General features: G+C 43.2%; 2 protein-coding genes and 1 long non-coding RNA gene across 5 annotated transcripts; 2 read left to right on the top strand and 1 right to left on the bottom strand.

The window, feature by feature from the left end:
- Positions 1-87,240: 87,240 nt before the first annotated feature.
- tmem64 (transmembrane protein 64) lies at positions 87,241-152,723 on the bottom strand. Of its 2 annotated transcripts, XM_033020159.1 has the most exons (3): positions 151,043-152,723; positions 106,903-107,058; positions 87,241-92,424 (listed from the first exon to the last, which is right to left on the bottom strand). In XM_033020159.1, exons 1-3 carry the CDS (start codon positions 151,730-151,732, stop codon positions 92,233-92,235), a joined length of 1,038 nt encoding a protein of 345 aa, XP_032876050.1. In that variant the 5' UTR covers positions 151,733-152,723; the 3' UTR covers positions 87,241-92,232. The 2 variants fall into 2 exon arrangements, with proteins under 2 accessions (XP_032876050.1, XP_032876051.1); XM_033020160.1 differs by lacking the exon at positions 106,903-107,058.
- On the top strand, positions 152,464-153,137 carry LOC116972446. The gene is made up of 2 exons (XR_004411804.1): positions 152,464-152,519; positions 152,722-153,137. It is a non-coding gene; the product is annotated as an uncharacterized LOC116972446 (long non-coding RNA).
- Positions 153,138-174,711: 21,574 nt separating this feature from the next.
- necab1 (N-terminal EF-hand calcium binding protein 1) lies at positions 174,712-269,823 on the top strand. Of its 2 annotated transcripts, XM_033020157.1 has the most exons (13): positions 174,712-175,089; positions 183,005-183,029; positions 194,716-194,824; positions 204,039-204,064; positions 207,591-207,688; positions 232,516-232,652; positions 242,028-242,149; positions 245,595-245,662; positions 249,125-249,178; positions 261,890-262,002; positions 266,490-266,567; positions 268,381-268,472; positions 269,044-269,823. In XM_033020157.1, exons 1-13 carry the CDS (start codon positions 174,991-174,993, stop codon positions 269,070-269,072), a joined length of 1,050 nt encoding a protein of 349 aa, XP_032876048.1. In that variant the 5' UTR covers positions 174,712-174,990; the 3' UTR covers positions 269,073-269,823. The 2 variants fall into 2 exon arrangements, with proteins under 2 accessions (XP_032876048.1, XP_032876049.1); XM_033020158.1 differs by lacking the exon at positions 204,039-204,064 and having other exon boundaries at positions 174,978-175,089.
- The last annotated feature ends 18,535 nt before the right edge of the window (positions 269,824-288,358 follow it).

Raw genomic sequence — 288,358 nt, 5'->3', positions numbered from 1 at the left:
CTCACAGCACCAGAGACACAGGTTCAATCCTGACCTCGTGTGCCCTCTGTGCGGAGTTTGCACGTTCTTCCTATGACCACGTGGGTTTCCGGTTTCCTCCCACATCCCCAAAGACACGCGGGTTTGTCAGTTCATTGGCCCTCTGCAAAACTGCTCCTAGTGCCTTGGGAATGGATGAAAAAGTAAGATAAGGTAGAACCTGTGTGATCGATGGTCGGCATGGACTCGGTGAGCTGAAGGGCCTTTCTCCATGCCGTATCTTTCCAATCAGTTCAAAAAGTTTTCAATGGACCGCTTGAGAACTTCTTTGTTTTGCTTTTTGCATGAGTTACAATTCAGCTTCAACCAGTGTGAAATCCAAGCAATAGGAATACAACTTCCATCAGATGGTATCAGACCACCAGTCAAGTGTTACTCTGATAGTGCAGCTACTGGGGTGGGAGATTGCAACCTCACGTGGTCCACCCTGCTTCGACTATTGCAATCAACCTGACGTGCACAAACAAGATCAAATAGAACAAGTTGACCTACAACTTTAGGCTGTGCACGTCCTACGCAAGAAGAAGTAGTGCAGCTACTTTCCAACTCACTGCAATAGCTAGATGAAAGCAAATATACTTAGTGCGGCAGACCTGCATCCATTTCAAAATGCCTCGTGCAAATGCAATGTTGTAATGAGACATTTTAATGGTAAATTAACAAGCCTTGGATTTTCTGCCAAATGACAAATATCAATTTACTCCTGCAGCGAATGTATATTATTTATGGGCAAGATGAAGCTCAATTGAATTTCTAAATCTAATTCTGCGTGATTGCTAACTGTCTTATGTCAAGATGATGAAAGTTTGGTCCAAGGTTTGGTGATGCATCTGTGGAACTCATTGCCACAGAAAGCAGTGGAGGCCTAAACAATGGATATTTTTAAGGTGGTCTGATAGATTTTTGATTTGGGTGTCAGGGGTTATGGAGTGAAGGCAGGAGAATGGGGTTGAGAGGGAAAGATAGATCAGCCACCACTGAATGGCGGCGTAGGCTTGATGGGCTGAATGGCCTAATTCTGCTTCTATAATTTATGAATGTGAACTTAAGACCAAAGCTATGGTTGTTAGATTAGTAAATGTATTCATTTTCTGCCTGGTTCCATTCTGTATCTTTCAACCTTAATCATTGATTTTGGGGGGGGGGGGGGGGGGGGGGGCAGCACAGGGGCGCAGCTGGTAGAGCTGCTGCCTCACAACACCAGAAACCCAGGTTCGATCCCGACCTCAGGTGTGGAGTTTGCACATTCTCCCCATGGCCTGCTTGTGTTTCCTCCGGTTTCCTCCCACATCCCAATGACATGCGGGTTTGTAGGTTAATTGGCCTCTGTAAATTGCCGCCTCATGTGTAGGGAGATGATGAGATAATGGGGTGACATAGAACTGGTGTGGACGGGTGATCGACGGTCGGTGTGGGCTCGGTGGGACGAAGGGCCTGTTTCCATGCTGTATCTCTAAACTAAACTAAACTAAACTATTGGATTTATGTGAATTGACTTGAACTATTGAATTGAGGTGGCACAGTGGCGTAGCAGTAGAGTTGCTGCCTTTCAGCGCCAGAGACCCAGGTTTGATCCTGACTACGGGTGCTGTCTGTACGGAGTTTGTATGTTCTCCACGTGACCTGCATGGGTTTTCTATGAGATCTTCGGTTTCCTCCCACACTCTGCCCTCTCCCCATAACCTCTGATACCTGTACCAATCAAGAGGTGTAAGTGTGCGGGGATCGCTGGGCGCGGCAGGCTTGGTGGGATGAAGGGCCTGTTTCCGCGCTGTATCTCTCAATTGAACTAAACTAGTGAATTGGGAAAAGAAACATTTGGAAAAGATACAATACTCAAAGAAGAACGATTTTCTTGCCATTTAATGAACATCAATCAAAAACCAATAGTCTCCAGCTTGTTATAAAGCTTGTATTTCATTTAGGCATCCAATACTTAGTGTTAACTGCTACAGGCTTCATTCCTGGCATATTCTATTGAGCAATCAAATAACATTATCAACTGGCAATAAAAAACAACTAAACAGCAGGTGATGAAGACCTGAAAAATATAACATGGAAACTGTTTCAAACATTGAACACCAGCATTTAGAAGGATGAGTGGGGATTTTATAGAACCATACAAAATTATTAAGGGATTGGACAGGTTAGAACAAGCAAGAAACATGTGCCCGATGTTGGGGGAGTCCGGAACCAGGCGCCACAGTTTCAGAATGAGGGGTAAGCCATTTAGAACTGAGATGAAGAAAATCATTTTCACACAGCGAGTTGTGAATTTGTGGAATTCTCTGCCTCTGAAGGCAGTGGAGGCCGATTCACTGAATGCATTCAAAAGAGAGTTGGATAGAGCTCTTAGGGCTAGCGGAATGAAGGGGTATGGGGAGAAGGCAGGAAAGGTGTACTGATTGGGGATGATCAGCCATGATCACATCGAATGGCAGTGCAGGCTTGAAGGGCCGAATGGCCTACTCCTGCACCTGTTATCTATGTATCTAGCAGCATCTCTGGTCAGAAGCCGTGTGTCAGTTAGATATAATTTAGATATAATTAGATTTAGATATAATTTAATTGCCACACAACCAAGGTCGGTGGAATTTGGGTTGCCAGCAGCGGTACAATAATAAAGAACACAACCACAATAAATATTTTACACAAACATCCACCACAGCATTCATCACTGTGGTGGAAGGCACAGAGCTTGGCCAGTCCTCCTCCATTTCCCCCCGTGGTCGGGACCTCCACCCTCCACAGCCGTTGCTGCGGGCGTCCAGATGGTAAGGGACAAAGTCAAAGTCAAGGCGAGTCCAGGATCGGCTCTTCCCAACCAGAGACCGCGGCTTCAGGCTGGTGTAGGCCGCAAGCCGGCGGTCAAAGTTTTAAAGTACCTGCCGTGCCGCAGCCGGAAGCACCGCAGTCTGCAGGGCCGGCGGTCGAAGCTCCCCTCCAGGGGAGATGGTAAGTCCATGCCGCACCCGCGGTAGCAGACGGCCGCGGGCCGGCGGTGGAAGCTTCTTCTTCCCCCCGGATCCTCCACGAGGGATCCCGGGCTGTAGACGCCGCACCAGCTGGAGTTCTGCAGACTGCGGCTTCAGGCTGCCGGCTGCCGGCTGCCGCGGGCCAGCGTAACGGAGCGCTCCCCTCCAGCGAGGGCTCTCCCGCTCCACGCCGAGAGTCCACGCTGCGCCCGCCGCTGAAGCCCCGGGCGCGTCTCCGGGAAAGTCCGCGCCGATCCTTGCTGTTAGGCCACGGGGGAGGCGACCTGGAAAAAGTCGCCTCTCCATGGAGGAGGCTGCCGAAACAGTTTCCCCCTTACCCCCCCACACCACCCCCCACACATAACACACAAAGAAACATTAAAAACAGACTTTTAAACACACTAAAAAAATAAAAAAAGTTGGAAAAAAAACGACACGCTGCCGACAGGCTGCTGCAGTGCAGCGCCCCCTTCCTGTATCTGGGCCAGTTCTGAATCTTTTACAGACACATCTGTCTTCTCAACAAAAACTGCCCAATTTTTCCAACAATTAGTTTTCATGACACAGTTCCCAATTAATCCATGTGTAGGAAGGAACTGCAGATGCTGGTTTAATTGGGAACTTTGTAATGAATCACATGCGATGGCATGCAAAACAAAGCTTTTCACTGTACCTCCGTACACGTGACAATAATAAACCTGAACCTGTAAACATAGAAAATAGGAGGCCATTCGGCCCTTCAAGCCAGCATTGTATACAGCATTGTTGTAATAAAGCCAGCACTGTCTGCCATTTGTGAATATTCAATATGCTACATTCATTAGCATTAGGATTGTATTTTCAATGTAGTTGCACCATTGCATTTTGGTTTATTCAGATGCATGTACAGTGAGCTTTTTGAATTATCTTTGGGCAACAATATTTTTTACATATCTGCTGGGTTGCTGACAGACGCTGTCAAAGGTGACTCATCAGTCTTCAAGTCTTGTTCATACGTGATATAACCAGAGCAACACAAAGTGGAGATGGATCGAGAGAGTATCCTCCCACAGGCATGAGATCTTCCCGTTGCTTTACAGCAAAGGCTTGGAGTGAAGCATCCTGTGTAGTATCTGTTTGGAAGCCTGTGGACATCTCTTTGATCAGGTCCCTTGCAATAGACAATAAACAATAGACAATAGACAATAGACAATAGGTGCAGGAGTAGGCCATTCGGCCCTTCGAGCCAGCATCACCATTCAATGTGATCATGGCTGATCATCCACAATCAGTACCTCGTTCCTGCCCTCTCCGCATATCCCTTGACTCTGCTATCTTTAAAAGCTCTATCTAACTCTCTCTTGAAAGCATCCAGAGAATTGGCCTCCACTGCCTTCTGAGGCAGAGAATTCCACAGATTCACAACCCTCTGTGTGAAAAAGTTTTTCCTCTTCTCCGTTCTAAATGGCCTACCCCTTATTCTTGGCCCCTGGTTCTGGACTCCCCCAACATCGGGAACATGTTTTCTGCCTCTAGCGTGTCCAATCCCTTAAAAATCTTATATTTTTCAATAAGATCCCCTCTCATCTTTCTCAATCCCAGTGTATACAAGCCCAGTCGCTCCATTCTTTCAGCATATGACAGTCTCGCCATCCCGGGAATTAACCTCGTGAACCTACGCTGCACTCCCTCAATAACAAGAATGTCCTTCCTCAAATTTGGAACTACTCTTCTCCTCAGATATACCATCTCCATGCACGGTATGTTTTGCCTGGGAAGCATGCAAAACAAACTCAATGTATCTCAGTGCACATCACATTTTATTACCAATACACGGCTCTCCATTGAGGTGCAGTTTAGAGACAGAGTCCAGAATTATTTTAGAGAGTGAAGAAGGGTCCCGACCCAAAACGCTGCCCATCTATGTCCTCCCGAGATGCTGCCTGCATCTCGGGATAGACACAAAAAGCTGGAGTAACTCAATGGACCAGGCAGCATCTCTGGAGAGAGGGAATGTGTGACATTTTGGGTCGAGACCATTCTTCAGAACCTACTTCTGAAAAAAGGTCTTACCCCGAAACAACACCTATTCTTTTCTCCAGTTACTCCAGTACAGTTACGCTGAATTACTCCAGCTTTTTGCATCTGTCCCAATTAATGCATTCACACGGTTATGTCCCAATGTTTGTTTTAGTGTCTCTCTGTGTGTCTTGTGTGGGGGGTGGTGAGGGGGAAACCGCTTTTGATCGCCTCCTCCACGGAGAGGCGACTTTTTCCATGTCGCCTCCCTCGCGGCCTACAAGGATTGGTGCGGCCTTTCCCGGAGTCGGGCCCGGAGCTTCAGCAGCGGGTGCAGTGTGGACATTTTCCGATCGCTGGCCCGTGGACTGTTCAGCTTGAAGCTGCGGTCTGCGGAGCTTCTAGCCGTGGGTGCGGCGTCCGGAGCCTGGGATCCCTCGTTGGGGATCCCTGGAAGAGAAGAGTTTGTGTTAAATTTCATTGGGTATTGTGTGTTTTTTTTTTTATTGTACCGCTGCCGGCAAGTTAATTTCACTGCACTTTATTGTGTATGGGACCCTGAAGAAGGGTCTCCACCCAAAATGGCACCTATCCACATTCTCCAGAGATGCTGCCTGACCTGCTGAGTAACTCCAGCACTTTGTGTCCATTTGTGTATAAACCAGAATCCACAATTCTTCGCTTTTACTCATAAATACATCGTAGAGCTTATTATAATTTGTACAGTATATTTTTCATTTAAATTCTGTATACTTTTGTTCCTTTGTTAATAAAATTCTCTGAATCGGGCTATTTTGGTATAAAATTGCTTTTCGATATATTGGGATAATTAAAGCTTCGGGGTTGAATAAGTTACGACACTTTGCAAATTTATATGTTAAGCAAACAGTGTAATAGCAGTCGAGAGAAAATGTTGTTTTCTCTAAAACAGTTTTAATATCAGAATATTAAAGGCAGTTATGGAAGCATAAACGATATTTTTCAGAATTTTAATGCTGCAGCTTAATCTACATACAGTAGATAGTAGACAGAAGTGCTGGAGTAACTGAATGGGTCAGGCAGCATCTCTAAAGAAAAAGGATGGGAGATGTTTGGGGTGAGGACCCTTCTTCAGACAGGAGGACAGTTTAGAGGCTGGAAAGTACTCTTGTCATTTGGGAGTGAATAAGTATGTTGCTGTTTAAAAACAGGCAGAAAGAAGTTACTTTATATAAAACTGTATACAGGGACTGTCAACTGAACACATTATAGAGGCACAGAGTCATAGGCTCATACAGCACAGAGACAGGCCTTCAATTTTAGTTTATAGATCAAGTGCGGAAACAGGCCCTTCGGCCCACTGAGTCCACACCGACCAGCAATCCCAGTACTCTAGCACTACCCTACACACACGAGGGACAATTTACATTTACCAAGACAATTAATCTACTGACCTGTGCTTCTTAGGAGTGTGAGAGGAAACCGAAGATCTCGGAGAAAACCCACACAGGTCACGGGGAGAATGTACAAACTCCGTTCAGACAGCACCCGTGGTCAGGATCAAACCTGGGTCTCTGGTGCTGTAAGGCAGTAGCACAGGTGGCCACAACTTGTCCATGCTGACCCATCTATACTAGTCCCACCAACCTGCATTTGACCCATATCACTCTAAACTCTAAACTACATAAACTATTATTGTTATTATTGCACAATTTGTGTTTGTTTTTGTATGTGTACATATGTGTGTATGTCTTCTTCTTCTTCCCTCTGGAGAATGGGGTCGAGAGTGAATGATAGATCAGCCATGTTTGAATGGTGGAGTAGACTTGATGGGCCGAATGGCTAAAACGAGAGTTTTGCGGACAGGATCTACAGTGAGGTTGTCGCGCCAAGGACACAGGAAGAGCGAAGGTGGGTGACTGTGATAAATAACCATATAACAATTACAGCACGGAAACAGGCCATCTCGACCATTCTAGTCCGTGCCGAACACGTATTCTCCCCTAGTCCCATATACCTGCGCTCAGACCATAACCCTCCATTCCTTTCCCGTCCATATAACTATCCAATTTATATTTAAATGATAAAATCAAACCTGCCTCCACCACCTTCCCTGGAAGCTCATTCCACACAGCCACCACTCTCTGAGTAAAGAAGTTCCCCCTCATGTTACCCCTAAACCTCTGTCCCTTAATTCTCAAGTCATGTCCCCTTGTTTGAATCTTCCCTACTCTCAGTGGGAAAAGCTTATCCACGTCAACTCTGTCTATCCCTCTCATCATTTTAAAGACCTCTATCAAGTCCCCCCTTAACCTTCTGCGCTCCAAAGAATAAAGCCCTAACTTGTTCAACCTTTCTCTGTAACTTAGTTGCTGAAACCCAGGCAACATTCTAGTAAATCTCCTCTGTACTCTCTCTATTTTGTTGACATCCTTCCTATAATTAGGCGACCAAAATTGTACCCCATACTCCAGAATTGGCCTCACCAATGCCTTGTACAATTTTAACATTACATCCCAACTTCTATACTCAATGCTCTGATTTATAAGGGGAGAAAGGGGAGTAACCGTGGAGAGCGGGAGACCCCAGTGGCTGTGCCAAATGGAAACAGGTACACACTTTTGGGAGCTGTCAGGGCAGACGACGCTTCCAGTCCAAGCGGCAGACAGGTCGGTGGCTCCAAATCTAGCGTTGAGACTCGACTGGCGAGACCGGCGTTGGGCAGAGCTATAGTGGTGGGTGACTCCATTGTCCGAGCTACGGACTGGAGATTCTGTGGCGACTGGCGAGACTCGAGGATGGTCGACTTCGGAACATCCTCGAGAGGGAAGGTGACAAGAGAAGAGTTCAAGAGACATTTATTATCACATGCACCAATTGGTACAGTGAGATTTGAGTTACCGTACAACCATACGAATAAAAAGAACACAACACACGACAGAGTTTATCATGAACATCCCCACACAGCGGAATCAACGTTTCCCACTGTGAGGGAAGGCATTAAAGTTCAGTCATCTTCCTCTTTGTTCACCCGTGGTCGGGGCCTTTGAGCCCTCCGCAGTCGCCGCTAAGGACGGCCCGATGTGTCAGGCCCTCTCGCCGGGATGATCAGAGCTCCCGCCGTCAGAATGGAGAACACTCTCAGCGGCTTGGAGTTTCGGAATCGCCCACTTCCTACTGGACACCGCGGCTCCCAGAAGTCCACAGGCCGAGCTGGACGGAGCTCCAACACTGGCGATCCTGTCAAAGATCCTAGACTCCGCGATGTTAAAGTCAGCTCCGCCCGCGGCTGGAAGCTCCGCAAACCACAGCTCCACAGGGTTAATCAGCATGCCCAACACTCCGGAGCCCCACACGGCGATGCCCGGTAAGGCATCGCCCGCTCCGCGATGGTAATTCAGTGCTGCGCCGCTGCTGAAGCTCTGGCCGGTCTCCGGCAGGAAAGGCCGCGCCAATCCAAATGGTAGGCCGCAGGGGGGGCGAAGATGTGACTCGGAGAATAGACGCATCCCGACCAGGAAGTGACTGGGAAACGGTTTTCCCCTTCCCCTCCCCACCTCCCCCACATAAAAAAGATTAAGAAACCTCCAGGAACATACTTTTAAATACACTAAAAATAACAAAAAGCGTGAAAGGACGTACAGACTGCTGGCGATTGCTTCCTGTACCTCATGCTAGTGAGAGCAGGAACAGAGATGAATGTGTGGCTGGAGGGCTGGTGCAGGGAGCAAGGATTTAGCTTGATAGACCATTGGGATCTATTCTGGGATTGGGGCAACCCGTGCAAAAGGGATGGGTTACACCTTAACTGGAGGGGGACCAACGTTCTGGCAGGCAAGTTTTTCTAGGGCTACACGTGTGGGTGTAAACTAAATAGCACTTTAGGGAGATCAGATTGTTAATGCGGACCGAGCTGAGGTGTTCGGCGAAACGATCGCCAAGCCTACGCTTGGTCTCACCGATGTAGATCAGCTGACATCTAGAGCAGTGGATAGCAAAGATGAGCGGGAAGCCAGAGGATTGGGAAACTTTTAAATAGCAACAGATGATACCTAAAAAGGTAATACGGGGAGAAAAGATGAGGTACGAAGGTAAGCTAGCCAAGAATATAAAGGAGGATAGTAAAAGCTTCTTTAGGTATGTGAAGAGGAAAAAATTAGTTAAGACCAAAGTTAGAACCTTGTAAACTGAAACGGGTGAATTTATTACGGGGAGCAAGGAAATGGCAGATGAGTTCAACAGGTTCTTTGGAACTGTCTTCACTAAGAAGGACACAAACAATCTCCCAGATGTACTAGTGGCCAGAGGATCTAGGGTGATGGAGGAACTGAAGGAAATTTACATTTGGGACTGAAGGCTGATAAATTCCCAGGGCCTGGTGGTCTGCATCCCAGGATACTTAAGGAAGTGGCTCTAGAAATCCTGGACACATTGGTGATCATTTTCTAATGTTCTTTAGATTCAGGATCAGTTCTTGTGGATTGGAGGGTAGCTAATGTTATCCCACTTTTTAAGAAAGGTGGGAGTCAGAAAACAGGGAATTGTGGACCAGTTAGCCTGACATCAGTGGTGGGGAAGATGCTGGAGTCAATTATAAAAGATGAAATAGCAGCACATTTGGATAGCAGTAACAGGATCAGTCCAAGACAGCATGGATTTACGAAGGGGAAATCATGCTTGACTAATCTTCTGGAATTTATTGAGGTTGTAACTAGGAAAATGGACACGGGAGACCCAGTGGATGTAGTGTACCTGGACTTTCAGAAAGTATTTGATAAGATTAGTGTGCAAAATTATAGCACATGGTATTGGGGGTAGGGTACTGACATGGATAGAAAATTGTTTAGCAGACAGGAAACAAAGAATAGGGATTAACAGGTCCCTTTCAGAATGGCAGGCAGTGACTAGTGGGGTACCGTAAGGCTCTGTGCTGGGACCGCAGCTATTAACAATATACATTCATGATTTAGATGAAGGGATTAAAAGTAACATTAGCAAATTTGCAGATGACACAAAGCTGGGTGGCAGTGTGAACTGTGAGGAGGATGCTCTGAGGATGCAGGGTGACTTGGACTGGTTGGGGGAGTGGGCAGATGCATTGCAGATCCAGTGTAATCTGGATAATTGTGAGGTTATCCAATTTGGTTGCAAAAACAGGAAAGAAGATTATTGTTTCAATAGTGTCAAGTTAGGAAAACGGGAAGTACAACGGGATCTGGGGGTCCTTGTTCATCAGTCACTGAAAGTAAGCATGCAGGTACAGCAGACAGTGAAGAAAGTGAATGGCATGTTGGCCTTCATAACAAGAGTAGTTGAGTAAGGTCCTTCTGCAGTTGTACAGGGCCCTAATGAGACCACACCTGGAGTATTGTGTGCAATTATGGTCTCCAAATTTGAGGAAGGGCATTCTTGCTATTGAGGGAGTGCAGCATAGGTTCACGAGGTAAATTCCCGGGATGGCGAGACTGTCATATGTTGATAGAATGGAGCGGCTGGGCTTGTACACTCTGGAATTTAGAAGGATGAGAGGGAATCTTATTGAAACATATAAGATTATTAGGGATTTGGACATGCTAGACGCAGGAAACATGTTCTTGATGTTAGGGGAGTCCAGAACCAGGGGCTACGGTTTAAGAATAAGGGGTAAACCATTTAGAACGGCGATGAGGAAAAACATTTTCACACAGTGGGTTGTGAATCTGTGGAATTATCTGCCTCAGAAGGCAGTGGAGGCCAATTCTATGCTTTCAAGAGAGAGTTGTATAGAGCTCTTAAAGATAGCGGAGCCAGGGGATATGGGGAAAAGGCAGGAATGGGGTACTGATTGTGGATGATCAGCCATGCTCACATTGAATGGCGGTGCTGACTCGAAGAGCCAAATGGCCTACTCCTGCACCTATTGTCTATGGTCTATTCTGCTCCAAGAACTTCTGAACTCTAGATGTGAAACTCGATCTTTTGAAAAAAGAGGCTTTAAAAGTTACATTTTTAGGAGTGTTGAGTTAAATAAATTATCTGGGCAAAAATAAATGATCCTTGCCCGTCCTCCTTTGTGCCACAAGGACACCTCCCGCAGCCGAGCTTGAGGGTGCGGCAGGCCAGACCGCGGTTCCCTCTCCTACCAGCCTTGTTCTTCACCCATCACGTCCGTCATCATCACCAGCTCCATCCTCCCGGCCTCTGGTCTTCGGGAGACGAGCGGGGACCTCTCATGCGTAATTTGATCGGAAGGCAGAAGTTAAAAACCTCCACCATTTGACTTGCAGATTAATCTGGCTTGCAATCAGGATTCTGAGAGCAGATATCAGTCAAGCATGAAAGAAAGCCCTTCACTTATTATAGAATGCTGAATTGCTGGCTTAATATAATGTATTATTTATTAAAATGTACAGAGGTAAAGAATCCAACATCTATATTAAAAAAATATGCTAGCACAGTGCACGTACTGTATTTAGTTTAGTTTAGAGATACAGCGTGGAAACAGGTCCTTCGGCCCATCGAGTCCACACCCTCCAGCAATCACCCATATACTAGTTATATCCTACACATCAGAAGCCAATTAACCCACAAACCTGCACATCTTAGGAGTTTGGGAGGAAACCGAAGAACTCGGAGGAGACACTAGTGTGAACGTTTCCTGCATTAAGATACTTGTTTATCACATCTAATAGTTTGGTTGGTCACTATCTTTACTGAGCCTAGTTTTACTCTGCATTTTCTTTTGTTTCTTTTGTTTCGAGAACTTTTCTCTGCATTTGTCTTTTGTTTAGTGCGGAAACAGTCCCTTCGGCCCACCGAGTCCACGTCGTCCAGCGATCCCTGCACACTAACACGATCCTACACGCATGCACTCTACAATTTTACCAAGCCAATTAACTTATAAACCTGTACGCCTTTGTAGTGTGGGAGGAAACCGGAGCACCAGGGAAAACCTACGCAGGTAACGGGGAGAATGTATAAAATCCATACAGCAAGCACCCATGCCACTTTCATTTCACTGCACATCTCGTATGTGTATGTGACAAATAAACTTGACTTGACTTGACTTGACTTGACTTGATTGAACCCGGGTCTCTGACACTGTAAAGCAGCAACTCTACCGCTGTGCCTCTTGCTATTAAATAGGGCAGAATTTGAACTTTTTTGTTTCAATATAATCAAGTTCTGAAGAAGGGTCTCAACCCAAAACGTCACCTATTCCTTTTCTCAGAGATGCTGTCTGACCCGCTGAGTTACTCCAGCTTTTTGCATCTATCTTTGGTGTAAACCAGCATCTGCAGTTCCTTCCTACACAATACATTCTAATAGCTGGCAGCTGAGATTTGCGAGTGAGTGAATTATTATTCAGCTCTCAGCAGATCTAAAGTACCATGACAACATCGATCGCCCATCATGAATATATCCCATGGTCCTCTGTGGCACTTCGAATATCTATATTTATCTGAATGTTACCCTAGCCATGATTATTTGTAATGTTCAATGATAACTGGCCTTCAGCTGAATTGCAATTCACCCACTCGTGGACTGCTCAATAGGATATTAACAGCCTTACTGCACCTGTCTTGTGGGAGAACATGGTGTTACATGTGAATAGATAGTAATCGGAGATCGTATTATTGTATAACTTCTGTGCTCAAATCCCAGCATGGCATAAGTACGACGAGTTCTCAAATACCAGTGTGTTTTATACAAGTCCTGAGGGCTTCTTATGCTGAGTTTCGCCCCCTCGTGGTACGGCTCTGGGTTTGTCTCCGATTCACGAGATGGTCATCTGCGAAATAAAAACATTGGGTTCTCAGAAATGCTGAAGGAACGGTTATGGATGAAGCATAATCATAACAGCTGATCAGATTAACCCGCTTAAACGCTCAAAAGGTGAAGAAAAATGGTGTTGTGAAATCGTTTCATCACATGATTAGGAAGAAGGCACAAGGAATTTCCTGAGGCTTTTTTTGTAACTCCAATGCCCAGCTTATTTATCCTGGCTGAGTGGTAAACCTTATCGTGAAAGCATCTTAATTGAACTAAAATAAGATAAGATGCAACAGGCACTCTTTTTTTTAAACCCGTGATTTATTTAGTTGTCAATGGATATCATGGAAACATATATCTCTGCATTAGATGAAGTCATGATGCAGCTTTATCTGGCACTGGTCAGGCTGCATTTGGAGTATTGCGTGCAGTTCTGGTCGCCCCATTACAGGAAAGACGTGGAGGCTTTGGAGAGGGTGCAGAGGTTTACCAGAATGGTGCCTGGATTAGAGGGGTTCAGCTACAATGAGAGGTTGGAGAGGATGCAGAGGAGGTTTACCAGAATGGTGCTAGGTTAGAGGGTTTCAGTTACAAGGAGACGTTGGAGAGACTTTAATTGTTTCCTCTGGAAAATTGGAGGTTGAGGGGAGACTTGATAGGTATATAAAATTATGAAAGCATAAATAGTCCCTTCGGCCCACAGAGTCCATGCGGACCAGTAATCACCCCGTACACAAGCACTATCCTACACACCAGCGACAATTTACAGAAGCCAATTAGCCTACAAACCCGCACGTCTTTAGAGTGTGGGAGGAAACTGGAGCACCTGGAGAAAACCCACGCAGGTCACGGGGAGAACGTACAAACTCCGTACAGAGAGCACCCGTAGTCAGGATGGAACCCGGGTCTATGGAGCTGTAAGGCAGCAACTTTACCACCGTGCTACTGTGCTACCCTCTGTGCAGTTCTTGGGGGCACAGATTCAAGGCAATGGAGCTTTGAATGTATATCGAAACTAGAGCCTTTTAGGACACTAACTCCAAGCAACCACCACAGGGCTCCACAAGCATATTTTGGTTTAGTTTAGTTTAGTTTGCTTTAGTTTATGGGGAGAAGGCAGGAGAATAGGGTTAGGAGGGAGAGATAGATCAGCCATGATTGAATGGCAGAGTACACTTGATGGGCAGAATGGCCTAATTCTACTCATTCCTTATGACCTCCTTGTGACATCCTTGTAATTGAGGCAGTGCAGCGCAGGTGCACGAGTTTGATCCCTGGGATGGTGGGACTGTCATATGAGGAAACATAGAAAATATTAGGCTTGTATTCACTGGAGTTTAGAAGGATGAGGGGCAATCTTATAGAAACATATAAAATTGCTAGACTAAGTGGGACCCGTTGGGTCCCAGCATCACACGGGAGGGCTGGTCACCAACACAATATTCCACCTCTCCACCAATTCCAATATTGCTCGCCAGTGGGGGGGGCCGGCTTTCTGTTGCACTAGTATGGGTATTGCGGGCCGAAGGTACTGGTTTCAAGAGGGCTAGTATACACATTGTGAGCCGAATGGATTCTTGGGCTAGCAGAACTGTTGCAACGATTTTAAAAGCCAAGCCAAGGCAAACAATTTGGCTGCAGCCACCCGACAACCAAAATTCATTTTGTGAACACAAACTTTTTTAAAAGGCGAGGCAAACAATTGGGCAGCAGCCACCCGACAACCAAAATTCATTTTGTGAACACAAACTTTTTTAAAAAGGCGAGGCAAACAATTGGGCAGCAGCCACTCGACAACCAAAGTTCATTTTGTGAACACAAACTTTTTAAAAAGGCGAGGCAAACAATTGGGCAGCAGCCACCCGACAACCAAAATTCTTTTTGTGAACACAAACTTTTTTAAAAAGGTGACGCAAACAATTGGGCAGCAGCCACTTTACAGCCGCATCGAGGGGACTCACCGTGGAGTAGACGTGCGTTCAGTGTTATTCGCAGCTCAGAGAGCAGTGACCCTCTCGATTCCTGGGTCTGGCAGAGACTGAGTGAGGGACTACACTTCCGGGTTTTATAGTCCCTCCCCCCTGCCGCCAGCGGGGGCAGCAGAGAGTGGCGAATTTTTTAAAAACATTAATATCTCTCTGATTTTTCATCAATGGGAAAACTCCTCCAGTGCCGGAAGGCAGAAGGGGGCTCTGAGCGAGGTAGCCAAAAATGACGGCCGTAGGTGGCGGCGTTCTCTCGGAAATCGCAGCACAGTGGGCCAAAAGCGGTCAAGATCAGTCTTTTAGAAATATAGATAAAAGGACTGGACAAGCTAGATGCAGGAAAAATGTTCCCAATGTTCGGTGAGTCCAGAACCAGGGGCCACAAATAAAGGGGAGGCCATTTAAGACTGGGTGAGAAAAAACTTCTTCACCCAGAGAGTTGTGAATCTGTGGAATTCCTTGCCACACAGGGCAGTGGAGGCCAAATCAACGCCGAGGCAACGTGAGGTGTAGATGGAACCAACGGAAGGAAGGTTGGTTTGTGTGATGTCTTGGCTGCGTCCACTATTTTCTGAAATTTCTTGCGGGTAGAAGCAAAATTAGGCCATTTGGCCCATCAAGTCTACTCCACCATTCAATCATGGCTGATCTTATCTTTCCTTCTCTACCCCATTCTCCTGTTTCCTCCCCATTACCCCTGACACCCATACTAATGAAGAATCTATCAATTTCCGCCTTAAAATATCCACTGACCTGGCCTCCACAGCCTTCTGCGGCAATGAATTCCACAGATTCACCACCCTCTAACTGAAGAAATTCTTCCTCATATCCTTCCTTATGTTACATCCTTTTATTCTGAGGCTATCGCCTCTGGTCCTAGACTCTCCCACGATAGACAATAGACAATAGGTGCAGGAGTAGGCCATTTGGCCCTTCGAGCCAGCACCGCCATTCAATGTGATCATGGCTGATCATCCACAATCAGTACCCCGTTCCTGCCATCTCCCCATAACCTCTGACTCCGCTATCTTTAAGAGCCCTATCTAGCTCTCTCTTGAAAGTACCCAGAGAATCGGCCTCCACCGCCCTCTGAGGCAGAAAATTCCACACTCACAACACTCTGTGTGAAAAAGTGTTTCCTGATCTTCGTTCTAAATTGCCTACCCCTTATTCTTAAACTGTGGTCCCTGCTTCTGGACTCCCCCAACATCGGGAACTTGTTTCCTGCCTCTACCGTGTCCAAACACTTAATAGTCTTATATGTTTCAATAAGAAACCCTCTCATCCTTCTAAATTCCAGAGTGTACAAGCCCAGCTGCTCCATTCTCTCAGCATATGACAGTCCCGCCATCCCGGGAATTAACCTTGTGAACCTGCGCTGCACTCCCTCAATAGCAAGAATGTCCTTCCTCAAATTTGGAGACCAAAACTGCACACAATACTCCAGGTGTGGTCTCACCAGGGCCCTGTAGACCTCTTTGCTCCTATATTCTACTCCTCTTGGTTATGAGTGCCAACATGCCATTCAGTTGCTTCACTGCCTGCTGTAGCTGACATGCTTACATTCATTGACTGATGAAACAAGGACCCCAATATCCATGTGTAGCAATCCCTTTTCCCAACTTGACAAACCATTAGATAATAATCTGCCCTCTGTTTTGCTAGCCAAAGTGGATAAACCTCAACAGTTATCCACATTAAACTGCATCTGCCCACTCACACCAACGCTGTCCAAGTCACCCTTCATCCTCATAGCTCCTCCTTCGTTCACCCGGCCACACAATTTTGTGTCATCTGCAAATTTTGCTATTTGATTTTGAATACTTTCATCAAATCATTGATGTATCTTGTAAATAGCTGCGGTCCAGCACCAAGCTTGTCCCCACTAGTCACTGCCTGCCATTGTGAAAGGGACCCGTTAATCCCTACTCCTTGTTTCCTGTCTGCCAACCAATTTTCTATCCATGTCAGCACTCTACCCCCAATACCATGTGCCCTACTTTTACCCACTAATCTCCTATGTGGGACCTTATCAAATGCTTTTGGAAAGTCCAGGTACACTACATCCACAATCTCTCCCTTGTCCATTTTCCTAGTTACATCCTCAAACAATTCCAGAAGATTAGTCAAGCATGATTTCACCCTCGTAAATCCATGCTGACTCGGACCGATCCTGTTACTGCTATCCAAATGTACCGCTATTTCATCTTTTATGTTTGCCTTCAGCATCTTGCCCACCACCGATATCAGGCTAACTGGTCTATAATTCCCTGTTTTCTCTCTCCCACCTTTCTTAAAAAGTGGGATAACATTAGCTACCCTCCAATCCACAGGAACTGATTCTGAATCTATAGAACATTGGAAATGATCACCAATACATCCGGGATTTCTAGAGCCGCTTCATTAAGTACCTTGGGATGCAGACCATCATGCCCTGGGGATTTATCAGCCTTCAGTCCCATCTGTCTACCCAACACCATTTCCTGCCTAATGTGAATTTCCTTCAGTCCCTCCATCACCCCATATCCACTGGCCACAAGTACATCAGGTAGATAGTTTGTGTCCTCCTTTGTGAAGACAGATCCAAAGTACCTGTTCAACTCATCTGCCATTTCCTTATCCCCTGTAATAAATTCACATTTTTCAGTCTTTAAGGGTCCAACTTTGGTCTTAACTAATTTTTTCCTCTTCACATACCTAAAGAAGCTTTTACTATCCTCCTTTATATTCTTGGCTAACTTACCTTCGTACCTCATCTTTTCTCCCCGTTTGCCTTTAAGTTATCTTCTGTTGCTCTTTAAACATTACCCAATCCTCTTGCCTCCTGCTCATCTTTGCTATGTTATACATCTTCTCTTTTATTTTTATACTGTCCCTGACTTCCCTTGTCAGCCACGGTCGCCCCTTACTCCCCTTGGAATCATTCTTCGGTCTTTGGAATGAACTGATCCGGCACCTGTATTATTCCGAGAAATATCTGCCATTGTTGTTCCACTGTCATCCCTGCTAGGTATCTTTCCAGTCAACTTTGGCCAGCTCCTCCCTCATGGCTTCATCGTCCCCTTTGTTCAACTGTAACACGGACACCTCCGATTTACCCTTCTTCCTCTCAAATTGTAGATTAGAACTTACCATATAATGATCGCTACCTCCTAATGGCTCCTTAACCTCAAGTTCCCAAATCAAATCTGGTTCATTACACAACACTAAATCCAGAATTGCTTTCTCCCTGGTAGGCTCCAGTACAAGCTGCTCTAAGAATCCATCACGGAGGCACTCCACAAACTCCCTTTCTTGGGGTCCAGTACCAACCTGATTTTCCCAGTCTACCTACATGTTGAAATCTCCCATAATGACCATAGCATTACCTTTACGACATGCCAATTTTAACTCTTGATTCAACTTGCACCCTATATCCAGGCTACTGTTTGGGGGGCCTGTAGATAAATCCCATTAGGGTCTTTTTACCTTTACAATTCCTTAGTTCTATCCAAACTGACTCCACATCTCCTGTTTCAATGTCACCCCTTGCAACGGACTGAATTTCATTCCTCACCAACAGAGCTACCCCACTCCTTCTGCCCACCTGTCTGTCTTTTCGATAGGAACATCCTCTCCACGTCCACTCTATCCAGACCTTTCATTATTAAGTAAGTTTCAATAAGTTCCCCCCTGCAGACTAACCAATGCATCGAGAGGAGTTGCCAGTCTGCTGGGATTCACTTGAACACACTGGAGAAGTTCCTCATTCATCTCAGTCTGCATGATCTACGCCTGGGTGCAGTAACTCGGACATGTAGTTTGACCCAGTGAACTAAAACATTTGGCAACTATTCTTAAATATGTATATCCGCATCTTGAGAGACCTCAAGGATATGTCAATCTCATCAGACGTCAAAGAAAGCAAAGTTGCCTTGGTGAAATAACTCAGGCAGAGAGTGTGTAGATGGAAGGAACTTGTGATTCTCTGTCTCTTTTCACTGAATCGCTGCCTTACAGTGGCGCCAGAGACCCGGGTTCGATCCTGATCACGTGTGCTGTCCGTATGGAGTTTGTATGTTCTCCCCACGTGGGTTTTCTCTGGGTGCTCTAGTTTCCTCCCACACTCCAAAGACATACAGGTTTGTAAGCAAATTGCCTTGGTAAAATTGTACACTGTGCGTAGGATAGTATTAATGGGCGGGGATCGATGGTCGGTGCGGACTCATGCGGACTACGAAGGGCATGTTTCAAGGTTCAAGGTCAGTTTATTGTCACATGTAGTATCAGTTAAGATGCAGTGAAATGTGAGTTACCATACAGCCATATTAAGTGAAAAGCAACAAGACACACAACCAGATAAAAGTTAACATAAACATCCATCACAGTGGATTCCACATTCCCACTGTGATGGAAGGCAATAAAGTTCAACCTTTTCTTCCTCTTTGTTCTCCCGCTGTTGGGGCAGTCAAACCATCTGCAGTCGGGGCGATCAAAGCCCCGGCAGCCGACGATCGAAGCCCCCGTCAGAGTGATCGAAACTCCCACGTCGGTGAGGTTGTAACTCTCTCCACAGCATGGAGTTGCCGAATCGGCCTCTTCTTACCAGAGACCGCGGGCTTCACAATGTTAAAGTCCACAGGCCCCGCGGTTGGCTCTTCGATTCCCGGCAAAGGGATCGCAAGCTCCGCGATGTTAAAGTCCCGCTGACTCTGCTAGGCCAGGAGCGCCGGGACGGTCTCCAGGAAAGGCCGCCAACTCCACAATGTTAGGCCGCAGTGGGGACGGAGATACAATATGGAAAGAAATGGCATCTCCATCGAGGTAAGAGATTGAAAAAAAATTCCGGCCCCCCACATAAAACAAACTAAGGAACACAAAAACATACATTTAACACATACTAAAAATAGCAAAAAAGAAGAAAAGCCAGACAGACTGTTGGCGAGGCAGCCATTGCTGGTGGTGCCACCCGCTGTGTCTCTAAACTAAATCATGCTGTATTGCTGAAATCTTTGGCTGCTCAGTAGTGCTTAATCAGCTGCATATATACATGTCAGCACAATATATGCAGATAAAGGCAACACAACGGTATAGCACATTTCGTTCTTGGCCTATTTTAAATTATGAGGTCAATTATGTTCCACGTTTGAAGGTATGAAAGGGCTTTGTACCTTAAAGATTGTAATTAGGGCTGTGACTGAAGATGTTTGGTATATGAATGACAATTTGAATATCTGTGTCTCTCACAAAGTGCCTTCTTTGCGATATTTTTTGGGATGTACCTGTATTTGTACCTTATGAAGATCTGTGCATACCTCAGTTACTTCTTTTCACACTGAATATCTTGCCCTCAAGTCCTACTTACAGTCTGCTTGTATCTCTTTGTAATTTCCTGCTTGAATTAACATGGTTTATTGTGATTCCTAATTTGCTTTCATCTGGACACTTGCATTTACAGTTGTGTCATTCCTTCATCCAAGTGGCTATTATACCTCACACTGCCTCCGCAAGGCCTCCAGCATAATCAAGGACAACGTCGCACCATGGCCACTCCCTCTTCTCCCCTCTCTCATCAGAAGTGTGAAAACGCACACCTCCAGATTCAGGGACAGTTTCTTCCCAGCTGTTATCAGGCAACTGAACCATCCATGCAACTGGAGAATAGTCCTGAACAATTATCCACCTCGAAGATAGACGCAAAATGCTGGAGTAACTCAGTGGGACAGGCAGCATCTCTGGAGGGAAGGAATAGATGACGATTCGGGTCGTCTGAGTTACTCCAGCATTTTGTATCTATCGTCGGTGTAAACCAGCATCAGCAGTTCCTTCCTACACATACCTCATTGGAGACCCCCAGACTATCTTTAATCGGACTTTACTGGCTTTATCTTGCACTACACATTACATAGAAACATAGAAACATAGAAACATAGAATATAGGTGCAGGAGGAGGTCATTCGGCCCTTCGAGCCAGCACCGCTATTCGTTGTGATCATGGCTGATCGTCCCCAATTAATAACCCATTCCTGCCTTCTCCCCCTATCCCTTGATTCCACTAGACCCTAGAGCTCTATCTAATTCTCTCTTAACTAGGATGTTACTAGTAGAGTGGATAAGGTAAAACCAGTGGATGTGTTATATCTGGGCTTTCAGAAGGCTTTCGACAAGGTCCCACATAAGAAATTAGTATGCAAACTTAAAGCACATGGTATTAGGGGTTCAGTATTGATGTGGATAGAGAACTGGCTGGCAGACAGGAAGCAAAGAGTAGGAGTAAACGGGTCCTTTTCAGAATGGCAGGCAGTGACTAGTGGGGTACCGCAAGTCTCAGTGCTGGGACCCCTGCTATTTACAATATATATTAATGATCTGGATGAGGGAATTGAATGCAACATCTCCAGGTTTGCGGATGACACGAAGCTGGGGGGCAGTGTTAGCTGTGAGGAGGATGCTAGGAGGCTGCAAGGTGACTTGGATAGGTTGGGTGAGTGGGCGAATGCATGGCAGATGCAGTATAATGTGGATAAATATGAGGTTTTCCACTTTAGTGGCAAAAACAGGAAAGTAGACTATTATCTGAATGGTGGCCGATTAGGAAAAGGGGAGATGCAACGAGACCTGGGTGTCATGGTACACCAGTCATTGAAATTAGTTGAAATTAGGCATGCAGGTGCAGCAGGCCGTGAAGAAAGCAAATGGTATGTTAGCATTCATAGCAAAAGGATTTGAGTATAAGAGCAGGGAGGTTTTACTGCAGTTGTACAGGGTCTTGGTGAGACCACACCTGGAGTATTGCGTACAGTTTTGGTCTCCTAATCTGAGGAAATACATTCTTGCCATAGAGGGAGTACAGAGAAGGTTCACCAGACTGATTCCTGGGATGGCAGGACTTTCATATGAAGAAAGACTGGATAGACTCGGCTTGTACACGCTAGAATTTAGAAGATTGAGGATCTTATAGAAACTTACAAAATTCTTAAGTGGTTGGACAGGCTAGATGCAGGAAGATTATTCCCGATGTTGGGGAAGTACAGAACTCGGGGTCACCGTTTAAGGTTACGAGGGAAGTCTTTTAGGACCGAGATGAGAAAATTATTTTTTACACAGAGAGTGGTTAATCTGTGGAATTCTCTGCCACAGAAGGTAGTTGAGGCCAGTTCATTGGCTATATTTAAGAGGGAGTTAGATGTGGCCCTTGTGGCTAAAGGGATCAGGGGGTATGGAGAGAAGGCAGGTACAGGATACTGAGTTGGATGATCAGCCATGATCATATTGAATGGCGGTGCAGGCACGAAAGGCCGAATGGCCTACTCCTGCACCTATTTTCTATGTTTCTATGTTTCTATGTCAAATCCATCCAGTGATTTGGCCTCCACTGCCCTCTGTGGCAGGGAATTCCACAAATTCACAACTCTCTGGGTGAAAAAGTTTTTTCTCACCTCAGTCTTAAATGACCTCCCCTTCATTCTATGACTGTCGCCTCTGGTTCTGGATTCGCCCAACATTGGGAACATTTTTCCTGCATCTAGCTTGTCCAGTTCTTTTATAATTTTATATGTATCTATAAGATGCCCCCTCATCCTTCTAAACTCCAGTGAATACAAGCCTAGTCTTTTCAATCTTTCCTCATATGACCGTCCCGCCATCCCAGGGTTCCATCTCGTGAACCTACGCTGCACTGCCTCAATCACAAAGATGTCCTTCCACAAATTAGGAGACCAAAACTGTACCTGTTATTCACGTTATTCCCTTTCTCATGTAACCGTACACTGTGGATGGCTGGATTGTGACCATGTATAGTTTTTCCGCTGACTGGTTCGCACGCAACAAAAGCTTTTCCCATGTGATAATAAACTAAACCAAACTAAACTAAAGCAAACTAAACTAGAATGGAAAATATTGGTATTGGTCCAATACAGCTAGCAAAGTAATTCAACTTGTTGTTCCCTATCAAAGAATGGGCCTTTTATCCTAATTCTCTATCTCGTAACGACCCATGTCACAAGATCTTCTCTGCCTGCAGGCATGTTTATTTTTACCAGTACTTTCTGATGCAAAACAGGTCTTCTGATGTTGATATAAAAACATACACTGCACATGGATCCACGGGATGCAGAGCATCAAATTGCCAAAACTTATTCAATATAGGTTGCAAACTCACCACCTGAAGACTTTAAGACTTTAGAGATACAGCGCGGAAACAAGCCCTTCGGCCCGCCAAGTCTGCGCCAACCAGCGATCACCCCGTACACTAGCACTATCTTACGCACTAGGGACAATTTACAATTCTTTACCTTGAACCTTAAAACAGGCCCTTCAGCCCAGCGAGTCCGTACCGAATATCGATCCCCGCACATTGATACTATCCTATGAACAATTTCTAATTTTACCAAGGCAATTAGCCTACAGACCTGTACGTCTTTAGAGTGTGGGAGGAAACCCGGAGCACCCGGAGAAAACCCACGCGGTCACAGGGAGAATGTATAGACTCCGTGAGACCGTATCTTTAGTCAGAATTGAACCCGGGTCTCTGGCAGAAGAGTTGAACAGGTACTTCGGATCTGTCTTCACTAAGGAAGACACAAACAATCTCCCAGATGTACTGGAGGACAGAGGATCTAAGGGGATAGAGGAACTGAAATAAATTTTCATTAGGCGAGACATATTATTGGGTAGGCTAATGGGACTGAAGGATGATAAATCTCCTGGACCTGATGGTCTGCACCCCAGGTTCCTCACAGAGGTGGCTCTAGAAATGGTGGATGCATTGGTGATCATTTTCCAATGGTCAATAGATTCAGGATCAGTTCCTGTGGATTGGAGGATAGCTAATGTTATCCCACTTTTCAAGAAAGGAGCAAGAGAGAAAACGGGGAATTACAGACCAGCTAGCCTGACTTCGGTGGTGGGAAAGATGTTGGAGTCAATTATCGGACTTTACTGGCTTTATCTTGCACTACACGTTACATAGAAACATAGAAACATAGAAAATAAGTGCAGGAGGAGGCCATTCAGCCCTTCGAGCTGTGATCATAGCAGATCGTCCCCAATCAATAACCAGTGCCTGCCTTCTCCCCATATCCCTTGATTCCACTAGCCCCTAGAGCTCTATCGAATTCTCTCTTAAATCCATCCAGTGATTTGGCCTCCACTGCCCTCTGTGGCAGGGAATTCCACAAATTCACAACTCTCTGGGTGAAAAAGTTTTTTCTCATCTCAGTCTTAAATGGCCTCCCCTTAATTCTAAGACTGTGGCCTCTGGTTCTGGACTCGCCCAACATTGGGAATATTTTTCCTGCATCTAGCTTGTCCAGTTCTTTTATAATTTTATATGTTTCTATAAGATACCCCTCATCCTTCTAAACTCCAGTGAATACAAGCCTAGTCTTTTCAATCTTTCCTCATATGACAGTCCCGCCATCCCAGGGATCAATCTCGTGAGCCTACGCTGCACTGCCTCAGTCACAAGGATGTCCTTCCACAAATTAGGAGACCAAAACTGTACATGATATTCACGTTATTCTCTTTATCGTGTAACCGTACACTGTGGATGGCTGGATTGTGACCATGTATAGTTTTTCCGCTGACTGGTTCGCACGCAACAAAAGCTTTTCACATGTGATAATAAACTAAACCAAACTAAACTAAAGTAAACTAAACTAGAATGGAAAATATTGGTATTGGTCCAATACAGCTAGCAAAGGAATTCAACGTTGTACCCTATCAAAGAATGGGCCTTTTATCCAAATTCTCTATCTCGTAACGACTCATGTCACAAGATCTTCTCTGCCTGCAGGCCTGTTTATTTTTACCAGTACTTTCTGATGCAAAACAGATCTTTTGATGTCTATATAAAAACATACACTGCTAATGGATCCACGGGATGCAGAGCATCAAATTGCCAAAACTTATTCAATATAGGTTGAAAACTCACCACCTATAGACTTTAAGACTTTCGAGTTACAGCGCGGAAACAAGCCCTTCGGCCCGCCAAGTCTGCGCCGACCAGCGATCACCCCGTGCACCAGCACTATCCTACGCACTAGGGACAATTTACAATTCTTTACCTTGAACCTTGAAACAGGCCCTTCAGCCCACCGAGTCCGCACCGACTATCGATCCCCACACAAAAGTCCGGAAGTGGCGGCGCTGCCCTAGCAGCTGTGGCTCGCCTGCAGTCCGTCTGTTTTTTTTTGTTTTTTTTTTCTTTTGTCTTGTTTTAGTTAATTTTAGTTTAGTAGGTTGTGTATGTGTGGGGGGTGGAGGTGGAAGAAATATGTTTTTGGTCTCTTTCTTCGGGGGGAGAGGGGGCAGGGGGCAGAGAATGGTAGCACTCTGACCCAAAATGTAGGGGAGAGAGAAGAAAAAGAAAATAATCAGAGAATAAGAGAGGGTGGGTTTCTTAAATGTGTATATTTTAATGCTAGGAGCATTGTAAGAAAAGTGGATGAACTTAGAGCCTGGATTGACACCTGGAAGTATGATGTTGTGGCGATCAGTGAAACATGGTTGCAGGAGGGCTGTGATTGGAAACTAAATATTCCAGGATTTCATTGCTTCAGGTGTGATAGAATTGGAGGGGCAAGAGGTGGAGGTGTTGCATTGCTTATCAGGGAAGATATTACAGCAGTGCTTTGGCAGGATAGATTAGAGGGCTCGTCTAGGGAGGCTATTTGGGTGGAACTGAGAAATGGGAAAGGGGTAGCAACACTTATAGGGGTGTATTATAGACCGCCAAATGGGGAGCGAGAATTGGAAGAGCAAATATGTAAGGAGATTGCAGATATTAGTAGTAAGCACAAGGTAGTGATTGTGGGAGATTTCAATTTTCCACACATAGACTGGGAAACACATTCTGTAAATGGGCTGGATGGGTTGGAGTTTGTAAAATGTGTGCAGGATAGTTTTTTGCAACAATACATAGAAGTACCTACTAGAGAAGGGGCGGTACTGGACCTCCTGTTAGGAAATTAGATGGGGCAGGTGGCAGAGGTATGCGTTGGGGAACAGTTCGGGTCCAGTGATCACAATACCATTAGTTTCAATATAATTATGGAGAGGGACAAAACTGGACCTAGGGTTGAGATTTTTGATTGGAGAAAGGCTAACTTTGAGGAGATGCGAAAGGATTTAAAAGGAGTAAATTTGGACAGTTTGTTTTATGGGAAAGATGTGGAAGAGAAATGGAGTACATTTAAAGGTGAAATTTTAAGAGTACAGAATCTTTATGTCCCTGTTCGGTTGAAAGGAAATCGTAAAAATTGTAAAGAGCCATGGTTTTCAAGGGAAATTGGACACTTGGTTCGGAAAAAGAGGGAGATCTACAATAGTTATAGGCAGCATGGAGTAAATGAGGTGCTTGAGGAGTATAAAGAATGTAAAAAGAATCTTAAGAAAGAAATTAGAAAAGCTAAAAGAAGATATGAGGTTGCTTTGGCAAGTAAGGTAAAAGTAAATCCGAAGGGTTTCTACCGCTATATTAATAGCAAAAGGATAACGAGGGATAAAATTGGTCCATTAGAGAGTCAGAGTGGCCAACTATCTGCAGAGCCAAAAGAGATGGGGGAGATATTGAACAGTTTCTTTTCTTCGGTATTCACCAAGGAGAAGGATATTGAATTATGTGAGGTAAGGGAAACAAGTAGAGTAGCTATGGAAACTATGAGGATCAAAGAAGAGGAAGTACTGACACTTTTGAGAAATATAAAAGTGGATAAGTCTCCAGGTCCGGACAGGATATTCCCTAGGACATTGAGGGAAGTTAGTGTAGAAATAGCAGGGGCTATGGCAGAAATATTTCAAATGTCATTAGAAACGGGAATAGTGCCGGAGGATTGGCGTACTGCGCATGTTGTTCCATTGTTTAAAAAGGGGTCTAAGAGTAAACCTAGCAATTATAGACCTGTTAGTTTGACGTCAGTGGTGGGCAAATTAATGGAAAGAATACTTAGAGATAATATATATAAGCATCTGGATAAACAGGGTCTGATTAGGAACAGTCAACATGGATTTGTGCCTGGAAGGTCATGTTTAACTAATCTTCTTGAATTTTTTGAAGATGTTACTCGGGAAATTGATGAGGGTAAAGCAGTGGATGTTGTGTATATGGACTTCAGTAAGGCCTTTGACAAGGTTCCTCATGGAAGGTTGGTTAAGAAGGTTCAATGGTTGGGTATTAATGGTGGAGTAGCAAGATGGATTCAACAGTGGCTGAATGGGAGATGCCAGAGAGTAATGGTGGATGGTTGTTTGTCAGGTTGGAGGCCAGTGACGAGTGGGGTGCCACAGGGATCTGTGTTGGGTCCACTGTTGTTTGTCATGTACATCAATGATCTGGACGATGGTGTGGTAAATTGGATTAGTAAGTATGCAGATGATACTAAGATAGGTGGGGTTGCGGGTAATGAAGTAGAGTTTCAAAGTCTACAGAGAGATTTATGCCAGTTGGAAGAGTGGGCTGAAAGATGGCAGATGGAGTTTAATGCTGATAAGTGTGAGGTGCTACATCTTGGCAGGACAAATCAAAATAGGACGTACATGGTAAATGGTAGGGAATTGAAGAATGTAGGTGAACAGAGGGATCTGGGAATAACTGTGCACAGTTCCCTGAAAGTGGAATCTCATGTAGATAGGGTGGTAAAGAAAGCTTTTGGTGTGCTGGCCTTTATAAATCAGAGCATTGAGTATAGAAGTTGGGATGTAATGTTAAAATTGTACAAGGCATTGGTGAGGCCAATTCTGGAGTATGGTGTACAATTTTGGTCGCCTAATTATAGGAAGGATGTCAACAAAATAGAGAGAGTACAGAGGAGATTTACTAGAATGTTGCCTGGGTTTCAGCAACTAAGTTACAGAGAAAGGTTGAACAAGTTAGTGCTTTATTCTTTGGAGCGCAGAAGGTTAAGGGGGGACTTGGTAGAGGTTTTTAAAATGATGAGAGGGATAGACAGAGTTGACGTGGAAAAGCTTTTCCCACTGAGAGTAGGGAAGATTCAAACAAGGGGACATGACTTGAGAATTAAGGGACTGAAGTTTAGGGGTAACATGAGGGGGAACATCTTTACTCAGAGAGTGGTAGCTGTGTGGAATGAGCTTCCAGTGAAGGTGGTGGAGGCAGGTTCGTTTTTATCATTTAAAAATAAATTGGATAGTTATATGGATGGGAAAGGAATGGAGGGTTATGGTCTGAGCACAGGTATATGGGACTAGGGGAGATTATGTGTTCGGCACGGACTAGAAGGGTCGAGATGGCCTGTTTCCGTGCTGTAATTGTTATATGGTTATATGGTTATATATGGGATGCGACCTTTTTCTGTCGTATCCCCCGTCTCCGTCTGCGCTGAGGCTTAGTGGCGGAGCTGGCGGCCTCCAACTGGGACTGACCTTGCGACACCGGAGGCCAAGCCAGCCAGGACATACCAACGCGAGGCTGGCCGACTTCGGGGCTGTGGTGGCGTTGCGGCGGCGATGACTTGACTTCGGGGCTGTGGCGGCGTTCCGGCAGCGGCGACACAACTTCGGAGCCTCAGAGGCTCGGCCGCGGGCCCAGTTGACGATATCGTCGGGAGCTCGCAGGTCACAGGTTGGTGACCTGTTTTTCCGGAGCTCCCGCAACAACAACTTCATCCAGTGGACTGGAGGGGGGCAGCTTCAGCAGCTTCGACCGCCCTGGGCCACGGAATTTCAACCGGCCCGTTCGCGGAGCTCGGATTCAGCCATGGGACTGGCTTACTTACCATCACCCAGCGGGGTCACAACATCGGAGGCCTGGATCGCCTCAGCGCAGAGGGAGAACAAGGAGGGAAGAGACAAGGCCTTTAAGATTTTTGCCTTCCATCACAGTGAGGAGCGGCCTGGTGGACTCACTGTGGTGGATCTGTGTTTATTGTGTGGTTTTTGTTATTTTATTCTATGTTATGACTGCAAGGCACAAAATTTCGTTCATACTGAAAGGTCTGAATGACAATAAAGGATACTTGATACTTAATACTATCCTACGAACAATTTCTAATTTTACCAAGGCAATTAGCCTACAGACCTGTATGTCTTTGGAATGTGGGAGGAAACCCGGAGAACCGGAGAAAACCCACGCGGTCACACGGAGAATGTATAGACTCTGTACAGACCGTATCTTTAGTCAGAATCGAACCCAGGTCTCTGGCAGAAGAGTTGAACAGGTACTTCGGATCTGTCTTCACTAAGGAAGACACAAACAATCTCCCAGAAGTACTGGAGGACAGAGGACCTAAAGGGGTAGAGGAACTGAAATAAATTTTCATTAGGCGAGACATAGTATTGGGTAGGCTAATGGGACTGAAGGATGATAAATCCCCTGGGCCTGATGGTCTGCATCCCAGGGTCCTTACGGAGGTGGCTCTAGAAATGGTGGACGCATTGGTGATCATTTTCCAATGGTCAATAGATTCAGGATCAGTTCCTGTGGATTGGAGGATAGCTAATGTTATCCCACTTTTCAAGAAAGGAGCAAGAGAGAAAACGGGGAATTACAGACCAGTTAGCCTGACCGGTGGTGGGAAAGATACTGGAGTCAATTATCGGATTTTACTGGCTTTATCTTGCACTACACGTTACATAGAAACAAAGAAACATAGAAAATAGGTGCAGGAGGAGGCCATTCGGCCCTTCGAGCCAGCACCGCCATTCATTGTGATCATGGCTGATCGTCCCCAATCAATAACCTGTGCCTGCTTTCTCCCCATATCCCTTGATTGCACTAGCCCTTAGAGCTTTAATTCTCTCTGTGGCAGGGAATTCCACAAATTCACAACTTTCTTGGTGAAAATGTTTTTTCTCACCGCAGTCTTAAATGGCCTCCCCTTTATTCTAAGACTGTGGCCCCTGGTTCTGGACTCACCCAACATTGGGAACATTTTTCCTGCATCTAGCTTGACCAGTCCTTTAATAATTTTATATGTTTCTATAAGATATCCCCTCATCCTTCTAAACTCCAGTGAATACAAGCCTAGTCTTTTCAATCTTTCCTCATATGACAATCCCGCCATCCCAGGGATCAATCTCGTGAACCTATGCTGCACTGCCTCAATCACAAGGATGTCCTTCCACAAATTAGGAGACCAAAACTGTACATGATATTCACGTTATTCCCTTTATCATGTAACTGTACACTGTGGATGGCTGGATTAATAATAATAATATATTTTATTGTCATTGCACGTCAGTGCAACGAGATTTAGTATGCAGCTTCCAACCGATGTAAAAGAAGAGTAATATAAATAAATAAGCTGTGTGACGTGACCATCCGAGGGAGACAGTCCAGGGGGGGTGGGGGGCACTCAGCAGGGCCGGTTCAGAGCCGCTATAGCTCAAGTTCAAGTGTCAAATGAGTTTATTGTCATGTGTCCCTGTATAGGACAATTAAATTCTTGCTTTGCTTAAGCTCTGGGAATAAAGCTGTTTCTGAGTCTGGAGGTTCGGGCGTAGAAGGCCTTATAACGTCTGCCGGAGGGAAGTAGTTCGAACAGTCCGTTACAAGGGTGTGAGGAGTCTTTATGGATGCTGACGGCCTTCCTGAGGCACCGTGTGTGGTAGGTGCCCTCCAAGGCTGGTAGCTGTGTCCCAATGATCCTCTGCGCTCTGTGGACGACGCGCTGAAGAGCTCTCCTCTCCGCCTCCGTGCATCTGAGATACCACACAGAGATGCCATACGTTAATATGCTCTCTGTGGTGCAGCGATAGAACGTTGTCAGCAGATTGTAACCATGTATAGTTTTTCCGCTGACTGGTTCGCACGCAACAAAAGCTTTTCACATGTGATCATAAACTAAACCAAACTAAACTAAAGCAAACTAAACTAGAACGGAAAATATTGGTATTGGTCCAATACAGCCAGCAAAGGAATTCAACTTGTTGTACCCTATCAAAGAATGGGCCTTTTATCCTAATTCTCTATCTCGTAACGACCCATGTCACAAGATCTTCTCTGCCTGCAGGCATGTTCATTTTTACCAGTACTTTCTGATGCAAAACAGATCTTCTGATGTCTATATAAAAACATACACTGCACATGGATCCACGGGATGCAGAGCATCAAAGTGCCGAAACTTACTCAATATATGTTGCAAACTCACCATCTATAGACTTTAAGACTTTTGAGATACAGCGCGGAAACAAGCCCTTTGGCCCGCCAAGTCTGCGCCGACCAGCGATCACCCCGTACACTAGCACTATCCTACACACTAGGGACAAGGCACAATTCTTTACCTTCAACCTTGAAACAGACCCTTCGGTCCACCGAGTCCGCACCGATTATCGATCCCCGCACATTAATACTATCCTACGCACAATATATAATTTTACAGCCTACAGACCTGTAAGTCTTTGGAGTGTGGGAGGAAACCCGGAGCACCCGGAGAATACCCACGCGGTCACAGGGAGAATGTTTAGACTCCGCACAGACCGTATCTTTAGTCAGGATCGAACCCGGGTCTCTGGCGCTGTAAGGCAGCAACTCTACCGCTGCGCCACCGTGCTGCTATTGCATCAGCCTCCATCACCACCCCAAGTGTAAAAAAACTTGCCCCGCACATCTCCATTAAACTTGTTCGCTCTCAACTTATAGCTATGCCCTGATTCTGACTGTCTACCCTATCCATGCATCTCATAAATTTACATACTTCAATCAAGTCTCACCTCAACCTCCGATGTTACAGAGAAAACAATCCAAGTCAATGCAATCTCTTCCTGTTGTTGAACCCCTCCTTTAAGGCAGCACAATGGCGCAGCGATAGAGTTGCTGCCTTACAGCGCCGGAGACCCAGGTTCCATCCTGACTAGGGGTGCTGTCTATAAGGAGTTTGTATGTTCTCCCTGTGACCGCGTGGGTTTTCTCTGCCTCAGAAGGCAGTGGAGGTCAATTCTCTGGACGCTTTCAAGAGAAGGTTAGATAGAGCTCTTAAAGATAGTGGAGTCAAGGGATATGGGGAGAAGGCAGGAACGGGTACTGATTGTGGATGATCAACCATGATCACAATGAATGGTGGTGCTGGCTTGAAGGGCCAAATGGCCTACTCCTGCACTTATTGTCTTTTGTCTATTGTCTCCAAGAACTTCAGTTTCCTCCCACACTCAAAAGACATACAGGTTTGTAGGTTCATTGGCTTGGCATTAATGTAAATTGTCCCTAGGATGGTGTTAATGTGCGGGAATTGCTGGTTGGTGCGGACTCGATGGGCCGAAGGGCCTGTTTCCGCGCCGTATCTCTAAACTAAACTTAACTAATCCAGGCAGCATTCTGGTAAACCGCCTCTGCACCCTCTCCAATCCCTCCACATCCTTCCTGTAATGGGCCGACCAGAACTGTATGTGATACTCCAAATGTGGCTTAGCCAACGTCTTACAGAGCTGTGTTCTTATGGAGCTGAGCTATTGTTCTTAGCTCCCCATCCCTATTTGCCCTTTAATTGTTTGAATAGTCGCAATTCTGATGCATGGGTTATTCAGTTAAAGTTTTATCTCTGTTTTTTATCACCACAGAAGCTGCTTGACCTGGCGAGTATTTTCAGAATATTCTGTTTTGAACGTCATAAATTCATAACTCATTTCGATCAACTTAAACTTGTATCCCGTCACATTAACCCCAATGATGGGGCTGCTTCCAAGATAGGGCTGCCCAACCCAGGCAATTATTTGCGCGCTGGCCACAGAAGCAGTTCTACAATCACATATTACAATCGCTCCACACTCTTAAATCTCTATTCTTACAGCAACATCTCACACTGTAAATGGCTCGATTATAATCATTTTATCTTTATGATGACTGGTTAGGATGCAACAAAAGCTTTTCACTGTTCCTCAGTACACGTGACAATAAACTAAACTGAACTGACCTGATAAATTCCAATAACTCCCACAGCTGATGTTAAACTGACAGCTCTATAATTATTTGTATTCCCCTATATTCAAAAATAACGGTGTAATATATTTGCTAAATCTGGGCAAATTTTGAAAATGATAAGTGAAGTTTCTGCATATGTTTTATCAACTTTAACTCTCTTGTTCGGAAAACATCAGATCTTGGATTTTCCTTTATTTATTATATGTCTCATTATTTTCCCTGCTCCTGCCATTAAATTATAATATTTCTTCCATAGATATTCCTTCTATGTTCTCGTGCTTGGTTGACATTTGATTTTTTTTTTCACTGAGAAAACAAATACATTTGTTATCATTTGTCAAATCTGATTTATTGTTCTCTATTCTGCAACTAGGGCAGCGGGCAAAACATAGTCTTCTTCTTGCGTATGGTGTGCACAGCCTAAAGTTGTAGGACAACTTGTTCTATTTGATCTTATTTGATTGTGCACGTTGGGTTGATTGCATTCGTCGAAACAGGGCGGACCACGTGAAAGTTGCAATCTTCCACCCCGCAAAACATAGTGAAGTTCTTTATATCAGATCATGTCACCTACTGCATCCTGCTGTCTAGTTTAGTTTAGAGATACAGCGCGGAAACCAGCCATTTGACCCACCGAGTCCGCACCGACCAGCGATCCCCGCACATTAACACTATCCTACACTAGGGACAATTTAAACATTTTTATACTAAGCCAATTAACCTACAAACCTGCATGTCTTTGGAGTGTGGGGAGAAAACCGTTCTCGGAGAAAACCCATGCAGGTCACGGGGAGAACGTACAAACTCCATATAGACAGCACCCGTAGTCGGGATCGAAGCCGGGCCTCTGGTGTTGTAAATGCTATTAGAAACATAGAAAATTAGAAACATAGAAAATAGGTGCAGGAGTAGGCCATTCGGCCCTTCGAGCCTGCACCGCCATTCGATATGATCATGGCTGATCATCCAACTCAGTATCCCATCCCTGCCTTCTCTCCATACCCCCTGATCCCTTTAGCCACAAGGGCCACATATAACTCCTTCTTAAATATAGCCAATGAACTGGCCTCAACTACCTTCTGTGGCAGAGAATTCCAGAGATTCGCCGCTCTCTGTGTAAAAAATGATTTTCTCATCTCGGTCCTAAAAGACTTCCCTCTTATCCTTAAACTGTGACCCCTAGTTCCGGACTTCCCCAACATTGGGAATAATCTTCCTGCATCTAGCCTGTCCAACCCCTTAAGAATTTTGTAAGTTTCTATAAGATCCCCCTCAATCTTCTAAATTCTAGCGTGTACAAGCCGAGTCTATCCAGTCTTTCTTCATATGAAAGTCCTGTATCACAGGAATCAGTCTGGTGAACCTTCTCTGTACTCCCTCTATGGCAAGAATGTCTTTCCTCAGATTAGGAGACCAAAACTGTACGCAATACTCCAGGTGTGGTCTCACCAAGACCCTGTACAACTGCAGTAGAACCTCCCTGCTCTTATACTCAAATCCTTTTGCTATTAGGTAGCAACTCTACCATAGTTTTTTGTATTACTCAATGATATAATTATTGAGTAATACAAAATCATGATAGGAATAGATCGGGTAGATGCACAGAGTCTTTTGCCCAGGGCAGAGGAATCGAGGACCAGAGGACATAGGTTCAAGGTGAAGTGGAAAAGATTTAATAGGAATCCGAAAGGTAACTTTTTCACACAAAGGGGGTTGGGTTTATGGAATAAGCTGCCAGAGGAGGTAGTTGAGGCTGGGACTATCCCATCTTTTGAGAAACAATTGGAAATGTACATGGATAGGACAAGTTTGGAGGGATATGGGCCAAGCGCCTGTTTCCATTGTTGGCAGGTGTGGACAAGTTGGGCCGAAGGGCCTGTTTCCACACTGTATCACTGTATGACTGTGACTGTAATACACAAAGTGCAGGAATAACTCAGCAGGTTGGGCAGCATTTGTGCAGGGAATGGTCAGACAGAGTGCAGACAACACCCTTAGACAGGATCGTACCCGGGTCTCTGGCGCTGTAATGCAGCAACTCTAATGCTGCGCCACCGTGCCGACCCTCTTGTGCTGTACTGATCTAGTAGGAGAGAGGAGAACTACAAAGTAGCCATTTCATAATGGAGCAGTAAAATAGAGACAAAAGAGACTGTAGGTGTTGGAATCGTAACCAAAACACGAAGTGCTGGAGGAACTCCATAGGTCAGGTAGCACCTGTATCGGGAATGAACAGGCGATGTTTTGGGTTAAGACCTCTCTTGACCTCCCTCTCTTGACCTAGTGTGAGAGAGGGGAGGAGAGGGAGTGACCGGGGTGTGACTGGTTCTTGACTATGCTGGTGGCCAGGCTGAGACAGCGTGAAGTGTAGATGGAGGCAAGTGAAGTGAGGCTGGTTTGCGTGATGCTCTGGGCTGTGTCTGGGCTCAAGGTGGTGAATGCAGTTCTGAAAATGCATCTGATTGAGAAGCAGTGTCTCTGAAATCCGTACTCTCAAATGCACTTTCCCTCAGGCACGGTGGGTGGTGCAGCGGTAGAGTTGCGACCTAACAGCACCAGAGACCTGGGTTTGTTCCTGACTACGGGTGCTGTCTGTACAGAGTTTGTACATTCTCCCCAAAACTGCACGGGTTTTTTCTGGGAACCCCGGTTTCCTCCCCCACTCCAAAAATATATAAGGTACACAAAAAAGCTGGAGAAACTCAGCGGGTGCAGCAGCATCTATGGAGCGAAGGAAATAGGCAACTTTTCGGGCCGAAACCCTTCTTCAGACACCAAATCCTTCTTAAACACCAATAATATACAGGTTGGTGAGTTAATTGGCTTTGGTAAAATTTGGTAAAAATTGTAAATTGTCCCTACTGTGTGTAGGACAGTGTTAGTGCGCAGGGATCGCTGGTCGACGTGGACTCAGTGGGTCGAAGGGGCCTGCTTCTGCGCTGTACCTAAAACTAAAACTAAGAAACTATGTGGGTAAATGCTTAAAATGGATGAACTTTGCAGGCATGTCCTTCATCCTTAAAATGTTAAAGCCATTCATCTCCAGAGTTTAAACATTGCATCGATAATTAGACTATGCCAACAACAACAATTATATTTTGAATTTGTTTTTTCAGGTAAAAGGATTATTTTTGATTAAAGGTGACTGTTAGCATGGAAGTGGCTGTTTTACTGAGAGCATGAGAAATCAGTCACAAGGTTGTTCTTCCCTCAGAGTCCAGGCTGCAGTTATTTGTTTGCATTTGATTTTTTGTTTTCCGATGTACTGGTTGCCTTGGCAACAAAGCACGTATGGAGGTAATGATAACAAAGGTAAGATTCCAAACAAAGTTCCTTTTTTTAACAGCAGGCGGGGTGGTGAGTCAGACATTTGAAGCATATTTTCCAGTACTGTCAAAACTCATAAATTCATAATTTCATAAGTGATAGGAGCAGAATTAGGCCATTTAGACCATCATGTCTACTCCGCCATCCAATCATGGCTGATCTAACGCTCCCTCCTAAACCCATTCTCTTGCCCACTCCCCATAACTCTTGACACCTGTTCTAATCAAGAATCTATCAGATTCAGATTCAGATTCAATTTTAATTGTCATTGTCAGTGTATAGTACAGAGACAACGAAATGCATTTAGTATCTCCCTGGAAGAGCGACATAGCAAATGATTTGAATAAATAATAATAAGTGTCCGGGGGGGGGGGGGAGTGATTGGCAGTCACCGAGGTACGTTGTTGAGTAGAGTGACAGCCGCCGGGAAGAAGCTGTTCCTGGACCTGCTGGTCCAGCAACGGAGAGACCTGTAGCGCCTCCCGGATGGTAGGAGGGTAAACAGTCCATGGTTGGGGTGAGAGCAGTCCTTGGCGATGCTGAGCGCCCTCCGCAGACAACGCTTGCTTTGGACAGACTCAATGGAGGGGAGCGAGGAACCGGTGATGCGTTGGGCAATTTTCACCACCCTCTGCAATGCCTTCCGGTCGGAGACAGAGCAGTTGCCATACCATACTGTGATACAGTTGGTAAGGATGCTCTCGATGGTGCAGCGGTAGAAGTTCACCAGGATCTGAGGAGACAGATGGACCTTCTTCAGTCTCCTCAGGAAGAAGAGACGCTGGTGAGCCTTCTTGATCAGAGTTGAGGTATTGTGGGTCCAAGAGAGGTCATCGGAGATGTTGACTCCCAGGAACCTGAAGCTAGAAACACGTTCCACCTCCGTCCCGTTAATGTGGATGGGGGTGTGCGTGCCGCCCCTGGACTTCCTGAAGTCTACAATGAGCTCCTTGGTCTTCTTGGAGTTAAGGGCCAGGTTGTTGTCAGCGCACCATGCTGCTAAGTGCTGGACCTCCTCCCTATAGGCCGACTCATCGTTGTTGCTGATGAGGCCAATCACCGTTGTATCATCTGCATACTTGATGATGGTGTTAGTACCATGTACAGGTGTGCAGTCATAGGTGAAGAGGGAGTAGAGGAGGGGGCTCAGCACACAGCCCTGTGGAACGCCGGTGTTCAGGGTGAGGGTTGAAGAGGTGTGCTTGTCTAACCTAACAGACTGGGGTCTGTTGGTTAGAAAGTCCAGTATCCAGTTGCAGAGGGAGGGGTCGATGCCCAGGTTACCAAGTTTGGTGACCAGTTTTGATGGTATAATGGTGTTGAATGCTGAGCTGTAATCGATGAACAGCATTCTTACGTAAGTGTCTCTGTTGTCGAGGTGGGAGAGGGCGGAGTTGACTGCCGTTGAGATGGCATCCTCCGTACTCCTGTTCTTGCGGTAGGCAAACTGATAGGGATCCAGTGTGGGGGGTAGGCAGCTTTTGAGGTGTGCCAGGACCAGCCTCTCGAAGCACTTGGTGATGATGGGGGTAAGTGCAACTGGGCGGAAGTCGTTGAGGCTTGCCGCAGTGGAGTGTTTTGGCACTGGCACGATGGAGGTGGTTTTAAGGCACGTGGGGACAACTGCTTGGGCAAGTGACAGGTTGAAGATGTCAGTCCAGACGTCTGTCAGCTGCGTCTATCATTCTCTGCCTTTAATATATCCAATCTTTGCCTCCATAGCCTTCTGTGGCAATTAATTCCACAGATTCACCACCCTCTGACTAAAGAAATTCCTCCTCATCTCCTTCCTAAAGGAACGTCCTTTAATTCTGTGGCTATGACCTCTCGTCCTAGACTCTCCCACTAGTGGAAGCATCCTCTCCACATCCACTCTATTCAGACCTTTCACTATTCGGCCTTTAAGTCAACAACAGCTGCTCAAGATGTGTAGGAAGGAACTGCAGATGCTGATTTACACTGAAGTTAGACAGGAAAAGTCAGAAGAAGGGTTTCGTCTCGAAATGTCATCCATTCTTTTTCTCCTGTGATGTTCTCTGACCCGCTGAGTTACTCCAGCACTTTGTGTCTAACAACAGCCCAAATTTGCATTTTAACTTTTAACTACAGTTTTTTTAAACTTTATTTTAACCTCATATTTCACTTGGGCAGGAAATTCACTTAGGTATGAGATTGATTGCTCTTATTTCAAGTAACCTTGCTTTCCTTCTCTGTCTGTCACTTCCCCTTCCTTGAAAGATATAAGCATGGAAACAGACCCTTCAGCCCACCAAGTCAATGCCAACCATCGATCACTAGTTCACACTAGTCCTACGAATAATTCTATGAACATGAGAAAATAAAGATTGGCAAAAGATGAAAAAACACTAAGAAGTTTCCAACACCGGTAGCTGGAACTAATCTACCTGCAGAAAGAACTCTGAATTTTATAGATTACTAGACTAAGTGGGACCCGTTGGGTCCCATGTTCACACGGGAGGGCTGGTCCCCCAACGCAATATTCCACCTCTCCACCAATTCCAATATTGGTGATCAGTGGGGGGGAGGGCTTCCTGGAGCGCTAGTATGGGTGTTGTGGACTGAAGGGACTGGTTTCCAGAGGGCTAGTATGGACATTGTGGGCCAAATGGATTCTTCAGGTGGCAGCTCAGTCACTCAAGCCTGATGTGCTGGCAGCTCACTAATGGCTGTTGAGCTGGCAATTGACTCACGGCTATTCCTTGAAATTCCATTTCAAGCAGGGTGCAAGGCCACCAAATTCAAATGCAGTTTCCTACCATTTCAAGCAGGGTGCAAGGCCACCAAATTCAAGTGCAGTTTCATACCACTTCAAGCAGGGTGCAAAGATACCAAATTCAGGTGTAGTTTCTGACCACTTCAAGCAGGGTGCAAGGCCACCAAATTCAAGTGCAGTTTCACACCACTTCAGTGCAAGGCCACCAAATTCAAGTGCAGTTTCATACCACTTCAAGCAAGGTGCAAGGCCACCAAATTCAAGTGCAGTTTCCCACCACTTCAAGCACGGTACGTCCACCAAACTCAAGTGCAGTTTCATGCCACTTCAAGCAGGGTGCAAGGAGGCCATCAAATTCAAGTGCAGTTTCATGCCACTTCAAGGAGGGTGCAAGGCCACCAAATGCATGTGCAGTTTCATGCCATCAAGCAGGGTGCAAGGCCACCAAATTCAAGTGCAGTTTCATGCCACTTCAAGCAGGGTGCATGGCCACCAAATTCAAGTGCAGTTTCATGCCACTTCAAGCAGGGTGCAAGGCCACCAAATTCAAGTGCAGGTTCATGCCATTTCAAGCAGGGTGCAAGGCCACCAAAATCAATATACAGTGCAAACAGGAAGTTGTCAAGTTTAGACTTTCAACCATTTGCTGTGCTTTATTTCGAACCAACCACCACCAACAATTTGCTGGGCTTTATTTCAAACCAATCACCACCACCATTTGCTGTGCTTTATTTCAAACCAACCACATTTTCATTTTCAAACCACATTAAGGGCACTCAAGGTCAGTAAAACAGTTTAGTAGACATGTGTTCATTGTAATTCACAGCTCTGAGAGACGTGACGCTCTCGCTCCCCCATGTTGCAGAGACTGACTTAGGCACTCAACACTTCCAGGTTTTATAGTCCCTCCGGAAGGGGTGTGGCCTTCAGGAGAGAGAATCTCAACATTTTTTAAACACTAATAACTCTTTTATTTTTAATCGATGGGAAAAATCCTCTTGTCCTGCACAGCGGAAGGGGACTCTGAGTAAGATGGCCAAAAATCACAGCCATAAGTGGCAGCGTTTTTTCTAAAATCAATATACAAAACAACAGGAAGTGGTCAAGATCAGACCAATTAGTTTGTAAGGTTTAATTTAGTTTAGTTTAGTTTAGTTTAGTTTAGTTTAGTTTAGTTTAGTTTAGTTTAGTTTAGTTTAGTTTAGTTTAGTTTAGAGATGCAGTGCGACAACAGGCCCTTTGGCCCACTGAGTCCGCAACAACCGGTGATCACCCCATATATTAGCACTGTCCTACACACTACGGAAAATTAACAATTTTTTAACCAAGGCTAATTAATCTACAAACCTGTACATCTTTGGAGTGTGTGGGGAAACCAGAGCACCTGAAGAAAACCCACGCAATCACAGAGAGAACGTACAAACTCGGTACAAACAGCACTCATAGTCAGGATTGAACCCGGGTCTCTGGCGATGTAAGGCAGCAACTCTACCGCTGCGCCACCATGTTTGTAAGGTATGAATAAGAAAATACAAATACTTACTACAACCTCTTGAAGTTTGAAAGCAGAGGCCCCAAAAGGCATATTTTGAGAAGTGTTGAATTAAATAAATTTACTAGTGATTTAATCACTAATAGGTAGGCCACCCTTCAGCCATCCTAGTTGTTGGCCGCTTGCTCCAAACCTCGGCTAGAGCAGCGTCGCTTGTGGCGGAAGAGATCAATGCGGGAGTGACAGTCTCTGTCGCAAAGGTCACATTTGTGTGTGGCCTCTGGTCCGTTGAAGTTGCTGCGCTCCTCTCTGCGCGCTAATAGATAGGGGGAAAATGCAGTAAAAGGTCATTTTCAGCATAGTTTAGTTTGGCTTGGTCTAGTTTAGTCATGTGTACCGAGGTACAGTGAACAGCTTTTTTTGTTATGTAAGTCTGTCCTAACCCAAATCATCACCTATCCATGTTTTCCAGACAGAGATGCTGCCTGACCCATTGAGTTCCTCCAGCTCATTGTGTATCTTTTAGGTTGATTACTGACTGCTGAGTTTAAATGATTTTAGACATTTTTGTAATGAGAAATCTATTTTCTCCCTTAGTAAGCAAACCTTACCAAGTTTATCATTTTTGGAACATTTTTTTTTAAATGATTAAATATTTATGTTTCCAAACAGCATCTGGTTGAATGGCCATTTGGATTATTTTTTTGGATTTTAGAGATAGAGTGTGGAAACAGGCCCTTCGGCCCACCGTGCCCACGTCGACCAGCGATCCCCGCACACTATCGCTATCCTACACACACTAGGGACAATCTACAATTTTACCAAAGCCAATTAACTTATAAACCTGTACGTCTTTGGAGTGTGGGAGGAAACCGGAGCACCCAGGGAAAGTTCAGGCAGGTCACGGGGAGAATGTACAAACTCCATACAGACAAGCACCCATAGTCAGGATCAAACCTGTGTCTCTGACGCTGTAAGGCAGCAACTCTACCGCTGCGCCACCGTGCTGCCCTAATTGAATACTTGCAAGGGTAACAATGGATATCTGGGTAAACCACCAGAGACAGGACCTCTGTGCATGTATTTCAATGATATCTTCTGCAGTGCTGCATGGAGTAGTTGGTAACTCCACAGGTACTGGTGTGGGCCGTGGAATTAACACCCACTGCTGACTCAGAGGGACGTATTGAGTAAACTTTTCATCTTTTTTTATCGGATTTTTTTTTTAACAAAGCATACAAAATGTTCCCGCAAGAGGTGAAAGCCTCTTCACAAAACAGTGGGAGGCTGTGAAGCACCCTCTGAATTTATAGTTTTCCAGAATTAAAATGAGTCATGAACATAATGGTTATAACAAAAGGTTTGCCACAGTGGAAACAAAACAGAAATCAGGACTGATTGAAAGGAGGCTTAATCATCTATTCCACACAAGGGCACACTCAGTGAAAGGCCCGGATAGAGTGGATGTGGAGAGGATGTTTCCACTAGTGGGAGAGTCTAGGACCAGAGGCCATAGCCTCAGAATAAAAGGACGCTTTAGAAAGGAGATGAGGGGGACTTTCTTTTGTCAGAGAGTGGTGAACCTGTGAAATTGATTGCCACAGACAGCTGTGGAGGCTAAATCAATGGATTTTTTAAGGCAGAGATTGACAGACTCTTGATTAGTGCGGGTGTCAAAGGTTATGGAGCAAAGGCAGGAGAATGGGGTTGAGAGGAAAAGATAGATCAGCCGTGATTGAATGGTGAAGCAGACTGGATGGGCCAAATGGCCTAATTCAGCTCCTATCACTTATGAATTGGTATAATTGTAAAGTGTCCCCAGATCTGAGAATAAAAGGGAGGTCATTTAAGACTGAGGTGAGAAAAAACTTTTTCACCCAGAGAGTTGTCTTCTTCTTCTTCCTTCGTGTGGCATGCACAGCCTAAAGTTGTTGGACAAATTGTTTTATTTGATCTTCCGTTTGTGCACGTCGAGTTGATTGCATTAGTCGAAACAGGGCGGACCACGTGAAGGTTGCAATCTTCCACCCCCCAGAGAGTTGTGAATTTGTGGAATTCCCTGCCATAGAGGGCAGTGGAGGCCAAATCACTGGATGGATTTAAGAGAGAGTTAGATAGAGCTCTAGGGGCTAGTGGAATCAAGGGATTTGGGGAGAAGGCAGGCACGGGTTATTGATTGGGGACGATCAGCCATGATCACAATGAATGGCGGTGCTGGCTCGAAGGGCCAAATGGCCTCCTCCTGCACCTATTTTAAATATATATATGAACTTGTGAACTTATGAATTGGAATTGCCACCATTGTTTGTAAAACTCATTGATGTCAGTTTTCTCCCATTTGTTTCTTTCATGGCCACTTTGCAAATGAGGACGTTCATCTTTAAGTGTGAGGTCTCTTTAAAATAACATCAGACCTTAACTTCTTTCTTCCACCTTCCCTTGAGCATTTGGTCTCTGAGATTGTTTCCTCTGCATCACTGTGGAGAAAGGCAGCAGGTACGTTTGACGTATCTCACACAGCATTATTCATATGTAGGGCAGCACGGTGGCTCAGTGGTAGAGTTGCTGCATTACAGCGCCAGAGACCCGGGTTCGATCCTGACGATGGGTGCTGCCTGTACAGAGTTTGTACGTTCTCCCCATGACAGAGTACGTTTTCTCCAGGTGCTCCGGTTTCCTCCCAAACTCCAAAGTACCAGTTTGTAGGTTAATTGGCTAAGAGTCATACTGTAGAGTCATAGAGCAAACATGTGGAAACAGGTCCTTTGGCCCAACAAGCCCACACCGGCCAACATATCCCAGCTATACAAGTCCCACTTGCCTGTGTTTGGTCCATATCCCTCCAAACCTGTCCTATCCATGTACCTGTCTAACTGTTTCTTAAACGTTGGGATAGTCCCAGCCTCAACTACCTCCTCTGGCAGTTTGTTCCATACACCCACCACCCTTTGTGTGAAAAAGATACCCCTCAGATTATGATCAAATATTTTCCCCTTCACCTTAATCCTGTGTCCTCTGGTCCTCGATTCACCTACTCTGGGCAAGAGACTCTGTGCATCTACCCGATCTATTCCTCTCATGATTTTATCCACCTCAATAAGATCACCCCTCATCCTTCCGCGCTCCAAGGAACAGATCCCAGCCCACTCAACCTGTCCCTCCGTATCAGACCCTCGAGCCCTGGCAACATCTGTGTAAATCTTCCCAGTACCCTTTCCAGCCTGACAGCAAGCCTTCTGTAAATTGTCCCAGGAGTGTAGGATGGTGGCAGTGTACGGGGTGATTGCTGGTCGCTGTGAACTCTGTGGGCCGAAGGGTCTGTTGCCGCGCTCTATCTCCAAAGTCTAAAGAAAGGTTTTGACCTGGGAACACCCAAAGGAGAGGCCTCCTTGGCAACACCTCAGTTGACGGCTCGAGCTAACCAGAATGGCAAAGCCCAGGAAAACCATTCAAAATCAGATGGTTACAATGGCCTTTGTTACATAGACAAATGTAACAATCGTCTAATCCTATTGAGGTCTCATAAAGAAGAAATGACAGCACGGTTAATCTCTTTATGTTACTGTTGTGTGGGGGGGGGAATGGAAGAGCTCCCTGCTCTTCTGTGAATAGATCCAGGAAGTGTTATTTTATCAACGTGTCTAGACAGGCAGAGACTTTAAAATGTTAATCTGCAAAAAGAAGTGGCAGCTAAATTGGGAGGTGGATCAGAGCAATGCTGGGATCATGATGCACAATTAACCTGAGTGCTTCTTGATTAGTACGGGTGTGAGAGGTTATGGGGAGAGGGCAGGAGAATGGGGTTAGGAGGGAGAGATAAATCAGCCATGACTGAATGGCGGAGTGGGCTTGATGGGCCGAATGGCCTAATTCTACTCCTATTCCTTATGACCTTATGACCCTATGAAGAAGGAGGACTTTCATATGAAGAAAGACTGGATAGACTTGGCTTGTACTCGCTAGAATTTAGAAGTTTGAGGGGGGATCTTATAGAAACTTACAAAATTCTTAACGGGTTGGACAGGCTAGATGCAGGAAGATTGTTCCCGATGTTGGGGAAGTCCAGAACAAGGGGTCACAGTTTAAGGATAAAGGGGAAATCTTTTAGGACTGAGATGAGAAAAACATTTTTTACACTGAGGGTGGTGAATCTCTGGAATTCTCTGCCACAGAATGTAGTTGAGGCCAGTTCATTGGCTATATTTAAGAGGGAGTTAGATGTGGCCCTTGTGGCTAAAGGGATCAAGGGGTATGGAGAGATAGCAGGTACAGGATACTGAGTTGGATGATCAGCCATGATCATATTGAATGGCGGTGCAGGCTCGAAGGGCCGAATGGCCTACTCCTGCACCTATTTTCTATGTTTCTATGATAAGTGCAGAATTCATGCAAAATATGACCTCCCAGTTTATTTTCATGAATATACAATCTAACATGTGCTGACTGCCCGTTTATTGCAACCAAAGTTAAAAAAAGAAATGTTTCCAAAATGTTCAACAGTTCAATCAGCATCTGTGGAGGGAGAAACCTAGACAACAATTTGAGATCAATAAGTGATTGGGTGGGAGGGAGGAAGAGAGAGATGGAGGGAGGGAGGGAAGGAGGAATAAAGGAAAGGGAGGGAGAAGGAGAGGGAGAGGGAGAGGGAGAGGGAGAGGGAGAGGGAGAGGGAGAGGGAGAGGGAGAGGGAGAGGGAGAGGGAGAGGAGAGGGAGAGGGAGAGGGAGAGGGAGAGGGAGAGGGAGAGGGAGAGGGAGAGGGAGAGGGAGAGGGAGAGGGAGAGGGAGAGGGAGAGGGAGAGGGAGAGGGAGAGGGAGAGGAGAGGGAGAGGGAGAGGGAGAGGGAGAGGGAGAGGGAGAGAGAGATGTGGAGAGAGTAGTAAAAGGGAACACTGTGGATGCTGGAGAACAGAAGACTTAAATACCCGAGAGCTCAGTCAGCATCTGAGGAGAGGGAATGGAATTAATGTGTCAGGTTGATGATCTTTCAGCAGAACATAGACAAAGCCTAAAAGGGGAGACATGGAATGCAACAGTGATGGCACCCAAGTTTCAGGGGCTTCATTGATTATGTTATAGTGTGCACCCATCGTTGTAACAGAAAATTAGATTTACTATCAACCGTTAGACTTGTGGATAATAGAAACATAACATAGAAAATAGGTGCAGGAGTAGGCAATTCGGTCCTTCGAGCCAGCACCACCATTCAATATGATCATGGCTGATCATCTAAAATCAGTACCCCGTTCCTGCCTTCTCCCTATATCCCTTGATTCCGTTAGCCCTAAGAGCTAAATCTAACTCAATCATTTGATTCTGTAATCAAGACCTAGTGTGTTACATGATTAAGTCTTTCTGTAAGCTCCATTCTGCAATCAAGATCAGTTTTACAGTTAAGTGTGCAGGAAGGAACTGCAGATGCTGGTTTAAACCTGAAGATAGACACAAAAAGCTGGAGCAACTCAGCGGGTCAGGCAGCATCTCTGGAGAGACAGAATGGGTGACGTTTCGGGTCGGGACCCTTCTTCAGCTTACTTTCATAGACTGATGTACAAAGGACCCCCAGATCCTGTTGTACTTCCCCTTTTCCCAACTTGAAGCCAGCTAGCTTTAAGAGATCTCTCTAACTCTCTATTGAATTTATCCAGTGAATTGGCCTCCACTGCCTTCTGAGGCAGAGTATTCCACAAATTCACAACTCTCTGGGTGAAAATCACATCTCAGTTCTAAATGGCCTACCCCTTATTCTTAAACTGTGGCCTCTGGTTCTGGACTCCCCCAACATTGGGGAAATGTTTCCTGCATCTAGCGTGTCCAATCCCTTAATAATTGTATATGTTTCCGTTAGATCCCCTCTCATCCTAAATTCCAGTGAATACCAGCCCAATTCGCTCCATTCTTTCATCTGAGTCTACGCTGACCTGTGATCCCCGTACACTAGCACTATCCTACACAATTGGGACAATTTATAATCTTTACCAAAGAGCATTTAACCTACAAACCTGCACGTCTTTGGAGTGTGGGAGGAAACCGGTGCACCTGGGGAAAACCCACGCAGGTCACCGGGAGAACGTACAAACACCGTACAGACAGCACCCGTGGTCAGGATTGAACCCAGGTCTCTGGCACTCTGTGGCAGCAGCTTTACCGCTGCGCCAAAGTGCCACCCTGCACTTTCGCACATTAATCTCCCGTTCCCAGGTCAAGAGGAAAACACCTGTAAAAGTATATGCAAGAGCTACAGAGTCTAGGAAATCTACACAGATTTTTGAAAGACCTTCGAAAATTAGTAGATTCATAAAATCAGTCAGAACATGTGGAGTCAGTCAGGCAGCAGAATTAAATGATAGACAGCTGCAAAATTAATTGAAGAGCTTTGAGAGGTTTTGATTAGGCAGAAATTGGCCACTAATATCCTGCAGGAATATTCACTGGTGCTAATATAGTGCATTAAATACATGCATTATTTGAGACATGCTGTTGGGATTTGTAGATGAATTAGGGACTACCAATTTAGGATGATGGAAATGGACTTAAGGCTTCAGATGGCTTGTTTTAAGAGACCACTTACACTTTGGAGCACGTGTAACCGCTAGGTAGAGGCTCAGTAATAACTCCAGGAGTGCAAGTGCTTGGAATATATGAAATGTAGTTAGCTAGAGAAGCAAAGAATATATCATTCAGAAATCATTCTTGGCCAGTTTAGGTTTTCTGTGAGTAGGAAGGAACTACAGATGCTGGTTTATATCGAAGAAAGAAAGAAAGATGCCAAATGCTGGAGTAACTCAGCGGGTCAGGCAGCATCTCTGGAGAAAAGGAAAAGGTGAAGTTTTGGGTCAGAACCCTTCTTCAGATAGTGTTTGACAATCTGAGTTACTCCAGCATTTGTGTCTATTGTTTTCTCCTCTCTGGAATGTTCCACTGGGAGATGTCAGCTAAACTTCTGACACTTTCCATCAAGGCTTCAACATGACGATTGGTTTCTTAAGCAGACGTGGAGTAACTAATGCCCACAGATTCTGGAGCGGGAGGAGTGGGCCTGCTGCCAGGTGCGGCGGCAGGCAGTAGATTGGGCTGTTCGGTACTTTTGTAACGTTGTCGGCGCCAACACGTGGCGCCATTTGTGCACTGCCTAGGTACCCAGGTTGTACGCAAAACAAAGCTTTTCACTGTACCTAGGTACATGGGACAATAAAGTGACATTAATTCATTTATTCATTAGTGTGAAGATGGCACGGTGGCACAGCGGTAGAGTTGCTGCCTTACACCGCTTTCAGCGTCAGAGACCCAGGTTCGATCCCGACTACGTGTGCTGTCTGTACGGAGTTTGTACGTTCTCCCCGTGACCGCGTGGGTTTTCTTCGAGATCTTCGGTTTCCTCCCACACACAAAAGACGTTCAGGTTTATTGGCTTGGGTTTGTACACTTGGTATAAGTGTGAAATGTCCCTCGTGTGTGTAAGCTTGCAGTAATATGCGGGGATCGTTGGTCGGTGCGGGCTTGGTGGGCCGAAGGGCCTGTTTCCGCGCTGTATCTCTATATTAAACACAAGATGGGTCCCGACCCGGAAACGTCACTCATCCTTTTTCTCCAGAGATGCTGCCTGGCCCGTTGAGTTACTCCGGCACCTTGAGTCTACCCACAGATTCATATCCATGTACGAGTTGGGAGAAGAGGGAAAATAGTTTTTAAAATGTATGTCAAAATTTTCCCATGAACATACAATTGGGTTCGCAAACCCATAGCACCCCCTAGTGCATCAATCTATATAACCGATTAAAATATGTGCAACTTGAGAAATATCACTTTTACCTCTACCTTATTATATTTTGGAGATTTATTTTGCCTGGGTTACGCTCTATAAAATGGATATGAAATTGTACTGGTTATATTACAGTTTAAACTTCTGCTAAAATGTATTGGTAATTGCAAATGTTAATCTTCCATGAAGCAGTGCTATTGGTCAGTATGTAGTTTTCTTTAAATTAAAAAATTGTAGATATATATATATATATAGTATGTGTGTATATATGTGTGTGTGTGTGCATGTATATAGAAATATATATATAATTATAAAAATCTGTTTTAATTTATACTTTCTGAAGTATTAATAAAGTGCACAAGGTATACATTTATATAATATATATAATCTTGTGTACTTTATTAATACTTCATGAAAGTATAAATTATATATACAGGTATGTATATCTTGTGTACCTTTATTAATACTTCTGAATGTATAAATTAAAACTGAGAAAATTAATATGTAGACACAAGGAACTGCAGATGCTGTTTTACAAAGTGCTGGCGTAGCTCAGCAGGTCAGGCAGCATCTCTGGAGAACATGGATAGGTAATTTTTCGGGTTGGGACTCTTCTTCAGACTGGCTTTAAAGCATGTTTAGCTCTCTACCTGTGGTTGGCTTAATTTCAGATCTTGAAAATATTGCATCGGTAAATGCATTTGAACACATCAAAAATATTTTTAAACGTGACTATTAGAGCTCACACCATTAAGTTAAAACTCTCTTTGCAGATACCTCAAATGTCCACAATGGACCACACTCAGAGAAGACCCACTTTCTTGATCAACAATATTAGGCTGCACACGCAAATTGGAGGAACAGCACCTCACATTTCACTTGGGCAGATTACAAACCAGTGATATGAATATTGACTTGTCTAATTTCAAGTAACCCTTGCATTCCCTCTCTCTCCGTCCCTCCCGCGCTGTGAATACAAGCCTAGTCTTTTCAATCTTTCCTCATATGACAGTCCCGCCATCCCAGGGATCAATCTCGTGAACCTACGCTGCACAAGGATGTCCTTCCTCAAATTAGGAGCCCAAAACTGTACACTTTACTCCAGATGTGGTCTCACCATTTTGTGCCTATCTTCGGTGTAAACCAGCATCTGCAGTTCCTTCCTACACATTTAATCTTGTGTACGTATGGACAACGTTAGTCCGATGGTTAAACATCTTCATTCTCATACTGGAAAGATTAGCAGGAGATGCCTTTGCACATCATCACTCTATGGAGTATTTCAACTGTCCCCTCCACATCTCTCTCACTATGCTTTTGTATATTGAACAATATATTTACATAAATGTAGCAGTCATTCATTAATAATTGAGGCTACCTTTTCATGCCTGGCATATTATTGCAATAATGAGTTGCAAATGACTTTTAAGAAACTTTTTTGAAGACATCAATTATTCTTCACACAAAAAGAAACACCAAAGAGATAAACAGTGATGGGTTTATGAAACATAATTTGATCACAACCTGCTCCTTGTATGCAGTGATACCTTTCAGAGAGCTCACATATTAACAGCTTTATGCACGGCATTGATAAAGTACAGATGATTACAGAAAGCTGCCGCTGGGAGACAGCAATCAAAGATTAAAAAAACGTTTTAACTTCAAAATCCCTTCATGAATATTTGAGAGATATTAATGGAAGCACTGAAAGTAAAAATCAAGAGGATCTTTCAATTTCTTAATTCAAAGAAGATAATGCGTTCATACACTTTGTTTTGAAGCTTTGCCATTTAATTACATGAGCAAGCATTGTTACATTGAGGTTGTTGCTCCAACTTAAAGAATGAAGGAGGAACATTGCCCTTTTGACCATCGTGATAATGAATGAATGCTTTATTTGTTGTCACATGTGACAAGTCACAGTGAGATTCTTTGTTTTGCCTCTTCATCTGGGGCAAAGCGGAATCTCCAGATTGCCCGCAATGCTCAGGCAAGGGGACGTTGGAACACATCCTGAGCTGTTGCCCAAAGTCTCTTGGGCAGGGCCGGTACACATGGCGTCACGACCAGGTTCTCAAACCCATTGCAGAAGCCATCAGCATGGGAATCAGCAGCTGCAGACGAGAACGCCCCACCACCCAAATGATCACCTTCATGAAGGCCGGAGTGCAGCTGCCAAGAACCACAGTAGCCAGGAATCCATCAGGAATCCTGGCGACTGCGCAGGACTGGCAACTTTCCGTAGACCTGGTGAAACAGCTGAAGTTTCCACAGCACATTGCCACGACCACCCTGAGGTCAGATATCCTCCTGGTCTCAGAGGCGACCAAAAACATCGTCTTGTTGGAACTGACAGTGCCGTGGGAGGACCGTCTGGAGGAGGCCCACGAGAGGAAGATGGCCAAGTATGAAGAGCTGGTCATAGACTGCCGTAAGCAGGGCTGGAAGGCAAGGTGTATGCCCATCGAGGTTGGCTGCAGAGGTTTTGCAGGGCAATCGCTCTACAAAGACTTGAATGCACTGGGCATCAATGGAATGGCAAGGAGAAGGGCCATCAAGAACACCACAGAGGCAGCGGAGAAGGCATCAAGATGGCTCTGGATCAGGAGAGGAGGTCCATGGGGAGGAGCGAATGCTACCTGAACACAAGTCGTGGTCTGATCAACCACGGCTTGGTCGCCTGGGTGAGGGTGTCTGATGTTGAAAGACCCGAAACACCCAATGACCCTAGGTTACATCACTGATGATGTGTTCAGGAGCATCTATCGATGTATTTGTATCAATGCATCCCAAGGTATGCAAAGAGATGTCATATAAAGGACGCCGATTGGATCCAATCTGGTTGGATCAGAAGAATATGGTGATTCTTGTCTTTGCAAAGATGGGTTTTACATGAAATAAATGAGTTGTCACAATAAGAGTCAAATTTTATTGCCATGTGTTCCAAAATGGAAGAATTAAATTCTTTCTTGCAGCAACACAATAGATATAGAGTCATAGAGTGATACAGCGTGGTAACAGGCCCTTCAGCCCAACTTGCCCACAATGTAGCGGCCAACATGTCCCAGCCTGCGTTTGGTCCACATTCCTCCATACCTGTGGTGGAGTCATAGAGTGAGACAATGGAAACAGGCCCTTTGGTCCAACTTGCCCACACGGGCCAACATGCCCCAACCACACTAATCCCACTTGCCTGCATTTGTAGTACTCTGTACTCTATAGTACTCCATAAAACCCATAATAAACAGTAACCTCTTCATTTCCTCTCTCTCTCTCCATCCCTCCCCCAGCCTAGTATCAAAGGTATCAAAGGTATCAAAGGTATTTTATTGGTCACATTCACATACACCTAGGCGTAGTGAAGTGAAATGTTTCTTGCCATTTTGCAGCACATAAAAAAGGAATACAGACATAACATTAATAAGAGTTTTAAACATAAAGAACATCCCCCCACAATGGTTCCCATTATGAGGGAAGGCCCAAAGTCCAGTCCCCAACCCCAGTTCACCCATTGTCGGGCCTATTGAGGCCTCCACAGTTGCCTCTACGGAGGCCCGATGTTCCAGGCCGTTCTCGCCGGGTGATGTTGCTCCGGCGTCGGGAGAGTCCTCTCAGCGGCTTGGGAACCCTGGAACGGCCGCTTCCGTACTGGAGGCCGCGGCTTCCGAAGCCGACAAGGCCGCGCCGGTTGGAGCTCCACCGCTGGCGATCTCGTCTAGAGATCCCAGGCTCCCGGTGTAAAGTTCAGCGCCGCCGCCCGCAGCTGGCCGCTCCACAGTCCCGCAGCTCTGCGATGTTTTCCTCACCGATCTTCAGCTCACCGGAGCTCCAGCTTTGTACTGCTGAGTTTCACTGTTTGTATCACTCATTATCACCTTCCCCACAGCCAACAATAGACCATCGTGGGCTGAACCTTTCCTTGATCATCATCGCTTTTTGCAAATCTATCATTCATTTGTTCCACATACCTTCTGTATCTCTCGTTTCCCTCTCCCCTGACTCTCAGTCTGAAGTAGGTTCTCGACCCAAAACGCCACCTATTCCTTTTCTCCAGAGATGCTGCCTGACCCGCTGAGTTACTTCAGCTTTCCGTGTGTCTGTCTTCGGTGTAAACCAGCATCTGCAGTTCCTTCATAAACAAAAAAAAATTTAGTATATATATAAAAAACACAAACAGACAAATAAATAGAGAATAGTAATGCAAAGTCAAAAATAATCTCCCCAAGCCGGATGTCAAGGGTTATGGTGTGAAGGCAGGAAAATGGGATTAGGAGGCAGAGATCAGCCATGATTGAATGGCGGAGTAGACTCGATGGGCCGAATGGCCTAATTCTACACCTATAACTTGTGAACTTGTGAACTTGTGAAGCCTATTTTGAGGTTGTGCGGTTTAATAGCCTGATAGTTGTAGTGAAGAAGCTGCTCCTGAACCTGGACGTTACAGTTTTCAGGTTCCGATACCTTCTTCCCGATGGCAGGAGTGAAATGAGAGTGCAGCTAGGGTGGTGTGTGACTCTAATGATACTGGCTGCCTTTTTGAGTAACGTGGCATAATAATATATAATGTGGCACTTTGACTGCAAAACCATTATGACTCACTTTTATTCATCTATTTACATTTTCTTATGTCGCAGTAAGATAGTGTACCAACTCTTAAATAAGTTTAGTATGCATCATTTTAATGCATCATTCCACACTTGGAATATGGAACTAGCATGATTCCATTCATGTAGGACCTCAGTGAGGGGGGAGGGGGAAGAACAATGGAGGACCCGACGTGGGGGGACTATTTGGGGGGGGGGACAAAAGGGGGGGGGGGCGACGTGCTTTGTAACTTTGTCAGCGCCGTAGGAGGCTGCTATTTGTGTACATTGTGTACGCAAGCAAAGAATCTCACTGTGCCTAGCCACAGGTGACAATAAAGTATCTCTATTCCTATTCACTGGAGTTCTCTCTCTGAAATCTCTTTGTAGTTAAGTACCTCTTTAACACAATCTTTAATCATCTTCTTAATTTTGCATTCTTTGGTTTATTCATTCTAGCCATTCTTGCAACTTACAGTTAACATTGCCGTTCACTGCCTCCTTTAGAGTGACAATTCCATTCATTCCATCTTTCTCTGCTTTCTTTGATGGTGAGGCTTTAGAAGCATTTGGAGTATTGTGAGCAGTTTTGAGCCCCATATCTGAGGAAGGATGTGCTGGTGTGGGAGAGGGTCCAGAGGAGGTTTACGAGAATGATCCCAGGGATGATTGGGCTAACATGCGATGAGCGTTTGACGGCACTGAGCCAGTTACGGAACACATTAAGTCCAGTATACCAAGTGGCCTTGACCCACTGCAGTTCGCCTACCGCCACAACCGGTCCACGGATGATACTATCGCCCTAGCCCTGCACTCATCCATGGAACACCTGGATAAGAGAGACACCTGCGTCAGACTCCTATTCATAGACCACAGTTCTGCCGTTATACCATCCAAGCTTATTACCAAACTCACAGGACTTGGAGACAGGACTCCTCTCTGCAACTGGATCCTCAACTTGCTGTTCAACAAACCTCAATCAGTGAGGATAGGGGACAAATCATCCTGTGCAATAATACTCCATGCTGGTGCTCCACAAGGATGCGTTCTCAACCCCCATCTTTACTCCTTGTACACCCACGACTATGCAGCCATCTACAAATCTAATTCGATTTTCAAATTCGCGGGAGACACCATCATTGTGAGCCGCTAATCAAATAATGATGAGACGAAGTACAGGAAGGAGATTGAGAGCCTCGTGTCCTGGTGTTGAGACAACAACCTCCCTCTCAATGGATATCATAAGGTCATAAGGAATAGAAGTAGAATTAGGCCATTCGGCCCATCAAGTCTACCCCGCCATTCAATCATGGCTAATCTATCTCACCCTCCTAACCACATTCACCTGCCTCCTCCCCATAACCTCTGACACTTGTACTAAATCAAGAATCTATCTATCTCTGCCTTAGACATATTCACTGACTTGGCCTCCACAGCCTTCTGTGGCAAAGAATTCCACTGATTCACCACCCTCTGACTCAAGAAATGGCTCCTCATCTCTTTCTTAAAAAAATGTCCTTTAATTCTGAGGCTATGACCTCTAGTCCTAGACTCTCCCACTAGTGGAAACATCCTCTCCACACCCATTCTATCTAAGCCTTTCACTATTCTGTATGTTTCAATGAGGTCCCCCCTCATTCTTCCAAACTCCACCGAGTTCGGGCCCAGTGCCGACAAACGCTCATCATACTCCACCGACTAATTCCTGGGATCATTCGTGTAAACCTTCTCTGGACCCTCTCCAGAGCCAGCACATCCTTCCTCAGATATTGTGCCCAAAATTGCTCACTTATGGAATTCGCACATGGATATGGAAAGATGCTGTCTGACCCGCAGTTACTCCAGCTTTTTGTGTGGATGGAGGTAGGCAGGCGAGACTAGTGTTGGTCGGTGTGGGCAAGTTGGCCGAAGGGCCTGTTTCCACGCTGTATCACTCTATGACTCTATGTAACTGGCTCCAAGCCATCATTCGATACAGCAGACAACGTTTTGACTAGTGGAAATGTTCTACTGAATGCAGCAAATAACTCTTCATTCAAAAATAGACACAAAGTGCTGGGGTAACTCAGAGGGTCAGGCAGCATCTCTGGAGAACATGGATAGGTGACGTTTCGGGTCGGGACCCTTCTTCAGATCTGTGATCAATTTAGCAGTGCTCGTTAGTTGCAAGTTTTTGTGCGGCCAAATTAATCACGATTAATAAAGGTGCAGCAAGGTTAACTTTAGCAATAATTGTGCAGGAGCCTAGTTGCTAATCTCAGCATCATCCTTTAATAGATTTCATTAGAGCAGTAGAGTTTCATTTTGTTATAGCGCAGATTATCATTGTTCTGACATAGAATAACAAAATCTGTTGGAACTCACTCAATATCACCAGAGCACCTTCAGTATGGAGCGTATCGTTGCGTCGCAACTTCATTCCCACCTCCTTGCGTATAACCTACTTGAACCCCTCCAATCTGGCTTTCGCCCCCTCCATAGCACAGAAACTGCTCTCCTCAAAGTCCCCAACGACCTCCTCACCTCTGCTGACACTGGTTCCCTCAACATCCTCATCCTCCTCGACCTGAGCGCAGCCTTCGATACAGTGAACCATAACATCCTGCTCACCAGACTCAAAGACCTCGGCATTGAAGGCTCTGCACTCAGCTGGCTCCGTTCCTACCTTTCCAACAGATCCCACTTCATCTCTCTCCACAACCACACCTCTGCTACAGCCACAGTCACTCAAGGCGTTCCCCAAGGCTCCGTACTCGGCCCCTTCCTCTTCATCATCTACATCCTCCCCCTTGGTCAGATACTCCGCCACTTCAAGCTGGACTTCCACTGTTACGCCGATGACACCCAGATCTACCTCGGCACCAAATCCCCCCACAACCCCCCCCCCCCCCCCCCCCTCCCATATCAACTCATGTTTGTCAGCTATAAAAACCTGGATGCAACATAACTTCCTCAAACTCAACAGCGATAAGACAGAATTCCTCCTCATAGGCTCCAAAGCCACACTCAGCAAAATCAATAACCCCACTCTCACCATCGACGACACCACTGTCTCCCCATCTCCCCAGGCCCGCAACTTTGGTGTGATCTTTGATTCCACCCTCTCCCTTGAGCCTCACATCCGCCATGTCATTAAAACCTCCTTCTTTCATCTCCGCAACATCGCCAAACTCAGACCCTCTCTCACACCTCCCGCTGCTGAAAGACTCATCCATGCCTTCATCTCCTTCCGACTGGACTATTGCAACTCACTTCTCCTTGGCATCAGCTCCACCTACATCAACCGACTCCAACTGGTCCAGAACGCAGCCGCCCGACTCATCACCCACACCAAATCCTGGCATCACATCACTCCAGTCCTCAAACAACTTCACTGGCTTCCCATCTCCCACCGGATCACCTACAAAATCCTGGTCCTCACCTACAAAGCCCTCCACCATCTGGCCCCCCCATATCTCACTGACCTCCTCTCCCCCTACCAACCCTCACGGCCCTCAGATCCACATCAGCCGGTCTCCTCTCCATCCACAAGTCCAACCTCCGCAGTTTTGGGGACAGAGCCTTCTCCAGGGCAGCTCCCAGGCTCTGGAACTCCCTCCCCCAACTGATCCGCAATTCCGTGTCCCTCACCATCTTCTAGTCCCGCCTCAAGACCCATCTCTTCACCTCTGCCTATCCTTAGCCCCACGTCCCCCTCCCTTTTCATCTGTGCATTAATTGCCTCATATTGTGTTTTGAATTGAATTCTGTCTTTACTTTGTGTACTAGTCATGTCTCTACTATTTATTTCATTCCCCTTACATGTTTTTCCTCTACCTGCTAAATTTTTGTGAGGTGTCCTTGAGACTCTTGAAAGGCGCCCATAAATAAAATGTATTATTATTATTATTATTATTATTATTATTATTATTATTATTATTATTATTATTATTATTATTATTATTATTATTATTATTATTATTATTATTATTATTATTATGTACATGGCCAATGTGAATTCAAATCATATCATTAAATCATAAGACATGGGAGTAGAATTAGGCCATTCAGCCCATCAAGCCTGTTCCCCCATTCGGTCATAGCTGATCTGTTTTCCCCTCTCAACATCAGTCTCCAGCCTTCTCCTCGTAACCTTTGACACTCTTACTAATCAAGGACCTATCAATCTCCGATTTAAAAATATCCAGTGACTTGGCCTCCACTGTTGTCTGTAGGAAGGAATTCGATACGATAGGATAAACTTTATTCATCCCCGGAGGAAAACTGGTCTGCCAACAGTCACAACACACGACATGAAGGTACTTGAAAAGTTGAAATTAAAAGTGAAAAAAAAGAAAAGGACAAGCGACTGTTACATAGAAACATAGCAAATAGGTGCAGGAGTTGGCCATTCGGCCCTTCGAGCCTGCACCGCCATTCAATATGATCATGGCTGATCATCCAACTCAGTAGCCTGCATCTGCCTTCTCTCCATTCCCCTGATCCCTTTAGCCACAAGGGCCACATCTAAATCCCTCTTAAATATAGTCAATGAACTGGCCTCAACTACCTTCTGTGGCAGAGAGGTCCAGAGATTCACCACTCTCTGTGTGAATCTCTATGTGACTGTTGGCTGGCTGCTGTGTGCACAGCGCCTAAACCGGAAGCAACGAACAAACAAACAAACAAACAAACGCAGGCTTATCCCCTGGGCAGAGGATTCTAAAACCACACCCCCCCCCCCCTCCCCCACACCGGGTGTTCTCCCACCATCCCTCATGGCTGCCCCCCCCACGCTGGGTCCTCCATTGTTATTCATGATGGTCCCCCCATGCCGGGTCCCCATTGTCTTCCCATCCCTCCTCCCCTCACACTCCACCACCAACGAGGTTCCCGCTGCCACCACCGAGGCTCCGCTGCGGCCGAGGCTCCTTTGCTGCCGAGGCCCCCGTTGCTGCCGAGGCTCCACCAAAGGCCCCACCAAAGGAATTCCACTGGTTCACCATCCTCTGGCTAAAGAAATCCCTCCTCATCTCCATTCTGAAGGCATTTCCCTTTTGCTGAGGCTGTGCCCTCCGATCCTAGACTCTCCCGCTATTGGAAACATCCTCGCCACATCCACTCTATCCAGGCTTTTCATTATTCAGTAGATAATGAGATACCCCCTCATCCTTCTAAATTGGATGGACCAAATAGCCTAATTCTGCTTCTATGTCTTATGGTCTTATAATGGAAAGTTAAATTTGATCTCATCGGCCTGCATATGAATAATATCTCTCCATTCCCTGCACATGCATGTGCCCATCTAAAAGCCTCTTAAAGTACACTATCATACTAGTTTCCATCAGTAATGTGTTCTGGGCATCCACCACCTTCTGTGTAAAAACGACTTGCTCCACACATCTCATTTAAATGTTGTACCCATTCATCCTCTAGACTTCCTTGTTTAGGTACCTTTAAATGTTTTGCAAAGCTGCAGGAAGTAAGAATTCCATTGTTCAGGCCAGTGCACATGAGAATATACACTCTTTACTTGACTCCTGCCATGTTTTAGACAATAGACAATAGACAATAGGTCCAGGAGCAGGCCATTCGGCCCTTCGAGCCAGCACCGCCATTCAATGTGATCATGGCTGATCATCCACAATCAGTAGTTTATTTTATTTTGTTAGTTTAGTTTAGTTTGTCTTATTATTATCATGTGTGTACCAAGGTACAGCAAAAAGCTTTTGTTTGCTTGTTATCCAGTCAAAGAAAAGACTGAACAACCAAGCATCCACAGAACAGGTACAGGATAAAAGGTACAACATTTAAAGCACAGATATGACATTGATGTCCGATCAGATAGTTCAAAGTCTCCAATGAGTGAGATGGGAGCTCAGGACTGCATTCTAACTGTTGAGAAGATCGTTCAGTTGCCTGATAATAGCTGGGAAGAATCTGTTCCCTGAATCTGAAGAAGGGTCCTGTCTCGAAACCTCATCCACCCCTTTTCTCCAGAGATTGTGCCTGACTTGGTGAGTTACTCCAGCACTTTGTGTCTATTAAGGATACAAGGATACAAAGGACATTTATTATCACATACACCAATTGGTGTAGTGAAATTTGACTTGCCATTGCAGCACACAAATAAAGATAAGACACAACATCAAAGAATTTAACAGTAAACATAAAAACATAAAGACATCCCCCCACAATGGTTCCCACTGTGGGGGAAGGCATCAAAAGTCCAGTCCCGTCCCCTGTTCACCCATAGTCGGGCCTATTGAGGCCTCTGCAGTCGCTGATACAGCAGCCTGATGCTTCAGGCCCTCTCGCCGGATGATGGAGTTCTGGCGTCGGGTGAACACTCTCAGCGAATCGGAGTGTCTGGAGCGGCCGCTTCCTCCCCGGAGACTGCGGCTCCCGAAGTCCACGGGATTATTGGTATAAACCAGCATCGACGTGAATCTGGAGATATGGTTTTCCAACTTCTATACCTTGACTAAGGTGTGCTCTCACCAGCAGTAGTGTTAACATCCACTCAGTGGCTCAGGTACAAGAAGTAGGTTTAGTTTGGTTTCGAGATACAGCGCGGAAACAGGCCCTTCGGCCCATCGAGTCTGCCCCGACCAGCGATCCCCGCACATTAACATTGTCCTGCACACACTAGGGACAATGTTTACATTTATACCATGCCAATTAACCCACAAACCTGTACGTCTTTGGAGTGTGGGAGGAAACCGAAGATCTCGGAGAAAAGCCACGCGGTCATGGCGAGAACTTACAAACTCTGTAGAGACAAGCACCCGTACCCGGTAGCAAACCTTGGTCTCTGGTGCTGTAAGCGCTGTAAGGCAGCAACTCTCCGCCACCTTGACGCCCTGTGTTCACGGTATCCACATTCACAGAAAGTGGAGCAGCTCTGTGGAGTACAAGGCTCCCCAGTGACTTGTAAACCTTCTATCACGTTAAGAAGAACGCTACAAAAGAAGAGAGTTGAGGAGACGGAAGAAATTGCAGATGCAGGAATCTTAAGTTAAACACAAAACACTGGAGTAACTCCAAGGGTCAGGCAGCTCCTCTGGAGGACATGGATAGGCAATGTTTCGGGATGACGTCCTTCTTCAGACTCCAGAGGCAACGTTTCAGGTCAGGATCTGACTGAACTACATGTTATGCAGTATCTTCAATCCAAACTTCTGCTGAAATTATTGTGGAAATTGTGGAAATTCAAAAATGCAATACCCCCCCATCAAAAACACAGCATCCTATAAATATCTCAGCAAATGGAATGATGTATCATGGAGAGGGCCATAAAGTCATACAGCACGGAAACAGGCCCTTCAGCCCAACTTGCCTCTCCCGAGCAAGTTGCCCCCATCTACACCTGCCTCTCCTGCCCGCTTATCTCATATCCATCTAAACCTCTCTATCCTTTCCTAAAAGATCCTTTGGGGACCTAGCATGGGGGTGGGGGGGGGGGGCTGCCACGAGGGAGGGGGGAGAATAATGGACAAAGGAGGACCAGGCATGGGAGGGCTGCCTTGAGGAAGGGGGGAAGAACTAAGGTGGTCCTGGCGCGCGGGGGGGGGGGGGTTGTAACGTTGTCAGCACCCTTTATTGGCGACTATTTGCATACCTTGGGTATACGAGCAAAGAGTTTCACTATAACGGGTCACATATGACAATAAAGTATTCAATTCAATTTAATTCTTTAATTTTTTTAGAGCTTTTTAGAATAATTGTGGTGTGGGAGATTGCAACCTTCACGTGGTCCGCTCTGTTTCGATGAATGCAAATACCTGGCGTGCAAATTCGAATAAGATCAAATAGAACAAGTTGTCCTGCAACTTTAGGCTGCGCACGTCATACGCAAGAAAAAGAAGAATTGTCCTTCAACTAACAAATGTTACCAAGACTCTTAGTTTTGAGTGACATGTCTTATTTCCGATTTACACCACAACTTTCACAGGCAGTCACTTCACATCATAAGCATGGCCCCAAATCCTCCAGGGGTTACTTTAAGTAAATTAGCACATAAATATTAATATTTGATTTAACCAGAGAGCAGTCACCTCATCAGATTACCATCTCTTCCACATGTGACATCAGTAAACCATGCGTGAAATTCTAAAATACCTTCAATTAATTCATCCAAATAATTAACTTGTTTTCTGTAAATCTGGATAACATGTTAATCAGCACAAAATATCCGACAAATTAAAAGTGATGAATTATATTAGTGCAATGTACACAAGTATTTTTCTGCGTCATTATTTTTATGTTGTTAATTTGCTGAAGCTAAGATTTTGACCCTGGGGCAAAGGAAGGGTTTGTAATCTGTTGGGAAATAGGTGAGTTTGAGTCATTTCTAGCTGGTTGCTAGTTAAAGGGTAGACAGAGCTGAACCCAGTGACATAGATAATGATGAAAGATCACACAAAGCAAAATGCTTTTATTCCTACATTTTCTTGATCTCTCGGCTCTGTTTTTTAATGTAATTTAATTATTTCGCAAATGCCTTGATCAATAATTATTTTCATGTGTGGTTAGTGAATTAGCTTCCCTTCAAATGAATGGATGCCTTTCAATAAAACTCGTAATGTGTTGACAATGGTTTTCCATTTCGGTTATGTCAGGTACTTATTTTCATAACAGGGCTGGGTTTTGAGTTTCATTTGTCACACGGTCTGTGAATTATTCTATGCGTGAATGATTTCATGCCTTGAAAACACTGGTTTGGCTTTTAATCTTTAAGCAACTCAGAGGCATTCAGTTTAATCAGTGATGATGGTGCCCTTTCAACCAAAGTATGAGATGTGATAATCTGTGAAGTAACAAGCACCTGTTCCCTTTGTTCCCAATGATGCAACCTGCAACTTGAGTGAATAAACATTAAACATTTATATATCCACTGATAAGCAAGTTTAAAAAACTGGCAATTAAATTGAAACCGAATACATGTACAGTATTAACGGTTACAGGATTGGGAAATTTAATACAGAAAATTATGGTTTAAAAACATGTTCGAATTTTTGGGGACATTTTGATTCCTGCAACAGGTTGTTTGATCCAGAGTCTATAGAACATTGGAAAATGATCACCAATGCATCCACGATTTCTAGGGCCACCTCCTTGAGTATTCTGGGATGCAGACCATCAGGCGCCATCCTGGGGATTTATCTGCCTTCATTACCTAACACCATTTTTTGACATGTGGATTCCCTTCAGTTCCTCCCTCCCACTAGGTCCTCGGTCCCCTAGTATTTCTGGGAGATTGTTTGTGTCTTCCTGAGTGAAAACATAACCAGAGTACTCTTTTAACTGTTCTGCCATTTCCTTGTTTCCCATTATAAATTCACCTGTCTCTGATTGTTAGAGACCTACATTTGTCATCACTAATCTTTTTTTCTTTTTAGATATCAAAAGAAGCTTTTAGTAAGTTTTTATATTTCCCGCAAGCTGTTTTTCGTGCTCTTCCCCCCCTCTTAATTGACCCCTTCGTCCTCCTCTGTTGAATTCTAAATTTCTCCCAGTCCTCCGGTTTGCTGCTGTAAATTGTCCATAGTGTGTATACGATAGTGTAAGTGCTTGGGGATCGATGGTCCGCGTGGACTCGGTGGGCCGAAGCCCCTGTCTCCTCGTTGTATCTCTAAACTAAACTAAACTTTAAACTAAACAAAACTTTTAAACCTGCTGATGAATGTTCTACATCTGTAATAAGTTTAATGCATGTTTGATTTACTAACTGTGGTGCTGCATTAGTAAAAATTACATGTACATATCTTTTGGCAAATAGGACATCTCACAAGACACATAGAACATAGAACAGTACAGCACAACAACAGGCCCTTCGGCCCACAATGTCTGTGCCAAACTTAATACCAAGACCATCACTTACCCAACTGCATGTAACCCATATCCCTCCATTCCCTGCATATCTATGCACCTGTCTAAAAGTCTTTTAAGCTGGGTCTTGGAGCTGGGGCGGCGGCCCAGAGCGGAGACTGCGGGACCCGGAGCTGGGGCGGCGGCCTGGAGCTGGGGCGGCGGCCCGGAGCTGATGCTGTGGCGGGCCGTCTCGGAGCGGAGACGGCGTTCCGGCTTTCGGCGGCGGCGACATCACCACGGAGGTCCGCTGGACTGGAGAGCGGCATCTTCGGCCTGGATCGATCGCCTCAGTGCAGAGGGAGAACAAGGAGGGAAGAGACGGAGACTAAGGCTTTGCCTCCATCACAGTGAGGATGTGCTTGGTGAACTCACTGTGGTGGATGTTTAATTTGTGTTTATTGTATGTTTTGTTATTATTGATTCTGTGTGTGACTGCAGGCAACATAATTTCGTTCAGACCGAAAGGTCTGAATGACAATAAAGGATCTATCTTAAATACCTTTTAAATCGGGTAGATGCACAGAATCTCTTGCCCAGAGTAGGAGAATCGAGGACCAGAGGATATAGTTTTAAGGTGAAGGGGAAAAGATTGAATAGGAATCTGAAAGCTATGTTTTTCACACATAGACAAGTTGTCAGGGGAGGTAGTTGAGGCTGGGACTATCCCGACATTTAAGAAACAGATAGACAGGTACATGGATAGGACAGGTTTGGAAGGATACGGACCAAACGTGGGCAGGTGGAACGGGTGTAGCTGGGCATGTTGGCCGGTGCGGGCAAGTTGGGCCGAAGGGCCTGTTTCCACACTGTATCACTCTTTGACTCTATGACCACTAATATATCTGCTTCAACCGCAACCCCCGGCAGCGCATTCCTGGACCTCACCACCCTCTGTGCAAAAGACTTGCCCCCTGCACATCTCCTTTAAACCTTGCCCCTCTCACCTTCAAACTATACTTGGAGAGCTTGGCACATTGGCAGAATGCCATTCTCCTAGTCACTTGAACCCAATAATTTACAGTCAATGCGTTAAATGTCTTTTTATTTATTTTACTGTATATTACTCAATATCACGTGTTGAGAATGATATGGGCCAAACGCAGGCAGGTGGGTAGGTGGGGCATGTAGGTCGGCATGGGTAAGTTGTGCTGAAAGGCCTGTTTCCCGTTTGGCTCCATGACTAGAGGCCATAACTTTAATGAGAGAGGGCCAAAGTTTAAATAGATGGTATAAAGAAGAATCCTAAAATATGAAGAGTAAAAGGGTAGTAAAGGAGAGAGAAAGTCCCCATCAGGATCAATATGGTAGTTATAGTGTCATAGTGTCATGCAGTGTGAAAACAGGCCCTAAGCTAAAGGGCCTGTCCCACTTAGGCGATTTTTTAGGCGACTACAGGCGACTACTAGGCTGTCGCCACATGGTCGCTGCAGTGTCGCCTGTATGGTTGTGAGTAGTCTCCTCAGTCGCCCAAAGAGTCGTAGCGTCTTTCTGGTCGCCACTGGATTTTCAACATGTTGCAAAATTTTTCGCCGACAATGGCCGACTGTGGGTTGGCGCCAATGAGCGTAGCTTGACTTCTCCTGACGTAGGTGCTGACGTAGGTTGTCGCCGGTGCAGACTTTGGTGAATTCCATTGGCGACTACCCACGCCAGCCTACGTCAACCGGCGACAGGTACCGGCGACTGAATTGTCTTCAGTTGTCGCCGACAGAGTCGTAGCTTGTCGCAGCTTGTGGATGTAGGTTGACTTCGGTTGTCGCAGGTTATCGCCTGTGTGGTCGTAGGTTGTGGTCGTGGGTGGATGTGCTATTGGGTCGCCAGTTGTCGATAGCTTGCCATCGACTGGGTGGTAGGTTGTTGTAGCTTGTCGTAAACATTATCATAGGGAGATCCATTCGCTGGTATTTCGGCGACCTGCTACGACTATGACAGTCGCCGGCAGTCGCCTAAAAAATCGCCTAAGTGGGACAGGCCCATAACCATCTACACTTGACCCACCGGCCTGCATTATGCCCCTATTTCTCTAACCTTCTCTATCCATGTGCCTATACGTTTAAATATTGTTATAGTACCTGCCTCAAAACCACATCCACTGGCAGCTCATTCCATGCACCCGCCACCCTCCGTGTGAAAATGCTACCCCTCAGTTTCCTATTAAATCTTTCCCCTCTCAGCAATTTCCCTCCTGGGATAAATAAACTTCTATTGTATCATATCGTATCGTTCAGCCTACAATGTCTATGCTGAACATGATGCCAAGAGCAACTCTTACCTGCCTGAACATACACACACTTTTATATATATACTAGGCCAACGCAGCCGTTCCCTACCCGTAGCCCCCATGGGAGACGTGGTCCTCCAACTCAAGCGGCTCAGGAATCAGCAGAGCGGCTGTTTTTAAATGGCGTTTTTGAGGCGAGATGCGGGCACCAGCAGCCGTTATGGTCACTGGCCAGCAGGAGGCGACAAAATGAGTGAGTGGGGGGGGGGGGGGGGGGTGGGGGGAAGAAGGATTTTATTAAAAATGTGTACATAAACATGACGAAATTTAATGAGGAGTGGATACTTGGAATGAAAAGTGAAATCTCTACCGAAATGGAAAAAAACTTGGCGTTTCTGGGTCTGACGTTGGCGTAGCAACGAATCAAAGGGTGGCAGACACAAGTCAGAAACACACACAGCCAGCCAGCCAGCCAGCCAGCCACAGAGTTTTAATATTATATAGATAGTAGGCCCCTCTCGGTCATGACTGACCATGGGTGATGCATCCTAGTTTGCAGGTAATGTGTGGTCAGATGCAAGCCTGGGCGATGTCATATGGAGGACAGGCTGTTGCCCATGCAGCACGTCCCCCCTCTCCACGTCGCTGATCGATCCAAAGGGCCGTTACAGTTTGGCACCAGCGCCGTCGCAGGAGCTGCCAGAGCGAGGTTGTAGACAACGACAAACTGCCTTAGGGGCTCCGACTCCAGATTTTCTTGAGGTTTACTCCAGGAGCCTTATGGCCACAAGGCAGTGGAGGTTTTAAGTCAGAGTTTTCCCTCTCCTAGATGGACTGCCTTCCCAGGCTGACGAGCCCCATCTGCCCGAGACTCATGGGGGCGGGAGCGTCTACCTTCCTGTGCAGGTCTACACCACCTGCCCACTGCCCAATATGTATGTATATATGTATATGCGCACATATGTATGTGTGCGCGCATAGGTATATATATATAGAAACATAGAAAATAAGTGCAGGAGGAGGCCATTCGGCCCTTCGAGCCAGCACAGCCATTCATTGTGATCATGGCTGATCGTCCCCTATCAATAACCCGTGCCTGCCTTCTCCCCATATCCCTCGACTCCACTAGCCCCTCGAGCTCTATCTAACTCTCTCTTAAATATGCTGTGAACTTTATAATTGATAATTTAAAGTCGAAGGATTCATGATGACTGAATAATTTAAATGTTCTTAAAACAAAACATTTTATGTAATCTTAACATTATGTGCAGTATGTATATAGGTATATGTTTTAAAATCAACATTTTAATTATTCAGTCATTATGAATCCTTCCACTTTAAATTGTCTATTATAAAGTTCATGTATTTTCTCATTTATAATAATAATAATAATAATAATAATAATAATAATAATAATAATAATAATAATAATAATAATAATAATATTAATAAACTTTATTACAGACTCAAGGTCCAGACAAGGGGCAACATTACATTAAAAATGCATTGCATATCAAATATCATAAATATATATAAAATCATGGTATATCACATAAAATCATCATAATTTATATTTAACAAAAACCCACAATACTTAAGTTAAAAATCCAGATTAAAAGATGATCAATGTCCTACAACGAGACAACGATACCAGTGTCTCCACAACTGGGATTCGTAGCGTGTAGTGCTAACCCTTATGTTTGTCAAGTCCACAATAAGCACATTTTTAGTCATTTATCCTGCAAATGAATTTAAACATGTGGTGTCTTAGGATAGCTTCTAAAGTACTGACTCCTGCAGCCACAAACATATTACTGGCACTACACCATCTAGGTTGCCTTAGCAGTGTTCTCATGGCATCGTTATATGCCACCTTTAGTCTCTGCATACTTGTCTTTAAATAGTTCGACCACAGGTGCGCACGGAAGTGAGATGTTGTGACTGATTTATGTCTGGAAGCCAATAAATGAGCTATAAAGTTAAATAGATGAATTCTTCTCAAATTATAATATAGGCTATTGGAGTTTAAACATAACACTTGACGCTGGGCTGAATGTGTCTTTTTCAATACCCAATGCAGACAGTTTAATTTACTGCCTCAATATGGGACACAAAGAAAGGGCAACTGTGCATTTGTCCCGAACTGTAAACAAACAGGAAGAAAGGCAACAATAAACAATTATTCACTCAGACAGCTTCCAATCTGTTCTAATTTTCTGTTGATTTAAGATCCATATTTTCATTTAGGTGCCGGAAGAACAAGTAAATAAAATAAACAGAAAATAATCAATGCACCTGTATGTAAATTCTGTTTCCAGGATTGTGAAGCCAAAACTGGAACGACATCAAAACTAACCTCTCATTTGTGGCTTTCAGTCACAACATCTCACTTCCGTTGCAATCATTTAGTTTAGAGATGCAGCACGCAAACAGGCCCTTCGGCCCACTGAGTCCATGCCGACCATCGTCAATCACCTGTTCACACATGTGTTCCATGTTATCCCACTTTCACATCCACTCCCTACACACTAGAGGCCAATCAACTTACAAACTCGCACGACTTTGGGATGTGGGAGAAAACCGGAGCACCTAGAGGAAACCCACATGGTCGCAAGGTGATCATGTAAACCCCTGCTCAGACACTCCTGAGCTCGGGGTCACACAAGGTTCTCTAGCACTGTGAGACCATTCATGAGCTATTGTATTTATTCCCACAGGTTCCACGCTGCCCTTTACCTCAATAGCTGTCTCAGATTCAGGATGTTCGAGCCCCACAGAGGAGGCTTCAATGAGTAGCAACCAAAGAGTTTCACCAGAATGCTGTCTCCGGAGCGTCTGAAGAAGGGTTTCGGCCCGAAACGTCACCTATTTCCTTCGCTCCATAGATGCTGCTGCACCCGCTGAGTTTCCCCAGCAATTTTGTGTACCTTCACCAGAATGCTGCCTGGATTAGAGGATATTAACTATAAGGCGAGGTTGGACAAACTTGGATTGTTTTCTCTGGAACCATGGAAGCTGAGGGGAGACCTGGGATCAGCATATAAAATTACGTGAGTCATTGATAAGATAGACAGTCAGAACCTTCTTCCCCCAGGGTGGAAATGCCAAAGACTTAGTTTAGCAATGTTACAAAATTTTGAGATTTTAAAAATCATGTCTGTAATTTATCCCATCAGATAAAGCATAAAAAGAAGTTTAATTTGTCACCTAATTCACTTTCATATCTTCAGTATTAAAAAGGTTATGGCCATTTTCATACTCGGAAATTAGCATCTTGTTCCCTATTGCTTTTTCATTGACTTAACACAAAGGCTGTGATCGAGAACAGTCAAAAGCCCATAACTTTCTTAAAAATTAAGAGAACTGAAAGAAATTTTCAGTTGTTATAGATTGAAGCATTCTGAAACAAATATGAAACAATCTTACTTAGACTTGAAATTAAAGCATATAATTACTTAGTTACTTAATTGTAGCTAATTACAAAATTCAATTACTAGATCTAAACATCTATCCATTTCTTAAGAATAGATTAACATTTTTAAATAGCCCAAGTGTCCAAATAACATTCACACAAGAATTCACAATATAACATAATTTTTAAATCTCATTGTCATGGATTTATAGGCCAAATGGAAGGAATTTAATGTTTAATACCTGTAAATTAATGGCCATTTAAATCAGCTTGCGAGTGGATTTTTCTGGAACGCGATCAATTGGAACGTTGCGGTTGCGGTGATTTTAGTCCCCCATATCGGCAGCAAAAACACTGCCGGTTCGTACGGGGAAAAAAATCACCGTTTCGCAACTTAAAATGTGAATTAAATGCATCTTAAGAAACACTTATATACATAAAAATAAACTACTTTCTTTTACCTGTCCCCTACGTAAAATCCGTCCCCGTTGTCGGCGTTGACGGCTTCAGAAGCTGATTTTAAAATCACTCCAGCGATTAACTTGTCGGGCAAATTTTTTTTAAAAGCACACAGAACGGCCGTCGGAACGATTCTTCAGCAAAAGCTTGCACTCCAACAAAATATAATCCAGGACCAGGTCGGAGAAAACCGCGTTTTAACCCCGCCCCCCCCTCAAACGCGCCAAAATCGCGCACACGGCCAGTAGCAGAATTGCAGCGCCGCTGAATGTAAGTATTGTAACATACCTACTTCAATAACCCCACTCTCACCATCGACAGCACCACTGTCTCCCCATCTCCCCAGGCCCGCAACCTTGGCGTGATCTTTGATTCCACCCTCTCCCTTGAGCCTCACATCCGCCATGTCATTAAAACCTCCTTCTTTCACCTCCGCAACATCGCCAAACTCAGACCCTCTCTCACACCTCCCGCTGCTGAAAGACTCATCCATGCCTTCATCTCCTCCCTACTGGACTACTGCAACTCACTTCTCCTTGGCATCAGCTCCACCTACATCAACCGACTCCAACTGGTCTAGAACGCAGCCGTCCGACTCATCACCCACACCAAATCCTGGCATCACATCACTCCAGTCCTCAAACAACTTCACTGGCTTCCCATCTCCCACTGGATCACCTCAAAATCCTGGTCCTCACCTACAAAGCCCTCCACCATCTGGCCCGCCCATATCTCACTGACCTCCTCTCCCCCTACCAACCCTCACGGTCCCTCAGATCCACATCAGCCGGTCTCCTCTCCATCCACAAGTCCAACCTCCGCAGTTTTGGGGACAGAGCCTTCTCCAGGGCAGCTCCCTGGCTCTGGAACTCCCTCCCCCAACTGATCTGCAATTCCGTGTCCCTCACCATCTTCCAGTCCCGCCTCAAGACCCATCTCTTCACCTCTGCCTATCCTTAGCCCCACGTCCCCCTCCCTTTTCATCTGTGCTTGAATTGCCTCATATTGAACTGAATTCTGTCTTTAATTTGTGTACTAGTCATGTCTCTACTATTTATTTCATTCCCTTACATGTTTTTCCTCCACTTGCTAAATTTTTGTAAGGTGTCCTTGAGACTCTTGAAAGGCACCCATAAATAAAATTTATTATTATTATTATTACTTAGTTTATTTTAGAGATACAGCGCAGAAACAGCACCGACCAGAGATCCCCGCACACTAACACTATCCTACACACACTAGGGGCAATTTACACATACACCAAGCCAATTAACCTTCAAACCTGTACGTCTTTGGAGTGTGCGAGGAAAACAAAGATCTCGGAGCAAACCCACGCGGTCACGGGGAGAACGTGCAAACTCCGTACAGACAGCACCTGTGGTCGGGATCGAACCTGGGTCTCCGGCGCTGCAAGCGCTGTAAGGCAGCAACTCTACCGCTGCGCCACCGTGGCCGCCCAAGGGCATCATTGATGGCAACTTGAGGGCATCGTTTTAAAGCGAAAGTTTAAAGAGGATGCGCGGGGCAGATAATTTAACTATACACAATGTGCTGGGTACCTGGAACATGCCAGGAGCATTTTGTGGGGACAGGTATAATAGTGGCATTCAAGAGTATTTTGTATAGACACATGGATTTGTTGGGAATGGAAGGATATGGACCATGTGCAGGGAAAGGAGATTAGTGCAGTTTAGCATCATGTTTGGCATGGACATTGTGGGCCGAAGGGCCTGTTCATGTCCTGTATTGTTCTATGTTCCATGTTCTATGACTGCAACACTGCTTCTGGTCAAAAGCTATTTCCAGACCTATCACCCACTTCCTCCCCCCCCCCCCCCTCCCCCATCTGCGCCAAATCCGAAAGTTTAGTTTATTATTGTCACTCGTACCGGGGTACAGTGAAAATATTTTAGATAGACGAAAGTGCTGGAGAAATTCAGCGGGTGCGGCAGCATCTATGGAGCGAAGGAAATAGGCAACGTTTCGGGCCGAAACCCAGTGAAAATATTTTGGTGGGTGCTATCCAGTCAGCAGAAGGACAATACATGATTACAATCGAGCCATGTACAGTGTATAGATACTTAATAAGGGAATCACATTTAGTGCAAGGTAAAGCCAACAAAGTCCGTTCAAGGATAGTCCGAGGATCACCAATGCAGTAGATAGTAGTTCAGCACTGCTCTCCCGTTGTGGTAGGATGGCTCAGTTGCCTGATAGCAGCTGGGAAGAAACTGTCTCTGAATTTGGACGTGTGCCTTTTCACACTTCTATACCTTTTGTCTGATGGGAGAGTGGAGAAGAGAGAGTGGACAGTTCGTCCTTGATTATGCTGCTGGTCTTGCCGCGGCAGCGTGAAGTATAAATGGAAGGAGTAGCTTTTTAGTTTGACCTGCATCATAACTACATGACAACAAAAGCATAAATATCTCAAAGGAAACCAGAGAAAGACGGTGAAAAATCCATCAGCTTCTCTTTTCTAAAGTTATGAAGCCTTGAGTGAAGTACTGATGTTCCCAACAAACTGTTGTGGCTAAATTTACCTCGCGCTGCTAATTGTGTAACATTTTCAGATCAGATATTTAAACTTAATATGGGCAAAATTGATCAATTTGTTAGAAATGTTACATCTACAGCGATGGCTGCGGAGGGTTGAGGTCCCGACCACGGGGGGAAATGGAGGAGGATTGACCAAATTTTGTGCCTTCCACCACAATGATGAATGCTGTGGTGGATGGTTTGTGTTAAATTTTTGGTGTGTTTTTGTGTGTTCTTTTTCATTGTACCGCTGCTGGCAAATACATTTCACTTGCACTTTATGTGCAATGTGACGAATAAAACTGATTGTTGATTGTTGATCAGTATTAATTGACTATAATATCATCAGTAACGAGGAGGTATGTGGCTGTTTTTGCCAGATTTACATAATTTCTAGGGCAGCACGGTGGCGCAGCGGTAGAGTTGCTGCCTTACAGCGCCAGAGACCCGGGATAGATCCCGACTACGGGTGCTGTCTGTACGGAGTTTGTACGTTCTCCCCGTGACCGCGTGGGTTTTCTCCGAGATCTGCAGTTTCCTCCCACACTCCAAGGTCGTACAGGTTTGCAGGTTAATTGGCTTGGTATAAGTATAAATTGTCCCCAGTGTGTGTCGGATAGTGTAAATGTGTAGGGGCCGCTGGTCGGTGCGGATCCGGTGGGCCAAAGGGCCTGTTTCTGCACTGAATCTGTAAACTAAACTAAACGATTAGACTTGTTTTATAAAGTAATTAAATAGTACTGCACAGGAGCAGGCACTTCAGTCCGCAATGTCTTTCCTGAACATGATGCCAATACAAACTCTGACCTGCCTGCACATAATCCATAAAGAAATATAACAAAATAATGACACTCTCTGTCCCTGAAAACTTCAAACAAAGCCAGAAATCTTGGGGTTATTATGGATTCAGATTTACATTTCGACACTCACATCAAATCAGTAACAAAATCGGCCTACTATCACCTCAAAAAAGTAGCAAGATTAAGAGGACTCATGTCAGCTCAAGACTTAGAAAAACTTGTACATGCCTTTATTACTAGTAGGCTAGATTATTGTAACGGTCTCCTTGCAGGTCTTCTGAAAAAAAACTGTCAGGCAGCTACAGCTTGTTCAGAACGCTGTTGCTAGAGTTCTAACAAAGACCAAAAAATTTGAACACATTACACCAATTCTTAAATCCTTACATTGGCTCCCTGTATGTCAGAGAATTGATTTCAAAATCTGCTCACCTATAAATCACTACATGGTTTAGGACCAAAGTATATCACTGACATGCTTCCACTATATAAGCCTTCTGAGGCCAATCTGTTAGTGATTCCCAGAGTAAATACAAAACATGGGAAAGCAGGATTTAGTTACTATGCAACAAATAGCTGGAATAAACTTCCTGAAGATTTAAGACTTGCCTCAACTTTGACCACTTTTAAAACAAGACTGAAAACTTTTATGTTTACTTTAGCTTTCAGCTAAATGTTAACTACATTGCACTTTTAACTTTTTTTACTTTTTATAATGCATTTTTTATTTTGCTTTTCTTTTCTTTTAATTCTTCTATTTTATTTCATTTTATTATTTCATTTTATTGTATGACATGTTTTTATGTGAAGCACTTTGAGTCTGCCTCGTGTATGAAATGTGCTATATAAATAAAGTTGCCTTGCCTTGCCTATATTAAAGCAGCAGCTTTGTCTCAGATGTGTTTGGAAGCTGGGACAGTAAATATTATTACTAGGCATTAAGGTTCAAAGTAATGCAATGATACAATAATCCAAATATACTTTATTGTCACATGTACCTAGGTACAGTGAGATTCTTAGTTTTTGCATACAATGCAGAAAGTATGCACAGTCACCACATATCTGGCACCGTCAAAGTTGCTAAAGTACACATTAGAGGTCCCTTGCATCTCCTCCAAAGAGGTCCAAAGATGTGAACCTCCAAAGAGGTTCAACTCCTCCAACCTCATCTACTGCATCCGCTGTTCCAGGTGTCAACTTCTCTACATTGGCGAGACCAAGCGCAGGCGTAGCTATCGTTTCGCCCAACACCTCCGCTCAGTTCGCACTAACCAACCTGATCTCCCGGTGGCTCAACACTTCAACTCCCCCTCCCATTCCGAATCCGACCTTTCTGTCCTGGGCCTCCTCCATTGCCAGAGTGAGGCCCAGCGTAAATTGGAGGAACAGCACCTCATATTTCGCTTGGGTATGAGCGGTATGAACATTGACCTCCAATTTCAGGTAGTCCTTGCTTTCTCCCTCCTTCCCCTCCCCTTCCCAGTTCTCTCACAGCCCACTGTCTCCGCCTCTTCCTATCCTTTTCTCGCCCCCCTGACATCCGTCTGTAGAAGGGTCTCGACCCGAAATGGCGCCTATTCCTTCTCTCCATAGATGCTGCCTCACCCGCTGAGTTACTCCAGCATTTTTGTCTACCTTCGATTCTTCCAGCATCTGCAGTTCTTTCTTAAACTAAATGGAGGATCTGGTCTTTATGCTGGGGAGTTCAAAATCACTGGGGGAGTGGTTCCACTTTCTATTGCTGCCAGTACTGCCAGTACCATTCTTCATCATTCTTGATTGCTCCTCAGACTTAAATTGCATTTTATAAAATGGAAATGACAAGTATTCCTTTAGGGTCTGATTACATTGTGTGATTTAGATGAGAAATAACACTTCATGAATGACCAACAAATAGAGACATATGAATGCATGGGACATGTCGTCTTCATCTATCACTAACTAATGTGGGAGCCAATGGAATGGAAATCTTACAGGACTAGAGGGCTAGTGATTAGCTCTGTCAGCTCTAACCATCCAGGCAGCGCGGAGAAAAATCCACAGCCGCTCAATAGGCAGAGTTTAATTTTGTCCTTTTTGTTTATACAAAGGACTGAGGATGAAATCCATCAGACCCATCAATGCTCATCCAATCAAAGAGTCATAGAGTCATACAGTATGGAAACAGGCCCTTCGGCCTAACTTGCCCACACCGGCCAACATGTCCCATCTACATTAGACCTACTTGCCTGCATTTGGCCCATATCCCTCCAAACCTGTCCAATCCATGTGCCTGTCTAAGTGATTTTTAAACATTGGGATAGTCCTTGCCTCAACTACTCCATCCGGCAGTTCATTCCATACACCCATCACCCTTTGTGTGAAAGAGTTACCCCTCGGATTCCTATTAAATCTTTCACCCCCCCCTTACCTTACACCTATGTCCTCTACTCTGGATAAGCAACTCTGTGTGTCAACCCGATCTATTCCTCTTTGGATTTTATACAGTCCTTTAGCTGGTGCAACCTATGTCCTTGTCCCCTTCAATTACTCGTAGAGCTAACACTTCAACAGAAAGTTGAAAAACGATTGTGTAAATAAACTCTGAAAACTCTAAAAACTCCTTCCTGTATGTTCTGCCATCAACAATCGCCAGAAATCCCCATAACTAATCATACACTTAAATATATGATTCCTTTAAATACGTCTCAATGCCATTGGGACTGGAATTCAAAATACATTGCGTAGAAAGGTACTGCAGATGCTGTTTACACCGAAGAAAGACTCCACAGTCAAAAAGGCACAACAGAGGATGTACTTCCTGCAGCAGCTGAGGAAGCACAATCTGCCACAGGCAATGATGGTCCAATTCTACACGGCCATCGTAGAGTCTGTTCTCACCTTCTCCACCATGGTCTGGTTTGGCTCAGCCACCAAGCACGTCACCTGGGGGCTGCAGCGAATCGACCGATCAGCAGAGAAGGTTATTGGCTGCAACCTTCCCTCCATTGATGAACTGTACACTGCAAGGGCCAGGAAGTTAGTGGGCAAGATCTTCTCTGACCCCTCTCACCCTGGCCACAAACTCTTTGAATCACTTCCCTCTGGAAGGCGACTCCGGATTGTCAAAGCTGCCACAGCCAGACATAAAAACAGTTTTTATCCACGAGTAGTTGCTCTACTCAACAGCCAAAAATCTGTAGCCTCCCTTTGATCTGGTATTTTGTTGGTTCACATGCTTGATCAATGATGTTTTATCATGAATGTTTTATTATTATTAATGTTTAGTGTTTTCTGAGTCATTCGCAACTGTCACTGTATGTCATGTTGTTACTTGTGGGCGGAGCACCAAGGCAAATTTCTTGTATGTGAATACTTGGCCAATAAACTTACTTACTTACTTACTTTCTTAAAATGCTGGATTAACTCAGCAGGTCAGGCAGCATCTATGGAGAAAAGGAATAGGTGACGTTTTGGGTTGAGACCATCATACAGAAGGGTCTCGACCTGAAATATCATCTATTCCTTTCCCTTTTCTCCACAGATGCTGCCTGACTCATTCAAAATACACGGTGGCCTAGCGGTAGAGTTGCTGCCCGAGACCCGGGTTCGATCCCGACTACGTGTGCTGTCTGTGCAGAGTTTGTACGTTCTCCCATGACCAGCGTGGGTTTTTCCCGGGAGCTCCGCTTTCCTCCCACACTCCAAAGACGTACAGGTTTATAGCTTCATGGGCTTGGTAAAATTGTAAATTGTCCCTAGTGTATGTAGGATGGTGTTAGTGTGCCGGAATAGCTGGATGGCGTGGACTCGGTGGGCCGAAGGGCCTGTTTCCGCACTGTATCTCTAAACTAAACAAAACATTGCATCAGTCCCAAAGATCATAAGGTCGTTTGCTGATAGTAGCAGGATTAGGCCATTCGGCCCATCAAGTCAACTCCACCATTCAATCATGGCTGATCTATCTCTCCTTCCTAACCCCATTCTCCTGCCTTCTCCCCATAACCCCTGACCCCATGACTTACTATATTTCCCATATTTTCAATAGTATTAGCCAGATCTGGAATAAATCCTGCTGTAACCAGTATTTCAGGAATGCTATTTTATTGAAAATAATCCACAAATTCATCAACCCTACACAATAACATGTTGAAAAATTGCAATTCATTTGATGTTACCCTTGAAACCACATTAAAGATTCATCATTTTTGCTCAGGATGCACATAAATTTTAGTGTAAATACCACAGTCTCAGGTTCATTACAAACTTCTCTTTTGGTCCCGTCAATTCCTTTTTTCGTCCCATCAATAATCAACACTAAATGTGTCACATCGTTCAAAATGAAACAATTGTAACCAAACTGATGAAAAGCTGTCCCCTGCTGTAAGTTTACATGTATTGCAATAATTTTTTGCACCTCATCAGACTTTGTGAAATAGAACCATATTATTTTAACACAACAAAGAAGTCTGGAGATAATCCCAAAGCCAAAACAACTCAACAAAAAGAGAAAACATTTGCTAACATGCTTAATAACTTTGTGCCATCAGTACTGCAGTCTATTATTTTTCATCCAGTCAGTGGAGAATACACACCTTTATCCAGTTAAATTACAAGATTAAATTTCAGTCTAAAGAAGGGTCTCGACCCGAAAAGGCACCTAGTACCTTATCTCCAGAGATGCTGTCTGACCCGCTGAGTTACACCAGCTTTTTGTGTCTATCTTCGTTTTAAACCAGCATCTGCAGTTCCTCCCAACAAATATATTATAAGATACCGTATATACTTCCTTCAGCAATTTGGAATGTTGTGACTATTAAAATGCTTCAAAATTATTTGTCTGTACTGTATTAATAATATAATTTTTTACGCAAAGGTAGAATACTTAAGCATTTGTGGAATTTGTTTCCACGGGGGGCGGCTGAATATAATTTAAAACGATGTATAAACTCGTAGATGCAAAAAAGCATTCATTGGGATGGGGAAAGCAGGGACACACTATTAAATGCTAGAATAGGCTCAAAGGGCCAAATGATCTTCTGCTATTATTGTCTACGTTTAAAATGATCAAATCTGGTAAACCTTTTCAAAGAGCTAATTTTCAACAACATATTACGCTTTTAGACATTGTAAAAATATTGTGCTAGACCATCAGTGTTCTGCAGTAAACCACCGCTGGCCTTGGTTATTTCTTCTCGAATTGGTGCATTTTGCAACTTGGAATCCATATCGGATCACACCAGCGCAGAAATTATTTGGATGTAACATACAGCGTAATATGCACACAATATACAGCGATTAATGCAATCGCAAAGGAATCTTATTACTAAAGCATTTCTCAGAATTATAGCAAATTTCTACAAAAAATAAAAAAATAAACATGCTCTGTTAAACATCACGTAAATCTTGAAATTGGCTCCATATCAACCTATTCAAGAGCCCAGAGTGTTTAATTGTCTTATGGACCAACACGGAACAATGAAATTCTTACTTACAGCAGCATGACAGGAACTTGTGAACTAGTCCATTCAGAAATATACTGATATATTAAATACGCTAAATCCAGATAATTTCTGTGCTGGTGTGGTACTCTAGGGCCTTAAAGTTGAAAAATACACTAATTCTAGAATAAATAGCCATGGCCTGGCGATTTTTTTAAAACTGTAGCCTACTGATCAGACATAATGAATGTTAAATATAACACTTATTAAATATTAATGGTTAAAAAACATGATCTACAGGCACTATTTTTCAGATTAATAATCCATGAAAAATTAAATTGTATTCCAAGATTCTGCTCACTTTTTCATTCAAGCTAACTGCATGAATAGCTTAATCGCCTTTGTATGCAATCATTTGAACGCAGCTCTAAGAATCAGCACTCAAAACTGCTCTTTTCCTAAATATTTTCTACAGAAAATGTAATTAAAATACTAATTTCTAACTGCAAGGAAATGTTAACTACTTAAAGGATTTTTACTAGCACAGGCAAGTTTAAATCTGCACATATGGAAGTAAAAAGTTCTCTTTGCTTATTTATATTCTAAACAATAATTTACTGAATGATTGGGAAGAAACAATTTGCTTTAGTTCAGCCCATTGCATCTTCAGGACAGGGAAACACTTTTTTAAACCACTAAAATAAACGCTGTTATGTAGAAAAACACAAACTGTTGTCTACAAGTAATAGAGACCACTATTTTTGGCAAAGTTTCATTACCTTGTATCAATTCAACACATGTCTATTTGTTTACACAATTTAAATTAATGCACTCCAGTAATTGACTCAATAAGTTGCAATACTTTTTAACAATTCATCTCATCGAAATCCATCACGTGGCTTAAAGAAGGTAGCAAATTTAACAAAGCGAAACGCTCCTGGGTTCTTCAGAGGAATGACAGCAAACACTTAACTTCAAGGGTGGTGCAGCGGTAGAGTTGCTGCCTTACAGCGCCAGAGACCTGGGTTCGATCCAAACTACCAGTGCTGTCTGTATGGAGTTTGTACATTCGTATGGGACCCGTACGGGATATCTCCAGGTGCTCTGGTTTCTTCCCACACTCCAAAGACGTACAGGTCTGTAGGTTCATTGGCTTGGTAAAATTCTAAATTGTCCCTAGTTGTGTTCTCCCGACGCCAGAACTCCATCATCCGGCGAGAGGGCCCGTAACATCGGGCCGCTGTTGCAGCGACTGCGGAGGCCTCAAATAGGCCCCGACCTCGGGTAAACACAGAGGACCAGGACTTAAATTTTTTTGTGCCTTCCCTCTCAGTGGAAAATGCTGATTCTGCTGTGAGGGGAAGTTCATGTTAAATTCTATAGTGTGTTGTATCTTTTCTCTTTTTTATTTTATATGGATGTATGGAAACCTAATTTACAATAGACAATAGGTGCAGGAGTAGGCCATTCGGCATTTCGCGCCAGCACCGCCATTCAATGTGATCATGGCTGATCATCCCCAATCAGTACCCCGTTCCTGCCTTCTCCCCATATCCCTTGACTCCGCTATTTTTAAGAGCCCTATCTTGCTCTCTCTTGAAAGCATCCAGAGAACCTGCCTCCACTGCCCTCTGAGGCAGAGAATTCCACAGACTCACCACTCTCTGTGAGAAAAAGTGTTCCCTCGTCTCCGTTCTAAATGGCTTACTCCTTATTCTTAAACTGTGGCCCCTGATTCTGGACTCCCCCAACATCGGGTACATGTTTCCTGCCTCTAGTATGTCCAAGCCCTTAACAATCTTATATGTTTCAATGAGATACCCTCTCATCCTTCTAAACTCCAGAGTGTACAAGCCCAGCTGCTCCATTATCTCAGCATATGACAGTCCTGCCATCCCAGGAATTATCCTTGTAAACCTACTGCACTCCCTCAACAGCAAGAATGTCCTTCCTCAAATTAGGGGACCAAAACTGCACACAATACTCCAGGTGTGGTTTCACTAGGGCTCTGTACAACTGCAGAAGGACCTCTTTGCTCCTATATTCGATTCCTCTTGTTATAAAGGCCAACATGCCATTCGCTTTCTTCACTGCCTGCTGTACCTGCACGCTTACTTTCATAGACTGATGTACAAGGACCCCCAGATCCCGTTGTACTTCCCCTTTTCGCAACTTGACGCTATTTAGATAGTAATCTGCCTTCCTGTTTTTGCTACCAAAGTGGATAACCTCACATTTATCCACATTAAACGTCATCTGCCATGCATCTTCCGACTCCCCCAACCTGTCCAAGTCACCCTCCATTCTCATAGCATCCTCCTTACAGTTCACACTGCCACCCAGCTTTGTGTCATCTGCAAATTTGCTATTTTCTTTTTTCTATGTAAATTTCTTCTATGTAAAGCACTTTGGTTTCAACGCGAGTTGATTTAAATGTGCTATATAAATAAAATGTACTTACTTACTTACTAGTGTGTAAGATAGTGCTAGTGTGCGGGGATTGCTGGTCAGCGTAGACTCAGCAGGGCGAAGGGCCAGCTTCCCTGCTTTATCACAAAACTAACCTAAACAAAGTCATAGTCTATGATATTAGGGCAATTCATAGAGTTATACAGCGTGGAAACATGCCCTTCAGCCCCACTTGCCCACACCAACCAATGTGCCCTTTTAACACTAGTCCAACCTGCCTGAGTTTGGCCCACATCCCTCTAAACCTGTCCTATCCATGTACCTTCTTCTTCTTCTTCTTCTTCCGTATGGCGGGAACAGCCCAAAGTTGTAGGACAACTTGTTCTATTTGATCTTATTTGATTGTGCACGCCAGGTTGATTGCATTCGTCAAAACAGGGCGGACCACATGAAGGTTGCAATCTCCCACCCTATCCATGTACTTGTCTAAATGTTTCTTAAACGTGACCAAGGGATTAGTCAAAGATACACATTTTTACGAGTGACCATAGGGTAAGAGGCACATTAAGTGGTTTGGTGAGAGAATTCAAAAGCAGTGTGACTTAGCAACTGAAGGCATGCCCACCAAACATGGGGAATTATGGGATAGTCAAGAGGGCAGAATTGGAGAAGTGAAGATGACGAGTTTAGGACTAAAGAGAATTATAGATAGAGAGATGCAATGTCATTGAAGAAATTGAAAACAAAGGTTAATGAGATTACTGCGGTAGAGTTGGTGCCTTACAGCCAATGCAACGCCGGAGACCCAGGTTCAATCCTGACTATGGGTGCTTGTCTGTACAGAGTTTGTACCTTCTCCCCGTGACCTGCGTATTCACCGAGATCTTCGGTTTCCTCCCGCACTCCAAAAACATACAGGTTTGTAGGTTAATTGGCTTTGTAAATATAAAAATTACCCCTAGCAGGTGTAGGATAGTGGTAGTGTGCAGCAATCGCTGGTCGGTGCGGATCAGGTGGGCCGAAGGGCCTGTTTCCATGCTGTATTTCTAAACTAAACTAAAATGCGACCTGCCATTGATCAGCAAATACCTGACTGGGTAATTAGGAAGGTGATAGGACAAGAGAGGGGGAGAGAGAGAGTGAGAGGGAGAGAGAGTGTGACGGAGAGAGAATGAGCGGGAGAGAGAATGAGAGATTGAGAGTAACAAAACCACAGATAAACTTACAACTATGGATGAAGTAGAGTCCTACAACGTGAAAATTTGGCTCCACTGCTCAACTTGCCCATGACAACCACGATACCCATTTAAGCTAGTCCTATTTGCCAGTGTTTGACCTTTTCTCTCCAGACCTTTCCGATTTATGTACCTGTCCAAATGTTTTTAATGTACCTGCCTCAATCACTTCTTCTGAAAGCTTATTCCATACAACTTTCAGCCTCTGTGAGATTTTCCCCACAGGCTTCTATTAAATCTTTCCCCTCTCACGTTAAACCTGTGCTCTCTAGCTCTTGATTTCCCAACCTTCGGAGAGACTGTATACACCCACCCTATCTATGCCTCTCTATTTATAGACCACCATAACATCACCCCTCAGTCTTCTACTCTCCAAGGAAGCAAAACTGAACACAATACTCCAAATATGGCATCATAAATCATCTTCCACAACTGCAACATAACATCCTAAACTAGTATACTCAATGCTCTTACTAATGAAGGACAGCATAACAAACAACTTATTCACCACAGAAAGACACAAAATGCTGAGATAACTCAGAGGGACAGGCAGCATCTCTGGAGAACATGGATAGGTGAGGTTTCGGGTCGAGACCTTCTTCAGACTGATCGGGGGGGGGGGGGGGGGAAGAATGCAGGAAGAGAGGAGCAGAACAAACCATGGCTGGTATTAAGTGAACTCAGCCGACGGGGGCTTTGATATGCAGATTGTTGACAAAGGCCAGAGACAGGTACAAGCGAAAAGGATAGAGTTGCGAATTGTGTAGCGCAAGGATAGAAAAGTTGCTGCATTTCCTCTTTGTTCCCATAATTCTGCTCTCCCCACACCCAACTAGAATATGTTGTCGCCGATTAACTGGACTCTGACAACTTGCATTCGATTTCCAGACACACTTCGTTTACTGGTGCACATGGAGACTAGTAGAGTCCCAGTTACCGAGCTACTCTGAAATTCCACCCAGAACTGTCAGCTTTTATGAAGATTTTAACCCTTGAAATCATGCGCACTTTCTTATCGATCACAATACAGTCTCAAACCACCAATACAAATACAATAACACTGAGATAAATAAAACTATATGCTACTCTGATGAAGGGTCTCGACCCGAAACGTCACCATTCCTTCTCTCTAGAGATTCTGCCTGTCTCGCTGTTACTCCAGCATTTTGTGTCTACCTTCGATTTAAACCAGCATCTGCAGTTCTTTCCTATACGTGTTATTTAATCCTTTATTTGTATTTTATTTTAGGAAGGATGATTATCAAGAGCCTGGTGCTCTAGGTTACAGCTAGCTGTACGTCAAAGGATGTCTATCAAGAACTTTGTGCTATACGACAAAGGATATCCAAAGGTGCTGCACAGCTACCTTAACCCTTGTCATACTGAACCTTCCACAAATAGAGCTCCCTTGGTCTTCTCCTTTCACCCCATCAGCCTTCACATCCAACAAATCATCCTCTTACATTTCCGGCACCTCCAATGTGATCACACCACTAGTCACAACTTTCCATCTCCACACCTTTCAGTCTTTGGCAGAGATTACTCCCTCCGTAACTCCTTGGTTCATTCATCCCTACTCACCCAGACCACCCCCTCCCTGGGTACTTTCCCCTGCAACTGCAGGCAATGTAATATCTCCCAGGGCCTTAGAGGTCCTTCCAGGTAAGACAGAGGGTCACATGCACCTAGTCTAACCTCATCTACTTTCAAAAGTTGCTTGGCCTAATGGTATGCAATTTCCTAAGAAATGCTAGGAACTCCACTTGGAACTGCGTGTAATTGCTCACCTATCTTTGAGGAAGATAATGACTCTTGTAGAAACAAGGAAGTGCAGATACTGGTTTACAAAAAAAAAAGACAACGTGCTGGATTAACTCAGTGAGTCAGGCAGCATCTCTGGAGAACATGGATAGGCAATGTTTCGGATCGAGACCCTTCTTCAGACCTGGTCTTTATAGAATCATAGAGTGATACAGTGTAGAACCAGGCCCAACTTGCCCACACCGGCCAACATGTCCCAGCTTCACTAGTTCCACTGCCTGCGCTTGGTCCATATCTCTCCAGTCCTATCCATGTGCCTGTCTAACTGTTTCTTAAACGTTGGGATAGTCCCAGCCTCAACTATCTCCTCTGGCAGCTTATTCCATACACCCACCACCTTTTGCGTGAAAAAAAATACCTCTCAGATTCCTATGAAATCTTTTCCCCTTCACCTTGAACCTATGTCCTCTGGTCCTCGATTCCCATACTCTGGGCAAGAGATTCTGTGCATCTGCCCGATCTATTCCACTCATGATCTTATGATTCTTGATGTGTTGTGTATTTATTCATTTATTGACTCGCAAACTTGGAGACAACCTCTCTGCTGCCATCCCACCTGCTTTCTAACATTGAACATCTTGCGGAGGGCAAATTTAAGCCTCTTTCATACTGTAGTTTCCCAGCAGTTGCACTGTGTCATGCAGTTTTTTGTGACCCAGCAAACAGCGTATAAACATGGATATGTCTTGAGTAAATGACAGCAGCATGAACATTACACTTACAACACTTTTGAAGGGTGTTTTGGAGGTTATAACAATTTAATTATTTGGCTCAAAAGGAGACTGATATTGATAAGAAATGTAACGTTGAGGCTCTCTATAAGGTGCTGGTCAGGCCACATTTGGAGTACTGTGAGCAAATTTGGGCCCCAGATCTGAGGAAGCATATGCTGGCTCTGGAGAGGGACCAGAGGAGAATTACAAGAATTATTCCAGGAATGAGTGGTTTAGCATATGATGTGTGTTTGACAGCACTGGGCCTGTACTCGCTGGTGTTCAGAAGATTGAGGGGGGGGGGTGGGGGGACACCTCATTGAAACTTACAGAATAATGAAAGGAATAGTGGATGTGGAAAGGCTATTTCCACTAGTGGGAGAGTCTACGACCAGAGGTCAGAACCTCAAAACTGTAGGGTGCTCTTTTAGAAAGGAGGCGAGGAGGAACTTCTTTAGTCAGAGCGTAGTTAATCTTTGGAACTCATTGACACAGAGGGCTGTGGAGGCCAAGGCAAGAGGATATTTTTACAGCAGAGATAGAGAAATTATTGATTAGAACAGGTGTCAAGGGTTATGGGAAGAAGGCAGGAAATTGGATTAGGAGGCAAAGATCAGCCATGATTGAATGGCAGAGTACTCAATGGGCCGAATGGCCTAATTCTACTCCCATAACTTGTGATAAGTACATGGACCTGCTGAATCCAAGGCTTGCTGAATGACAGATACACCAGCATTACATTGGGGAGCCTACCTTACCAATCCTATATTAGTCAATGCTGGTGAGCATCAGATTCATTACTCGTTACATAGGATCACCCAGTCTGGAGATGAGGAAGCAAAACTATATATTTTTTAAAGTAGAGACACAAGGAACTGCACATGCTAGAATCTTGAGCAAAACCCCAAATTGCTGGAGGAACTTAGTGGGGCAGGCTGCATCTGTGAAGGGAATGGACACGTGACTTTTTGGGCCAGGAACCATCTTCATACCGATTTGAAGAATGATACTGATTTTAAAATTAATAGTTTAAAAAAGTTCTTTTTTTTTCTAAATGTATTGCTTTACTTTAAGTATGGTTTTTGAATGTCTTTTGAAAAAGTGACAAAACACACTCCTATCTTTGATAAGAGACAATGCTCCAAGACTAGTGCCTTATCAGGACTGTGTGGGGCACAGCCTCAGCAGGACACCATCAAAGACCTGCTTACTGCTGAGCAGAGTGAATTTAATTACTGGAGCTCCCCATAACTGCAAATGGGTGGGGATTGCAAATGTGTATAAAATCCATAAGGGGGAGGGGTGGTTAGATAGGGTGAATGCATAGTCTGTAATCTGGAGTAAAAATGTATAACCCAATGGTTTCAAGTTTAGTGTACAGCAATCCAAATATTTATATGTACATTTTGACAGTGACTGAGAACATGTTATGATGGGGTATGGTTTGGGTGAGGGATGGAAAGAGGTATGGAGAAAAGAAGACTTGCATGTATACAATGTCTTTCACCAACTCAGGATATGCCAAAGTTCCATACAGTCATTGAAGCATGTTTTTGAAAGATGTCCAGTGTTGTAATAAAGGAAGCAAAACTCGCAGTGGGTTCCATAGAGCTCCCACAAACAGCAATGTAAGAACATTTAGGGTCATTTTTAGTTCATTGAGGCGTTCATTGCTCTATCCAAAAGATGGTATCTCCAAGCCTAGATTTGTGTGCTCCAAACTCTGGAGAATTCACAATTACTCAGAGCACAAAAGTTGAGTTATGAATCTGGTTTTTTTAAAAAGCACGATTTTGCATGTGTAGTCAGGAAAGTATTTTAGCAACCATTCAAGAGACATTAAATAATTGGAATCACTTGTTAGAATATAAGTTTTAATTTTGACAAGCTTTTTATTCTTTAGGTCCCACACTGGCAGTGGCTGGCCATATGAATGTAAAGTTTATGAGCATCAGATTCTTGATGGAGATCATTCACACCAAACTTTAAACAACTATGGTGACATTTCTGCTAAAATCACCTGCCAATGACAATAAACGGTATTGTATTGTATTGCAGCTGATAACTGGAAACCTCTACATACATTACGTATCACTGATTATACATGATAGCATTGTGCCATTATATCAAGGCGTCAGCAAGCAGAATTCATATTTGAGAAAACCTTAATACTTTTCCAACAAATATAAATGGTGGTTCACTTTAATTGAATTCAAACCTTAATTAAATTGTCCACCATTGTGCGTTTGCCACTCTACGACAAAAAAGTTGGGATAACATTTTTGCATCAGTTCAACTTTTGTTTATAGAGAAGTTACAGCTGTATTTTACATTTATTTACAATAAAAAAACTATTATGTAATCAAAGCTTCGAGTTCTAAACTGTTGGATCTGTACCCGTTTCACTGATATTCATAGGCAAGCAGGGAACAATATATATTCTTTATAGTGTGCTTTTCTAAAACTTCATACAACCAAACACTCTTCTGAGAAGGGGATTTTTGCATTGATTAACTTGGTGGTGATCTGGTTCAGATGCAAACATCATAGAATTTTTAACGGATTTAGAAAGAGCATATACATGATCCATGTCTTTCAAATTGTAATCAATAATATAGATTTCCAAGGTAGACAAAAATGCTGGAGAAACTCAGCGAGTGAGGCAGCATCTAATCTATGGAGCGAAGGAATAGGTGACGTTTCGGGTCGAGCCCCGAAACGTCTCCTATTCCTTCGCTCCATAGATTAGATGCTGCCTCACCCGCTGAGTTTCTCCAGCATTTTTGTCTACCTTCGATTTTTCCAGCATCTGCAGTTCTTTCTTAAACATAGATTTCCAAAATGTGCAAAGCATAATCATCTTGCTTTACTGCCTTCCACCATCACAATTCAGAGCAGAATTATACAAATCCAGTATGTCCATTTTGAGAAGATTCAAATTATTTATCAAATATATTTTCACCACTATTTATTACTTTGGGTATTCACTACCACTGTTTAATTTTTGTTCTATGATTAGTTTCGTTTAGAGATACACCGTGGAAACAGGCCCTTCGACCCATCCAGTCCACGCCGACCAACGATCTCCCATACAATAATTCTATGTTATCCCACTTTCGCATCCCACATACTGAGGGCAATTTACAGAAGCCAATTTACCCACAAATCTGCACGTCTTTGGAACCAGAGCACCCGGGGAAACCCCACGGGGTCACAAGATGAACGGACAGACAGCACCCGTAGTCAGCATCAAACCTGGATCTCTGGAGCTGTAATGCAGCAACTCTATCGCTGCGCCACTTTGCTGCCCCCTGTTATCCTGAGAGAATTTGTAAAACATTTCCGTGGCTTAATGGCCATACAACTCAAAACACGATGTACATGTCAAATAAAAGACAATTCAGTACTTGATATGTGCCAGAATTGCATTGTGATTAATTCCAGTACCTATTATGCACCCAGGTTATAAAAACAAGAGTACAAATAGCATTTGTAACATGCAACTCTGTTTCAACATATGCAGAAAATCATTATAGCATGAAATGTAAATAAAGTGGCTATCAGATTACCATCAAGGAAAAATTAGTCTGGCACTGTGCAACAAGCAAACAGAAAAAAGACATTCATTCAAAGTATTTGTTCATACCATTTGCGGCATCTCTGCTATTTATTGCGTCATTTATCAACATACTTGCTATTTAATCTGCTGTAAAAGATGATAATGCAGTAAATGATGCTGAACATAAAATGAACTAAAATATTTTATCTCACCATGAATGAAAATATTTCTGATCCTGTCAATTTAATGAATCTTTAGATTTGTCACGAGATAGCTGAAAATTCCATTAATCAAGATGGATGGCCAGTCAAATAATTAGGCTTTTGTGTAACAGCAACAAGTGTTTTATTTCATAGGTTTTAATTTAGAAAAGCAACTAATTTAATGGATTATTATTTAAAATGCAGAGCAAAATTACCCAAACACTCCAGAAGTGGACACACCACTGAGATTATTGCAGACCTCTTTAATAACAAATGGGATCATAGTTTGCAAGATGTAGAGATTAATATATCAAAATGTTGATAAACCCCTCAGTACCAAAATGTTCACACAATACAGTAACAAAAAGCTTTAAGAAGTTAACATGTACAATTGATTAGTTTCAGATAAGCTTCAAAAGTGTGCAAGCACGCATACATTTTCAGAAATGCATGGTACATTTTGAACCCGTGCAAATTGGAATAAATCGCAAAAAATATATCACTTTGTGATTGCATTTTTACTTCCATATTCTGATGAATAGGAGCATGCTCTTGTGCATTATGTTCCTATTCCTATCTGGTTCAAACAGATGATTATTAACAGGTAATGCCTCTAGATTAATGCTGACTCTACTGTACAGAATAGTATTTAACCTAATTCATTAATAACCGCTTCAACAGTTGGGTAACAATGTCAATTTATATTTGGAAATGTTCTCTGCTGCCACCCTTTAGAAACAGTATTTGATTAAAATATATTTAACTAAAGTGCATATTGCAGTAACATGAGTTATCCGGGCTGCTACTCTTCAATTAGAAAGCTACAAGCAAATGCAGAAATATCTCTGAAGATGATGTTCATCTGATCAGCAAAACAACGGAGGAGTTTTAACCAAACTCAAGGAGGACGCTTTGATTGTTTCATAGGGCTGAAGATTGATGGAGGATTAATGGAGCTGGTAAACGAGAAGATACAGGCGCAAGGAGCTAGAGCAGAGGGGTATAGGAAATAGGGAGAGGTGCACCCTGTTCAAGGAAAGGAGGAGGGGGCCAGGTAGCTACGGAAAGAGAGGGAGGGGTGTCAAGGATTGGGAAATACAAGGATAAAGGGTCAGGGCACCAAATGGAAAGAGATTCAGTGGTGTTTACTCTAGGTACAGGTGGAAAAGGAAGTGACAAGGCAGCTATAGGCAAGGCCATCTTTCCCCGAGTGTACTTCATCTTGCATATATGCTGACAGGCGCTCATACACATGGTAACCTAGTACAACCATTAACATCCATGTAACTGAGCCTGGCCTACGGTCGTCTTGGAGATTGTTGGGCCAGGATCAAGATCTTAGTTTGATATATCCAAGTGATAGCTGGTTGTGCAGTGGCCATCCCACATTCAGATATCAAACAGAGGCAACTTTCACTCAATAAATTCTGGGCACTTATGGGCAGCATCAACAGGGAGAGACGCAAACAATGCTCCTTTATCAAGGCCCAGAATCTCTCATGCTCACAAGACATTGCCACCCTGGGGCGAGACATAATGGGCAGAAAAATACCAACTCAAAGCACGACATCTGCAAGGGCAACCGGGAAAGGGAACACTGACTCCAATGGGGTGGTTTTTGCTGTCCAGTGAGCTATTCTGCCATCTCAGTGACTCACCAAAGGGATAAGTGAACACTTCATGACTCTATCGCCCCAACACAGAACTAACACGCTACAGCCATCAGTGTACATGGCCCAACCACAGAAGCAACAGATGAGACCAAGAATGGCTTCTACTCTGACCCTGAAAGAAACCCTACCCCGGCAACTGCGAACTGATCCTCCTAGGTAACCTGTGTAGGAAGGAACTGCAGATGCTGGTTTAAACCAAAGATAGATACAAAAAGCTGAAGTCTGAAGAAGAATCTCGATCCGAAACGTCACCCATTCTCTCCAGAGATGGCTGCCTCTCCTACTGAGTCACTCCAGCTTTTTGTGCCTATCTCCCGGGTGACCTCAATGCTCGGGTCACAACAGTTGCATTCCTCTGGCAAGGCATGAAATGAGAATAGGAAAAACAATTACAGTTTAGTTCTCCTTTAGTTTAGAGATAGAGCCCACCGACTCCGCGCCGACCAGCGATCCCCGCATATTGACACTATCCTACACACACTTGGGACAATTTATACATACACCAAGCCAATTAACCTACATACTTGTATGTCTTTGGAGTCTCCTCCTGACAATATTCTTGCAGGCCCTGTCTTGTTATGACCAACACCAGTCCCAAAACCTTATAGCAACACCCCTGACGCAGGCATTGGTTCTTGTTAAATTATTTCACAGTCTGACCTAAAAACTAAATATAAATATATAATGTATAATGTATACAATGAATTTGGAACAATGACCTCATTAAATCTGCTTCATAATTGAATAAGATAATGGCTATTCTGATTGTACTCCACGTTCCCCACACCTTTCCACTTGTTAAATATCTAGCTACTTTTGCCATTAAAATATTTAAAGGCACAGTTGTTACTGCTCTTTGAGAAAGCACTCCAAAAACTCATGATCCTTAGAAAATATTTCACTTATCTCTTCTTAAATGGGCGACTCCGTGCTTTTCAATAGTTCTACATTTGCCCACTGAACTAAGCATCCTCTCCACATCTATCCTATCAAAATCACTCTCATTTTTCTAGACTCCAGCGTAAACAAACCTACCCTGTCCGATGACTCCTGAGAAGACAACATATGATACATTCCTGATACCCAGTCCTGAAAACCTTCTCCAAACTGCTTCCAGTACATGAACTCCTTCCTTAAATAGGGAGATCATTACTAAGCATAAAGCTTCTTTTTAAACGCTCCACTCCAGTTGTGGTCTCAACAATGTCTTACATAAGTTCTGTATTCTATTTTTCTAGCAATAGATGAGAACATTGTTAACTCCTAGTTACATGAAGTGTTTGCTAGGCAGGGTGATGGGAACTCCAAAAGGAATTTAGAAACTAGTGAAACAAAGCTGGAAGGAGACATTAGAAATGTAGTAAACAAAATAAGTAGACAACAAATATAAATTCAAGCAACAAAGTGTGTTAAAGCATAGAAAGTTAGTAAAATGACAAAGATTCAATATCTGAATACGATTTAAAAGTAAACAGGTATGATCTCTTTGCCACTGGGAAAATTTGGTTGCAGAATTAGGAATTAAATATACCAGGGAATCTGACATTTAGGAAGAACAGGCAGGAGGACAACCAGGTGATAATATCAATAAGGGAACAGATTGGCACAGTGGCGAGAAATCAACGCAAACCAGAATCAATATGGGCCAAGGTAAGCAATAACAACAGACAGAAAACATTGGTAGAAGTTATCTACATGCTATCAACCAGTAGTTGTAGCATTGAGCATGTCTTAGATCAGGAAATTCGAGGTTCACATAATAAGGTGAAAGATGAATTTACGGAATGTGCCAGAGATGCATTTCTAGATTAGCATGTTAAAAATTTACTGGGGAAGAAGTTATTTTAGATCTTATCCTATCGTGCCCAATAAGGCAAGTTAATTGATAATCTTGTTGTAAAAGGGGGCCTTAGCGAAAGAGTGATGATCATATTAAAGGTGTTGACACCTAGTTTGAATTCAAGGCAAAAACCATGGTCTTAAATCCAAGCAAAGGCACCAAATGAAAGCACGGGAACATTTGGGTGTGTTTGGCTGAAAGAACACATTGAAATGTATGACAATGAACAGGCAATGATTAGCATTTAAATAAATAACATTGTAAAACAAAAAGAGATATTGACTCATCCTTGACCATCCATTCTGTATTATGCTTGGGTCACTTCCCATTTATCCGGCAGCCACCCCTCAGCAGAGGCAGATGAAATACAACTGGGCCTTTAGTGAACCAGAACAGCCTTGGGCCATCTGAGGAAGATCAGAAACTCATACATAGCAGTAACTAGTGTACCTGGCAGCAGAGATTCCTGCCCTTATATTTCTGAGTCAAGGACTACCTACATCAGAGCACTGAAGAGATAATGCCAACTGCCTTCAGAAAATCCTCCAAAGCTACTGCCATGATAACCTGGGAGAGAGTAGTGTGCCAATGGTTCGCATATCATGGCAGTCCTTTGGGATTAAGCATCCCCAGCATAAAGGACATAATTGCACGCGTTGCTCCAATGTTCAGGCCATATTGTTTACATGCGCGACACCAGTCTCCCAAAACAAACATACTATTCAGAGGTCTGTCTAGGGAAGTGAACCAAGCAGATGAAGAAAGAGTTAAGTAACTCCTCACAACCTTTGAAGACGTAACATTCTCTTGGAATCTCTGGCCATGGTCGTTCAAAATGGAGGAGCGTTCAGAATGGCATCAAGGATCTTGAGTGCCACCATCAGGAGCACACAGGTGAGCAAGGAAAATAGGAGTGGGCCACCTTCCAAAATGTCCACATCTAGCACCTTTGCCCCGCCTGTGGCAGAGTTCCACATTGCCCTCAGAACTAGTTCAAGTGAAGTCAGTCAGGCTTAATCCCAAAGGACTACCTACAAAGAAGACATTTGTATGCTCAAGTTAAATTCAATTGTTCTGATCTGTGCATCTAACAGTTCATTTCTCTCTCCACGCCTGGGAACAAACTTTGGTTCTTGCTCTCTTGATCCTGTGTATCAACGAGGGATGGTCTTATTCAATGCACCAGTGCGAAGTGTACTAGATTGCGAAATATTGCACTTTCCAAATATTTTCCAAGATTAATTGTCTAGGAGGCAATCCTCCTTACCTTACTGGTGGAGAACATGGTCGTTAAATCCTGCACAGCACAGAAATAAATGATTTAACTGAACAACATGTCGGGCTCAGTTATCAAGATATCACTAATATTTATTTGATCGTTCACCTTCATCTCTTTTTCTGCCAACAATTGTACTCCATCATGGTATGGCTTCAACTTGTATCTATTCTAGGTGTCAGTGCCATTCTCTTAGCTTTACTTTTAAAGCAGTTGTGTGAATCCATACCTACTAATGTATAATAATTAGGCATTAGCCTCACAGGCATTTAACTTAAATTAGTACTAACTGGCACGTTTACAGTTCCAGGGATGTGTGCAATTATCAGTCAGACAATATTAATCCCAGCACTTGTCAGTGTTGAAGTCCTCTTATTACAGAATGTAAAGCTGGCTCCATTTGGGTGACCGCCTTTAATCAGTGAAGTCTTTAGCTCCATTTGGCAAGCAAGAATGGCTGCATCCAGTTCTGTATGTGCCCTGTGCACAACATAAAACATCAATCCAACGCTTATGCATATCTGCAGCAAAAAGAAAGCAAAAATAACCATCAGGATTGTGTATAATTTACTCAGTGCATGTACTGTACTTTCGTTAAACTTTCCGTGTGATCAATTCAACATCAAAATAATGGTAAAGTCATTTTGTTTTAGTCAGCAAAGATGGCGGAGGTAAAATGAGTTCTGAATAAACAGCGCTTTATGGCAAATTGTGTTAAAAAAACCCCGATTGTAACAATGGGGAAAAGGGAGTTAGGGGGGCTGGAGTTTTTCAGATGCACAATAACAAAGTTATTTTTCTCATAGGATTAAAAAAAGTTTTCTTAATATCTATAGATTTTGTTACTCCAAGCTAAAAAGATTAAAACTCCACGTTACGTTGCTCAATAGAGTTTGATGCATAAGCACTAGTGAAGTCGGCAGCCTAGCTAACTTTTTGTTGTTGTTTATCATGGTCCTTACAGAGTATGTTTACATATCTGTTGGGCTGCTGCAAGTAAGAATTTAATTGTTCCATTTCGGGACATACGACAATAAAACAACTCTCGACTCTTGACTCCCGAGAACGAAGTGAAAACTGATAATTGAGCGAAGGTCGTGCATAAACAGGATTTATTCCTCCCCCTCAAGACTTTCTTTTTGAAGTGATTTTTTCTGCTTGTCAAGTTAAGGGCCTGTCCCACTTTCCCGAGTTACTCATGAATTCTCCTGAGTTTTCCCCTTGCTTCAAACTGGGAGAGTGTCTGTAGCGAGTCCGTAGGAGCCCATAGCGAGTATGTAGGAGGCCGTAGGAGTCCGTAGATATTTCGTAGCGGCTCGTAATGCCAGCCGTAGGTACTCGGGGCATCAGGTAAGTCGGGACGTTTTTTCCAACATGTGGAAAAATGTCCACGAGTAAAAAAAAAAATAGCCCCGAGTACCTACAGCTGGCTATTACCGTAATTCTCCGAGTTTGAATCAAGGGGAAAACTCGGGAGAATTCGTGAGTAATTCGGGAAAGTGGGACAGGGGCTTTATAAAGTAAACTGTGGCCACAAGGTTTATTTGGTTTGTACAAGGTAGACACAAACTGCAGATGCTGGAATATTGAGCAAGAATAAAGTGCTGGAAGAATTCAGTGCATCTGGCAACATTTCCATCACAGAAAATGTACAGGTCACATTTCGATTCAGTACCCTTCTTCAGTCATCTAGACCGTCGGGGGAGAAAGCTGGAAAAGAAAGGTAGGGGTGGGGCGAAGCCTGGCAGGTGACTGATGGATACAGGCGAAGGGAGGATGATTGGCCAGAGGAATGGAAATGGGCGAAAGGGGGTAGCTAAAGAGGAAGGATAAAAGGGATCTATGGACCACGGGATGGGAAATAAGCATATGGAGAGGAAAGGAGCAGGATGACTGGGTTGGTGGGGGTAATGTGTGCACACTGGGCTGAGGTCAGGGAAGACCAAGAGAACGAGGGAAGGGTATTACTTGAAATTGGAGAATCCAATGTTCAAATCACCTCGCTCACACATTTCTCCCACCACCCCAGTCACCTGCTTCATTCCCCTTGTCTTATGCATATCAGCAAATTACTCCTCCCCCTCACCTACATCCACCTATCACTTGCCAGGCTTTGCCCCACCACCTCTTATTTTCAGCTTTCTCCCCACTACTCCATCAGTCCGTGGAAGGGTCCTGACCCGAGACATCGTCTGTCCATCCTCCCCAGATGCTGCCTGACCTTCTGAGTTCCTCCAGGACTTTTGTATGTTAACAAAACAAATCTATAAATAAATGATCGAAAATGATCATTAAATGCAGATGGTTGTGCCATGATAATAATATGGGTTTGTGATCAAGTACACAGATCTCCAGCAGATATCTCCAGATCAACTACTGAGCTGGAATGCAAGTTGGAGACACTGGGAGACGTTTCTGAATTGTTTACACCAAGCTTCATTCACGTGCAGGATCAATGGGTCCTATCTCAAAGCCCAATGGGAATGTGAATGGGATAGGGTGAGAATCTTGTCACTGATGTCATTGAACAGGTACAATATACTTTGCTACATCACTGTCTGTGAAAATGTGGATAAAATGCATTGGAAAGATGCTTTCTTCAGCACCACAAAGAGGTTATTCAAAGAATGGAAGATACACAAAAAAGCTGGAGAAACTCAGCGGGTGCAGCAGCATCTATGGAGCGAAGGAAATAGGCAACGTTTCGGGACGAAACCCTTCTTCAGACTGATGGGGGGGTGGGGGGGCGGGGAGAAGAAAGGAAAAAGGAGGAGCCCGAAGGCTGGGGGATGGGAGGAGACAGCAGGAGGGCTGAGGAAGTGGAGGAGACAGCAAGGACTAACAAAATTGGGAGAATTCAATGTTCATGCCCCCAGGATGCAGACTCCCCAAGCGGAATATGAGGTGCTGTTCCTCCAATTTCCGGTGTTGCTGTTCAAAGAATGGAGTTGGAAACTACAAAGGGAAAGCTGAAGGGCTTCAATAATCATAGGAAGGTCTCAGATAATATCCTACTGAGTCTAAATACCCACCACCCATTTTGGGACACATTCTAAATCAGCGTGGAAGGAGATCAGAGGAAGCGCTAGGATCCGGTCATTATGGCTGTTAACAGGGCAAGTAAAAACAGGTTAAGAGGTCGTTTGGAAAGAACCAGGAGCTAACAAATCTTCCAAGGATTATGCTGCCTGGATTACTCTCTGATCCACACACAAATCGCCATTCAGATAAGGAAGATGAACACGCAACTAGAGGGGTAATGCGGGAAAGAGGGATTCCACTTTGTGTGATAGTGGCATCAGGCCTGCGACAAGAATGAATTGCATCTTTGTGAGCAATTCCCAAATTAGCCGAGGCAAGGGCCCTAGCGTAAAGAATATAGAGGACAATCGGGAGGACTTGTCAAGGGATCTGTTCAGTTCGGAGAGGTAGACAGTTAAGGGCATGTCCCACCTGGGCGACATTTTCGGCGACAGCCTAAAAAGAGGTTGTCGCGTCGTGGTCGGATGACGCGTGGTGACGCATGTAGTGACTCGTGGGTGACGTGCGGTGTCTCCCTGCTGCCCCAGGATTTTGGGATGTTCAAAATCCAGGGGCGACAGTCAACAGTCTCATCATGTCATGCACCCTGTCACACGCTGACGTATGCTGTCCTGCTGGTAACGCCAGGTTAGAGTTAGGGACCACAGATGGGCTGTAAAATATTCTTCTTTCATTGCATGGATTTTAAACATTAATATATTAAAATTGATACAATAAAATCAACTGTGCAAATGATAAGATGTCTGAGTCGTTCAGTTTTATTTACAGATGTATGGGTCCGCTTCCAGATCCAATCACCGTCTCTAACTTTTCACAGGGATGGATTCAGTGAGTGTAGACTGAACTCCCCTCTTCCCCCCTCCGCACCATCCCTCCTTCTCCACTCCCCCCCCCCAGTTCTCCCCTCCTCTCTCCCCGTTCTCCCCTCTTCCTCCCTTCTCCCCGTTCTACTCTTCTCCCCCTTCTCCACTCCCCCCCCTCCCCTTCTCCCTCCTTTCTCCCATTCTCCAAACCCCCCCCCCCCCCCATTTTCCCCGATGCCCCCCATTGTGGACCCAGCCTGTGACAGCTAGATTCCACTAATAGTACTGTACAAAGGCCACGTCATCTGCTTTAGTAATATTGACTATGGGATGAATGCAGACTTTGGGACCAACACCCCCCCCCCCCCCCCCCCCCCCCCCTTGCCTTGTTTCAAAATGGGTGGTGGGTATTTATACTCAGTGGCCGGAGCAGGTGGGTGACACTGGTACATTGACAACATTGCCTGTACCCAGTTGAAAAGCCCGCTGCCTCTGGGGGTTTGGAGAGACCATTGGAAGAGAGATCTGCCTCTGGGACAACTCGTGGCCAACAGTTTAGTTCCCATGCAGAATATTGGGGGTTCGAGTCCAACCCCTGGGGCCCATGTCACATTTAGTTCATAGAATCAGTGCCCTTCGGCTCACCGAGTCCGCACCGACCAACGATCCCCCGCACACTATCCCACACACACTAGGGACAATTAATACTTATACCTAGCCTATCAACCTAGAATTAGGGTTAGGGTTTCCTCCCGCACTCCAAAGGCACACAGGTTTGTATAAATTGGCCCTAACGTGTGTGGGATAGTGTGCGGGGGATCGCTGGTGGCAGGCTGGGTCCACAAATGGGGGGCGTCGGGGAAAGTGGGGGGGGGGGGGGGGGTTGGAGAATGGGAGAAGGGCGAGAGAGGGAGAGAATGGGATGTGAGGGGAGGGGGGAAGTGGAGAAGGGGGAGAATAGTGGAAATTCTGTTTAATTGGGGGGAAAAATAGTCCCATATTTGCTGACTCATTTTATTTTCCACTTTATTTTCACTGCTGAAGTTCCTACATAATTTCTGATGGCCATGTATTCCTTTATGATTCAATGATACTTTATTGTCACCAGGGCTCGAAATTAGCGGTTGCCCGGGTGCCAATGGCAACTTACAGTCCCGCCGGGCAACCTAAAAGCCCTGTCATTTTGCCCCACTTGGCAAGCAACCGGGACACCTGCCCGCCATCCGTGTCCAGGTCTCGGCTCTCGGCTCCAGCTCTCGGCTCCAGCTCTCGGCTCGGGTCTCGGGTCTCCGCTCGGCACGGCCGGCCGCCGAGCACATCATCGGCCGTGCTTGTGCGCATGTGCGACCCTGCACATGCGCACTGCCACGGCAACTGGTCGGCGTCGGCCACTTTCTCCCTCCCTTTGCATTGTGGGAGTTCTGGCCGCCATTGCTGTCCGGTCACTGCCTCACTGCGACCGCTGAAAAACAACACAGAATCACTCCCTGGAGCTGCAGAAACTCCCTGGAGTAACTCTTGCTTCTTGGTTTCCTGGTCCTCCAAAAATATTCGAAATGGAATTTAAACTGGTGGACCCACCACCGCCAAACTCTGAAAAATAACAGCCTATTGCTTCTTATCTGTTCATTTATTGTGTAAATATATGGTCTATAGTATATAGACACAGTGAACTTTTACCTCCTGTTCTGTATTATGTTTACATATTCTGTTGTGCTGCAGTAAGCAAGAGTTTCATTGTCCTATCTGGGACACATGACAATAAAACTCTCTTGACTTGACTTGGACTTAGCTACCTTAAATTTAGTTGTGTCTGGTTGGTACCTATGGTAGGGTGAAGACTATTCCATGCTTTAATTGTGCGGGGCAACTCCATGGAGCAGCCAGCATCTCTGGATAGAAAAAATTGGGTGACGTTTTTCGGGTAGAAACCCTTCTTTACATTTCCTCTGGTTTTAGTGTTTTTAGTTTAATTTAAAGATACAGCGTGGAAACAGGCCCTTCGGCCCACCGAGTCCACGCCGACCACTGATCACCCGTACTCTAGTTCTATCCCACACATCAGCGACGTAAGTCAAGAGTGTTTTATTCTCTCACATCCCAGTTAGAACAATGAAATCCTCACTTACAGCAGCACAACAGAATATGTAAACATAGTACCCTGTAAACAATGTTATAAACTAGAAAACAAAACTCCATACAGACAGCACCCATATTCAGGATCAATTCCGGGTCTCTGCCAATTTTAGACAGCAAATTTATGGCCAATGTACTGCCCCAATAGCCTTGAACTGAATTAAAACATACAGTAGCTATAAAGGGGGACATAGCGTCACTTAGAGATTTAAGACTGAAAATGGAGTTTCTTTTTTTTTAGTAACCAAAGTTATCAACGTATAATTATTTGTGTGTTGGAAAATAAAATATAGTGGCACAGCTGGTGGACTTGCTGCGTCACACGCCAGAGATCTGTGTTCAATCCTGTTCTCGGGCACTGTCTGTCGAATTTGCACATTCTCCCTGCAAGCGTGTGGGTTTCCTCCCACATCCCAAAGACGCATTGGCTTCGTAGGTTAATTGTCTCTGTATAATTGCCCCAAATGTGCAGGGAGTGGGTGAGGAAAGTGGGATAACAGAACTTGTGTGGATGGGTAGACAAAAATGCTGGAGAAACTCAGCAGGTGAGCAGGCCTGGATTTACGTATAAGCTAGACAAGCTTAAGGTTAGGGCCTCGAGATCTAGGGGGGCCTACTCACCTCGCTGCCTCACCGGACCCGTCGAACCTCGCCGCCTCACCGATCATCCGCCCACCAGGACCTCCTACTCTTTGCCCGCTGACCCTGGCCACTCCACCGCCCTCCAGCAGCCCGCAGCCGTCGCCTTACTGGCAGCCTGGACTCAGCACCGGGCCTGAAGTCCCCACGCTGCAGATTCCCACTCCCCTGGGTTTGACTGCGCTGGGTCCTAGGGCTAGTCCCCCAACCCTGGTAATCTCAGTGGCTGTTCCACTGGGTCTTCCCCATTCCCCTCAAACCATGTGACCCCAGCTCTTCCCCACCCACACTACAGTCCTCATACCCCCCTACCCCCTGACCACCCACCACCCCTCCACCAGATATCGCCTTGGCCTCAGCCCACTCACCTGCCTTCCTCTGGCCCCAACCCTGCCATGTGTTCACCTGACCTCCCTCTCTCAGATACCGAACCGCTCTATGATCTTTGCTCAGCAGAGGGCTCACCCAGGGTCGGCCTTAGGAGGTGCGGGGCCCAATTGGGAACAATTTTGGTGAGCCAAGGTCTGTAGATTCATAGAAATATAATTAAATTTTAATTACTTTAATTGGCTAAGGGGATCAGAGGGTATGGAGAGAAGGCAGGTACGGGATACTGAGTTGGATGATCAGCCATGATCATATTGAATGGCGGTGCAGGCTCGAAGGGCCGAATGGCCTACTCCTGCACCTAATTTCTATGTTTCTATGTTTCTAAAGTCTATTATAGACGTTATATCTCTATGGTAGGAAGGAAAGTAAGCAAAATGTGTGCTTAACAAGTGCATGCGACTAAAAGTGTCACACTGTCACTGTCGGGTAGTCATGGTCCTCTAGTCGTGGGGGTGGGGGATTGGGGGGGGCTCACAAGTGAAATAGCTTAGGGCCTCTCTTCATCTAAATCCGGCCCTGCAGGTGAGGCAGCATCTATGGAGTGAAGGAAATAGGCGACGTTTCGGGTCGAGTCCCTTCTTCAGACTGATGTCGGGAGGGGTGGGGGCGGGAAACAGAAAGGAAGAGGCGGAGACAGTAGGCTGTGGGAGAGCTGGGAATGCGAGGGGTAGGAGGGAGAAAGCAAGGACTACCTGAAATTGGAGAAGCCAATGTTCATACCGCTGGGGTGTAAACTACCCAAGCAAAATATGAGGTGCTGCTCCTCCAATTTGCGGTGGGCCTCACTCTGGCCATGGAGGAGGCCCAGGACATAAAGGTCGGATTCGGAATGCGAGGGGGAAGTGCTGCGCCACCGGGAATTGAGGTTGGTTATTGCGAACTGAGTGGAGGTGTTGTGCGAAGCGATTGCCAAGCCTGCGCTTGGTCTCACCGAGGTTGATCATATGCTGAATAACCATATTTTTGTTTGGAAGGGGAAAGAGATAATAGAAATTGCATTCCTTGCTACGTGTAAAAATAGATGAGATATTGTATTGTAATTTTGCTGCATGACATTGTGGTATATATCATGTCTTGAATGGTGAGTATGTTTAGTTTGTGACTTTATTTGAAGCAGAAATAATATGTGAATGCTTCATTGAGCATAATTCCGACTGGTAACTACGCACTTCATCCGAGCACATTATCGCACGCGTCATGCAAGCCATCTTAAATGACCACCTAAACTGTCATTTGGCAACCTAAAAAGCTGCCGAGGTTGCCCGGCTGGCAACAGGGAAAAAAGGTTAAGCGAGAGCCCTGGTCACATGTACCTAGGTACAGTAAATTGTTTGATTTTGCATACAAGGCACAAAGTACACCGTCAAAGTTACAAAGTACACATTATAATCCCAATGGTCCTTCTTTGTTCTTGGCGGCCCACGCCAACCGAGTCATAGAGAGGATCATAGAGTCATACAGACTGGAAACAGGCCCTCGTCCCAACTTGCCCACACCGACCAATGTCTCATCTACACGTCCCACCTGCCTGTCTTTGGCCCATATCCCTCTAAACCTGTTCTATCCATCTACCTGTGCAAATGTTTCTTAAATGCTGCGATACTACCTGCTTCAACTACCTTCACCACCAGCTCGTTCCATACACCCGTCACCCTCTGTGTGGAAAAAGGTACCCCTCAGGTTCTTATTAAATCTTTCCCTTACTATGGGTGCTTTAGGGAAGCAGGTAGGGAGTTTTAGGGAGAGAACTCTAGTTTTAAGAAAGATGAAGGCACAGACAACTTCAATATCTTTCCACATTTGCCCATTCCATGTTTTTTTTCAGACGTTCTTTAGCATAAATCATTGCCATTTGTATGATTTCTTTACTAACTGTGCATATTCTTTGAAACATGACTGTGCTGTTTGCTGACTATAGCAGCAAAGGGGAACCTTCCTTCGCAGTTGGATCTAGAAACATAGAAAATAGGTGCAGGAGGCCATTCGGCCATTCGAACCAGCACCGCCATTCATTGTGATCATGGCTGATCGTCCCCTATCAATAACCCGTGCCTGCCTTCTCCCCATATCCCTTGACTCCACTTTTTCCTGCATCTAGCTTGTCCAGTCCATTTATAATTTTATATGTTTCTATAAGATTCCCCCTCATCCTTCTAAACTCCAGTGAATACAAACCTAGTCTTTTCAATCTTTCCTCATATGACAGTCCCGCCATCCCAGGGATCAATCTCGTGAACCTACGCTGCACTGCCTCAATCACAAGGATGTCCTTCCTCAAATTAGGAGACCAAAACTGTACACAATACTCCAGATGTGGTCTCACCAGAGCCCTATACAACTGCAGAAGAACCTCTCTACTCCTGAAATCCTCTTGTTATGACTTCCTCGTCTGCAGACCTCAATCAGTGGTCAGTAACAACATCTCCACCTCACTGGTCGTCAACACTTCTACTCCTCAAGGCTGCGTGTTTAGCTCCCTGCTCTACCATTTTTTCACCCATGACTGTGCGGCAAAGTGCAGCTCCAATGCCATCAATAAACTCGCCAGCCACACCACTGTAGTTGTCCGAATCACGGGTGGCGATGAGCCACCATACAGTACAGAAAAAACCTACTCGATTAACACAATAAATCTCTTCCTGAACTTCACTCAAACCAGGGAACTAATCAATAACTTCACAAGAGGAAGTTGGGAGACCAAATGTCAGTTTTCATTGGTGGGTTAGCGGTGGAGTCAACAGCTTCAAATTCCTGAGTTGTTAATATCTAGGATGACTTGTCCTGGACCCAGCAAATAGATTTAATTGTGAAGAAGGCACACCAGAGCTTCCACTTTCTTGAAAGCTGAAAGAAATTTGGCTTGTCCCCAAATACTCTAACTAGCTACGACAGGTGCATCATGGAAAGTAACCTGACTGGTTGCATTATAGCCCGGTACTGCAATTCCGACGGGCAGAAACGCAAGAGGCTGCAGTGATTCGGACAACCACAGTGGTGTGGCTGGCGAGTTTATTGATGGCATTGGAGCTGCGCTTTGCCGCAGTCATGGATGAAAAGACAGTAGAGCAGGGAGCTAAACATGCAGCCTTGAGGAGTAGACGTGTTGACGACCAGTGAGGTGGAGATGTTGTTACTGACTGCATTGATTGAGGTCTGTGTAGAGGGTTGTGCATGTGCCTTTAACATAATGACTTCATCACTACTAAACCACTCCCCATATCACTAGTATAATTGTAACCTCCCCACCTCTCTCTCTAGCTTCGGTGACAGACCACGAACAGCTATGAGAAGCAGTCTGTGTGTGTAGTATGAATAAAGAAGTAGTAAAGGTACGGTGTGTGACTAGAACTCTTTACATGGTGTCGCAGTCGTACCCTGCGTCTCCTGTTTAACGGGTTTTTATTTGTTTCTCTCCCAGTTCCTTTTCCCGTTATCTTGTGTGTCTTCTGTGCCATGGCACACTCTTGCCGCAAACCTGATGTCCTGGTCTTTGACTCGGACATTGTACACCGGTGGGGGGTCTTTCGGCGGGACTTTCATCATTACCTTACGATTGCCCACCCTGCAGCCCTCCCGGTAACGCAAGCCTCCCTGCTCCTCAACCTTGCTGGTCCTGAAGCCCTGGAGCGATCTGAGTCGTTCGTCTACGGCGTTGGTGAAGATGCCCGGGCCACGTTCCTACCTGGTTGACCATGATGGCACCGTCTATCGTCGGTCCCGTCAGCACCTTCGTCTGGTCAATGAGCCTCCTCCTCCTCCCCCTTTTGTACCTCCCATGGCTTCGGCTCCTCCGGCCCCTCCTCGGATGCCTCGCACCCTGCCTTCTCAGCTGTATCACCCTCCACCTCCTGCCTCTAGCCCGATTCAGCAGCCTCGTCCACCTGCCGCTGCTCCCGTTTCGCCCCCTCGGTCTCCTCCTCCTCTTTCCCCCCCCCCCCCCCGGATCTCCGGTTCGTACTCCCCCCCCAGTCCCGTCTCCTGTCGTTCTTGCGGAGAAGGAAAGTGGCGAGTTGCGTACCCGCTCCGGGCGCGTGGTCAGGCCCCCTGACCGTTATGGGGACTATGCTTAAACACTGTTGTTAAATTGCCACTAGCGCATGAGTCGTGGTCGCCCTGTCATCGCTGTTTCGTTTCGTTTCCAAGGGGAAGGATGTAGAGGGTTGTGCATGTGCCTTTAACATAATGACTTCATCACTACTGAACCACTCCCCATATCACTAGTATAATTGTAACCTCCCCACCTCTCTCTCTCTCTCTAGCTTCGGTGACAGACCACAAACAGCTATGAGAAGCAGTCTGTGTGTGTAGTATGAATAAAGAAGTAGTAAAGATACGGTGTGTGACTAGAACTCTTTACAGTCTGCAGACGAGGAAGTTATAGATCCAGCTGCGAAGGGAGGTTCCTCTTTGCTGCTATAGTCAGCAAACAGCAGTCATGTTTCGAAGAATAAGCAGTTAGTAAAGAAAGCATACAAATGGCAATGATTACTGCTAAAGAATCATTGAATTATATGAATCTTAATGCCTAGTAATAATATTTACTGTCCCAGCTTCCAAACACATCTGAGACAAAGCTGCTGCTTTAATATAGTCATTATTTTGTTATATTTCTTTATGAATTATGTGCAGACAGGTCAGAGTTTGTCTTGGCATCATGTTCAGGACAGACATTGCGGAATGAAGTGCCTGCTCCTGTGCCGTACTATTTAATTACTTTATAAAAAAAGTCCAATCATTTAGTTTAGTTTACAGATTCAGTGCAGAAACAGGCCCTTTGGCCCACCGAATCCGCACCGACCAGCGGTCCCTACACATTAACACTATCCGACACACACTGGGGACAATTTATACTTATACCAAGCTAATTAACCTACAAACCTGTACGACCTTGGAGTGTGGAAGGAAACCGCAGATCTTGGAGAAAACCCACGCGGTCACGGGGAGAACGAACAAACTCCGTACAGACAGCACCGTAGTCAGGATTTATCCTGGGTCTCTGGTGCTATAAGGCTACAACTCTACCGCTGCGCCACCGTGCTGCCCTAGAAATTATGTAAATCTAGCAAAAACAGCCACACACCTCCTTGTTACTGATGATATCTATATAATTAAAAGTCTCATCTTGACCATTTCCTGTCTGCGCTGTATATTGAGTTTAGAAAAAACGCTACCACATATCGCTATGATTTTTGGCCATCTTACTCACAGTCCTCCTCCGCTGAGTAGGCTCCGAAGATTATTCCCACCGATGAACAATTAAAAAGTTATGAGTGTTTAAAAAACCTTGAGATCCTCTCGCATGTCAATCACCACGATGAAGGTAACGCCCCTTCCGGGGGAGGGGGGAGGACTTTAAAAACCCGGATGCCTGGACATGACTCAGTCACTCTGCAAGATCGTGAGGGAGAGGCCACGACTCTCATTCTAAGCTGTGAATCAACTGAACTGTGAGTCTGCAATGTACTTGCAATAAATGATTTGTTCGCCCTTAATGAAAATAAAATGAGTTGTTTGGCCTGCCCTGAGCTTGAAACTGCAATGGCAATGGAAATATAAATGCAATGAGCTGTTTGGCCTGCCCTGTACTTGAAACTGCAATGGCAATGAAATGAAAATGCAATCAGCTGTTTGGCCTGCCCTGTGCTTGAAACTGCAATGGCAATGGAAATGAAATGAAAATGCAATGAGCTGTTTGGCCTGCCCTGAGCTTGAAACTGCAATGGCAATGTAAATGAAATGAAAATGTAATGAGCTGTTTGGCTTGGCCTGCCCTGTGCTTGAAACTGCAATGGCAATGGAAATGAAATGAAAAGAAAATGCAATGAGTTGTTTGGCTTCGCCTGCCCTGTGCTTGAAACTGCAATGGCAATGGAAATGAATATGCAATGAGCTGTTTGGCTTCGCCTGCCCTGTGCTTGAAACTGCAATGGCAATGGAAATGAATATGCAATGAGCTGTTTGGATTGGCCTGCCCTGTGCTTGAAACTGCAATGGCAATGGAAATGAAATAAAAATGCAATGAGCTGTTTGGCTTAGCCTGCCCTGTGCTTGAAACTGCAATGGCAATGGAAATGAAATGAAAATGCAATCAGTGTTTGGCCTGCCTTGTGCTTGAAACTGCAATGTAAATGTAAATGCAATGAGCTGTTTAGCCTGCCCTGTGCTTGAAACTGCAATAGCAATGGAAAGGAAATGAAATGAAAATGCAATGAGCGGTTTGGCCTGTCCTGTGCTTGAAACTGCAATAGCAATGGAAATGAAATGAAATTGCAATCAGCTGTTTGGCCTGCCCTGTGCTTGAAACTGTAATGGAAATGAAATGAAAATGCAATCAGCTGTTTGGCCAGCTCTGTGCGTGAAACTGCAATGGCAATGGAAATGAAATGAAAATGCAATCAGCTGTTTGGCCTGCCCTGGGCTTGAAACTATAATGGCAATGGATGTGAAATGAAAATGCAACGAGCTGTTCGGCCTGCCCTGTGCTTGAAACTGCAATGGCAATGGAAGTTAAATGAAAATGCAACGAGCTGTTCGGCCTGCCCTATGCTTGAAACTGCAATGGTAATGGAAGTGAAATGAAAATGCAACAAGCTGTTCGGCCTGGTTGTGCTTGAAACTGTGCCAATGGAAGTGACATCAATGAGCTGTTTGGCTTGCCCTGTGCTTGAAATTGAAATTAAAATGCAATGAACTGTTTGGCCTGCCCTGTGCCTGAAATTGAAATGGAAATGAAATGAGTTGTTTGGCCTGCCTGATACCACTAATTTTGGCCCACAAGGCCCCTATTAGCTGAGAAACCAGTCCCTTTTGCCCCAAATGACCGTATTAGGCCAGGAGGTGCATTTTGGCCCAAAAGGTCCATGCCAGGCCAGGAAACGTCCAGAAAAGTGCCTTTCACTGAGATTTCACAGATTTTTTTAAAAGAGCCCTTTCGGCTCATCAGACCTGTACTAGCCCAGGAGGAGTCCCTTCGACCCATCAGTAAGTATTCCCCCTGCAAATATTAACCCTCAGTCCAGTATTTTTCTCCCTCCCTTCATTGGCTCCCTGTGAGATCCAGGCCAGGATAGACGTTCCTCCTTCATTGCTGTGATCTGCAGAAAAAGATGAAAAACGTCTAAAATTGATTCTCCACCCTCTCCCTGTTCTTTCTCACAGTCTCTCACCTGTTTTGGGCAGAATTTCTGGCAGTTTCTGAGCTGCCAGCCCACCAGGCCTGAGTGACTGAGCTGCCAGCCCACCAGGCCTGAGTGACTGAGCTGCCAGCCGAAGAATCCATTCGCCCCACAATGTCCATACCAGCCCTCTGGAAACCAGTCCCTTCGGCCAACAACACCCACACCAGCGCTCCAGAAACCTCCCCCCCCCCCCCCCCCCCCCCACTGGCCACCAATATTGGAATTGGAGGAGAGGTGGAATATTGCATTGGGGGACCAGCCCTCCCGTGTGAACATGTGGCCCAACAGGTCCCACTTAGTCTACTTGAATCATAAAGGAATACGTGGTCATCAGAAATTTTGTCGGAACTTCAGCAGTGAAAACAAAGGGGAAAATAAAATTAGTCAGCAAATATGGGACTATTTTGTTCCCCAATTAAACAGAACTTCTCATGTATATGAGTATATGTCCTGTGTTAGAAGGAACTGCAGATACTGGTTAAACCGTAGACACAAATTGCTGGAGTAACTCTGCGGGACAGGCAGCATCTCTGGAGAGAGGAAATGGGTCGATTCTGAAGAAGGGTCTCAACCCGAAACATCACCCATACCTTCTCTCATGATAGGCCTCCTGAACCGCTGAGTTACTCCAACATTTTGTGTCTATCTTGAGTATATGTCCTTACCACCTGCAGCTTTACAGAAATATAATTATTTTTCCATTCGATTCTGCAACATATTATACCATAAATGTCAAAATGTGCTAAATTTAAACTTTGTTGAGTTTTTACTGCTTAAGAATAAAGCAAGAGTAATACAAGAAATATCCCACCTGTAGACTGAATATTAAATATCCACTAACATTCTGTTCGGCTATGACATCTTCCATTGTGCGCAAGGTTGTTCCCAAGTAAGAATTTAAAAGCTGAGTGGGCAGCAGTCCAACTGAAGATGCAACAAGATAATTTGGAAGAGACAAATTGGTAATCTGTAGGACCATAAAATGTAATATTAGTTAATAATATGAGGGATTATAAAACAAGTTACATCAACTTTAGATTTACAAGAACATGGAAAGAGGACAAAGAGCAATTTATATGGACTTTCAAGCCTACTCTGTCATTAGGATTAGACATCTCTGATTTTGGCTTCAACACCATATTACTGCCCATTCCCAAAAGACTTCACTAGTCAAAAAAATGTCTCGGCCTGGAATATATACAATGACAAACATTCATCAGCAGTCTGGTGTAGAGAATGCCAAATATTCCTAATGTGCAGGAGAAATTCCTCATCTTGATTTTAAATGGGTGATCCTGTATTGTGCAGCTATTTTTGGATTCCTCAAATGGAGGAAACATTCCAACTTGCCGAGCTCTCTCAAAATCTAATTTCAATAAAATCACCCTAATTCGTCTCAAACCCAATGTGTACAGATGTAACCGGCTCAATAGTTCCTCATTAGACAATCCTTTCATCAGAAGTGTCAACCTTGGAGTCAGAGACATACAGCAGAAACAGGCCCTTCAGCCCAAATTGTCCCATCTATGTTCGTCGCAGCTGCCCCCATTTGGCCATTGCCCATATCCCTCTAAACGTTGTCTTTTAAATGTTGTTATAGAACCTGTCTCAACTACCTCCTCTGGCAGCTTGTATATCCCACCATCCTCTGTATGAAAATGTTTCTCCTCAGGTTCTCATTAAAGCTTTCCACCATGTCTCCTGGTTCTTGATTCCCTGCTATGGGTAAAAGACTCTGTACATTCACCCTATTCCTCTTATGATCTTAAACACAACTCCATAAGATCACCCTCAGCATCTCTGGATGCTTTCAAGAGAGAGCTAGATAGGCCTCTTAAAAGGGATATGGGGAGAAGGCAGGTACGGGGTACTGATTGGGGATGATCAGCCATGATCACACTGAATGGCGGTGCTGGCTCGAAGTACCGAATGGCCTACTCCTGCACCTATTGTCTTTTTTATTTTTTATTTTATTAGAAGTACAATAATATGGTACCATAGGTACCTAGTATATATTGGCATGTTACAATTCATGTACAGCTTCTTATTATTTTAATTTTATTGTCTATTGTCTAATGTCAATCCTGCACTCCAAGGAATAAAGTTCTAGCCTGCCCAGCTGCTCTCTTATAACTCAGGCCCTCAAGATCTGGAAATATCCTCAAAAATCATATGCGCTTTTCCCTTTATGACATCCTTTCTATAACAGGGTGACAAAAACATAACAATACTCTAAATGCAGCTTTACCAATGCGTTGTACAACTGTAGCATAACATCCCAACTTCTACACTCCCCATGGCCCTGGCATTCACTGTGAATATCTTGCCATCGTTTGACTTCCGAAAATGCAACACCGCACATTTATCTACATTAAACTCCATTAACCGTTTCCCAGCCCACTTGCCCAACTGATCAAGATCCTGCTGGTAATTTTTGGATGACCATTTTCTCTATCTGCAATACCACCCACTTTATTGTCATCTGCAAATTTACTAATCACACTTTCTACATTCTCATCCAAATCATTGATACAAACCTCAAACGGGAATAGTCCTAGGACCAATCCCTGAGGCATACCACTAGTGAGTCTTGTAAGTCTTCTTCAAATTACTCCACAATCAGAAACTGCTGGTTCCACCATCAGCAAGTTTCAAATATATATCAGTAGTAATTAGGAAACATTCAAGATCGCGCAATTTTGCGGGAAAATTCAAGCCCACAAGCAAACCCTTGTTATTTACCCAGTGCTAACCCAACAACGCTTTTCTAATGGAAGATTTGAGTTCAACGACCAGCACAATTAACGCAGTAATCTCAATAAACTTCAAAACAAATTCATAAATATAGATTAGCAGATACACAACTTCCTGGGAAGCAGATGTAGATCTTCTTGGGAAATGGATTAGATTACTAAATATGTTACTAATGCAAGAAAGGTTTACCCTTTAGAACAAATTGGGGATGAGGATAATTGTGAACTTAGGAATTTGATTGACAAATACTTTTCAGCGAATTCTACCAATTTACATATGGTCAGGCTCCAGGATCAGACACTCGTAGTGCTCTCCCTACTCCTAATCATAACTGTAGTCTGGGCTCACACTTAAAATGAAAAATCAGCTGCTGATTTAAGTAACACTGAAGAAAAGCTTGCAATGAAACCATTAAAATAAATCATAGAGTACAGGTGCACAACCTTTTATCCGGAGTTCCGGAAACCGAAAAGCTCCGAAAACCGGACATTTTTTCCAGGATGTCGTCTGCACACCAAAGCTCGCGTTTGGCGCCAAACTTGACCCGAAACGACCCACAGTCAACCCAGGTCTGTACTACTGTAGCGGCTGCCTCCTCCCCGGAGACCGGGGAGACACTTAAACATCTGTAAATCATTGCTTAAATGTTAGTCAGTTAGTTTGGAGGGCTTTTATGTGAAGGGGGAAACTTTAATTCTTAGTCCCCTACCTGGTCGGAGAGGCGGGGAGTGGGCAATGCCTTACCGGGTCGCCGTGCAGTAAGCTCCAGAGCGCTGTGGCCGCCGACTCCCAACATCGCGGAGCTGGGGCTGCGGGCGTCCGGCCGCGGGCGGCGCTGGTTGTAGCTCCGACCCCGGCAACTCTACCCCTGGCTGCGCGGCGCTACAAATCCAGCGCGGCCCGCGGCCGGACGCCCACAGCCCCAGCTCCGCGATGTTGTGAGTCGGCGGCCACAGCGCTCCGGAGCTTACCGCACGGCGACCCGGTAAGGCATTGCCCGCTCCCCGCTGGTATCCCAGCGCTGCGACGCTGCCGACTCCCAACATCGCGGAGCTGGGGCTGCGGGCGTCCGGCCGCGGGCGGCGCTGGATTTGGAGCGCCGCGCAGCCAGAGGTAGAGTTCGCCGGGGTCGGAGCTCCAACCGGTGCCGCCCGCGGCCGGAAGCCCGCAGCCCCAGCTCCGCGATGTTGGGAGTCGGCGGCCACAGCGCTCCGGAGCTTACTGCACGGCGACCCGGTAAGGCATTGCCCGCTCCCCGCCTCTCCGACCAGGTAGGGGACTAAGAATTAAGGTTTCCCCCTTCACCCTCCCCCCCCCCCACCACATGAAATCCCTCCAAACTAACTGACTAACAGACTTTTCAAGCCGCCCGCGCTACCTACCTAATCTACGCTAAAAATCTTCCATTCGGAAATCCGAAAAATTCCGAAATCCGAGAAGTGTCTGGTCCCAAGGCTTTCAGATAAAAGGTTGTGCACCTGTAGTTAATTCCTCCAAAGTTCTGAACACAGCAACTGTTGCAAATATTTTTAGACCCAGTAAATAAAACCATTACAGGAACTAGGAACTCTATTTATCGCTCCAGACTTGTATATGGAATATTCCATAAGCACAGGTGTTCAGAACACAGATATTAGTCTCTAAAACCATATCCCAAAAAATGACGACGTAAATTTTTTAACGTATCTCCAACACAGGTGCAAATTAGATAGCAGCTACATTCTTAACATTAACCACAAGTCTCAATTAAACACATCCCTTTCCATTGTCCTTCACTCACCATTCTGACCAGGGGAAAGTTGATTAGGTCATATAGGTTGGAGATATCAAGCAAGGCTACAGATTTGATTTAATATATTCCTTACAATTTATACCCACACCTCAAGAACAGCAAAGGTTTGTTTGAGAAGGCAGTTCGCCACCGCTTTCTCAAGGGCAATTAAGGCAATCCCACACAATTGTCATGGACTTGTCAAAGTAACCCTGGAACCCATCATTGATGTTGAAATTACTGTACATGCGCTAATCTGGAACATATCCGCGTTATTATCCCCCAAAAGTAATGTCTCAAGCCACATATGCAAGATGCTGGTTCAAAATAGGTGTAAAAATATTTCAATATCTATCTATCTATCTATCTATCTATCTATCTACCTATAACTAAAACTATGACCTTGTTCTCTTCCGGTTTGCGGGGTTTTTCTATATACGCAAAAACGGTACGCGATAGCGCTACGATTTTTCGCCAGGTTACTCGCCGTTCTCCTGTGCTGCGAGTGCAATAAGTTTTGTTCCGATCGGTGGTCTAATGTAAAAGGTAGTGAGGTTTAAAAATCTTAAAAACCGCTCTTAAAAACCGCGCATGCGCAGATCGATCTGCTCTCCTGCCGGTCAGCGTCGATTGGTCTTTTCTCCTGTCACTCCGCGGGACGGTATTTAGTCTAGAAGCAGCCACACACAGCCCAGCCCGGCGCGGGAGATGTCGCTAAACAGAAAGCGGAGACTCTGATCCCGGCGGAGGAGAGCGTCCAGCATCCAGCACCCGCTGTGAGTCACCATCACACCGTCAGCTCCAGCCCCTTTCCTTTCTAGTCCCTCTTGCTGGCCTCTGCCCCCATCCCCGTAATACCCCCCTCCCCCACAACCCCCATCGTTTTGCCGAGCTCTCTCTCTCCCACCGCCCCACAGCCCCCTCCCTCACAACCCCCCATGCCCACACCCCCTCAAACCCACCCCACAACCCCCCCTCCCCCACAACCCCTCCATCTCACACAACCCGTCCTCCCCAGCCCCCACCTCCCCACACAACCCCCCTCCTCCCACCCTCCCGCCACAACCTCCCACCCCCCACAAACCCCCCCAACTCCCCCACCCACACCCCTCCCACCCACACCCTCCGCCCACCCACACCCTCCGCCCACACACACCCCCGCCCACAACTCCATCCGCCCACAACTCCATCCGCCCACACACTATCTCCCCCACGCACCCCTCCCCCTCCCTCACGCACTCACCCCCTCCCCCACGCACTCACCCCCTCCCCCACGCACTCACCCCCTCCCCCACGCACACCGCCTTCCCCCACGCAACCCCCCGCCCACACCCCCACGGTCCCCACAACCCCCGCCCACACCCCCCCCTCCCCACACCCCCCCACAAACCTCCCACCCCACACCTCCCCCCGCCACACACCCACCCCGCCACGCCAGCGCTCACCTCCTCCTCCCCCTCTCCCCCCCCCCGGTGAGTGGTGGAATATTGCATTGGGGGGGTACGGGTTGCGTTGGGGGAACGGGTGAGTGGTGGAATATTGCATAGGGGAACAGGTTGCGTTGGGGGACCAGGCCTCCCGTGTGACTGGGACCCAACGGGTCCCACTTAGTCTAGTAATATCCAATAATGGCCACTCTGGACAAGCTAAATGACAAAAGTTAAGTTGAATTTATTGTCAAATGTACAAGTACAATGAGTACAGGTACAATGAAAGTCTTACTTGCAATAGTATCACAGGAACAAAGACTCAGACGAACACACTAAATCATATTATACATAAATTAACATAACATTTATAAAAGAATGCAAACACAAAAAAGTGTAAAACACAAGCAGAAAAGAAAACAACTCCTTGGTACCGCAAGAGTTACTGGTCTGTTGTCGAGCTAGGATTAGAGAGGTGTAGATTAGTTCAAGAACCTGATACGTAAGGAAGTAGCTGTTCCTTGAACATGGTGGAGTGGGACATCAGGCTTCTGTACCTGCTGTCCAACAGTAGCAGTGAAAAGGGGGCATCACCCAGATCGTTAGGTTATTTGATAACAGATGCTACTTTCTTGAGGCAGCTTGTCATGTAAATGCTTTTGATGGAGGGGAGGGCTAAGCCCACAAAGGACCGGGCTGAGTACATCACTCCCTGCTGTCTCTTGCGCTCCTGTGCATTGGAATTGCCAGGCTATGAAGTAACCAGTTAGGATACTTTTCTACATCTGTAGAAGTTTGTTGGGAGTATTCTGTGACCTGCCAAAGTTCTTTAAAGTTTTACAAAGTACAGGCGTTGGCATGCTTACTTCATCATTACAAGCTATGTGCTCGGCACAGGACAGGTCATCCAAGACGTTAACACCGGGCACGTGCCGTCAGGGTCGGCAAGGTAGGCACTGCCCACCCTGACTAAAATTATAAAATGATAATTATTAAATATAAATAGCAAAGGCACGGGAGAATTATGCCAACCTAAGAGATCTATCTATCGGGAAAGTGTGTGCAGCCCACGTGCCGTGGACGCTGCTTCAAGCCGTCAATTTCAAGCAGAGCTGAAGGCAGCTGAAATCCTGCCTTTGCAGCGTGGACTGCGTACTGCCTACTGCGCATGCGCAGCGCAAGGGGCTATAATGTTCAGGCCCTCTCGCCGGGATAATGGAATTGTTTGCTATTATTGGCGGGTAGCAAACGTAACCCCACTTTTTAAGAAGGGAGGGAGAGAGAAAACGGGGAATTACAGACCAGTTAGTCTAACATCGGTAGCGGGGAAACTGCTAGAGTCAGTTATTAAAGATGGGATAGCAGCACATTTGGAAAGTGGTGAAATCATTGGACAAAGTCAGCATGGATTTACAAAAGGTAAATCATGTCTGACGAATCTTATAGAATTTTACTAGTAACTAGTAACTAGTAGCGTGGATAGGGGAGAACCAGTGGATGTGGTGTATCTGGACTTCCAGAAGGCTTTCGACAAGGTCCCACATAAGAGATTAGTTTACAAACTTAAAGCACACGGCATTGGGGGTTCAGTATTGATGTGGATAGAGAACTGGCTGGTAAACAGGAAGCAAAGAGTAGGAGTAAACGGGTCCTTTTCACAATGGCAGGCAGTGACTAGTGGGGTACCGCAAGGCTCAGTGCTGGGACCCCAGCTATTTACAATATATATTAATGATCTGGATGAGGGAATTGAAGGCAATATCTCCAAGTTTGCGGATGACACTAAGCTGGGGGGCAGTGTTAGCTGTGAGGAGGATGCTAGGAGACTGCAAGGTGACTTAGATAGGCTGGGTGAGTGGGCAAATGTTTGGCAGATGCAGTATAATGTGGATAAATGTGAGGTTATCCATTTTGGTGGCAAAAACAGGAAAGCAGACTATTATCTAAATGGTGGCCGACTAGGAAAAGGGGAGATGCAACGAGACCTGGGTGTCATGGTACACCAGTCATTGAAAGTGGGCATGCAGGTGCAGCAGGCAGTGAAGAAAGCGAATGGTATGTTAGCTTTCATAGCAAAAGGATTTGAGTATAGGAGCAGGGAGGTTCTACTGCAGTTGTACAGGGTCTTGGTGAGACCACATCTGGAGTATTGCGTACAGTTTTGGTCTCCAAATCTGAGGAAGGACATTATTGCCATAGAGGGAGTGCAGAGAAGGTTCACCAGACTGATTCCTGGGATGTCAGGACTGTCTTATGAAGAAAGACTGGATAGACTTGGTTTATACTCTCTAGAATTTAGGAGATTGAGAGGGGATCTTATAGAAACTTACAAAATTCTTAAGGGGTTGGACAGGCTAGATGCAGGAAGATTGCACTCGATGTTGGGGAAGTCCAGGACAAGGGGTCACAGCTTAAGGATAAGGGGGAAATCCTTTAAAACCGAGATGAGAAGAACTTTTTTCACACAGAGAGTGGTGAATCTCTGGAACTCCCTGCCACAGAGGGTAGTCGAGGCCAGTTCATTGGCTATATTTAAGAGGGAGTTAGATGTGGCCCTTGTGGCTAAGGGGATCAGAGGGTATGGAGAGAAGGCAGGTACGGGATACTGAGTTGGATGATCAGCCATGATCATATTGAATGGCGGTGCAGGCTCGAAGGGCCGAATGGCCTACTCCTGCACCTAATTTCTATGTTTCTATGTTTCTAACACGCGATGTTGAAGCAGCAAGCCCAACCTGGGATCGCCGTTTGAAGCTCCGTACTGTTGGGCTTGCTGCTTCAACATCGCGGAGCTGTGGTTTGCGGAGCTCAGCTGCGGGCGGCACTGACCAACATCGCGGAGTCCTGGGACCTTTTGCCGAGAGCCGCCAGCGTGAATCTCCGCCCAGCTCGGCCTGTGGAGCCGGGGTCTCCGGTAGGAAGTGGCCGATTCGGAGGTCCAAGCCGCTGAGCATGTTCTTCCGTTCCGACGTCGGAGTTCCATCATCCCGGCGAGAGGGCCTGAACATCGGGCCGCCCGTTGCGGCAACTGCGGAGGGCTTGGGAGGCCCCGGCCACGGAACATCAAAGAACATCAAAGAGGAGGATGACTGAACTTTGATACTGCTGTTGGGATGTTTGTTATAGACTATCGTGTTTTGTGTTCTTTATTTTATTCGTATGGCTGTATGGTGACCACAAATTTCACTGTACCAATTGGTGCATGTGACAATAAATGTCTCTTGTCTCTTTATAAAAACAAAACAAAATTCAACACTTAAAACAAAGGAAGGCACAGATTGCTGGAGTAGCTCAGAGGGGTCAGGCCGCATCTCAGCTGAACATGGATAGGCGATGTGTTGGGTTGGGACCCTTCTTTAGACTGAAGGGTCCCGTCCTAAAACATCACCTACCTATTTTCCCAGAGCATCTATAGTTCCTTGTTTCTATTTATAACAAAGCAACTTTTATAAACAATGCCACTACTACAATGGTTTGTGTCAACTTATAAAAAATTACATTTTCTAATTGAACAAGAACCTACAAATTCTATGCAACAATCTCTTTAAAGTATTTCCCTTCTAGCCTGGTATTTGCCCCATAAATTAAGAATATTCTATCATTATGCATGTCTGCTTTGCAGTTTGCTTGCATATTCACATTCCAGTCCGAATGTCTTAATGCTCACGATGGCACCCTAGCAGCATGATAAATAGTTCCCAGAATTTCAAAACACTTAAAATCCTTTTACCTTGGATCAATCATTTATATGTCCAGATTTGAAAATGCATCTTTGAAAGCAGTTTATTCAAAGAAAATAAGAGTTGATGGATTCCTGGGGTGGCAGAACTGATACACGATGAGAAATTAGGTAGGCTGGGACTACATTCACTATCGTATGACAGAACAGCAGCAGCATGCAGAATCTTATAAATGTCTAAAGAAACTAGACAGACAAAGTGTAGGGAGGATGTTCCTGATGGTTGGAGAGACCAGAACCAAGGGTCATGGCCTCAGGATCCAAAGTCTGCCATTTTAATATCTAGATTAGATGAAACCTATTCACCCAAAGGATGACAAACTTGTGGAATTCTCTACAGTGAAGGCCAAATCATTGAACAAAAAAATGCAAGGAAAAACATATATTTCTTAAATCCAAAGGAGAACAGCAATATGGAAGATAGCAGGAATATGGAAGAGGGCGGGGTGACACGGTGGCATAGCTGAAGGGGCTAATGCCATACACAAATTTGGTACAAATGGAGGAATTCACTTATTGCTTTTTCTCCTGGAGTCCATGTTGACATTGAGAGCAAAGTATTGCAAACCAAAAAGGTAAGCTTATGCTAACAAAGGCCTTAAAAAAGAGACCACTGCAGACTTTCACATCCCAGTGGCAGATGGAGACTGGGTGGCAAGGTTTAGCTTCGTCCAGTGCAAAAGGTAGAAGGTCAATGAAAATAACTGCAATTGTTAGATTCATACCACCAGAATGGTAGGTCTAATATTAGCAAACAAATAATGGAATAACAGCAGAGAATTAAATCAGTGGTGGAACATAAAACAGTGCAGCACAGGGCAGCACAATGGAGCAGTTGCTGCCTTACAAAGCCAGAGACCTGGGTTCGATCCTGGCTACAGGTATTGCTTATATGGGGTTTGAACATGCTTCCTGTGTTTTCTCCAAATACTCTAGTTTCCTCTCACACACCAAAGACGTACAGGTTTGTAGGTTAATTGACTGTGGTAAATTGTTCCTAGTGTGTCGGATAGCGCTAATGGACGGGTGATCAATGGTCGGTGTGGACTCAGTTGGCCAAATCTCGTATCTCTAAAGTCTAGGAACAGGTCCTTCAGCTTACAATGTCTAAGCAAAACATGATGTCAAGCCCAACTCTTATCTGTTGCACATTATCTATATGCCTCCAATCCTTGCATATCCATGTGCCTATCTAAGTCTATTTAATGCCACTATCCTATTTGCCTTCACTACCAAACCTGGCAGCGCTTTCCAGGCACATGCCATTCATTGTGTCAAATAAAAATTGCTCCGCTCATCCTCTCACCTTAAAGCTGTGCCCTCTAGTATTAGGTATTTCCTTCCCAGGAAAAAGGTCTTGACTATCCACCCCATCTATGATATAGTTAATATACTTATATCAGGTTTCCTCTCATCCTCCAGTTTTCCAGAGAAAACAAACCAAGTCTATCCAACGTACACAAAAAAGCTGGAGAAACTCAGCGGGTGCAGCAGCATCTATGGAGCGAAGGAAAAAGGCAACGTTTCGGGTGGAAACCCTTCTTAAGTCTATCCAACCTCTCCTTTCAGGCGTTGCGGTGAATTATTCAGAGACATAATGAAATAGAGCGTTACTGAAAGACATCAAATCAGAGCATCAGACGAGTCTGAACTGTGCCAGTTTATGCCTTCATTTGCAAAAATAATATTTCAGGTTTATCACCTTTCATCAGAACAGGGAAGCTATCTTGTACACACAACTTCTCCTCAACAGCATTCCTGTCCAGTTAAATGAATGGATTTGCTGTTAAGAAGCCAAGTCTTAAATATTCTCCAAAATAAATGCTAAGGAATGAATAAATGTCAGCAGTTCCCAAGAGCGTCCAACATCATAGCTTTTTATGTCAGTTGGGAACTAATTTACGTCACTGGCCATTGTGTCTGAATTTTCTCTGTCCAGTTCTGTATGTGTTTTGACAGTTTCTGAATTACATGACTCAATTATAAATTACCTTTATTTTCCTATTTCTTATCTACACTCTCCCAGTAGTTTGAAGTGTCAACTGTTTACCTCTGTCTTAACCTTAAACCCAATGAATAGCTCACAGTCTCCTGGGCTACAGAATCTTCACATCCAAGCCTCGTCAGAAATTTGCAAGCAGTGGATTGGACCCGAGGGACGATTCAGGGTTTAGAAAACTTGCATGGGATAGCATTCCTGGCAGCGCTTAGCTCTTCTAGATCATGGGGGTTATCAACAAATCATAGACGCTGCAGCACCACTGGTGGAGGGAGCAGATGGTTAAAGTGGATGAAGTGCCAAGAATGGGGCTACTTTGCCCTGGATGGCATCAAGCTATTTGAATATTTGTAGAGCTGCAAATATCCAGGTAAGCAGCTTCTTGACACTCTAGATTGTGCCCAATAGATGCGAGAAGCTGTTGGCAAGTCAAGAAAGAAAGCACCCATTGCCTGGACCTCGGTGAGGTTAGAGAGTCAACAAGATTAGTCCACCATATCCAAGGAGGTGTGTGAATTTGCAGCCCCTATCATATATGACTGATCCAGTCAAGTTTGTAGTGAATCATAAACCCCAAAGTGGTCTGGTAAGCTGCGAAAATGTTGTGGAGGGGAGAAGGCAGCAGCAGTGGTGAGCGAGTTAACTAATCCAATAGTATTACTACCAAGAATGGAACTGAACATTGCAAACAACTCTCATGGCTGATCAAACAATTGACAGTTTGACCTAGGAAGCTCTCCTGTAATACTCCAACAGTGATGTCAAAGAATTAGATAATTAAGTTTCAAAATCCTTGTCCATCATCATTCGTGATACATGGGACTCCTGTTGACTCTCCTCCCGTGCATTGCTTTCATTTTTCCTATGGTTCATAGAAGTCTCACTTAGTCAAACACTATCTTGATGTTAACTGCTGCAGTATTTAGTATCAAGACATCTGGACTATTGATCCAGAGGTGCAAGTTTGAATCTCACCATGAGTTCTGTGGAATTTAAATAAATCCAAGAACCACAGCTGCAAACCATGCCAATTAGTCATGACACCACCTGGCTTTCAGAGAAAAATGTCTGATATGTAGCCAGAGGCTTCCAAAGGTGGATTCACAGCTCGAGGTGTAGTGTCCAGTTCTGGACGTGGGAACACAGGCATCAAAGGTATGCCCAGTGGAGCTGGGAAAGCTATATGGCAAGCAGCACAAAACAATTTGCAAAGGAAAACATAAGGTTCAGAAATGTGGTATGATTAAATCAGTGGACTGTGACAGTTGTAGAAACAGTGAACAGACAGTTAAAAACATTCAGTGCTCATTAGTCACAAACTGAACTAATCAGCAACATCTCCATGGAGATTAAATTCATAAAGACAGCACTAGGATGAACGAGACCGACAACCAAGCGTCAAGAAGTCTCTAGTTCTGCAATCAGAAACATAGAAATTAGGTGCAGGAGTAGGCCATTCGGCCCTTCGAGCCTGCACCGCCATTCAATATGATCATGGCTGATCATCCAACTCAGTATCCCGTACCTGCCTTCTCTCCATACCCCCTGATCCCTTTAGCCACAAGGGCCACATCTAACTCCCTCTTAAATATAGCCAATGAACTGGCCTCAACTACCTTCTGTGGCAGAGAATTCCAGAGATTCACCACTCTCTGTGTGAAAAATGTTTTCCTCATCTCGGTCCTAAAAGATTTCCCCCTTATCCTTAAACTGTGACCCCTTGTTCTGGACTTCCCCAACATCGGGAACAATCTTCCTGCATCTAGCCTGTCCAACCCCTTAAGAATTTTGTAAGTTTCTATAAGATCCCCCCTCAATCTTCTAAATTCTAGCAAGAAGATCATTATTGGTGAGAATAGTTGTGTATTGAGAGATGAGTATAGAAAGTTTGGGTGTAAAACACATTACCCAATGCCGAAGAAAAGCAAGATCTCCTGCCTTAACAACTACCGACCAGTGGCCTTGACATCCATCATCATGAATAGAAAGGGACTGCAGATGCTGGTTTATACTGAAGATAGACACAAAGTGCTGGAGTAATTCAGCAAGTCTGGCAACACCTCTGGAAAAAATGATGGGTGACATTTCTGGTCGGGACCCAACCTGAAACGTCACCCATCCTTTTTCTCTCAGAGATGCTGCTTGACACGCTGAGCTATTCCAGAACTTTGTGTCTATCCACCATCATGAAGTGCTTTGAGATTATGGAGTGTCTTGAATCTAGTCTACCAAGCAACCTTGACCCACAGCAGTTTGCTTACCGCCACAACAGGTCAACAGCCATGCCATCTTCCTGACCCTACACTCATCCCTGGAAATCCTGGAGAAGGGAGACACCTACGTCAGACGTCTATTATCAACAACTATGCTTTTAATACCATTATCCCATCCAAGCTCATCAGCAAACTCATGGAACATGGAGTCAGCACTCATATCTGCAACTGAATCATAGTCTTCCTGACCAACAAACCACAATCAGTGAGGATTGGGGACAAATCATCCTCTTTGATAATTCTCAACACTGGTGCTCTGCAAGGATGCATTCTCAGCCCCTTATACACCCACGACTACGCAGCCAAGCACAAATCCAACTCAATTTACAAATTTACTGATGACATCACCGTAGTGGGCCAGATCAAATATGTAATCATGTATATAGTCTTTACGCTGACAGAATATCAGGCAAGATAAAGCTTTTCACTGTACCTCAGTACATGTAACAATAAACTAAGCTAATGACTGGTTGGAAAGTTGCCATATAATACAGGCAACACACCTTCACCAATACTCCAATCCACCCTCTGGAACACTTTGCACGCCATTCAGTTCAGGGAATTGGTTAAGGACCATACATGTTGACCTTGCTATTGGTTTTCCATCCCATGAATGATTTGAGGCCTTGGAATTCTGCACCATTTTTCTCATGCCCGAAACAAAAGATCAGTTAAACAAAATAAAATAAGTCATCTGTAGTAACACCTGATACCTGTATGAAAGTAGAGATCCTTGAAGCAGCTGCAAGATTGTGTAAATATGTAAATACAGGCAGATTCCACATTCTCAACTTCCCCTTCCAGTTCATTAAACTAATTAGAAATAAACATTTTCTAATTATATTTTGAGAGAACACAAACTACTTGATGAGAAAATTGGGCATGAATGCGAGTTAGCGTTTACAAAAGGTAAACACGGCAAAAATAAAAACCTCAGATCTAGGCCAATACTGATGTTTCTCATAAAGTGCACACAGGAGCATGGAAGGGCCTGCACTTATGTCATCTTTCATGATTTAATTACATTTTAAAGAACTTTACCAGAAATAAAGATTGTTTTGAAGTGTAATCACCGTTGTAACACAAGAAACCAAAGTCAATTAGTAGACAACAGAATCTAAAACAAGAACAATGTGATAACAATCAAACCATGTATTTTGTTAATGTTGATTTGAAAATAGAAATAAGAAGTGCAAATACCACATTGTTTTCTCTGCATTCTAGGGAAATAAACTAGGCATGGGCCAATAATGCCAATCAAGGGCGGCACGGCATGGTGGTGTAGCGGTAGAGCGACTGCCTTATAGCACCAGAGACCTGGATTTGATCCTGACTACTGCCGCTTGTCTGTATGTTCTCCCTGTGACCTGCGTGGGTTTTCTCCGAGATCTTCGGTTTCATACCACACCAAAGACGTACAGGTTTGTAGGTTAAATGGCTTAGTACAATTTATTTTTTTTATTGTCCCTAGTGTGTGTAGGACAGTGCTATTGTGCGGGGATCGCTGGTTGGTGCGGACTCAGTGGGCCGAAGGGTCTATTTCCGCACTGCATCTCTAAACTAAACAAATCTAAATTCCTTCATCACCCTCACACTTCTGACTTTTAATTTCCTGAGTTTTCCAACAACTGCCTAACCTCAGATTCCCTTGGTGATATGCTCAGTACCTTTATGAAGTACTCTTAATTCATCAGCTCAGTTTGTTGCCACGTGCTACATAACCACCAAATACTCTACCCAGACACGCTGCAAGGGAATATCAACAGCTCAGTGGCACTGGAGTAGAATTGCAGCCTTACAACATTACAGCTCAACCCTGATTACGGGTGCTGTCTTGTGTGGAGTTTGTACGTTCTCCGTGATCCCATAGGTTTTCTTCTCCGGGTGCTCCAGTTTCCTCCCACATGTGCGGGCATGTAGGTTAATTAGCTTCTGAGAAAATTATCCCTAGTGTGTAGAATGGGATAGTATAGAGAGTCATCAAAGAGGTAGATAGCAGTGCCGAACTATCTACCTCTTTGATGACCCTCGGACTATCCTTGATCAGACTTTGCTGGCACTAAACGTTATTCCCTTGTCATGTATCTACACACTGTAAATTGGATCGATTGTAATCATGTATTGTCTTTTTGCTGACTGGTTAGCACGCAACGAAAGCTTTTCACTGTGCCTTGGTACATGTGACAATAAACTAAACTGAAAATGATATATATACACACACACACACACACACTAGACTAAGTGGGACCCGTTGGGTCTCATGTTCACACGGGAGGGCTGGTCCCCCGACGTAATATTCCACCTCTCCACCAATTCCAATATTGGTGGCCGGTGGGGGGGCTTTCTGGAGCGCTGGTATGGGTTCTTGGGGTGGCAGTTCAGTCCCTCAAGCCTGATCTGCTGGCACCTCACTCACAGCTGGTGGGCTGGCAGTTGACTCATGGCTATTCCTTGAAATTCCATTTCAAGCAGGGTGCAAGGCCACCAAATTCAAATCCATTTACCTACCATTTCAAGCAGGGTGCAAAGCCACAAAATTCAAGTGCAGTTTCTTACCTCTTTGAGCAGGGTGCAAGGCCACCAAATTCAAGTGCAGTTTCATACCACTTCAAGCAGGGTGCAAGGCCACCGAATTCAAGTGCGGTTTCCAACCACTTCAGGCAGGGTGCAAGGCCACCGAATTCAAGTGCAGTTTCATACCACTTCAAGCAGGGTGCAAGGCCACCAAATTCAAGTGCAGTTTCATTCCATTTGAAGCAAGATGTAAGGTCACCAAATTCAAATGCAGTTTCATACCATTTCATGCAGGGTGAAACCACCATAAAACCACACAGAACACCAAACTCACAGTTCAGTAGACATTCAGTGTGTTCAGTTGATTCCCAGTTCAGACAGAGTTGTGACCTCTCCCTCCCCCATCATGCAGAGACTGAGCAACACCCACACTTCTAGGTTTTATAACCCCTTCCACCGGAAAAGGTGTGGCCTTCGTGGCGTGATTAACAGGAGAGAGATTCTCAACATTTTTTAAACACTAATAACACTTTTATTTTTCATTGATGGGAAGAATTCTCTGCACCTACTCAGCGGAAGGGGACTGAGTAAGATGGCACAGGCGCGCACGCACACACACACGCACAAGCGCACACACGCGCCGAGGCCCATTATGGTCAATTGAACATGAGAATACCAATCCTAGCCCACATGTATTAGTGACCATTTCATGTTCTACTTTAGACTTGAGATACAGTGTGGAACTAGGCCCTTCGGTCCACCGAGACCGCACAGACCAGAGATCACCCCAAGGTGATGAAGAACAGGGAGGGAAACATCATGATTTACTCTGTCTAAAGTAGTATTAATAAAATCAAGCTGTCCCAGAAAGTAACCAATACCTGAAACCCCCATGTTAACATGGATTAATCTTCCCAGTAATGCTCCATCTTTCATTTTGTGAGGAAAAATTTCCAGAGTAATGCAACACAATTCAGAAATTGTTAAGTAGTTCATTCCTTTTTGCAGCCCAATTTCATTTGCCATGTTCTGAAATAAACTACATGCAATAAAGTTTCTAGGCTCCTCTATCCAATTTCTATGATGTACTTCACTCCAATTTATAGGAAAGCAACATGGAACATTTCTGATTAGTAAAGTTATCACCACCATGTCTGAATTTATCATTAAAACAAAACAAGGTGAAGTGCTTTAAAGGAAAGTGAAAATTTTACCAAAATAATAGTGTAACTTTAAATAAATTGATTTAATTACATTTGAGAGTATCAAGTCTTGATCTTCAACTTTGATTTCTGAGATCAAGATAGAAACTACCAGTGTGTATTTAAAAGATAAGGGTTATAAGAAAATAACTGGAAATGTTGTCAATTCAAAGTTGCTAATAATGAATGATGCAAGTGTTGGAGAAGCTAAAGTAAACTGCAGACAGGGAATTTAAACATTCCAAATAGTGGACCACAAATTAATTTTAGGGAAAAACAAAAGGCAACATTATTTACTTTCCAAAGCTACCTCTAAATTAAAAGCTAGTCCCTCCCTTCTGAGAGGGACTCAAATTTACTGGGTTTATATTTTAAGCTAAAACTCCTTTTTACCATTCACGTAAAGGTCAGTGTGGCACAATCCAAAATAAATGTTATTATTGAATGGCCATTGAAAAGTTAACACACATTTTAAAATCAGCCCTCACACCTAGCCTGGATACCACCCTGACTGAATACCAAAATGCTACAATTCAAGTATTTCAAACTAATCGTAAAAACATATCTGATCTTAGTGCATACACAGAAGCCCGCTTGCAACTTTATGGAGAGATGACCAAGGGCAAATGATCAACATGCTGGACAGAAGAAAAATCAAGAGATAAAGGCTCTGAAGAGTTTCAACAATGGCACACACTTCCAAGAGCAACATGCAGTGGTTGATGATACAACTGTTAGTGGTTTTGCAGATAGTGAAGATGGTTGTGAACGATTGCAGCAGGATCTGGATCGATTGGCCAGGTGGGCGGAGGAATGGTTGATGAAATTTAATACGGAGAAGTATGAGGTTTTGTATTTTGGGACGTCGAACAAGGGCAGGACCTACACAGTAAACGGTAGGCCTCTGGGTAGTGTTGTACTGGAATTGGGGCTCAACAAACCCCTGTGTGCCTGGGCCCTGGACATTCTCACCGCCAGGCCCCAGGTAGTCAAGATGGGAGGAAATACATCGAAGTCCCTCACCCTGAGCACAGGATCCCCCCAGGATTGCATCCTCAGCCCCCTACTGTACTCCCTGTACACACATGACTGTGTGGCTAGGTTCAGCTCCAACTCGATAATCAAGTTTGCTGATGACACTGTGGTGGTGGGCCTGATCTCCGATAATGATGAGAAGGCCTACCGGGAGGAGGTGGCTGATCTGGCACTCTGGTGTCAGGACAACAGCCTCCTCTTGAATATCAAAAAAACCAAGGAGCTGATCGTGGACTTTAGGAGGGCACATCATCCGAGGACGTACACACCCTTGAAGATAAATGGGGATACTATGAATAGGGTGAGCTGCTTTAAATACCTGGGAGTCCACATCTCAGAGGATCTGACATGTACATCACACGCTGCAGCACTGGTGAGTCAGGCAAGGCACGCCTCTACCACCTCAGGCAATTGAGGAAATTCAGAGTGTCTCTGAGGATCCTCTAGTGCTTCTACTCAGCGGCTGTGGAAAGCACCTTGTCCGGAAACATCACGATTTGGTTTGGGAACTGCTCTGCCCAGGACAAGAAGGCTCTGCAGAGAGTAGTTAGTTTGGCCGAGCGTACTATGGGAACTACACTCGCCCCCCTGCAGGAACTATACATCAGAAGATGCAACTCCAGAGCCAACAAGATCATGGGAGACCTCTTCCACCCCAGCAACGGACTGTTCCAGCTGCTACGGTCAGCCATGCTGTGAAAATGGAGAGGATGAGAAGGAGTTTCTTCCCAGAGGCCATTAGAACTGCAAACTCCTATCTCACCAGGGACTAACTTTACTGTACCATTTTACTGTTGTGTGGTGTATTTTTAAAATTGATGTTTTTTACTTTTTTTCCTCCCACAAATATGTAATATGTGAATATGTGATTCTGTTCCATTCTGTTTTGTAGTTTTTTTTTGCACAATCCGCAAGCATTGCCACTTTTCATTTCACTGCACATCTCGTATATGTATGTGACGAATAAACTTGACGACTTGTAGAGCAGAGGGATCTAGGAGTACAGGTGCATGGTTCAATGAAGGTCGAGTCGCAGGTAGATAAGGTGGTCAAAAAGGCTTTTGGCACTTTGGCCTTCATCAGTCAGAGTACTGAGTTTAGAAGTTGGGAGGTCATGTTGCAGTTGTATAAGATGTTGGTGAGACCGCATTTAGAATATTGTGTTCAGTTCTAGGTACCATGTTATGGGAAAGATATTGTCAAGCTTGAAAGGGTTCAGAAAAGATTTACGAGGATGAGAGGGATGAGCTATAGGGAGAGATTGAGTAGGCTGGGCCTCTATTCAATGGAGCGCAGGAGGATGAGGGGAGATCTTATAGAGGTATCTCTTATAGAGGTAAAATCATGAGAGGAATAGATCGGGTAGATGTACCAGAGTAAGGGCAACAAGGACCAGAGGACATAGGTTCAAGGTGAGGGAGAAAAGATTTAATAGGAATCCGATGGGTAACTTTTTCACACAGAGGATGGTGGGTGTATGGAACAAGCTGCCAGAGGAGGTAATTGAGGCTGGGACTAGCCCATCATTTAAGAAACAGTTGGACAGGTACATGGATAGGACAGGTTTGGAGGCTTATGGACCAAGCGCAGGCAAGTGGGATTAGGGTAGATGGGACATTGTTGGCCAATGTGGGCGAGTTGGGCCGAAGGGCATGTTTCCACACTGTAATAATCTATGACTCTAAGCATTGGATTGCTCTATTTGGTAAACTCCCGTAAAAAAAGTGTTTATTGACAGAAGGAAACTGGAAGAGAGTCATAGTCATGCAGCACAGAAACAAGCCATTTGACCCAACTTGCCCGCCTGCTCACATTCGGTCCATATCCCTCTGAATCTTTAGTATCAATGTGCATGTCCAAATGAGGAGGCAAAAAGAACCGTACACATCAATAACCACAGATACTGCAGCACCCCCACACCTCTATGAAGTGTGGAAAGCATTTTGAGACCCCAAATTGGTCGAGTCAGCCATCTCAGTGCACATCACAACACTCTAGACTAGATTTCATGGACTTTCTCAAGCAAAGAGCGATTGAAACACATTTATGGAGACAGTAGACAGCTAAAGTTATTGATCAGCAAAATTAGTTGGACCTTGTGCTGCTTTTGATGCGTGATAATCACAAGTTCTCTCTGCATCATTCCTTTGTCTAAAAAGATACATGTCAAGATCCCTATCAACAGACACAATGGGCAGCATGGTGGTGCAGCAGTAGAGTTGTTGCCTTACAGTGCCAGAGACCTGGGTTCAATCCTGACTACAGGTGTGGAGTTTGTACATTTTCCCTGTGACTGCACGAGTTTTCTCCGGATGTACTGGCTTCCTCCCACATTCTAATGACATGCGGGTTTGCTGGCTCCTTGTTAATTGGCTCCTGTAAATTATCGCGCGTGTAGAATGCAAAACTGGGCTACCATAGAACTAGTATGAACGGGTGATCGCTGATCTGTGCGGACTCGGTGGGCCAAAGGGCCTGTTTCCAGGCTGTATCTCTAAATTTAAAAACTAAAGACAAAAAGTATCTCAGAGTAATTACAGTAGTTAAAATACAAAGCAAAACTTTCTCTCAAAAGTTTAAAAGGGAAAGATCTTGTCCAGAGTGAAAAAGTAAAACAAATAGAGCAACGCGCCATGTAATTGGGGGGGTTTACAGACAACAAGCTTGAGTTTCAGTGATTAAAGCCAGTTATTGGAGGTGCTGCTTCAACACAATACTGGGGCGGCACGGTGACGCAGCGGTAGAGTTGTTGCCTTACAGTGTCAGAGACCCAGGTTCGATCCTGACTGCGGGTGCTGTCTGTATGGAGTTTGTACGTTCTCCCTGTGACCTGCATTGGTTTTCTACGTGAGCTTCCTCCCACACTCCAAAAGGGTACAGGTTTGCAGGCTAATTGGCTTGGTAAAATTGCAAATTGTCCCTAGTGTGTGCAGGATAGTGTTAGTGTGCGGGGATGGCTTGTCGGGCAGACAGTGGGCTGAAGGGCCTGTTTCCGCGCTGTATCGCTAAACTGAAAATGCAAGGTTCCTTGAATTTTGCAATGGATTGTATTCCCAGAGAAAATTCCATTAAGTGAGAATTCATAAATTGAAATTTGTTTCAATGTAAGAACACTCATTGTGTTCAATTGCTTAAGAATATTGGTTTAAAAAAACCCCAAGCATTTAATACAATACATATTTGAAACAACCAAATATTTTTTATTAACACTTAGATCTTAAGTTACTCAGTGAATCAAAGATCCAGAGGAATCTTTATAGAGTAAATACACCCTCCTGTGAGAGAATCTAAATCCGAAGTTTGATCCTGGCCTCAGGGGCTAACTGTGGAGTGTGGAGGTTGCATGTTTTCCCTGTGACAACGTGGTTTTCCTCCATGTACTCTGGTTCCCCCACACCCCACCCCACCCCACTTCCCCAAAACATGTGGGATGGCAAGTTAATTGGTCTCTACTAATTGCCCCTAGTGTGTAGGGAGTGGATGCTAAAGTGAGATAATAGAACCAGTGTTAGCGGTTGTGATGGTCAGCAGGGACTCGAAGAGCCTGCTTCTGTCCTGTATCTTTCAATCAATCAGCCACTGCTTCCGAACAAGGGTCCATTAGAGCAACAAGGCAAATATCCACACTGAACTAATGGATACCCACGAAAGTACTGGATTACTGCTTTAAAAAAAAACCCAGCCATTACCCTGTAGTAGTCTTTCAAATCCTACTGGCTGCCCTTAGAGTTACCTAGAAGCTGTGCACAGGACTTACACCCACCACTTCTGGGATCTCTTTCAAAATGTAGATCAATGCCGTGCAATGCAATGTGTCAATATTTCCAAGCCTTCCAATTTGGTGTCACACTTGTTGTCCATTCCTCTCTCGACCCGATCATTAGGAAAATCTCCTGGAAGGCAAGAGCAGCAAATGTCCAGAGTTGAGGGCTCTGTTGTGCATTGCAAGGGTAATTTAATTTGTTGTTACAATTTAGCTTATGTAACTGTGTCAATGCTCGTTATTATCACCTTTGTGTTCCTGCTTATCATCCTCCAGCAGCTGTCTTCATCTTGGCCTTTTTATTTAAACCTTTAGTTTCGCTCCATCGACCATCTATTCATCTCCCAGGTCCACCCCTCCCTGGCTTCATCTCCCTGTCATCCTTCATCCCTCATTAGTCCACCAATCGCCTCTGGCTACTATCTCACCACTCCCCCTCTCCTCTTTGTACTGGCCATCTCTTCTCACACTCCTGATGCAGGGTTTCGATCCACAACGTCAAAAATTCCTCACCTCTTCTCCCCTCCGCACTCAGCTCAATGGCTGAGTTTCTCCAGTATATTGTTCAAAAGGGAACTGCAGGAACTACGGGAACGTCAGTCTGAAGAAGGGTTTCGGCCCGAAACGTCGCCTATTTCCTTCGCTCCATAGATGCTGCTGCACCCGCTGAGTTTCCCCAGCAATTTTGTGTACCTTCTCCAGTATATTGTTTGCTGCTCACTATTATCTATGCTGCACTAATAAAGTGTTGACACAGCTGCCCTGGTAATCTCTATTGCTGTAGTAAATAATATTACACTGCCAATACACAATGGGAACACATTGGAGGCTGTTGTCTAGTTATCAGAGGCATTCCTAATAGCTCTCAGACTTCATGCTCTTTGCAGCCCTCTCGAAATAATGTTATTCATCACTGTGAAGAGATTCATGATTGGGGACATCTACCCGAGATAAGGCAGCACAATGGCACAGCGTTAGTTGCTGCCTTACAGCGCCAGAGTCCAGAGTTCGATCTTGATTGTGGGTGCTGTCTGAGTTTATACGTTCTCCCTGTGAGAAGTACACATCTCCTCGTGGGTTTAACCCGGGTGCTCCAGTTTTCTCGCACTTCCCCAAAGATTTGTGGGTTTGTAAGTTGATTGGCCTCAAATTGCACCTAGTGTGCAGGGAGTGGATGTGAAAGACATGCAGGTTTGATGGGTTAATTGGCTCCAGTAAAGATTGTAAATTATCCCCAGTGTGTAGGATCGTGTTAGTGTACAGAGATCGTTGGTCAGCACGGACTCGGTAGGCCGAAAAGCCTGTTTCCATGCTGTATCTCTAAACTAAACAATGACGTTATAGTGAAAGCGTACAGACTGAGTACCTGCATTGATCCAATAAATTGTGGAACTGGGCATTCACCCCAACCTCCAATCCATAATTGGCCCAGGTCTGGATGAATGTCAAGATCTGCAGAGTGTTAGCCTGAAAATTGCCAAATTAAACATGTGGAGACAATTTATAGCAAGTAATTGCAAATTGACAGCACTGCCAACAATTTTTTTTGTTGAAAGGGGTAAACCGAGGAACAGCAATTGATCACGTTGAATCTGTTACACCATATTCCATTTTGATGTATTTAAAATTCTTGTTCTAGCACCAAAGCAGGCCCTTCTGCCCAACTTCCCCATGGCAACCAAGATACCCCATTTATGTCATACCCACCTGCTCACGTTTGGCCCTTCTAAACCTTTCCCATTATGTACCTATCCAAATGTTTTAGTTTAGTTTATTATTGACACGTGTACTGAGGTACAGCGAATAGCTTTTTGCTGTGTGTAATCAAGTCAACAAAAGGACTATATATGATTACCAATCAAGCCATCCACATTGTATAGAAACAGGATAACGGGTATAACATTTAGGTCAAGATAAAGTCTGTTTAAAGAGAGCTTAAAGATGGGAGGTCAGGACCGCATCAATTTCACCCAAGCTACATTAACACAGTTGGAGTAAACCATCAAACGCCTGATCAGATATAGGTTCTAACAGGGCTCAGACAAAAGGAAAAAGTAGGGGTGAACACAGATTTAGCAAGTTCAGAGTTTAGGTCTTCAGCTGTAAATTAACCTGCTACCATTGATGGTGGAACTGTCCAAATCCTTAAGGTTGAAAAGGGAAGAAGAGATACTCTGATGAGTTAAAAGCGACACTCTGGGTATCCTGGAGGGATACACAGCTGTAGGAAATTAAGGAAATAAAGGGGCAAGACCAACAGCAGTTTTAGAACAATAATGATAACTTTAAAATTGAGACAATGTTAAAAAAAAAAAAGCACATGCTTCAGAAAGTATATTTAATGAGAGACACAGCAGAATCATAGATCATGGAAACAGGCCTTTCGGCCCAACTTGCCTATGCTGACCAAGATACCACGTCTACACTGGTCCAACCTGCCCGCATTTGGCCTCGACCATCTTCTCTGACATGAAACGGGAAACCAGAGGAAATAATTAAATTAAGTGAAGTGGGAGCAGGGGAATGTGTATGCATCCAGGCGGGGCAGAGAGGAAATGAGGGGAGAAAGGGGAAGGTTAGTTACCTGAAATTGGAGAATACACGAGGAGCCTGTTTTAACTTCGAGGCTATCTCATGATCAGCAAGAAGCAGGTGGTAAATTTAAGCCACAAGAAAATGAGAAAGCGACCTACAGTGACCCTAAACCTACAACTGAATAGCCAAGAATAAAAACAGATGGCTGTCAGCTCATGCAGCAAAACAAAGTAGGAGAAATCAAAGAAAGGGCTACACAGAAACAGGTGATATCCCCCTCTAGATTGCACCACATGTCCTCTCATTTAATTAAAAAAAAGACAAACTTTTGGAGTAATTCAGTGGGTGAGGCAGCATCTCTGGAGAACAGGGATATGTGATGTTTCAGTAATTTCGACCTTGTCAAGTCCAGAAATTCTGAGTGATCCAAAAGATAATTTTATGTCATGTAACTTTTGGTGAGACAGCCATGAGTCCAAATGCAGAAAGAGTGATCAGGATAATTGAAGCAATATTATAGACTCACCGACCTACTATTCAGGATAAGCAAGTGTCTGAGATATTACATAAACGGTCACTTTAACCAAAAGATCCTCTGATTACGATCTCAGCCCACTCACGCATCATTTCCATTTATAAGTGCAGCAGACATATCTCTCAATAGTTTTTTTTAAATCAACTCCCATGCCTTGTAATTTTCTAGCAGTCATCTATATTATTATTAAAACTCTTCAACAAAAGGAGTCGAGTTTCGGAGCAAATAGGTCCTTCTGCAGTTGTACAGGGCCCTAGTGAGACCACACCTGGAGTATTGTGTGCAGTTTTGGTCCTCTAATTTGAGGAAGGACATTCTTGCTACTGAGGGGGGGGAGGGGTGGAGGGAGATGCCCCTTCCCTATCTACCCTCACTCCCACCTTCTCTACCTCCCTCCCTCCCTCTCTCTACCCTCCCTCCCTACCCCCCCCCCACCCCCCCTTCTCCCTCGCTACTACTTCTCCCACTCTTGGTTCTTGGTTTCTTGGTCCTCCAAAATATTCCAAATGGAATTTAAACTGGAGGTGGTGGGGGGGAGGACTTAAGCCAGAAAGGATTATTGGGAAGAAAGAGCTACTTTAAATTTAGTTGCATCTGGTTGGGTAACTATAGTAGGGTGGAGATTATTCCATGCTTTAATTGTGCGGGGGAAGAACGGATTGCTGTACACATCTGTCTTTGTAGCTGGGATCACAAATTGGATCGAGTGCCCTCGTCTGCTCCAAATTGGTTTGGGTTTGGTGTAGGTCTTGTAATCTATGTCGAGCTGACTATTTAACATTTTGTAAAAACAGGTCAAACGGTGAGCTTCACGTCTGTCTTGGAGAGGGTTCCACCCCAGAGAATTCAGAAGTTTGGTGACACTCGCTTCTCTCTCATAGGTGTTAGTAACAAATCGAGCTGCCTGTCTTTGGACACGTTCGATGGAATAAATGTTTTTATTTGTGTATTGGTCCCATGCTGCAACTGCGTAGTCCAAATGAGGTCTAACGAGGGTGAAGTATAGCTTCTCCTTGGCAGGTTGAACAATGATGAAAGTTGCGCCTCAGAAAGTTTAGGACACCTGTTGCTTTCACCGTTGCATGATGAGTCTGACCATTCCAACGCAGATCATTCTGCAATTTGATGCCAAGATACTTGGTTTGTTTGGATTCTTCAAGGGTGGCACCAAGTATATTATAAGATGTTTCGCCTGGTTCCTCTTTCTGGTGACACGCATGGTTTCACATTTGGAAGGGTTGAACTGCATGCCCCATTGTTGTGACCACTCAACCATAGTATCGAGATCCTTTTGGAGAGCATCTTCATTATCAGCTGACTTAATTGGACGGTACAGCAAACAATCATCAGCGAATAGTCTGGTCGTACTTGCGACTTTTTCATGGATGTCATTTATGTAAAGCAAAAATAGATGTGGGCCAAGTACTATGCCCTGAGGTGTACCACTCAACAGTGGATGCCAATTGGAGCTCTTTCCGTTCACACACACACGCTGAAGACGTTTTGTCAGGAAACTGGAAATCCATCGTTTCGTGTTGTAACGAATACCATAGAAGTCAAGCTTCCAAAGCAGTCTCTGGTGTGGGATGACATCAAATGCTTTAGAAAAGTCCAGCACAACTAAATCCGTGATGACGTTACTATCAAGGTGCTTGGTTAGGTCATTTGTCGTCAGGATAAGCTGTGACTCACATGATCTATGCCTCCTAAATGCATGTTGGTTGTCAGCAAGAATGTTATGTTTGCTCACGTGTCGCATCATATTATTATCAATTAAATGCTCCAGCAATTTGCAGCAAGTACTTGTTAATGAAACAGGACGATAATTCGCTGGGTTGGTGGTTGAACCCTACTTAAAGAGAGGAGTGATGTTAGCCTTCCTCCAATCCAGCGGAACATCACCTGAGTTAAGCGATTGTTGGAAAATGAACTGCAAAACTGGAGCCAGTTCTTCGGCTGCGATCTTGAGGGCTTGATTCTGTATCTGATCTGGTCCAATTGCTTTTGTGGTATTGATGTTGAGCAATAACTTCTTGACACCTTCAACCTCAATTTTAATTGCCGGCATATCAGCATACGGGCTGGGCGGTAGGACTGGAAATGATGAAGGCTCCACATCTTCCCGGGTGAAAACGAGTTGAAATTGGTTTGCAAGAGCTTCTGCTTTCGCCTGGTCCTCAGTGATCAGACAGTTGTTCACTTTAAGCATCTGGACACCAGTGTTGTCTGTCCGTCTGGATTACACATATCTCCAAAAAGCCTTGGATTGCTCTCCCCCAAGAATAGAAGAAACATGTTGTCTATGAGCACTCCTTATTGAACGATCGACTTGCTTTTGCACTCTAGTAAAATTGTACCAGTCCAGTTTTGTACCCCTTTTTTTGGCACGGATATAAAACTTATCTTTCTTACTGCAGAGACGTTTCAGTTTTGCTGAAAACCAAGGAGGACGCATAAGGCCCTTAATGAGTTTTTGAGGAACATGATTTGTAACAATATTATTTAAAGAGTTTCTCAGCCACACCCAGTTGTCTTTTACGGATCTTTTATCTGGTTGCAGGTTGAAGAAATCTTTTCCCAGTTTTTTTGCTAATACTTTAAATTCCTCGCTGTTCATTTTTTTCCAGAGGGAAATTTTATGCGGTGGTTTTGAAGGAACTTTAAGTGCAGTTTTGCTTGGATAATATAATGATCGCTAATTCCAGCACACGATGAAACTTCCGAAATTAAATCTGGGTGTGAAGTGAACAATAAATCTAAAGTATTTTCGGTGCCACTTGTCTCATCATGCCTGGTAGGGAAAGTGACTTTTTGAGACAGGTGATTTTCCTGAGTAAGGTCAGCTAGGGCTTCCTGGAGAGCCCCTTTTGGTTCGCTTTGTATGCCGTCAGACCAATCTACACCCGGGACATTGAAATCGCCCCCCAGGATGATAAGTGGAGAGCGTGACGAGGCGTTGATTTTGGAGATGTTTGATCCAAGATCTAGAAGAGGCTCTGTTTTCATGTCAGGTGGTCGGTAAAAGCTTCAGATCTGTAACGACTGACCCTCGAGTGTAGCTTGACACCAGATTTGCTCAGAGTCGCTGTCTAAGTCTGTTCTTTCAAAACCAGGAATGGTATTGTTAACTCCGATGAAGACACCGCCTCCATGCGTGTTTCTGTCCTTTCTAAAAATTTGGAGGCGAGGAGGGAAAATCTCAGCAGATTTGATTGATGGGTCCAGCCAAGATTCAGACCCGATAAGGATATCAGGGTTTTCAGTTTCAATAAATGAATTGATCACAGCACATTTTCCTCTTATACTGCGGCAATTAATAACAGCGATTTTGATCCCATGTTCATTGCTGACATCTTTGCGATCAATATCTTTGTTGGTACCTTGAACTTCCTTTTGAGCATCACCATTACAAGCATTTCTTTGTCCATTAACATGTTGACGGGTGTGATAATTGGTGTAGGGGGAGGATGGAGGATTGTCATCATCAGGGGTATTACATTTACCATCTTTCCCAACAACGGTCCAGCCATCCTTTGTCATCGCACATTTCAGCAGAGGGTTTTTTTCTGCTTTGGATGTTGGTGTTACTTTGGATGTCGTTCCACAAGGCCACCCAGCAGCAGTTTTTTTAAGTGTTATTTTTGGTAAGTGGCCAGCACAAATTGGGCTGGATGATCTTAAATTCTCATGATTCCATACGTTACAATCAGGGTCATCACTCAGAGATGTGAGACTTTCAAATGAATTGCTCAAGTTGGGCATACTTGTAAGGTCCCTTGACGAGTCAAACAATGAGCTAGCAAGGTTGATGACATCGCACAATGGGCATAACCAGATGGCATTTGGATTTTTGGAGTGAAAACCAAAAGTGTCGTTTGACACATTGGAACAGTTCAGGTGAAACCAACTTGTGCACATCGAGCACTGAATGCCAGAATCTTTAACAGCAAATGAGCACAAACCATACGGGTACTTTGGTTTACGTCCACAGTGCTGACCTTTTGGGCCAGGGTTGAGGTTGATGTCCCCAGCCAGTAAATTGCCAATAATGAACAATGGTAGGCGACTTCTAGGGTAGCCTAGAAAGGGGGTAGCTGAGTGTTTCGACCCATTTCCACTAAAAGTATTTACGTACTTCTTCTGGACATTAAATTTTGACGGACCAGAGTCACATTCATGGAAAATCCTCAATCCAAGTTGGGAGAAGGCAATCAACAGAACCAAATACAACACTGGTGTTGATGTGTTTCGTATTCTTCCAGATCCAAGCATGGTACTAATTCAATCTTCGAATTTAGAAATCCAACATGGCACTCGACTACTTCTCCCACTCTGCCACCCCTCCCTCTCTAGGGATTGAAGAGGGAGGGTGAAGAGGCAGAGGAGGGAGTTTTGGGGGACGAGGAGAAATTATCCGCGCCTGCCCAGTAGGGGGCTATGTGTGAGTGGTGCAATATTGCGTTGGTGGAATGGTTTGCGTTGGGGAAATGGGTGAGCGGTGGAATTTGGGGAAGCAGACCCAACGGGTCTGCACTTATCCTGCACAGTAATGCCTCCATCTTCTATGTCACAACGGGAACCCGTCAGTCGCACGTGCGCAGTTCGGAGCTATAGGTGAGTGGTAGAATATTGCATTCGGGGACCAGCCCTCCCGTGTGATGCCACCCCCCCCCCTCCCCGCGTTGGGGGACGGGACCCAATGGGTCCCACTTGGTCAAGTTATCTTTTAAAAAAACACAGGAATTACTATGGTTTCTTTAGTAACATTCACCACTTTGTGAACCCATAGGTAGGATACCCTTTAGAAACATCAAAAAACAAACTTAATTATTGTTATTTTTCATTGAAGGTTTAAATTTCCTTAACCAATTCGCAATTCAACTAACCAGGACTAAGAACATCTGTTAGCTAATAATAACCAAAGAAAATTATCCTATATTTCATCTACCCTCCTCAAAAGTATAGTCATCAATATTACAAATAGTACAATGAATGAAGTCTAATGAATGTTTTTTTTAAAGTAACCAAGCAATGCCAGCCCCATATTAGCTGACAGCTCAATTATTTTCGTCCAGAAGGCACAAAGAGATTCTATCCTAATCAAACAATCTTGGCAATTCAATAGCTTTGCTAAAATCTTGTTCAACATATAAAGACAAGTTAACTGGCACCTTGTATATGTAATCCACCACCCAGTTTCTCAAAATCCTCAGATCCCATACAAAATACCTTCAAATTTATTTACAAATTTGAAATTCCTATTATAATATTCTTATTGGAAGTATTTTTTATTGGGACACAAGACAATCTCAAAAGCATATCCTTTATAATTCCTTTCAAGATTATAAGATTCCCACAAACACTCTCCTGGCTTGAATGACTTTTCTATTCAGCATTCCACCAGGCCTAGAAAATAGTGACGAGCCTTTTTCATTAATCTAGACCAATTACTAAATTATAACTTCAAAGACAGTTTTGGAATTTTAATAGATTAATTTCCAACTTCTGCATGAAGATTTCCCACTTCTACATGAGTGCTTACATTATTTCTTTCATCTAGTAGATCAATAAAATACTGAATGTAAATGTATTCAATAAGAATACAATCTATTTTTTTCAAAAAAGTGCAACTCTCCATTCTTGCAGATAAATTCCCATCAATATTAATATTGCACTTTACATTTTGAAATTGAACATATATCTTGATCTTTTTACCACCCTCTCCCGTCCCAAAATAGGTGACCATTGACCTGCCAAGCATTTCCTGCATTTTCTGTTTCAATACAATTAAAATCATAATCTTGATTTAACCACGTCTCTATAAACATCGATGCAAGTAGCAGCTACTATAGGAGTTAATTTTTAATCAAAACAATCAAAACTGGCAAGCAGTATTGAAATGAGCAAAGTTGACAAAGTAGCTCATATGCATGTAATAAACAAATTTCAAAGTGTATTTTTCTGAAGAGATTTTGACACACACAGTACTCTCAAACCAAATTTCACCACTGCAAATGTTCCTGCACAATTTCCATTGGCTAAGCTTCTTTCCTATTGTTATGGCTTTTTAATTCATTACCTCGATCAAATAAACTGCAACCAATAAGTTCTCCAAAGTAAAAAAAACAGGTGATGGGAATCTGAAATAAACCACAAAAAAAATTGCTGAAGATTTTTAGCACGCCAGGAAGTATCTGTGAAAGACAAAGTCAATAGGCAATAGGCGCAGGAATAGGCCATTTGGCCCTTCGGGCCAGCACCACCATTCAATAATCTTTTAACAGAACAAGGAGCGTACAAAAACAAAATGTTTTTTTTTTAAATTTGGGAAGGCAGAAAGATGGTAGGATATGTTTGTGATAGGCAGGAGACCAAAATAACTAAGGCTTTTGATGCCATTTAAGAGAGGGTGGGGGAAGGCTTTGCAGCTGATCTTGTTGTAGGTGTAAACAGAGGGAAATGAATGAGGGCAGACTAATAGAAGAAAAGCCAAAATGAGAAATGCAGACTAAAGCTGGAAATTTGAAGTAAAAAAAAAAAATGGAGGCAGCATGTCAAGTAACATCTGTGGAGATAAAAATCTACCTATAACAAATTGATGATCTTTCATCAGAGTTACCTCATCCTGATGCAAACAGGAAAGGATGTTTATCTGGAATTGTTGAGTAATGGGTCAAGATTGAATGGGTGGTACTGTTGAAAGTGAAGAAGCCCAAAAATAGAAATCAAAAGGCTAGGATTGAGAATTACAGACATGGAATTGGAAGCTCAGTCACCTTTGTGGACTGAATTGAGGTTTTCTGCAAAGAAGTTATGAATCTGGTTTGGACTCTTTTCAACACAGCTGAGTCTACATTGTGTGTACTGAATGTAGCACACTAGTTTAGAAAAAGTGTACATGAATTGTTCTTCACCTAACAACAGGGACTATAAAATATCTAGATATGGTAAGAAAATGGGTAATCAAATCGAGCAATTTCAATTTGAGGAAATCAAAGAGTTTATATCGAGAGTTTACAATCCAAGACAGACAATAGATGCAGGAGTAGGCCATTTGGCCCTTCGAGCCAGCACCGCCATTCAATGTGATCATGGCTGATCATCTCCAATCAGTACCCCGTTCCGGCCTTCTCCCCATATCCCCTGACTCCGCTAATTTTAAGAGCCCTATCTAGCTCTCTCTTGAAAGCATCCAGAGAACCTGCCTCCACCGCCCTCTGAGGCAGAGAATTCCACAGACTCACCACTCTCTGTGAGAAAAAGTGTTTCCTCGTCTCCGTTCTAAATGGCTTACTCCTTATTCTTAAACTGTGGTTTAACGCTGGTTCTAGACTCCCCCAACATCAGGAACATGTTTCCTGCCTCTAGCATGTCCAAGCCCTTAACAATCTTATATGTTTCAATGAGATCTCCTCTCATCCTTCTAAACTCCAGAGTGTACAAGCCCAGCTGCTCCATTCTCTCAGCATATGACAGTTCCGCCATCCCGGGAATTAACCTTGTCACAGCACATGAACTTTCAAGCAAGAGTGACACATGATTATCGAGCAAACATGTTAACAGTTTTTCCTCCACAGGTGCAAGATATTTCCAGTAATATTTCATTTTGGACCTATTCTGGCATCTTGAATATTCTACAAAGTTATTCAATGCTGGGCTACATAACTCTCCAGAGAATCATTTGATTGCAGCAACGCAGGGCAGCTCATTCCCTACTCATTGCTATCCAGAAGTTAGGAAGAAGTGAGAGCCAGATGCTAATGCACTTAGCCTCCCACTCCCTGCTGGATTCAACAGAGTGCAGGAGCAGAATATAAACATCTTGAGCTTTTCATCAAGGAGGGCTGTCAAATGTAGCATTGCCCTTTCATCTGAAAGTTATTTGATTTTTACTTTTAATCTTTTTTCTTAATGTCCTTCATTAATTTCTAGTACTTCAAGAGCTAAATTTTAATATAGTGTTTAAATAATTAAAATATGAAGCACAGTGCCACAGCTAGTATATCTGCCGCCTCACAGTCCCAAAAATCTGGGTTTGCTTCTGACATCCTATCCTGTCTGCAAGGAGTTTACACATTCGTCTTGTAACTACATAGATTTCCTTCCAATGTAGTGCTTTGGATTTTTTCCACATCCCACACACATGCATGTTGATAGATTTAAAAAAAAAACAAAGCACTGGAGGAACTCAGCAGGTCAGGCGGCATCTGACAATAGACAATACGTGCAGGAGTAGGCCATTTGGCCCTTCGAGACAGCACCGCCATTCAATGTGTACAAGCCCAGCTGCTCCATTCTCTCAGCATATGACAGTCCCGCCATCTCGGGAATTAACCTTGTAAACCTACTCTGCACTCCCTCAATAGCAAGAACGTCCATCCTCAAATTAGGAGACCAAAACTGCACACAATACTCCAGGTGTGGTCTCACTAGGGCTCTGTATAACTGCAGAAGGACCTCTTTGCTCCTATATTCGATTCCTCTTGTTATAAAGGCCAACATGCCATTTACTTTCTTCACTGCCTGCTGTACCTGCATGCTTACTTTCATAGACTGATGTACAAGGACACCCAGATCCCGTTGTACTTCCTTTTCCCAACTTGACGCCATTTACATAGTAATCTGCCTTCCTGTTTTTGCTACCAAAGTGGATAATCTCACATTTATCCACAGTAAACTTCATCTGCCATGCATCTGCCCACTCCCCCAACGTGTCCAAGTCACCCTGCATTCTCATAGCATCCTCCTCACAGTTCACACTGCCACCCAGCTTTGTGTCATCTGCAAATTTGCTAATGTTACTTTGAATCCCTTCATCCAAAACATTGATGTATATTGTAAATAGCTACGGACCCAGCACCGAGCCTTGCGGTACCCCACTAGTCACTGCATCTGTGGAGGGAAAGGGACACAACATTGAGTCAGCACTCTTCTACAGACTGAAGGAGTTGGGGGTAGAAAGCTAGGAAAGAGAGGTAGGGGTGGGCAAAGCCTGCTGAGTGACAAGTGTATACTGGTGAGGGACCCTTGGGTGGTTAGATTGGCAAAGGTGGTTAGTGACTAATGCTGGCAGTGAAATGGAAAGAATGGTGCCAGATATTCATGCCATCGGATCGTAGGGTATCCAAGGGGAATAGGTGGTGCTGGAAGATGAGCGCAAGTCACCTTTGCACAGATTTAGAGGCCACATTAGGAGCACTGAATTACGTTGATGAGGTTGGAAGAGATGCAAATTAAGTCGATGGGTTAATTGGCCATTGGAAATTGTCTCGTTGTGTAGAAGAATGGTAGAATCTGGGGAGAATTGACAGGAATGTGGAATTAATAAAATGAGATTGATGTAAGATTAGTGTATTGGTATATTATTGCCATGTGTAGCAAAATAGTGAAACCTGCGTTTACATTCTATCCAGTCAAATCTTATCATACAGGACAATCGAGCCGTACACAAGTGCAGGTAGTGCAATGAGAGAAACAATTAGAGTGCAGACAGTTTACAGCGCTACTGTTAGAACAACAGAGAAAGTGCAGAAAAAAAATAAATGCAAGAGCTGCAATGAGGTAGGTTGAGGGATCAAGACTACACCTTTTGCTGATACGAGGTCCATTACTTAATCAATGGGGACAAACTATGTGCTTTCAAGCTTTTGTATCTTCTGCCTGACAGGAGAAGAGAAAAGAGGGAATGATTGTGGCATGTGAGCCTGGATTATGTTGGCTGCATTCCCTAGGCAGTGTGAAGTGCACCCTATGACTAGAGGTGGGGGTGGGGGAAAGGGAGACTGGCTTGTGTGATGGACTGGGGTGCATCCGCAACTACAATTTCTAGTGATCTTGGGCACAGTAGTTGCGATGCATCCTGATAGGATGCTCTCTGGAGTACTGAAGTAGAAACTTTTGAGAGTTATTGGAGATATGCCAAATTTTCCTCATCTGAGGAAGGAAGTAGAGGCATTAATGTGCTTTCTTGGCTGTGGTGTCAATGTAGTTGGACCAGGAGAAGTTGTTGGTGATATTTTCTCCTAGGAATTTGAAGTTCTCACACACCTCGACTTCGGCAATATTGACGTTGACTGGGGCATTGTGTAAATTGGAGGTTGATGGTTAGTGCCGATTTGGTGGTCTACGGGTCCGTTTCCGTGCAGTATTCTTGCTATTGAGGGAGTGCAGCGTAGGTTTACAAGGTTAATTCCCGGGATGGCGGGACTGTCATATGCTGAGAGAATGGAGCAGCTGGGCTTGTACACTCTGGAGTTTAGAAGGATGAGAGGGCATATCATTGAAACATATAAGATTGTTAAGGGTTTGGACACGCTAGAGCCAGGAAACATGTTCCCGATGTTGGGGGAGTCCAGAACCAGGGGCCACAGTTTAAGAATAAGGAGTAAGCCATTTAGAATGGAGACGAGGAAACACTTTTTCCTCACAGAGAGTGGTGAGTCTGTGGAATTCTCTGCCTCAGAGGGCGGTAGAGGCAGTTTCTCTGGATGCTTTCAAGAGAGGTAAATAGGACTTAAAATAGCGGAGTCAGGGGATACGGGGAGAAGGCAGGAATGGGGTACTGATTGGGGATGATCAGCCATGATCACATTGAATGACGGTGCTGGCTCGAATCGCCGAATGGCCTACTCCTGCACCTATTGTCTATAGTCCATAACATCTCACATTATCAGAACCATAAAAGATTGCTCAATGTCCCTTGACAGAAATGAGCTGTCAATTACAAGCTGTAAAGGTGCCAAAGCAAACTGAACTGAGGGAATGAATCACCCTGCAATCTCACAGCAAGGATTCAGCTGATTTGTCTCAAAGAGCTGGCACTAAATGAGTATTCTATAATATTCATAATATTGTAGAATCTCACATCCCCAGTTGATTGTACGGAAATGCAGGTAGTGGTTTACACACGAGGACACAAAGTCCTGGAGTCACTCAGGTCAGACGGCATGTCTGGAGGACATGGATAGGTGACGATTCAGGTTAGGACCTTAGTGGATTGTTTTACAACAGTCAGAACTATGTCAACATTTTATAGCCCTCTACTCAATGGTGAGAGTCTTGTGTAAAGATGGGGTATGCTGGCAGTTAACATGTTGTGATAAGAATGTGAAAGGCCTGTATTTTAACATGCCTTGGAAAATCGGGTTGACCTTTCAACCTGGAGACAAGGAACTGCAGATGCTCGAATTTTGAGCAAAACAGTCCTGGAGGAACTTGTACACCACAGTAGCATAGCCGTAGAGCTGCTGCCTTACAAGGCCAGAGACCCGAGTTTGATCCTGACTACGGGTGCTGTCTGTATGAAGTTTGTATGTTCTACCTGTGACCGCGTGAGTTTTCTCCTGGGTGCTCCAGTTTCCTTCCACACTCCAAAGACGTACAGGTTTGTAGGTTAATTGGCTTTGGTTAAAAAAAAAAAAAGTATATTGTCCCTTGTGTGTAGGATAGTGTTAGTGTGTGGCGTGGTCGCTGGTGGGCGCTGATTCAGTGGTTCGAAGGGCCTGTTTCCGCACTGTATCTCTAAAGTAAACTCAGTTGGTCACGCAGCATCTGGGGAGGGAATGGACAGGCAATTACTCGAATCGGGTCCCTTCTTCGGACTGATTGCATCAAAATCATTCCCTCCATGGATGCTGCCTGCCCACTGAGTTCCTCCAGTACATTGTGTTACACATAAGGAAAATGAAAACAAGCTTCAGATGCAATTCCAGACACACCCATCAAGGAAAGGTTCAGATCATAAATAGTGGAATCACAATCTTGACACATGATACTAACCTGCGGCTCAAATAGCCATTCACCAACTGAAGACCATGTAAATCTAGGATTTGTTTCCTACAAGGTCAATACAGAGTATAGCAAATTCCTAAAAAGCATGGGTCTTAAACACTACATATATTTCAACAATAACTGCTATTTTGAAATTCAAATATTTATCTGGTGGTAAAGGTATACGCAGACACCCTTTTCAAAGCACAACTCAAGCGAATATTCTGCTACATTTAGGTTAAATTAGTCCCAGGGTATTTGACACCTGTCACCATCAAGCTGTTTTGTAAATCCTGCTCCCTGTAGGTTTACTTTGTGTTTTCCTGCAAGATTTTCATTTGTAAACTTGCACTCAGGTTTCAGAATCCAAATAAAAACACAATTATTTTTTATGCAGCAATAGGGAGCAGTGCATGGAACAATGCTGCGTCATTAATAAGGGATCTATGATTCAAGTACTGCTAATACTCCAATTTTTGGAAATTGTTTGCTTCAAATCTGACCTTTGAAAAAGTCAATTTATGATTCTATGTGGCACTGCATTATTGGGTGCAATGGCTTTATTTCAAAGCTATCCCCCCCCCCCCCCCCCCCCCCCCCCCCGCCCCACCACACCAATTTGATGCTGCAGGAACGAAATACAGCAACATCTTTTATAATCAGCCTGCTGGACTGCAGTCAGAAAAAAATCTGTATTATTATTGATGAGTCATGTCCACACCGACCATTGATCACCCGTTCACACAAGTCCTACGTTATCCCACTTTCTCATCCACTCCCTACACATTATCATTTATGGCTTTCAGTCACAACATTTTACTTTTGTTGCAAGGATTTAGTTTAGAGATGCTGAATGGAAACAGGCCTTCGGCCCACTGAGTCCATGTCACCCATCGATCATCCTGTTCAAACTTGTTCCATATTATTCCACTTTCTCATTTGGGATGTGGGAGGAAACCTAAGCACCCGGAGAAAACTCAAGCAGCCACAGGAAGATCATGCAAACGCATACAGACAGCGCCCGAGGTTAGGATCAAACCCAGGACTGTGCACTCTGCTGACCTTTTATTTCTTTGAATATCCAAGGAACAATTATTCTGGCATTTATTTTACAGGCCAGTTGACAAAAGTTGTCTTCTCACCTTTCCACATTTCAAGATGCAAGCGTTATTCTCCGTTTTGGACAGTGAAGGAAACTTTGGGGTCCTTTACCATCACCAATATGCTAAAAGTTCCCAGATTTCCAATAGCAAGATAAAGGCCATCAAGTCATCTTCTAAGCACCTACAACCTCTAAATCTACTAGCAAAAAAAAGCTCACCAATGTCAAAATCATTTTCCAGGTCAACTGAGGTTCTAATTACACTCAGATGGCCTGAGGGTCTGGCCATGCTTGATGTCATAATCCCAAAGATTTGCATAATGGAAAGTGATTACCAGCTTAACAAATAAAAAATATTCAAGGGTGTTCTCAAAGTACCATGAAATGTGTAACATTCCCATCAACATGTAAGAATTCTTGGCTATGATCATTCAAAATGGAGGTTGATACTTCACGATGCATTAAGAGATTCAAATGCCCAGTACGAACAGTAGCATTGGGAGTGTCTGTAAGTTGGCCACATCTGTCACCACAGAACAGGAAACAAGTCATCCTCTTTCTCAACGGACTATCAAAGAGGGATGTTTTTTCTACCTTTATTTTCTCTACCTGCTATTTAAATCAAAGTTGTTGATCGCCTGCGGTGCATCTAATTACTGGCATCAGCGAGTCCGAATTCCCTAGGATGTTAAACCTACAATAAATCTCCATTGTTATTTTGTTTTTTTTAAACCGTGCAAATATTGCCAATTTCCTGTGATTCTCCTTTCAGGTGATCTTTATTAGCTTCCTTTATACTTATTTTCCATACTCTGTAGACCAATTGATCGACAAACCCACACATCTTTAGGATGTGGGAGGGAGCTAGAGCAGGTACTTTGGATCTGTTCACTAAGGAGGACACAAACAATCTTCCTGATGTACTAGTGGCCAGAGGATCTGGGGTGACAGAGAAACTGAAGGAAATCCACATTAGGCAGGAAATGGTGTTGGGTAGACTGATGGGGCTGAAGGCTGATAAATCCCCAGGGCCTGAAGGTCTGCATCCCAGGGTACTTAAGGAAGTGGCTCTAGCAATTGTGGAAGCATTGGTGATAATTTTCCAATATTCTATAGATTCAGGATCAGTTCCTGTGGATTGGAGGATAGCTAATGTTATCCCATTTTTTAAGAAAGGCGGGAGAGAGAAAACAGGGAATTATAGACCAGTAGGCCTGACATCGGTGGTGGGGAAGCTGCTGGTCAATTATAAAAAGATGAACTAGCGACACATTTGTATAGCAGTAACAGGATCGGTAAAAGTCAGCATGGATTTACGAAGGGTAAATCATGCATGACTAATCTTCTGGAATTTTTTGAGGATGTAACTAGGAAAATGGACAAGGGAGAGCCAGTGGATGCAGTGTACCTGGACTTTCAGAAAGCATTTGATAAGGTCCTACATAGGATATTAGTGGGCAAAATTAGGGCACATGTTATTGGGGGTAGAGTGCTGACATGGATAGAAAATTGGTTGGCAGACAGGAATAAAGAGTAGGGATTAACGGGTCCCTTTCAGAATGGCAGGCAGTGACAAGTGGGGTACCACAAGGCTCGGTGCTGGGACCGCAGCTATTTACAATATACATCAATGACTTAGATGAAGGGATTCAAAATAACATTAGCAAATTTGCAGATGACACAAAGCTGGGTGGCAGTGTGAACTGTGAGGAGGATGCTATGAGAATGCAGTGTGACCTGGACAGGTTGGGTGAGTGGGCAGATGCAGTTTAATGTGGATAAATGTGAGGTTATCCACTTTGGTGGCAAAAACAGGAAGGCAGATTATTATCTAAATGGTGTCAAGTTGGGAAATGTGGAAGTACAACGGGATCTGTGGGTCCTTGTTCATCAGTCAATGAAAGTAAGCATGCAGGTACAGCAGGCAGTGAAGAAAGCAAATGGCATGTTGGCCTTCATAACAAGAGGAGTTGAGTATAGGAGCAAAGAGGTCCTTCTGCAGTTGTACAGGGCCCTAATGAGACCACACCTGGAGTATTGTGTGCAGTTTTGGTCTCCTAATTTGAGGAAGGACATTCTTGCTATTGAGGGAGTGCAGCGTAGGTTCACAAGGTTAATTCCCGGGCTGGCGGGACTGCCAATATGCTGAGAGAATGGAGCGACTGGGCTTGTATACACTGGAATTTAGGATGCGAAGGGATCTTATTGAAACATAAGATTATTAAGAGTTTGGACACGCTAGAGGCAGGAAACATGTTCCCGATGTTGGGGGAGTCCAGAACCAGGGGCCACAGTTTAAGAATAAGGGGTAAGCCATTTAGAACGGAGATGAGGAAACACTTTTTCCACACAGAGAGTTGTGAGTCTGTGGAATTCTCTGCCTCAGAGGGCAGTGGAGGCCAGTTCTCAGGAAATTTTCAAGAGAGCTTGATAGGGCTATTGAATATAACAGAGTCAGGGGATATGGGGAGCAGGCGGGAAAGGGGTACTAATTGTGGATGATCAGCCATGATCACATTGAATGGCGGTGCTGGTTTGAAGGTCCATATGGCCTACTCCTGCACCTATTGTCTATTGTCACCCGGAGGAAACCGAAATGGCCACAGGGAGAATGTGCAAACTCAGCAGACAGCTTCAAGGTCAGGATCAAACCCAGGTCTCTGGCGCGCAAGGCAGCTGCTGCGTCACTGTCCCCCCCCCTAATATAAAATAATTTCCTTTGTAGCACTGCGAAGAATGTCTCTATATTCTAACAAAATGGCTATTATGAACCACTTATTCTAGGAAAAGTGTGGAAGGAAACCGAAGATACAGATAAAACCCACGCGGTCACGGGGAGAACGTACAAACTCCGTACAGACAGCACCCGTAGTCGGGATCGAACCCGGGTCTCTGGCGCTGTAAGGCAGCAACTCTACAGCTGCGCCACCGTTCCACCCTTTAATCACATCCCATCTTTCAATTAGGGGGAATGGCCCTTATTGAATTACACCTATTTGAGTTTGTTCTAAACTTCTAAAAATTGTTGCTGGAAAACAAAGTTCCAGATCACAACTATTTTCAACAGGAGAAAGAGTACCTTTGGTCCATTTTAAACAATACATCCATTTGATTTGGTGAAGCGTCTTCTCTCGATCTACTCCCCTCAATTCAATAGCATTTTGATTAATAATCACTCAACTTTCTAATCTCACAAAAATACTGAGTTTGTGCAACCTGCCCTCACACTCCATTAAGACCTCACAACAGTTATATGCTCAAATTGAATACAGTGATCACATTATCAAAGTTAAACCAACAGCACATACAATTGAGACAACACTTACTCGTTTTTGCGATCTCACAGCCCAGAAATAAAGGCCAACATTCTATTCATCCTTGTTGTTAGTTTTTCTTTTAAATTCTCTTGGGCTGTTGTCAAGGCAAGGATTAATTTCAACCAACAAAACCACACTGAGCTCATATTACTCCGGATGCCTAATGAATCTCTCCCTTTAAAATGTTGCATAATGCTTTACATATAATCAGTGGCCTTCAACCACCTTGGCTCTTGCGACATAATGCAAATTAACTGGTAGCACATTTATCCTTGATATCCTCAGAAGCTATTCCAGTTTTGAACAGCTATCAATGAAAAATAACTCCCAGACCAAAATGATTACATTTATCTCTATAATTATTTATGCAAATGTATGCCCAATTAAAAAGTGATTTAAAAAACAATTGTGATCCTGAGATTTATAAAGAAACTGTTGGAGTTTATGGGCAAGAAAGTCATAATAAGCCTTTTAGATACTTATTCAGACAACAGCAGTATTGTCTTCAGTTCTTGACATCATACTATCGGAATGATGTGAAACCCTTAGAAAGATACAGAAGAGATCAACTTGAATGATTCCAGGGGTAAGGAAACCAGATACTATTCTGGTAATGTAGCTTTTCAAGGTAATTTAAAAACCATTTTGACAGAATTATTTTAAACCATAAATGGGCTGCATGGTAAATTGAGAGAAACCTTTCTCTTTGGCCAAACTGTGAAGAATATGAAGTTTGTAATCTTTCCATAACCTAGCTACTGCATCCTTTGTTTTAGTTAGCAATAAGTATTTTGTCATGAAATTCCATCTCTAAATGAGATAAAGTAGTTTTTGTGAACACTACCAGAAATAAAAGTTGCAAGCAGGGCTTCTGCAATTTCTTTCTCAGTAGTACCCCATTGGGCACAATCTAGAAACACTGACACATCCACATTATCAATATGTGGCTCACAGCTATTACAGAAATTTAAAATTTGAATAGGATAGAAATGTGCTTACATTACAGGTGACTCTAATGTGCATTAGTAGCATTAAATTACCTGCCAAAAACAAAGGTGTGCGAAAGGTGTTACTATCGGCATATGCAGATCCAGATTATACTTCCAATTTCCACATAATTGCACCCATTTACCCCCATAATAACCTTCACTATCAACACGCCAATAGAAAGTCCCAATTAATAACCAAATGGCGGCTTTTTATTGTTAGGAAAGGGTTAAAAAAAATTAAGAACATTTAAACTTTAGAAATTTCTTTTATAAATATTTAAAACCCAGCAATGGCTACAAATGCAAATTCTTTCGAGTGCTAGAAATGCAAGAGCTAAGATCTTGGAGGTACTCAGCTAGCCAGGCAGCAATGGTAATGAAACAATTAATGTTTAATCAACATAATTGATCCAAAACAATCCATGTCTCTCTCAGTTGCCTGCTCTGAATATTTCTGGCAGCAACAAAAGATGTAGAGTGCCAATGACTCAAAGCCCAAATAGAGAATACATGAAATGTTAAAACCATCTGATACACTCAAAGACTTTCAAGGAGAAAGAGCAAAGTTTAAAGATGTGCAGAGCAAGTTTTATTTATACACATTCAGTGGTGGCTGCCTGGAACATGCTGCCAGGGGTGGTGGTGGAGGCAGATACAACAGTGGTGCTTCAGAGGCTTTTAAGTAAGCACATGTGAAGGCAGATGAGATTAGTTTGTCTTGGCATCATGTGCGGCACAGACATTGTGGGCCAAAGGGCCTGTTCCTGTGCTGCACTGTTTAATGTTCTTGTTATCCATTATGCTATTGCTTTATAAAGCAATGTAATAATGTAAGATGCTTATACTCAGGAGGGATACAATACTTCTTTCATTTAACCTCAATTTAAACAATCACCTGCATCAACAAAAATAATTTAACATCGATTCCCGCAAGTCAGGCTTGACTTCGCTATTAGGGCAACAAAGTCAAGTAAAAAACCGTGAGCTATAGACTAACATCAACTACGGTCTGTTTGAAGGCACAGTATTATACAATACTTTAAATAACATTTTAAGTTATTGTGAGCTGCACCATGACAAGCATATTGCTGCTCTCATTCCCCAGCTGCCACATATTCTCCAGACTGGAAGAACTGCCAATTAGTCCTTATGGAAATTTAACAAGCAGTTGTCCCATGACACAAAATTGGACAAAAAGCTTTAGCAAAACACTAGGAAGATTATACTCCAGTGCCAAAATACAGCCCATGGAATCATGATTAAACTAATCTATATATCTACAATATCTCATCTATCATCAAGTTGGGAGGTCATGTTGCAGTTGTATAAGACGTTGGTGAGACCGCATTTAGAATATTTTGTGTTCAGTTCTGGGCACCATGTTATAGGAAAGATACTGCCAAGCTTGAAAGGGTTCAGTGAAGATTCATGAAGATGTTGCCAGGACCAGAGGGTGCGAGTTATAGGGAGAGGTTGAGTAGGCTGGGTCTCTATTCCTTGGAGCGCAGGAGGATGAGGGGTGATCTTATAGAGGTGTATAAAATCATGAGAGGAATAGATGTTAGATGCACAGAGTCTCTTGCCCAGAGTAGGGGAATCGAGGACCATAAAGGGTATTAACTCTTTCAGACATAGGTTCAAGGTGAAGGGGAAAAGATTTAATAGGAATTGAGGGGTAGGTTTTTTATACAAAGGGTGGTGGGTGTATGGAACAAGCTGCCAGAGGAGGCAGTTGAGGCTGGGACTATCCTGACGTATAAGGAACAGTTAGACAGGTACATGGATAGGACAGGTTTGGAGGGATATGGACCAAGCGCAGGCAGGTGGGACTAGTGTAGCTGGGACATGGCCAGTGTGGGCACGTTGTGCCAAAGGGCCTGTTCCCACATTGTATCACTCTATGACTATCAAGTAGGAATTTCACAGTAAAACACTCTTCACCATCTATAATCTATCTCTTTACCCGTCTATCACCTCAAAATAATACATCCTGCAAAAGTTCAATAATTTTAAATAAAATGTTACATTTCCATCCCAATTTACGGGGCAATATTGTGTTTCCAGAGAGCTGGGAGGGACATGGCACACGTTTCAGGTTAAGCTATATTACTTCTCGGCGACGAGCTACAAAAAGAGTAAGCTTGTGGTGAATTTTCCCAGGGTTGTTATCGCTTGGAGTTGACCCACATCCAAGTAAATCTCTTACTATTCCTACACGCATACTAACCGAGAACACTGCATTCTGCAGCCCGAAGGGAATGGGTGTGAGTCTGGCCAAAGCCACCACCTTCAATCCGCTGCCTCCTTCCACCACTTTGACCACGGCGCTCAGTTGCTCGTTGGCTCGGACTTTGGCGGAGACCCACGCCGACAGCAGCCGCTTGCAAACCAGGTGAGCGATGAACGTCCCAATCAATACGCCGGTCACCACCAGCCCCAACCCCAGCACGAATCCGTAGAGGTAGCCGGCAGCCACGTTCAGCACGATATAACCCCAGCTGCAGGGGAAGGAGACGGCGATGAAACCCACGACGAAGAGCAATGCCCCGGCCAAGCTGTCCAAACTCTCCACCCACAGCAGCAGATCCTTCAGGTAGCGCCGCACCAACGCCAGGGATGTGAAGCAGACGATGGTCAGGGCGCAGATCAGAAGAAAGCTCTTCAAGCAGCAGTTGTTGAGGCAGTAAGTGGCCTTTGGGTCCCCCATGATGGGCAGCTCGCTCTCCATGCCTTGGTGCTGCAGGTTCAATTCCGACTTCACCTGCACTCGCTCCACGTCCACTGCTTCCGCCTGGCTCAGCAGCAGCGAGTCGGGGCAGGGTCTCTGCAAGCTCCGGCTCAGCGCCAAGTGACCTTTGCTCAACTTCTTCAACACTTTGGTAAAAAACAGCCAGGACACGACGCCAGCGTTCCACATAATTGAAACGGGAAGAATTGTCTTTTTTTAATCCACGCTTTGCAAAAAAAAAAAAAAAGTCTCCTTTCGAAATAAATCTCCAAATGATACAAGGAAAAAAATCCGATACGATTTGGAAAGATGCGTTACCTTTTTTTTGAGGGGGGAGGGGGGGTTGGGGGAGGAGCGAAATTTTACATCACTGAATGTTTCTGCAGATCTGGGGTGGAGTGAGTGAGACTGGAAGTGATTCCCGAGCGTTGCAGCAGCGTTTGTTGCTCTTACTAAAAGAGGAGGGAGGGTTTGAGAGGAGAGAGCGAGAAAACGGGGAATGAGGCCGAGCAAGAGAGATTTTTTTTTTGTTGGGGGGGGGGGAAACGTGATGTTCCCGAAGGCCGAAAAAGGGAGAATTTTGTTGGGGGATGAGACGTTTCCGAAGGCCGAGAAAAGACGATTTTTGATTGTGGGGCGAGATGTTCCCGAAGGCCGAGCAAGAGAGATTTTTGTTGTTTTCCCTTAACGATCTCTGGCTGTCTCTCGTGTGTGTCAGGGCGGCTGCGTGGCCTGGATGAAGAATCCTGCCACGTCTTCTTGCTTGAAGACAAGACGCGAAATGCTGGAGTAACTCAGCGGGTCAGGCAGCATCTCTGAAGAAAAGGGATAGGTGATGTCTCTGGTCGAGACCCTTCTTGTCTCATCCTCTCTCTCTCTCTCCCTGGTGTTCGAGGGAGCGGGAGGGGGAGCGTGGTTGCTAAAATGAAGATAGAGAGAGAGGGAGCAGTGGAGAGAAAAAGTGGTGGAAAAACAGGTATAGAGAGGCAGTGGAGATAGAGGTTGAAGAAATACAGGTATATATATATGGAGAGGCAGTGGTGGGGGTGGGGGAACAGTGAGTCAGTGGAGAAAAAAGATATATAGAGGCAGTTGAGGAAAAAAACAGGTATAAAAGGCAGTTGAGAAAAAAACAGGTATAGACAGGCAGTGGTGAAAACAGGTATGGAGACAGGCAGTGGTGAAAACAGGTACAGTGGAGTAAAACAGGTATAGAGAGAAAGGCAGTGGAGAAAAAACAGATAGAGAGGCAGTGGAGAAAAAAACAGATAGAGAGGCTGTGGAGAATATACAGAGAGAGGCTGTGGAGAATATACAGAGAGAGGCTGTGGAGAATATACAGAGAGAGGCTGTGGAGAATATACAGAGAGGCAGTGGAGAATATACAGAGAGGCAGTGGAGAAAAACAGATAGAGAGGCTGTGGAGAAAAACAGATAGAGAGGCAGTGGAGAATATAGATAGAGAGGCTGTGGAGAATATACAGAGAGGCAGTGGAGAATATACAGAGAGGCAGTGGAGAAAAACAGATAGAGAGGCTGTGGAGAAAAACAGAGAGAGGCAGTGGAGAAAAACAGATAGAGAGGCAGTGGAGAATATACAGAGAGGGGCAGTGGAGAATATAGATAGAGAGGCAGTGGAGAAGAACAGATAGAGGCTGTGGAAGCGAGTCTCTCCCTCTCTCGCCGCCGCCTAGCGGGGCCCCGGGAAGGCGCGAGCCCGGCTCCCCCTGGACGCGCGCGGCGCCCTCGGCGGTTGCAGGCGGCTCGCGCCGCGCCTCCGCCCTCCTCCCCCGCGTCCGCGTTGTCGTTGGGTCGCGAGCGCCGCGGCCGCCATCAGCCGCCCCTCAGCACCGGCTCCGGCTCCCGCTTCACTCGCCGCGCTGCAGCCAAAGCCCAGCCGTCGCCGCCGTCGCCATTCACCCACCCACAATGCCGCCGCCGCCGCCGCTCTTCATCCACGTGACCGAATGGCGCCTGCTTTTAAAAAAACCCACAAATAACGGTGAGAGAGGGGAAGGGAGAACAGAGAGAAGAAAAATCTTGCTCGCGGTGCCAGAACGAAACGATAGGCGGTGGATGGTGTGGGTCATAGAGTCATACAGTGTGGAAACAAGCCCTTCGTCCCAACTTGCCCACACCGGCCAATATGTCCCACCTACACTCGCCCCCTCCCCCTGCATTTGGCCCATATCCCTCCAAACCTGGCCTATCCATGGACCTGTGTAAATGTTTCTTAAAGTTGTGATAGCAGGGCTGCCAACATTGGGTGAGAGTTGGCATTGAGAAATTGCGAAAGACCAAGCCCGAGGGAGCAAGCCACCGAGGAAGGGGGTGTGTCCCCTCCTCCTCCCTCCCATTGGTACCAAGCTTTGGCATTTTTCAGCTTGAAATTGTGCAATCTGGTGCATACTGTAGCGAGTCTTTTAACTTACACTTGAATGCAATATTTATGCTTTAAATTGGATTAGCTATGAATGAGGTTAGGCTACATTCACAATTACATTCCACAGTAGAGCCAGGCTCTGATCAACAGGTGCAACACATGAATGAACTTAGTATATTCATGTATGGAAATTAGATTATAATTAAGCACATGGCCCATGTTGACCAACCTGGGTCTCACTGCACACCTGGTACTACTCTTGACCCTTCTCTCATTCCTGACCCCGAGTCCAGCCTTACACCTGGCCCCCTATTCTACACTGATCGTAACTGCTTTCCTGCTTAGGTTCCCGGTGCTGAACACTCCCATTGTCCCAGCTTTGACTGCACACCTAGTACTATTCCAGTCCTTGACTCTGGATGCACACTTGGCCTTGCTCCGAGCCGCTCTGCACCGACAATATATCTGGCCCACAAATAAAGCCCCATATCTGACCCCCTGGACTTTGCCTATTACGTTCAAGTCCACAGATGCTTATCTAATGCAGTAATCTTTTATGGGGCACTTCACGGACCAGATTTTGTATAACAAAATTTTGTACAACAAAATTTGCTACATCCATTGGCTTCCTTGTTATCTAACATGCTAGTTACTTTGTCAAAGAAGTCATTAATTGGCTGAACACAATTTCTTATCCATAAAATTATACTCAGCTGCATAAGTATTCTGTTACCATTTCCTTCATTTTCCTAACAAACTGTCCTGAAGTAATTTATCCCCCAATATTTTCAGTATTTTGCTGTCTTCCTCTCAGCTAGGACTTCTCCGAAATGCAAAGTCCAATAACAATATATATTTAAGCAATAATATTCTATTTAATGTGATCTTGAGAGTACATAATATTTTCATAACACAACAATGATAAAAAGATCTTTGTTTTGATTGCACCTACCAACATTATTATATTGCAGTTAATATGTACTGAGGGCAAATTTTTGTTCCAATGCTCCCCAGTCCCAATTACTTTTACATAGAAATGATTGAAATCCAAGTGAAGTTTAAATGGCGTCAGAAAAATAAAACCTCTGGAATGGATGATATTCATTACGTGGTTGGTCGGAAGCAGTATCAGCACAATTACTATATTAAACATTTTAATCTTCAGATGTCCTGGTTTAAGATAAAACTAAAGACAAATAATAACCTCCTCACACATTCCCCTGCAGGTATCTCTGTCACTTCTTTAAAATATGCCCTTTCTTTGAACAAGCTCTTAAACATCGCATCTTAATCTGATTACACTCCTTAAGGATGTTCATCTACATGTTCAATTAATAAAACAACGAGATTGGGGACATTTCTATTCAACATGTCAAAGGAATTAGGGGGGCGGGGGGGGGGGGGGGGGGTTAGAAATAGTCAGTGAGGTAAACAAACATAATAGTTGAGTGGCAAATGACAATAATGCTACCTTCCCAATATTACCTGGAGGAAATATGGGTTATCGGGGCTGTATGTTGTGACAGACAGCGTGACACATTGCAGGTCATTTTAATATTACACTTATCCTATCCCCCTGGATATTCCAGATTAATAAATTAAGGTTTTGTCAACTAATTACAAATCAGGGTAATTACAAATCAATAACATTAGCCAACTCCGAAACACAAAGCGCTGAGCATTAGGATCCAGACATCACAGACAACTGGCCTCAGTTCCCCGCTCACATCTGGCAGTGCTCTCCGTCTGAAGTTGACCAGGGGCTGTGGAGCGTTTTTGAACGTGGGGGGCTAAGCGATCACTGATCACTGGCCTTGGGTGTACCCGGCGAGGGAGTGGAGCGACTGAGTGGAGGGAGGGAGGGTGCCCCCTTCCCACGTTAGGGAATTTTTGTAATTTGATGTTTTAAAATCATGTTTAGTGCATTGTAGAAGTATGATTTTTATGTTTTTTGTTTGAAGTATTTTAAGAGGTAACTTTTTAAGGGGTAACTTTTTCCACACAAAGGGTGGTGTGTATATGGAACAAGCTGCCAGAGGAGGTAGTTGAGGTAGGGACTATACCAACATTTAAGAAACAGTTAGACTGATACATGGATAGGACAGGTTTGGAGGGATATGGACCAAAAGCAGGTAGTGTAGCTGGGACATGTTGGCGGGTGTAGGCAAGTTGGGCCGAAGGGCCTGTTTTCTCACTGTATCACTATGACTACATTATACCTCCACCATGCATGAATGCTTCAAAATCAAGTGGTCGAGTTTTATTGCCATATCCTCAAGCATAGAAACATAGAAAATAGGTGCAAGAATAGGCCATTCGGCCCTTCAAGCCAACACTGCCATTCAATATATTCATTGCTGTTCATCTAAAATCAGTACCTCTTTCCTGTTTTTTCCCCATATCCTTTGATTTCGCTAGCCCCAAGACCTAAATAACTCTTGAAAACATCCAGTGAATTGGCCTCCACTGCCTTCTGTGGCAGAGAATTCCACAGATTCACAACTCTCTCACATAACTCCCTTATTCTTAAACTGTGACCCCTGGTTCTGAACTCCCCAACATCGGGAACATTTTTCCTGCAGTTACAGTAAGTGAAAATCTAGCAGGCAAGCAGGATGCTTTCTCCAACCACCCCCATTTGAAGGCCACTAACTTCCACTGCTTCTACCCAGTGCTTGGTACCTACTTCCAGCAGCCACTGGTTGTCCTCCGGATGCACCGAGCCGCAACCTGGTCCATGCGGTCACCAGGGCGAATTCGGCACAGAGACTCACACGGCAACAGTGCAACGCTTCCGATGGCCCGGGACTCTTACACTGAGTCTGCTCCATGGCCAGAGCTGCAGTGAGCGACTCGCCAGCCCGGCAAACACTCCCTTGAAATCATCCAGTGAATTGACCTCCACTGCCTTCTCTGGCAGAGAATTCCACAGATTCACAACTCTCTGAGTGAAAAGGTTTTTCCTCATCTCAGTCCAGAATGGCTTACCCATTATTCTTAAACTATGATCCCTGGTTCTGGACTCCCGCAACATCGGGAAAAAATTTCCTGCATCTAGCCTACCCAATCCTTAAAGAATTTTATATGTTTCTATAAGATACCCTCTCATCCTTCTAAATTCCAGTGAATACTAGCACAGTCGATCCATTCTTTCGTCAGTCCCACCACCCCGGGAATTAACCTGGTGAACCTACATTGCACTCCCTCAATAGCAATAATGTCCTTCCTCAAATTAGGAAACCAAAATTGCACACAATAATCCAGGTGCGGTCTCACCAGGGCCCTGTACAACTGCAGTAGGACCTCCTTGTTCTTAAATTCAAATCCTCTCGCAGTGTAGGTTAACATGCCATTAGCTTTCTTCACTACCTGGTGTACCTGAATGCTTACTTTCAGTGACTGATGTACAAGCACACCCAGGTCTCGTTGCACCTACCCTTTTCCTAATATGACACCATTCGGATAATAATCTGCCTTTTTTGTTCTTGCTACCAAAGTGGATGACCTCACATTTATCCACATTATTGGGGATAGGGTAATGACATGGATAGAGAACTGGTTGGCAGACAGAAAGCAAAGTGTAAGAATTAATGGGTCCTTTTCAGAATGGCAGGCAGTGACTAGTGGGGCACATTATACTGCATCTGCCATGCATCTGACCACTCACCCAACCTATCCAAGTCACCCTGCAGCCTCAAAGCATCCTCATCGCAGCTCACACTGCCACCCAGCTTTGTGCCACCCGTAAACCCGGAGATGTCACATTTAATTCCTTCATCTAAATCGTTAATATATATTGTAAATAACGGGTCCCAGCGCACCACTAGTCACTGCCTGCCATTCTGAAAAGGACCCATTAATTCTTACACTTTGCTTCCTGTCTGCCAACCAGTTCTCTATCCATGTCATTACCCTATCCCCAATACCATGTGCTCTAATTTTGCACACTAATCTCTTGTGTGGGACCTTGTCAAAGGCTTTTTGAAAATCCAGATACACCACATCCACTGCCTCTCCCTTATCTATTCTACTTGTTACATCCTCAAAAAATTTCAGAAGATTAGTCAAGCATGATTTCCCCTTCATAAATCCATGTTGACTTTGACCAATCCTGTCACTGCTTTCCAAATGCACTGCTATAATATCTTTAACAGTCGACTCAAGCATCTTCCGCACTACCGATGTAAGACTAACTGGCCTATAATTCCCCGTTTTTTCTCTCCCTCTTTTCTTAAAAAGTGGGGTTACATTAGCTACCTTCCAGTCTACCGGAACTGATCCAGAGTCGAGAGAACGTTGATAAATGATCACCAATGCATCCACAATTTCCAGGGCCATCTCCTTGAGTACTCTGGGATGCAGACTATCAGGCCCTGGGGTGGCTGTGAAGGCCGTCAATGGATATTTTTAAGGTGGAGATTGATAGATTCTTTGGGGGTCAGGGGTTGTGGGGAGAAGGCAGGAAAATGGGGTTGAGAGGGAAAGGTAGTTCAGCCATGAATGAATGGCGGAGTACACTTGATGGGCCAAATGGCCTAATTCTGCTCATAGAACCTATGGACTTATGAGGCAATAAGTGGTGGGTGGGGTATCTAGGCCGGCGTGCGCAAGTCGGGCTGAGGGGCGAGTTTCCTTGCTGTACGACTCCATGACTACTGTCATGAGTGTTTTATTGTCTGTGCCGAAACAGAAGAATTAAATTCTTAGAAACAAGGATGCTGGTTTATGCACAAAGTGCTAGAGTGACTCAACGGCTCAGGCAGCATCTCTGGAGAAAAGGGATAGATGATGGTTCGGGTCGGAACCCTTCTTCAGTATTCCTGAAATTGATACTTGCCGCAGCACAACATATTATGTAAACATAGAGAATTTGAAGTAAACAGAGACACAGTATCGAAACAGGCCCTTCAGCTCACCAAGTCTATGCTAACCAATGATTATCTATAGATAGACACAAAATGCTGGAGTAACTCAGCGGGACGGCAGCATCTCTGGAGAGAAGGAATGGGTGACGTTTCAGGTCGAGACCCTTTTTCAGACTAAAGTACATTGGGTTTATGTTAACCCTATTCTAATCCTACACTCTTGGGGCAATTTACAAAAGCCAATTAAACTACAAAACTGCACATCTTTGGAGTATTGGAGATCTCGAGCACCCGGAGGAAAGCCACGTGATTACAGGGAGAACGTACAAACCCTGCACAGATAGCACCCGAGGTCAGGATTAAACCTGGGTCTCTGGCGTTGTGTGGATGAACAATAAAAATGTAGAAACAAGGAACTGCAGATGCTGATTAATACACAGAAGGGCACTAAGTGATGGCATCACTCAGCAGGTGAGGCAGGATCTCTGGATGACATGGTTAGGTGATGTTTCAGGTCGGGACCTTTCTTCAAATGAGGTCTAGACCCAAAATGGCACTTTAAACTTTAGAGATGCAGCGCGGAAACAGGCTCTTCGGCCCACCGAGTCAGCACCGACCAGCGATTCCCGTACACTTAAAGCTATCCTACACACTAGGGGATATTTACAATTTTTACCAAAGCCAAATTAACCTACAAACATGTACAGTATATCTTTGGAGTGGATGCAAACCGGAGCACCCAGGGAAAACCCACGCAGAAAACGTACGAACTCCGTACAGACAGCACCCGTAGTCAGGATCGAAACTGGGTCTGGTGCTGTAAAGCAGCAACTTTACCGCTGCCCCCATGCCGCCCAAAATGCCACAGTGTTCTCCGGAGATGCGACCTGACCTACTGAGTTATTCTTGCACTTTGTTGTATTTTGAACAAAAAGTAGTTCAGTAAATAAAAATCAGGCAATAATAGTGCAAAGACAAAAACAATGCCCCCAAGTCTATGTCGTGCAGAGCTTAGTTGGAGGTTGTCAAGTTTAATAGCCTGATCGTCGTTGGGTAGAAGCTGCTTCTGAAGCTAGACATTACAATTTTCAGGCTTCCATACCTGCTTCCCAATGGCATGAGGGAAATTAGTTTTATTTTTAAATCTATTAAAATTGGTTTTAGTTTTCGAGATACAGCATGGAAATAAAATACGATGGTAAAATCACTAAAGCCTACTGTATTTTCTGCTTTTCTCAAAGTTTAAATTTTCCCTTTCTCAGCTGCCCATGTCTTCTATTAGAAACAAATAACTGCAAATGCTGGTTAATACACAATAGGACACAAAGTGCTGGAATGACTCACCAGTCGGGTAGCATCTCTGGAGAACATGGGTAGGTGACGTTTCTGAAGAAAGGTCTCGACCCAAAACGTCATCTGTCCATGTACTCCCGAAATCGTGCCTGACCTGCCGAGTTACTCTAGCACATGTGTCCTTCCACATATTCTAGTGCCTGACATGAATGTTTTTGTTCAAGAGAAGTGGGCAACAGTGACGATGCCAGCATTTCTTGTCCATCCTTAATTACTCTTGAAATGTGGAGTCAATTAAGACTCAATCATATCTTGGATCTGGAGTTACATCAGATCAGATTCAGATTCAATTTTAATTGTCATTGTCAGTGTACAGTACAGAGACAACGAAATGCATCAGGAATACTGTTAAGTACATGAAAGCCACACTGGATAAGGATGACAAAAGTCCTTATATAGCTTAGACATACAGCATTGAAAAAGGCCCTTCAACACACCGAGTCCACACTGACCATTGTGCAAACTCCACACAGATAGTGGCCAAGGTCACGATCGAACCCGGGTCTCTGGCCCTGCGAGGCAGCAGCTCTACCAGCCGTGCCACTACGCTGTCCTTTTCTGTTTCCGATCATGATGTCTCATTTAAATGATCAATTCTGGTGAAATGTCATTAACATGAAACATGTAGGCCGTGTTTACTGGAAACAGCAGTGAAACTACCTGACCTACTGTGTTATTGCAGCACCTTGTGTCTTTTTTGGTAAACCAGCATCTGCTGTTCCATGTATCTACATGAAATTACACTGTAAACTATAATTCCACACTAACTCCATTTTAATCTTAGAGTTACACAGCACAGAAAGGCCCACTCGTCCATGGTGACCTAGTTGCTTTATCAAACAAGTCTCACTTGCCTGTGTCCATGTCCCTCCAAATCTTTCCTTTCTTTTAAATGTCACAATTGTACTGCCTCAACCACTTCCTCTGGCAGTTCAGTTTATATATGTACCACCCGCTGTATGGAAAAGTAGCGTTTCGGGTCACTTTTAAATCTTTCCCCTCTCACCTTAAATCTATGCTCTCTAGTTTTAAATTCCTATACCCCAGAAAAAAAGACTGTGGCTGTTCACTTTATCTGTGCACTTTATCTGAACCTCTGTAAGACTCTCCTGCAAATTTGACCTAATTTAATGCTGCAGTAGTAACATCTTTCCTGACTTGATCAAGCCAACTCGCTCAATGTGCAGAACATAACCACCAAAGTGTAATACGGAAACCAATAAATTTTAGAAATTAGCTTTTAGCAAAATGATTGTATTTAACCGTTACCCACCTGCAGGCAAGAATATTGTTCTGAGTACTGAAAATTTATTGTCATCATTTAATGGAATTGATTCGATTGGCTTCTTTTGTTATTTCACTGATGGGTTTCAGGAAGCCAGAGAAACTCAGGGATTTAGTATTTAAAATTAAATTGTTATCAGTATTTCTTCAATTGAGTCATTAGAATGGGTTAATTGGCAACACACAAGAGTGGCAAAATGTAGAAACAAGGAATTGCAGATGCTGGTTTACCAAGGAAATAAAAATTGCTGGAGTAACTCAGCTGGTCAGGCAACATTCCCAGAGAACATGAATAGGTGACGTTTTGAGTCAGTCTAAAGAAAGGTCCTGACCCAAAACATCAGCTATTCACGTTCTCCAGGGATGCTGCCTGACCCGCTGAGTTACTCCAGCATTTTGTGTCATTCCAGAACTGGTGCCACCCGCTGTCTAACCTACACTGGTGAAAAGTAGAAACTGGCTGGTGACAATCAGGAAACAACCCAATGCAGCAATTCGTTTGTTTGGCCTGGAGAGAATCAATGCTGGGATTTCCTTCAATTACTCCTCCCCAAAAGGAAATGAACTCAATTTCCTTCAATTACTCCTCCCCAATGAACTCCCCAAAACAATTTGGATTCCATCCATTTGACTGTTAAAAACTAAGGAGTCTTCCAAAAAAAACTTAACTGCCTGGAAATCTTTTCTCTTGGATGGTAATTAATCTCTGGAATTATTTTCCCTAGAGAATGATGGAGGCCAGATCATTGGATATATTGAAAGTGGATTAGGTTTAGGTTTATTATTGCAATGTGTACCGAGGTACAGTGAAAGGTTTTGCTTTATAACCATATAACAATTACAGCACGGAAACAGGCCATCTCGGCCCTTCTAGTCCGTGCCGAACACTTACTCTCATCTAGTCCCATCTACCTGCACTCAGACCATAACCCTCCATTCCTTTCCCGTCCATATACCTATCCAATTTATTTTTAAATGATAAAATCAAACCTGCCTCCACCACTTTCACTGGAAGCTCATTCCACACAGCTACCACTCTCTGAGTAAAGAAGTTCTCCCTCATGTTGTCCCTAAATTCTCATATCATGTCCTCTTGTTTGAATCTTCCCTACTTTCAATGGAAAAAGCTTATCCATGTCAACTCTGTCTATCCCTCTCATAATTTTAAAGACCTCTATCAAGTCCCCCCTTAACCTTCTGCGCTACAAAGAATAAAGACTATCTTGTTCAACCTTTCTCTGTAACTTAGGTGCTGAAACCCAGGCAACATTCTAGTAAATCTCCTCTGTACTCTCTCTATTTTGTTGACATCTTTCCTATAATTTGGCGACCAGAATTGTACATCATATTCCAGAACTGGCCTCACCAATGCCCTGTACAATTTTAACATTACATCCCAATTTCTATACTCAATGCTCTGATTTATAAAGGCCAGCACACCAAAAGCTTTCTTTACCACCCTATCTACACGAGATTCCACCTTCAGGGAACTATGCACAGTTATTCCTAGGTCCCTATGTTCTACTGCATTCCTCAATTTGCTACCATTTACCATGTACGTCCTATTTTGATTTGTCCTACCAAGATGTAGCACCTCACACTTATCAGCATTAAACTCCATCTGCCATCTTTCAGCCCACTCTTCCAAATGGCCCAAATCTCTCTGCAGACTTTGACAATCTACTTCATTATCCACAACACCACCTATCTTAGTATAATCTGCATACTTACTAATCCAATTTACCACACCATCATCCAGACCATTGATGTATATAACAAACAACAGTGGACCCAACACAGATCCCTGAGGCACCCCACTAGTCACCGGCCTCCAACCTGACAAACAGTTATCCACCATTACTCTCTGGTATCTCCCATTCAGCCACTGTTGAATCTATCTTTCTACTCCACTATTAACACCCAACAATTGAACCTTCTTAACCAACCTTCCATGTGGAACCTTGTCAAAGGCCTTACTGAAGTCCATATAGACAACATCCACCACTTTACCCTCATCAATTTCCCTTGTAACCTTTGCATGCTTTCCAAATGGATCAGATATACTACATATCTGATTAATTTGGATCAGATCAGATACTGTATACAATCAAATCATACTCAAGTACAATGGATAGATAAATATTTGAAAGTTTATGGAATTGAGGATTGCGGGGAACTGGCATGGAAGGGGAATGGAGGCCAATGTAGATCTATGATCATGATCATATTGAATGGCAAGGTAGGCTTGAGAGGCCTACCCCAGCTCCTATTTTGTTGTGTTCATATGATGTTTCCAAGAAACATGCAGGCAGCAACATTAAGCCTTGTCAATTAAGAGTGAATGTACAAATGCTTCTCAAATATCACTGTTTTGGAGGTTTAATCCTCAAATTTTAAATGATCCACAAGGGGGTATATATTTAAAACAACAGATGGAACTTTTTTTCGAGACCAGTGACACCCCAGATATTTCACCCGCGTTACTATGGGAATCTTTCAAAGCAATTATTAGAGGATCTATAATTTCATATCAAGCATTTCAAAAGAAAAAGAAAAAGAATGAACAAAGGCAGTTAGAAGAACAAATTAGACAATTGGATCTAGATAACGCTAAAGACCCAACTATAGATAAACACAATAAAATAACAATATTGAAATTTAAATAAAATAAAATATTATCAGCAAAAGTTATAAGATTATTTCAAATTACAAAACAGGAAAATTTTGAATTTGGGGATAAACTGCACAAACTTTTGGCACGCCAATTGAAAAAATGGGAAAAAGAACACACGATTTTAAAGATTAAATTAGATAAAGGTGAATTGTTAACACTACCTAATGATATTAATAAAAGATTAGCTCAATTTTATCAGAATTTATATACATCTAAAACGTTAGCAGACAATACTAAAGTTACAGAGTTCCTGGATAAATGTAATCTCCCGAAACTTAACTTGAGTGAACAAGAGGAACTAGGAGCACAAATTTCAATTAAGGAAATAGAAGAAACAATAAACTCATTAAAGAATGGAAAAACATCAGGACCAGACGGATTCAGTAATGAATTTTATAAAAGTTTTTATGAGATAATTACACCACGTTTACACAAAATGTACACATATGTTTTTAAAGAACAAATATTACCAGAAACATTAGCGGAATCAATGATTACACTTATACTTAAAAAAGATAAAGATATAGAAGAACCTGGTTCATATAGAGCCATTGCATTGTTAAATACAGATCAAAAAATACTAGCAAAAACATTAGCTAGAAGACTAAGTAGATATGTTAGTAAATTAATAAATGCGGATCAAACGGGGTTTATACCCAAGAGATACTCATGCAATAATCTGAGACATCTGTTTAATGCATTCATATAAAACTGAAGAACAAGACTTATCAATTATTTCATTGGACGCAGAAAAAGCATTCGATCAAGTGGAATGGTACTACCTTGTTAAAGTATTGCAAAAAATTTTTTAAAAATCCCCAACACCAACAATAAATATGTGGATTTCAAATATGTCTGAAATGCTACACCTGGAAGATATGAGATTCCTTCTAGCAGGCAAACCAGACCATTTCCAAAAGATTTGGTCTCCATTTATCGACTTACTACAAGTATAAGGTGCAACAGAATTCTGAAAATAAATGGTTTCAGGACCTGGTAAAAATACGAAGTTGGTATATCCCTTTTATCTCTTTTTTTACTTTTAATATATCTTCTGTTTTCTTTCTCGCTTTTTCTTTTTCTATGGCTTGTTTCTTAACTCTTTTTTTCGAATTTTTCGTTTCTAAAGGTCTTTTTTGATCACTCTTTCACACACTGACTATCCTATTTAACTCTCTTTGCTTTTCTTCTTTTTAAAGTTTAAAATATGAAGTGGTACAGGAAATGTATTATGTTATTTTTGGCTTATATTACTGTAATGTACACTACTTCTAATAAATAAAATTAATTTTTTTTTAATAATAAATATAAAATCACTGTTCTCAGAAATCAATGTACATTCTTAATGACAAGAAACTGATAGTCTAACCAAAGGACCCGCCGTAGACCATTGCACATTGTGGGGACAAATAAGTCAGTTTGCATTGCTCTTAAGATTTTTCTCGCTCTTACCACTGAACTTCACCGGCAACATGTTTCCTGGTAGATTGAAGCTAACATATTGGATGAATGATAATTAGTTGACCTGTAGACACAAGAAATTGTAGATGCTGGAATGTTGCACAAAATACTAAGTGCTGGAGGAAAGACACAAAGTGCTAGAGTAACGCAACAGTAGAAAACATTGCTGGAGAAACTCAGCGGGTGAGGCAGCATCTATGGAGCGAAGGAATAGGTGACATTTCGGGTCGAGACCCTTCTTCAGACTGATGTGGGGGGGAGGGGGCGGGAAGAAGAAAGGAAGATGCGGAGACAGTAGGCTGTGGGAGTGCTGGGAAGGGGAGGGTATGGAGGGAGAAAGCAAGGACTACCTGAAATTGGAGAAGTCAATGTTCATACCGCTGGGATGTAAACTACCCAAGCAAAATATGAGGTGCTGCTCCTCCAATTTGCGGTGGGACTCACTCTGGCCATGGAGGAGGCCCAGGACAGAAAGGTCGGATTCAGAATGGGAGGGGGAGTTGAAGTGCTGAGCCACCGGGAGATCAGGTTGGTTAATGCGAACTGAGCGGAGGTGTTGGGCGAAGCGATATAGAGCAGTTGCCACCTATAACAGCGGATGCAATAGATGAGGTTGGAGGAGGTGCAGGTGAACCTCTGCCTCACCTGGAAAGACTGCTCCCAATTGGATGGATTCGAGGGGGGAGGTAAAGCGACAAGTGTAGCATTTCCTGCAGTTGCAAGCAAAAGTACCAGGGGAGAGGGTGGTTTGGGTGGGAAGGGATGAATTGACCAGGGAGTTACGGAGGGAGCGGTCTCTGCAGTAAGCCGAAAGGGGAGGAGATGGGAAGATGTGGCCAGTGGTGAGATCCCGTTGGAGGTGGCAAAAATGTTGGAGGATTATCTGTCGTATGTGACGGCTGGTAGGGTGGAAGGTGAGGACAAGTGGGACTCTGTCCTTGTTACGAGTGGGGGGATGGGGAGTGAGAGCGGAGCTACGGGATATAGAGGAGACCCTGGTGAGAGCCTCATCTATAGTCGAAGAGGGGAACCCCCGTTCCCTAAAGAATGAGGACATCTCCGATGCCCTGGTTTGGAACACCTCATCCTGCGGCGTAGACGGAGGAATTGGGAGTAGTGGATGTAGTCCTTACAGGAAGCAGGGTGGGAAGAAGTGAGTCCAGATAGCCATGGGAGTCAGTGGGTTTATAGTGGATGTCGGTCAGTAGTCTGTTACCTGCGATGGAGATAGTGAGGTCTAGAAACGGTAGGAAGATGTCGGAAATGGTCCAGGTGAATTTGAGTGCCGGATGGAAGTTAGTGGTGAAATGGATGAAGTCAGTGAGTTCTGCATGGATGCAGGAGGTGGCACCAATGCAGTCGTCAATGTAGTGGAGGTAGAGTTCGGGGATAGGGCCAAGGTACGCCTCGAACAAGGATTGTTCGACGTACCCTACAAAGAGGCAGGCATAGCTGGGGCCCATGCGCGTGCCCATAGCTACGCCTTGTGTTTGGAGGAAATGGGTGGAGTCAAAGGAAAATTTGTTGAGGCAAGATAGGAGACAGAGTAACTCTACGGGTCAGGCCACATCTCTGGAGAACATGGATAGACGAGGTTTCGGGGTTGGGAACCTCGGACTGTTAGGAGTAGGGGGAGAAAAGTGAGGAAAAAAGAGGTGTGGCAGACCTGGCAAGTGATAGGTGGATACAGGAGAGTGGGGATTGATTAGCAGATGGGTGGAGTAAATGACAAAGTTCAGAGCTAAAAATTCTTGATTAGAACGGGTGTCAAGGGTTATGGGGAGATGGCAGGAAAATGGGATTAGGAGGCAGAGATCATCCATGCTTGAATGGTGGAGTGCACTTGATGGGCCGAGTGGCCTAATTCTACTCCTATAGCTTGTGAGACAAAATGGTGTCAAATAAGGAGAGGAAAGAAGGATGATGTGGATGGAAGGGCATAAAGGGAGGGGAAAAAGGGGGATAAAAGGGAAATGGACTGGGGATGTGAGGCGGGTTTACTATAGCTTCTGATCCTTGTATTCTGGAAAAGATTGAGGAACGAGTGTGAAGTGGAATGTGAGGAGGAGAATTAGATGAGACCACATGTCATCTTTTATAGTCTCAGCAATGCCACCGGTCATGGGCTCTGGAACAATCTTTCCAAAAATTATCAAAATCACCAAGGTATGTATATTACAGCTCAATGACCCTGCTTCTGGAGGAGAGGTGACATGGGTTAACTGGAGAAACAGCACCTCACATTCTGCTTGGGCATTTTACAACCAACAATATGAACGGTGAATTCTCCAACTTCAATACACCCTTACCTCCGCTTTCAGGCCCTTCAACACTACACAGCACTTACATCAGCAACTATGATCTCCTGGGGTTAAGAGGGAAAGATAGATCAGCCATGATTAAATGGCGAAGTAGACTTAATGGACCGAACGGCTTAATTCTGCTCCTATCACTTATGAACTTCTAAACCTATTCTGTTCCTATCACTTATGAACTTCTAAACTTATAATGACTGTTTATTTGGTTGTACAGGTATATGATGCACTAATAAATATGTTGTTATCCAAAAACATGCTTGAACCTTTGCTTTAGCTTTGTCAAAAGTGCTCACTCCCTGCTTCCTGAACATGTGCCTGGAAGGCTTTTTGACCCATCTGATAATATAATAATATATTATATATATATTATTAGTGTTTACTATAGCACCAATCAAATGTACTTCCAATTTCACCCTGAAGAGGGCACTTTTGTACAAATGAAAATTATTGTTCCAAGGTGATAAGGAACATCTTTCAATGATAAACAAGTGCGAGCCTATGTACATGTTATTCTCCCATGTGTAATTTGAATACAGGCATTAATAGGTTAATGCACAGTTAAATTAATGGACAAAATATGAAGACATGTTATATGTTGATCTTCCTAAAAGTTATTTTTAATAGGCATGAACTAAAATCTTGCATTTGTTATCTGTGGTTACCCCATGCCAGAATGTGGAGTCCTAAATATCGAAGGCTCCAGCAATGAGATTTGAGTAATGGCAGGGTTCTCAAAGGGACAATGAGGGACTCCCACTGTTGAAATGTCCTTGAAAGTCTTCCATAGTTGACGAAGCCTACCTCCCAGCTTTGTTGATTCTCAGAGTTGTGAGGGTTTTTGAATGCATCTGAAATGTATTCATTTTTTTTCTGAATAAGGCCAGCAATGTATCTGCCATCACTAATTGCCCTTGAGAAGAGCCTTCCTGAGGTTCTGAGGTACTGGTGAAGTGTATAGGAAGTTCCAGGATCTATATCCAGAAACAATGAGCCAAAAATGAAATGTTACCAAGTCGTTGTTTGACCTGATCGGGAATACGTAAGTACTATCGTTCCTGTGGGCCTTTTGCTTTAGCCCTCCTTGGTTGTAGAAATCACTGGTTTAGGAGGGGCTGTTGGTGATTTTTGTTTAGATGCCAAATAATGCAGCTGCAGTGTGCCATTGGTAGAGGCAATAAGTATTTAAGATGGTGGATGAGGTGCCAATCAAAGTTTATCTTGGATGTAGTCAACCCGCTTGAGTATTATTGGAGAGGCATTCATTCAGGCAACTGAAGAGTATTCTGTCACAGATTTTGACTTTAGCTCATGGATGGTACAATGGCTTTGGGCTGTCAGTTGGTGAATAATTTATCACAGGATACCCAGCCTCTGATCTGCTGTGGTAGCCACGGTATTTATGTGGCTCATCCAACTGAGATTCTGTCAATGGTGTCCAACATGATGATAATGGTCAGGAAATTGACAACGATTAAGCTAAGTGGTGAGGGTCTGGCTTATGTGTCCACTTATCAGCTCATCCTAGAATGTTTCCAGATTTTGCTTTGTGCATGCATGGACTCAGTCAATGAGAAATGTAGAAGACCAGGAATGATAGATTTTTGGATATTAAAGGAGTCAAGGAATAAGGGGTTTAGACAAGAGAATGCAGCTGATTTTTCTTAAAGCAGCCATGATTTTGCTGAACTGTAGGCAGGTGTGAGGGGTTGAGTACATTATAGACAATAGACAATAGGTGCAGGAGTGGGCCATTCGACCCTTCGAGCCAGCACCGCCATTCAATGTGTACCCCATTCAATGTGTACAATCAGTACCCCGTTCCTGCTTTCTTCCCATATCCCCTAACTCCGCTATCTTTAAGAGCACTATCTAGCTCTCTCTTGAAAGTATCCAGAGAACCGGCCTCTGAGGCAAAGAATTCCACAGACTCACAACTCTCTGTGTGAAAAAGTGTTTCCTCATCTCCGTTCTACTTCTGCATCCTTTTGTTCACCCATAAAATCGATGATCTCCACCAGCTAAGAGGACAAGAACAAAACGTGAATGAGAACACCATTATCTGCAACCTATTCCCCCCCCCCCACCCCCACCCCCAAATTATGCAATATCACACCAGTACCATTCGCTCTTGCCAGAGCAATTATCCTTGTTCTCTCTGGCATGTTGAGTATGTCTCACTGTTCTGCAATTAATGCAGGTCTTTCCAACTTATGAACATCCGATTTAGGAACAGCCCAAACCAACGAATGAACGATTGCGACTGAGGGGATGGGTGTACCGGCTGCTGCGAGGTTGCAGGCATCTTCTGCCGCATCAGAACTCAGTTTGCTACTGCATTTATGATTTACGAACTGTTCTGTTTACTAATTATTCTCAGCACTGGAAACCTGTCATAAACTGGGGAGTACCTGCAAGACACGCACACACACCTACACACACTCTTTCCATCGGTGCTGCTGAGTGTTTCCAGCATTTTCTGTTTACATTTTGCATTGCTAGCATATACAGGGTTTTTTTTTGATTGTCATCAATTACACAAACCTGTTCATTTCATTCCTGAAAGAACTCTAAAAAACTAATAATGCATGACATATTTAATCAGTTAGTACAAGAATTAGCTTATTAACACAAATATTTCTAAGTCTCAATTAATTTTGTGCTGAATTATTTTCAATGAAAATTTCCACTGGGCCAAAGACATGCTATGCGGTCCATCAGTTGTACATGCATTTCTCTCCCGTATTTATTTTTTCCATGTGTGTCATTTACAATATTCCAGACTCTGGTGTTACTTTCATATGGATTTTTAAAATCCAATCACATTGCTCTCTCTTCTTTTACTATGACATGAAAAATCACCTGGAAGGCGTTCAATATTTCTCCCAGTGCTTGCTCACCTCAAGATCATCATTCCTATTCACTCATGTTTGTTTTCTTCAGGTGTTCTTTTACTTTTCCTTATTTCTTTTCAGTTCTCCCCATCACTCTCTGTATTCATCTTGATTTCTACTCTAATAATAACAAGATATTTAACATGAGCCTTCTAAATACATTTCAAGAGGTATTGCTTCCACTTCAGGCAAAACTAGAACATAGGACATGGAAAAGTATAGTACAGGAAGAGGTCCTTCCGCCCATGATGCCTATGTCAAACACGATACCAAGATAAACTAATCTAATCTGGCTGTATGTGATCTATATCCTTCCATTCCTTGATTATTAAAAACAATAATTTGCTTTCAAACATATTTCTTGATATTTGTAAAAGTAGTAATTTGACATAGTCCAACAAATAGACTTAAAATATGTTTATCACAAAGTGATCTACATTCCACTATTTCCTGCCTATTCCTATTGTCTTGGTGTTGTATTGTGCACCATCATCACCCCTGGTGGGGGGATCGCCGTGTGGGGACCGCAGTGAGGGACAATGGGAGAACAAAAGCGGACCTGGTGGAGAGAGGGGACTAGTTTTAGAATCTTCTACCCAGCCTGCATTTGTTTGTATATTTGTTCATTTGTTCGTTCCGGAAAAGGGTCTGTGCACATGGCAGCCAGCCAACAGTCGCTTGTCTTTTTCTCTTTGTTTTCACTTTTCATTTCAAGTTTTCGTATACCTTGTTGTGTGTTGTGACTGTTGTTAAACCAATTGCCCTCCGGGGATGAATAAAGTTTTATCGTATCGCATCGTATCGTAGTGCATTACAGCCCCATTACACTCTGTGTACAAAATCTCTCCAGTTTCTCTCCTTTAAACACCCCCCTCCCCCTAACTTTAAAACTATGCCCTCAAGTATTTGACCTTTTCACCTGGGAAACAAAGATTCTGACTTGATTTTGAAAAAGATAATAGAATTTGCATTCAAGTAATTAAAATAGTGATGGTTTATTTCATATGTACATGATACTGATGAGGCCACACCAAGATAGATTTGGTCTTATTTAATGAGAAATATATTTGCATTAGAAGCAGTTCTAAGAAGCTTTGTTGGATCAACTCCAGGACACTGGGGGTCATTTAATGAGAATAGGTTGTGTCTATACTGAGTAATTTAATAGAATGGGAGTTAATCTTATTGAACACGTAAGGTAAGGGGTATTGAAAGGCTAGATGCTGAGCATTTCCCCTCATTGGGGTATCTAGGAAGCATGTGCTGCCTCTGGAGAGGGTCCAGAGGAGGTATACAAGAATGATTCTAGGAATGAGTGGGTTAACATATGATGAGCGTTTGACAGCACTAGGCCTCTACTCACTGGAGTTTAGAAGGTTGAGGGGGACCACATTGAAACTTACAGAATAATGAAAGGCATAGATAGAGTGGATGTGGAAAGGATGTTTCCACTGGTGGAAGAGTCTAGGGCCAGATGTCATAGCCTCAGAATTAAAGGGCGCTCTTTTAGAAGGGAGGTGAGGAGGAACTTCTTTAGTCAGAGGGTAGTTAATCTGTGGAGCTCATTGTCACACAGAGCTGTGAGGGCCAAGTCAGTGGATATTTTTAAGGCAGAGATAGACAAATTCTTGATTAGAACGGGTGTCAAGAGTTATGGGGAGAAGGCAGGAAATTGGATTAGGAGGCTGAGATCAGCCATGATTGAGACTCGATGGGCCGAGTGGCCTAATTCTACTCATATAACTTGTGAAACCAGGATCTAGTGGTTAAAGAGATAGATGGGGTACATACTCAACAAATCCTCTCATTGGAAATAAGGACATCCAAAACATGAGGCCGCTGAATATTTTCACAAGGTTCTGCCATTTTTTTCAACAGCTTTTACCATTTAAAAAATCCCCAAAATGTTGTGAAAGATTGCAGAACATCAAGCCTAGGCATTCATATTAAGCACAAATTGAATTCCTGTTACAATAGTTTAAGAAAGACCTAATAAACAGTTATCAACGCTCAAATCAAAATTAGTTCCTTTTTCATATTTTGTTCAGGTTCCATTTCCTTATCTTCATATTGGCTTTATGTTCAACTGATTTTCTAGGGTACATATACTGACAGGCAAATTTCTAAACACAAGCAATGAGGGTTGAATGAGGCCATATGTTCCCTTGGCCTGCTCCAACGTTCACTGAGATCATGCATAATCTGTTGTTGGCCTTATCTCCACTTTCCTGCCTACTGCCGAAAAAGCTTTCTAACTCAGGATATTCAGTATATTCAACAATTCTGTCATAGATTTCTCAGGAGAGAGAATGCCAAAGATTCACTACCTTCTAAGAAGAAAATTCTCCTCGTCTCTCCCTGAAGGGGCAGATTATCCTAGTTCTAGATACCTTCTAAACTCCAGTGAGTAGAGGCCTAGTGCTGTTAGACACTCATCATATGCTGAACCACTCATTCCTGGAATCATTCTTGTAAACCTCCTCTGGACCCTCTCCAGAGGCAGCACATGCTTCCTAGATACCCTCAATGAGGGGAAACATGCTCAGCATCTAGCCTTTCAATACCCCTTACCTTAACCTATTCAAATTTGCTTACAGTACTCCAAATGCGGCCAGACCAACGCCTTATAGAACCTCAGCATTACATCTCTGTTTTTGTATTCCAGTCTGCTTGATATATGCTAGCATTGAATTTGCCTTCCTTACTACCAATTCAGCTTGCAAATTAACTTTTTGGGAGTCCTGCACCAGCACTCCCAAGTTCCTTTGCACCTTCGATTTCTGGATTCTCCCACCATTTAAAAAATAATCTACACCTTTATTCTTATTACGAAAATGCATGACTCTGCAGTTTGCTATGCTGAATTTAATCTGCCACTTTACTGCCCACTCTCCTAACCTGTCCAAGTCCTCCTGCAGAGTCCTTACTTCATCTATACTGCCTACCCCTCCATCTACCTTAGCATAGTCTGCAAATTTGGCCACAAAACCTTAAATCCCTTTAATTAATATACAACGTGAAGTAAAGCAGCCCCAGCACCGACCCTTGCGGAACTCCACTAGTCACTGGTTTGTGATGTTTCATCGCATGAGAATAGTAACTACCACCAAATTGATTTTAAAGATTGAAATATGTTGAAATGAAAAACTGGGAATCATCACTCAGAAAATATTCCATGGAAAGAATTGGAATGATTCCATTTGCTAAGACTTGGCAATGTGCTTTTATGGCTTCACTTGTTGAATGTGCAACTAGGTGTTAGGGCCCTTTCTGTTTAATCTTCATTCTTCACGAATGTAATTTCACTTAGAATCTCGTTATTGTGCATTTACAGTTTTATTCGCAGATTTAGAGACATTGCAAAAATGAATATTCAAAATATTTGAACTTTCAAATGCAACTAATGATGTTTTTTGGGTCTGGTCATGTGTTACATTCGTATTTTATCTCAAGGATGGCATTTTAAACATTGGAAGATGTTGTCAAACAAGTAATTGGACTATGAATTGGACACTTCAGATTTTCAATGTCAATTACTTCAACGTTAGGAAGATGGACATATGGGAGATAAAATAGCAGGAACAACAACAAGGAATAAGAAGAAGCAAATCAAATTAAAACAAATAAAGCGAAAGATCAAATTAATGGGGGAATGAATCGTGAGATGAAGAAAGACAGGAGGCGTGGATGGAGGGAAAAGGCAGCAATGAACGGAACACAGATATCCAGTCCAGTCTGAAAAAAGGGTTTCGACCCGAAACGTCACCTATTCCTTTATCGCCAGAGATGCTGCCTGGTCCGCTGAGTTACTCCAGCATTTTATGTCTATATCCAGTAGTAGATGTGGTGTTTGGGAATAAAGACCCCAGTCATTTCCACGGTGTTTGTCAGCGGAGGCTGCGTGAAGCCGGCAGTATCTGTGCTGAGATTTGTCGGAGATTGAGCGCGTAGGCATGCATCTCTCTGCAGGGCTTCGACTTGTGAATGAGTGTGTGAGTGTGTGTTGTGCGTGTGACCGCACAGCCCCGCTACTGAAACAGCGCAAGCTGCTCAAATCAAAACATAAGTCAAAGCAGCGACAGATCGCTGAGAGATAGCTCTCGGGAAAGACATCTGCGCAGACCTGTGCTGCATTTCTTAATATTTCATTCGCTCTCAATTCAGAAGAACAAAAGTCATCAAGTTTGTTTTTCTTCTTAATAATTAATCTATCAAACCATGGCTTGCCCGGAGACACACCCTTTTTCAACAGAAGCGTCAGATTGTGATGCCACATCGCCGCTCCAACTGAAGAAAGGCATGTCTATTTTCCTGGACGTGAGTATTAACCAAAATTCTTCCAAATATCATCAACCGAACACGATTGTTGAGAGCTGGGCTGAGTTAACAGCTGTAACACAAGCAATTAATGTACTTGCTCTTGTTTAGAACTACGTATATCAAACGTGCATTGTTGCAACAATACACTTAGAACGGTTTAGCGACGTGCGGGGAAACGAGATGAGAAATTGAGATTTGTAGTTTTCAGTGGGGAAAAAAAACAACCTATTAATGGTCTTAATTAGAAATCGCGGAGTTTGGACGATGAAGAATTACTTAAAGCATATTGTTTTTAATTGCCGAGAATAATGAATAAATGGAAATGTTCAGCAAAATATTGCCATTGCTGCCACATTTGAACATATATTTTTTCAGTCAAACATTTGGAGAGTTAATTGCATCTGCTGCAGCATCAATGTGAATGTGACACAAGGAACTGCAGATGCTGGAATCTTGCATAGAACTCAAAAGTGCTGGAATAACTCCGCGAGTCAGACAGCATCTCTGGAGAACACGGGCAGGCGACGTTTGGGGTCGGGACACCTCTTCAAAATTCTTAAGGGGTTGGACAGGCTAGATGCAGGAAGATTGTTCCCGATGTTGGGGAAGTCCAGGACAAGGGGTCACAGTTTAAGGAGAAAGGGGAAATCCTTTAGGACCGAGATGAGTAAAACATTTTTCACACAGAGTGGTGAATCTCTGGAACTCTCTGCCACAGAAGGTAGTTGAGGCCAGTTCATTGGCTATATTTAAGAGGGAGTTAGATGTGGCCCTTGTGGCTAAAGGGATCAGGGGGGTATGGAGAGAAGGCAAGTACAGGATACTGAGTTGGATGATCAGCCATGATCATATTGAGTGGAGGTGCAGGCTCGAAGGGCCGAATGGCCTACTCCTGCACCTATTTTCTATGTTTCTATGTTTCAAACTAATTGTACTTGCAATCAGTTCTACGCAAATTGCAATCTACCCCAATGTTAATGTGACAGCGATTTTTTTTTTTTAAATCAAGAGGTTGAAAGAACAACAGTGACTGTGAAGCGGGAGGCAACGACAAAGGTTGGTAAATAATTTGAAAGAACATCAACTTCAAATTATTTACTAACCTTTGTCGTTCCCTCCCGCTTCACAGTCACTGGATCTATTTGAACTCAAAGGAAAGGTGACCTGGTCCCACTCACTTAAAGATGCAAATTAAACAGCCTAATACAAAACTTTGAATTTAAACATTCATAGACATTAACACTATATTTCTAGAGTTATAAATAGGTAACATTTATTTTCAAAGCTAAGACCTAATCAGCGTGAATATCTCGGCTCCCATACAAATAGGATTTGCTCCCATTCGTATAAGATTCCCATTTGTTCCCTTTCGTCCTTAGGGAAAACAACTGTAACGGCGGGTGAAAACATTTTGCCAAGGAATTTTAGGAGCTCTCTATTCAGAAATTATGTTCTTCTCCGAGGCGGTTTGTTGATAATCTAATTTTACTTGGTAATCGAGGATATGGGTAGAGTAGAGAAGAACTGCTTAATCGATCCAAAATATCATGCTCTGAGATATAAGGAAAGCTGGATTCAACTTTTGCACGGTTTAAATACGTGTTTAGGCAGCAATGATGACTGCGACCACTGTTAAATTGCTGATAGACTAAAAACGCTGGAGTAACCCGACCCAAAACGTCTTCTGCAGTTGACCCTTCTGCAGTTGTACAGAGCCCTAGTGAGACCACACCTGGAGTATTGTGTGCAGTTTTGGTCCCCTAATTTGAGGAAGGACATTCTTGCTATTGAGGGAGAGCAGCGTAGGTTTACAAGGTTAATTCCCGGGATGGCGGGACTGTCATATGCTGAGAGAATGGAGCAGCTGGGCTTGTACACTCTGGAGTTTAGAAGGATGAGAGGGCATCTCATTGAAACATGTAAAATTGTTAAGGGTTTGGACACGCTAGAGGCAGGAAACATGTTCCCGATGTTGGGGTAGTCCAGAACCAGGGACCCCAGTTTATGAATAAGGAGTAAGCCATTTAGAACGGAGACGAGGAAACACTTTTTCTCACAGAGAGTGGTGAGTGTGTGGAATTCTCTGCCTCAGAGGACGGTGGAGGCAGGTTCTCTGGATGCTTTCAAGAGAGAGCTAGATAGGGCTCTTAAAAATAGCGGAGTCAGGGGAGAAGGCAGTAATGGGGTACTGATTGGGGATGATCAGCCATGATCACATTGAATGGCGGTACTGGCTCGAAGGGCCAAATGACCTACTCCTGCACTTATTGTCTATTGTCACCCATTCCTTTTCTCCAGAGATGCAGCCTGGCCCGCTAAGGTACTCCAGCATTTTGTGTCTATCTTCGGTTTAAAGCAACATCTGCAGTTCCTTTCTACACTGTTAAAATGCTCCCGGGTATTTGCTTTAGAGAGCCTCGAAGGAACAGATGCTCTTGCGTACGCAAGCAAGTGATTTGCTCAGTCTACAGCAGGGGTGGGGAACCTGCGGCCTTCCTGGCCATTAAGTGCGGCCTTTTGAATGAATCCAAATCCTTTTATTTTTATTTAAATGTTTTTGTTCATTTTTTATTATTTTAATTTTAATCTTAAAATGAACGTATTTAAAATACCAAAGAGTAAAAGAAGATTCAACAAAATACGTGCTTTTTAACTACGTATTGCTGCGAATCTACATTCTCCTACTTAACCCAAATCAAGATGGCCTTAAGGTCACAAATGATGGTTACCCATCTAGAAGATCAGCTGAAACTGCGTACCTCCATGTTTCAACCAAACATTCAAATACTTTCCCACAAAAAGCATTCACAACAACGTCATTAAAAGATTAGTTAACTTTAGAATTAACAAAATGTTTTCATTTTCTTGAAGCTAGTAAATAGTAGTTAGATTTTTACAAAATAATGTACATTTTGAAGCATATCTAATTGAAGTTTCTTGGATGCGGCCTTATTAGATTACAGCTAACTTAATGCGGCATTCCCCACCCCTGGTCCACACCTTTACCTAGATCGTTGTATCAACTGACATTAAACTTCTGCAGATACTGGTAATTGGGAAATATTCTGTTAGACAGGAAGCATTTGTGGAGAGACTAACAGAGTCAACATTTGAGAGTCATCGTCTTTCATCAGTACAAGCGAAGATGATGACATATATTTTTAATACTGCAGATGCTGCAAATCTGACATAAAAACAGAAAACGTTGGAAAACTTTGGAAAACTCAGCAGGTCAGCCATCGGTTTTGGAAAGTGAAACAAAGTTAATGTTGCAGTATAAATACCTGGAAAAAGTCTCAAGTTGTAAGGTGGGGGAGGGATGGAAAGAAGAGTTATATCTCTGATGGAGAAAGACCAAGGTTTGCCTGATGAAACCTCCACGTGAAAGGACTTTTTAGATCTGTGATTATGGAGAATGAAAGGGTAAATGGACAGGTGATGCTTCTCATGCTGTAGTTGCATGGAAAAATAGCATCAAAAGGAGTGGTTAGTGGAGATGGAAGAATAGGCCAAGTAATTGCAAAATACCTTTTGCCAGGAAAGTCAGACCCCTTAATTCCTGCATATGCCGAGTGACAGATGCTGCATCTTAGTCATGCAGCTTCATCCATGGCATGGAGGCACTCGAGGTAGTGCTGAAACTTCACAGCTCTAGCTATCCAGGTTCAATCCTGAACTACAGTGCAGTCTGTGTGGAGTTTGCACGTTCTCTCGGTGAACTCATGGGTTTCCCCAGAATGCTCCAGTTTCTTCTCACAAGCCAAATGTATGCTATCGCAAAATTGCCCAGTAGTGATAAGAGAATCGTCACGGAAGATGACAAGTAAAATGGGTGAACGAGAATTATGGAATTGCTCGTAGAGCTGACATGGACTCAATAGGCTGAATAGCCATCTTTCATGTCACAATGGAATATGATTATGAAATCATTGCCAGCTCGGCACGGTGGCGCAGCGCTAGAGTTGCTGCCTTACTGCGCTTGCAGCACCGGAGACCCGGGTTTGATCCTGATTACAGGAGCTTTCTGTACGGAGTTTGTATGTTCTCCCCGTGACCTGCGTGGGGTTTCTCCGAGATCTTTGGTTTCCTTCCACACTCCAAAGACGTGCGGATTTGTAGGTTAATTGGCTTGGTATAAATGTAAATTGTCCCTAGTGGGTGTAGGATAGTGTCAGTGTGCGGGGATTGCTGGTTGGTGCAGACTCATTGGGCCTAAGGGCCTGTATCCGCGCTGTATCTCTAAACTAAACTAAACTAAAATCAGATGCTTCAAATGTAATAAGCAAGCACAACAGTGGATTTTACACTACTTCTCTGGAAAATACACCTTCTCTATCTTCTCTACTATTACCAAAACTCTCCTCTTGACCACTTCCGGTAATCACATTTGCGTAAATACGCTACCCCCTATATCGCTAGGATTTTTTCGCCACCTTACTCACCGTTCTCCTATGCTCCAACTCACCAAGTTTTGTATCCGATCGGTGAAATATGAGAAAAGTTATGAAGGTTTAAAAAATCGTGTGATCAGCAGATTGGTCTTCTCGCCTGTAATCACCATGAAGGTAACGCCCCTTCCGGCACCCGCTGGAGAATAAAGTCCCAGAGGCGGGGCTGAGTAAACAAGCCGTGCTGATTGAGTCCGCAAGAGTGGAGTCGGGAAAGCCGCTGTGTGGGAGTCTGGAAAGCCGCTGTGTGAAGTCAGGAAAGCCTCTGTGTGGAGCCCCCACACCACCCCCCTCCCCCACACCACCCCCTCTCCCCCACACCACCCCCTCTCCCCCACACCACCCCCTCTCCCCCACCCCCTCCCTCACACCCCCTCCCCCACATCATCCCCCTCCCCCACATCATCCCCCTCCCCCACACCACCTCCCAACGGGTCCCACTTGCTCTAGTTGCTGTAATAAAATTGGAGTCTTCTTTGTTTGAATGGGGATTTCTGCCCATTAATTTCATTTTAATACTTTTAATTATTATTGGGTTATGTTTTTATGATTTAATTAATATTATTCTTTAATTATATAAGTTTATTTTAAGAGACTTTAAATTTCTACAAAATATAGAAATGTTTAATAATTGTTACCAAACCTTGACAGTAGTTTCACTATCTCAAGTACTACACGGCCGATGTCCCAAATTTGCACAAAACATTAAACCATGGCCCTTTCTTGTCTTTTGTGGCCCTAATCAACGAAGCATTGTGATACTTTTACAATATCTTGGTGAATGCTCAGTAACCAGTAATCAACATCAATAAAATTATCAGACAGTTACATCATTGCTGATTGTGGATTTTGTCATTTGGCTGTTCCATCTCGCTAAATTACAAACAGTGATTACACTTCAAGAGCTGCTGAATGCCAATAGATTGCAAAGGGTATTATATAAATAAAGCATAATTTAACAACTCTATTTTCCAAATAAAAATTACATTGGTAATAGGGAAATCAGTGGAAAAGATTCTTAGTGACAGAATTTACTCACATTTAGAAAAGCATATACTTTAAGTATAGTCAGTACGGCTTTGTGTGGTGAAAGTCCTATCTCACAAAAAAGCATTTTGTTGTGTACTATCCAATCGAAGAAAAGATTATACATGTTTACAATCAGTGGACAGATAATGAATAAAGGATACAATATTTAGTGCAAGATAAAGTCTAATAACGTCTGATTAAAGATAGTTCAAAGGTCTCCAATGAGGTAGATGGGAGGTCAGGACCGCACTCTTCAAAAGATACAACAGAATATAGACAATTTGTAACTTTTATTTAATTCTTTATTTCGAACAGAATAAAAAATAAAAAGCAAGTATGAAACAGCATACAAAAAAACAAAACAAGAATATTTATAAAGTATCATAAACAATATTTATAAATAAATGAATTGTATGTGTCCGAAAAGGAGCAGGAAGAAGTCAAAGCTTCTTATTTCCCACCCCTTGTTCAACTGCTTATAATTATCTTATACGAATTTAGCAGCAATAAACACCTAGTATCTCTTAGTCATATATACAACCCATCACCCTATAATTACCCTTCCCAATACAATCAGTATAACAAATATCCCACTCAAAATCACCTATCCTCATCCCAATATCCTTTTAAAAAAAGTGTTTTTGTACATCTTTTTAAACTGAATTATGTTTGTGCTAAGTTTTATCTCCTGTTCCAGACCATTCCACAAATTCACCGCACAGATTGCTATGCACATACTTTTAAGCGTTGTTCTGACATTGAGTTTTTTTAAATTAATTTCCCATCTCAAATTATACCCACCCTGTCTTTCCATAAACAGTTTTTGTATGTTTCCCGGAAGTAAATTATTTCTTGCTTTGTACATGATTTGTGCAGTCTTAAATTTAACCAGTATGTGACTTTAGGAATAATAAATTGGTATGTTCAAGAGATCCAACGTTATTGATGGATGGATTTTGAATGGATAATGGCAAATGGAGTTTAATCCAAACAAATAAGTTTGAGGTGATGTATTGTGCGAGTAACTCAGTGGGAACGACAGCATCTCTGGATGCTTCGGGTCAGGATCCTTCTTCAGACTGATTATAATAGGGCGAGAAAGCAAGAAAAGAGGTAGGGGCTCCTCACCTGTAACCACATCATTTGCCGCACCTTTTTTCCAGATCTCTCTGCCCTACTACAATCAATCTGTAGTAGGGTCCTGACTCAAAATGTCACTTATTCATGTCTTGCAGAGATGCTGCCCGATCCACTGAGTTACTCCTGCACTTTTTATTTTTTGTCAGAATTTTATATCAGATTAATTGACATGCAGGTCCACCATTGATTTTCCAGCACCCTTGGTTCTCGAGTCTTACCGGACAAACAGAGGTCATGTAATAATAATTCAACAATACACTCTGACCCACTAATTATACCCCTCCTGTATCTCTAAAGCACTATGGACTGCTAAAAACTTAAATAAAGAATTAATAATTAGCAAAGAAATAAACAATTAACTCTTTCAGTACAGAGGAACACATCCCAAAAGAGCATGCACCACACTTAATGCTCTTGTCATTTTGTCCAGATTAAAGTAGGTGCCAGACCATCAGCTGCCAGAATATCAGTGGTGGACCTGTACACTTTATGTATTTTCAATTATAATTACAAATAGAATGTGTGCACATGTGTTGCCAATTTATTGGGAAAACAACTGTTCAATTAAATTTGAGATAAGAATACTTATGGGGCTGTCCCACTGTACGAGCTAATTCAAGAGTTCTCCCGAGTTTCCCCTGATTCGAACTCGGAGAATTACGGTAATGGCCGCTCTTAGGTACTCGGGGCTCTCGTGGACATTTTTCAACATGTAGAAAAATCAGTTCAGACTATACTTCAACATGTTGAAAAATCTTCACGAGTCTTCATGAGCTTACCGCGTTTCCCGAGTACTTGCCGTTAGCGTTACGAGCCGCTAAGAGACGTCCCCGAGCTCCGACGTACCCGCAACGTACATTCTACGTGCTTACCACGAGTTTGATTTTTTTTTTAAACTCGGGAGAGCTCTTGAATTAGCTCGTACAGTGGGACAGCTCCATTAGAATGTAACTTCTTAGGTGGCTTTTTTTGACATAGCAATTAATTCCAATTGGCTAAGCTGGTTTTGAAGTGTAATGCAGAATGAACGTAAGTAATTTTGGGTCAAATTTCCAAACTTAGTTGAACCTTTGTCCAGCACATATCATGTTCATATTTCTGTAATATGCTAAGATAATCAAAAAGCATCTGTGTTAGAACAAGTGACTAACCAAAGTGATCCATCTGCAGAAAATATGGATTATTTCCAGTACTTTTATTAGATGACAACTTTTTCACATTGAGTTCCTACTGTTAGACATAACTCACTATGGCTTTGACACTGATTGCACATTTTTGTATCTGATTTATTTCAGATTTTACGAAGAGCTGACAAGAATGGTAAGAGTTTTGAAGATCTAATGCTAATTTTAACAGTTCCCCAAACAGAGGGATTATTTTCCTTTTTATCTCTGTCAGTTTCCTCAGATATCTTGAATAGTTTGATCAAATCAACTATTTATCTTCAGAATTCCATGGAATACAAGTCTAGTTTGTATAATCTTGCAACTTCTCAGTTCAGACTATATGGACCTAAGGTGGTAAGTGGCTAGTAACATACATGTTCAATGAGTTCTGGGAATTAATACTTTTAACATGAGAGAGTTTCATCAACCAGCCTTAACGTTCATTAGTATCGTCACCTCTAGATTTCCCACCATCAATATAATGGGAGATTGTCATTAACCAAAATGGCAGTCCAGTCTAAATTAATTGTGGTTGCAAGAACAGGTCGGACACTTGGTATTCTTTAGCATTATTCACCTTCATACTCCCCAGAGCTTTGCTACCATCTCGACAATTGAAATCAGACATGTAATGAATATTCTCAATTTGCTTGGAGGACCTCATCTCCAACAATTTTTTTTTCAGGAGACAGATACAATCATTCAGGACAAAGTATCGCATTTCATTGACACCCCGTACATCATCGTGAACATTCACTCTTCCTCTTGCGGGAGTATTGTGTACTAATTAACAAACTGAACTGTGGCAACTCATCAAAGGATCCTCAACAGCATCTCCCAAGCCCACGAACTTCACCTAAGGTCCAAACTCTAATTTTTTGCCATCCATAAGTTACAAGTTATGTAACTCTGTTGGTTGAATTAAATTCCATATGGCCAAATTATTGATTACTGTTGTCTTTGCTGGTCTTTTCCCCGAACACCTCAAAAGCAAAGATTTCAATCTCATGTTAAATTCCCAAACACATGGTTGCCCCTGCTTATGAATGCACATTCTGGAATTTTAAATACAGATATATTGTCTTATTTTTATTTTTGCTCTTAAAATTCCCAACTAACCTCTCTCTTCCTGACCACCTTTTCAATATTTTCAAAAATCGACTTTTTGGTTACCATTCCAAATTTTTGGTTAATTACATATTTATTTATTTTTGGATACACCTCCATGGATGGACTTTATGCTGCTGCTGGTAGAATTATTTACCATAATTTGCAGTTCTTTGCGTCTAAATCCATTGTAAGGTTCGGAGGCCATTACTATTTCACATCGAATGGATTGTTAACTGAAGCAAGTGATTGTGGTGACATAGCATCTAAAGACAACTTTGTTCTACGGAATAATGGATGCTAGTGGCATTCGTACTCTTTAATTATTAGTTTCTTCTAACCCACAATCTTTGAGTGACTCACAGCCAATTACTTTAAAAATAATTTTTGCTGTGCAACTATTTGCTGAGGTACCTAAATTCCATACAGGATGTTAATCAAATAAATGATTCATTCTGCTCTGTTAAACTTTTATGACAGATATTCTCACCACATTCAATCATATTCTGTTCTTTAAAAATGTTCCTGAAATTATGACATTTTTACAATTGGGTGGATACTTCCTCTTTTGCCTGCCACTGACAGTTATTATTTGGCAAGGAAATATGACTTTGATAAGCCGTTATTCAATTTGGTGTAGCACTGTGGCAGCAACCCAAAGGAACATTAATCATAATGAACTAAGCAACTTAGTTTTTTTCTTATTAGAGTCAAGAGTCAAGAGTGTTTTAATGTCATATGTCCCGTACGGGACAATGAAATTCTTAAGGGCCTGTCCCACTTGGGCGTCATTTGCGCATCATTTACGCGACATCATTTACGTGTCCGACACACGACGACGCGGATTGTGACGCGCATGTGATGCGCGCATGGTGCGCATTACGCGTGCGTGGTACGTGATGACGTAGGCAGTGACGCGTGGTCGCGCGTGGCGCCCCAGGATTTTGGGATGTACAAAATCTTTGCGCACCATCTGCGTGATGTGCAAATGACGCCCAAGTGAGACAGGCCCTTTACTTGCTGCAGCACAACAGAATATGTGAATATGTAAACATTGTATATAACAGGAAGAAAAAAAAGAAAAAGTTCAATAAATAACAAATATAGTGCAAATAACAAATAATAATATCGTCTTTTGCAGTTCAGAGCTCATAGCTTATTGGTTGTGTTTAATAGCCTGATAGCTGTGGGGAAGTAGCTGTTCCTGAACCTGGACATTACAGTCTTCAGGCTCCTATACCTTCTTCCTGATGGCAGTGGTGTGATAAGTGTGTTGCCAGGATGCTGTGGATCCTTGATGATTTTGGCTGCCTTTCTGAGGCAGCGACTACGATAGATCCCTTCAATGGTGGGGAGGTCAAAGCCGGTGATGGACTGGGCAGTGGTCACAACTTTTTGTAGTCTTTTTTGCTCCTGGACGTTCAAGTTGCCGAACCCGGGCCACGATGCAACCAGTCAGAATGCTCTCTACCGCGCACCTGTAGAAGTTTAGGAGAATCCTCTTCGACATGGCGAATGTCCGTAATCTTCTAAGGAAGTAGAGTTGCTGATGTGCCTTCTTTACAATTGCATTGGTGTGCTGGGTCCAGGAAAGATCTCCTGATATATGCACGCCCAGGAATTTGAAATTATTGATCCTCTCCACCATTGATATTAGTGTGCAGTCTATGATAAAATATAGAAATACATCATGACATGATTGTGGTAGTCAGGATATTTTGAATGCTATTTCAGGCATAAGCTGCATCGTTTAATTATAGCAATTTGCTTCTAACTTATTTACAAAGCAGTCAGTGTGTCATTTTCTTTTCCAATCCTTATGCTAAGGTTTCAAAATACAGATATTTCCATATCAGAAATGTTAACATCCAAACCTGCAACATAATTTTCAGGTTCCCAGGTAACTGATTATAAAATATCCATTTTAATAAAGGTCCACTATAGGAGGGCATTTTAATGGATTATTTTAATTTTCTCCACAACATGAACATCAGACAGAGGAGATATGCAGAATAACAAATTCATTATGAAGCAGTTCTTTCGTAAAGTTGGACAACGTGTGTCGTCCTTTATGGCATGAAATTGCATCTTACCCATTGGGAAATTATTTAGAATGTTTAGTTTAGAGATACAATGCATTAAATTTCGTTGCTTCTCATTGTTAAAATACCCGTATTACTAAGGAGTGCAAGTTACTTCTTAACTCCACCCAGGTGGACACCTGAACTCGTTCTTTTTTATGGGCTAAATTCCACAGGAAATCGCCCAGATTATCTGTTAGATGCCTGAGTTGTAGCTGCACTGGAAGAACTCATTTAGAGCTTAATTAGTTCTGAATCATATCTCCAGTAATGTGATGGGATGTTTCTGGAGGCAAAAGTCATAACTATTTCCAATTTGCATTGGATAATGAGGAAAAAATAAAAGTGATGAATGATAAATTGATATGAAATAATTGAACAAATTATGTGTACGAACAGACTGTGTCATTTTCATTAACTCCTGTATTTAATGGAAATGACTCATAGTCATTTTCACTTGGTTGGGAGATTTAGGTTAATCAGACATGGACAATGCCAAGATCTGTCAAAGGCTTTGGAGATGTCGATAGCACCAATATATGAGTCAACAACTAACAGTTGTTAAGAACTAAGATACACAAAAATGCTGGAGAAACTCAGCGGGTGCAGCAGCATCTATAGAGCGAAGGAAATAGGCAATGTTTCGGGCCGAAACCCTTCTTCAGACGGGTTAAGAACTAGATAAGTTTACCAGAGTCCTAGATTAATAATCTAGAGGAAAATTGGGTGGCCATTGAGAATGTCTAAGGAATTTGCACTGTGAAATTAGCCCAGACTCGCTTGATGTGATGGGAATTGCAAAGGAAATTTGTTTTCATACCCCATCTGGTTCGAAACAGCCAGCCAGCACGAGTTATATTATTGCAGCCTTAACATTGGTTAAGATCTCTTACATTTCAATTGAACCAAAGGCTGCATTGCCAGGAAAGTACTGCCTCGTATCAAGTGACGCAGTGAAATGGGTGAAAGCTTGAGGCCAAGTACTATCCTAGTACATTATTTATATTTGCAAAACCTACTGACCATCCTTTCCAGCAATTAAATGGTGGCTTGCTCCATGTTAATAATGATGGATATTCTCATCATGAAATTTCTAATCTCTGTGTCTCAGGTTTCATTTCAGCACTTCAGAAACTACCCAAAACCAGGGGTGCTGTGCAATTCCAGAATGTTATATAACCATATAACAATTACAGCATGGAAACAGGCCATCTCGGCCCTTCTTGTCCGTGCCAAACACTTACTCTCACCTAGTCCCATCTACCTACAGTCAGACCGTAACCCTCCATTCTTTTCCCATCCATATACCTATCCAATTTATTTTAAAATAAAAACGAATCTGCGTTCACCACTTACACTGGAAGCTCATTCCACACAGCTACCACTCTCTGAGTAAAGAAGTTCCCCCTCATGTTGCCCCTAAACCTTTGTCCCTTAATTCTCAAATCATGTCCTCTTGTTTGAATCTTCCCCACTCTCAACGGAAAAAGATTATCCACGTCAACTCTGTCTATCCCTCTCATAATTTTAAAGACCTCTATCAAGTCCCCCCTTAACCTTCTGCGCTCCAAAGAATAAAGACCTATCTTGTTCATCCTTTCTCTGTAACTTAGGTGCTGAAACCCAGGCAATATTCTAGTAAATCTCCTCTGTACTCTCTCTATTTCGTTGATATCTTTCCTATAATTTGGCGACCAGAATTGTACACCATATTCCAGAATTGGCCTCACCAATGCCTTGTACAATTTTAACATTACATCCCAACTTCTATATTCAATGCTCTGATTTATAAAGGCCAGCACACCAAAAGCTTTCTTTACCACACTATCTACATGAGATTCCACCTTCAGGGAACTATGCACAGTTATTCCTAGATCCCTCTGTTCAACTGCATTGCTCAATTCGCTACCATTTACCATGTACGTCCTATTTTGATTTGAATGTTGTTCCTTCTTTGAGAAACTATTGTATTTGTACATTTGTATTTGTACATCAATCCAGCAACAGAAATTTTTGATTACCATATATATATATAATATATTATATATATTACCAATATATCATTTGATATATTGAAAGCATCTGGCAAAAGCAATCTATCATGTGCGGCTTGGGGGCTGCATATGAATTAAGTGAACCATCTGCTAATTGGTTAGATCTCCAAATTTTAAAGTATTCCCTCAAGTCAAAGTGAATAAAATTGATACACCCCTGCCCTGTGGAAAACCATCAGTCTCAGCAAAACCCACGGTCCTGCCTTTTTTTAAATTTAAAATTACTGCTTACATTTCTTTCATTGCTAAAATTAGCCCCAGAAATTGGCTGTACATTTTTTATTGCAAATAAACTAACTAACAAACTCTGTAGTAACACTAAACTTTCCTCTAAGGAACAAAACCTACTTAAAAAAATCCAGGTAAGGTATCTTAACCTGATTGTGTCAAATGCATTTTCAGTATTTTTTATCAAGCTGCTCAGTTTCAAAGCTACCTGTTTACTCAATTACAAAAACAATATTAACAACATAGACTCGCATTTATTCTCATACATTTAATGGCTAATATTCTGCATTGAATGCACTTCACAATAAACAGATCTATAAACAATAAACAATAAACTACTCATAATAGTCAACATCTGTCTCGAGCAACCGATGTTGCAAAGAGTTTGCTTCAGTAGCATTGAAATCAAGTAGGTATATACTTTATTGAAAGCTCACTTTACACATTAGCTTTGAACTTTTACCTGCCTTTGATCCTCCATACTGTTTTTTAGCAACTTTTAAAAATCCTTGCACATGACCAATGAAAGTTAGCATGCAGGTTCAGCAAGCAATTAAGAAGACAACAATATTTTGCCCTTTATTGCAAGTGGATTTGAGTTAAAGAGAAATGTTTCTCGCAGTTATATAAGGTGCTGGTGTTCTGGTCTCTATTTAAGGAAGAATGAGTGTAACAAACATTCACCATTTTGTCATATGAGGAGAGATTAAACAGACTGAATCCAAACCCTTTTGAATTAGAAAAATAAAAGGTGATCTCACTGAAATATACAAAATTCTTATGTGCTTGATAAAATAGAACCAGAGTTTATATTTTTTCCCGACTGTGGTGATGGGAACCTATGTTCACAGACTCAAAACAACAGAGAAGGCCATTTAACATGGATATGAGAAGAATTTTGGTTTGACTAGAGGCTGACGAATGTGAATTTCCTTCAGTTCCTCCATCACCCTACGTCTTCTGGCCACAAGTACATCTAGGAGATTGTTTGTGTTTTCCCTAGTGAAGACAGATCCAAAGTACCTGTTCAACTCGTCTCCCATTTCCTTGTTCCCCATAATAAGGGTCTATTAACTCGGCTTTATTAATGAACAGCTTTAGCTCAAAAATAAGGATGCTGCTCTATTTTTATTTATAAATTGCAGGTTAAGCCTTGACTGGAGTTTTGCGGCTTATTCTGGATATCACACTTTAGAAAGTAGGGTAACTCTTAAGAAAGGGCTTATAGCAGATTTACCAGAATGGTACCTGGGATTAAAGACTTGCACCATAAAGAAACATAAGACGCTAGGATTCATCTCGGAGTAAAGATGGCCATAAATATTTCTATCAGAAGATACAGATTTAAAGTTACTGTTAAAACAGAGAGGGGACACACAGATAACTTGTTTTAGTCATAGAGTGATACAATGTGGAACCAGGCCCTTCATCCCAACTTGCCCACACCGGCCAACATGCCCCAGCTACACTAATCCCACCCTCCTGCGCTTGGTCTATATCCCTCCAAACCCATCCTATGCATGTACCTGTCCAACTGTTTCTTAAACGATGGGATAGTCCCAGCCTCAACTACCTTGTTTTTTGTGCATACGTATGTGTGCATGTGTATATATATATATATATATATATATATATATTATTAAAAGTCTGATCTTGACCACTTCCTGTTGTTCTGTATATTGATTTTAGAAAAACCGCTGCCACTTACGGCTGTGATTTTTGGTCATCTTACTCAGAGTCTCCCTCCGCTGCGCAGGACAAGAGGATTTTTCCCATTGATGTAAAATAAAAGAGTTATTAGTGTTTAAAAAATGTTGAGATTCTCTCTCCTGAAGGCCATGCCCCTTGCAGAAGGGGCTATAAAACCCGGAAGTGTTGCGTGCCTCAGTCAGTCTGTGCAAGATGGGGGAGCGAGAGGGTCACATCTCTCAGTCTGAGCTGTGAATAACACCGAACACATGTCTACTAAACTGTGAGTGGTTTTACTGACCTGTCAGTAATATGGTTTGAAAATATAATTTGGAAATGCTAAAGCTGTGTTGCCTTTGGTTTGGAAATGCTAAAGCTGTGTTGCCTTTGGTTTGGAAATGCTAAAGCTGTGTTGCCTTTGGTTTGGAAATGCTAAAGCTGTGATGCCTTTGGTTTGGAAATGCTAAAGCTGTGTTGCCTTTGGTTTGGAAATGCTAAAGCTGTGTTGCCTTTGGATTGGAAATGCTAAAGCTGTGTTGACTAATTAAAGTTGCCTTGCCTAATTAAAGTTGCCTTGCCTAATTAAAGTTGCCTTGCCTAATTAAAGTTGCCTTGCCTTCTATATAATTAAAAGTCTAATCTTGACCACTTCTTGTTTGCACTCTATATTGATTTTAGAAAAAGCACTACCACGTACGGCTGTGATTTTTGGCCATCTGACTCAGAGTCCCCCTCCGCTCATCAGGTGCTGAGGATTTTTTCCCATCGATGAATAATAAAAGAGTTATTAGTGTTTAACTAATGTTGAGATTCTCTCACCTGTCAATCATGCCATGAAGGCCACGCCCTTTCTGGTGGGAGGGGGAGGGACTATAAAACCCATAAGTGTGGGTGTGGCTCAGTCTCTGCAAGATGGAGGAGGGAGAGGTCATGACTCGCTGTCTTTGTGGCCTTGCACCCTGCTTGAAATGGTATGAAACTGCACAAATTTGGTGGCCTTGCACCCTGCTTGAAATGGAATTTCAAGGAATAGCCGTGAGTCAACTTCCAGCCCACCAGCCATGAGTGAGTGAGCTGCCAGCACAACAGGCTTGAGTGACTGAGCCGCCAGCCCAAGAATCCATTCAGCCCACAATGTCCATACTCGCCCTCTGGAAATCAGTCCCTTCAGCCCACAACACCCATACTAGCGCTCCAGAAAGCCCCCCCCCCCCCCACTGGCCACCAATTTTGGAATTGGTGGGGAGGTGGAATGTTACGTTGGGGGACCAGTCCTCCCGTGTGATGCTGGGACCCGATGGGTCCCACTTGGTCTAGTATATGTGTGTGTGTGTGTACCTTTGAGTACTTATGAGTATGTGTGTATATATACACACTTTTCTCTCATTTATTATAGTTACTATGTACTATGTTTACATATTCCTTGTGCTGCAGCAAGGAAGAACATCATTGTTCTATTTAGGACATATGACAATAAAACACTCTTGACTCCTCTGGCAGCTTGTTCCATACACCCACCATCTTTTGAAGATTCCTATTAAATACTTTCTCCTTCATCTTGAACCTATGTCCTCTGGTCCTCGATTCCCCTACTCTGGGCAAGAGACTTCGTGCATCTACCCGATTTATTCCTCTCATGATTTTGTACACCTCCATAAGATCACCTCTCATCCTCTTGCGCTCCAAGGAATATAATCCCAGCCTACTAAACCTCTCCCTACAGCTCACACCCTCTAGTCCTGGCAACATCCTCGTAAATCTTTTCTGAACCCTTTCAAGCTTGACAATATCTTTCCTATAACATGGTGCCCAGAACTGAAGACAATATTCCAAATGCTGTCTCACCAACGTCTTATACAACTGCAACATGATCTCCCAATGCTCACAAACTTCTGCACAATTACTAGCTAAGATCTGGAATACACATCTGAAAGACTAATGGAACATTTAAATAATAAGTTGAAAATTAGTTGTATAAATAACTGAAGGATGGGAGCCACATGAGGAAGGGTTTAATGAACTCAGGGGAAATGCATGCCACTTGCTAACCCAAGATTTATTAGGCATTCCTATTTGCCCCTGAAATGAGGAGACAGTTTAAATGAGTCTGAAATCATACATCGGCTCAACAAAGCAAGGAAAGTTGGCATGAATTTAAGGTGACTCCTTCCCTGAAAGTCATTAGTGAACCAGAGGGGATTTTTCAACAGTGCAGTAGTTTCAAATTTTCCATTCCTGTAACAGTTTTTTTTTAAATTACAGGTTTATTTAATTATATTTATTTAAATACCCAGCAGTGTGTTGGGATTTGAAACTTTTCTCTGGATCACTGGTCCAGACCTCCAGCTACAAATCCAATAACATGACCACTATACAATTGAAAACCCAGACTAACAAGATTTCTCTGTCAAGCACCCCGCACACACAATATAGTCTGAATGCCCTTCCAACCTCTATTGTTCTATGATATGATGACAATGTAAATCCTGGCCAAAATAGAGCCAAAATAAAGCAGAGGCTTCATGCATTCACAAGGCCTTTTAGCCATTTCTGTATTTCTGTATAAGAAGCCACAGGCTGCCAGCTGGTGCCGGGAAGTCTATGTCCCAGATCAGTACCTCAGGTGAGGAAGGTCTAAGTATCTTTGTAATTGTTAATATGTATGAGAATCTTGCAGAGGAACTCCAAGGTATTGTAAATGTATGAGTTTGATTGGATTGCTGCAAAGGAATTGTAAATAATGTAAATAATGTTGCAAGACAGTTACCCTGCTGTTTGTTGATTGGCCAAAGTGTTAAGCCTTGGCAGAATTGTTTTGTGTTCCAGGGTAAATGTTGCATTATTCAGTTGACTAACTTCCTTCCAGAAGCTTCTGTAAGAAACATTGTTTAAGACTCTCTGTGATTGGGTTGGGGAACTGTCAATAATGTATTGATGTAATTGATATATATGATTGGATTGTTTGGGGAACGACCCCTATGTAGTTCGGCCCCTCAAGGTTCGTGGACCTATAAAAGGTAGCCCCCATTTAGACAATAGACAATAGACAATAGGTGCAGGAGCAGGCCATTTGGCCCTTAGAGCCAGCACGGCCATTCAATGTGATCATGGATTTAGATAGGTGTCGATCTTCTGGAAGGGCGCTTGGGACCGTGTGACCTTTTGGGCAATATCTGCATGCACGAGGCTGAAGGGCTTGTCCAGGCAGAGACAAGGATCAAACCCGTGGTGGTTAGGTATTGTATAGGGGAATTTGTGTTTGTTCTAAAAATAAAGATTTGTTAGTCCAATGCTTGAATCAGTGTTTTTACTGAACTAGACTATGGGGGTAAGCTTTAGGGTGGTATTTACAACTGCAAACATCTCTTCTGGATCATTCCACATTTTGCCATTTCTTTAAAATGGATCAATTCATTATACTTTAATCATCTATCTCAACTTACTGTACACAATCATTTTAAGAATTATTATCATCTGACACGAGTTACTGGTTTGTAATTTGATCAGTTTCATTTCAATCAATTTTTGTTCACATTTACATTGTAAGTGTTTTAAAATCACTACGTTGATGTAGATCAGGGGTCCCCAATTTTTTTTGTCCCGTTTACCCCTGGCAACTTTAATAGCAGATAACAATGTTATTTCACTTATTTATGAACAATCAATGATGAACAAATACCGACCGGTATACCAGAACAAAACACAGTCAGTCAATGAGAAAAAAGAAGGTACACAAAAATGCTGGAGAAACTCAGCGGGTGCAGCAGCATCTATGGAGCAAAGGAAATAGGCAACGTTTTGGTCGGAAACCCTTCTTCAGACTGATGGGGGGTGGCGGGGAGAAGAAAGGAAAAAGGAGGAGGAGGAGCCCGAGGGCTGAGGGATGGGAGGAGACAGCCCGAGGGCTGAGGAAGGGGAGGAGACAGCAAGGGCTAACAAAATTGGGAGAATTCAATGTTCATGCCTAATCTGAGGAAAGACATTCTTGCCATAGAGGGAGTACAGAGAAGGTTCACCAGAATGATTCCTGGGATGACAGGACTTTCATATGAAGAAAGACTGGATAGACTCGGCTTGTACACGCTAGAATTTAGAAGATTAAGGGGGGATCTTATAGAAACTTACAAAATTCTTAAGGGGTTGGACAGGCTAGATGCAGGAAGATTATTCCCGATGTTGGGGAAGTCCAGAACTAGGGGTCACAGTTTAAGGATAAGAGGGAAGTCTTTTAGGACCGAGATGAGAAAATCATTTTTTACACAGAGAGTGGTGAATCTGTGGAATTCTCTGCCACAGAAGGTAGTTGAGGCCAGTTCATTGGCTATATTTAAGAGGGAGTTAGATGTGGCCCTTGTGGCTAAAGGGATCAAGGGGTATGGAGAGAAGGCAGGGATGGGATACTGAGTTGGATGATCAGCCATGATCATATCGAATGGCGGTGCAGGCTCTAAGGGCCGAATGGCCTACTTCTGCACCTATTTTCTATGTTTCTATGCCCGCAGGATGCAGACTCCGCAAGCGGAATATGAGAAGAAAGATGTACACATCCAGAATCAACAAATTTACTCCCTGGGTAGGCGAAATGTACCCCCTGGGGGTAAATCTGCCCCTGGTTGGGAACCCTTGATGTAGATGATGACTAAAGTACATTCTGACTTCTAAATCTCTTCTTTGCTTATAGATGATGGCAAGCTATCCTTTGATGAATTCAAGGCTTATTTTACTGATGGAGTTCTCAACACAGAAGAGATGCATGAATTGTTCCGTATCATTGATAGCAGCCACACTGAGTAAGAACATTTTTGTGTTTCCTCTGTCACAGTTGTAATAATACACAACTCTTTTCATTTATTCATAAATCGATGAGATAAATTGGCAATGTTACAAAATGTAGAAAATGCAATATTTCACAATTTCTCATTAATAATCATTTGTCATTACTAAGGGATTAGTTGGCATTTCACACCAATTTATATTTCAGATGTCTCAAATGACATTTTATTTCAGATGGCTTAAATTAAATTCAGTTCAGTTCAATTGCCTAGAGATCAAGACATCTCTATCAGACATCTTCCTCCTCCACAGCAATCAGGGTATATGTGAATGATTAATGAGCTACGTTCTTAATAAGTGGAGGATTATTTTAATTTTATTATTGGTGTATTAATGTGGAAAAAAAGCTCACTGGTACTGCATTAGGGGAATATTTTCTGACTTTGAAGGAGTGCAGAAGAGATGTTTTTGTACTTTAGTTTACCTAGGCTGCAAGTGCAAGATCCTAAGAGTATTTTGAATTGAAGGTGATGACAAAATAATTTTGTGCAGCCTTGAATATGTTTATTTGTACCGAACAATAGAATGACTAAAATGCGAGAGAGAGGGAGAAAGAGATGGACAGAGTGAGAGAACAAATGAATAATATTGCCTAAATATATTTACGGCAATGCAGAGCTGTAGTCAATGCCTCCAAGTAGCACCTGGGACAACACAAGAACATACTGTAAGAGCAGCATAGGACACTCAAGCCTGCTTGCCATTCAATATTATCATGGCTGATGTGGCCTAACCATCAACTTATTTTCTGTGCCAGTTCCCCATAGCCCTGAATTCACTTACTTCCAAAGATTCATCCATCTTCTCTTTAAATACCTCCAGCGACCTTAATTTCACAGCCCTTTGGGGTAGCGAATTACAGAGATTTACTACCTTCTGTGAAAATATATTCTCATACATCTCATTTTAAATTACTGCCTCCTTATCTTGTAACTATCTTTCCTTGCTTGAGACTCTGACACTAATGGGAACTTCTTTAGCTGCTCATGATAGGAGAACCTTAATCAAAGGGGGGAAACAATTAAGAATTTGCTTGCTTCTGAGACATAGGTTTGCAGATTCAGGGCCAGCGAGGGATGAGCATAACACCTAATCTGTGTAATATTGCAATTGCAGAGGTGTGGCTTTTTGGATAAGAATATCAGATTCTATCTTCTCAGGTAGATGTAAATATCCCTTTGCACTTTTACAGAAAAAGGCATTCAATTCTTCTTTATATCCTGACAATATTTATCCCTCCAACTACCTCACTAAAAAAGATGATCTCACCAAATTCATATTGGGCTTCATGATTCCTTGATGCAATTAGACTAGGCTGCCAATTTTTCTTCCATTGAATAGTACGTACATTTCAAAAGTACTGGGATAGATTGAGGTTGGGATGGTGCGACATTTTTCAAAAGACTTTAAAGTTTCCTCATCATGCTTACCATTTCTCTTTCCATGACATTACCATGCTTTTGATTCTGAACATGTTTTTGAAGTTATTTCATGGTGAATATGTTTCAATGCAATTTATACAGTCACTTTCCTCTCTGGGTTCAATTGTGAGGTTTGCAGTGTGGTGGTTAAGTTATTGGTTTGAAACTAATGATTCAGAAATCCACAGGCAGAAATCTCTATCCCAATAAGACAAATGGGGTATATAAATGTAATTATAAAAATATCTGTAATTAAAATAAAGGCTAGTATCAATAACTGTAGTAATAAAATATTGAATTGTCATTTTAAAACATCTCTAAGGAAATTTGTCATCCTTATGTTGTGTGGCTTTTAAGTGACTCCAGATCAAATTATGATTGAGTCTTAATTGCCTCTATGTTCAAGAGTAATTAAGGATGGATAACTAATGCTGGCATTGCCGCTGATGCTTACTGCTCTTGAACAAAAACATTCATATCAGACACTAGAATATGTGGGATGCTGAGAAAGGGATAAGCTTTCAACTTCTGGAACCATTGAAATCTTTAAAATAATTAAATTTATGTCAGCACTTACATTGTTTGACATGTTTTAAATGCCTCTAAAACATATTAAATCCACTAATACTTTCCGAGACCCTCAAAACTCCAACCTTGTGTAGATTTTCAAAGCTCAAGATGTCATTACCATGATAAACTCCATAAATCCTAAATGAGTCTATCATCAGTGGGTAGCGGAAATATATTGGCAAAAAGCTTACCACGTCTTCATAGTTTCCAAATTTTCAAACAGTTTAGCGGAGAGATGCCAACAATTCCTCACTAAATATGATCCTTTGTAACAAATGCCTGGAACTATTTACAACCAGCCTTCCACACTCTCACACCTGTTTAGCACTTGAGACTGGAAGCAATTTCTTCATGATAGACAATAATTGCGCAAGAACTGATTGTTCAGTCCAGTAAATCTCAGTAAACCAGTCAATTGACATCACTATTTCAATATTTAGCATTACTATCAGCATGTACAGTCTTTGGTGAAAGATCCAAATATTGACAATGTTTGTTTTTACATTGCACCTTCCGACACTAAAATGTGTTAACATGTGCTCGAGTGCAGGAAAATAGATTTCATTAAACTGTAGACACAATATTGTGTGTAATTAATATGTTGGCATTTGGGTTTTTGTAGAACAGGGTATTATTCAGCTAGCTCTAAATAAAAAAACAGAGTTATTTCAGAAGAAGTAGCTTGCTCCTACTCAAATATAACATCAGCAATATTTTGCTGTCAGTGGGAGACATGAAAATGATTTGTCAAACAGTAGAGGTGACACATGAAGTCAAATTGCCGAACTGAAATCTAAATGTGTTGGAAACAGGTGGGTATGCTGAGTATGTAACGGTCTTTTAGCCTTCTAAAAACAAAATAAAATATGATATTTCAAATATATGATATTTGAATAATTCAGTTGTTTGCTTCTTTCTAGAGCTCCCATTAATTTGCAATCCATCTTCTGTGAGCTGCTTTAAATTGCACTCTATTGTCTGCACCATTCTGCTCTTCTGTATTAAATTGTTTTTATTTTTATATCTATCATTACTGTATACTGTTACTCTATGAACTTCATGCAAACAAGGAATATGATTTGCACCAAGTTTTACAGTATATGACAATAAACCAATCCGAATCTGAATGTGCACTATTGACCATTTCACAAACATTTTTTAAATTCTGGTTATGAGTTTCAGAAAACATTGCAAGTCTTGATTGGCTCCTGTCATCTTTCTATACCCTGTGCGTCACTCGTAACGCCATTGATATCATCCATTACCTTTTCATTGTCTTTGTCACAAAAGGATTCCAACTCAAGCAGAGCATACATTTGAGATAGCCACGATTTCTAAAAGCATTTTACCTGTCAATACAGTTGCAATTATAATACAATCCCTGCTGACAGAAAAAAATGAGAACTCCCTTCAGAAAAGTGAGTTGAATAGAATCCCATCAGGTTTATGGATTCAATCAGTAAACTGCTTGTATTTATATTTTTCAAAAGATGTCCCAGCATCTCAGTGATGAATGTGAATGCGTCATTCGGGGTTAGCACTGCTAGGATTTTAATCAGAGAGAAGTTTAAGAGATCCACATTGATGAGTTAGAAGTTAACAATTCTGTTTAACATTAGATCACACAGATAAATAAATGATTTGACATATGTAATTGGATGAATGCTGCTGTTAGAACAGACACGATAATCAATATTCATTAAACCTTCTTCGCTCTCATTTATTTTTATTATTTTTTATTATATATTAAATATATAATATATTTTTATTCTTTTGACATTCAGTTTGCATATCTATTTGGGTTTATGGTTGGCTACAAGGTTTTGCTTGAGTTATTTGTCAAAGTGCAAATCAAAAGAGATTTTGAGAATCAAAGAACCTTTTATCTTTAGTTTGTGACAGGTCTGTGTAGTGCCAAACGAGGCATGTTATTGCAATGCCGGGGGGTTCCAGTATCACACTGTCAATTCAGTCTAAAATTACAGCTGTGAATTGGTGTCTCACACTGCATTAAATGGCAGTTTCATTGTCTGGGAAGCTAACCTGGGCTTTATAGAATAGATAGCTAAGTGAGATGCAGCTTTGTACCATGTGAACTAATGACATAGGCTGTCATCTATGTATTTCACGACTCTCAGCAGATAAGAGTAGAGAATTAATCTTCTTTAAGTTGTATCCTCCTTTACTGAAGGGAAAGCCATTTGGGTAATTATACATCGAATCATTCATTGAGCAACAAAAGTAACAATCACATTTCTTCAAGATTATATGTGAAAAAAAATCATAAGCAAGAAGCACCAAAGTCGTCACATTTTTTTTTTTTTTTTTTTTTTTTTTTAAATCAAAAATATTTATTCAAATATTAAAATTGTATTTACAATTCAATAAAACAAAACACCACCATAATACAAGATGAACAAATATGCTAAGCAACTGCTAAACAACTATATTACAATCCTTGTCAAGGATACATTCAACCCCCCTCGGTGCCCAGCGGTCGCGGAACTCCCTCAGGGTGCAAAGTCGTCACATTGGTAGGGTTTACTGTGCTTAGGTCGTTCAGAAATTAGCTTTATTTTGTAATAACATGAGAACCCATTTGCACAGAACTTTCTTTTTTCACCAACCAATCCCCGTAATCTCAAAGCCCTCCGGTTCTTCCTCGACCGGAGAACCAGCCAATCCCCGTCTACTGATACTCTCCTCCGCTGGTCCTTACCCTTAATAACATTTCGTTTGACTCCTCCCATTTCCTCCAAATACAAGGCGTAGCTATGGGCATGCGCATGAGCCCCAGCTATGCCTGTCTCTTTGTAGGGTACGTCGAACAATCCTTGTTCAAGCACCAGTGTTCTCGGACCAGGAGAGATCTTCAGAGATGTGCACGCCCAGGACTTTGAAGGTCTTGACCCTTTCCACCGTCAACTCGTTGATATAAACGGGACTGTGGGTCCCCATCCTACCCCTTCCAAAGTCCACAATCAGTTCCTTGGTTTTGCTGGTGTTAAGGGCCAGGTTATTGTGCTGGCACCATTTGGTCAGTCAGTCGATCTCGGTCCACATTAACCAACCTGATCTCGCTGTGGCTCAGCACTTCAACTCCCACTCCCATTCCGAATCCGACCTTTCTGTCCTGGGCCTCCTCCATGGCCAGAGTGAACACCATCGGAAATTGGAAGAGCAGCACCTCATATTCCGCTTGGGCAGTCTGCACCCCAGCGGCTTGAACATTGACTTCTCCAATTTCTGGTTGCCCTTATTGTCTCCTCCTCTTCTCAGCTCTCCCTCAGCCCTCTGGCTCCTCCTCTTCCTTTCTTCTTCCCGCCCCCCCCCCCACCCTACATCAGTCTGAAGAAGGGTTTCGGCCCGAAACATTGCCTATTTCCTTCGCTCCATAGATGCTGCCTCACCCGCTGAGTTTTTCCAGCGAAAAAAGAAAAAAACTCCATAGATGCTGCCTCACCCGCTATGTTTCTCCAGCATTTTTGTCTACCTTCGATTTTCCAGCATCTGCAGTTCCTTCTTAAATATAAATAATCCATAGCTGATTTTTGAGCAAATATTACTTATTCCGAACAAAGGTACAGATTGTTGAAGAATAGACTACAGGGAAGGGTGAATGTATGTGACCAATGGAGAAAAACTATGAATGGTATTAGGTTAAAGGAAAAATATTATGACGTTGTGAAAATAGTAGGAATTATGAGAACTTTAGAAATTTGCAAAGGATGACGAAAACTAAAGATAGAGAAAATAGTTCATAAGAGTAAATTAGCAAGGAACATAGAAGTTTTTTTTTCAGGGCTTCTACAATTATTTAGCAAGATTGAGAGCAACAAAGGTAAATGTTAGCTCCTTAGAATTAATGATGTGTAGGAAGGAAATGGCAGAGATTCTAAATATGTTGCATTTGGCTTCAAAGACAAGAGATACTAAAATATACCAATAATAGTAGGACTTGAATGGGAGAAATAATGGAGGAATTTAAATAATCATAATCATGAGAGTAAATGTAACCTCCACCACCTCCAGTTTAAATTCCATTTGGAATATTTTGGAGGACCAAGAAACCAAGAAACCAAGAAACCAGATAAATGAATGAGGCTAAAATAAGTGGGGGCAATAATAATGGATGCATTGATTATGATCTTTCAAAATTCTCTATATTCTGAAAGGATTCTATGGAATGGAAAATTACAAATGTAATATATATTTTAAATAAATAAGGAAAAAAACAGGAAGATTTGTCTGGCAACCATTTTTGAGTTGACTGCTGGAGTTCATTGCTCCTCATAATTCTATAATTCTCATTAAGGTCACCCATCAGCCACCTATGTTCCAGTGAGAGTAAACCTAACCTAACCAATCTCTCCTTATAACTGTAGCTCTCCATTCCAGGCATCATCCTGGTGAATTTTGTCTCCACTCTCTAGTGCTATCACTTCCTTCCTGTAATGTGTGGACCAGAACTACACACAATATTCGACACGCAATCTAACCAATGTTTTGTCATCTGCAACACGGCATTCCATCTCTTGTACAAACAATCTTCTTCACTATCTAAACACGACCAATTATTGTGTTGCCTGCAAACCTACTCATCATAACCGCTATCTTAGCCCCCCCTTCGGTCGTGGCTGACCATGGGTGTCTCCAGGGTGCTATTCCCTATATGGAGGACGCATGTGCATGACTTTATTTAACGTGGGGAGACTGGTGCACAGACAGCCACCCCACGGTCCTTGACAGATCTGGGTCAGGATCCAGTGGCATGGAGTCCAAGACGACCGGTTTCTGCTGCAGCCTTCATCCGCATTCCCAGCCGTTGTGACGCTCCACTAAGGTCAGCCATCGTCCTCCGCCTGTTCCACCATTGAGGTCTTGGTTGAATTGCTCTTTGTCAGAGACCTCCCCCTCAGCCTTACCGCCATGGGTGGCCCCACCAGGAGCATAGCTCCAGACGGCATCGCTCTCAGGATCTCAGGCCCACACAAGCTTCTCCACCACCACAAGGTGACAATCTACGGAGAATTTAACCCCTATATTCTTACACAATATATTTTTATATATATGACAAACAATAAAAGGTCCCTGTACCAATTCCTGCCATACACCATTTGTTATGGACTTCCAGTCAAAAATATTCCTATCCACTACTACTATCTATCTGCCTTCTATCATCTAGCTAAGTTAGGATCATGTTTCCAAAATGCCAGGATTCCTGTGTGGGACCTTTTCAAAAACCTTACTCTATTCCATTTAACTATGTGCACAGATCTGCTTTCATCATTTTTTTAGGTACCTCCTCAAAATACTTGATTTGTGAGACATGATCTTCCCTGCACAAAACCAAGCTGATCCTTCCTAATCAGTCCCTGCATTTCCACACAAATTAAGTCTCTCACAATGTTCAACAACTTCCCTACTACTGATGTAATGCTCATCGGACTGTTGCTTCCAAGTTTAGCCCCACTTCCCTCCTTGAACAAGGGGGCAATATTAGTTATTCTTCAGTTACCTCATCTATGGCTAACAAAGGTGCAAAAACAGTCAGAGCCTCAGCAATCTCCTCCCTTGCTTCCTTTAGTAACCTGGGATAGATCCCATCTAGTCCTGGGATTAACCAGTGCTCCAATATTTACAGCGCTTCCATCATGATGCGGACATGGTCCTTTGTTTTGCCCTCCTATCTTCTTCATTAGGTCCTGAGGCATTGGAGCAGAATCAGGCCATTTGGCCTAATATGTCTGATCTGCCATTCAATCACTCTCAACACCGTTCTCCTGCCTTATCTCCGCAACTTTTAGCACCCTTACTAATCAAGAACCTATCGATTTCCACTTTAAAAATAGCCAATGACTTCACCCGCACTGGCGTCTGTGGCAATAAATTCCACAAAATTATTTTGTAGGTTTCCTCCTATATTCCCAATAAACTTCAAGTGACTTGTTCAATACATTTCTGATACCTGACGTATGCTTCCTTCTTTTTCTGATCAAACCTTAAATATATTTCATTAACCAGGGTTCCCAAACTTACCATCTTTGCCTAGTACTCCTGGAGGGACATGCTGACTCAACTCTTACTATCTCATTTTGAAATTCTTCTTCAATTAAGCTAGTGCCATTTATCCACATTTGGGCCATATCCCGCTAAACCTTTCCATTCCATGTATAAGGTCATAAGGCCATAAATGGGAGGAGCAGAATTAGGCCATTCAGCCCATTGGATTGGATTGGATTGGATTCAATTTTATTGTCATTGCACTTTTCAGTGCAACAAAATGGTTTAGCCTGCAGTCATAACATAGAATAATAACAAAACAAGCACTCAACACAGTTTAAAGTCCCAAAGTAATTGTCTCTTCCCTCCTTGCTCTCCCTCTGCGCCGAGGCAATCCAAGCCTCCGATGTTGCGACCCCGCCGGGTGATGGTGTGCAAGTCCCGCGGCTGAATCCGAGCTCCGTAAACGGGCTGGTTCAAACTCCGCGGCCAGGGGCAGTTGAAGCTGCCAAAGCTGCCGCTCTCCAGTCCAGCGGACGCAGCTGTTGCTGCGGGAGCTCCGGAAAAACAGGTCACCTACCTGTGAGCTCCCGACGATGTCGTCCACAGGCCCGCGGCCGAACCTCCGAGGCTCCAAAGTCGGGTCGGAAGTTGGGTCTACTCTACATCAAATCTACTCCGCCAATCAATCATGGCTGATCTATCTTTCCCTTTTAACCCCATTCTCCTGCCTTCTCCCCATAACTCCTGACACTGTATTAATCAAGAATCTATCTATCTCTGCTTTAAAAATATCCATTAACCTAGCCTCCACAGCCTTCCGTGGGCTCTGTGTTATCTGTCCAAGTGTCTTTTAAATGCTGTAATAGTATTTGCCTCAACTACCTCCTCTGGCAGCTCGTTCTATATACCCACCACCCTCTAACTGAGTAAAACTCTTACTGAAAATATTTTTACATTAATATTAGTCTAATTTATTCAATAATTAATATTTTTTCAGGGAACATTTTAATGGAAATCTGGCACCACTGAGTGAGGAACAGGACCATACTCTAAAAAATGTTGATAGTTCTTTTTATCTTCAAAGGTGATTTGTATGTAAAAATAGCAATGTAAAACGCAGACATTGTTTGATATAAAACTAAAAATCTTTGTTTCTATGTTGTTTCTGTTTAAGCAACCTCAACATTGAGGAAATATGTGGTAAGTGATGTTTTTTCACCATGTGCTGTATTCACTGGAGCAACAAGTTGAATACAATTACAGATAAAATATTGTTTCAAGGCAATGCATGTACTGCGTTTGCCAGCAATGCACTACCTTGAATATTTTAAGCACTTCATTCCCTGCTTGGAATAGTGAAATATATTTTTCCAAACTATTCTTTTAAACACATTTAAATTCAAAACCAAACTATCCAACTTCTGTGGAAGTGTCCTTGGATTAATACTAGAGGAAGTGATTTACAAAAGAGTTGTGATAGAACTGGAATTATGAAATATTTGCATGCTTCTTCCTGTATTTTAATGTGGGGATTATTTAATTGATCATCATCATCATCATCGTTGACAACATTAGTGCTGCAGTGGTGCTGGTTTCCGATGGAAACGGTGACGGACGCACCACACATCTCTGCCCTCCAGTTCCTGCGGACATCCGCCGCTGGAAGTATAGGATTTTGGTGTGTGTGCTATATAATCGTTCCTTACAATGCCATGTACGACAGTGATCGCAACTTCTACTGAAGTGTGGATGGCTGTTGGCTCGCTTGAAGCTCATCCGCCCTTTGACAGGTCTTATTTATTGTCCTGTTGGGGGTCCACAGCCCCCTCCTCACCTGGCAAACCAGGTGGGGAAGACGGTTTAGTCGCCGACTATCCAGCCATGGAGCAGGTAGCACGGGATTACATGGTACCCGTGGCGGGGGGGGGAACTCTCCCCAACCTGACCTGAATTGATCTATAATTAATTTTTTGTATTTTTTAAATATTAGGTTTCTGAACATACTTTTCCAGCACAATTGTATCTATTTCCTATAATGCCAATTATGAATTATTATTTATTCCTCAGGTCAATCTCAGCATCTGCTTAAAAGGCTTTGAGATAGATCTTTATTTTTGTGGGCAACCTAATTGCTAGGTGACATGTCGTTGTCCTGTCTGCCTTTGTCCTGTCTCCCCAGAAGTACCATTGCATGTTTTTGCAATTGGAAAACAATAAATGTAAGTGTTTAACTCAATGGTAGGATTCTTGTCTCAAGGTCCCTCACACAGACGAGGCCATGTGAGATAGGATAATGCTACAATGCCTTACTGAGGAAGGACTAAATGCTGAAGGTACAGTCTTGTAAGTTAAATACTAAACTGAGCTGAGCCACTTGCACTGGTAGCTGTAAAAACTCTCAAGATTCAACTGAACCTTCCGTCTTCAACCAATACGAACAATACGTTTTAATTTTTGTGTCATTCCTTTTCGTGCAGTCTTTGAATGTGCATATTGCCAGTAGTTTTTTTGCCAGAAAAGTGATTGATCTGCTGTGAAATGTTTTGGAGTATTCTGGGCACAGGAGGGGCTGGAATAAAGGACAATGGAAAGATGCATTCTTTTGCACCTTTCAACACACAAGGGCATCTCAGAGAACTCACTGGCAAATTAAATAATTTAAGTGTAGTTATGCAGGAAATTTGCTGGTGATGTTTACATCACAAGATCTCACAAAAAAAGCAACTCTTAAGAGAGAGGAATGAGAATTAATGAACTGGCAGTGTGAAAGAAGTGAAATGTGGAGATATTGGATCACATAAAAGTACACAGAAAGGAAGTGATGAATAGTTTGCCATCATTTGAAGTTTAACCGATCACCTGATCCATATAAAAACAATCTAGATTGTTGAGGGCACATTGAATAGAGATAAGGGAAGACCTTTCAATCTTGCTTATCGATAGTTCCAGGAGCCTAAAGAACTGCAAATGTCTTACTTCTGTTAAAAAATATGGAGTATGAAAGCCCGAGTATATACAGGCTACTCAGTCCAATACCCATAGTGCCAAAAGGTTATCAAATATAATTAAAGACAAAATTGATTCTCACTTGAAGAAGCATGAATTACTAAAAGACAGCCAACATTGGCATTACTGTTTTTCATCTGATTACTTTTGTTAAAGTTATTGAAAAATACTGAGCTAACTGTGTTGGGACAGGTAGTTTAACAGATATAGGGTCTTCCAAAATTAATTAAATAGAATACCAAATAATTATCGAATACAGCAAATTATGTTAAGAAGCCTATGCCTACTTTGATCCAAAATTGAGGAGAGCAGTGGTAAGCAAATGCTTTTCTCAGAGATATCTCCTGTGGACGACCCAGGAATAAGTGTTAGGCCCATTGTTCTTATTATAAATAAAAGACCTGGACTTCATCATATATAAAACATGTAGTTTCTTTACCACCTCAACATATTTCAAACCATTTTACAGAATTTTAAAGCATTATCAGTATTGCAAGATATGCATATAACAGTGGCTGATGAATAACAAAATCTAGGACTATGTTTGAATGTGTTGTTATTAAACAGAATGATCTGTAAATTCTAAGATAAGTCAGAGAGCAATGGAAAAGTAAATTGTGGATATAGAAATGATGTACCAACTAGGATGAAAAATCTCCAAGATGTTCCGTGTCTTCCCTAATTTACCATTAGATGGGATAAAATATGCAGAGAATTTTCTCAGGAGTTAAATGAATTCAGATGGTGTCAAGTTGGAGTGGATTTTCTCAGTAATTGCAGAAGGTTTGGTTGGCCAAACGACATGTAATGCTTATAATAACGGAATGGTGCCATTCGGCGCAGCCGTTTTGGCGCTGTCGTTTCCGCGCCACCGTTTAGGCACCGCCGTTTTGCCTTTTCGGGGTGTTAGGGTTAGGGTTTCGGGGTGTTAGGGTTAGGGTTTCGGGGTGTTAGGGTTAGGGTTTCGGGGTGTTAGGGTTAGGGTTTAGGGGTGTTAGGGTTAAGGTTTCGGGGTGTTAGGGTTAGGGCTACGGGGTGTTAGGGTTAGGGTTTCGGGGTGTTAGGGTTAGGGTTTTGGGGTGTTAGGGTCAAGGTTTCGGGGTGTTAGGGTTTCGGGGTGTTAGGGTTAGGGTCAGGGTTAGGGTTAGGGTTGGGGTTAGGGTTAGGGTTCTGATGAGTACAGATATTATAAACGGAGGTGCCGAAACAGCGGCGCCGAAACCGCGGCGCCGAAAAGTACCCGACCCTTATAATAACATATCCATGTAAACTTCACTATTGTCACCTGAATTTCTGGTCCTCAATTGTTTTTCTGTAGCAGATTGCAAATGATTTACAGGACAAACAATATGGAATGGACCATTTATTTCTGCAAATATAGAAATACAAAAGGTTTAGTTTATTGTCACGTGTGCCTGCAGCGAAACCCAAAAAATGATAAGAAATTGGTTTAAGATATTGCCATCTCATTTTGCTTAGGCACACATATAAATAACTAAAGAAATAGCAAAACAAATTGAATCGTAGATATTTCAAATGCAGATGGCTTCATAAAATTACTGGCAATACTGCATGTTTTCTTTTGAGTTATGAATGTTTTGATGCCTATAAAATTATTTAAATGGGAACAAAAAAGAGACAAGTTGATGTTTAAATAGAGGAAGGCTGGAAATATGAATATGCTGGCTCAAGTCAAAAGGAACTTATGTTTCTTTTTCAGAATTCTTTTCTCAACATTTAGGAGAGTATGAAAATGTCTTGGCAGCTCTAGAAGATTTGAATATTTCTATATTAAAAGCAATGGACAAAACAAAGAAAGTGAGTATTTAGTTTATTATTTAAAACTTTGATGTTACAAGGTTGGACAGACTTTTGAATTCAAATATTTAAAATTACAAGACAATTGGGGCAGTACATGTGCTTCATTGGTAGAGTCACTGTCTCAAATCTCAAGCAACCTGGGTCCAATCCTGACTGTCCCACTATCTGTGTGGTGTTTGGTTGTTATCCTGTGATGATAGACTTTCCTTCAGTGTTCTAGTTTCCTCCTACATCCCAAAGTTGTGTGGGTTGGTAGATGAATTGGCCAAATGTGTGGGTGAGTTGTAGAATCTGGGGAGAGTTGATAAGAATGTGGGTGGAATAAGTTAGGATTGGTATAAATGGTCATATCACCGTTGGCACAGACTCAATGGGCCAAATGGTCTTTTTCCGTCCCGTATAACTCTATGATTAAACATTGAATATCGATCACCCATTCGCACTAGTCAATGTCATCCCACTTTTGCATCCACTCCCTACCCAGCGGGGGCAATTTACAGAGGCCAATTAATCTACAAACCTGTACGTCTTTGGGATGTGGGTGGAAACCAGAATACCCAGAGGAAACCCAAGTTGTCACAGGGAGATCATGCAAACTCCACATAGACAGCACCCGAGTTCGAGATCGAACCTGGGTCTCACTGCTGTGAGGCAGTAGCACTACCTGATGTGTCGCTGTGCCACCACAAATGACAAATTTTGAATGATACTTTAGCAAACGAGCAAACTCAAGAAGACTATAATTTTAGAGTGGTGATTGGCAGTGTCAGTTGTTTAGTTTCCCCTATCATACAGTATTTTCTGAATCATAACAAAATTGATATTGTTACTTTTCCTCACCATAGTCACCTTCAAATGGTGATTTGCCAAATAAAGTGATAAACCTATGGAGGTGAAATGTTCTCAGTACCCACCTGTACAAAGATTTATAGCTGCCACAACAACGTATTGGATCACCTACTGAGCCCTCTACTTTGCCACTCTGGTTCCTTGTATCATCCTAACATTCAAAGAATGGCAGCCAGAATATGCACAGCTCCGTTTAAGCATCTTCTGGTATGGAATTTCCTATTAATATTGGAGAAGTTAAAGCCACTCCCAATGACACCCTGAATGTTTTCAATTTTTCCGTAAAATGTTCCTCAATCGCCTGCTAACTATTGGGCAGCCTAAAGTTAATTATATTAAAGTAACTGCACTTTTCTTATATTTGAGCTCTACACATATTGCCTCAGTGGATGAACTCTCCAGTTTGTCCCGCACCACTTGCCTGCCTATCCTAACTGGCTGAACCTTTGATGTGACCACCTCCTACTGTCTATTACCCTCCCTGCATCCTGTTTGCTCCTCGGTGTGTCCAAATGTCAACTCCAATCCATCCATGCAGTCTACGAGGAGCTGCAAATGGACACACTTCCTGCAGACATAGTCATCAGAGACATCTGACTGCTCCCTGATTTTCCACAGGAAGAGCATACCATTTCACTGACTGCCACTCTAATACACACTTAAAACTGAATCTAGCAGTCATAAGAAGAAGTAAATCTAAAACACCTTACCTCAATTATGTGTGCCAGCCTCTCCGAAGCCCTGTATTTACTAAAGCCTGCACTTTTACCTACCAGCAACGATTCCATCTCAAAGAAGCCCCTCTCAAAGTAGTTCCTCTCAAAATGGCCACTCTGTTAGAACCTAACTTCCTTTCACCCATTCACAAACTTTTAAACTGCTCGTGCTCCTCCTCTCTGCTGCTAAGAGCCTGAAACATAACAATGTTTATCTCCCTCTTTTCCATAATCCATTCAAATAACTAATTGGACGATCATTTTATTTTCTCTATATCAGGTAATGAATTGAATTACATATGTAAAGTTAATTTGAGAAGCCCTGAAATGCATTAAAATACCGAATGTCTTGGGAACTCGGTGGTGAAGGGTCAATATTCTATTGTTATGCATTAATTTCAAAATGAAAATTATTTACATATTATCGCTTGCAGAAATTGCATCTATCCCTAGTGTTATATACACATTAATTGCAGACTGATTGAACTTGCAGATATCTCCTTGATATTAGAAATATAACTCAAAATTCAGCAACTATGAAATAGGTTTAAAAGTAAGCAATTTAGAAAGGCAGAGAACTACACCCAATCTACAATAGCTTCTCTCCTTGCCAAATTTTTATGTTTGCTCGGTGACCACAAGAAATGAGCACATTTGCATTGTTGAAATGAAGCTCATATTAATGATTCCGCCTTGTAGGTACATATATTGTATATGTGTTCTCTGGTACTTCAAAAACATACAAGTGTATTTTCTTATGTATCGGATAAAAATATGCTGACAGATCTTGCCAAATAATGTTGTCCAAACAACAAAATAAACACAGAATTAATAGTGAAATAAAGTACTGGCACCAAAATGGATGCAAAATAAAGTAAGCGTCTCTCCAGCTACAAATCATTATACTGCCAGGCGTACGTTTGTGCTGCAGTGGGAACTGTCTACTGGCCTTCCTTTTTAAGCATTGCTAATGGCTAGAAATATGATCAGATTTGCAGAGTAAATCAGTGTCATTAACCAACTTCACACAGCTTGCTAGTGGATCAGGTGACAATTGGTCTCATCTTTTGAAGATACTGATCCATGTAACTTAAGGTGCAGGAATGTGGAATAAAGAGAGTGGGTGTTTTGATTAGGCACCGTTTCAATAGAAGATGAAAGGTGGTCGGATGACATGTTGCAAAAGACCCAAACACTCGGTTGAAATTGAATTTTCTTAGAACAAGCCGCTGGGGCTTTAAAAAATGTATTACCTATAAAATTATGCGGTTGTAAAACATGGCAATTTAGTCTATTAATGATTCTAATTGCATAGTTGGTGGAGTATAAAGATATAATGAACATCCAAGAAAGCTGTATTTTTGATAATTACATGAATTAAGCAAAATGTTGTCTGTATAATGTATCTGACATAGTTTTTAAAGATCATTAATATCAGGTTTTCCATGGCTGCCAACTCAACTTAAAATTAAAGAATGATTTTACCTATACTAAGAATAACCTGCACTAAATAAACAAGTCTCTGGGATTGTAAAAGGTATTTTCCATGCTGGAGATGGGGTGAATTTAGCCCAAATAACACTTTATTTTAAACACATAATTTATTTTCAGAAATAATCATCAATTTCCAATATCATTCACACATTACCTCAGCAGAACTACTTTGGTTGTCAATTTGCCGGCTGTAATGTTCAAGTGCCTGGCAGTCTGTTTAAAATTGCTTTAAATACGGTAATCAAAGGCCAAACTTCTGTTTTGAAACTCCAAAGCCAAATCACCAAAAGCAGAACTGCTTATTAATGTGAAGTCATTAATGAAACAAAGCAATTTGAATTAAATAAATGATGACATACATCACAAGGGTAAAGGAGTGTGATGGCATTATTCAATGTTTTTGTTGGACTGTATTCAAGTATTGTGTGCAGTTTTGGCCACCTCATTTCAGAAAGGAGATCATAGAAACATAGAAAATAGGTGCAGGAGTAGGCCATTCGGCCCTTCGAGCCTGCACCGCCATTCAATATGATCATCACCCAACTCAGTATCCTGTACCTGCCTTTTCTCCATAAGGGCCACATCTAACTCCCTCTTAAATATAGCCAATGAACTGGCCTCAACTACCTTCTGTGGCAGAGAATTCCAGAGATTCACCACTCTCTGTGTGGAAAATGTTTTTCTCATCTCGGTCCTAAAAGACTTCCCCCTTATCCTTAAACTGTGACCCTTTGTTCTGGACTTCCCCAACATCGGGAACAATCTTCCTGCATCTAGCCTGTCCAATCCCTTAAGTCATAAAGTGTGCACAGTGTAGATCAAGCAGAGTAATATGAATAGGAAATGTTATGGGGAAAGACTTTGGATATTGTGACTACTTCCATCAGAATAGAGAAAACTACTGTAAATGATGTTTCAACAAAATTATTAGGTCATTTAATATCATTTCAAAAACTTAATACCACACTCTTATATTACAAAACCGTGCCAACATCTTTGCAACACCGTGATTCAATGGGAACATCCTAGAACAGGTCCAAGCCTAGTGTTGGCAATCCAACCAGAGGATGTCCATGTTAATATTTTAAATGTGCCTTTATTCCTTGTCTTTTCAATGTCCTCCTCCACTCCCAACGCATTGGTGACTTCCCTTTGTTCTCTCCCCATCTACCCCCTCCCCAACTCCTTCAACTCCATCCTTGTCCCCATTCTGGCCCAGAACATCCCAACAATGGTCTCCAGCCATGATCTTTAGATCCTGGACCAATTTTGCAGGCATCATTCATAGGGGGCACCTGTTGAAATCAGTGAATAAATTGTGAGTCTCTTGCCGATGACCCAGTTTTTGTAGTCACGATTATTATGTGCCTGGTTTTTAATAACACGGTTATTATCTGTTAGTAATTATCTTACTGATCCTTTGTGCCACCTAACATATTGATGGTGAGGGATTTGATAATGTTAACAGCATAGAGTGTCAAGGAGAGGTCTTTAGACTCTACTTGTTGGAGATAGTTACTGCACTTCACTCTAAATTCACAGAACTTGCAGTTTGTTGGCCCAACTCTAGATGTTGTCATAGCATCATTGAATCTTGGATGAGTTTGGCTGAAGGTCCTGTTTCCATGCTGTATGACTCTAATCATAGAGCCATACAGATGGAAACAGGCCCTTCACCCCAATTTGCCCGTGCCGACCAATCTGGCATACTGGGCTAGTCCCATATGCTGGCATTTGGCCTATAGCCCGTTTAGCCTTTCCTCTCCATATATCTGCCCAAATGCCTTTTCCACACTTGAACGCTCTTCTTCTGGACAGAGCAAGGAGAGATCTCCTGCTTCTCACCTTCCTCTCCACCAGCCTTCACATTCAGAAAATATGTTGTTGCAGTTTCTACCATCTTCATTGAGATTCCACTACCAGTCACATCTTTTTCCCTGCCATTTCAGCCTCCTTCTTATGGTAATTTCCTATGCAATCACAGGAGAAGCAACACTTGTCCTTTCACCTTTTCCAGGGATCCAAGCAGTCTTTTCACATAAAGCAATGATTCACTTGCACTTCTCCTAATCACATGTATTGCATTTGATGTTCACAATGTGGTCTTCTGCACTATGGAGAAACCAAACCCAAAATGTATGTGTATTCAGTAAACTGGAGCAACCATGAGCTCCCTGTTGCTCACCACTTTAATTCTCCATGTCTCTCCCACCCTTACCTGGTCTCCTGCAAGATGGGCTTCAGGAGTAGCATCTGTACAACCAACCTTCTGGACTCAATATTTAATTTTATAGCTTTCTGCATCAGAATGGGCCCGGCCATCCATGTGCGACATTGGCTGTACCTGATCTGTTGAGCAAGTACTCTGTTGAGTTGCTCTGCGTTTAGCAATTCTTACATTCTTAAAAGGGTCTCGACCCGAAATGTTACCCATTCCTTCTGTCCACAGATGCTGCCTGTCCAACTTTTTGTGCCTATCTTTGGTTTAAACCAGCATCTGCAGTTCTTTCTTACACATTCCGTCTTACATTCCTTTGTCTGTTTTCGCTCTCTTTAGTTGCCTTGGTTTGTATCTTTTATGAAGAAAGGACCATTTTGTCACTTCCTTAATTTATCGATGATTATTTAAAATATTAGAGAAGCCATTAATAAGCCTTTATTATTTTCAAAGCAGCAATTTTTCTGAAATGTTGCTGAAACCACTGTGTTTCTGGCTCACAGCTAAAGGGTAAATGATGGCATCTTCTTAAAGTTCAGGCATGTATCATTTATCAGTCCAAATCCAGACCAAGTTAATGCTGCAATTTTCTTCAACTTAGACACTCAGTTTAGGCTTACCGAAAGATTGGAATTTCTCAAGAATATTCTGTAAATATTTCCACTTCTATCAACTTAGCCCGTATCTTGTTGCTTAATTTACATATTCATTGGCAGCAAAAAATCCATGAATCATGTGAAACCCTGATGTACCAGCATTGCTGGTAATGTTCAGTGAGAGGATAATGTCTCATCACAGGCTGTAGAACATACTACTAGAGAGGGTGAAAGGTGTCAGTGTTCAGAAAGAGCTGTCTGGCTTTGTAAACAACTCACTGAAGGTTATGATGCAGCTGTAGCTTGCAGTCGGGAAGGCAAACTATATGATGGCATTGATTGCAGGGGAATTTGAGTACATGAAAAGAAACATCCTGTTCCAATAATCTCTGGTCCTCCTGAGACCTCACCGAGTCATAGAGTCACATGGCATGAAAACAGGACCTTTGGCCCAACTTGTACATGAATACCAACTTGCCCCATCTAAGTTAGTCCCATTTGCCTGCATTTGGCCCATATCCCTCTAAACCTTTCCTATCCATGTCTTTAAAAAGCTGTTATAATTCCTGCCTCAACTAGCTCCTCTGGCAGTTCTTTCCATATATCCACTACCCTCTGAATGAAAAAGTGACTCCTATTAGGTTCCTATTAAATCTTCCCCCTCTCACCTTACCTTTTTTGCCTCAAGGATCTATTTGTGAAAAAAAGGGAGCACCACAAAGGTTCATCAAATCGTTTCTTGGGATGATACTTTTGTCAAATGAGGACAAATAAAGCAGACAATGCCTTTTCTCTCTTGAATATAGAACTAGAGAGAATTTCATTGAAGCATAAAATGTAGGGATGCGATAAAAAGAAATGTCTTCATCATGATTCTAGTAAATATTTGGACGTGGGATTTGGAGGCTCAGTTGCTGAATATTCTTCAAGGTAGGATTTTTAGATATTAAAGGAATCATGGGACAAGAGTTTAGTATGGGAGAAATGCATGAAGGCAATGATCTTATTGGATGGCAGAGAAAACACAATGGGCCCACTGCTTTTATTTCTAACGTGAAGTAATTTTTCTTGGTTTTTACTTAATTGCACATTCGTCTTAGGATGGCATAGTAATGCAGCTGCTACAGCTGCTGCCTCACAGAGCCACAGACCTGTGTTTGATTTTGCCCTTTGGTGCTGTCTGTGTGGAGTTTGCATCTTCTCCCTCTGCCACGTGGGTTTCCTTTGGGTGCTCCGGTTTCCTCCCACATCCCAAAGGCGTGCAAGTTTGTCATTTAATTAGCCTCCGTAAAATTCCCCTAATGTGTGGATGAGAAAGTTGTATAACATAGAACTAATGTGAAAGAATGATCAATAGTCGCCATAGGTGGGCCTAAAGGCATATTTCCACGCTGCATCTCTAAACTAAACTAAACTATTTCATTATAGTCAATGAAATGATGTAGTGCAGCCTTGGTTATGGTAGACATTATTTGCAAATCATTAAGCTGACTTTTTAAAATGTATTTAGCTGCTTACTTTACAATGATAATAGGATATTTTGGGGCAGATTATAGGGTTACTGGACTTCATGTGTTTATTTATTTGCGTAGAGAAGTATGTGTAATCTAACAGATCTATAGCTCCATATTTATTGATAAAGACTTGTAGAAATTATTAACTCTAAGATATATGCTAAAACTTCTCAATAATGTATGCTGCATCCATATCAAATCAGCACTTTTAACCTTTTGAATATTGACATGGAGGAATGTCAACAGAAATAACAATCAAATTTTAGATGAAATATCGCAGTGCAAAGGCAACATTATAGTCATGATCAGATCAATATCTAATGCAATATTCTACTATTGGCACGGCATTGTAAGGCAAATTACCGGGTACACCCAAGCCTATCCATAGAAATTGCCAGAAGTTCCTTTTTTGAAATTTCATCTATGTTAGCTATTTTGTTGTGGTACACTGAGGAACATAAGACAATGTTATTCACTGCAGAATTCAGTCCCCTATACCTGGCCTCTGAACTTTGCCTAACCTTGACAACTTCCATCCCTTATACATGAATATCATTCTGCAGGGGGAAAATAACTGCTAATGTTAAAATAACAAGTAAAAAATAACAATTTTTGGTCAAATTAATTTGAGAACTAGAAAGGTGAAGTCAGGTGACTGCCAATCACCCCCCCACCCCCCGGACACTTATTATCACTTATTATTATTTATTCAAATCATTTGCTATGTCGCTCTAATGCTAAATGCATTTCGTTGTCTCTGTACTGTACACTGACAATGACAATTAAAATTGAATCTGAATCTGAATCTGAATCTGACATTGGTTGTAAATGGTATAGTGGCCTCTTGTAATGGGTGCCAAATGTCTGAAGTATTCAATGCTGGGTTCTAATTACATCTCAGAGAGATATCTAAGATAGTAAAATAGCTGTCATTTGGCCCCTTATTATAATGGAAATATGCTCAGGATTTTTATGCCCAACCATGGTAGCATTACCATATCAAACATGGAAAAGAAATAACTAAAAAAAATGGTTAGATCATTCTTTTTTCCTTTGATAACATTCCAGATTCGCCCTCCAAGCACTTACTTTGTTCCCTGTTGCACCAAAGGATGAGGCAGGTGATTGCTATACAGGAGGCAATCTGCACATTTGAAGGAAATACAATAAGTAAAATTGCTTTGAAGTAAGCTTTGTCCGAAGCATCACTACCACAGAAAAAGTAACGTTCAGCTATCCTTGAGGAGTGAATTCAGTATTTAAAACAAATGTGTTAAAGAATAAATGGAAAATGTTTACAGATTTTGAGGCATTACTATTAACTCCAAATGCTCAATCAATATCGGAGCACCAATACATGTTATTCAAGATTTATCCCCCTCAATATGATAGGTTTAAGCTGAATGATAAGTAACAGTTTCTGAATGCAAGAATTAGCCTTACATCAACGATTGTCAGTTTTATGAACATTTATCTAGTAACACATTTTTTTTTTTTTTAAATATTTTATTTTATTAGGAGTAAGTACAATCATATGGCACCAAAGTGCCTAATATATATTTTCATAATACATTTCATGTACAGCTTCTTATTTTTGTTGTTGTTATAATAAAGAAAAATACGAATAAGAAAAAGAAATTAGATAGTAATGGATAGAAAGACGTGAGATATATAGTGTGTGAAGAAAAAGAAGAAAGACGAATGAATGAAGAAAGTTGAAGAAAATAAAATAAATGAATGTATTTCTTAGGAGATATAAGGAACTGTAGATGCTGGTTTATAAAGTGCTGAATTAACTTGGAGGATCAGACAGCATCTCTGAAGAATATGAATTGGTGACATTTCAGGTTGAGTCCGTCTGAAGAAGGTCCAGACCCGAAACATCACCTATCCATGTTCTCCAGACGTGCTGCCTAACTCAAGGAGTTACTCCAGCATTTTGAGTCTTTTAATGTATTTCTTATTTGGACTTCAAAGACTAAATTCCTAGCCAAAACAAACCCTGAGTTAAGCATGGACTGGGCCTGGAAGCACTACAAAGACGGTGCTTACAACATGAAAGGAAAAACACAATATTAGATTTAGAGTGCGAGTCAAAGGGTACATCGCAGGAGAGAACACCCTGAGCAGGGGGGAGAATAGTAGGATAAGCAATCTTGCTTCATTCTAGATGTCAGAGTGTATAGTTCCACAGCTGATGAGTATCTCGGTCTTAGTAGTCTTGCTTTAAAGGAAGTGTCTGTGAGCATGGAGTACCTGCGCTGACACTGGAATTCTATCAGGTGCTGCAGTACAAGTGGTGGTGTTCACTAATTGCACATGCACTAATTGCAAGGCTGTAGACTACTATGAATATGCAATTGTTCCATGAAATTATGCAAGGCTACCACATCATACATCATACAAGGGTTTATAGATAACCAAGCTAGTCAGAACTAATAGGCTGAACTGGAGAGGGTTGTCTTAAATGTACATTTGAGAGGTCATGAAAAGTCAAAGTTTAACATTAATCCAAAAACAAAAATACAGTAGATGCTGGAAATCAGCCCCGTGTTTCTGGTCAAGCACCTGCAGTGGAAAATGAACTCACAAGTTTCTTCCTCGGAGGTAAGCCACAGCTGTATACAATGAGTATCAGGTCATTTGACTTTACTGTACATGGTCAAACTCAGACAGCCCATACGTCTGAAGGTGTATAGTCAATAGCTTGCCTGTATCATGTGTTTCAAACTGCTGTGAAACAAAAGTGATTAATTTTGAAAGAGACTCCTCTAATATCATAAAAGTGAACCACAATGCATTCATAAAGAAGCTCGAGCAGACAATCCGCACAGGTTTCAAACAGTTAATGATGTGGTTACCGAAAATGTGTTATTTGTATAGGTAGTGATATCAAACATTCCCATGGTGTCTCAAGGTGTAACATCAATGAGGAGGAAGTCAATGAAAAAATACTAATTCTCCAGGGCTTCTATATTTTGCTCCCAGATTTTGGTGGGCATTGGGAGAAATGCAACAATATTGTTATTTAGAAAGTTTGGAAGTTGTTTCCTTCTGGTTGAATGACTGGCAGCAAAGTAAATTACACTGGAGTGCACTGACTGTGGATGTTCTGCAGATAATTATAAATTTGCGCCGGGAACAAAGCAGAGGGGATAATTCATAAAAGTACATCTCTTCCTTAATTTACAAAGGAAATGTGGTCATGTTCATAAGTTCTAGGAGCAGAATTCAATAATGGCTGATCTATCTATCAACCCCATTCTCCTGCCTTAACCCTTGACACACCTGGTCCCGCCATATGTTTTTTTTTAAGTAGAAATGTTATAGGTTCTACTTGGGTTTGTAGTATAAAGAGCCTCAGTAAATTGCCTCTAGTGTGTAGAGAGTGGAACATAGAACTAGTGTAAACGGGTAATGGATCGTCGGCATGGATATGGTAATCCAAAGGTCCCGTTTCTATGCTGCATCTTTCAATCAATCAATTCAATCAATTAATAAATGTGGGAGAGATGCATTACGGGCATTTGGTACTGTGTATTTCTATGCATGTGGGGTAACACACTGATTGTTACAACAGTCTGAAGAAGGGTCTCGACCCGAAACGTCACCCATTCCTTCTCTCCAGAGATGCTGCCTGCCCCGCTGAGTTAATCCAGCTTTTTGTGTCTATCTTCGGTTTATACCAGCATCTGCAGTTCAAGGACAGAGGGACAAGATTTAATATGAACCCGAGGGGCAACTTTTTCACCTAGAGAGTGGTGGATGTATGGAATGAGCTACCAGAGGTGGTAGTTGAGGCTGGTACTGCAACAACATTTGAAAGACACTTGGACAAATACACGGATATGAAAGATAGGAGAGATATGGGCCAAAAGCAGGCAAATAGGACTAACTTGGGGCATCTTGCTCAACGTAGATGAGTTGGCCGTTTCCATGCAGTGTGACTCTATGACTCTGAGAAATAAATTCATAAAAACTCATATCCCAAAGAGTCAATGTAATTATAATGATAATTCATCAATTGGATTGTCATTAATCAAGGGATACCTGTAGAGAAGATTTCATTCGCTATCTAACCTATCATGGGGAATGGGAAGGATGAGGAACGAATGCAATGAATAATGACAAGAGTCAAGAGTGTTTTATTGTCATATGACCCAAAGAGAACAATAAAATTCTTACAATTAGGGCCCGAGGTAACTATTGCAAGAAAATCTACAGCACATTCAAAGTGCACAGGAGTTGGGCTTGCAATGCTGAGTTGTTGATCTTTAGTTGTCAGAGAAATTAATGTATGATTTAAACTTGGGAATGTTGCCAAAATAAGCTTTGGAAAACTTTTTGAAAGAGAGATTTGTCTCAAAGGAATGTTTCTAAATTTACTTGGGCAGACTCACGGAACAATCAGTCAAAAATATGTCACCTAACTTGACATAAGCTTCAAGCATCTCCAACACCATATCTCCAGGAAATAGAAATGATATTATTCATTTGGATAGAAATACCAATTGACAATAATGATAAGTGACTTCTCAGTCCAGTGGAACAATTATGTTGTCATAGCTTCTAGTATTTCTGATAAAAGTAATATATAATCACAATAATATTATAAATCAAATTAAATGAAATTGAAAATGCTTAGCATTTCACCAAAATGCAAGAGCAATAAATTTACTTGTAACAGCAGTTATACTTAATGCATTTATCAGAAATTGTTTACTGTTATCATAACAATGGTAGTTATCCACTGAAAACCAAAATAAGAGGTTTAGCATGATAAGGAAGACAAGAGTAAATGAATTAAATGTTTAGAAAGGAACTGCAGATGCTGTTTTAAGCTGAAGATAGACACAAGTGCTGGAGTAACTCAGCGGGTCAGGCAGCATCTCTGGAGAAAATAAATGGTTGACAATTCAGGTCTGAAGAGGGGTCCGACCTGAAACATCACGAATATCCATTCGCTCCAGCATTTTGTGTCTACCTTCTAAATGAAATGTTCATTGGGTTAACAAGCTGGAGAAGGTAAATCCAAATGCATTTAATATTCATCTGATTAAGGCTGCGGAGGGGATAAGTCCAAATGCATTAAGCACCCATTTGCTAATATCCCACGGTAAACACATAAAGCTGGAGCAATTCAGCGGGACAGGCAGCATCTTTGGAGAGAAGGAATGGGTGACATTTCAGGTTGAGACCCAAGTCGAGACTGATCAGTCTGAAGAAGGGTCTCGACCCGAAACGTCACCCATTCCTCTCCAGAGTTGCTGCCTGTCCCGCTGAGTTGCTCCAGCATTTTGTGTCTACCTTTGATTTACACCAGCAACTGCAGTTCCTTCCTACTGCTAATATCCCACATTCAGCCAATATTGAATTACACTGAATTATGTAACATAACAATAGTGATCACAGGCCTCTTTTGATCAATATGAATCTAAGTGGTGTCTAAATGTGAGTTGAAGACTGCATGGATTTTTTAACTCAAAATGTGAACTCAACTATTGCAATAACAATGTAATAATGCATGAAATCTTAACAACATATGATATAGTTGTGAATAGTACGTGATTTTTTTTGGGGGGGAATATATGAGTCATGCAGTTGTGCTTAAGTACTGGTATTTACATAGCCTTATGCGAGATGCAGAACTGTAAATGGTAAATTAATGTATATTCAGTAAGAGTAGAAGTCCACAATATATTACATGATCCTGATGCATATAGCCTCGTGGAATAACTAAGGCAGCGTGAGAACTAAGCAACCGAGACTGGCAAATCTCCGATAAACAGTCCTCTCTTACCTTAAATCTATGCCCTCTAGTATTTGACATCTCCACCCTGGAAAAACGACTGACTATCTACCCTATCTATGCCTCTCATAATTCTGCCTCTGTGGCTCCAGAGAAAACATCTTTGTCCATCCTCTCCTTATAGTTAATATTCTCTAATCTAAGCAACTAGATGGTGCACCTGTCTTGCACCCTCTCCAAAGCATTAATTTTCTTCCTGTTACGCGATGACCAGAACAGTTTAGCACAGGAACAGGCCCTCCCGCCCCCAATGTCCCTGTCGACTGCAATAGGGATGTCACTGAAGCTTTCCTACTTACAGTATCTCAGTTTCTGTTCATTTGGGAGATGGTTAGAATGGGGGAGAGAATTATGAGTTCAAGGGGCTGGTTGGGGTTATGTCAACCAGCATCGATAGGTTATATATGTATTAGTCATTGTCTGAAGTTTTTTTTTTACAGAGGTGCACTTCCAAGTATCAGTTCTCATTGCTTATCCAGTCAGATACTGGAATTTCTGCAAATTCTGCTTCTGAAAGACTCACTATTAGAGGATGATTTATTGTCCATACCCATCTTCATAATGGCCTCCTGGACCTTTGGTACTAAATATTTTTCCTTCCACTTCCTCTGCAATCATTTGTAGGTCATGGTTTGAGAAATGAGATACATGCTCTCACCTCTCCCTCGACAACAGAATCGCAGGCTATAGCACCTACATCACTGCTGTGATTTACTGCAGTACCCTCTAAGGACTGAAGCATGACGTTGTTTAGGGCTGTAGAATACTAGAAGCTGCACTGTATTCATTCATTATTGTCAGGTTCTGCTTTGTCTGACAAATCCAGTAGTATTAGTCAGCAAAAATGCCACTGACTTTATACAAAAAGGATCATAGTGTCTCCATTTCCCCAGCTTGCATCAGTAGGTGAACCAGACAACAATGGATTAATGGTCAACATTAGAATGAAATAATTTGTCAGCTTACATTTTTTTAAATGACCTTGCAATTCCTGACTGCGTATTGTGTGATGATTCCGTGTTTCTATGTTAGATTGTTTCATAAGCTGATCTTTGTACGCTTCGACAGGAACTAAAGGATGACCTGTTGTGATCATTTAAAATTCGTGATAATCGCAATCATTATCATACTTTATTAGCCAAGTATGTTTTGCAACATACGAGGAATTTGATTTGCTGTACAGTCATACCAACAAAAAGCAACAAAACACACAAAATACATTTGAACATAAACATCCACCACAGCAACTCCACCACATTCCTCACTGTGATGGAAGGCGAAAAAAAAATTCTATCTCTTCCCTTCTTTGTTCTCCCGTGGTGGGGGGCCACGAGCCTTCCGTTGACGGGACGATCTTGGCTCCCGTAGCCGGCGGTCAGGCCCTCCGCACCGGGCAATTAAGCTCACGCTTCGGGGGAATCTCAGCTCCCCCACGCCGGGCGATCGGACCCTGGGTCGGGGCTGTCGAACCTTCTGTGACTGGAGCTTCCCGACATCAGCCTCTACCCAAGACTGCGAGCTCCTTGATGGTGAAATCCACAGGTTGTGGTTGGAGCGTCGATCCCAAGCAAGGGATCGGCTCCGATGGTAAGTCCACGGCCCCGCGGTGGGGCTCAAAGTCAGTCTCGAGCAGGGCTGCCAGCTCCATGATGTTAGGCCACAGAGCGACCAGAGATACGATCTGGAAAACAATCGAATCTCCGGCAAGGTAAGAAATTGAAAAAAAGCCTCCCCCGACCCCCGACCCCACTCCCCACATAAAACAAACCAGGGAACATTACACACATACCTTACAAACACACTAAAAATAACAAAAAAGACAATAAGACATACAGACCGTTGGCGAGGCTGCCATCGCTGATGGCGCCACTCGGTGGAATTCATGAAAATTAACATATAATAAAGAAAAGTACATTACAGGGACAGTAACGTTGGCCGACAATGTCCATGTCGAACATGATACAAAGATAAACTAATCTTCTCTGGAAGGATATGGAGCAGCATGTTCAAATGTTTTAGGAGCAGAATTAGGCCATTCGGCCCATCAAGTCTGCTCCACCATTCAATCATGGCTGAGCCTCTCAACCCCATTCTCCTGCCTTCTCCCCATAACCCCTGACACCCTGACTAATCAAGAATGTTTCATATGTTCATATGAAATCAAGAATGTTTCACATTCAAGCATCTATCTATACATAACTAAAACACTGATCTTGTTATCTTTCAGTTTGCGCGGTTTTTCTATTTGCGTAAAAATAGTACACGATAGCGCTACGATTTTTCGCCAAGTCACTCACCGTTCTCCTATGCTGCGAATGCACTGTTTCATTCTGATCGGTGGCATATTGTAAAATTTAGCGAGGCTCAAAAATCGTAAAGCTACGCATGTGCAGATCGACCTCCTCTCCTGCCAGTCAGTGCCGCGCGGATTAGTCTCTTTTCCTGTCACTCCCTGAGATGGGACTTCCTGCATCTTTACTGGACCTGAGGGACGCTCTGGATGGCTGGTGGAGGTCTCCAACCGGACACAATTTTCGGTCCAGCCCAGCCCGGCCCAGCCCAGCCCGGTGTGACGTGGAGTCGGAGATGTCGCCGATGTCGCCAAACAGAATGCGGAGACTCTGATCCTCGGCGGCGGAGTACGACCAGCGCCCACTGTGAGTCCCCATCGCACCGCAAGCTCCAGCCCCTTCCCCTCTGGTCCCCTTCGCTGGCTCCAGCCCCCCTCCCCCGTGATACCCCCCTCTCCCCCATGGCTCTTCCCCTGTCTTTTCTCCAAGCTCACTCCCCGCCCCCACAACTTCTCCCCCACACACAACCCTCTCCCCCCACAACCCCCCCTGCCCACAACCCTCCACTGCCCACACACCCCCTCCTCCCACAACCCCCCCTGCTCACACACCATCCTCCCCCACACACGCCCCCAGCCCACACACCCCCTCCTCCAACAACCCCCCCCCCGCCCACACATCATCCTCCCACACACACGCCCCCAGCCCACACACCCCCTCCTCCAACAACCCCCCAGCCCACACATCATCCTCCCACACACATGCCCCCAGCCCACACACCCCCTCCTCCAACAACCCCCCCCCCGCCCACACACCATCCTCCCCCACACACGCCCCCAGCCCACACACCCCCTCCTCCAACAACCCCCCCCCCCGCTCACACACCACCCTCCCCCACACACGCACCCAGCCCACACACCCCCTCCTCCAACAACCCCCCCCCCGCCCACACACCATCCTCCCCCACACATGCCCCCAGCCCACAACCATCCCCCCACAAGCCCCCCGCCCACACACCCATTTCCCCAAAACCCCCCCGCCCACACACCCCTCCCCCCACCTACCCACCCCGCCCACACAACCCTCCCCCCGGCCCACACACCCTTCCCCCCGCCCACACACACCCCTCCCCCTGCCCACACACACCACTCGCCCACACGCACACCTCACCTCCCACCCCACATCCCCCTGTCACACACACACCCTCTCCCCCTCCTACACCCCACCCACACACACCCCTCCTCTCCCACCCCACACCCCTCCGCCACACACCCCACTTCCCTCCGAGTGCTGGGGGATGAGGGGGAATGCAGTTAGGAGCAATGGGTGAGTGGTGGAATATTGCGTTGGGGGAACGGGTTGCGTTGGGGGAACGGGTGAGTGGTGGAATATTGTGTTGCGGAATGGTTTGCGTTGGGGGACCAGGCCTCCTGTATGACTGGGACCCAACGGGTCCCACTTAGTCTAGTGTGACCTATATCCCTCCATTCCCCTAAAAGCCTCTTAAACAACACTGTCATATCTGCCTCCACCACCACCGCTAGTAATGAGTTCAGGTACTCACCACTCTCTATGTAAAAAACTTGCCCTGCACAAAATTCATTGCATGTAAACCCCATCTTACAAATGACCGATTTTCTGTATGTACATCCGCTACATACGAGCGAGTATTTAAGGAACTGGCAGGATGAATTTGCCTGCTGCTACAGGGATAAATAAATTTTCTGCCTTTTGGGAACTAGGTTCGTGACTGCATTTCCAACTTGTGAACTGTTTGTGTTTGAACAGTGCTCTGGAACGGAACCATGCCATAACCTGGGAACAACCTGTACTTTGAAACTGGTAAATGTATCCATAAAGCCTTTTAAAATCACATAAATTATTTAAAATCAATTTACTGGGTTATGAGAGAAACAGTTAAAGATCCAGTTTCAGTCGCATTAATAAAATTTGTTGCCACCCTCGCAAAATCTGGTCATACAATGAAAATAAAAATACTGATACAGGAACCGCAGAAGCTGGAATCTTGAGCAAAATACAAATTGCAGAATCAGCATCTGTGAAATGGATAGATGATGATGTTTCAGTTCGGGACGCTGTACAGGGGTTTTCACAGAGTCTGAAGAAGGGTCCTGACTTAAAACATTGCCTGTCTATTCCCTCCACAGATGCTGCGTTCCTCCAGCACATTGTCTATTACATATTAAAAATACTACCTGATTGAACTAGTTTGTAGAACAGTTCATATTTTCTGATATGCAAATTAATTTGAGCAACATTTTGAGCAACAATGTTTAATTTAGTCAATGTGTGCCACTATGAGTATAGTTTGCATATTAATCCACGGACAAAACACTTGACCTGATATTCCAGAATTCTCTCCCTCAATGTTTACATTGTGAAATCAATTTCTCCACCTTCAAAATCGTCCACCAAAATTTCCCCTTTAACAATGGGGCAGCACGGTGGCGCAGCAGTAAAGTTGCTGCCTTCCAGGGCCAGACACCCGGGTTTGATCCCGACTACAGGCGCAATCTTTATGTGGTTTGTACGTTCTCCCCGTGACCTGCGTGGGTTTTCACCGGCTGCTCCAGATTCCTCCCACACCTACAAGCTTGTAGGAATGGCTTTGGTAAAAATAAGTCCCCAGTGTGTAGGATAGTGCTTGTGTATGGGAATCGCTGGTCGGCCCGGACTCGGTGGGCCGAAGGCCCTGTTTCCACGCTGTATCTTTAATCTAAATGAATTTTAAAATGCTTTAATTTGCCTGCCCAACAATTTTTCATTGCACTTCATGTTGCCCGACATACATTTCATCTGACATTTGTTTTGAAAGTGCAGTGTAAATCCAAGTTATTTTTTGAGTCATAAGAGTCATAGAGTGATACAGTGTGGAAACAGGCCCTTCGGCCCAACTTGCCCACACTGACCAACATGTCCCAGCTACACCAGTCCTACCTGCCCGCCTTTGGTCCATATCCCTCCAAACCTGTCCTATTCTTGTACCTGTCTAACTGTTTCTAAATGTTGGAATAGTCCCTGCCTGAACCACCCTTTGTGCGAAAAGGTTACCCCTCATTTTCCAATTAAATCTTTTCCCATTCACCTTAAACCTATGTTCTCTGGTCATCGATTCACCAACTCTGGGCAAGAGACACTGTGCATCTACCCGATCTATACCTCTCATAATTTTATACACCTCTATAAGATCACCCCTCATCCTCCTGTGGTCCAAGGAATAGAATCTCAACCTACTCAATCTCTCGCTATAGCTCACACCCTTTAGTCCTCGCAACATCCTCGTAAATCTTCTCTGTACCCTTTCCTGCAGAAAAAAAGTACTTCAATATTATAATACCTTCCATAAAAATATCAATGTCTATTAATTGCACATATACTCTCTTTTATTCTATTCCACAAACATCAAAAATATTTCAACTACATAGATTTAAATTTATTAGAACTGAAATTTAGGAGGCAACAGGGTGGTAGTTCTGTGGCCCCCTTCATTGAACCTGTGGCCCCCTAAATCCCAATTTGTTTCTGTGGCCCCCCCTGAAATTTGCCATGGCCCCATATGGCCCCAGGTTGGGAATCACTGATATAGATGACCAACAGTAACGGGCTGAAGGACAGAACCCTGCGAACACACCACTAGACACAGGCCTCCAGTCCAAGAAGCAACCTTCCACTATCACTGCTTCCTTCCATGATGCCAATTTCCTATCCATTCAGCTACCTCTCCTTGGATTCCATTCGACCTTACCTTCCAGAGCAGCCTCACAAGCGGAACCTTGTCGAATACTTTGCTGAAGTCCATGTACACAACATCTACAGCTCTGCCCTCATTGACCTTTTCAAATAAAGGTCACATCTTTTTTTTTAAACTCAGATTTGTGTGACATGACCTCCCACGCACAAAACCATGCTCACTTTCAGTCCTTGTCCGCCTAAATGCCTGTATATCCAATCCCTGAGAATACTCTCTCTTAATTTTCCAATTACAGATGTTAAACTCACTGGCTTATTGTTCCCAGCATTTTCCTTGCAGCTCCTCTTGAATAGAGGCACAACATTTGCCACCCTCCAGTCTTCCTGCACCTCTCCTCTATTTAAAGACGACTCGTAAATTTTAACCAGGGCTCCCATAACTTCATCTCTGGTTTTTCACAATGTCGCCTGATATATCTGATCAGGCCCGGGAGATATTTCTATCTTCATACATGATAGTACCTTCAGCATCTCTTCAACCGTAACATTGACAGCTCTCAAGATACTTCCATTGACTGCCCCAAGTTCCTCTGTCCTCCTGTCTTTCTCCTCGGTAAATACAGAGGAAAAATACTCATGGAGGATCTTGCCCACCTCCTGTGGCTCCACACAGAGTTGACCACTTTGATTCCTGAGGAAACCCACTCTCTCTTTAATTACCCTTCTCTCCCTTATATATTTATAAAATCTCTTGTGATTGTCCTTAATGCTATCTGCCATAACTATATCCTGGCCCCTTTTTGCCCTTTTTTACTTTGCTCCTTAGTTCCCCAAAACTCCTCCAGGGATATACTTGATCCCAGCTGCCTTTACCTGTCCCATGTGTCCTTCTTATTCTTGGCCAATGCCCAGTGGCGGACTTACATTTTTGGGGCCCTGAAGCTTGAACTGTTATGGGGGCCCCATTCGCAACCAGCAATGAGGTCTGGGTAACCAATGTTATCTTCTTCAATGGGGTTGTTCCACGACAGATCGCCACAAGTTTTAATTCTGTCATAAATGTTAATAGTGTTTTAAATTATAATTATTTTATATTAAATATATTTAGAATGAAACATCCTTAATTTGAAAGTTTTTTCGTTTACGGCTAGCTTACATCATATTTTAATAACCTTTTAATTTTTATTTTAACTATTATTTTGTATTGAATTACACTATATTATTAATATTATTATTATTTTTTTTAAACCGTCTCATACAGTAGACCCCAGATTTTTAAGCAATGTGGACTGAGCATGATATTCACCTCCAGAAAAAAAGTATTGGCCGAGGGTCCAGGAGGCTGGCTAGGCCCCAGTGGGGGTTCAGGGGGCAACGCTCCGGTGGGGGTTCAGGGGGCAACGAGGTTTAGGTGTGAGGAGAAGTTTGGTAGTGAGGTATCGTCGAGGCAGGGGGTTTAGTGAGGCGAGGGGATTAGTCGAGGTGAAGATATGTAGGTGAGGAGAAGTGAGCGTAGGTGACCTGAGGAGAAGTGGGTGTCTGAGCTCAGGAAGGGAGATCGAGTTGCTGCTGAAGGAGACAATAAATTGAAAGTGACTCTCAAGCTTTCTGTTGGAGGAGTAGTACCCCATATTTCGCTTGGGCAGTTTACACCCCAGCATTGACAGTCCACATTGACTTCCCCAATTTCAGGTAGTCCTTGCTTTAGAAACATAGAAACAAAGAAAATAGGTGCAGGAGGAGGCCATTCGGCACTTCAAGCCAGCACCGCCATTCACTGTGTTCATGGCTGATCGTCCCCTATCAATAACCCGTGCCTGCCTTCTCCCCATATCCCTTGACTCCACTAGCCCCTAGAGCTCTATCTAACTCTCTCTTAAATCCATCCAGTGACTTGGCCTCCACTGCCCTCTGTGGCAGGGAATTCCATAAATTCGCAACTCTCTGGGTGAAAATGTTTTTTCTCACCTCAGTCTTAAATGACCTCCCCTTTATTCTAAGACTGTGGCCCCTGGTTCTGGTCTCACCCAACATTGGGAACATTTTTCCTGCATCTAGCTTGTCCAGTCCTTTTATAATTTTATATGTTTCTATAAGATCTCCCCCTCATCCTTCTAAACTCCAGTGAATACCAGCCTAGTCTTTTCAAGCTTCCCTCATATGACAGTCCCGCTATCCCAGGGATCAATCTCGTGAACCTACGCTGCACTGCTTCAATCACAAGGATGTCCTTCCTCAAATTAATAGACCAAAACTGTACACAATACTCCAGATGTGGTCTCACCTGAGCCCTATACAACTGCAGAAGAACCTCTTTACTCCTATACTGAAATCCTCTTGTTCTGAAGGCCAACATTCCATTAGCTTTCTTCACTGCCTACTGTACTTGTAAGCCAACTTTCAGTGACCAGTGTACAAGGACGCCCAGGTCTCGCTGCACCTCCCCCTTACCTAACCTAACCCCATTGAGATAATAATCTGCCTCCTTGTTTTTGCCGCCAAAGTGGATAACCTCACATTTATCTATATTATACTGCATCTGCCACGCATCTGCCCAGTCACCCAACCTGTCCAGGTCACCCTGCAACCTCCTAACATCCTCTTCACAATTCACACTGCCACCCAGCTTTGTGTCATCCGCAAACTTGCTAGTGTTGCTCCTAATTCCCTCTTCCAAATCATTAATATATATGGTAAACAGTTGCAGCCCCAACACCGAGCCTTGCGGCATTCCACTCGCCACTGCCTGCCATTCTGAAAAGGACCCGTTCACTCCTACTCTTTGCTTCCGGTCTGCCAACCAATATTCTATCCATGTCAACACCCTATCCCCAATATCATATGCTCTAATTTTAGTCCCCAGTCTCCCGTGCGGGACCTTATCAAAGGCTTTCTGAAAGTCTAGATACACTACACACTGGCACCCCTTCATCCATTTTACTTGTCACATCCTCAAAAAATTCCAGAAGATTAGTCAAGCATGATTTCCCTTTCATAAATCCATGTTGACTTGGACTAATCCTTTTACTGCTATACAAATGCCCCATTATTACCTCTTTAATAATTGACTCCGGCATCTTTCCCACCACCGAAGTCAGGCTAACTGGTCTGTAATTCCCTTTCTCTCTCGCTCCTTTCTTGAAAAGTGGGATAACATTAGCTATCCTCCAATCCACAGGAGCTGATCCTGAATCTATTGAACATTGGAAAATGATCACCAATGCGTCCACTATTTCTAGAGCCACCTCCCTTAGGACCCTGGGATGCAGACCATCAGGCCCCGGGGATTTATCATCCTTCAGTCCCATTAGCCTACCCAATACTATTTCTCGCCTAATGAAAATTTATTTCAGTTCCTCCCTACTTTCTCCCTTCCCAGCTCTCCCACAGCCTACTGTCTCCGCATCTTCCTTTCTTCTTCCCGCCTCCCCACCTCCACATCAGTCTGAAGAAGGGTCTCGACCCGAAACGTCACCTATTCCTTCGCTCCATAGATGCTGCCTCACCCGCTGAGTTTCTCCAGCATTTTTGTCTACCCTCAAGCTTTCTGCTGGTAGTTTACATAACAGAAGCTTACAATTTTTCTAACACATAAGCAGTAAAATAACCCCGAAGAGATATATATTTCATGAAATAGACAATAGACAATAGGTGCAGGAGTAGGCCATTCGGCCCTTCGAGCCAGCACCGTCATTCAATGTGATCATGGCTGATCATCCATAATCAGTACCCTGTTCCTGCCTTCTCCCCATATCCCTTGACTCCACTATCTTTAAGAGCTCTATCTTACTCTCTCTTGAAAGCTTCCAGAAAACCAGCCTCCACCGCTCTCTGAGGCAGAGAATTCCACAGACTCACAACTCTCTGTGTGGAAAAAGTGGGTCCTCATCTCCGTTCTAAATGGCTTACCCCTTATTCTTAAACTGTGGCCCCTGCTTCTGGACTCCCCCAACATCGGGAACATGTTTCTTGCCTCTAGCATGTCCAAACCCTTAACAATCTTATATGTTTCAATAAATGAGGCCTCATTCAGCTGAAAACATCTTTACAAAAAATATGTTACCTGAAATGTCTCTTTGCCTAGCACTGAGATGAGAAAAAACTTTTTCACGCAGTAGTGAATTTGTGAAATTCTCTGCCACAGAAGGCAGTGATCTTGTCTCCTTCAGGAGCACCTTGGTTTCCCTTCCTGTGCTCAGACATCCACTTCTCCTCACCTCACCTACGCTCACTTCTCCTCACCTACACACCTACACCTCAACTAATCCCCTCGCCTCACTATACCCCCTGCCTCGACGATACCTCACTACCAAACTTCTCCTTACACCGAAACCTCGCCTCGACTAAACCGTACCTCACTAAACCTCGCCCCTCAAATAAACCTCACACCTTAACCCCACCTCAACTTAACTAAACCTCCCACCCCACGACTAAACTCCACCTCACACCTAATCCGCGCCTCAACTAATCGCCGCCTCTCTCCTGCTCCCGTTATTTATAGCTCCCCCTCCCCACCGCCGTTGGTGGCGCCTCACGCGAGCGGAACAGCTCTAACCAGGGGAGGCGGGGCCGAGCAAGGAGAGCGGCGCAGGCGCACTGCCCGAGAGAGCTGGTGGGAGGGGAGGGACGCACGTGCGCTGACATTGATGTCGGCGTTGATGATTATTTGTGAAATGCAAACAAACTTAAGTTTAACTACCAAATCAATGCTGATTCATTTAAAGAATAGATTTAATACATTATTAATTTCCAGCTTAAAAAAAACCTAATTCAGAATGGGAAACACAAGTGCGCATTGATTGACCATGTCACCCCAAATGGCAGAAATGAGAGGCCAGGTGTCTAAGCTGAGGATGTTTTTCTGTTCCGACGTCGGAGTTCCATCGTCCCGGCGAGAGGGCCTGAACATCGGGCCGCCCGTAGCGGCGACTGCGGGGAGCTCAGGAGGCCCAGACCATGGGTGAACATCGGAGAACATCAACGAGGAGGTTGACTGAACTTTGGTGCCTTCCCTCACAGTGGGAAACTTTGGTACCGCTGTGGGGATGTTTGTGTTATGGATTATTGTGTTCTGTGCTTTTATTTTTTTAATTCATATGGCTGTATGGGAAAAAGCATTTTGTTGTCTAAGTACTTGTACTATGGACAATGACAATAAAGTTGAATCAATTCAAATCAAATCAAATCAAAGCTACTGAAGAACCCCATTTCCTCCAATACTTTAAATTGCACTGGCTTGGACTCAAAAAACAGTTCAATTGCATTAATTTCACTCTGTAGCACGATACCAACTGAATTATTATTATTTATGGAGTGATAGAGTAATACAGCATGGAAACAGGCCCTTCGGCCAAACCTGAACATGCTGACCAAGATGCAACATACATCTAAGCTAGTCCCATTTGCCCTTCTTTAGCCCATATCCCTCTATATATTTCCTACCCATGTCCTGTCGAAATGTCTTTTACTTGTTAAAGTACCTGCCCGACTACCTCCTCTGGAAGCTCTTTCCCACCACCCTCTGGTTCCTATTAAATCTTGCCCCACTCATCTTATTTAGGATTGTTTCAGTAAAATGTGGTTTGATCTTGCTAGTTTAGTCTCTGCATTATTTATTTTTGTACAGGATTACGAGAATTCAAGTAATTTGGAACAGTTTGTGACACGTCTTCTGCTGAAAGAAACTGTAAACCAGTTTCAGTCTTTGCAGAATTCCTTGGAATGTGCGATGGAAACTACAGAGGAGCAAACGCGGCAGGAAAGGTGAGCTAGAATCAGCATTGCCACTTGGTTTTATTGCTACCTTTTATTCCATATCTATGTATTTCCACACATTTGTATTCACACATTGTTCTTCTTTAAAGCATATATTCTTTCATTTTCTCGCAGTGTGGAAACAGGCCTTTGGGCACAACTCATCCATACCGGCCAACGTGTCCCATCTATACTAGTCCCACCTGCCTGCGTTTGACCCACATCCCTCGAAACCTGACCTGTCCATGTATCTGTCTAATTGTTTCATAAACATTGTGATTGACAAAGTCTCAGCCTCAATTACCTCCTCTTGCAGCTAGTCCCGTACACCTATCACCCTTTGAGTGAAAAAGTTACCTCTCAGATTCCTATTAAATCTTTGCCCCTTCACCTTAAACCTATGTCCTCTGGTCCTCTGGGCAAGAGACTTTGTGCATCGACCCGATCTATTCCTCTTATGATATTATTCATGATTCTATTTGATGGTCTTAAGATCATACATTCACATCAGAGAAAACAAAAGTCAACAGATGTGTTTAAAGGCCTTTGCCAATATCTTTCAAAAACTGGCATTTAAGAGTGCAAGCACGTTGGGAAGATTCTTCAGTTCAACTGCTAGGTTGCAAACATGGTGTCATGGGGACAGAATCAGCCCTCCCCATTGTCATGTCAGCTTCATCCCATTTCTCTACACCACAGCTTTTCTCTGTGAAATTAATATTGAATAAGCAAATAATAATTTGTGGGCAATTTAAAGAGAAAAGGCAGGGGAATATGCTCCAACTTCATGTATACTGTTGTAGCTCAAGTCAGGCAATGTATTACTTTTACAAACATTAGTCATCAATTTTGTTTTGCAAGTGCTGCCAATAATGTTAATTACCAAATGTACCAAAATAATTTTACAGAAAAGATGTGAAAGTGATTACATTCAAACAAGCATAATCCTGAAATACATGTAGAAATGCTAAAAATAGAGAGCGTGCCAGCCAGAATCCAAAAAGGGAAAAGATAGGTTAGCACTTCAGAAATATACCAGAAGTAGTATATACTGTATTAAGGCCTCTTCTCTCTATTTATATAAGCGAGTTAGTTTGCTTTGGTTTTCCAGCCCTTTATGAATTTTCTCAAAGTCTCAGTGAAACTGCACAAGAGAAGATTCAAAGGCTTTCAAAGAAGTGCATTGAGAAATGCAGCCTTTACTGGGAGGTGGTGCTGATGGGGCATAGCTCCGTCTGCCCATCTCCCCATTAACGGGAAAGCTGTAGGGAGGAAGGGATGGAGACTGGACTCAACATGATTACATCTGGTTCACAACTGCAAGGGTGCAAATGAGAAGAAACAGAAATCTAGATCCATTGAAAGAGAAGTGGGGCCCACTGGCATATCCGCAGGGCCCACAGCTTGAAGCAGCGTGGAATTGACAGCAGTAATGTTGTCAGCAGTTTCATTGCTGTTTGTACAGGGTATAACTTGCAATACCTTTGGTGGGGTTTGCAATGGCTCAACAGTACAGTTTTACCTTCCGCTTTTCTCCAGTTTGCAACCAAGTTAATCGTATGAATCCGTAGATCTGAGCTGAACATATTTACAGGATATATGTGGAGGCTTTAAAGAGAGTGCAAAATAGGTTTGCAAGGATGTTGCCTGGATTAGAGAGCACTAACAATGAGGTGAGGTTGGACTAAGTTGGATTGATTTCTGTTAGGGTAGATGTGCAGTCTTTTTCCCAAGGTGGAAATTTTGCATAAGAGACCATCGATCCCTGTTATCTTACTTCTCACCAACTTCCTGGGATCTATTTACAGAGGCCAACTTTTGGGAGGTGAAGCTGACGAAAGGTTAAAGCAGATTTGCAAAACAAGTTTTATTTTATATAGAGAGTGGTACAGGTCTGGAATGCACTGTTTGGGGAGGTGGTAGACGCAGATGCAATAATAACATTTAAGGGGCATTTAGATGGGCATGTGAACAAACAGGGGATGAGGGATATAGACAATGTGCAGGTGGATGAGATCAATTTAAATTTGCATCATGGTCAACATGGACACTGTGGGCTGTTCTATGTTCTATGTAAATCAGAAAGCCCATCACCAACTCCAGTCTTTACAGTGGGATCAAGCAGAGCTCAACTGGTGAGAGTTTTCCATCCCCGTGGTACAATGCCTGAAGAAATTTTGCTCCCCCTTTTATTTAATGTATTCTATATTTTATTTTGTTTATTGATATGGGATAATTCTGAAATATTGTTGTGAACTCATTTTATCCTTGCTTCCTGTAGTGTATTAGATGTCCCTCCCCTCCTCTCTCTTCCCCCTCCCCTCCATTACCTTGCCTCCCTCTTCCTTCCCCTATCCTCCTCCATTCCTCCTCATCCCCAGCACTCGCTCCCCCTGTTCTTCACGCTCCCTCTTCTTTCCCCTCTCCTCTCCCCCCTATCCCACCCCTCCCTCCTCACCTCCCCCACTGCCCTCCTCTCCCTCTGTCCCCCACTTCCCCCTCCTCTCCCTCTATCCCCCCCTCCTCCCCACTCTCCCTCCTCATCTCCCCAGGATCTCGATGTAAACCACCGCTGGCGTCTCTACGCACCTGGACCACGCACCGGCTCCAACCCCGGCCCAGGGCCCGGGGGGGGGCAGAAATTAAGTTAGAGTTAATAAAGTGAATAGAGGACCCGTGGAGGCGTTTGTAAAATATAAGGAAACTTACCTGTAGAGCCGTTGGGTCCCCATTGGGTCCCCGTTGTGAGGCCAGGCAGAAAAAAAAGATGGCGATCTGAAAATGGGCAAAGGCCCCAACTGCACGCGCAGGGCTGACGGGCCTTCCCCAACTGCGTAGGCACGGCCGGCAAGTGGGGGCGCTGTTTTAAATCATTTTAAGTTTTAAATGTCAATATAATATCAATTGTAAAATATAACATCAATTTGAACGAAACTTGCTACTGCACACCACAGAACAATGGAAAGGAGGAAAGGAAGGAAGGAAGGATGGGTGGGTGGGTGGGTGGGTGGATGGATGGATGGATGGATGGGTGGATGGATGGGTGGATGGATGGATGGATGGATGGACGGATGGACGGACGGACGGACGGACGGACGGATGGATGGATGGATAAGATTAGATGTAAGAGCCTGGAATGCACTGTTTGGAGAGGTGGTACAAGCAGATGCAATAATAACATTTAAGAAGCATTTAGATGGGCATGTCAACAAACAGGGGATGAGGGATATGGACAATGTGCAGGTGGATGAGAACAATTTAAAATGGCAACATGGTCAACATGGACACTGTGGGCTATTCTATGTTCTATGTAAATCAGAAAGCCCATCCCTGACTCCAGTCTTTCCAGTAGGATCAAGCAGAGCTCAATTGGTGAGGCAGCTTTCCATCCCTGTGGTAACATGCCTGAAGAATTTTTGCAGTGTATTAGATGCCACCAATTTATATTTGACCATAATTTTTTGAGACTAATTTTGAATTAATACATTAGTTCCATTTATACTTAACACAAAACATTGTCAGTGGTTGCAGTTATTGTTTGCGATATTGCTACCTGGTCTAATGATCAATTCAGAACTGAGGTGGCTCATGCTGACATTTTAGAGAACTTGGATCACTTAGATTTTGCTGCAATCCCAAGCTGCATAGATCATTAAAATGTCTGGCTGCAATATGAGATCTGTGAACCTGCCAAAATAGGGAACAAACCTGCCCCGGTAAAACAAAATTAGATGCAGTACCACTGGCACCTGTCCACAGCTCCATTAAAATACTGCACTCAAAAATACAATGCAGGAAGTATTAGGTTAGTGTGAATGACAGAGAAGAGCTAGCCTGCAAGGAAATATCAGAATATGCAAGAATTATAACGGTAATGGTGAACTTTTTCCCTCTTGTAAAAGCATTCAAGGTCCACGCCATTTGTGAAGCTTATGTTCTTGCCAATTTTTCAACAGCAATGTCACTCCTATATTGCACACCAATTGTTGTCACTGCTTTACACTGGGCCTCCGTATATATGCGTAGAGCTGCTGATTTGTATGTCAGAGACCAGGGCGGAATCCAGACTTCGGGTGCTGTTTATGGAGTTTGCATGTTCTCACTGTGACAGCATAGGTTTCCTCCAGATGCTTCAGTTTCCTTCCACATCCCAAAGACGTGGAGGTTAGTAGGTTAATTGGTCTCTGCAAATTTCTCCTGGTGTCATGAAAAAAATGGGATAACATAAAACTAGTGTGATGATCGATGGTTGGAGCGGACTTGTTGGACCAGAGGGCCTGTATCCATGCTGTATCTCTAAACTAATTGCCAATCACATTTAATGACCAGTTTTCAGTTTGGGAAAAAACAGGTGATGTTCTTTCAAATGTTGGCTACGTATTAGAATAAGACTATCTGAATATACTGTATGGCGGGTCAGTGAAAGAACTGGGAACCAGGCCGAGTTATGCATGTTCAGAGAGGAAATGAAATAAGGAGTAAAAAGACAAACAAGTCAAACAAATCCTTAATGAGAGTAGAGTGACAGCTGACATATAACATAATCCAAAGTTTTCTACTGTGTAAAAGGGTAATAAGTAGGATATGGAGCTGATTCAGGGCAAACAAGGAGTTACTCAGGAACTCAAATTGGTTATCAGAAAGCAAAGAATGGGAATAAACAGATGATTTTCTGGTTCGTAGACACAAAATGTTGGAGTAACTCAGCGGGACAGGCAGCATCTCTGGAGAGAAGGAATGGGTGAAGTTTCGGGTCGAGACCCTTCTTCACACTGTTGTCTGACTAAAATAAACTATGCTTATCAGTACCATTATACCAGTAAGAAATTTAAGACACACTGCCTCAAGTTATCCCTACATTAAAAAGTGTTTCCTCGTCTCCGTTCTAAATGGCTTACCCCTTTAAGAATAAGGGGTAAGCCATTAAGAATGGAGACAAGGAAACACTTTTTCTCACAGAGAGTGGTGAGTCTGTGGAATTCCCTGCCTCGGAGGGCGGTGGAGGCCGGTTCTCTGGATACTTTCAAGAGAGAGCTAGATAGGGCTCTTAAAGATAGCGGAGTCAGGGGATATGGGGAGAAGGCAGGAACGGGGTACTGATTGGGGATGATCAGCCATGATCACATTGAATGGCGGTGCTGGCTCGAAGGGCCGAATGGCCTACTCCTGCACTTATTGTCTATTATTGTGTGCTGTAATAAATTTATAATTCTTATACAATCTGTTCACATTCTGATCTTTCAAGAAAAGGCAGATGTATACAGATGAGCAATTATCAATGAGATTGCACTTCAAAGAGAGAATTTAATTGATTTGATTTCCACACCATAATATAACATTTAATCTTATAATATATCCTTAATTTTGGGGGGTTTGTCTTGGCTTCCATCTGCAATTTTGGTGGGAAGTCTCCACAGGATGCACACAACAACCTGAAATTGCTCATTAATTTGTTTCAGATGTTAACCATTCCCAACCAAAGACGTCACAAAATTAGTAGGTATAGCACCAAAAACTGAAGTGATGAAACTTAAGCCATTACGGTGGGCAAAAAAAGTGTTAATACCAGAATACCCCACAGTGAAGGAAAAAAGGAGTACTGCTAAAGGAAATCAGATCAGACACTGTCCCGTAGAGTTCCTCCAACAGCGCTTCCTTTCTTGACACTAATTCCAGCATCTGCAGTCATTGAAAAGGATGAGGTTGTGCGAAATGTCTTTTAAATGTTATTATATTTGCGGCCCTATCTACTCGTTCCATATACCCACCCTCTGTGTGGAAAAAGTTGCCTCTCAGGTTCCTATTAAGTCTTTTCCCTTTCACCTTGCACCTAAGGCCTCAAATAAGTTTGGAAAGTTATTTGTTTACAGAGTGAAAGCAGTTTCAACATTTCTTTGGTGCAGCAGAATAAAAATTGCAATTCTCCTCCTTTCCAAGCCACAACATTAATAACTGGAACAGAAAATGCTGGAAGCATTTCACAGGTCAGGCAGCAATTTTGTAGAAAAACGGAGATAACATTTGAGTCTGGAGGCCTTTTATCAATTTAACTGTTTTTTATAATTATGAACACTCAGGATTATAACGAGTGACCTAATTAGCTGGACAATCTGAAAGAGCAAATGGTTGGATGCTGGGGTGTGTTGTAGAACAGAGACCTAGGGGTTCAGGCACCTGTTCCATGAATGTGGCCACACTGGTGGACAGGTGTTTGCCGTGCTTGACACAATTGGTCAAGGTACTGAGTACAGGAATTGGGACCAGTCTTGCTGTCTCCGGCTACTTTCTATCTCTGTCCCACCCACTCCCCTGACATCAGTCTGAAGGAGGGTCTCGACACATTCCTTCCCTCCAGAGATGCTGCCTGTCCCGCTGAGTTACTCCAGCATTTTGTGTCTACCTTCAATCTGAAAGAGATCTTTTCCAACAAAAATATATTTGTAACTTCAAAGAAAACATATAATTAACTGATCTATTCGAGTCAGCATGCAAGTATTTAGAGCTGGGAAGTGGGAGTATGGGGAATTATTATCACTGAGCAGTTTATTCTTGTAAATTTACATGCAAAAACTAAATACATTTTTGAATTTGTTTTATATCGTTCAATTCCCCAAATACTTTTTGCCACTGAAACATCAAAACACTTAGAGGAATTTCAATGGTGGGTAGGCTAATTGTATCTTTTTTTTAAAAATCTTCTAGGTATACAAGATTAAGTAAAACACTAAATGCTGTAGGAACACAGCAAGTCAGGCAGCATCTGTGGAGGGAATGGACAGGCAATCTTTCGGGTCAGGATCCTTCAAACTAAAGAGTCCCGACCCGAATCGTCGCCTGGTCATGGAGTCCTTTCCCTCCACATGTGCTGCCTGACCTGCGGAGTCACTCCAGCACCGTGTTTTGCTGAAGATGTCAGCATCCGCAGTTCCTTGTGTCTCTCGAGGATTAAGCAATGAAGTTTCACTTTCAGGAAATACTGAATGCTTGGTCAATGCTACCAGATAGAGGCGTATTTAAAACATTGTATATTGTGTCTTTATAACTGACCTGTGAAACATTCATCTCCCTGGTTTTAAGGTTGTATAAACTTCCAGGTTGCAGCTATGACCAAGGTCAAGCCATTTCCTGTTGTGCTTCTTGTGCTATTCTGGGCACAATGACGCATGCTTAGCATGGAAGCATCTAATGTCTTAGACCTCATTGTGGTAACAACACTTAACCGCAATTTCTCTGATGTAAGGATATTTTTATATCTGTTTATGCTCTTCCCATTACAAGAGAGTATGTCCCCTTTGTTGAGAAGATGATGTCCCTGCATTGGGGCCAACCCAGTCCAGATTGTTTGAACAGATTTTGTATTTTTAAGTGAGAAGAACTTCTCACGCCCTCACAAAACTTCAATGTACACTGCAATGAAACCATAAGCAGTGAAAGGCAAACTTAGAGCTTCTGCAGGTAGACACAAAATGCTGGAGTAACTCAGTGGGACAGGCAGCATCTCTGGAGAGAAAGAATGGGTGACGTTTCGGGTCGAGACCCTTGTTCAGTCTGAAGAAGGGTCTCGACCCGAAACATCACTTCAGAGATGCTGCCTGCCCTGCTGAGTTACCCCAGCATTTTGTGTCTACCTTTGATTTAAACCAGCATCTGCAGTTCTTTCCTCCACTTTTAGAGCTTCTGCATGTAACTGAAGAACCCGTTAACAATAACATCAGAAGAGGATACCTGGATTAGAGGTTTTTAGCTACTAGGAGAGGTTGGACAAATTTTCATTTGGCCAGAGACTGAGGAACAAACTGATAGAATTGTATCAATTTATGAGAGGTATTGATAGGGTAGACGATCAGAATCTTTTTCTCAGGGTGGAAATCTCAAAGACAGCTTTAAATGCATAAGTTCAATGAGCAGAATTAGGCCATTCGGCCCATCAAGTCTTCTCCGCCATTCAATCATGGCTGATCTACCCCATTTCTTCCCTCTCAACCCCATTCTTACTCCCTTCCTCCCATAACCCCTGACATCCTTACTAATCAAGAATATGTGAATCTCTGTCTTAAAATACCTATTGAGTTGGCCTCCACCGCCATATGGGGCAATGAGTTTCACAGATTCATAACCTTCTGACCAAAGAAATTCCTCCTCATCTCCTTTCTAAAGGTACATCCTTTTATTCTGAGGCTATGCCCTCTGGTCCAAGACTCTCCCACAAATGGGCGAATGTTTAAAGGAGTTGTGTTTTTTAAGAAGGTGGGTGCCTGGAGCTTGGTGCCAGGGATGATGGTGGAGGCAAATAGGATTGTGGCATTTAAGAGGTTTCTAAATAGGCACACAAATATGCTGGCAATGGAGGAATAACGGATTAATTCAATTTGGCATAATGTTTGCCACAGACATCATGGGCAAAGGTCTGTTTCTATGCTGTGCTGTTCCATGTCCGAATAATGTACGGAAACAATTACTAGAGGAACTGTCAACTTCCCCCACATAACTTGCCAACATAATTTCATATAGTATCTAGGAAAATAAATGAATTGGGCAACAGATATCGAGTCATGATCATAGTCATACAGAACAGAAACTGGCCCTATGCACCACCATGTCCATGCCGACCTTTATCCTCATCTACACTAATACCATTTCCCCCATTAAGATGGTATCCTTCCATGTCTAGCCTATTTAATTGAATGTCAAAATGCCTCTTAAATATACTAATTGTGTCTGATGTAGAATCCTGGAATCATTTTGCAGAATATTGCTCCAGCGTTTTGCTGTTTAAAAAATAAGGACAGACGTAATCATGCCTGACAGGATGTTGAGAACTCCAGGCTATATTACTGTGGCTTTCAGTCAAAGTTTACTGCTTCTGTGACTAATGTTTATATGGCAGAAGAGGGGTTATGGTACTGACATAAATAAGAGGAAATGCAGATTTATCGTCTCAGCTACCCTTCAGAATATGTAGCACTTCTTTAAGTAGCAAAATTATGAAGATAAAATGAAGATAGTTTATATTCCAGTGGCTTTAAGGAAAGGTTTGATTTCCACTAGGAACAAATTAGCAGAAATATGAATCTTCCTTAGCTATTTTTCCATGGGTATAATGGAAAGTTAGACAGCATCACCGTCCTTGAGAACTGCTTTTAACCTTTAAGGGTCTGTCCCACTTACGCAATTTTTTCCGGCGACTTGCCGGCACCCGTCATAGTCGCAGCAGGTTGCCAAAACTTTTCAACATGTTGAAAATCCAGCGGTGACCAGAAAAAGGTACGACTCTTTGGGCGACTACTCACCACCAAACAGACGTCACCCCGCGACATGTTTCAAGAAAAGAAGGCTGGAGATAACTTCACGGAAAGACTAACTTCTATTTGTTGTCATTTGTAGACAAGGTCCAGTAAAACCGGAGCAACTTTCAATCAACTGGTCAGGAAAACGATCCATTCGAAGACTTCAGAGATATAATAGCCTGTCTCCAAACAATTCTAATTTCAGCATCTTAAACTCAGGTTTGGTACTGCTGGTCTGATGTTCCAGTGTTTGTAGATTAACCTTTATTTTGTTTCTGTCTTTTTAATCACATTGGTGTGTTGCACTATGAGCACTGGCGTTTTACCTTGACTAAAACAAAGTATAATTTTTAACCATTCAAGAAGTCTGGTAGTCATTGGCCATCCTAACATTTGAGTTCCCAAGTGGGTGATCCCATATGTCCAAATGCAAACCACAGGAATGGCAGAATATCTAGTTAGATGGCTCCAAAACATTATTAATTAACAAAAAAATAATCTGTCTGAAGAAGGGTCTTGACCCGAAACGTCACCTATTCCTTTTCTCCAGAGATGCTGCCTGACCCACTGAGTTACTCCAGCTTTTTGTGTCTATCTTCAGTTTAAATCAGCATCTGCAGTTCCTTCCGGCAGACTGTTTTAAAGGTGACTAGACCAAGTGCAGACCCGTTGGGTCTGTTTCCCCAACGGCGTTTTGCAGGGGGGGGGGGGGAGGGGGGGCTGCGGCATCAAACTCATATTAACCAACCCCCAAACACACAGGTGGGGGGAGGGAGGGGGGATGTGAAGAGGGGAGGGAGGGGAGAGGAGGTGGAGGAAATGGGACAGATTTGGGAGGGAAAGGAGAGCGGGGTAGGAGGTGAGAGAGGGGGATGGGGAGATAGATGTGGTGGAGGGGGAGGATGGGGAGGTAGGGAAGGAGGGAGGGAGGGGGAGAGGGGTGGGGGAGAGAGGGGAAAGAGTGGAGAGGGAGGTGGAGAGGGGTAGGGGGAGTGATGGAAGAGGGACAGAGGGGTAGGAGGAAGGGGGTGGCGTAGAGAGGGAAGGGGGGTGGGGGAGAGAGGGATGGGTGGGAGAGGGGTTTCGGAGAGGGAAACATAGAACCATTGAAATTAAGTGCAGGAGTAGGCCATTCGGCCCTTCGAGCCTGCACCACCATTCAATATGATCGTGGCTGATCATCCAACTCAGTATCCTGTACCTGCCTTCTCTCCATACCCCCTGATCCCTTTAGCCACAAGGACCACATCTAACTCCCTCTTAAATACAGCCAATGAACAGGCCTCAACTACCTTCTGTGCCAGTGAATTCCAGAGATTCACCACTCTCTGTGTTAAAAATGTTTTTCTCATCTCGGTCCTAAAAGATTTACCCCTTATCCTTAAACTGTGACCCCTTGTTCTGGACTTCCCCAACATCTGGAACAATCTTCCTGCATCTAGCCTGTCCAACCCCTTAAGAATTTTGTAAGTTTCTATAAGATACCCCCTCAATCTTTTAAATTCTAGCATGTACAAGCCGAGTCTATCCAGTCTTTCGTCATATGAAAGTCCTGACATCCCAGGAATCAGTCTGGTGAACCTTCTCTGTACTCCCTCTATGGCAACGAGGTATTTGAACATTGGGCATTGTGACATCACACGATGGAACGTTCACCAGGGGCTGGGGCTGGTGCTGCTTCTATGGGTGAGAAGCCAGTGTAGTTGTGAAATATTGGGGGGGGGGGGGGGGGGGGTGGGGATTTGATTAAAAACGGGCCCTTAAACACGACGACCAATGGCAAACCCGTTGGGTCTGATCCCCCAACGCAGCCGGTCCCTACCCGTAGCCCCCACTGGGGGGGGGGGGGTGGGGGGCGGGCGCCTCACACACACTAACCACCCCCACACACAGAGTTGGAAAAGTGCATAAAGACCGTTCCCTACCTGTAGCCCCCAGGGGAGATTTGGTCGTCGAAGTCGGGTCCCTGCCGTCTTAAAATATCGTATCTTGAAGTCGTCGAAGTCGGGTCCGTCTCGGCAACGCGTGGGGGGGGTGGTGGGGGGGTTAGCGGTGCGGCATCACACACACGAAGCTTCGACACACACAGAGCCTTAAAAGTGTAAATGCCCGACCTCTTTTCCGTTTTTCTCTAATTTAATTAAGATGTGCAGGTGGTGTTCTTATCGAGGTTCAGGGGTGAATGACGTAAATATTTTCACACAATATGGGAACATCTCATGTTGTCTTGAAGGCTCCTCGGCCCACATCTGACTCTCTGTACTGTCACTATGGCAACGATGTCTATGAGCACTGGGCATTGTGACATCACACGATGGAATGTTCACCATTGGCTGGGGCTCCTGCATAGGCATATGTAAATGAATCCATTCCGATTGGACATATGTGAAGATTGGGCATTGTGACATCACACGATGGAACGTTCAGCAGGGGCTGGTGCTGGTGAAGGTTCTGTGGGTGTGAAGCCAGTTTAGTTTTGAAATATTGGGGGGGGGGGGGGGGGTTAGGATTTGATTAAAAACGTACACTTAAACACGTCGAAATGTAATGAGGAACGGATACTTAGAAAGAAAAGAGAAATCTCTACCAAAATGGAAAAGATGTCGGCGATTCAGCGTTCCCCCTTATCCTTAAACTTTGACCCCTTGTTCTGGTCTTCCCCAACATCCGGAACAATCTTCCTGCATCTAGCCTGTCCAACCCCTTAAGAATTTTAAACGTCTCTATAAGATACCCCCTCAATCTTCTAAAATCTAGCGATTACAAGGCGAGTCTATCCAGTCTTTCTTCATATGAAAGTTCTGACATCCCAGGAATCAGTCTGGTGAACCTTCTCTGTACTCCCTCTCTATGGCAACGATGTCTTTGAGCATTGGGCATTGTGACATCACACGATGGAACGTTCACCATTGGCTTGGGCTCCTGCATAGGCATATGTAAATGGATCCATTCCGATTGGACATATGTGAAGATTGGGCATTGTGACATCACACGATGGAACGTTCAGCAGGGGCTGGGGCTGGTGAAGGTTCTGTGGGTGTGAAGCCAGTTTAGTTTTGAAATATTGGGGGGGGGGGGGGAAGGATTTGATTAAAAACGTGTACTTAAACACGACGGAATGTAATGAGGAGCGGATACTTAGAAAGAAAAGTGAAATCTCTACCGAAATGGAAAAGATGTCGGCGATTCTGCGTCCAGTTTCGGAGTTGCAGGGAATCAATGGAAGAAATGTGACAGCCGGACGGAGTTCCGTTTCGGAATTTTGGGCGAGAGTTTTATATATTAATAGATGCTTAAGGAAAAATTAAATTGCTTCAGAATTAAGACCTACAGTACCTCTCTTCTGATAAACTGAGAAGCAAAGAACACGTTAATAGTTTTGCTAATTCACATATCACTGTACCTTAATTGATATGCATGACAATAAAAGACCTTTGAAACCTTTGAACCTTTAATCTAATCCTAAATGCCATTGGTAGCTATTCGCCACCAGCCTTAGTGCGGGAAGGAATATTTAGACTTGTCCACCAGATAAACATTCACCATGAACTCTGTCAGTAACTGCCAAGGGGAGAAACCTGGACTGTTACACTTCATGTCACTAGATTTCACATTGCACTTTAAAAGGGTAAAATATTTTTTTCATGTGTTTGTGTCCGTGCAGATGAGGACATCCAGTGGATGACCCAGATAAACAGACTTCAGAAGCTCATTGATCGCCTGGAAAAGAAGGTATGTGCTATCCAGAATGCAAGTTATATATAACAATGGTCTTGTGAATTGACATAGAATAAGAAATGATCTGTATAAAACTCCTGTACCCAGATTGCTCTTATCAATGTGAAACATTTGTTTTTTCTTGTCATTTATTTTTGAACCTACTTTTTAATTTTGAATAGCTCACCTTTCCCTTCCAATTTGTTGATTTTGAAGTTTAGAGTCATAGAGCGATACAGCGTGGGAACAGGCCCTTCGGCCCAACTTGCCCACACCGGCCAACATGTCACAGCTACACTAGTCCCACCTGCCTGACTTTGGTCTATATCCCTCCAAACCTGTCCTATCCATGTAATTGTAAAAGGTGCTTATTGTTACCTTTATTATAGTTAATAAGCATACCACAGCAATTAAATCTTGTTTATCTCTCTCAACATGTCTTTGTGGACAAAGGTATCGAACTGTATCTCTATTGCTCCATTCTCTGCATATTCATGTGCCTAATTAAATTATTCTTAAATGTTGCCATTGTTTCTGGCTCATCCACCACACTCCTGGTAACATGTTTCAGGCACCTTACACTCGCTGTATAAAAATCTTTGCTCATACATCTCTTAAAAAGTCCTCCATCTCAGATGAAATCTATGCTCTCTTGACATTTCCATCCGGGGAAAAAACCTCAGACCATCTAGCCTATCAACACTTTTTATAAGTTTAGATACTTCTATTAGGTCTCTCCTCTTCCTCCAGAGAGAACAATCCAAGTTTGTCCAACCTCTCTTTAAGTACGTTTATCCAGGCAGTACCCTGCCACACCTTCTCCGCACCTTTTCCATAGCCTCCACATCATTCCTAAAACGGGGTGACCAGACCTGCACACAATGCTCCAATAATGCAGTCCAAACAAAGCTTTATCCAGCTGCAAAGTGCCATCCTGACCTTTATACTTAATGCCCCAACTACTGAAGGCAAACATGCAGAATGTTTTCCTTATATACCACCCTTTCAACTTGTTGCCACTTTCACAGAGCTATTGACAATCTTCCTGAAAGTATCAACACAAGTAGACAGGTTGGAAAGAATGCTCCTAAAGATCCTTTCACCAACTGTGTACTTTACCTTTACATTTAACCTCCCAATGTGCAATACCTCACACATGGCTGGATCAAACTCCATCTGACATTACACCGCTAACATCTCTAACTGATCTTACATCTTGCAATATCCTTTGACAATTTTCTTCACAATCCACAACTCCACCTATGTTTGTATCCCCTGAAACTTACAAATGACCCCATCTACATTATCATCCAATCATTTATATGTATCACACACAGCAGAGATCCCAGAACTGATCCCTGTGGAATGCTACTGGTCACAGACCACCAGTCAAAGAAACATCCCCCCCACCACCATCCTCTGTCTCTGGCCATTCACTACAAGCAGAACAGCCAGTGAAGAAATATTTAGAATCAAATCTACCAAGCCACCATTGATCCCACATGTCTTAATATTCTGGATCAGCCTAGCATGAAGAACCTTGGTAAATCCTCAAAAAACTCAATCAAGTTCATAAGACATGACCTGCCACAGGCAACTGAACCATCCTATCAACAACTAGAGAGCAGTCCTGTGCTACCATCTATCTCATTGCAGACCATCGAACGATCTTTAATCAGACTTTACTGGACTTTATCTTGCACTGAACATTATTCCCTTTATCATGTATCTGTACACAGTGGATGGCTCGATTGTAATCATGTATATTCTTTTCGCTGACTGGATAGCACACAACAACAAAAAATTTCACTGTTCCTGGGTACATGTGACAATAAACAAAACTAACAAACTAAACTAAATCCTATCCCTGAGGTTCCTCTACAATAGCTGCTCTACTACTGATGTAATTTTCTGGATTATCTCGTTTGCCTTTTCTTGAATAAAAGGAGCTACTCCCAATTCTTCTGATACCTCGCCAGTCACTAGAGAGGATGCAAAGACCTCTGTCAAGGCACCAGCATTCTCTTCTCTTACCTCTTTAAATAACTTGCGATCGATCCAATCCCCACCTCATTTTGATGTACAGTAAACATGCGGTAGAATGTTTGCATATCTCACACAGATGTTACTATTCTCCATGTCCAACTTCTAAGGTGTATATTGATGCAAAGTACAGATATTTCTGTCGTAAGGCAAAAGATATGTTCCTAATCCGCCTTGTGTTATAGAATATCACATTATATAGGAGCAAAGAGGTCCTTCTGCAGTTGTACAGAGCCCTAGTGAGACCACACCTGGAGTATTGTGTGCAGTTTTGGTCCCCTAATTTGAGGAAGGACATTCTTGCTATTGAGGTAGTGCAGCATAGGTTCACAAAGTTAATTCCCGGGATGGCGGGACTGTCATATGCTGAGAGAATGGAGCAGCTGGGCTTGTACACTCTGGAGTTTAGAAGGATGAGAGGGTATCTCATTGAAACATATAAGATTGTTAAGGGTTGGACATGCTAGAGGCAGGAAACATGTTCCTGATGTTGGGGGAGTCCAGAACCAGGGGCCACAGTTTAAGAATAAGGAGTAAGCCATTTAGAACGGAGAAGAGGAAACACTTTTTCTCACATAGAGTGGTGAGTCTGTGGAATTATCTGCCTCAGAGGGCGGTGGAGGCAGCTTCTCTGGATGCTTTCAGGAGAGAGCTAGATGGGGCTCTTAAAAATAACGGAGTCAGGGGATATGGGGAGAAGGCAGGAACGGGGTACTGATTGGGGATGATCAGCCATGATCATATTGAATGGCGGTGCTGGCTCGAAGGGCCAAATGGCCTACTCCTGCACCTATTGTCTATTATCTAAAGACAATTGTGTCAATGGAGAAATGGGTTGGGGGTGAGAGAGTTTCAGACATAAATAACAATTTGCTGGATTTTTAAAACCCAAAGGATTTCTCAATAGTAATAAGTTTGCTTGTTGTCAAAGTGTAAATAAAAGTAATTACTCGTCAATTTCATCTACAGTAATAGTAGTTATATTCTTTGGAACTGGTGGTGTCTGATTACTGCATGGAAAAAAAATCTCCTACGCTGTCTAAATCCAAGAGTTGTTTATACTGCTTGTCAATTTATAATGTAACTTTTAAGTGGTTTCCCCACCGTGTTCCTTGTGTGGATGGAAGAACAGAATGGAGACACAAGGAACTGCAGATGTTGGTTTACAAGACATCAGGTGGCATCTCTGGTGGACATGGATAAGCAATGTCCCTTCTTCAGTCTCAGAGTCCCGTAATGAAACATCACCGATCCATGTCCTCCAGAGATGCTGCCTGACCTGTTGAGTTACTCCAGCACATTTCCTCAAAGGTTCTCTATGTATGAAATTATTAATTAACCCTGTCTTGAGTTTTTTTGAAGAACAGAATGTTATTTTATATTCATCCTTAACTTCTTACCGATCTCATTGTTTGTATTGGTTTTGTTTTATAGGACTTGAAGCTGGAACCATTGGAGGAAGAAGTAATGGAGGGAAATGCTAAGTCTGTAAGTTTTTCTCAAATTATTTTTTAAAATAATTTCCATTGTTGAGAGCATGTAAATGATAGCTTAACCATCTATGTATGAGAGGACAGAATGAATCTGAGATGTTACACAGGCCAGAAATTATTTTGTCATAGTTGAATGTTTTTATCAAATTGCACCCAGCAGGAATATGGACGAAAAGGGAGCTCAACAGTTTGAGTAGTTTGATGCCAGAGAAAGTTGATGTCTGAGAAAATAGGGGGAACCAGTTAAACGTTTCAAACTTTAATGTCATCAGCATATAAAATTCTAATTCTGGTCATCAGACATCATGAATTAAATTAACTGGAGTAGAAGGTTCTTTGAGATTTGCCATCATCAAATCAGTGATATTCTAATCGATTTTGCAATAATAGACAATAGACAGTAGGTGTAGGAGTAGGCTATTCTGCCCTTCGAGCCAGCACCGCCATTCAATGTGATCATGGCTGATCATCCACAATCAGTACCCCGTTCCTGCCTTCTCCCCATATCACCTGACTCCGCTATCTTCAAGAGCCCTTTCTAACTCTCTCTTAAAAGTATCCAGAGATCCGGCCTCCACCGTCCTCTGAGGCAGAGAATTCCATAGACTCACAACTCTCTGTGTGAAAAAGTGTTTTCTCGTCTCCGTTCTAAATGGCTTAACCCTTATTCTTAAACTGTGGCCCCTGGTTCTAGACTCCCCGAACATTGGGAACATGTTTCCTGCCTCTACCGTGTCCAAACCCTTAATAATCTTATATGTTTCAATAAAATTTCCTCTCATCCTTCTAAATTCCAGAGTATACGAGCCCAGCCACTCCATTCTCTCAGCATATGACAGTCCCGCCATCTTGGAAATTAACCTTGTAAATCTACGCTGCTCTCCCTCAATAGCAAGAATGTCCTTCCTCAAATTAGGGGACCAAAACTGTACACAACACTCCAGGTGTAGTCTCACTAGTGCCCTGTACAACTGCAGAAGGACCTCTTTGCTCCTATACTCAACTCCTCTTGTAATGAAGGCCAACATGTCATTCGCTTTCTTTACTGCCTGCTGTACATGCATGCTTACTTTCATAGACTGATGAACAAGGACCCCCAGATCCCGTTGTACTTCCCCTTTTCCCAACTTGACACCATTTAGATAATAATCTGCCTTCCTGTTTTTGCTACCAAAGTGGATAACCTCACATTTATCACCAATAAATTGCATCTGCCATGCATCTGCCCACTCACCCAACCTGTTCAAGTCACCCTACATTCTGATAGCATCCTCCTCACAGTTCACACTGCCACCCAGCTTTGTGTCATCTGCAAATTTGCTAATGTTACCTGTACATGGCCAGGTACGTAAACAGGAAAGGTTTAAAGGGATGTGGGCCAGACACGGGTAAATGGAACTAGTTTAGATTGGCATGGACAAATTGGGCTTATGGGTTTGTTTCTAAGTTTATGATTCTACGACTCGAAGTATAAAGCAATTGACCTGAGGCTACTAGCTGCACAAAGTGATCCAACCCACTCTTAACTGACTCGGTTCCAAGTTTTGTTTGATAAAACATCTATGGACACAACATGGGTAATTAATGGTTCCATGCTTAAGAGCCTGTCCCACTTGGCTGTCATCCGCACGCCATTTACACGACCTACTAGTGTGTAGGTAGCGTGTGGGTAGCGCGAGGATGGGTGCATGGAGTGGTGTGGAGGAGTGTGGAGTGGCGTGGAGGAGTGTGGAGTGGTGTGGAGTGGCGTGGAGGAGTGTGGACTTCGTAGTGCATGAAATCTTCGCGCGCCACCGACATTTCACGTAACTGACAGCCAAAGTGGGACAGGCCCAAGACCCTGGCGCGGCGCAACGTCTCACCTCCAACAGCAGCAGAAGCAGGCAAACGATCGCTGAGTTCGGCCTGGGACCCACGGCCGTTGCGGATCCAGTTCCGCTCCCACTCCTACTCCCAGAGCGGGGCCAAGACGATTGAAGATAGACACAAAATGCAGGAGTAACTCAGCGGGACCGGCAGCATCTCTGGAGAGAAGCAATTGGTGACGTTTCGGGTTGAGACCCTTCTTCAGACTGAAGAAGAGTCTCGACCCGAAACATCATCCATTCCTTTTCTCCAGAGATGCTGCCGGTCCCGCTGAGTTACTCCTGCATTTTGTGTCCATCTTCAAATGACGCCACGTGCTCCAGACGGCTGTGCGGACGCATGATGACGCACGCGACCGTCGTGCTTCAGTCACTACCGGCCTGTCGCGTAAATGACGGCCAAGTGGGACAGGCCTTTAGAGATCCTCTGAGGAAATGTAATCACAACGAGGGAAGGAGGCATATGAGAGATCCTGTAGTTAATTTATTTAGTTATCTGTACCTGTAACATACCCATATTCTCTTAACTTCTGAGGAGAATCCTCTCCTGCAGCTTCTTGTGCCTTTGGAACTACTTCCAGTGTGCTGGGTACGTTCCCATCCCAGGATATATTGTTGTGATAATTGGCATCTAAACTGTGCTGGGAACAGAGTTCTAGCAAGCCACGTACTGTAACTAGACAGAATCTTAAACTAAATAGTAACGGTAAGGGATCACAGTTGCAAAGACTTGATAAATGAAAGGGTCAAGGCGAGAGAAAAAGCTATTACTCTGGGAAATGGGAACCATACTGTAACGGATAGAGATTACAAATCTACGAGTAAGTCTGTAGATAAGGCTAGAGGATACAAAAATAATAAAGGACAAAACTAAAGGTTTAGTATTTGAAAGCACATAAAGTAACCATTACAGAGGCATACCTGCAGGTTACATAGATTATGATTTAAATGTTGAAGAGTGAACAAAATTTATGAAGTTCGTGGAACAGAGAAAAGGTGGAAGAGTGGCTCTGTTAATTACACGTTCTTAACGGAATAGAGAAATGTCATAAGTTTAGAAAACCTGGACGTAGAGGCAATTTCAGTGAGGATAATAAACAATAAAGGCAAGAAATCACTTATAGGAGTGGTGTGCATGCCCTCTAACTGTAACCACACATTAAGATATCTTATAAAGGAATAAATAACAGGAGACACAAGGAACTGCAGATGCTCGAATCGTCAGCAACATGCAAAAGTAGTGGAGTAACTCAGCATGTCAGACAGCAACTCTGGAAGACATGGATCGGTAATTTTTTGGATCAAGACCGTTCATAAGTTCATATGTGATATGAGCAGAATTAGGCCATTCAGCCCAGCAAGTCTACTACACTATCTCTCCCTCCTAACCCCATTTTCCTGCCTTCTGCCCATAACCTCTGACACTCCTTACCAACTGTATCACAGTATGGTATGGCAACTGCTCTGTCTCCGACCGGAAAGCACTGCAGAGGGTGGTGAAAATTGCCCAACGCATCACCGGTTCCTCACTCCCCTCCATTGAGTCTGTCCAAAGCAAGCGATGTCTGCGAAGAGCGCTCAGCATAGTCAAGGACGGCTCTCACCCCAACCACAGACTGTTTACCCTCCTACCATCTGGGAGGCGCTACAGGTCTCTCTGTTGCCGGACCAGCAGGTCCAGGAACAGTTTCTTCCCTGTGGCTGTTACATTACTTAACACTGTACCTTGGTGATTGCCTGTCACCCCCCCCCCGACACTCCTTCCACCAGAAAAAATTGCACTACTACGACTGTATGCACGTAAATGTATTTATTTATTGCTCATATTCTTTGTCGCTCTTCTAGGGAGATGCTAACTGCATTTTGTTGTCTCTGTACTGTACACTGCACAATGACAATAAAGTTTGAATCTGAATCTGATCTGAATCATACTAATCCAGAGTCTATCTATCTCTGCCTTGACCTCAACAGCCTTCTGTGGCAAGGAATTCCACAGATTCACCACCATCTGACTAAAGAAATTACTCCTCATCTCCTTTCGAAAAGAGCATCCTTTAATTCTGTGGCTATGACCTCTAGTCCTAGACTCTCCCACCAGTGGAAACATCCTCTCCACATCCACTCTATCCAAGCCTTTAATTTTTCTGTACGTTTCAATGAGGTTCCCCTTCATTTTTCTAAACACCAGCGAGTACAGGCCCAGTGCCGTCAAACGCTCATCATATGTTCCATGTCCTCTAAAAATGCTGTCTGACCCACTGAGTTACTTTGTGTTTTGAAATAATAATAGGAGCTTGTAAGAAATGTACGGCAATAATTGAAATGGGGTATATCAATCTAACTATAGTCATAGTCATACAGCACTGAAACAGGCAAATCTCTGCACTCTTTCCAGCTTAATGACACCCTTCCTAGAACGGCGAGACCAAAACCGACCACAATACTCCAAATCACCAACGTCTTGTACAACTTTAACATAACATTCCAACTTCTATACTCAATATGTGTAGGAAGGAGATAATCACAAAATGTTGGAGTAGCTCAGCAGGGCAAGCAGCATCTCTGGAATGGGTGACATTTCGCGTGGAGACCCGTCTTCAGACTGAGAATCAGAGGAGAGGGGAAACTAGAGATATGGAAGGGTACAAAGAGCATGTAAGGTATGAAAAGGACTGATCAAAGCAGATGATGATCAAGGAAATGTACAATGGTTCATTGTTAGCTGAGGGGAAGGTGACAATGAGGTATACAAAAATGAATCAGGAGGACAGTGATACTGGTAGAAGAACTAGGACGGGGGAGGGACAGAGAGAGAGGGACAGTAAGGGTTACTTGAAGTTAGAGAAATCAAGATTCATACCACTGGGTTATAAGTTGCCCAAGCGAAATATGAGGTGCTGTTCCTCCAACGTGCATTTTCACTGTCAGTGTGAGGCCACACAGGGGAAACTCACATGTCACAGGGAGAATTCGCAGAGGTCAGAATTGAACCCAGTTCACTGGAGCTGTGGTTTCAGCAGCACTGCTACGCTGCTCCTATATACTATAGGCTTGAGAGTAAAATTAGCTAAATTAGACAAATTAAGCCAGGTGATCAGTCCGTCAATAGACAATAGGTGCAGTAGTAGGCCATTCGGCCCTTCGAGCCAGCACCGCCATTTAATGTGATCATGGCTGATCATAGTCAAGATGCAGCGGCAGATATTTATACAAATATGTTAGGGTGTAAAGAATAGCTACATTTTAATGAGAAAGAACATTTTCAAGAGAATGTTAAAGGCACTATATGTATCATCTGACTAGCTTGGGTAACTATAGACCCTTAGGATAATTCCATGGATATGTTGCATGTCCCACAGTAGTCGAAAGTCTTGTTAAACATTGTGAATGTGCAATTAGTAAACTTCACCACCCGGCCTTCTGCACTTGCTAGAGTTCCACTGCCAGCACAGGTACTCGATTTGTTTAATACCCAGATACCCATCAGCTATGGAAGCAACTAGAATAAAGCAACATGCTTCTCTTACCATTATACCCATGATCCTGGAGTTCATTGTTACCCCTAGTGTATGTGGGTGGAGAGTTGATGAGCATGTAAAAAAGAGATTACAAATAGTGTTATGAAGTCATTGAGGGCTATTTGGTGGATTAAATGAATGGCCTAAGATCTGACAAACTAAGTATAACATGGGAAAATGTGGAATTGTCCATTTTGGCTGGAAAAATATAAAAGCATCTGATCTAAATGATGAGAGATTTCAGAGCTCTAACATACAAAGGGATCTGCAGAACATGATTCATGGTACACGATTCACAAAAAGCTATCAGGCAGATACTGCAAGTAATTAGGAAAACAAACAGACATTTATCATTCGTTGCTCAGAAAAAGGAACGCAAAATAATGAGGTCTATTCAGTGAGACAACATTTCAAGTACTGCACACATTTTAATGCATTGGAACGAATCCAGAGAACGTTTATCGTATTAATACTTCATTAGGTGGGTTATCTTATGAAAATAAGGCTTGTATCTGCTGTTCAGAAGATAGAGAACTTGATTGAAACCAAGTTCCAGTCAAGTTGTCATATGCACAATCACAATGAGCTACAGGTTCAATGAAAATCTAGCTTGTAGTAGCATCATAGGCATATAGACACACACAAAAATAATGAAATTATATGTAAATTACACAAATATTTCTACAATACAGTGAAATAAAAAACAAATTCAAGAGTTTTATTGTAGGTACACAAAAAAGGAAAAAGGCAATGTTTCGGGCCGAAATCCTTCTTAAAGAGTTTTATTGTCCTTGGTTCCAGATAGAACAATTAAATTCTTACTTGCAGCAACACAGAATATGTAAACATAGTACACTGTGAACAATATAATAACGAGAAAAAATAGTTCAATGCATGTATATAAACCAGTCAATACGCTCTCTATTGTACATCTGTAAAAGTTCAAGAGAATCCTCTCTGACATGAATGAATAAGTGTATTGGCCAAGTATATTCACATACAAGGAATTTACCTTGGTGCTCCGCTCGCAAGTGACATACGGTGACAATTAACAATGATACATAAAACATTAAACATTAATAATAAAACATTATTGTTTAAACATGTGAATGAAATAATACCAGAGCAAAAGAAGGCTACAGATTTTTGGTTATTGAGTAGAGCTACTACTCGTGGAAAAAAGCTTGTTTTTATGTCTGACTGTGCAGCTTTGACAGTCCGGAGTTGCCTTCCAGAGGGAAGTGATTCAAAGAGTTTGTGGTCAGGGTGAGAGGGATCAGAGATGATCTTACACGCTCGCTACCTGGCCCTTGCTGTGTACAGTTCGTCAACGGGGGGAAGGTTGCAGCCAACAACCTTCTCAGCTAATCGGACGATTCGCTGCAGCCTCCAGATGCCATGTTTGGTGGCTGAGTCAAACCAGACCATGATGGAGAAGGTGAGGACAGACTTTACGATGGCAGTATAGAATTAGATGATCATTGCCTGTGGCAAATTGTGTTTCCTCAGCTGCCGCAGGAAGTACATCCTCTGTTGTGCCTTTTTGACTGTGGAGTCGATGATGGCCCCCCACATAAGGTCCTTGGAGATGATGGTTCCAAGGAACTTGAAAGAGTACACAGATGTGACTGTGGTGTTGTTGATGGTGACAGAGTTGAGGGGAGGGGGAGCTCTCCTAAAGAGTACCTGCAATCTTCTCAGGAAGTAGAGCCATTGATGTGCTTTCTTTATAATTGCATCAGTGTGTTGGGTCCAGGAAGGATCTTCAGAAATATGCATGCCCAGGAATTTGATGCTTTTGACTCTATCCACCATCGTCCCGTCAATATGGACAGGTTTGTGGGTCCTCATCCTTCCTCTTCCAAAGTCCACAATCAGTTCCTTGGTTTTACTGACATTGAGAGCCAGGTTGTTGTGCTGGTACCATTTGGTCAGTCGATCGATCTCACTTCTATACTCTGACTCAACATCATCTGTAATTCGTCCAACAACAATGGTGTCGTCGGTGAACTTGAAGATGGAGTTCACACTGTGTCCGGCTACACAGTCCTGAGTATAGAGTGAGTAGAGCAGGGGGCTGAGCTCGCAGCCTTGAGTTGCTCCAATACTGATTGTTATTGAGGAAGAAGTATTTCTACCAATTCGAACAGACTGTGGTCTGTTGATGAGGAAGTCAAGGATCCAGTTGCAGAGAGATGCGTAGAGACCCAGTTCCTTGAGCTTGGTAACCAGCTTGGAGGGGATGATCATATCTATAAACAACAGCCTGACATATGTGTTTTTATTGTCCAAGTGGTCCAGTGCAGAGTGGAGAACCAGTGAGATCGTATCCTCCGTTGACATGTTGTGGCGGTAGGCAAATTGGAATGGATCTAGGTTCTTGTTGAGGTAGGAGTTGATATATGCCATAACCAACCTCTCAAAGCACTTCATCACCACAGACATTAGTACCACCAGTCGATAGTCATTGAGGCATGTCACCTTACTCTTCTTGGGCCCTCTTAAAGCAGCTAGGAACCTCACACCTCATTAATGAGAGGATGAAAATGTCTGCAAAAACTCCAGCCAGTTGGTCTGCACAGGACACAAGAACATGGCCAGGTATACCATCAGGTCCAGACGTTTTCGGACGGTTCACAGCCCTGAAGGATCTTCTGACGTTGGCCTCTGTGACTGTGACTGTAATACCATCAGGGCGTATGGGGGCTTGGGAAGGCACATCAGTGTTCTCCCTATCAAAGCGTGCATAGAATGCATTGAGCTCATCAGGGAGTGAAGCTTCGCTGTCACTCTGCTTTTGCCTAGTAGGAAGTGATGACATTCAAGACCTGACACAGTTGCCGAACACTGTGCAAAAAACAAGACATTTGTGCAAAATAATTCAAAAATCAAGTCGATGGCAGTGCAAGAGGTGGTCTGTATTTTTCGAATACTGAACTAGGATTAGGGTTGCGCAGGTCAGTTCAAGAACCTGATAGTTGTAGAAAAGCTCTTCATGAACCTGGTGTGAAACATAAGGCTTTCAGTGTGAAGAGAGCTGTGCCCGTGATGGACAGAAAGATGTCCACCGTTTTCTGCAGTCTTTTGTGTTCCTGCATTGGAATTTCCGTAGCTGGCCATGACGCAACCCGGCAGGATACTTTCTACCATGCATCTGCAGGTTTGCTAGAGTATTTAGTGCCACACTGAATCTCTTCAAAATTCCCCCAAAAAGTAGAGGCACTAGCATGATTACATCTATGTGCTGGGCCCAGGATAAGTCATCCAAAATGTTAACCCCCAGGATTCTATCAGATTCTGAAAGGTTTTGACAAAGTGGATTTAAAGAGGCTGTTTCCTTTGGGTGAGAATCTAGAACTATGGGCTATTGTTTACAAAATAGAGGTTGCTCATTTTTGACAGTAATGTGGTGAAACCGTTTTCTCTAAGGCCATGAATCATTGGAACATTACTCCCCAAGGACTGTGGAAGCAGAGTCTATATTTTTTAAGGCAGACATGGATAGATAAAGAACGATTACCATAGATAAACAGAATTGCATAGTTGCAGTCAGTTCAACCATGATCTTATTAAATGGCAGAACTTGCTCAGAGGGTTTCTATTCCTAATTTATATGACTGTCCGTAACTTTATCCTGCAAAACAAAGATAAAATACCAAAAGTGTGGGGACAGTATACGTGATCTATATTTTAAGCTATGAAGGTTTGTGAGAAGCAGTACTAATTTAAGAGGACAGCTGTGAAAATAGATATCACATTTGTGTACGTGAAGGATTTAGCTTTATCACTTTCCAAGGTGAGTTCAAGAGGCATCGGAACATTGATCCCGGCCATTCCCAGGCTTTGATATGCCGGCCCTCACCACGTCCCCGGCCACTCCCAGACATATAACAGTAAGTGTGCAGAGGAACTGCAGAGGCTGGTTTACACCAAAGAGAGACACAAAATGCAGGGGTAACCCAGCGGGTCAGGTAGCACCTCTGGCGAAAAGGTGGTGTTTCAGGTCGAGATCCTTCATCGGACAGTCTGCCTGACCCACTGAGTTACTCCAGCATTTTAGCAGTGTCTATCTTCTTTATATAACAGTAAGTGTGAAGACCCAAAACATCGTCTATCCATGTTCTCCAGGGATGCTGCCTGAACTGCTGAATTACTCCAGCGGTTTGTGTCTTGTTTTGTAAATCAACACCTGCAGTTCCTTATGTTTAGAAACATAGAAAATAGGTGCAGGAGTAGGCCATTCGGCCCTTCGAGCCTGCACCGCCATTCAATATGATCATGGCTGATCATCCAACTCAGTATCCTGTACCTGCCTTCTCTCCATACCCCCTGATCCCTTTAGCCACAAGGGCCACATCTAACTCCCTCTTAAATATAGCCAATAAACTGGCCTCAACTACCTTCTGTGGCAGAGAATTCCACAGATTCACCACTCTCTGTGTGAATTTTTTTTTTCTCATCTCGGTCTTAAAAGACTTCCCCCTTATCCTTAAACTGTGACCCTTGTTCTGGACTTCCCCAACATCGGGAACAATCTTCCTGCATCTAGCCTGTCCAACCCCTTAAGAATTTTGTAAGTTTCTATAAGATCCACCCTCAATCATCTAAATTCTAGCGAGTACAAGCCGAGTCTATCCAGTCTTTCTTCATATGAAAGTCCTGCCATCCCAGGAATCAGTCTGGAGAACCTTCTCTGTACTCCCTCTATGGCAAGAATGTCTTTCCTCAGATTAGGAGACCAAAACTGTACGCAATACTCCAGGTGTGGTCTCACCAAGACCCTGTACAACTGCAGTAGAACCTCCCTGCTCTTATACTCAAATCCTTTTGCTATGAATGCTAACATACCATTCGCTTTCTTCACTGCCTGCTGCAACTGCATGCCTACTTTCAATGACTGGTGTACCATGACACCCAGGTCTCGTTGCATCTCCCCTTTTCCTAATCAGCCACCATTCAGATAATAGTCTACTTTCCTGTTTTTGCCACCAAAGTGGATAACCTCACATTTATCCACATTATACTGCAACTGCCATGCATTTGCCCACTCACCCAACCTATCCAAGTCACCTTGCAGCCTCCTAGCATCCTCCTCACAGCTAACACTGCCCCCCAGCTTTGTGTCATCCGCAAACTTGGAGATGTTGCATTCAATTCCCTCATCCAGATCATTAATATATATTGTAAATAGCTGGGGTCCCAGCACTGAGCCTTGCGGTACCCCATTAGTCACTGCCTGCCATTCTGAAAAGGACCCATTTACTCCTACTCTTTGTTTCCTGTCTGCCAGATAATTCTCTATCCACATCAATACTGAATCCCCAATACCGTGTGCTTTAAGTTTGCATACTAATCTTTTATGTGGGACCTTGCCAAAAGCCTTCTGAAAGTCCAGATATAACACATCCACTGGTTCTTCCTTATCCACTCTACTAGTTACATCCTCTAAAAATTCTATAAGATTCGTCAGACATGATTTACCTTTTATAAATCCATGCTGACTTTGTCCAATGATTTCACCACTTTCCAAATGTGCTGCTATCCCATCTTTAATAACTGACTCTAGCATTTCCCCCACTACCGATGTTAGACTAACTGGTCTGTAATTCCCCGTTTTCTCTCTCCCTCCCTTTTTAAAAAGTGGGGTTACATTAGCTACCCTCCAATCCTCAGGAACTACTCCAGAATCTAAAGAGTTTTGAAAAGTTATCACTAATGCATCCACTATTTCTGCAGCTACTTCCTTAAGTACTCTGGGATGCAGCCTATCTGGCCCTGGGGATTTATCGGCCTTTAATCCATTCAATTTAACTAACACCATTTCCCAGCTAACCTGGATTTCACTCAGTTCCTCCATCTCATTTGATCCCCGGTCCCCTGCTATTTCCGGCAGATTATTTATGTCTTCCTTAGTGAAGACAGAACCAGAGTAGTTATTCAATTGGTCTGCCATGTCCTTGTTCCCCATGATCAATTCACCTGTTTCTGACTGCAAGGGACCTACATTTGTTTTAACTAATCTTTTTCTCTTCACATACCTATTAAAACGTTTGCAGTCAGTTTTTATGTTCCCTGCCAGTTTTCTTTCATAATCTATTTTCCCTTTCCTAATTAAGCCCTTTGTCCTCCTCTGCTAGACTCTGAATTTCTCCCAGTCCTCTGGTACGCTGCTTTTTCTGGCTAATTTGTATGCTTCATCTTTTGTTTTGATACTATCCCTGATTTCCCTTGTTATCCACGGATGCATTACCTTCCCTGATTTATTCTTTTGCCAAACTGGGATGAACAATTGTTGTAGTTCATCCATGCAGTCTTTATTGTGAGGTTTACATTAACCTCACACTATTCGGTGTGGCCAGGGCAAATTACTACAGGTAGTAATTTCCACAAGTAACGTCTGCCACGTCCTCTTCGATTCTGGTCTGACAACCTTTTTAGCACCCCAGTGCACATGACGGTCCTCCTTCTCCCAACATCTGCACAAAGAAATGTGGACCCATGTCCACAAAGTACAGTGCATCGGTCCACGCTTACATCTCAGCTACTCCTGCTACTGGCTCTCAGTACTTAATCTCCAAAAATGAGTCCACCTTGTTTCTCAAAATTAACATATTCTTGCTATTGAGGGAGTGCAGCGAAGGTTCACAAGGTTAATTCCCGGGATGGCAGGACTGTTATAAGCTGAGAGAATGGAGTGGCTGGGCTTGTACGTTCTGGAATTTAGGATGAGAGGGGATCTTATTGAAACATCTAAGATTATTAAGGGTTTGGACACGCTAGAGGCAGGAAACATGTTCCCGATGTTGGGCTAGTCCAGAACCAGGGGCCACGGTTTAATAATAAGGGGTAAGCCATTTAGAATGGAGATGAGGAAACACTTTTTCACACAGAGAGTTGTGAGTCTGTGGAATTCTCTGCGTCAGAGGGCGGTGGAGGCCGGTTCTCTGGATGCTTTCAAGAGAGAGCTAGATAGGTCTCTTAAAGATAGCGGAGTCAGGGGATATGGGGAGAAGGCAGGAACGGGGTACTGATTGGGGATGATCAGCCATGATCACATTGAATGGCGTTGCTGGCTCGAAGGGCCGAATGGCCTACTCCTGCACCTATTCTCTATTTCTCACCTAACTTCATATTTGATGAGAATTAAGTGTTAACAGATACATAATTTTTTTTATAAATAATGTCTTTCTGAAGAAGTCATTGTAGTTCTACACTGACGACTATGAACTAATACAAATTTCATTAGTCAAATGTTCATCATATTCGCAATAAGATCTTTTTATTTTGTAATTGCTTATTGCAAAAATGAATTATTTTCCGCAGCATATTCTTATTGTTCAGCGACAGATGTCAATACTGGAAGAAGAACTGAAGGAATTCCGTTTAGCTTTGAGACAGTATGTGGTATCTGCAACCACACAAACAGGATGCTTGCAGTAAGTATGGAAATATCTCACATTTATTTTTACTGCACTGCAATATTAAAGTTCACATCATATTTTTTTTTGTGGTAACATTCGAGTCAGGACTCTTCTTCAGACTGATTGTGGTGAGGTTGGGGGGGGGGGGGGGGGGGGGGGGGGGGAGGGGTAGAGAAAGTTAGAAGAGAGGAGGGACAGGACAAAGCCTGGAAAGTAATTGGTGGACACGGGGGAAGGTTTTTTAAAAAAAATAGGCGGATGGTTGGACAAATGCCAGACGAAAAATCAAAAGGTGTGAGATATGCAGTGCATTCTGAAAGTATTCAGACCCCTTCACGTTTTTTCAACTTTTTGTTACGTTACAGCCTTATTCTGAAATGGATTGAATTCTTTTTTTTATCATCAATCTACACACAATACCTCAGAATGAAAAAAGCAAAAACAGGTGTTTAGAATTTTTTGCAAAGTAATTAAAAAGAAATAACTGAAATATCACACTTACATAAGTATTCAGGCCCTTTCCTATGACACTCAATATTGAACTTGGGTGCATCCTGCTCCATTGATTATCCGTGAGATGTTTCTACAACTTGATTGGTGTCCACCAGTGGTAAATTAAATTGATTGGACATGATTTGGAAAGGCACACACCTGTCTATATAAGGTCCCACAGTTGACAGTGCATGTCAGAGCAAAAACCAAGCCATGAAGACAAAGGAATTGTCCGTAGATCTCCGAGACAGGATTGTGTCGAAGCACAGATCTGGGGAAGGGTATAAAACAATTTCTGCAGCATTGCAGGTCCCGAAGAGCACAGTGGCATCCGTCATTCTTAAATTGAAGAACTTTGGAACCACCAGGACTCTTCATAGAGCTGGCCGCCTGGCCAAACTGAGCAATTGAGGAAGAAGGGCCTTGGTCAGGTAGATGACCAAGAACCCGATGGTCACTCTGACAGAGCTCCAGAGTTCCTCTGTGGAGATGGGAGAAACTTACAGAAGGACAACTATATCTGCAGCACTCCACCAATCAGGCCTTTACGGTAGAGTGGCCAGACGGAAGTCACTCCTCAGTAAAAGGTACATGACAGCCCGCTTGGAGTTTGCCAAAAGGCACCAAAACAAGATTCTCTGGTCTGATGAAGCCAAGATTGAACTCTTTGGCCTGAATACCAAGTGTCACATCTGGAGGAAAGCATGCACCGCTCATCACCTGGCCAATACCATACCTACGGTGAAGCATGGTGGTGGCATCATCATGCTGTGGGGATGTTTTTCAGCGGCAGGAACTGGAAGACTAGTCAGGATCGAGGGAAAGATGAACAGAGCAAAGTACAAAGAGATCCTTGATGAAAACCTGCTCCAGAGTGCTCAGGACCTCAGACTGGGGCAGAGGTTCACCTTCCAACAGGACAACGACCCTAAGCACACAGCCAAGACAACGCAGGAGTGGCTTCGTGATTAGTCTGTGAATGTCCTTGAGTGGCCCAGCCAGAGCCCGGACATGAATCCGATCGAATATCTCTGGAGGGACCTGAAAATAGCTGTGCATTGACACTCCCCATCCAACCTGACAGAGTTTGAGAGGATCTGCAGAGAAGAATGGGAGAAATTACCCAAATACAGGTGTGCCAAGCTTGTAGTGTCATACCCAAGAAAACTTGAGGCTGTAATCGCTGCCAAAGGTGCCTCAACAAAGTACTGAGTAATGGGTCTGAATACTTATGTAAATGTGATATTTCAGTTATTAATTTTTAATTACTTTGCAAAAATTTCTAAACACCTGTTTTTTCTTTTTTTATTATGCAGTATTGTGTAAAGATTGATGATTTAAAAAAAATGAATTTAATCCATTTTAGAATAAGGCTGTAACGTAACAAAATGTGGAAAAAGTGAAGGGGTCTGAATACTTTCTGAATGCACTGTAGATTTGCAAATTGTGAAGTCAGAGGAAGGAATGTAGGTGGAAGGGGAGAGGCACAGGGAAGAGATGGGGTAATAGTAGGGGTTGGGGGGAGGGGGGGGGGAGAGGAGAGCAGGAGTGGGGGTTTGATTGGTTACCTAAAATTGTTGAATTCAATGTTCATTCCCCTGGGTTGTAATCTACCCAAGCAGAATATGAAGTGCTGATCCTCCGGTATGCGTGTGACCTCACTCTGGCAATGGAGGCAGCCCAGGACAGAATGGTCAGTGTGGGAATGGGAAGAGGAGTTAAAATGATTAGCAACCGGGAAATCCAGTAGGCCTTGGTGGACTGAGCACAAGTGTTCGACAAAATGGTCGCCAAGTCTAGGCTTGGTCTTGCTGCTATAAAGAACGCCACTTCGGGAATACTGGATGCAGGTTCACGAAGATAAAGGTCTGTCTCAGAACCTTTTGTTGAACTGTGTCCTTGCTCTTCACAATGCAATCATTTATTTCAGCAGTGATTAGAATAAAAAGATATTTAGAAAAACGAGTTATAAATTCACAGCTTATGAAACAGTTTTGCATCACTTACCTCGGGGTCTGCTTTTGAACTAGTTTCAGTGAAGATTCCTATCAATTGGAAATGTAATAGAGTAGCTATTCTGGCTTAATTTTTAAAAGTTACATTTTAATGAAATGCTGTAGGCCTTCATTTCCTGCATGATTTTTAATGCATGCTCGTCCAGTTTATAGCATGTAAATTATGGCTATACCTCATACAGGTCCACCACTAATTTTCCGATAACTGGTGGTCCGGCACCTCAATTAATCCGGACAAAATTACAAGAGCACTTGAAATCCCCCCGATGACCCCCTCCAAAATGTGGCGCCTAGGCCAGGTGAGGCGGCCGACCTCGACCTCATCGGGACTTCTGCGACAGATTGGCGGGTTGAATTTGCCCCTTGGGGCCAGGGCTCTGGAACTCTAGTCTGGCCGGAGACAGCCAGAGACCATTCCCATAGCCGATTTCCATAGTCGATCAGCAGGTTTGCCCCCTGCAGCTGAGGCTCTGAAAATCCGGCCCTGCCAGAACGTTCCCATAGTCGACTTCCGAGGCCAAATTTGCGGGGCCAGCATCTCGACAACCCAAAGCTGTGATCTCTATTGTTCCGCAAAGCAAATATTATGGCAAGGCTCTGGAACCAAGATTGTCGGAGAATTGGTGGTGGATCTGTACTTAAATTAGGAATTTCCACTGAGAGTTGAAAGAAAATTGTTTAATATTTATTTTGGTAATATTTCGATACACCAGAATATCTTCATTATTTGAAATGTGGACCGTGAGCTGAAACTGTAGTGGATTTATTGCCACCGGCAATATGATTATTCAAACAATTAAGTTCTTTCATCATACAAGCTTTATGGCCCTGTCCCACAGTACGAGTTCATTCCAAGAGCTCTCCCGAGTTTGCCCTGATTCGAACTCGGAGATTTACGGTAATGGCCGCTCGTCGGTACTCAGGGCTCTCGTGGACATTTTTCAACATGTTGAAAAACCTTCATGAGTCTTCCCGAGCTTACCTGCCGTTAGCGAGTCTTCCCGAGTATCTGCCGTTAGCGTTACAAGCCACTAAGAGACGTCCCCGAGCTCCGACGTATCCGCTACGTTCATTTTCTGTGCTTACCACGAGTTTGATTTTTTTTAAACTCAGGAGAGCTCATGGAATGAACTCGTACCGTGGGACAGGGCCATAAAGATGTTTGCATGCCATTTTGATTCATATGTTAACTTTTAAAGATATATCTGGTGACGAAGTAATCTCATGAAATAATACTTTCAATCTAATAACTTATATTTTGATAAAGTTTTCCATTTATATTGCATCTTTCATAGTCTCAGGATGTCTCTCTAGGTCATGCAAAACAATAAGTATGATTGAACTGTAGTCACTAATTTAAATAGAGCAGACGTATTTTGTACAGCAAGTTCCAACAATAGTTTTGTGATGACAGTCAGGTCTTTTTAAAGAGGGTGGACGAGGGATAAATATTAGTCAAGATACCAGGATTAATGTCCCCAACTTTCTTTGAAATGGACCATGAGAGAGCAGCTGGGTGAGGGCTGAGGGAGGAGTTCACATAGCAAACCTCTTCCAGCAGAATAGACCCTCCAAAACAGCACTGGTGTACTAGCCTAAATATTTATATAGTCATGTCACAGGATTGGAATGAACCTATAGGAGAATAATCAAGAAAGCAGAGGTTTAACCATTCATCATGATACTCTAAAAGCCTGTATAAATAAATATTAAATTCCTTCAAATTCATTTGAAGATATTTGGCCAGGAAAGGTTTAGGCAGATTTCGGGCAAATGGGAGCAGCTTAGATGAGGCACCTTAGTTGGCATGGACGCGTTCATTGTGCCAAAGGGCCTGTGTCTGTGCTGTATGATTATGACGAAATACCAAGTGCGTATTTGAAAAGTCTTCTAAATTTGAGATAGTTTGCTGTGCTCCATACCACAAACTGTTTACCAATAATTGATTTATATTGTTATATTCCATTTGATTTATTGACAATTATTGTATCTTAGTATTTCTGTGCAGAAGCTAACAAACGAATCCCGCTTTATACTTTATGAATTCTGGGAAAACACCAACCTCTGGAAAATGTAAGTAATTTGAAATTAGGGTTGCATTGGATGGAAAATAAATTCTGTTGGAATACCAAAAAGTAAATGAATAACATTTCCTATTTTGTTTTGCCAAGCCATAGCTGTAAATATGAGCGATATTTAAAGAGGTGGGTATGGTGGTGATATGTATTACCCAGGAATTTGATTGAAACTGTTCGTACTCAGTTCCCTTTACTTTGGACCAGCAACAGTACAAATCCTGCTTACACTCTATCCAAATACCAGAAGAACTAAATTAGACAGCGTTTATATTTGATTCTGGAATAAAGCACAATCAGATATTTTCTCCATCATCAAGAACACCTACTTCCATTTCCATTAAATCACTCATATCTTGACCTACCTCATTTTATCTCCTGTTCATCCACACATTTAATATAAGACCAATGATAATCCATGAGATCAATGGCCCCGACCACGGGTGAACAATGAGGAAGATGACTGAACTTTGTCTTCCCTCACAGTGGGAATGTTGATTCCATTGTGTGGGGATGTTTATGTTAAACTCTATAGTGTATCGTGTACTTTTTTTATTCGTATGGCTGTACGGTAACTCAAATCTCACTGTACCAATTGGTGCACGTGACAATAAATGTAGCTTGAACTTAACTTGTACTTGATGTTATATATATTGTAAATAACTGGGGTCCCAGCACCGAGTTTTGCAGCACCCCACTAGTCACTGCCTGCCATCTGAAAAGGACCCGTTGATTTCTACTCTTTGCTTCCTGTCTACCAACCAGTTCTCTATCCATGTCAATACCCTACCCCCAATACTATGTGCTTTAATTTTGCACACTAATCTCTTGTGTGGGACCTTGTCAAAGGCTTTTTGAAAGTCCAGATACACCACATCAACTGGCTCTCCCTATCCATTCTACTTGTTACATCCTCAAAAAATTCCAGATTAGACAAGCATGATTTCCCCTTCATAAATCCATGCTGACTTTGACCGATCCTTTCACAGCTTTCCAAATGCGCTGCTGTAACATCTTTAACAATCGACTCAAGCATCTTCCCCAATACTGATGTAAGGCTAACTGGTCTATAATTCCCCGTTTTCTCTCTTCCTCCTTTCTGTTTGTTGCCACGACATGAGGGGCAGCTTGAGCTTTATCAGAAGTTGGGTAGGCTAGGACTTTATTCCTGGGAGAGCAGGAGGCCGAGGGATGATCTTATAGAGGTGTATAAAATCACGAGGGGAATCGATAGAGTGAATGCAGTCTTTTACCTAGGATGGGAGAATCAAAAACAAGAGGACATATGTTTGAGGCAAGAGGAGCAAGATTGAATAGGAAACTGAGGAGCAACTTTTTCACTCAGAGGGTGATACATATATAGAACAAGCTGCCAGATGAGGTAGTTGAGGCAAGTACTATAACAGCATGTAAAAGACACTTGGGCAGGTACATGGTTTGGGAGGTTTTGGATGAGATATGGGCCAAACGCAGGCAAATGTGACTAGCGATAATGGTGCATCTTGGTCAGGATGGAAGGGCCTGTTTCCATGCAGTATATCTCTATGACTAACAAGTGGGAGATATTCAATTCAGACAAACTATTGGAGGAACATATCATTTTCTAAATGAGACAGATTAAACTAGTTTTTGTATTTCCACTGAATATCAATGTAAGTTTGTAAAGTAAAATGACTGAAGTTGCACATCCATCAATTGCTGCTCTTCTATTTATTGGTTTATGCTATCTGGTATATGTAATTTATGTGTACTAGTTAGATTAAGACAATTTAGTCATTGAATTTATTTGATTTACATGCTAATTACTTTAGGCACATCCAGACCAATGATAGCAAGACCTTCCAAAGGAGCAATGTGGATTTCTTGGATACTCCAGAGCTAATAACAACAATGCTTGTACCTGGTACGATGCAAATGTGCTTGACAAAGCACATTACTAATCTTACGTTTTCCATACATAAAGAATTATATTCTATGAAAACTGATGTATTACCTTAATGTACATGTTTCTGGAATAGAGCCAAATAAGGGACTGAAGCATAAATTTGTACTTGATTGCAATGGGAGCTAACTAATTGTGTATGGCCCTGGGCACTCATAAAGAATCCTATCAAAACAATCAAAAGAGTACATTGATGAGTTGCCTAGATAATACCATGAATCTAAATTAATATAGATAATAAGCAACATTTTCATTTGATAGTTAGAAAAGCCTAAGGGACCACAAATTAAGTTTTTAGGGTTACAGAAGACAATTTCTACCAGCTGAAGGATAGTTCAAAATGAGATAAATATAGAAGGAGAAGGGATGTTGGTCTAGCAAAACATCCAGAGGAAATGGGTTGTCTGTGAATTCTGCTTCAAATCTGATGTCCATTGGGTAGCTGTTCCAATTAAATGGTTCACAATGCATATGTTTTACACATGAACATTCATACAATGCCACTCAGTGAATTATTTTTCTTTTTTTACAGCTTCATGGTGGGTTCTGAATAATAACTGAAACTGACCTTCATTGTAGTAGAAAATTTGTGTAGTATGAATTATGTAAAATATCTATAAAATAGCTTAATGTATGAAATATTAAAAATGAAATATTAATATCCAAATGCATGAAAAATATTACCAATTGCTTATATGATAAATAATGACTGGAAGTAATGTGCCCTAGTTGATGAATGTTTGATTTATATGCAATTTATAATCACATGTAATTAGTATTAAATATTCTGTAAAACAGTGATATATTTTCTGTAGTGCAGTAATTGATATGTATTCTATTATTATCACTAATATTAAGATGGGTATATGTTTAATGAATTATAAAATATATTTCTTGTCATTTAGTATAGAAGTAGTCCAATAATTTTTTTATGTTATGCAATTTCTCCGAGTTACCTGCCAATAGGAATTTAGTAATCTGTATACAATCTCACCTTTATTAACCTTGGTCATTGTTGGATATCAGCTCCAGTTTATCTTCAGCATTCAATGATTTCACAAAGCAGGCTGAACAGCCGATGACATTGAAGATTTCTTACAGATAGCGATTTGTAGTATTTGAATATTTTCGAGTGTGAAATTAAGATTGAATTATATGCAAGATTAAGGCTGAAGTGAAATGTCAAGAAAAAAATCTTATTTTAAACAGGTACTGAATTATGAAATATTTATGTCATAGAATGACTCTCCAAACATTGACTGGGGATAGAAACATTGTTAACCAATGATATATATGTTATTAAAAACTCAATTCAAAAATGGAACATCTTTAGGGTTGATGTAATTGAGACTAACTCTTAAATACTTTTGTTCTCATCAATTTATTGATTTCTGACGACTATGCTGGAGAAGAATTTAAATCATATTCCTGAAGAAGAGTAGGGAATTTCTTGAGGCTGAAGAAATGGCTAAAAAAAAAAGGCGACTTAATAAAAATGGAAATTGCTTGCAATAATGTAATTTTGCAGGCTCTAATATTTATTTTAATATTACTCCAATTTAAAATGATTTCTTCAATGGATTGGTTCGTATAAACGATGAATCATACTTTTGGGACTTTAACATTGGTAAGCAAAAAGTGAAAGTATGTAATTGTTGATTAATGTCTATTCATTACAAAACACATTAAAACTTGCATCCTGACTTGTTCAAAGTTCTTTCTTGTACACAAAAACTTTGTTTATTAACATACACATTACCATTATTTAGTCATAAAAAACATTTCCCCCCAAATTTGAGATTGGAAAACATTGATACCACAAGCAAATTAGTCTCATCAGTTATCTGAAAAGATGTAGGTTATAATAAATTTGACACGTTTGAATGATTGGGTTTCTAAAGAAGTGTGTTCCAATGTTTATAAACTAATATCCAGCACAAAATATAATACTGTATGCTCAGCTCTATTGCATATTACAACATGGAAAAAATTGATACGATTAAACCTTGCCTAATAAACTGATTACCAGGCTCACGGAACTGGGTCTCTGCGCATCCCACCACAATTGGATTCTCGACTTCCTCATCAATAGACCACAATCAGTACAAATTGTGCTCCTCAATAACTATTGGCACAGGAGCACCTCAAAGCTGAGTGCTCACCCCCTCTCCCACTCAACTCGCTCTATACTCATGATTGTGTAGCCAGACACAGTTCCAACACCATCTTCAAATTTGCCGATGACATCATTGTTGTTGGACGGAGTACAGATGATGATGAGTTTGGCTATAAGAGGAAGATGGTGCCAGAACAACCTTGCTCTCAACGTCATAAAACTAAGGAACTGATTGTTGACTTTGGAAGATGAAGGCCGAAGCTCCACAAACTTGTCTTCATTGACGGGATAGTAGTGGAGTCAAAAACTTCAACTCTCTGAAGATCTGTCCAAGACTCAGCACATTAATGCAATCGTAAAGAAAGCCCATCAATGCCTTTACTTCCTTAGAAGATTGAGGAACTTCGGTATGTTAACGAATACTCTTGATCTTCTGGAGGTTTACAGTAGAAAGCATATCGACTAGTTGCATCACAACCTGGTTCAGCAACTCAAATGCTCAGGAACGAAGATTGCAAAGAAAATGGTGAACACTGCCCAGTCCATCACAGGTACTGACCTCCCCACCATCGAAGGGGTCTACAGCGGTTGCTGCCTCAAAAAGGCAGCCAGCATCATGATTCTGACCACACTCATTTCACCCCTGCATTGGGAAGAAGGTATAGGAGCCCGAAAATTGTAACATCCAGGTTCCTGAGCAGCTTCTTAACAACTATCAGGCTATTAAACACTACAATTTCCAAATAAGCTCCCAACTACATAGACGTGGGAGTATTGTTTTTGTCTTTGTACTATTATGTTTTGTCTGTTTTATTTATATATGTTAGACCAAGTGGACCAGTTCGGACCTATTACATGGGAGGCCTGGTCCCCCAACGCAACCCATTCCCCAAAGCAATATTCCACCACTCACCCATTCCCCCAATGCAACCCGTTCCCCCAACGCAATATTCCACCACTCACCCATAGTCCCCAACTGCGCAGGGGCTGATCAATTCCCCTTATTCACCCTCCCTCATTTTAAACTTTAAAAAAAATGCAATTGCTCTTGCTAGGGCTGATAGGATTCCGTGTCCTGGGATTGCAACATTGTAGCAGGCAGGGCTACAATCCCATTGTGATGTCAAAGCTGTAACTGCCAGTGCAGAGGGAAGAATTTTTTCTCAAATTGGGATTTTGTAAAGTAAAAAATGTGAATAACTTGTAAAATATAAAATAAATCTGAACGAAACTTGGTACAGCACACCACAAGACAATTGTGAGTAAAGTGGTGCAAAAATTGTAGTGCTATCTGTCAAAGTTCGTTTCTTAAAAAGCAGGTACCAACAAATGTTAAAGGTAGACCATGGCAATCTTTAATTGATTCGTCAGACGGGAGTGGCAAAGATCTACAATGAACTTAAACGTTGCTCAGTGCTTCTCGGGCTCCCACTCACACAACAAAGGGGAGCTAGCACAATTATACATTTTTCTTATCACTAAAACACTCCTACTAAGTCTGAATATGGCATGACTGAAAGATTCTGTAGCCTTTCACAATATAGGAAAGCTGGGTCCAAATCAAGCTCATCCAATAACAAGTTATTACTTATTTCTGGAGCGTCAGCTATTTTTTCATTCTTGGCTTCTTTATGGCCTTGAATGAAGCACATGTTATTACTGCAGGCTGCCATCTTAATGTCTTTATGGAAAAGACAACCTGTCCTCCATATTGTGTTCCATATAATTTACAAAGTCATTCAGACTTGGCACCGAGTCATTCTTTTGTTCTACTAGTCCATGCTTTTGTAGAACGACTCCATTTTAGATTTGACTATTAGATTTGACTATTAGCTCTTTCATTCCCACCTTTTTATCAAACATGATAACATTCAAGTCCTCGGTAGGTACACACAATGGTCGCAAGTATTAGAGCAATGATTAGCTGAATGATAGAGCCATAATGTATCACAGTACCCCAAAGTCCATCAAACCAATGGTATGGCAACCAGTTCTCACTCTCTTCGTTGACAACCATCCTGATGAAGCTTGCTTAGGGTCAATGGATCAGGTGCCACCTGTAGGTGGTGTAATCCTTTCAGCCGATATTGGGGTTGTGCCATAAAGTTCGCACCTGTCTGAGGGTGTTGCCAGTCTCTTCTTAGATCGTTGCACAGGTGAGGTGCTTCCCCCCCTCTCGTCCTGTGGTGGGGTTCATCACCTTGATCTAGACGCTAGCGTATCCGTGGGTTTGGAAAGCATCTACTCCCAGTAGGTTTGGCTTCCACATCACCACCTTGAAGCGGCAGCTGGACTGGAAGCCAAAGACAAAGCCACCGTAGATTGCAGTCTATGTTGACGTAGGTGCCACTGAAGTTGATGGCGTTGAACTCAAATCTGACAGCAAGGCCAGGGTCAGAGTTGGCGGTCTGCAGTAACTCCCTGCCCTTGTTGCGCACTACCCAGTTAGGAACGATCTGCATCGTCCCCTTTGGAACGTCCTCAGGTCAGTCTCACTAATGGCGCTGTTCTCGGGGCACATGTCATAGATATCTGGGATGTTGTTGTCAAAGTCGACCTTGCAGTTGTTTCCTCTGCTGTCACCATCGGCATCAATCTGGTCAGGGTTGGGAACAAAACGGTAATTGTCCTTCTCATCAGAAACTCCATCATTGCCATCCTCATCAATGTCCTGATTGTCATCACACTGATTACTCACCAGGTCTCAGTCATTGTCTTCCTGGATAGGGCTATTCATAATCTCTTTTAAGAGGTCCATCTGTTTCAAAATGTTCAGCTTCTCTCTCTCTCTCTAGACCAGTGGTTCCCAACGTGGGGCGTACGCCCCACAGGGGGGCAATTTGATTTTTAAGGGGGGCATCAGGTAAACATATGTAGTTTATGTTTCAGATGTTATTTTGAGTAAATTCCATTTTCTGAGAATTATTTCTTTGTCTGCTCGTGCTAAAATTTTGGGGGGGGGGGGGGGGGCATCAGGATTTTAGAGGTGATTAGGTGGGGCATGGCCAAAAAAAGGTTGGGAACCACTGCTCTAGACCCTTGGTCATACGATAGAGCTCAAAATGCTTCAAGATTGTTGATCAAATGTGGTTTGTCTTTCTGAAGTTGTGACCAAAGGCTTTGCACTTCCTCCTGATCTGTAAAGATGTTCTTTCTTCTGTATGGATCAGCTTTACATGGCGCTGCAGGTAGCGATCAATCAGAAACACCTTGTTACATCCTGGGTGGGGCAAGGTCTTTCACGCACCTCTTCATGCTGCTCTTTCGTGTGTTTCTTAAGTCCGTCAACTCCCCTGTAAACGGCACAGCAATCCTTATACTGACATCGATACACGGTGGGGAAATCTTCCCTATCCAAGCTTGACTTTGGTTTCCGGCCATGTTTTTGTCCAGATTATTTCTTCACATCCTTAATATTGCACTTCTTAACTGGTAACTTACTCTTCTTCTTCCAATATGGTTGAAAAGACTCATCTGAAGAGCCATTCCGAGCTTTTATTTTTCTGTCATCTTCACATGATAAATACCTTTCAGAAAGATCACTGGACTCCAATCCATCCACAACATCATTTCTTATAGAACAAAATGCTTCATTGCAGTTAACTGTTTTTTTTTCACGTTAAAAGGTTGAGATGCATCTTGTACCTGAACTTTTTCCCAAAAGCATTCTGTATATTCAGGATCTGAGCACAAGAACATATCATTCTTCACTGGGGATTCCCAGTTGTCCACATCCACTGACTGCGAAGTGGCTCCATTGTATGTACAAGGCTGAAAGTCTGCCAACACTGGGACAGGTTGATGCTTCGCAACATTATCATCCTCACCATTTTCAGTCACTGTTCCATTCTGAGGTGAAAGGGTTATTGAACCATCCAGAACTTCCTCCATTGAGTGCTTATTTCTACTGGATGGGCACAGTCTCTCATTCAAAACAACGCTGTGACTTGAATGCACGTCCAGGATGTAACTGTGGCCCTCTGTTATCAGAGTTCTGAACAGTCCTTCCAATTGCTAGGATTCTGCCTGATTCACCTCTACCCCATTGCAGACATTGGACTTTGTCTCTGGAACTGGTGTGCTATGATGATCTCGCTGATGACTTCACAATGGCTCTGCTCCCCACGGCCTGCTGCCCTATGTTCCATGCGCAGCGAGTGACGTCACCCCTCTTCCCCATCCTCCCGCTTCTTCAAAAGACGCTTAAAGAACGAGCAAGTGGGCTCTGTACTGCAGCTCCCGAGCGCTTCTGAACGCTCGCGAAGTCCCGAGCGCTGCACGCTCGCGCATCGGGTTTCCCTGTGAACTCCTGAGCTTTCTCTCTCCCCAGCCGTTCTCTTCCTCCCCCGGGAACCCTTTTCCTCCCCCCCCTCTCCCCCTCCCATTGAGGGGACGGGACCCAACGGGTCCCTCTTGATCTAGTGTATAGAGATAGATATAGATTAAAGTTCTTTTTTTGGTTGTTTATTATGATATTTACAGAGCATTATGTTTCAATATTGGTTGTGCTGCTGCAAGTAAGCATTTCATTGTTCCGTTTCAGGCCACATGACAATAAAACACTCTTGACTCTCGCAACATGCAACTACTGCCTAAAGCAAATAAATATTTCTACCAAAATCAATTTATGCATACATTGTTCACCATGTAGGAAGACGACCCTGAAGTTACTTCTAAACTTGGTCTTTTCAATCCCATTATCTCTCATTGATGCCCACATGCCCACCTCATGCCTGGGGTTGAATCACACATTAAGGAATCTTTCTGCAACGGCTGCAGGCCCCAAACATTTTTCTGTGACTAAATCTGGAAAATTGAGTTTTTAGCATGTTCATGTTTTACTCAAATGTTTTGCCTCTTTGGTTCAGTTCTGTTCTTTTTAGTTTAGTTGATACATATAATACATGATTACAATCAAGATGTTGACAGTGTACAGATACAAGGGAAAGGGAATAGCGAATAGTGCAAGCTAAAGTCTGATTAAAGATAGTCTGAGGGTCTTCAACGAGGTAGACGGCCGCTCAGGACCGCTCTCTGGTTGTTGATAGGATGGTTCAGTTGCCTGATGACAGCTGGGAAGAAACTGTCCCTGACTCTGGAGGCATGTGTTTTCATACTTCTGTACTCTTGCCTGATGGGAGAGGGAGTGATCGGGATGAAACTCACCTTTGATTATGCTGATGGCCTTGCCGAGGGTGCATGAAGTGTAGATGGAGTCAATGGAAGGGAGGTTGGTTTTTGTTATGGTCTGGGTTGTGTCCACAATTCTCTGCAATTTCTTGTGGTATTGCTGTTTCTAAACCATGTTATAATGCATCCCGACCATCTTCCATCATCTCTTTATGACATCGACATTTTTGACATTGTTTTGTATGCTTGAACATTTTAAGGACTAACCTTACATCTGTGTCCTATTTTGGGCTTATTACTCCAAGGCTAGCCAGCAATGATGAGTCAATGTGATGGTAATCATGGCTATGATTACACCCACCAATTTTAGGTCCTTCACCCAAATGTCAAGCAGCACTTTCAGTTCACTCTGACTGGGCAATCCCTGCTGGAATATTTGTAGATTTCACATTATTCAGCACCCCAAACAAAATGATGCGGCATAATCTCATTAAAACCTTTGATTTTATTAATGAGAGATTGTGGAACCCATTCTCAAATTTGGCTGCACTGAAAAATGCATCTCAATTTTGCAGTTAGCTCCTCAATGACTTTTAACCCATGAGATTCATGGATTTACCACAGCACTATTGTTCATTAATATAATGTTAAACAAAGCTGCATCAGTGCCTCAATTTTTTAATTTTCAATTTTTCTTGCTGTAATGGTACATCTCATCTGAAATGCCGAGTGAATGATCCCAATTCCTATCTTCCTGTGGGCTCAGACATCAGTCTGCAGCTCCTTTACTTCATGAAGTAATTTCAGGAAACGTCTGACAGGAATGGGTACTGCAAATACAATGGTCTCCAATATTCCAGTTTATGAAATGAAGGTTTGCTCGGGAACAGATTGCACTTCCAACCAAAAAATCTCAGTATAGCATCAATACTGGCAAGACCCCAAAAGAGTAAAACTGCCCAAGCTGATCCTAAACAATAAAATGGAAAAAAATAACAATGTTAATTTTGGAAGAGAAGGCAAAAGAACATAAATATTTAAGTGGAAATAAATTCCAGGAAAGGGAACACAATAGTGTTTATGATCCTCATGCACGAAACACAGAAAAGCAGCAGGAACTAGAGAAAGCTAATGGAATGCTGGATGATATTTCAAGGGAGTTAGAGAATAAAGTGAGGGAGTCTGATTAAGGAACATTATTATGTTATTGAGGGTGGTCCAGGAAAGGTTCATTTAAGATGATCATGGGTATGGAGTGGTTCTCTTGAGAAAAGTAAGTTTCGGTCTCTGGTCATTAAAATTAAGGAGAGGGAAGATTATTGAAACATCGTACTGGATGAGATTGGTTCTAGAAGCTCCGTTAAGAGGAAACAACCTAAGGCATGATGCCAGAATAGGAAGGTACCCATTTAAAACTAAGATGAGGAAACATTTTCTTTCTCAGTGTTGTGAATCTAGAGAGCTGTGGAGGCAAAGTCCTGGTCATTTAAGGCTGAGGTAGAGGGGTGTCTAATCAGTAAAGTAATCAATGATTATAGGGAAAGCATGGAAAGTGGACTAGAGGAATTTTAGATCAGCCACAAATCAATCCTATTTGTGTGGAGCAGACTCAAGAGGCTGAATGACCCAATGTTACTATTTATGATCTTAATTCTTTTAGAGTCATTACTGCCGACCAGAAATTTCACTTGGCCACCTAGATAAATATCATGGCTATAAGAACAAGTCACAGGTTGCATATTTTAAGATGGATGATTCACCGCCTGGTTCTCCAGAGTATTTTTACCTTCTATTAGGTACATCAGAAATATTTTGGAATACTTTCCATATGCTTCGATGAGTGCAACTGCAAAATGACTCAAGAAAAGTGAGAACATCAAGGATAAAAGCAGCCAATTTGACTGGCATGTGATTGAATATTTTTTCTACTCCAGTGTTGCGTGCACCATCTGGAAGCTGCACATTACAAGGTTTCTTTAAGTACTTTCCAAATCCCAAATCTCAACGATCATGATGATAAAGGGAAAAGACGCATGGGGAAAATCAGTATTTCTAAGTTTCCCTTCAAGGTCACACATCATCCTCAGTGTTCCTTATTGCTAGGTCAAATCCACAATTAACAGTACCATATAACCACATACATTGCAGTAGTTCAAGAAGATGACTTCAGCAACACCTATGGACCAATTAATGCTACAAATGCTCGCCCTACCATCGACATTACAATCTGTAAACAAACATTAGATTTGGTGTACAATTTCTAAACAGAAAAAGATTAAAATCAACCATAAAATAGTAACATAACTTCCAATACAACGTAACTAGATTAGAAGAAACCCTTGTCTTCTATCTGGCTGGTCCCATTGTTCAAGTAAACTCATCACACACAATAATAATAATCACACCAATACACCATTTATGTTTTCCAATTTTCCCCAATACCTTGTTTTGTTGATATAATCCTTTGGCAGGCCATGTCACAGATCAAAGTGATATAGTAGATAAAACATTACAAATGATGAGAATTTTAATAATACTGTTACAAAATGAAATACCAAAATAATTTCTAATGAGATTTATCATGAGTCAGAATGAGTTAAGTTGTTTCACACAGTAAACGGTCCAATAGAAAATTAAGTTAGTGAATTGAAGTACATGAAGATGCTGTCATAAAGATAGGCGAAGGAATAATGTTCGCAAAGCATGATTGCCAGAATAAGGTATTCATACCCTACTCAATGAGCACTATATTTAACAAAATTAAATCCAAATTCCAAGGGATTAGTCATCCATGATCAATACATGACATTTAAGGGGCTGTCCCTCTGCGACGACATAATTGGCGAGTTTAGAAGTTTGCCCTCGACTCATACTCGCAGCATGGTCGACACGAGGTCCTAGGAGGTCTTTGTAACTCTCCTTCATGCTCGAGAGTAGACCCCGCGTACTCGAGGCCTCAGCTAGGTCGCGGCGTATTTATCAACATGCTAAAACATGCCCATGAGTTTAAAAAAAAAGGTCTCCTTGGAAAAAAAAATCTATATTTTCTTTACTCGTAAGTTTAGTCGAAGTAGGTCGTAGTAGGTCGGCATGTTATTCGTAGGTAATCGAGGGTAGTCCAATTTTCCCAAAGCTAGTCGAAGATAGTCTTCAACATAGTCGAAGGAGGTCGAACGAGGTCTTCTACATAGTCGAAGGAGGTCTTTAACATGACACTTTTTTCAAACTGTCCTAAACTCGCCAATTAGATCGCCGCAGTGGGACAGCCGTTTTAATGAAACAACAGAAACCATACAAAAACGTTCCCATCCACATGATAATATTGCTTATAATATGCATACAATATGCATGAAATCTCGTGTATTTTGGCTGATCAAATTTTCACATGATCATCGTTAGTACCACTTCACATCAATTTAGAAATCCAAATTGAAAGACTTGTAAATTAAAAGGCAAAGAAAGGTCATAGCTCTGACAGAAGCGTCTGTAATTTTTCCCATCAATGTTATTGAGCAAGTTGCCTGGTGTACAAATTATAATAAATGGGTATCAATATTTAAAAAATGCAAACTATAAAACGAATTTGATAAATAGCTTAAGACTAATGAAAAGTTTGAAACTGTTTTGATGTTACACATTTTTCATAATTTGCCTCTCAAACCAACGCATTTTCAAACTTGTTAAGCTTTATTTATCTCTCCAGCACATAAAATAAAATAAATCGAAACTCGAATTTGAGGTTTATTTAAACAACATTTATATATAAATTAGTTGTTCATAGTTGTTTGCTTTGACCTTATTTCCACTCATTTTTCCAGACCTTTTCTGACACATTTACATCTATGGACATGCCTCCACATTGTGATCAGGCAGCACTCAACTAGTTCACTGTTAAAATAATGTTAACATGAATATACCAAAATCTTCATAACTATCAAGGAACAGTCCAAAGACTTTTATATAAATATATCAAGTACATATTAATTCTAAATGCAGATAGAATTCATTTATTATCAAGTTGGTAAAATGCTGCTGCAGATCTTCTTCTTGTGTATGGTGTGCACAGCCTAAAGTTGTAAGACAACTTGTTCTGATCTTGTTTGTGCACGCCAGGTTGATTGCATTCGTCGAAACAGGGTGGGCCACGTGAAGGTTCCCCCACCCCAATATAATTACTGCAGATAATATACCTTATTATCGTGTCCTCTATGGCCACACATCAAATATGGAGAATGTGCAAATGATAAATTTCTGCAGGCTCTTCATCCTAACACTTTACTAACCTCACCTTGCCCATTAACTCTATCCCCCACACTTCCACACCACCCCTGGCAATCACCTATTACCTCAGTTTCACCTTCAAGAAAAATAGATATTTTCAATTAAATTACATTTGGGTACCATTGTAGCACCATCTGGTGGTCGGGCCACTGATTAATCGCACCCTCATTCATCATGTAGTAAGAGGCACGTGACTGAGGGGCGGGGGTTAGAAAGGAAGTCGAGGGAGTGCCCTGCTGCAGCGACACGCAGTTACTCAGGGCTCCGCAAACACTGCTTTGTTTTGGAATTCTTCTTTGTTTAATAAAACTTGGCCTTGAGTTCACAGCGTGTGACTCACTTTATTGTGCTTTATTGGTGACCTTGACATTTTCCAAACTGTGGTTTTGGATCGCACAATGGAAGCAGCTAACAGCCCGCCCGATGCAGTAGCCGGCCCTCTGGCTCAGAACAGCGTTGCGGTTAAATTGCCCGTGTTTTGGACGTCGCAGCCGCACGTATAGTTTGAGCAAGCCGAGGCTCAATTTCATATTCAGCACATTACTGCTGACGACACTAAATATTATTACATGGTTGGGGCCTTGGATCAGGACACAGCCGGTCGTCTCGTTCATTTTCTTGGGCTGCGAGGATTCTGAACATGGGTGGTCTCGGTGATTGCAAGCCGTCAGATCTGATGAATGAAATGCTCACCTTGATGGACGGTCATCAGCCCAGTTTCCTTTTTGAGCACGTGTTTCTGGAGCACATGCCCGAGGACATCGGCCTTCTCCTCGCGGATGAGGATTTTGCTGACCCCCTGTGGCTGGCTGAATGTGCCGACGAGCTGTGGCATGCCAAACAGCAGGGTGCCTTTTCTATTAGCCGGGTGTTGGCGAGACTGCAACGCAGCCCGCAGCCATTTACTGTGTCGGTTGAGGTTTCCACCGGAAGGCCGGTTTTGAGTGACGTGGGTAGAGGTAGATGGTGCTATTACCACCAACGCTGGGATCCTGCAGCCCTCCAATGCCCGCTCGTATCTGGGAAATGCGTTGGCCCAACAAAGCCGCCCGCCCTGCTCGTGTCCGGGAAATGCTGCAGCCTGCCGCCAGTAGTGGCTGCTGCAGCCGACCAGAGGAATCGCATCTGCATCTGCACATGGGACCGTCATTCGGTTTCTGGTCGACATGGATGTGGAGGTCAGCGTTTTGCCCCCAGCGAGTCAGCACACGATCCGGGCCCGCTCTTACCACAGTTAACGGGAGCTCCATCCATACGTACGGTTTTCGCACATTCCCGCTTATTTTCATGGACTTTCACTGAGGCTGCGTGTCCTAGCCATAGCTGGGCACCGATTTTTTACGGGTACAATCCCTGTTGGTTAATTTGCGGGGGGGCAGCGTCTCGTGCATTCTGGCACTTTTGAGTCGATTTCTCTTCGCCCCGCACCAGTTCCTCTGCCTTGCTTCGACCCGGTTTCTGCTGTTGACAATGTATACACCCAGATATTGGCGGAGTTTCCTGCCATTCTGACCCCTCGTTTCAGTCGGTAATTTCCAAACATGGGGTTTTGCATCATATTTTACTACCACCGGACCGCCACTTCATGCTCGTGCACGCTGGTTGCCTCCTGACAAGATTCACATTGCCAAGGCTGACTTCCGCCAGATGGAGGAGATGGGGATTGTGTGTCGTTCTGATAGCCCGTGGGCCTCTCCACTGCACATGGTTCATAAGACGAATGGGGGCTGGAGGCCTTGTGGGGATTATCACTGTTTAAATTATGTCACGGTGGCTGATCAATATCCTGTTCCAGGCCTTCACGGCCAATTTGAATGGAGCCAAATTTTTTTCAAAGATCGACCTGGTGAGGGGCTATCATCACATTTCCGTTCATCCGGCTGATGTTCCCAAAACTGCTATCATTATCCCTTTTGAGTTCATCCCAGGGCCGGATTTACGGCTTCAGCTTAGGGCCTCGAGATCTAGGGGGGCCTCGCAGAGTCGGATTTACCACTAGGCTTCATAGGCTGAAGCCTAGGGCCTCAAAATCTAGGGGGCCTCCGGCCAAGGCAGGACACCTGCCATTCAACTCTGGGTGCCCCCCCTCTCTATCTCTCTCTCTCCGTCTCCCCCCGCTATTCGTATCCGGGCTGCCGGGCCCCGCTCTCTCCTCATCCGCCGGCAGGCAGGCAGCCTTGGCACATGCGCATTGCTGCGGCCTGCATGTCCTCCCCTGCACATGCGCACAACCACGGCCCGTACATCATCGGCCGCGCTTTCATTGCAACGTGTAAAAAGAGTTGAGATACTGTATTATAATTTTGCTGCATGTCATTGTGGTATATATCATGTCTTGATTGGTGAATATGTTTAGTTAGCGGCTTTATTTGAAGCAGAAATAATATGTGAATGCTTCATTGAGCATAATTCCGACTGATAACTACGCACTTCGTCCAAGCACATTATCGCACGCGTCATGCAAGCCGTCTTAAATGACCACCTAAACTGTCATTTGGCAACTTAAAAAGCTGCCAAGGTTGCCCGGCTGACAACAGAGAAAAAAAATTAAGTGAGAGCCCTGCAAGGTGTATAATATTTTTGACAATGTCATAGGCCTTTCTTACATGTGCTGTCACAATGCACTGTAGTCTCTAAACAACCCTTCAGTCATTTTCCTTGCCCTCCATTTCAGAATAATAATGTTTTAAGCCAATAACTCGACACTAGCAGCGGCAATAAATAAATAAATAAATAAATGAATGAAGCACTGCTTTCCAGCCCCTTATCTCATTGGCCACGCTTGGCTGCAAATCGGTGTCAATCTGGTGGACCATCTTCCTCTAGTCGTGGGGGTGGGGGATTGGGAGGGGCCTCACAAGTAGTACAGCTTAGGGCCTCTCTTCATCTAAATCCAGCCCTGGTTCATCCGCATGCCTTTCGGTCTCAAGAACTCCGCGCAGGCTTTCCAGCGTCTCATGGAAATGGTGGGTCGTGGTTGCGACTTTTTGCTTATTTATTTAGATGATATCCTCGTTGCCAGTCACTCTCATCAGCACTATGCCCACCTCCGTGCGCTCTGTCAGCATCTCAGTGAATATGGACTGTCCGTCAACCTCGCAAAGTGTCAGTTTGGTCTGAGTTCCATCACTTTTCTAGGGCATCATGTTACACCACAGGGGGTGGTGCCGCTCTCGAGTAAGGTTGAGACCATTCGGCAGTTTCCTCGACCACCCACGGTGCGTGGGCTTCAGGAGTTTGTCGGGATGCTCAATTTTTACCTTTGTTTCGTGCTCGCGGCTGCTCGGATTATGCGGCCGTTGTTTAAGTTCCTGTCCAGCAAGCGGCCTGGTGTGGGATGATGAGAACACGGCTGCGTTTGAGGGCGTGAAGGAGGCGCTGGCGAAGGCGACGAGCTGATGCTCCGATTGCCCCATCAGTTGATGCTTCTGACACTGATGTTGGGGGCGTACTCAAGCAGCTGATTGACGAACGCTGGCAGCCTCTCACTTTTTTCAGGCTGAACGGAAGTACAGTGAGTTTGATCAGGAGCTCCTTGCACTTCACCTGACCTTTCGCCATTTCCGGAATTTTCTTGAGGGAAGGAACTTTACCGCTTTCACGAATCACAAGCCTCTTACTTTCGCTTTCGCAAATATTTGGATCCCTGGTCAGCAGGGCAGCAGCGCCATTTGGCTTATATTTTGAAATACACGATCTAAGATCCACCGTCATGTCAGGGCTTATGTTTCGGAATACACGACCTTCATCCAGCACATTGCAGGGAAGAGCAACCTAGCTGCGGATGCGTTATCCCACACTGCCATTCATGCCGTCCATGAGGTGGCTCCGGGTATTGATTATACTTCCCTGACAAGAGTGCACAGTTCACCTCCGAGTTGTGGTCTGCCATGGCCCAGATGTTGGGGACTCAGTTGCATCACACCAAGGCCTACCATCCGCACTCCAATGGGTTGGTTGAGCGTTTCCTCCGCCTTCTCAAGGAGACTTGGAAAGCACGGCTCATACGTCCGGATTGGGTCGATGAGTTACCGTGGGTGTTGTTGGGAATTCGCACTGCCCCCAAGAAGGATCTGGCTACGTCCTCTGCTGAATTAGTGTACGGTATTCCACTTACAGTTACTGGTGATTTCATTCCGGCTGCGCGGGAGCAGGAGTCGCCCTCCTCTGTGCTGTTGCGTCTTTGGGAGCAGGTGGGCACACTTTCTCCTGTTCCAACATCCCGGCATGGGGTTGCTTTTTCCTATGTTCCGTCTACCCTCAAGGACTGCCCATTTGTGTTCCTGCATCAGGATGCTCATCGTACGCCATTGCAACGCCCATATGAGGGTCCATTCCGGGTGTTGCGTTGGATGTGGGTAGGAAGCTTGAGATTGTATCGGTGGCGCGTCTTAAGCCGGCTCATGCGTACATTGACCAGCCGGTGCAGGTGGCTCAGCCTCACCATTGGAGGCGTCCGCTGTCTCAGCCCGTGCCTCTGGGGTGTCCGAATGAGGATCCTGTGATTACGAGATCAAGCCATTGCATTCGTCCTCCTGCTCGTTTTTGTTCCTCCAGTTCTGGGGGGGGGGGGGGAGTCATGTGGCGCCATCTGGTGGACGGGCCACTCGATAGTTAATCGAACCCTCGTACATCATGTGGTAAGAGGCATGTGACTGAGGGGCAGGGGTTAGAAAGGAAGTTGAGGGAGTGCCCTGCTGGAGCGACACGCAGTTACTCTGGGCTCTGCAACACTGCTATTATTTTGGAATTATTTTTTGTTTAATAAAGCTTGTCCTTGAATTCACAACGTCTGGCTCACTTTATTGTGCTTTACCATTTCCATTGTTTCAGTTCAATTAGGACAAAGAACAAAGGACAAGGACAAAGAACAAAGGACAAAGGACATTTATTGTCACACCAATTGGTGTAGTGAAGTTTGAGTTGCCATTTGCAGCACACCAATAAAAATAAAAAACATTAAAAAGAATTTAGCAATAAACATAAAAACATCCCGCCACAATAGTTCCACTGTGAGGGAAGGCAGCAAAGTCCAATCCTCTTCCTCTTGTTCACCCGTGGTCGGGGCCTATTTGAGGCCTCCGCAGTCGCCTCAATGGCGGTTGATGTTTCAGGCCCTATCGCCGGATGATTGAGCTCCGGCGTTGGAAGAACACTCTTCAGCGGCTTGGAGTGTCTGGAACGGCCGCTTGCTACCGGAGACCGCGGCTCCCGAAGTCCACAGGCCGTACTGGTCAGAGCTCCAACACTGGCGATCTCGGCGAAAGATCCTAGGCTCCACGGTGTTCAAAGTCAGCGCCCTCGCAGCTGGACGCTCCGCAGACCCCACAGCTCCGCGATGTTGGAGTCGGCAGTCTCAGCACTCCGGAGCTTACAAAACGGTGGCCCTTGGTAAGGCATCGCCCGTTCCACGATGGTGCTTTCAGCACTGCGCTGCCGCCGAAGCTGGATATTCTGGCCAATCCCGGCAGGAAACGCCGCTCCAGTCCAGGTGGTAGGCCGCGAGGAGAGGGTGAAGATGTGGCTCGGAGTAAACACGCATCTCCGACCAGGTAGGGACTGAGAAAAAAAAAAAGTTTCCCCCTTCCCCCCCCCACATAAAAAGACTAGACTTCCAAAACACTTAACACACTAAAAAAAAAATGTAATTAAAAAAAGGTGAAAGGACGGACGGCTGCAGGCTGGGCAGCCATACTCGACGGCGCCCCCACTCGATTTTTCTGGATGTTTTTGTTGATGCCTGTAATATTTTACAGGACCAAGTGTATTAGATAATACTTAGGGACGATGTTCCCAATTATTGATTGAAGAGAAAATTTAGAACTGACTTCACAATAGGCTTCCATTAGGAAATGACATCCAACATTCTTCTACATGGTCGGCACAAAGAACCAAATGATTTCATTACATACCTCTGGTAGCATCATCCTAACTAAATTAAATTTAACTTAAATTCAATATCAAAATGAATTACCATAGTTGTCCACCAAAAGAAATCAACCACCGTAAAAATTCACGATGACAGTCCATTTAGAAAGTAACTCACTGAGTCATACGATTGCTCCACCCTACAAAGAAACATAGAAAATAGGTGCAGGAGTAGGCCATTCGGCCCTTCGAGCCTGCACCGCCATTCGATATGATCATGGCTGATCATCCAACTCAGTATCCCATCCCTGCCTTCTCTCCATACCCCCTGATCCCTTTAGCCACAAGGGCCACATCTAACTCCCTCTTAAATATAGCCAATGAACTGGCCTCAACTACCTTCTGTGGCAGAGAATGCCACAGATTCATCACTCTGTGTAAAAAATGATTTTCTCATCTCGGTCCTAAAAGACTTCCCTCTTATCCTTAAACTACGCTCTGATTAACTCCAGAATTATTTTTCTTTTTGATACATCAAGGAGTCGAAGAGGCTGGAAGGAGGGTATTCAATAGTAAACTGTATCCACATTTGGTTCAAAAGAATATGTAAATTCAAAAAATTTTAGGATAGATAATAAACCAATACCAGAATGTATGACAGAGAAAAGTTTGAACTTATATTGTCTGTTTTCATTGAGTGGTGAAAACATTATTTATCAGTTAATAGAAAGCTATAACAGTTGTAATAAGTAAACTGAAGTTTCAAGAGCTATGTTTCAAGGTCAGTTTGTTGTCACATGTACCAATTAAGGTACAGTGAAAATCAAATTACCATACTAAAAAATATATTTTTAAACTACTGGCAGTTATTCCAAGATATATCAAATATCATGTGATATGATTAAAAGCATCAGTACATATTCTGTGAATCATGGCATCCCAGACATTTTTCTGGATGTTTTTGTTGATGCCTGTAATATTTTACAGGACCAAGTGTATTAGATAATAATTGATGTACCATCGATCATCTAAAAATTAGCTTGAACATAATAAGTAATCTCTTTCCAGTTGCTGTAAAAGTTCTGACTTAAAATGGTGTGAAGCAGAATATGCAAAATCAATTTCATAACTCAGTAACTTGCCCAATGACAAGACAACAGAGATCAGGTTTTACTGGTTTTTGAATGAGTGCACCAAGAAAAACTGGAATCTTCTCCAGTCAAACAGGAGAGCACTAAGGATTACTAATTTATAATCCAACTAACAGGTCCAATGCCAATTTAGTTATTACAAAAAAAAAATGTTATCCAGAAGAGTTACTCACCTGTCTGCATTTGTGTGGGTGGCTGCTACGAAGATATATTTTACAACATATAGGAGCATAGGAAATAGAAGCAGCATTCCCTTGAGATCATTCCAATATCCATTGGCAATCTGAACCAAATAATTAGTTTTTTGCTCTATTTCCGTACTTGAGTTCCCATAAATTTGGCAATTCTGGCTTTTAATAAACTCAACAGCCGAAGTTTGGGAGTCAACACTATAGGTTTGGGAGCCAACAAAATAGGTTTGTACAGCACTATAGGTTTGGAACTCAAAATGATTCAAATCCCCGAGGGTGAAAAATAAGTTTCTTATCACAACTTTCTAGCTTTGGGAGATCCTTAACAGAATCTATCAAATCCTCAAATTATTTTACATATTTTAATTAGATTATATTTTATTTTTAACAGGCTCAGAAAACATATCCATTTCCATAATTTATTCTCAAAAGGATGGAATCTTTTTCCAGGAGGCCATACAGAGAAGTCTTGTCGTTCAATCTGTAATACACATGTATCTTTCTTTAAGTAATCTAGTGTACATAACAGTCAGGATATGGTCTCCCCAAAACCCATCTAAAAATGCAGCATGGCGTTTGGGCCAATATTCCAATCCACAGGCAATCAGGTCTTACAGCTTCCCAATTATTTACTTTGGAGATACAGAGTGGAAACAGTTGCTTCGGTCCACCGAGTCCACACCGACCAGCGATCGCCCCGTAAACTAGCACTATCCTACATATTAGGGACAATTTACTGAAGTCGATTAACCTACAAACCTGTCCATCTTTGGGAGGAAACCGGAACACCTAGTGGAATCCCACGCGATCACAGGGAGAATGTACAAACCATACAGACAGCACCTGGAGTCAAGATCGAACAGGGGTCTCTGGTGCTGTAAAGCAGCAACGCTACGTCCCGTACTGGTAGGATTGTTTTCAAAAAGCATGGAAGAATTTGTAATAATCCATATCACAAGGTACATGGTATTGGAAAAACTAATGAGATTAGATGTAGACAAATTGCCAGAGCCCAATAACCGCCACCCAAGGGTTTTAAAGAGAGAAGCTTTGAACATAGTGGGTCATTATTTGAAGTTTTCCAAATTCACTTAGTTCTGACAGAATAGT

Source organism: Amblyraja radiata, chromosome 4, assembly GCF_010909765.2.
Source record: "Amblyraja radiata isolate CabotCenter1 chromosome 4, sAmbRad1.1.pri, whole genome shotgun sequence".
Lineage (NCBI taxonomy): Eukaryota > Metazoa > Chordata > Chondrichthyes > Rajiformes > Rajidae > Amblyraja > Amblyraja radiata.
The sequence above is the reverse complement of the archived record's forward strand: the minus strand, read 5'-3'. Positions and strand labels throughout refer to the sequence as shown.

Coding starts and splice junctions, on each gene's coding strand:
- tmem64 (XM_033020159.1), bottom strand. CDS start 151,732: ATGTGGAACGCTGGCGTCGTGTCCTGGCTGTTTTTTACCAAAGTGTTG. Junction 107,059..151,042: donor TGCAGAATGCAGTGTTCTCG/GTTAGTATGCGT, acceptor ATGGTCCTACAG/ATTACCAATTTGTCTCTTCC. Junction 92,425..106,902: donor ATTTAATATTCAGTCTACAG/GTGGGATATTTC, acceptor TTTTTGCTGCAG/ATATGCATAAGCGTTGGATT.
- necab1 (XM_033020157.1), top strand. CDS start 174,991: ATGGCTTGCCCGGAGACACACCCTTTTTCAACAGAAGCGTCAGATTGT. Junction 183,030..194,715: donor ACGAAGAGCTGACAAGAATG/GTAAGAGTTTTG, acceptor CTTTGCTTATAG/ATGATGGCAAGCTATCCTTT. Junction 232,653..242,027: donor GAGCAAACGCGGCAGGAAAG/GTGAGCTAGAAT, acceptor TGTCATTTGTAG/ACAAGGTCCAGTAAAACCGG.